This window comes from Schistocerca americana, chromosome 3, assembly GCF_021461395.2.
Source record: "Schistocerca americana isolate TAMUIC-IGC-003095 chromosome 3, iqSchAmer2.1, whole genome shotgun sequence".
Lineage (NCBI taxonomy): Eukaryota > Metazoa > Arthropoda > Insecta > Orthoptera > Acrididae > Schistocerca > Schistocerca americana.
Genome location: NC_060121.1, coordinates 249,616,051 through 249,904,408, shown reverse-complemented (window position 1 = coordinate 249,904,408; position 288,358 = coordinate 249,616,051). Strand labels below are relative to the sequence as shown.

The following is a 288,358-nucleotide window of genomic DNA, read 5'->3' as shown; positions in this document are numbered from 1 at the left end:
TGGGTATGTATGTGCTAGAGCTCCTGTACTCTGTAACAGGTAAGGCGACCTCTAGAGTTCATTAGTGTTTTTCGTGTTTCGTGTTGTTATGAAGTCTGATGCGGTATATGAAGCTCGTGAAGAGCATCAGATATTGAAAGATCACAGTGAAGGACATTCATGTGAGACAGCGTAGTCAACACCTGACAGACTTTGAAAGGTGCTGGCAGGTCGAATGGTGCTGCATCCAGATTTGTGGGGTATTCGGTTATAAGTGATCTGACGTTGAACTACATGAGAACTTGAGGGCAGCCATACGCCCGTCAAGCTTCCAGTCGAGCAAAATCTGAACCCCACAAAGGAGGATCGCGGTACTGTGCAGCAAGTACATCATAACCGCTTTGTATCTGCGACTGACACCGGAGAACGAGTAATGGACTGCCTCCATCATTCTGTGTCATGCTGCACTGTTAGTCGGATATCAGCAGCAGCTGGACTAGGTAATCAGCATTTCATGCGTAGGTTGCCGTTAATAACATAAGCGGCTGCCTTTGGTGCGGTTCTGTGTCCGAGAAGCATGGACTGCTGATGTTTAGCGGCACAGTGTGTTCAGCGATGAATCCCGCTTCTACACTACCATGGGTGCAGACTATGGCAGCGACTTGGGCACAGATCCCATTCTTCCCATGTTTTGGAGAGGCAATACGGCGTTAACCGTTATGTCGTGGTCAGGGGGCCATCGGTCATCATTTCAGTTCGTGGCTGGTAGTGAACTCCGACGGCACAACAGTACGTCATGGACATCCTTCATCTTCATGTAATGTCTTTCATGCGAAAAAATCATGATGCCATTTTCCAACAGGACAATGCTCGTTCACATACGGTACTATGTGCTTGATGTTGAGGTAATCGCTTAGCCAATAATATCCCTAAATCTGTCCCTGATAATACATGCGTGAGACAAGCTCGGACGTCAACTCTGCACTGTGTCAGTAACTAGGATGTCAGTGGCTAGGGTACCAGGAACTAGTTAATAACAGTTGTTGGCTTTACGACTCCCTTACCAACCGAATAAGTGCAAGTATCTAGGCCAGAAGGGGTGCGACATCATACTGACAAGTGAGCTGATACTGCCAAGTTCTTTGTAAGTTTGATTCGGTATTGTAATCACTAAAATAACGTCACTTACCTTCTCAAGCCATGAAGTTTCATTTCATTTTCTCTTCCTCTACTGGGTACTTCACTATTGTTGCCCAGCAGTGTAATAAGCACTTCAAATCATATATACACTGAAGATCCAAAGACAGTGGTACAGGTGCCTAATATTGCGTAGGCCCTCCCGGAGCACGCAGAAGTGCTCCAACACGACATGGCATCTACTCGACTAATCTATGAAGTAGTGCTAGAGGGACCCGATACGATGAATCCTGCAGGGCTGTCCATAAATCTGTAAGAATACGAGGGGGTGGAGATATCTTCTGAACAGCACGTGGCGAGTCATCCCAGATATGCTCAATCATGATTCTGTCTGGAGAGTTCGGTGGCCAGCGAAAGTGTTTCAACTCAGAAGAATGTTCCTGGAGTCACTCTGTAGCAATTGTGGACGTGTGGGGTGTCGCATTCTCCTGCTGGAATTGCCCAAGTGCGTCAGAATCCACAATGGACATGAATGGATGCAGCTGATCAGACGGGATGGTTACGTATGTGTAACCTGTCAGAGTCATATCTGGACGTATCATGGGTCTGCAGACGCCCCACACCATTACAGAGCCTCCATTAGCTTGAAGAGTCCCTGCTGACATGCATGGTCCATGGATTCACGAAATGTTCAAATTTTCAGATGTGTGTGAATTCCTGAGGGACCAAATCGCTGAGGTCATAGGTCCCTGGACATACACACTACTTAAACTAACTTACGCTAAGGACAACACACAGTCACCCATGCCAGAGGGAAGACTAACCTCCGGCGGGAGGGTCGCGCAATCCGTTACATGGCGACTCAAACGGCGCAGCCACTCCGCGCGATGGATTCACAAGGTTGTCTCCGTACCCGTACACGTCCACCCACACGATACAATTTGAAACGAGACTCGTCCAACCAGGCAACATGTTGCCATTCATCAACAGTTCAACTTCGACGTTGGTGGGCCCAGGCGAGGCGTAAAACTTGTTGTCGTGCAGTCATAAACGGTACACGAGTGGGCGTTCGGTTCCGAAAGCCCTTATCGATGTTTCGTTGAATTCGCACGCTGACACTTGTTGGCGGCCCAGCATTGAAATCTGCAGCAATTTGCGGAAGGGTTGCACTTCTGTCACGTTGAAGGATTTTCTTCAGTCGTCGTTGGTCTCGTTCTTGCAGGATATTTTTCCGGTCGCAGCGATGTCTGAAATTTTTTGTTTTACCGGGTTCCTGATACATACTGCACACTCGTGAAATAGTCGTACGGGAACATCCCCACTTCATCGCTACCTCGGAGATTCTGTGTCCCATCGTCGTGCGCTGAATAAAACACCACGTTCAGACTCACTCAAATCTTAATAACCTGCCACTGTAGTAGCAGTAACCGATCTAACAACTGCTCCAGACACTTGTCTTATATAGGCGTTACCGACCGCAGCGCCGTATTCTGCCTGTTTACGTATCTCTGTATTTGAATACGCACGCCTACACCAGTTTTTTTGGCGCTTCAGTGTATATTATAATTACGGAAGTCTGTGTGTAAGCATGTTCGTTACACTTTCACGCTGAAACGGTTGAACAGATTTGGAAGAAATTTGGATGTGATTAGTATCTACCCTGAATTGATACATAGACTATTGATAAAGTATTTAGCACAGGATTTTTATTGATTTTAAGAATATAACGCGAAATATCGAACAACAATTACTATCATAAATAGCTATTTATTCTTTGAGTTTTGAACCATATCATATTTGTGAAATCGCTTTTATTGTGTAATATGTCCTGGATAATACGATTCAACGTAATAAATACAATGCTTATACAATCCTCGAAGTGTTTAATCCACACATCCACACAAGCCCTTCCATATTAGCGCTGAGCGTCAGGTTTATCTTATAGCTTCTGAGACCTTTGAAGACTCACGACGGCGTTGGCATTTGAATATTTTACGACAGAGAGACGTTGTGCGTTTCCTGGAACATGTAGGACGTGGTAGGATTTTAGTGAGGTTGGATTTGATCATGATATGGGAGAGCATCCGCTAGTAACAGGCGCACACGTGACGGCAGTTGGCGTTGTTGCACGTACAAATATTGTAAAATTTGCGCTGCACGGAAGTACAAACTGGTTATTTTCTTTTTTCGTTGAGTTAATAGGTTTGTTACTTCTTATATTGGAGCGGCTGGACGTATTGGGATGAACTTTGGAATAAAGGCAGCCTATACCCTGAATTAGCACATAGGCTCTCTTTTATTCTGAAAAAAAAAATCACTGTTACCGTGGGATGGTCAACGTAGTACAGTGGATTTCTGGCTCTCCATGCACACCAAGACAATTATGAACTCTTCCGTACTAGGCATGTCTTAAACAGTTGTGAAATTTCAGACTGCAAGTCCTGGTAGAGGCAGGAATTCATCGTGAAAAATGTAATGAAAATGACTATAAAAATGCTTATTGGCTGCTGAAAAAATCTCGTAGCTGTTTTTGGAGATTTATTTCCACATTCACAACATGTTTCGGGTCCAGTTCATCTTCTGGTGACATGTCTGTAATTAAGATTTGGGATTACAAACTCTTCCTATATTATTAAAAATGCAAGTATAAACAATTGCACGGTTCAAAAACGTACAAATGTAATAAAAAATCGAAGCTGTTAAAAATGCAGAAATTGTACGTACCATATGCAATTATATAAACTCAAGAGGCTGTTGTAAACGCCGTACACCAAGAAATGCGTATGGCATATCAGTTGCAATATCCTTTCACTCGCACAGACGGAAACAAAATGTACGACCGCCAGAGCAGCATGAAATACGCACCGTGGCCGATTTCGTTTCTGTCTGTGCGAGTGAAATCTTATTGCACCTGCTGTACCATACACTTTTCTTTATGTACGGCATTTAAAACACCTCATGAGCTTATGTAATTGCATATGGTATGTAAAGTTTTGCCTGTTTTGACATCTTCGATTTTTTATTATATTTGTACGTTTTTGAACCTTGGAATTGTGTGTACCTGCTTTTGCATGAAGGGAAAAGTTTGTAATCCTAAATTTTTATTACTGACAGGTCACCAGAGGAAGGGCTGCGTCCGAAACATGTGAATGTGGAAATAAAAAAAAAAAAAACTCTCCAAAAACAGCTACGCGATTTTCTCAGCAACAAACAATCATTTTAGAGTAATTTTTATTATAATAGTAGTGAAATTATTTAATTCCTTTCACTGGCACGTGTTGTAATTGACTACTCGGTTGCGTACAGTTTTTTTCCCTTAATTAAACGTATGAGCTGTGAGCGACATGTATTCTGTCAGCTTCTCCCATCGTCTCAGAATCTGACGTTTCTTTTCTGATGTCACACGTTTGCTGGACGGCAATTGGCTTGCGCCACAGTGCCTCCAACACACAAATTTTGTGGACTCACATTCTGGAGGACGACGGTTCAATCCCGCGTCCGGCCATCCTGATTTAGGTTTTCCGTGATTTCCCTACATCTCATCAGGCAAATGCTGGGATGGTTCCTTAGAAAAGGGCAGGGCCGACTTCCTTACCCATCTATTCGATGAGACCGATGACCTCGCAGTTTGGTCTTCTCCCCCAAAAACAACCCAACCCAACCCAACTCAACATAAATTTTGTGATGGCATATACGCTTGAACAGATAGTTCCGGCATTAAAATTTCTTTATAAATAACTGTTTAATCGCGGGGCGCAGCTAGTGAAAGGTAAAATTCTGGTGGGTACATGGAATCTAGGAAGATTAAGAAATAAAAAAAAAAGTTACATCTTTCCACAATCGTTTGCTACATTAACAGTCCACGTGAAGCACTGGTGAGACTATATAATGGCCGCCTGAGTGTGTACAAGAAGCAGTGATTGGCCCAGTCTCAAGTTCTGCATCCGCCTGTTGTCGGCATAGGCTGTCAGCGGCATCGGGTATCCCATACCCCAGCAGCGGCAGAGACAGGGCCTATATCCGCTGGACGGAGGCGCTGCGGCAGTGTCCCGTATCCAGTGTCCGGTGTCCCGGCCTCCCCGACAGGAGGAAGACAAAATGTCCCTCGCTAATGGGCGGGAGCGCTGGTCTCCGCTGAGTGCCAACGCTGGTTCGGGCCTAAGTTGATTAGCCACCGCCTCTCGCCGACTCTCTTGTTTGGCGGCACTCTGAAACCGGCTTCCCACTGCGTGCGAGTTTATGTTGCGTGCTCAGTCCCGGAAAAAGTTGCAACCTGATTCACTGCAGCATCCTGTTGCTTCACTCCCGCCAACAGCCATCGTCATTTGCAGGCACAAGCGCCGTGAAATCCCGTGCGTGAGGTTGCTGGCAAACAGAAATGTACGGTACCATTTTCTGCACGATTCTCTGCTGACATGTAAGCTTGCACGGCCATAATTGTTGCAGATTAGCTCCCCGGAAGAATATACTGCGCAAGTCTTTTTCATATCACAGAAGGTGTATATAAGAAGGGTAGAAGGACGGATCCTCAAAATTACAAACCAATATCCTTAACATCGGTTTGTTGCAGGATTCTCGAACATATTCTCAGTCCGAATATAATGAATTTCCTTGAGACAGAGAAGTTGCTGTCCATGCATCAGCACGGCTTTAGAAGGCATCGCTCCTGCGAAACGCAACTCGCCCTTTTTTCACATGATATCTTACGAACGAACCATGGATGAAGGGTATCAGACGGATGCCATGTTCCTTGACTTCCGGAAAGCGTTTGACTCGGTGCCCCACTGCAGACTCCTTACTAAGGTACGAGCATATGGGATTGGTTCCCAAGTATGTGAGTGGCTCGAAGACTTCTTAAGCAATAGAACCCAGTACGTTGTCCTCGATGGCGAGTGTTCATCGGAGGTGAGGGTATCATCTGGAGTGCCCCCGGGAAGTGTGGTAGGTCCGCTGTTGTTTTCTGTCTTCATAAATGATAGGGTGGATAGCAATGTGCGGCTGTTTGCTGATGATGCTGTGGTGTACGGGAAGGTCTCGTCGTTGAGTGAGGATACAAGATGACTTGGGCAGGATTTGTGATTGGTGTAAAGAATGGCAGCTAACTCTAAATATAGATAAATGTAAATTAATGCAGATGAATAGGAAAAAGAATCCTGTAATGTTTGAATACTCCATTAGTAGTGTAGCGCTTGACACAGTCACGTCGATTAAATATTTGGGCGTAACATTGCAGAGCGATATGAAGTTGGACAAGCATGTAATGGCAGTTGTGGGGAAGGCGGATAGTCGTCTTCGGTTTATTGGTAGAAGTTTGGGAAGATGTGGTTCGTCTGTAAAGGAGACCGCTTATAAAACACTAATACGACCTATTCTTGAGTACTGCTCGAGCGTTTGGGATCCCTATCAGGTCGGATCGAGGGATGACATGGAAGTAATTCAGAGACGGACTGCTAGATTTGTTACTGGTAGGTTTGATCATCACACGAATGTTACGGAAATGCTTCAGGAACTCGGATGGGGGTCTCTAGAGGAAAGGAGGCGTTCTTTTCGTAAATAGCTACTGAGGAAATTTAGAGAACCAGCATTTGAGGCTGACTGCAGTACAATTTTACTGCCGCCAACTTATGTTTCGCGGAAAGACCACAAAGATAAGATAAGAGAGATTAGGGCTCGTACGTAGTCATTTTTCCCTCTTTCTGTTTGGGAGTGGAACAGGGAGAGAAGATGCTAGTTGTGGTACGAGGTACCCTCCGCCACGCACCGTATGGTGGATTGCGGAGTATGTATGTAGATGTAGAAGGTGCAGCTCCGCATATCCATATGAATCTGATTAGTGTGTTCAAGCCTTGATGTCGTCCTAGAATTTCAACCTCCCACACTTCATCTACACCTACATAGATACTCCGCAGGCCATCGTAAAATGCGTGGTGGACGGTATCCTGTACCACTAATTGTCATTTCCCCTCCTGTTCCACTCCCAAGCAGAGCGAGGGGAAACGACTCTGCATGAACCCTAAAGCCCTATTTTCTCGAATCTTATCTTCGTGGTTCTTACGCTCAAGGTAATTTGGCGGGAGCAGAAGTATTAGTCAGTCAGCTCTAAATGCCGGTTCTCTATATATTCTCAACACTGTTTCCCGAAAAGAAAGCCGACTTCCCTCCAGGGAGTTCCCGAAGCATCTCCGAAACACTTAAGTTTTGTTCGAACCTACCGCTAACAAATCTAGCAGCCGTCCTCTGAATTGCTTTCATGTTTTCCTCTTACGGATCCCAAACACTCTAGCAGTACTCAAGAATAGATCACATAAGCGTCCTATATGGCGTCTCCTTTACAGGTGAACCACTCTTTCCTAAAATTCTCCCAATAAGCCCACCTCATATCTCTTTCCAACGTTACCCCGAGATATTCAAAGGACTTGACTATCTCAAGCTGGACACTAGTAACACTGTATCCGAAAATTAGAGAAAGTTAAAAGATAAATTTCCATGGTAGATCATACCATAACATTTCGGTATCACTGCTACAACAAAAGAGGCTGAATATGGCGCCCATCAGTGTCCAGAAGAGTCTGAAAGTGCAGGATTGCTGGCTACCTCTCTTGATATGCTACACTTCAGACCAACACTTGTGTGAATGTTCCCCTGGTAAACCCTGTCCTTCAGGTAGCCCCACAACAAGAAATCACAGGGAGTGAAATCAGGTGATTGTGCTGGCTAAGCATTTGGAAACGATCGGCTGCTAGTTCAATGCGTCTCTCTCCTGTAGGTCGGGTATGACATGCTGGCGAAGCATATCGCAGTAACGCTGGCCAGTCACACTGCACACTTGTAGTCCTTGACCGTCAACCTGTTCAAAAAAAAATGGGTCAATGATGGACATAGCCGTTAAGCCACATCATATGGTGACACGTTCGACCTATGGACGAACTTCGTGCACATCGACTGGAGGTGAAGATGCTCACACTTGGCCATTCTCTGTGTTCATCCCACCTGTCAGACAAATACGAGCTTTGTCTGTTCATAGCATGGTCCAGGCCCTAACCTCGTCAACTTTAATCTTTGCTGGAAAGTGGAGAGGGAAGCCAACACGTCGATGTGCTTCCTGTGGTGCAGGCTGCTGTACGATATGGATCATGTACGGAAACCATTTGAGAATGGTTGAAGCACCTTCCATACAGTGGACCACGGCATGTTGAACTGTCGTGACACAGCACTCATACTGCCTGAGTCCGCAGCTCGTGGTCGTGCGGTAGCATTCTCGCTTGCCACGCCCGGGTTCCCGGGTTCGATTCCCGGCGGGGTCAGGGATTTTCTCTGCCTCGTGATGACTGGGTGTTGTGTGATGTCCTTAGGTTAGTTAGGTTTAAGTAGTTCTAAGTTCTAGGGGACTGATGACCATAGATGTTAAGTCCCATAGTGATCAGAGCCATTTGAACCATACTGGCTGACGATCGGGAGTTCTGCGCACCGTTGTCTGCAATAGCAACAGCGATTTCATGACGCACGTGTGGTGCAAGCGGTCGTCGGCCTCTTCCTGGAACGACGCCCAGTTCATCTTATTCGCACTTCTTCACCATGCTCCGTACAGCAGGTGGAGAAAGAGGACACCTCCGCAATCCTTTAAGCCGGCGATGTTCTCGAAGTGCGGCTGCAGCATTGTTGTTGTTTTGATAGCAGAGCTTCAGCAATAATGCCCTGCTCCTATTGTCCAAGCTCATGTTGACACGTCAACAAGTGTACTGTGACTGGTCAGGTGTATGATACTACGAATCATAATGACTGATTACGGCATCTGGTGGCCATAGTTGGAAATGGACGGTAGCGCTGTGAGGCCCGGAAATCATGCACTACATACCCTGGGCATTTGTGCTACTACGTTTGGTGCTCGTACAGTAATTAATTTCCATGTTACAACGTATTAAATAGGGAATGTTCAATTATAACCATCCGATAGTTAAATTTTGTAATGGGATTCGTTCCAATTGCAGGCCACAGTTTTCGAGTTATTCAAGAAAAACGCATTTGTAGGTCACTTTTATAAGTTTTTATTGAATAATTTGGAAATGGTCGTCTCGGTTGAAAAGGTATCCCTGTACAAAATTTAACTACATTGTTTATTTCTTCTGCAGGTCTAACTGTTTGCGCAAAGTGACCGAGAAAATACGAAAATCTTGCATATGACTTCTGAAGGCGTTGCGGGTTGCATAAGGCCCATCGGTAGGGGCACCTGAATCACCCTTTATATTGTGAAAAGTAATGATCCTGTTAACACTGCCTTGGGGCATGCCTGCAGTTACTTTCAATTCTGAAGACTTCTCTCCATTCATAGTGACATCCTGTGCTTTGTTTGCTCATTTAGTCTAATTGTTCCCTAATACTCTATCCTTCTCAGTTCAGTTCAGTACCTGTTCATTTGTTACTACTTCTATATTATATTAGGAGAACCCACTACAGTATATTGCATGGCAAATGTTACACAGAAACGAAAGTAACAAGGGAGGCGGCGAAAGCAAGCGTAATAGAACTTAAAGTGTCTTCAATATGAGTAAATGATTCATCAGATAGGATCAGCAGCATTGGAATATTATTGACAGAAGATAACGTTATCAACAGGAAATCATCGCTTGTGGACTATCATAAGGAATTGCAAAAATACTTGGACAAAATTTCCACCTGGTGTAATGAATGACGACAAGCGTCAGTCCATTTTCAAACTCTCAAATCTCATGTGTCGTTGATAAGTGATTTAAAGTCGTTACTATTTAGATCCTACTCCTGCGAATTAATAACATAGTGAATGCTTGTAATTAGAAATGTCAGTGATTGCCAGGATTAAGCAATCTACTTTTATACAGAATGAATGAATGAGCGTGCGGCGTCGTTGGCCGGGAGGCCCCATCCGGGGAAGTTCGGCCACCGTGCAAGTCTCATTTCCGTCGACGCCACATTGAGCGACTTGATCGCCGGTGGTGATGATGAAATGTTGAGGACAGCACAACACCCAGTCCCCGAGCGGAGAAAAATCTCCAACCCGGCCGGGAATCGAACCGCGTTCGCTATCATGGGAGGCGAGCACGTTACCATCCAGCTCAGCAGGCTAACACTTTTATATTAATTCCTTCTCTTTCGTAGCGGCTGCTTTGCCTGTAATATTCTCTGTAGTTTAGCTGGGTCCCTGACGAGCCAGTTTGTCAATGGAGGACTAGTCCAGTGACATGGTGTCTGGTGCGCTCACCCAGCCTGTTAAGGCTCACCTTTTAAAGGAGAGAGTGAGGTGACAAGGTGAAGTGATAACTCAGGGAAGGTACCGCACCATGGCCCAGGAAATGTTTAACATGGGCTTCTGGGTGTCGCGTTCGTGCAGTTTTTCACATAGTGCACCCTGCCACAATATGGGGTCCAGGCCTGCATTCAAAGACTTATTTGACTGTTCGTAGACGCATCTCGACAATTTGGCATATACGAGGTGCATTCAAGTTCTAAGGCCTCCGATTTTTTTCTAATTAACTACTCACCCGAGATCGATGAAACTGGCGTTACTTCTCGACGTAATCGCCCTGCAGACATACACATTTTTCACAACGCCGACGCCATGAGTCCATGGCAGCGGCGAAGGCTTCTTTAGGAGTCTGTTTTGACCACTGGAAAATCACTGAGGCAATAGCAGCACGGCTGCTGAATGTGCGGCTATGGAGAGTGTCTTTCATTGTTGGAAAAAGCCAAAAGTCACTAGGAGCCAGGTCAGGTGAGTAGGGAGCATAAGGAATCACTTCAAAGTTGTTATCACGAAGAAACTGTTGCGTAACGTTAGCTCGATGTGCGGGTGCGTTGTCTTGGTGAAACAGCACACGCGCAGCCCTTTCTGGACGTTTTTGTTGCAGTGCAAGAAGGAATCTGTTCTTCAAAACACTTTCGTAGGATGCACCTGTTACCGTAGTGCCCTTTGGAACGCAATGGGTAAGGATTACGCCCTCGCTGTCCCAGAACACGGACACCATCATTTTTTCAGCACTGGCGGTTACCCAAAATTTTTTTGGTGGTGGTGAATCTGTGTGCTTCTATTGAGCTGACTGGCGCTTTGTTTCTGGATTGAAAAAGATCATCCACGTCTCATCCATTGTCACAACCGACGAAAAGAAAGTCCCATTCATGCTGTCGTTGTGCGTCAACATTGCTTGGCAACATGTCACATGGGCAGCCGTGTGGTCGTCCGTCAGCATTCGTGGCACCCACCTGGATGACACATTTCGCATTTTCATGTCGTTATGCAGGATTGTGTGCACAGAACCCACAGAAATGCCAACTCTGGATGCGATCTGTTCTACAGTCATTCGGCGATCCCCCAAAACAATTCTCTCCACTTTCTCGATCATGTCGTCAGACCGGCTTGTGCGAGCCCGAGGTTGTTTCGGATTGTTGTCACACGATGTTCTGCCTTCATTAAACTGTCGCACGCACGAACGCACTTTCGACACATCCATAACTCCATCACCACGTCTCCTTCAACTGTCGATGAATTTCAAATTCAGAAAACGAATGATTGCACGCTGTTCAAGTTAGGAAAACGTCGCCATTTTAAGTATTTAAAACAGTTCTCATTCTTGCCGCTGGCGGTAAAATTCCATCTGCCGTACGGTGCTGCAATCTCTGGGACGTATTGACAATGAATGCGGCCTCATTTTAAAACAATGCGCATGTTTCTATCTCTTTCCAGTCCGGAGAAAAAAAATCAGAGGCCTTAGAACTTGAATGCACCTCGTAAAAGGGGGTTGGGGGGTGGGGAAGGAATAACCATTTTATCACCACCACATGACGGATGGCGATGCTGGCAAGCACGATGTTCGTGCAACTTGTTTTTCTTTAGGTGAGCTGGTGAGGTGTAGTGTGTGTGTTGATTGATGCCCAGCATCTTTTATATCTTTGTCCGTGTACCTACAGCCATACAGGGGATGCTCAGAGCAGCTTAACCTCCATCTTGTTCACTGATCCGCACCTAATACATCACCAGATAAATCCGACACATTACGGTTGAAGCAGCACTATTGTCCAGGCCAGAGCAGCTACTTATTGGCTCTTGATGCAGAAGCGGAGTCTATTTTCTGCAGTAATTAGGGCTCAGAGGCCGCATCCAAGCTGTATTTGGAGATGGTCAGGTGATGGAATCACAGTTGAATCATTACTGAAACACTGAACTGAGAGTAACGACAACCGACATGGAACCACGAAGACCCTGTCCACAAGCTACATAATGTGTTTGCTTCCAGCTCAGAGCTAAAACCATGCTATGAGGATGATCCCTTGTATCCTACCTCCATCTGTGTTCTTAATGCGCTCAGAGAACGGGGTATTTATTGCTGATCGTGTGATATCGTAGCACATGCCTAATTCAATTAAGTCTTCAATCTATATCTGAGCATAGAAGTGCAGCAACAGATGTGAACAGGCTGGAGGCATGTTATTATGTTATATAAGGTAACAAATTAAATGACTTGGTTGAAATTTAGAGAAAACGTATGAAATATGTTGCTCACTAAATGGTTCAGATGATTCACACAGTCCTGTTGGGTTCTCAGAGAAGCTCACACAAAGCAAGTTTCTCCAAAACTTTAACGAAATTACTTATTCTCGATGCACGACTTTTACATGACAATAAATCATTTATAATACAGGGAAGGACGACAGGTTTGAGTCTAAAACATTACAGATTGATCAGTTATAACTCGGTCTTATGATCAGCTTCCATTACACGAAAAATGAACAAGTTTTGAACCTTCGTTTCACCACGCAGAAGAGTAACATTGAAAGCTCTGTTTGTGGAGTGATCAAAAGATAACTGTGTGAATATTTAGAATGCACGTCATAAGTAATCTATACGTCGCCTAGTGGTCACCACGACAAGTAATTTAAGAGATCTCACCCGTAATCTGCACCACTATAGAGATTTCGAAACAGCTCGCATCTGCACCAGACAAAATAACAACCAGAATAGACCAGACTGCCTACCAGAAGAATGCTGGGAACAGAATGGTGAAAACTCACTCGAAAGTACATCGTCTCTGTTTCACGTCCGTGAACGTTTCACATTGATAAATGGGTAAAATAAGCCGCCAATGCACCAGTGGAATCACAAACATGTAGCTAAAAGGGGTTGTTTCCACTAATCGAAGTTGTCCTGAGTACAAACACCTAAATCGTTTTATAGATAAACTGGCGATCTGAGAAAAGTAAAAATTTTGTGGGCAAATTATGAAAGTGTAAATTAACAGGCAATTCTCCAGATGAAAGCGCGAGTTCGTAACGGCATACCTTGCAGAGATTATAAATTTCAACAAAACTGTACACGCACTAGATGGATTTGTATGACAAGCAAAAACAAAGCAGTTTGAATGCCTGGAACGATTTCAATCACATTGTTACACCTGTGCCTCTCAGGAGCATTTCAACCAAATGTGATGCAAATACTTCTTACAATCTCGAAAAATAATATTTGAAATCAGAGTGATGGCAAGTACATGTAAGAGTGGAACCGGGGATGGAATGGAGGTGACATGTAAAACGAAGCATATCTCAAGACTACTTACAGTTTTAACCAAACTTTGTACACCTATAACTAACCTTTAGAAAAATACTGTGAGATAGTCCCTACGACCCCTACAAGTGGGGGTAGGAGTGGGAAGACATGGCATAAAAATAACAGAAAACGACAACACCCATGTTTTTTGGGATCGCTATGTTGAATGACATTTCACCCCTAGGTTTAGGGGTGTGAATGAGAAATGGACGATTATGAAAAAGTGTGTGTCTCATTACTAGTGTTACTCTGATGTGACCGGCTTACTTAAAGTGCTGTATTGTTATTTGTACAATACGAGGACGAAATGCGACAAATAACCTTATCTGACTGGCAAGCACAATGATTGAATCGTATCATTCAAGATTTGACTGATACGTTTCATATATCATTGCTTTTTAGGGAGAGTTGTCTAAATTATACCACTTTTGAGATTATTATTTATTATAGCCTAAACAGTAAGATACAAAATTGTTAAACAATACCATCCTCAACTACACGATGTTATTCTTGGTATTCGGTTTAAAAAGCTGGCAATTGAGAGAAAAATAAACATTCTATACTTAATTTTCTGAACATCTACAAATGGTAAAAGTTAGAAATCTGGTTTCCTTATATGTACCAGTTGGTGAATATGTTCTATCACCCATATAAACTATGTCCTTGAGCTTAAGACATATACTAATCAAAGTTCAAAGAAATGTTGAATATTTTAGTTCTTACATCGCTATTTACAGGCACTGAAATACAACTTTTTCCCTCCTTTTACACCGCTGCACACTTTGCCTGAATCGACATTTTCCATTTCACATAGCTGATCATTTTCCCACTCGACCTTTCACGCCAAACTCTTTATAGTGTTCCACTGTTTTAGGATTTTTTTTAAAGCTTCAATTATCACTCAGCTCACAGGCTCCTTGCCTAGGTCTTGGAAGTTTTGTTTGGAGCTTCCATAATTTCCCTCGGATTAGGCGATATGTCATCGAGGAAAACTTCCACCCACGTTTGGCCTGCCACAGTTTCTTCTGTACTGACGTTTTCTTCTGAAATGTCGAACGCAAGTTTCTTGCGTTCTACATGCTTAAACCGAATACAATCTCTTCAAATGTAAGAATATCCTCTTCCGAATCGATCTCAACTTCGTTGGAAAACGCTACACTGCGGCCAAAAAGTTTTACATCTCAGTTTCAATTTAGTTTTTATTTTCAGCATGCCTCTTAATTGTTGATGTAGGCAGGTTTTGTGTGCGGGGCACGTTCATATAATCGATGACACCGATTTAAAGGTATTGTTGGAGCTAAATTCAATTAATCTGTGCTCCACTTTCCACAACGCCTTTTTGTTACCATACTATAATACAGAATAATTATTTAGTATTAATAACTCAGGACCGAGGACGCTTTAGAAAATTCACCACATCATTTAACGTTATGTTGCACTAATAACGTTAAATGTAATTTTAAAGCTCATTATACAAGCAATTTATAGTAGTACATTATAGGCAAAATCGCCATTTTCTCTTTGACAACTTCCTGCAGACGGACCACACCGACCGAAGCTTTACGACTGTCTGAAAACAAACATTATTTGATGTATATTCGTCCATAAATAAAACATTATGTTGCCACTTACCTTATGACAGTAATTCTCCTCGCCACGTAAACAATAACTTAGACGAAAACTACAAAAAAATCAAAGCTGTCTTCAGATGATCTGTTTCCCAACAGACAACGCTCATAGCTGACAATATGGCTCCAAGAAACTCGTAGCTCATGCTGACCGTATTAAATGTCGGTTAGTAGAAGAAGTAATTTTATAGGAGTGGTACAAATTAGGATCTGATAGAACAAAGGCAAATTTCTTCTATCCCAATTTATCAAAATCGTATGGACTTGCGGATATCTGTGCTGATGTCGTAGGGAATGTCAGTGATTGCGAAGATCGAGCTGCCAACAAGCATCTCGATTCATTTTTCATTCTATATATGTAACTGCATATCCTCCATGTAATGAGTTGCAGGACTCTGTAGAGTCTCGGGTGAGCCACAGGAGGCACTAATAGGGGGTTGCTCACATATCGTTGCTGAGTCCTTAGGGAGAAGGGCGCCTTCTAAGAGACGGGCTACTCTGACCAGAGGGCATTGGCTTAATCACTGGCCTACAGGTAAACTGTGCCAGACATGTGCATATTGTGCGGCGCGCGCCCGCTGGAGTGTGTGCAACCAAAGTCCTTTGAAGCAGCAGTCCCCGTGCTGCCCTTCTGAAAAGGTCGGTCTGGTGGACAATGATATTCATCTGAGCCAATGTATTATAAGTTTCATTTTAAGATTCGGTATTCTGCTCAAAGAACGTCGTAGCGGAGTGTTATTCGAGAACTAGAAACTGAAGGAAGCTGGTCTGGCCAAATGATAGTCGTTTCTCTGGTTATTGTGGGAAGCTACACAAAAGAGCCAAAGAGACTGGTCCCCGCGAACACGTAGATGTTCCGCAACACGACGTGGCGTGGGCTCGACTAATGTCTGAAGTAGGGCTGTCTGTAAATCCGTAAGAGTAGGAGGGGGTGGAGATGCCTTCTGAACATCAATTTGCAAGGCATCCAAAATACGCTCAATACTATTTATGTCTGGGGAGTTTGGTGGCCAGCGGAAGTGTTTAAACGCATAAGAATGTTTCTGGAGCCACTCTGTAGCAATTGTGGACGTGTGGGGTGTCGCATTGTCCTGCTGGAATTGCCCAAGTCCATCGGAATGCACAATGGACATGAATGGACGCAGCTAATCAAACAGGATGCTTACGTACGTGTTACCTGTCGTATCAAGAAGTATCAGGGGTTCCGTATCACTCCAAATGCACACGCCCCACACCATTACGGAACCTCCACCTGCCTGAACAGTCCCCTGCTGACATCCAGGGTCCATGGATTCTGGAAGTTGTCTCCATACCCGTACACGTCCATCCACTCGATACAATTTGAAACGAGACTCGTCCGACCAGGCAACATGTTTCCAGTCAACAGTCCAATGTCGGTGTTGACAGGCCCAGGCGAGGCGTAAGGCTTTGTGTCGTGCAGTCGTCAAGGGTACACGAGTGGGAATTCGGCTCCGAAAGCCCATATCGATGATGTTTCGTTGACTTATTCGCATGCTGACACTTGTTGATGGCCCAGCATTGGAATCTGCAACAATTATCGGAAGGGTTGCACTTCCGTCACGTTGAATGATTCTCTTCCGTCGTCGTTGGCCCCGTTCGTGCAGGATCTTCTTCCGGCCGCAGCGATGTCGGAGATTTGATGTTTTACCGGATTCCTGATATTCACGGTACTCTCGTGACGTTGTCATACGGGAAAAGCCTCACTTCATCGCTACCTCGGAGATGCTGTGTCCCATCGCTCTTGCATCGACTGTAACAACGCGTTCAGACTCACTTAAATCTTGATAACCTGCCATTGTAGCAGCAGTAACCGATCTAACAAATTCGCCAGACACGTGTTGTCTTATATAGGCGTTGCAGACCGCAGCGCCGTATTCTGCCTGTTGACATATGCCTATACCAGTTTCTTTGGCCCTTCAGTGCATGTTGCAGTTTCTGTTATAACTACTTCTCCTGTGCCTGTGGACAAGACATCCCATTCATTAACTTAAAAAATATCGGGTGGATGGAATCTGCAACTTTAGGTCTCAAAATTCCATATGTGAGAAGGCGGAAATATCAGCTAGGTGGTGTGTTGGACTGCAGTTCATAAAAAATCTTTTTTGGTTAATCATTGATGGAGCGATTCTAACTGATAGAAGAGCATTTAGGCGAACCTTTGGATTAGCATAGAGGAAGCGTCAAATATTTGGAACACTATGGGAGGAGGCGCAGAAGGAGACAGATTTAACAGGGAGAGACAGCGACAGCCGCAGCCTGGTGTCTCAAAAATCACCACGTCACACCATTACTGACGTGTAGCTGCCGCCAGCAGGCAGCATCATGGGCAGGTATTGTCACCCCGCCGGGCGCTGTGGCCGAGCGGTTCTAGGCGCTTTAATCCAGAACCGCGTGCCTGGTAAGGTCGCAGCTCCGAATCCTGCCTCGAGCTTGGATGTGTGTGATGTCCTTAGGTTAGTTAGGTTTAAGTAGTTCTAAGTCTAGGGGACTGATGACGTCAGATGTTAAGTCCCATAGTGCTTAGACCCATTTGAACCATTTTATTGTCACCCATACTCGTCAGTTCTGGTGTGAACAGCTCACATGTGGATACTCACGACAAGATTATGATAAGCTGTTTTCGATATGTCTTCTGTTAAACATAGTCAGGCAACGCCCTTCAGTATGTAGTCTTTTAGTGGAGGACTCATCCAAGACTGAGTAGGTTTAGGCATTTGCATGTGGAATCGACATCTTGTTTCCTGTTACGAAGGCAGCAGTCACTGTGCACCCTATTGTGATCATGAATTTTGGAGATCGAGTTGTTGAGGAGTTCCTTGCGGGCCTTGTCAAGACAATGTAATATTCACTGAAATCGTTTCAATGTTCAATAGTCATCTCCTCTTTCGTTTTTATTTAAAAATTACTACACACAATGTGCAGTCTTCCCTTTTTGTGTGTGATCAGGTAGAGAGAATAAAGTTGGGTTTAATACGGAAAGCAGACAGTTGACGTCTTTCAATTATTAATCGTTAATGATTTTGTGAGAATCGACATCCAAATTACTCACTAGTGCCAGGTTTTATCGTTATACAACTGTTGCACCACAGATTTCTTTCCGTATCTTAGTTCATATGGAGCAATGTGCCTCCTAGTCTATCCAGCCAGAACGCATTATTAATACAGCTGAAAAGTTGGTCAGCTTGAGTCGGGGCCACACACGGTAAATATCGAGTACACATTTAAGAAGTGTAGTCATAATGTCTTAATACCGGAAAGAGTAAATTATGTAATAAATTTTTTGTTAGTCTGCTGCTACAGGTCTGCAGTCCTGGTACACGCTGAAATACCACAGCCCCGTACCCTGGCACGTCGCCAGGGGGGCCAGAAAAAATCGTTGCAGTGGAGTATTGTTCGGTAACACATTTTCTGAACATGATGCTTAAAAACGCTGCAACAATCCGTGCTGAGTTCGTGGACGTGCACAGCAACAAATCGTCATCACACGGCACAGTGGTTAGTTGACGCAAACGCTTCCAGACTGATCAAACAGGTTCAGACGAAGAACGAAGTGGCTGATCATTGCTCTGTGAAGAATTGGTAAAGGAAGAGAAGTGGCGGGCATTATACTAGAACACCGGCGTATGACAATTGATGCCATACGTCTACATCTATATCTTACTCTACAAGCCAGAGATACTTTATTGTAAATATGTAACTTAAAATAATAAATTAATATTAATAAAATAGAACTTATAGGCATATATAAGCCACATAACGGTGTGTGGCGGAGGTTATTTCTGGTACCACTAAATGATCCCCCTTCCATGTCCCTCTCGTCAGTGGTGTAGCCTATGTCACAGAAAGTAATGTTGTCTGACTCTTCCTGGAAAGTGGTCTGTCCAAATTTCACTACTAAACCTGTTCGTTATACAGAGCGGCTGTCTTGTAGCATCTACAACTGGAGTTTGTTGAACATGTCCGTGACGCTCTCGTGCCGACTAAACGAACCCGTGACGAATCGTGCAACTCTTCGTTCGATCTTCTCTATCTATTCTATCAATACCACCGGGTAACGGTCCAAAATTGATAAAGAGTACTCAAGAATCGGTTGAACAAGCGCCTTGTACACCACTTCCATCATAGATGAGTGATATTTCCTTAGGACTCTTCCTATGAATCTCAGCCTGGCATTTGATTTGTGTGCTCATTCCACTCAAGGTCGCTCTGGATAGTTACTCCTAGATATTTTACCGTAGGTGCTGCTTCCAGCAATTTGTCTTCAATGTGTAGGTGTGTAGTAGTGGATTTCTTTTCCTATGTGCGTGTAATATGTTACGCTTATTTACGTTCAGGGTCAACTGCCAGAGCCTACACTTTCCATTAATCCTCTGCAGGCTATTCTGCAAATCGGCAGTGTGCTTTGGCATCCTACTTTCTTATAGACAACCGCACTATCTGCGAACAGTCCTAAAGAGTTTACTTCTTTAGTAGCCTAATCACGACTGACGAGTGTACCACCATGACTAAGACTAAGAAACAGCTAAAGCATTGGGAACATGTAGAATCACCACCATTATAAAAAGATCCGGATGATATTGAGTTTTTTTTGACTATCATGGACCAATGCTATGGATTATACTCCTAAGGGGCGAATAGTTACAAGAGGGAGGCTTCAATAACTAAACCTCCTGGCCTTTTCTGCCTCAGAATTGTTCACGCCATCTCTTTAAGGGACCTCCAACGTTCCTCTTGCCGGTTAGGCTATTTTGGTTGCCGCTTTAGTTTATCATTAGACACATGTTGAACATTGTCTTTCCGGTTCAGTCGGTATTTTTCATTTATGTTTGTAATAGGGTCAACATCGTGTTCTTGCCTAACATCGTAGTTGTTTTATGGTCCAACAATGAATAATCCGTTACAAAGCGGAGGAACTTCATATCTAATGATTCCATTCATCGTAATTGGTCAGATGTTAGTGTCGAACATTCAGTGCCATACAGCAATAAATTGAACGGTATTACTTTCTAGAGTTTAATTAACGTGTCTTTCCGTACGTTACGTTTTAATATACGTTGTATAGTTCCACAGAAGTGTTTAACCTGGCCAGTTCTAGCTCTACATCACCTGCCAAGGGAGACTTAAATTACACCATAATTATTTAAACGCTCTAATGTACCAAATTTCGCCTCACCTCATGTATTCTGCCATGGCATCCACTGGCTTCTTGTCCTTTGCTCATATGAAGAAACCATTGAGTCGCAGCTATTTTCAGAGTAATGGTGAGATGATTTTCCAGGTGGAACATCTCCTGTGCAGCTAAACTGCATACTTTTAAAACCAAACTCTCCGTCAAGCTATCCATCGTCAGGAAAAATGTGTGATATTGTAGGGTGAATAAGCAGAAAAATTCTAACACAGTGAAGGTCTCCATGACATTATCGATCGACAAAATATGCAAGATTGCACATCAGCTGAGCTGTGCTGACCTACCAGGTGGTTATAATTAAAGTGCAGCTACTGAAAGAGGTCCAGTGTGGGGTGTAAGTATCGTATGGCAACGAAAGTTGTTATATATTCTAATCCGTTTGTGTGGAACCGATATGAGCTGGAAAAATAAAGAAAAAAGTTCTGTCAATTTCGGCCACCTGGTGGAAATCTGGCTCTGTGTAGAGATATTTTCATATGTAACGGATGAGGAACGGGACCTGGGCAGAAAAGGTCAAACATGTGAAAACGGCATAATTTTGATGTTAGTATTAAGCGCCGTTATCACAATTTGTTCAATATGCGCACCGGAGTCGTCTAAGAGATGCTGTACAGCGCCATCTTTGCACCTGGTGGCCACAATTGGTACTAATATTTTTCTCAAGTTCTGCTGAAATATGATAATCACAGCCCACACTGGACTCCTGTGAATGTCTGTGCTTTAATCATAACTACCCTGTACAACAGACAAAGAAAGTCACTGTATATTACTATTACCATAGGAAGTATCATTTGATGAAAGGGAGAGCAGTAAACTAAGCGCCCGAAAACACTGTATGACTGAAATGAAACACGATGCTGATCCCATTCTTCGTGAAAACTTGAGCGGACGAATAAAGACGTTTCTCTCCACTGGGAAATGTTTGCCGGAATCTAACACTGCATACAGAATGAGATTTTCACTTTGCAGCCGAGTGTGCGCTGATATGAAACTTCGTGGCAGATTAAAGATTAAAACTGTGTGCCGGACCGAGACTCCAACTCGGGATCTTTGCCTTTCACGCAAGTGCTCTACCACTTTCTTTTGCATTCTGATCGTTATTGTTCGTTGTATTTGGTCGTAACGGACGTCACAGGACACCCGTTGAAGTTAGTTGTTGATCCCTTCACTCAGCCTTATTACGGAGACCAGACAGCTCTCTGACCGATCACGCTGAGCTACCGTGTCGGCGCCAGTGACCTACCCAAGCACGACGACTCACGACCCGTCCTCACAGCTTTGCTTCCGCTAGTACCTCGTCTCCTACCTTCCAAACTTCACAGAAGCTCTCCTGCGAAATTTGCAGAAATTGCACTTGCCCACGAAAGGCAAAGATACGAGTTCAAGTCTTGGTCCGGCACACAGTTTTAATCTGCCAGGAAGTAACGCAGTATAGTCTGAAAATCACGTAACGTGCTATCACGCAAATGCAGTGCAGGCGTGAGAGCCAGCAGCCACATTACAATAACTCAGAGTGGAGTGGGTTGAGTGCGCCCAGTTCAGAACCACAGACAAGCGTCTATATTACAGGGTTATTACAAATGATTGAAGCGATTTCACAACTCTACAATAACTTTATTATTTGAGATATTTTCACAATGCTTTGCACACACATACAAAAACTCAAAAAGTTTTTTTAGGCATTCACAAATGTTCGATATGTGTCCCTTTAGTGATTCGGCAGACATTAAGCCGATAATCAAGTTCCTCCCACACTCGGCGCAGCATGTCCCCATCAGTGAGTTCGAAAGCATCGTTGATGCGAGCTCGCAGTTCTGGCACGTTTCTTGGTAGAGATGGTTTAAACACTGAATCTTTCACATAACCCCACAGAAAGAAATCGCATGGGGTTAAGTCGGGAGAGCGTGGAGGCCACGACATGAATTGCTGATCATGATCTCCACCACGACCGATCCATCGGTTTTCCAATCTCCTGTTTAAGAAATGCCGAACATCATGATGGAAGTGCGGTGGAGCACCATCCTGTTGATAGATAAAGTCGGCGCTGTCGGTCTCCAGTTGTGGCATGAGCCAATTTTCCAGCATGTCCAGATACACGTGTCCTGTAACGTTTTTTTCGCAGAAGAAAAAGGGGCCGTAAACTTTAAACCGTGAGATTGCACGAAACACGTTAACTTTTGGTGAATTGCGAATTTGCTGCACGAATGTGTGAGGATTCTCTACCGCCCAGATTCGCACATTGTGTTTGTTCACTTCACCATTAAGAAAAAATGTTGCTACATCACTGAAAACAAGTTTCGCACTGAACGCATCCTCTTCCATGAGCTGTTGCAACCGCGCCGAAAATTCAAAGCGTTTGACTTTGTCATCGGGTGTCAGGGCTTGTAGCAATTGTAAACGGTAAGGCTTCTGCTGTGGTACGTTTAGCTCCTTGCTTGCTTTATTCGTCGACTTCCGCGGGCTACGCGTGAAACTTGCCCGCACGCGTTCAACCGTTTCTTCGCTCACTGCAGGCCGACCCGTTGATTTCCCCTTACAGAGGCATGCAGAAGCTTTAAACTGCGCATACCATCGCCGAATGGAGTTAGCAGTTGGTGGATCTTTGTTGATCTTCGTCCTGAAGTGTCGTTGCACTGTTATGACTGACTGATGCGAGTGCATTTCAAGCACGACATACGCTTTCTCGGCTCCTGTCGCCATTTTGTCTCACTGCGCTCTCGAGCGCTCTGGCGGCAGAAACCTGAAGTGCGGCTTCAGCCGAACAAAACTTTATGAGTTTTTCTACATATCTGTAGTGTGTCGTGACCATATGTCAATGAATGGAGCTACAGTGAATTTATGAAATCGCTTCAATCATTTGTAATAGCCCTGTACTTATCAGATCAGCAAATCGGAGGCCGGAGTGGCCGAGCGGTTCTAGGCGCTACAGTCTGGAACCTTGCGACCGCTTCGGTCGCAGGTTCGAATCCTGCCTCGGGCATGGATGTGTGTGATGTCCTTAGGTTAGTTAGGTTTAAGTAGTTCTAAGTTCTAGGGGACTGATGACCTCAGAAGTTAAGTCTCATAGTGCTCAGAAGCAGAGATCAGCAAATCCTGAAAACAGCGGGTGAGAGAAGACAGTGTAGAGAGAAGAGTGCCCAGTACAAAGTGAACCTTTGCTGCCAGCAACGCGGCCTCGCGAATCCATTCACTCCCACGCTCCCTTATTCTCTCAGTCCCTCCAAAGCTCGAATGACTTGCTAAGACGTAGGTCATACTTTTCACCTATAGATGTACTACCTCAGGAGAGAGATAAGTGGGACAGATCTTTGAACCAAGCCAGTACTTACCGACGCACAGGAATACGCTGTATGAAAGGTATCCAAAAAGAGACACCTTCTGAAACGACCCCTTTGAACAATTATACACGACTGTCCTTAAACTGATACACAATATTTTTTTTTAGCGCAACGCAATCTGACTTTCAAAAATCCGTACAAAAGAATGGCCCTGACTAACATTAAACTATACCTTTCACAAATCACTTACCTCACAAAAATCTTCGCTGCTCAAGCTACTGCAATACAGCGAGCGCCACTACTGCCAGCTAAATAAAAGATTCAAACTATGGAAGGCACTAACTACTGATAGGGATAGTTAGCAAATGAAAGATATTAATAGAGAACAAACAATGTATTTACCTTGATATCATCATATATAAATATAGCAGTTCATGACAAATTTCAAAACTCCGCCATCTCTCTCCCCACATCCACCACTGCTGGCGGCTCACCTCCAACTGCGCAACGCTACGCGCTGTTCACATCCAGCTGCCGCTGCCCAACACTACAATGGCAGACAACAATGCAAACTAGCCACAGACTGCACACAGCACAGCCAGTGATTTTCATACAGAGGTGGCGTTACCAATAAAAAAACCTAAACAGCCTACTTACACTTCTTAGCTGAATTTGGAATACCTGAAGGAGCACTTGGTCTCTTTACCACGCAATATCGCCTCATTATCATGGATATAGGCGGTGTTACTCGCTGACTAATTTTTTTTCCGGTATGGTGAGATGAACTCTATCCAATGCTAATAGTAGCCAAATTAGACGTTTAAGTGATGATATATATTAGTATAGGCTTAAAACTTGTTTATTAATTTATTTATTTATTACAAACAATCGGCCGGCCGCTGTAGCCGAGCGGTTCTAGGCACTTCAGTCCGGAACCGCTCGACTGCTACGCTCGCAGGTTCGAATCCTGCCTCGGGCATGAATATGTGTGACGTCCTTAGGTTAGTTAGGTTTAAGTAGTTCTACGTCTAGGGGACTGATGAACTCAGATGTTAAGTCCCATAGTGCTCAGAGCCATTTGAACCATTTTTGAACAAACAATCGATTGTTTTTAAGACGGTAAGCTGGAGGTATGAGCGAACATGTAAATAATCGTATGTACACTGCCAGTCACATTAATGAGACGACTACCAATGTTCGATGTTAACGTGCAATAACTACTCACAGACGGCAGGTGGCAGCACTAGCAGTGGAGGGCACACAAAGCGTGTCAGAAGTTCGCGAAAAACAGTGCAGTTGTGTAGTGAAGAAGTGGAGCCATTTATCTGACGTCAAAAAGTGGATGATCATTGGCTTTCCGGCCAAGTGTGGAAGCATTTCCGAAGTGGCTGTCTGTAAACTGTTCGTCTGCCGCCGTTGTTAAAGTATATTGTGCATAGTAAAACGCCGATATCCAAAACTGGAGCCGAGGCAACTGTAGTACTCCACGGCTCATAGATGCTTAGTATGCATGGGCGAACAGGTGTGCCACTGTTGGGCAACTGACTGCCTAGATGAACCAAGGGGCTACCAAGGGCTTCTCCCCAACCACCGTTCACCAATAATAACGCGTATGGACCTCTGCAGCAGGCGTCCAGTTCGTGAATCCGACGACGAATGCTGGAATTTGCACGTCAGTACTGCAACTGGACGACCACTGAATGGCAACAGGTGGCTCTTCCAGCCGATTCATGTTTTACGCTCCATCTGAGAGCAAAGACCCTGCTTGCGTTGTGGTCTGGGAAATGTTTCCGTGGTATTCTCTGGGTGACCCCGTCATTCTGGAGGGCACACTGTATCAACACAAGTATACATCTGTCCTTTGGGACTATCTCCACTACTATATGCATTTAGTTCTTCCTCGGCATCATTGAATCTACCAGCAGGGCAACGCAACATGTCACACAGCTCACGTGTGTATGTGCGTGGTTCGAAGCGCACCATGGTGAGTTTGCCGTACACTCCCAGCCACCAAACTCCCCAGATTTAAACTCAGTCGATAATCATTGAAAGGACATTGACCAGACTGTTCGCGTCACTGATCTGCAACCGAGAAACCTAGCGTAGCTAGCCGTGGAACTGGAGTCACTACGGCTCCACTTTCCTGTTGATACCTTCCAGAGCGTCATTGGCTTACATTATGCACATTTCGCAGCGAACAGCGCTGCATGAGGTGGATATTCAGGCTCCTGACAAGTGGACACATTGACGTGACTGGACAGTATATATTTGCCGACGGTCCTCGAGCCATTTGTCTTTAGAGTTGGTTTAGCTAGCATTTGTCACCTGTAGATTAACTCTTCTGATTTCTTATGATATAATCATTGGTCAGTTCAGTTTACAGTAAGCCGGGTGATGTGGCCGAGTGGTTCTAGGCGCTTCAGTCTGGAACCGTGCGAATGCTACGGCCGCAAGTTCGAATCCTGCCTCGGGCATGGAAGTGTGTGATGTCCTTAGGTTAGTTAGGTTTCAGTAGTTCTAAGTTCTAGGGGACTGATGACCTCAGATGTTAAGTCCCATAGTGCTCAGAGCCATTTCAGCAATTTTTTGAGTTTACAGTAACAGTTCCTACATTATAAAGCATAAAATTAATATGAGGGTCGTTTGTGAGCAACTTGTTTTCCTTTGTGACATACATGTAAGCAAATAGATTGTACTGAATTCATTTCCTAGTTACTTGCAATTTTAGTGATTATAACCTTTAGCCGAGCGGTCTAAGGCGCTACAGTCATGGACTGTGCGGCTGGTCCCGGCTGAGATTCGAGTCCTCCCTCGGGCGTGGGTATGTGTGTTTGTCCTTAGGATAATTTAGGTTAAGTAGCGTGTAAGCTTTGGGACTGATGACCTTAGCAGTTAAGTCCCACAATATTTCCCACACATTTAAACTTTTTTTTTTTGGATTATAACCTGTGAACTGCTTCTTCTAATGAAGAAAGAACATTACAGATGATTTTGTATCACAAATTAGCTCGAAAATGTTACTCGTTGAGATGACACAAATTATATCCACTGAAAGTGCACATACAGGACGAATACTGAAAATATGTGACATTACACTTGAATGTAATATGCATATTATTTACTCATTAATGGTTGGTTTTTGTATTCTTAGGGTTACCAAACTGACGTTTGTCAATATTTCTTTTAGATATCGTCTAAGTTGTGTGATTGGATTCGTGATTTCCTGTCAGGAATCTCACAGTTCGTAATAACTGACGGAATGTCATCAAGTAAAACAGAAGTTATAGATCACGTGCCCCAAGAAAGTGTTGCAGACCCTCTGGTATTCCTGATCAACGTAAACGACTTAGGAGAAAAACTGAACAACTTTCTTAGAACCTTTGCACATGATGCTGTCGTTTACCGTCTTGTAATGTCATCAGTAATGAAAGGTAGACAGATGTCGGTGGACTGGACATTTATTTGCTGAGAGTTTCAGACTAAGTGGAAATTTAATTTTACGAGAGCGAATCAGCCGAATAATGGAATTACGACAGTGACAGTACTATCTGGGAACTTACGAATATTTGGCTCTCTTGTAGAGCGGAGAGTAGTCGAGTGTGCATATTGGAGAAGAATTTTCCCGAAGAACAGTTATGAATCAGTAATCTGATGGAAGGACTTAAAGACACAGCATTTATGGAACAGTGAGAATGGATCTGAATTATGGATACGTTTTTAAGATGATAATTTCTGCTGGCGCATACTGATGATGTTAGCGATTCTTGTTCGGTCGGGGTGGCCGAGGGGTTCTAGGCGCTACAGTCTGGAACAGCGTGACCTCTACGGTCGCAGGTTCGAATCCTGCCTCGGGCATGGATGTGTGTGATGTCCTTAGGTTAGTGAAGTTTAAGTAGTTCTAAGTTCTAGGGGACTGATGACCTCAGATGTTAAGTCCCATAGTGCTGAAAGCCATTTGAACCTTGTTCGGTCTGACATCAACCGCTTGTTTCGGAATTTTGTTCTGTTTCAGCTATAGGCACGTTTCCCTGTACTTGGGTATGCTAAACGGTAACCTTTCATTATTAAATGAGTTTGATGACACTTTCGCTGTGTTGTGAAAGTTTCTGTTGCTGTTCGTCACTGCGCAGAACGCGTCTGACATTCATTGTTGCAACAATGTAAGACTGGTCATCGTTACCAAAAATGCTAAAATTGTAATACGGTTTAGCGCTCAGAATAAATTTCTAAAAATGCAGTAACTGAAAATATGACGTAACCGTTGCCTAACAGCAAAATTTAATAGCAAAATTTTTACACGTAATGAAACTTCGTCACACATATTGAATATCTGACACACGTAATGAATATTCGTCACACGCCAAATACATGAAAACATAGAAAATTTCGCACTTATCAATTACACAGGAAATAACTAAGGGAAGAAACATGAAATCATTACTACATAAAACATTAGCTGTGCTGTGTGCTGTTGGAAAAGAAAAAAATTATATTACAGCTTTTCGGAAGTGCCATTGGACACCCCGAAGCAGCAGTAGACAAGTGAAAGTTCTTTCCTCTGACTCGTTCGTTCGTTCATGAGCATAAAAATGTTTGCCTGCTCTTTACTCAAAGGCAAACGCACTGTCCTCTGTTATAAAAAAGTTGAACTTAAATTACTACTGCGAACAGCGTTTCTCAGCGCACACATTTACATAAAGACAAAATTGACATTCTCTGTGTAGGAAATTAAAGATGTTGCCCAAAAACCAATACCAAAATGAAACTATGCACTGCTGAAGAAATTGAAACACAAATTATGTAGCAGCACTATGAGACGCACACTGTTCACTGGCCCACTAAAAATTTGAATTATGAAGAAAATTCTTAGAAGTTGCGCAAAAGAGATGAGAAACAAAGAAGCAACAAAATATGAAAAATATCTCACCTAAAAAATTACGGCATAATCGGCAGCAACAGCACAGCATGAAGAAATCGCGCCAGCTAAAGTGTGCTAAAGTAAAACTAAACTACTGGCAGAAATATTGGGATGATCCTCATACTAAAAAGACCTGTTACTTGAAATGAATATTCTAATCCATACATTATAATGATAATGTTGTATTTTAAACTTTTGTGTCTCAAGAACATAAAACTCTCAGAAAACCAGAAACTTTACTTTCTTTACAAAAGGCTTAGAAGGTAATGTTTTTACGATTATGCAAATTGAAATGAATTAAACTGTAATGACCTAAACTGAGGTGGGGAAGTGTAATTGTTCTGTGAAAAGAATCAGTAAGGTTATCAGTACGTGCCAGCAAAAATTGTTACCTTATAAACATATCCACAATGCAGATCCATTCTCTATATTCCACAGAAGCCGGATCTGTGAGTCCTTCCATCAGATTAATAATTCCTAACATTCTTCAACAAAATCCTCCTCCAATATGCACTACGCTCTACAACTGAGCCAAAGATACAAAAGTTCAGAGATATTACTGTCACTGCCGTAAGTCGTCTATTCCACAGATGTTACACGGGACTGCTTCGCTCACGTAACATAAAATTTTCACTCATTCTGAAACTCTCCGCAAATAAATGTCCAATCCCCTGTATTTGTCCACAGTTCAATAATCAAAACGAATTGCAAAATGATCGGTTGTACAAAATTGGAAATTGACTCTAAATAAAGACAAGTGTGGAGTCATCCACACGAGTACCAAGAGAAATCCGCTAAATTTCGATTATACCATAAATGGAACAAGGTTGTAAACTCAACTAAATCCTTACGGATTACAATTACGCATAACTTAATCCTCTCAGACCCACTGTATATTAACTTTTACTGAGTCTTAGGTGCACCAGCATTTTTATTTTTTTAATTGGAAACCTGAGGTACACATTTGTGAATGTTCAACATTTTCATCATGCAGAAGTGCTGCCAAGTGTTGGTCATCAATACGAAAATATCAACAAGTCAGTGTATTGGTGCGCAACACCTCGTGGCCACTAGAATAAACGGACGTGGTTGATTCGTTATATTCCACTGTATAATTGAATATTGTTATTGTTATTTGGCGCGGTAATTATTGAATGATCATTTTACTATTTATTGCATTATAGAATATTTCGTAATTAGTTATTTCAGTCTATAAAATGAAGCCAACTGTACAAAGAGTGTTTTGAAAACGGGTACATATTTTTTGTATAAATCTTGCATTTAAAATCATTCAAAAACCACCTATGAATATTACCACATAACAAAATATTTTCTTTCCCCCAGAAAAAAATTCAGATCTGAAAGAGTTAATAAGTAGCAATCACATAGATAATTCTGTGGGGAAACCAAACCAAAGATTGCGATTTATTGGCAGAACACTTAGAAAATTTAACAGGTGTACTAAAGAGACTGATTACACTACGCTTGTCCGTCACCCGCTAAAGTACTGCTGCGTAGTGGGGGATCCACGTCAAGTAGGACTGACGGAAGACATCGAAAAAGCTCAAATAAGAGCAACTCGTTTTGTAATATCTCGAAATAAGGAAGAGAGTGCCACGCATATGATACACGAATTGGGGGTGGCAGTCATTAAAACAAAGGCGTTTGCCACTGCGGCGGTACCTTCTCGTGAAATTCCAGTCATCAGTTTCCTTCTCAGAGTCTGACAATAGTTTCTTGACGTCGACCTATATAGGGAGAGATGATGATGATAATAGAATAAGAGAAATTAGAGCTCGCATGGAAAGGTATAAATGTTCGTTTTTCCCGCTTGCTTTTCGAGAGTGAAACAGTAGAGAAGTAGCTCGGACGAGGCTCGACGAACCCTCTACCAGCCACTTGATTGTCAATTATAGAGTAACCATGTACGAGGGTTATTCCAAAAGTAAGGTCCGATTCGCCGTAACTATTGAAATTTGGCGCCAATGACAAAACACGCATGCGCGCCGACTCCCGGCAAGCCTTGCGCGTCAAACGCCGCCATTCGCTTTGTTACTGTTGCTGAGTGTAGTTCACAGTGTCACTTTACAATGTTTAAGACAATTGATCAGCCCGCCGATTGTGAAGTAAGGGCAGTGATACGGTTTTTGTCTGCAAGAAACAATTCAGCGGCGGAAATCCATCGGCAGATTACTGAAGTGTACGGTCCTAACATAATGAGCGACAGTAAAGTGCGCAAGTGGGTGCGAGCTTTTAATGAAGGACGGGATAATGTGCACGATGAACCACGGTGTGGCCGACCATCAGTGATTTCAGACGATTTGGTCAATGCGGTTGACAAAAAAATTCGTGAAGATCGCCGATTCACTATTACAGACGTAGACATGCATTTTCCGAATGTGAGTAGAACAACTTTGTACAGAATTGTGTCTGAACATTTGAAGTTTCACAAATTGTGTGCCCGTTGGGTTCCCAGGCTGCTTACTGAGCCCCAACGAATGAAAAGAATGGCTTTTGCTCTTGATTTTTTGGAGCGATATCATAAGGAAGGTGACAGTCTTTTAGACAATGTTGTCACAGGGGATGAGACATGGGTTTCTCACATCACTCCAGAGTCTAAACGTCAGTCAATGCAATGGCGTCACACGTCATCGCCAGTCAAGGTCACGGCAAAGCAGACAATCTCAACACGTAAGGTTATGGCGACTGTGTTCTGGGATAGACGTGGAGTATTGTTAGTCGACTTTATGGAGAGAGGAACAACGATTAATAAAACCGCCTACTGCGCTACCCTGACTAAACTTCGACGTGCAATCCAGAATAAGCGACGTGGTCTTTTGTCGTCTGGAATCTTGTTGTTGCATGACAATGCCAGACCCCACACTGCAAATGAAACGCAAGCTCTGATCAAGAAATTTGGATGGGAACAGATGGACCATCCTCCTTACAGTCCGGACCTGGCGCCAAGTGATTTCCACCTGTTCCGTTACTTAAAGGAGTTTCTCGGCGGCAAGCGCTTCGACACAGATGATGAAGTGAAAGAAGCAGTTAAGGACTGGTTATCGTCACAGGCGGCCGATTTCTATAACATGGGCATTCAAAAGCTTGTTGAACGATGTGACAAATGTTTAAATAAGTATGGAAGTTATGTAGAAAAATAGATAAAGATGTAAGGAATGTAAATAAAACAATTGTTTTGAAAAAACATTTTAGTTTTGATTTTTTTTTTATAACCGGACCTTACTTTTGGAATAACCCTCGTAGCTGCAGATGTAGATATACAATATATACTTCACGAAGGTGGGTTAGATGCGTGGCAGATGTTGTGTCTGATCGCGTAATGAAATGCTGGGAAAATGTTACAATAGAACAGGTGGAACATTAGTAATTTGGGGTAGACCCTGATGTAGCTACTATCTCTACAGTTTCCAACACTAGTTCGTTAGCGGATGGTAGTCTGGGTGATACAGTGCCAAATGGACCAGTGGTTGAAACAACTAATAGAGATGCAGCAGGCATTGCGGGCTCTTTGCCTGTGCTTGAAAAATATGTGTGAAATCTTATGGGACTTAACTGCTAAGGTCATCAGTCCCTAACCTTACACACTACTTAACCAAAACTATCCTAAGGACGAACACACACACCCATGCCCGAGGGAGGACTCGAACCTCCGCCGGGACCAGCCGCACAGTCCATGACTGCAGCGCCTCAGACCGCTCTGCTAATCCCGCGCGGCCCCTGTGCTTGAAGAAGCATTTCGTGGAAGTCGTGAAACTGTCTCCCATAACGAAGTGGCTACAGATGTGCATTTATATAAAGTTGGTTTTAAAGTCTAGTCCTTTGGAAAACGACTTCCTGTTAAGAGCGTGTATTTACCAACAGAAGTTGGCATTGATAATTTATTGCAGATTTTTCAAACTTTCTCAGTACAGGTTTTGTGTTCCTGATTGACTGATATGTACCACGTTATAACCCATAGTGGGCCCGGAACTGCGTAATAAATTGAGTATACAAGATTCCCCTACGTTGGTAAGACTTGCGAGGGTGTTGGTTTGTGCTAGACTGACTGTACACGTGATGTTGCTGTTGGAAGTGTGCCAGTCTGTCATACTTCGCATAAAGTGTACCTATATTAGCTCTCACCTGGAATCTTGTGTAGATGGTTATCCCTCTGTCGCAGTAGGTAGAGGACATTGCTGGCTTATGGCGCTGACGATGCTGCAAGTTGTGAAATCGTACCAAGAGGAATCTGGCAAGGAATGGACTATTCGCTATTAAACAACGCCACGAATCACGTTTGGAATGCCACAGATTTATTTCTGGGTGCTGATCTAGGTGTACTCAAAACTTCACTGTTCATAAATGTGGCACCATTTTTCGCAATCCAACTCATACCCGGCTCAGCCAAAACATTATGACCACCGACCTACTGTCAGTACAAACTCGCCCAGGCGATAGCAGCGTCACCTGGCGAGGAATGACTGGCAGACTGACGCACGGTGCATTTATTACCAGTGACCGTGCCGTCCGTGTGTAGAATGGGGAAGGCGCGCGATCTACCTGAGTTGGACCGACTGCAAATTGTGAAGGCCTGAAGGCTCCGCACGAGCATTTCGGAAACTGCACGGCTTGGGTTTTCGAGGAGTGCTGTGGCGAATGTCTTCAAAACATGGCGAACACATGGTGAAACCATGACCAGATGTGGGGTTTGGCTCCAACCCCTCATTTCAGATGTCGGATGTCATAGCTTGTGCAGTTTGCTAAAATAGGACAGACGGCGAATTGTGATGGAACCAACATCAGATTTTAAGTGTGTCTGAACACACAGTGCACCGAACGCCCCTAACGAGGGTCCTCTGCCGGTGACGATTCATGCATGTGCCGATGCTAAAACACGACATCAAATGGCTCTTAGCACTAAGGGACTTAACATCTATGGTCATCAGTCCCCTAGAACTTAGAACTACTTAAACCTAACTAACCTAAGGACAGCACACAACACCTAGTCATCACGAGGCAGAGAAAATCCATGACCCCGCCGGAAATCGAACCCGGTAACCCGGGCGCGGGAAGCGAGAACGCTACCGCACGACCACGAGCTGCGGACAAAACACGACATTAGCAACTGTGATTAAAATGGACATGGGGCTATGGGCACTGTACGTTGGCACAGTGGCAGAGCGTTGCATGGTCTGATGAATCCCGGTACCTTCTTCATCATGCCGATGAGTGGGCGGGAATCCGTCGCTTTCCAGGGGAACAGCTCCTTGACGCTTGTATTGCAAGGCGGAGACTGCTGGCAGCGGCCCCATTATGCTCTAGGGGAACGTTCATGTGGGAATCCGCAGGTCTCGTGGAGCTCGCTCAAGGCGCCATCACGGTCAAGGAGTATCGTACACTGGTTGCAGACCACGTACACCCCTTCATTACGACCATGTTTACCGACGGCTGTGACATTCTTCGACAAGATAATGCACCATGTTGCGAGGCCGGGAGTGTGATGGAGTGGTTCGAGGAACACAGTGGCGAGTTCCAGTTGATGTGATGGCTCCTTAACTCGCGAGATCTGAACGCTATCGAACACGTCTGGAATGTGACTGAACGTGACGTCAGACCTTATCGTCCCACTCTCCGGAATTTACGGGAACTGGGTGACTTATGTGTGCAGTTGCAGTTGTGGTGCCAACTTCCTCCAGCGATCTACCATGGCCTCATTGCCTCCATGCCACGACGCGTCACCTGTTTTATTGCTGCCATACGGACTGTTAGGTACGTGGTCATAATGTTCTGGCTAATCAATATAAATTGAACAATATATTAAGATCCTACAGCTATTAATACACACTCACGACGATTCCTCTCGACGATGTCGCGATTCAATTGCAATTTGCCAAGTCGTCTTTTAATAGTTCATTGTTCTTTGGAAGATTGTGACGACCGCGTACAGCATACGTCCATTTGCATCGGACGACCCCACTGGACTCACAGTGGCCAAGCTATCATGTTCTAGGGCTGGTAGCTAAACAAAAAATATTCTCTCGACCAAACGGGATTTGGGATTCGTTTACTTCGATATTTGGTAGGGCTTCTGCCAGCTAGTGAGACATCAAGGCTCAGTTTCACGTCACCTGACTGTCACGTCTACAGTGACACGTCACTGAAAATTACGTTAGCATCATCTGCAGGAACCTAAATTTTGCGTATCATTGCGGAACATTCGCAATCTCGTGCACAGAATATTGTACACTGTACAGGGCTATTACAAATGATTGAAGCGATTTCATAAATTCACTGTAGCTCCATTCATTGACATATGGTTACGACACACTACAGATACGTAGAGAAACTAATAAAGTTTTGTTCGGCTGAAGCCGCACTTCAGGTTTCTGCCGCCATAGCGCTCGAGAGCGCAGTGAGACGAAATGGCGACAGGAGCCGAGAAAGCGTATGTCGTGTTTGAAATGCACTCGCATCAGTCAGTCATAACAGTGCAACGACACTTCAGGACGAAGTTCAACAAAGATCCACCAACTGCTAACTCCATTCGGCGATGGTATGCGCAGTTTAAAGCTTCTGGATGCCTCTGTAAGGGGAAATCAACGGGTCGGCCTGCAGTGAGCGAAGAAACGGTTGAACGCGTGCGGGCAAGTTTCACGCGTAGCCCGCGGAAGTCGACGAATAAAGCAAACAGGGAGCTAAACGTACCACAGCCGACGGTTTGGAAAATCTTACGGAAAAGGCTAAAGCGGAAGCCTTACCGTTTAGAATTGCTACAAGCCCTGACACCCGATGACAAAGTCAAACACTTTGAATTTTCGGCGCGGTTGCAACAGCTCATGGAAGAGGATGGGTTCAGTGCGAAACTTGTTTTCAGTGATGAAGCAACAATTTTTCTTAATGGTGAAGTGAACAGACACAATGTGCGAATGTGGCCGGTAGAGAATCCTCACGCATTCGTGCAGCAAATTCGCAATTCACCAAAAGTTAACGTGTTTTGTGCAATCTCACGGTTTAAAGTTTACGGCCCCCTTTTCTACTCCGAAAAAAACGTTACAGGACACGTGTATCTGGACATGCTGAAAAATTGGCTCATGCCACAACTGGAGACCGACAGCGCCGACTTCATCTTTCAACAGGATGGTGCTCCACCGCACTTCCATCATGATGTTCGGCATTTCTTAAACAGGAGATTGGAAAACCGATGGATCGGTCGTGGTGGAGATCATGATCAGCAATTCATGTCATGGCCTCCACGCTCTCCCGACTTATCCCCATGCGATTTCTTTCTGTGGGGTTATGTGAAAGATTCAGTGTTTAAACCATGTCTACCAAGAAACATGCCAGAACTGCGAGCTCGCATCAACGATGCTTTCGAACTCATTGATGGGGACATGCTGCGCCGAGTGTGGGAGGAACTTGATTATCGGCTTGATGTCTGCCGAATCACTAAAGGGGCACATATCGAACATTTTTGAATGCCTAAAAAAACTTTTTGAGTTTTTGTATGTGTGTGCAAAGCATTGTGAAAATATCTCAAATAATAAAGTTATTGTAGAGGTGTGAAATCGCTTCAATCATTTGTAATAACCCTGTATATGTCGTATATAGGTACTACAAGCACTTTTATTTATTACTATTCTCAAAGAATATAGACTGAAACCTATTTTTCATTGTTATGCTGGGTACAAAATTTTGTCACTTGAAGGGCTAAAGGCGCCTGCGAAGGGAGGGTTGACTAAACAATACCTCGGGGCCCGTCAGGCCGATAATCACGAAACGATTTACTCAGTTTCTGGAGCGACAGGCGTCGGAGGCGTCATCATTGCAGGCGGCGCAGAGAAGCTGGCGAGAGGAGATGCACTCTCGCTTTCTCGACGCGCGTCCGCGCTGCCGAGAGGGCTGTTTACGGCACAAAGCGCTGGCCCGTTGTCCGGCGGCTCGACTCTTCCGGGCGAGCGCGCGCGGCTGGGGCGCGTTTTGAGCGTCGAGTGGACCTCGGGCAGCCCACCTGCCGAATGAGCCTCGCGGCGCCGCGCCGCCCGGCCGTTTGATCCGCGCGGTTGTGGCTGCTCCCGCAAACAGCGGCGGCTGCGGTCCTTTGTTGTGAGGGCTGGGCGGGGGAGGGGATGGGGCGGGCGCCACCTGCAGAGCCGTATCGATCAGCGGCGCGACGCCTCCCGCGACCCGCGCTGCCTTAATTAAGCGCCCAGACACAATTACCGGCCAGCGCACTCCCTCCGAACCCCCGCCACTCCTTCACTTCGCTCGCAAACTCCTCTCCCTCTCTCTCTCTCTCTCTCTTTCTTTCATTTTACTTTTGGTTTCTTTTCATTCTTTATCTCCTCTGCTCTCCCACCACCCTTGTCGTCGTCCTTTCCTTTTGACCCGCACTTGTTTCTCCAGCTATTCAAAGAAAGAGCCTTTGTGTATCTGTCCACAGCCTACTGATCTGCTAAGCCCTATCGGAGAAGGCCAGATACCGAGTGAGATTAAAGGAACAAATCTTCGGCTATTCGGACGCTCTGTCATTGTAAATATCGAACAGTCTTAATTGGTCAAGAAGTGATTGGACCTGGGTAGTCGTTAAAGAAAATTCCGTCAAAAGCTAAATCGCTTTACCTTATTGTGCCTGGTGATGGATAAAAAGTTTGCTATTACACTAATACCGCGCAACACAGTCTCTAGAAATGATAATTGCCTCAGAATATCCACAAGGTTCTTCAGGGTCGCCATATCAAGCTAAACCACTAATTTTGAATGAAATGGTCCGCATTGGCTGTAAAGTACTTGTTTTGGAAGTCACGACCGGTTCAATTGAGGAGGCATCCTCAGGTTACCTGTTCAGAAATTATAACGAAAGTTTTTAACAAACAGTTCTTATCATTGACCTGAAGAGTAAAGTGTTACTTAAAAACAGTACAATATAGCAATATTTGGAGAGCCACTCCCCATCAATCACGTCCGGTTACAAAAACATGCGTGCTAAAAACGGTAGTCCAAGGTTAAAAAGATGGGGACGGCATAGAACCTAGATAATTTCAGTGTATGAACCAGATGAACGAAAAGAACCTTACTGTGCCACGAACAGCAAGGTGGCTGAGCGGCGGCAAGCAAGATAATACTGACCGTTCTGCGATGCGGAAATGTTTACAGGTGGTGTCAGAGGCGATAGAAACAAAACCGAAAGTGTGAAGGACAGGCGGCGGTTACTCATGCGTTAAACTGCCTGACAGTACGTAACAGTATAGAACAGACTAAGTGCCATTTATAAAACTGAAAGTTGACAATTAAAACGTAAAATAATAATAAAGCCTGACTAGTAATGCAAATTCTATGTTTTACAAAATAATACCATGCTAGTGGAAAAACGCAGCACGCTGGTCCGTGGAGCTAAAGGCCTGTGTTAATAAAACAGAATTACACTCTAATACAAGAACATGGGCCAGATGCTTTGTTGACTGAACCTGTAATGACGCATTATTTAAGGCACTGAAATAATGAAAAAACAGGGAATATTTTACCTTCATATATATTGACGAAAAGCACTCTGATCATTACAATATCTCCATTAGAACAACATCTGCTGTCTATCCCATCAAACAACTGCATAAAACATGGAACAAGCACTCTCCACTACGACTTCTCGACAAGAACTTTTTACTACGACATCTCAGCAAGCACTGACTACTACGAGTTCTCGACAAGCACTGCCAGTGGAGGCGGCTGAATAATACTCTTTGGCGCAATCTCTGGCGCTGTGGCTCAGTGTAGCCACCTTTCATATGCCCTTCCTCCACGGTCCAGAATTTGATGGTATTTTTGCCAGCATTGGTGGTGAAAATACCACCAAATTCGTCCACAAAAATACAGACAAAAATAAAACATAATATTAATACGTAAATATCACATAATTAGATAAAATTTTGACTTTGCTCTGACCTTTCAATAATCTAATGTATGAAATACAGTAAGCAATACAACTTCTTTCATACATGTGACTTTACATAATAGTTCACACAATACACAAAAAATCAGTTTATACAAATGTTCACATAAAATGCTTTGAATGATTCAAAAAAAAAAAAAAAAAAAAAAAGAAAAAAAAACAAGTAGTTGATAGTTCCAGCAGTAGCACCCAGCAATGGTCAACAGGTGCAAATACCAACAAGTGACATCATTTTAGTAGAAGCAGTCCATCAGTGGCACCCAGCAATGTTGAACAGGTGCAGACACGAACAAGTGACATCATTCAGCAGAAACAGTTCCATTAGTGGCACCCAGCAATGTTGAGTAGGTGCAGACACCAATAAGTGACTTCATTTCAGTAGAAGCAGTTCCATCTGTGGCACCCAGTAATGTTGAACAGGTGCAGACAGCAAGAAGTAACATCATTTCAGTAGAACCAGTTCCAATAGTGGCACCCAGGAATGTTGAACAGGTGCAGACACCAACAAGTGACATTATTTCAGTAGAAGCAGTTCATCAGTGGCACCCAGCAATGTTGAGCAGGTGCAGACACCAACAAGTGACATTATGTCAGTAGAAGCTGTTCATCAATGGCACCTAGCAATGAAGAGCAGGTCCAGACAGCAGTCCATAATATTCACTATCACTAATCACACTGTTCATCAGAGTTTATAAGCAGAAATTAAACCTGTCCTAGTGGCACCAATCATGTAGAAAAAGTGCAAGTAACAGTCCATAATATTCACTATCACTAATCACACAGTTCATCAGCAGAAATTAAATATTTCTAAGTGTCACACAACAATGTTGAACAGGTGCAGGTGTGAACAACAGTTTGAATGCACACACAATTGCTTTTACAAAATTATTATCAATGCTCTTACACTAAACATACAAATTATAAGAAACACGCAAATAATATCAGATAATTGTCATATTAACTATTACAAATGCACAAATATCAGTAAACCTATAATATTTATGGGTGTCAGTGCAAGCCACAACAAACAAGTAAAATAATATTTAGGAGATAGGTCGGTACCAATTATTTGGGATTAGGAAAGGAAAACATACAAAACACACTCACTCATCTTTCATCCACATTAAGTACTACTGTGTAATTGAATAGTATTAACTGTGTAAATGCAATTCTGTCCAAAATTTTATGTTCAACTTGTGTATCAAGTAGTAGTGGCAGCAATGTATAACAGTTAATAACAGTTAGTCAACGTCATACTCATCATGTCAATACCAATGTTTGCCAAGCAAAATCAAAATGTATGGTTGCTGAACAACTGTCAGTGTGCCTCTCTCCAAAAAAATTATATACTGCTTAGTGATTTAACAAAGTGTGTGTGTAGACAATCTTCCTTCCAGTTGAGTGTTCTAGTCTGCCATCTTCATCCTCCTTGTTCCATATAAACCAACAACAAAAAATATGCTTCTCACTTACTTTACCTCTTATCCACCAAAACTCCAATAATCATTAACATCACATAATCTTAATACTTCAATAACACCTCTTACGTCGATACACATAAATCTTATCATCAATATCATTTACCTTACCTCTTGTCCACTAAAACTCCAATAATCATCAACTTCACATAATCTCAATACCTCAATAATACCTCTTCAGTACGTCGATACATATAAACCTTATTACCAATATCATTTCACTTCCATAACAACTCTTTCCTCTAGTCAGTCTCCTCGAACAAGTACAGATAAAATCCTAGTGCAAACTTCAGTTCATCATCCCATACAATCCGAAGACACAATGTCCACACACAACCTCTGTGTAGTCCACCTGAGCCAAATCTTCTACTCATTATGAATTATAAAATACATTTTGGTTACCTTGTCCATCATTAAACAAAAGAAATGCATACATGACCTCTAACAGGCTTTAGTTCGAATGACTCTCAGTTATTAAGTACGATTACGGAGTGTGAATGATAATAATATTTCACAGTGTGTACACCACTTCAAGAATCATGGCAGAAGCAAACATGTGGAGTATTTTTTGTGTCAAGCGTCACTTGCTATTTCAATTGCTCACGAAGAATGCAGTGTAATAACTGTCAATGGTCTAACCCTAGTATTGGTATGTCATGTCGTTAGCTTCCTTCCTATTAGCATAAATTTATACAGCTTCCATAAAACCTCCAGCTCATGTGACTTCTATGAAGTTTCTTGTACTAATGTCGTTCGTCGAATTATAGCAGTTCATTTTCTTATCTTAAAAATATAAGGCACTGAGCGTAAGCAAAACATGCAATAGCGAGTAAATATACCAGTGAAGAACAGAATATCAACAAGTGGATGCAGCACAATTCTTACAACGAGGTTCTGCCAAGCGAACAATCTATAATTAATACAATAATGTGACCTATGTTCGTACACAGTACATCAGCATTTCTATATACCAAATTAAAGAGTAGTTATGACAACAAAACAGAAATGTGTAAATATGCAATCCATAAGCAAGGCAGCAAATATGTTATCTAACATAATAAACAGGTCATTAGCATCATATCAGCATAAGCAAATAAATGTTCATATGTAATCTTAATAAGTAAACATGAAGGCGCAAGCAGATAAATCACAAAGTATAACTTACATACATATCAGCACATCTAATCAGGTGACAATTATAATTTAAATAAATAAGCACAGCAGGCACATAAAAAAAATGTGACATCAGTGAAAAAGCATAGCAGCCAAGCGATGCATAATATACATAATTAACAACCCTGTTCATTAATCAATCATTGTCAAAATCAGTTAACACAAAGTATCAATCACTTAATCTCGAGCAGCAAATTACGTCTAAAATACGTACCTAAGTGGAATTATGTCACCTGAAAAATAAACTCAATTAATAGTTACCTTTTTAGTTTACTAGTTTCTTCTTCGAAATTACATTCTTCCTGAAATTTTCTCGATAGCAAGTCGTCTTAAAGTCGGACACACACAGAATTTACCTGAAGTTCTTAAATATTTTTACAGAACCGTATCCTGAAAAATACTGAACGTTAATAACCTAATTCATCAAGTCACTATAGCTTTATACTGAATTTAATCGGAGAAATTAGACTGTGTATTTGTTTACGGCTGTCAGTGCATTCGCACTGAGCGCTCGATCAGCTGTAGGCGCGAGACGTAGGAAGTAATTGTTTCGGTCAACGACTGCCTTGTGCGGCTCGCAGACTTGACTGTTGCTTTGAGAATGTGCCGCCGCCAAAACACAGCGCGGTATCCTTGTATTCTCTGCGTGTTTACATGTAGCTGTTAGTTTCTCTAAAGTATGTCATTCCACAAAAATTTTAACGTTCGATATATGATGTATTCCCTTAGAGCGTCGAGATTTAAGAGTTTCTACTTCGACAGTGTTATCATGAATAATTTTGCGAACTCTATATGGACCGTTATAAAGCAGAAAAAATTTGCGACACAAGCCTTTTCCATTGTGAGACAAACGATGGGACTTAATTAACACCTTCTGACCAACTGACAAGATTTTTAAACGACCAGGATGTTTAGCTGATTCCTCTCTTCTAGCAGCCGCAGATGCAATATTTTGCAGAGCCATATTCACAACTTCAGAATGCCGCAGTTTCCATGTAGGTGGAAAAGGAACGATTTCAGAAATGCGATTTGGGTCGGTACTTTATTTTTTAATATCAATATAGGCGGTAAAGAAGTTGAATCATTAGGGAGTTCATTCAGAATGTTTTGAAAAATATGAAGATACTGATCCCACGTTCTGTGGTTCTGATGACAATAAAGACGACACAATTTATTGATTTCCTTCATCCATCTCTCTGAAGCGTTAGATTGAGGGTGAAAAAGTGAAATGAAAATTGATTTAATCTTACAACCCCGTAGAGTACGAAGCCAAATTTTAGAGCGAAACTGTGATCCATTATCTGATATAACCTTATCAACATGACCCACTTCTTTAAGAAAATGTTTGATGAAAGCATTACAAACTGAACGAGCTGTTGCTTTGCGTAAAGGTGTAAAAGACACATATTTTGATGTCAATTCCACTGCTACGAAAATGCACGCAAAACCATTAGTAGAACGAACCACTGGACCGAACAAATCGACTGCAGCCATCTCCTTTAATTTCGCTGGAATGATAGGAAACAACGGTGCTCTGTGAGAAATAGTTGGCGGCTTAGCCTTTTGACATAATTTGCATTTGGCAAGAACAGATCGAATACGTTTTTCCATATTACTGAAATAACAATTTTCTCATAATTTATGAAAGCATTTTCTGGGACCAAAGTGTGCATAACTGAAATGCGTATACCAAATAAGCTTATTAACCCACTCATCAGGAATACAAACTAACCAAACAGAGTTGTCAACCGATTTTCGTTTAAAAAGAACTTTCCAGATAGATCGCAAAAACGAGGTGTGGCCAAATCGTCCAATCTAACAAAGCGTCTAAGAAAATTACAGACACCAAGGAATCTACGAACATCACGTTTTGTGGTAGGAACAGCATAATTACGAATAGCGTCTAGTTTCTCTGGATCAGGAAGAATACCTTCTGTAGAAATAATGTGACCGAGAAATTTCACCTGAGAACGACCAAATTCAGATTTTTCCAAGTTCACTGTAATACCAACTTTTGCAAAAATACGTAATAATGAATCCAAAATTTTGTTATGCTCACTCCAAGAATGTTTAGCAATAAGAATATCGTCAACGTATGAAGTAATATTGTCACGAAGATAAACAGGTAAAATTTCGTTTAAACTACGAATGAATGCTGCAGAAGTTATAGTAAGTCCAAACGGTAATTTCCGAAATCACTTTTGGGTAAAATAGTCATATCCGGTTACTGTTTACCTACTGTCTAGATAGATTGATAGTTGAAGAGTTGTTTTTGACAGATGCAAAGAATAATAAAAGAGTAGGCAGCGGTGCAGAAAACTAAAAGGGAAATAGCACCACTACAGCTCGGGGCCCTATGCACGCTACGGCACATATTCACTTAGCGTAGTGAATCCCCTGAGGACATTAATAGCCGCACATAATTTCCAGTTTGTGACTTAGTGGCCAATTTGGTGGAAGTGCGTACGTAAATTGATCTATCCATGAACATGGATGTATGTCATTCTTAGAATTATGAAAGATCTTAAATTTCCGAACAGTCAAAAAGTGTTTAGAATCAAAGTTTTCGCCTCGTGGCGACAAAGACCTACCGCGTCTGCCCCAGTCCGAATGTCGATTATTGTCAAGTTCGCGCGCCTGGCGCTCTCTTGTTGCATCCCGTAAATGAAACAAATTGCTTTCTTCAAACCCCTCTGCTATCTGTGATTCTAAATTTCTTTTGCTGTCTTTTCCTACGATTTCGCCTTCAATTTGTTTAACTTGCTTTTGTAATGCCTCAAATTCCCTTTTAACTGCGTTCCTTAAATTTTCCCTGATTTTCAACATGTTTATTTATATTCTGGTACTCTTCGGTTTCTGAAAATGGCAATGGAGCTGCATCATCTGAATCTCTGTCCCCATTTAAACTAAAACTTGGCAGTTTATCTGAAATCTCCTCACTTCTTTCCGGTAAGTCACCTATCTGTTCTTTCTGTTTATTTACGTCTTCTGTAAGTGTCGCGACTCGGGTTTCGGTATTGTCACATTTAGTAGTTAACTGTTCATACTGTTGCGTTAAGTTATTTATTCTGTCATTTGGTACGGATTCCTCGATTCTCTCAAATATTTCTTCCTTATCATGTGCACGTTGTAAATTTAACTCTGAAAATTTTTGTACTATCACGCGATCTCTGTCCTCCTGTTCTCTATCCTGTTCCTTTTGTCTGATTTCTACTGCAATTAATCTATTATTGTGAGCATTCAAAATGGGTTGTACTTCTTCTCTGATTTCTTTCTTTAATTCATCTTTCATATTTTTGAAACACGTCCCTATTCGTGAATCTAACCGTGTTTCCATTGTTTCCATCTCTGTTTTAATTGTTCCTATTTGTGAGTCTAACCGTGTTGCCAAAGTTCCCATCTCTGTTTTTAATTCAGATCCTAACTGTGATCCCAGTGAGTCTAACCGTGTTTCCATTGTTCCCATCTCAGTTCTAATTGTTCCTATTTGTGAGTCTAACCGTGTTTCCATTCGTGCTCCCAAATTTAATATAGCACTCATCAACTGCTCCATATCTTCTGTCGTTAATCTCGTATTCTGTGAATTTTCTGATTGAGAGAAATTTTGAAATGGTTCCGGACTATCTTCCTGACTTATTAAATTGTTTTCAACTTCATCATTCATCATACTATTCTCCTGTGTTGGCGAGTTCGCCATGTTAACAATTTCGTCATTCTCACTATTCATCATTTTTGCCTTTTTCATCGATCGCGTAATCATTTACAAAATATACAAAACTCGTCACTGTACGAAAATTACACACAATGACTCCTTATCTCCAACAATACCATTCACGCAAAATGCTTCCCTCAAACACTATTAACGAACAATTGAAATAATTGCACTAAATTACCAAACCTGTAGACAAGACAACAAAAAATAAATTTTGCAAAATACCATTTGAAGAATGCCAATTACCAAATTTACACATGCAAAATAGACTACAATTACTAAACTGCAAATTACTACAACAATACTACTGTCTACTATTTTTACAATCAGAATAATGCCAAGGGACGATCCGAAGCAGCGGTCGCCACGTGCATGGGGGCTTAATTATATAAATATGAAATGCAAATATTTTTAGTAGCTGACTGTACCGTTACGCAGTCTCGTAAACGGTTGCCCCTGACTAGTATTTGTACGCAATCTGACTGCATAGAATAACAACAAAGAATGAAAGAAAATTTTCGTTAACACAATTAATTAATTAAGTCCCCAGCAACTATAAAACCTACGAAACTAAAACACAAGTGTAATTGTTCTGTGTGTGGGAGTGTGATTCAACGTACACATCTGGCACGGTTCTTCTTCAACAAGACAAGAAATTTTAAATATCATTTATACTGAAGTAATTAAAAAAAATATAAATACTATAATTGCGTAAGGAAACCAGAATTACACTCTAATACAAGAACACGGGCCAGATGCTTTGTTGACTGAACCTGTAATGACGCATTATTTAAGGCACTGAAATAATGAAGAAACAGGGAATATTTTACCTTCATATATATTGACGAAAAGCACTCTGATCATTACAATATCTCCATTAGAACAACATCTGCTGTCTATCCCATCAAACAACTGCATAAAACATGGAACAAGCACTCTCCACTACGACTTCTCGACAAGAACTTTTTACTACGACATCTCAGCAAGCACTGACTACTACGAGTTCTCGACAAGCACTGCCAGTGGAGGCGGCTGAATAATACTCTTTGGCGCAATCTCTGGCGCTGTGGCTCAGTGTAGCCACCTTTCAACAGCTAAAATTTACTAAAAGAAGCTTGTGTCGCTGGTCTGACTCCGCATTCAGGATAAAATCACGAAATCTGGTTAGAACACGATCAATCTCAACCTCCTCTAAAACATTACACTTTGCTTTCTAAACGTCGTACCTACCTGTTCTTTCGGATATCGGCGGTCAGGTGGTCAGTTTCGTGCAATGGCTTTCAGCTGGAATCGTTGATGTGCTGTCTAAGGTGGCTTCCGAAGTTTCTCCCCGCCTGCGTGATATATTTATTCAAAAAATGATTCAAATGGCTCTAAGCACTATGGGACGTAACATCTGAGGTCATGAGTCCCCTAGACATAGAACTAATTAAACCTAACTAACCTCAGGACATCACACACATCCATGCCGGGGCAGGATTCGAACCCGCGACCGGAGCAGCAGAGCGGTTCCGGACTGAAGCTCCTAGAACCGCTTGGCCACCGCGGCCGAATATATTGTCATTACAGTCAGAAAAAGTGATACTATATATCCCTGATGACTTAGTTATCCAGAATTACAGTCTCCCTATGTCTAAATTTTTGACCATAATTCGTTGCTATGAGAAAACCGAGTTGTGTTTTTAGAAATCAAACATTTGCCTATTCTCTTGGAAACATTATCATAGAAAGCAATCCTATGACATTTATTAGCCGCAAATGATGTACCTGTTGAGTTAAGGATAGCCAAAGCTCCAGCTACTCATGGCTCATTGAGGTGCAGAACTTTGACCCTACTTATCCCAAGGCGTAGCAGGTCATTTGCTCATAATAAATTCCATAGGATAACTTTTTGATTGTGGACTGTCGCTTTTAGCACGCCTATTTTTAAAACTGGACGTGAATGGTAAGGAGTGGCTGTAAGCAGTTATCATACCGATATGAATTGTTAAATAGAGTCTCTGTGAGTATACTTCAAGTATTCCTAATATCATACTATTTTTCAGTAACACTTTATCCTTCAGATCACTGTTAAGAATTATTTAAAAAAATATTCTGTGTAATTTTTGTACAGATCACCTGAGTATGCGCCTACAGTTGAAGCGAAACCATTGGTGACTCTCAATAAGAGTAATTAACAGCCAGTGGGGATCATTTCATTCATATTGTCGAAATATGGCTGCAGTTGCCCGCAGTTTAAAATAAAATCATTCATCCACGATTAGATCCTGTACTTGTACGAAATTTCATAAATGTTTATTGCTACTCTTAGGGCGCTGTTCCATACAGTGCCAGAGATTTTGAATAGGATTAAAGTCGGGTGATTTAATGGACTAGTGGCATTGCGATATCGTGCCAGAGTTGTCTACAAAACAAGGAAGCTATGCGTGCAGTCCTGCGAACACGCCTGTTGTCATCTTGGAAGGCGAAAGCGTTCACAGCATACTTATCTTGGTAATGCAGGACAAACTGCAAAACTTGGTCTCCGAAAAATAAAAGTCGTGGTTCATGTCCACAGTAATCTGAATGAGCTGGAGCAGGTGGTGGTGCAGAAAACAACCCAAAATATCACAGAACTACCTCCGGCCTGAATTTATTCCCTCAAACACCCTGGGTTAAACGCCTCATTGGAGCGATGGTGTACTCGATGCTGTCCATCATTTTAAAAAAGGCAAATCGCGACTTTGAGTGCCACACTATTTGACTCGAATTACTGAACTACATGCTCCCTCCAACTCACACCACAGTGACAAACTGCCTATTGGCGTCCCGGGTTCTTCGGTCGACGTTCATCCGATGCTTTTATTGACGTTTTGTCAGCACGAGTGGCTGGCATTGTCAAAGCTTCACCCTCCATTGCCGGTGGTGAACTGGAGCCGAGCTCGCGGCCGCAGACTATATGTAACTGGTGCGCCAATGTGCGAGAGCTTCTTCGCGGTCGCTTCCGGTGCGGTTCTCCTCTTGCTAAGTGCGGCTGTCGGCTGCGGTTCACCAACGGCAATGGAGGGTGAAGCTTTGACAATGCCAGCCACTCGTGCTGGCGAAACGTCAGTAAAATCATCAGATGAACGTCGGCCGAAGAACCCGGGACAGGAGCCAATAGGCAGCTTGTCAACAAGTGGCCATGAAAGCCTCAACAATTTTGTGCCACTCCACACTCTTAGTTGAATTGTACTTTTCTTTCTCTCTTTATCCCTCGTAACCTTTAGTCTTATTATTTTTTATCTTCCCTCTCCACGACGCCCCCCCCCTCTCCTCTCCCAACTTCCCTTTTGACCTGAACATTTTTCTCCAACTATTCACAGAATGAGTCTGTGTCTGTCTCCACAGCCTACCAGTCTAGTAACCCGTACTGGAGTGGGCGGACTCAGCGAGAGATACAAGAAACAATTCTTTTGCTGCTTGGCAGGCTTGTCATTATAAGTATTGAACAGTCGTAAATATCAAGGTACCCCTTTTATGGTGTGACTGGACCTGTGTTACTGCGAAACTAAATTTCTGTCGTTAATGACATTTCAATTCTCCAACTACATATATACTCTACAAGTCGCGTATGACACCTTGTACCACTACTAGTCATTTCCTTTCCTTTTCTACCCGCAAATAAAGAGAGGAAAAACGGCTGCCTATATGCATCCGTATTAGCACCAACTTCTAGTCTTCGTGGTCCTTACGCGAAACGTACGTTGGCGGCAGTAGAACCGTTCTGCAGTCCGTTTGAAATGCTATTTCTCTAAATTTTTTCAATAATGCTCCGCGAAAAGAACGTCTTTCCTCCAACGATTCCCAAGTGAGTTCACGAAGCATCCGCGTAATACTCGCGTGATGACGGAGCCAACCAGTAATAAATCAAGCTGCCCGCCTTCCACTGATTCACGCCCGCCGAATACCAAAAAATTGCTTTTTTAATCTCTTGCAGAGTCTGCGGAGGGACAAACAAAGGCTCACTCTGAATAGTTGGAGAAGAAAGTGCAGTCGAGCGGTGCTCAAAAAAATAGTCACACTAGTTTTTTCTGCGCTGTCTCCTTTCCTGATAAACCACAATTACCTAAAATTCTCCCTATACCGAACTAGACCATTCGCATTTCCTAGTACCGTCCTTTTCTATCACTTTGCAAAATTACTCCTAGACATTTAGTAGAGATGACTATGTCAAGCAGTACACTAGTAATGCTGTAATAGAACATTACTGGATTGTTCTTCCGTCTCATCTGCATTAATTTACACGTTACTACATTTAGAGCAAGATTCCATTCATCACACAATCTAGAAATTTTGTCTAAGTCATCTTGTATCCTCCTATAATTCAAAAATGGCTCTAAGCACTATGGGACGTAACATCTCAGGTCCCCTACACTTAGAACTACTTAAGCCTAACTAAGCTAAGAACGTCACACACATCTATGCCCGAAGCGGGCTTCGAACCTGGGACCGTAGCAGCAGCGCGATTCCGGACTGAAGCGCCTAGAACCGCTCGGCCACAGCGGCCGGCCCTCCTATAGTCACTCAACGTCGAAACCTTCCGGTACACCGCAGCGCCAACAGCAGAAAGCTGAAACTTGCTGCTCATCCCGTCCGTAAGATAATTTATGTACGTATAGAGAGAATAAGAGCAGTCATGTCACACTTCCTTCGGACACACCTGACGATATTCTGGTCCCTGCTGAACACTTGCCGTGGAGGACAGCGTACCGGATTCTATTACTTCGAGCCACTCTAATATCGGGGAATCTGTTCCGTATGCTCCAATCTTCGCTAATAGTCTGCGATGAAGCACCGTTTTAAACGCTTTCCAGAAACTTGGGAATGTGAAACCTGCCTTCTGCCCTTCATCTGTGGTTCGCAGGATATCATGTGAGCAAGGAACAAGCTGAGTTTCACATGATGATGCACTCTAAACCCATGCTTATTTCTCGACAGGAGTGGTCCGTCTCAAGGAATCTGTTATACTCGAACTGAAAATGTCTTAAAGAATTCTGTAGCAATCCGATGTTAAGGGTACTGTTCTGTAATTTTACGGGTCCGTTCTTTTACCCTTTTTACATACAGGAGTCACTTGCTCTTTTTTTCCAGTCGCTTGGGACTTTGCACTAAGTGGGACATTCGCGATAAAAGTAAACTAAGTAAGGAGCCAATACCGTACAGTATTCTCTATAGAACCGAACTGCATTTCCATCCCGACCTGACGACTTATTTATTTTCAACTCTTTCAGAGGTTTCTCTACGTTGGGAATACCTATACTCTGTCCTCCACGCGGGAGTCTGTGCGAAGGTTAGCGATTTTATGTAGGACCAGAAAAAAATGTTTCAAATGGCTCTGAGCTCTATGGGACTTAACTTCTGAGGTCATCAGTTCCCTAGAACTTAGAACTACTTAAACCTAACTAACCTAAGGACACCACATACATCCATGACCGAAGCAGGATTCGAACTGCTCGGCCACAACGGCCGTCTATGTAGGACCAGGATTTTCTCGGATTCTCTGCAAGGTATTTTGCTAAGGTATGATGGTGATGGTTGTTGTATGGTTTCCGCATCGATCTTTTTATAGGTGCACGAATTGCTTCAAGTTTTGCCTGCCGTCATTCGCGCATTCTTTTCTGAACGGAGATTGCAACAGTTCCCTCTTCGTCAGAAATTTCCGAATTTTGTAATTGAACCACGGTGGGTCTTTTCCGTTCTTAATCCACTTGGTCGGCACATACCACTCCAGGGCGTGATTTAGTCTCTTTAAATTTTCTCCGTAATTCCTCTACGTCCATCATAATGGAACTAAATTGTGTCCATTTATTTTCTATATGAGATCATAACTGCTCATCTGCTCTTTCTAGCAAAAATTCTCTTTTAGCCTTCTTGATGGATATATTATCTTTAGTAACCATCGTCGCTATGATTGCGCCATTATCACCAATCATCGTCTCGATACTGATTCTTCACATACGGTCAGATCTGCTTGAAGCTACACGACCTAAGATATTTCCATTGTGGTTCAAAATGGTTCAAATGGCTCTGAGCACTTTGGGACTTAACTTCTAAGGTCATCAGTCCCCTAGAACTTAGAAGTACTTAAACCCAACTAACCTAAGGACATCACACACATGCATGCCCGAGACAGGATTCGAACCAGCGACCGTAGCGGTCTCGCTGTCCCAGACTGTAGTACCTTTAACCGCTTGGCCACCTCGGCCGGCATTTCCATTGTGTGTGGGTCATGGAACGAGCTGCTCAACACAGTTTTAGGAAAACGTGTTCTAGCCCGCTTCAGAAGACTGCCTGTCGGTACCATATGCAATGATTCCATAGACGTCGCAGTCTATACTCGGTAGGTTATAGTCGCCTCCAACTAATATTTCAACTGCGAGTACACTCTCTTTTAATTATTCTTAAGCTGTCTCGACGGAATGGGTTGGCCTGTAGAAACATCCAATAATTATTACGTTGGTGCATAAGTTCCGATTGCTATGGGTTTATTTACCGATCTTCATTTCTTAGTTGTAGTTCATTGTTGCTAATTGAGTTAACATATCGTAATTTTGTCATTTCGGGATAAACTGATCTTTCAATTACGGATCACAACAATAGCATGTTGACTTCATAATTATGGTGACTTATACAATAAAACGTAAAGACATTGCTGTAGGTTGACATGAGGTGACTTTCTAAAAGCTTTAAGATCAGCTCCAAAGCTGTCCGCCCCTGGTAGCTGAGTGGTCATTGCGACGGAGATTTTCTCCGCTCAGGGTGTTGTGTTGTCTTTATCATCATCATTTCATCCCCATCGACATGCAAGTCGCTGAAGTGGCGTCCACTCGAAAGCTTTGCACAAGGCGAACGGTCTACCCGACGGGAGGCCCTAGTCACACGCTCCAAAGCTAATGGATGGATGAAGAGGGAACGGAGGATGAGATGTGAGATTCATGCTTGCGTGAAGGACTGTTTTGAAGGTGTTCCAGTGCAGCCATTTCTGACTCCAGTGCTGCATGTGTGGGATGCGTTCGCCTGTAAGCGGCGGGTGCAGAAGGAGTAATGCATGAGTAGTTCGTACTTCAATTATTGACCGATGGCTCCACACAGCTATACGGCAGTAGCTGTCACTGTGCGATCTGTGTCCGACAGGCAGTGTGTGACGCCTCCGTGGCAGCATGCTGAGACAGCAAAATAGCAGTTGGTCTGCATCTGCGCCCCCCTCGCTGACGCAGCTGTGTGCCAGCTCTGGCGCAGCTAGGTTAACAGCTGGCGAACGCCACCTGCAGCCCATGCCAACTGGCAGAAATGTACAGGTGGTCCGAGGAGAACTCAGGACCGTCAGATGCTAGCTGGTGTGTCAGGCGATAGTGGGCAATGAGCAGTCTCATTCCGGTGGATCTCACTTAAAGCTCGGAACCATGAGGGCTGGCTTGCAGAGCAGAAGCCCAGACTAAGAGACGACTCTTCCCGTTGAGGGCCAGTATGAGCCACATATAGATTCGACCGATCGCTGGCCAAAGGACTGCGCCAGTCGAATGAAGGTTGCAGAGCGATATTACCAGCTGAGCGGGAGTATGTATACTCCCTATGACCGCGTGTCTTCTTGTGGGAGGCAGGATCTCATCATGTACTCGATTGTGGAAATGCCACAGGCTGCACGATGTAGCAGTAAGTCAGTCAGCGTTGCTGGCTTATGGAGAGCTGATGACAGCTTACACTAGCTCTGTAGAGACCAACCGAACAATTATGGCAGCGGCTAATATCGATATCATTCAGCTGGTTATGATGCCTATTTGCGGTTTTGGGCGTTTCAAGGTATAGGCTGGGTCTGAGTACTATGCGACTTAACTTCTGAGGTCATCAGTCGCCTACAACTTAGAAATAATTAAACCTAACTAACCTAAGGACATCACACACATCCATGCCCGAGGCAGGATTCGAACTTGCGACCGAAGCGGTCACTTGACTCCAGACTGTAGCGCCTAGAACCGCACGGCCACTCCGGCTGGCTCAAGGTATAGGAGAATGGAGACTTTCATGTGAGGATTGTGAGGGTTCGTGTAGTGGGGAAGGAACATTCATACACTGTACATAGGGCTGAGGGTAGCGAAATGGTAAATAGTTGCTCTAGTCTGAGCAGAAAGGAATGTGGATCTCCTAATATTTATGTGAATTGAGGAATGGATGGTGCGAACTGTTGGAAAATATAGTAGTGGTCTGTGAAGTAAATAGTTCGAAAGATAATGAGATTATAGTGGATAACATTTCTAGTAATGAGAGTGTAGTGCAAGTAGTTGTTAAAAGTAGTGTATCAGTGCGGTGGCAGGGCACTTTTAAATTTAGTGGGAGGATGTTTTGTCATATGTAGATTAGTGGAATATTCATTTATTATTTTATTATTCCTTAACATACTAGGGCCTTCAGGACCTCTCTAGCATCGGAACAGGTGAAACGTCCCCTTAGAAAAATTATACGTGACTGTGCTTAAACTGACACACAGTATTTTTAGCGCAACGCAATCTGACTTTCAAAAATCCCTACAAAAGAATGGCCCTGACTAACATTAACCTATACCTTTCACAAATCACTTACCTCACAAAAATCTTCGTTACTCGAACTACTGCAATACAGCGAGCGCCACTACTGCCAGCTAAATAAAAGATTCAAACTACGGAAGGCACTAACTACTGATAGGCATAGTTAGCAAATGAAAGATTTTAATAGAGAACAAACAATGTATTTACCTTAATAGTGTTGAAAAATCATAATATACATAGCAGTTCATGACATCCAGTCTTACAAATTTCAAAACTCCGCCATTTCTCTCCCCACGTCCACCACTGCTGGCGGCTCACCTCGAACTGCGCAACGCTACGCGCTGTTCACATCCAGCTGCCGCTGCCCAACACTACAACGACAGACAACAATGCAAACTAGCCACAGACTGCACACAGCACAGCAAGTGATTTTGCTACAGAGCGCTACGTAACGTTGCCAATAAGAAAACATAAAGAGCCTACTTACACAGGAACTCCGTTGGTGTTAACTGTACTTTTCAATTTCAAACCTACCTGTTGTTCAGTTATGTACACGGTTAAAAATGTGTGAATTCTAAAGGGACCAAACTGCTGAGGTCATCGGTCCCTAGACTTACACACTACTTAAACTAACTTATGATAAGATCAACACACACACTCGTGCCCGAGGGAGGACTCGAACCTCCGGCGGTAGGGACCGCGCAGTCTGTGACATGGCGCCTCAAACCGCACGGCCACTCCGCACAACATACAGTTAAGATAATATTATGAGAATAATTTTAATTAACAGTACAAATACTAAAAGCACGTAATAATAATGAAACAATAGCACCCAAGCAGAGTAATAATATTGATTACAAATACACTTTTCGGGTTTGCCGCCAGATAACGTCGTATAAGTCACACAATTTTTCAACGAAACAGCTGTTGGAAATCCTCAGGCGGTATTAGCTGCTGACGTCACTGAAGCAAGATGCGACTGGTGGTAATCACTTTTGCGAAGTCGAAATTTATTGGGTCACGAGTAGGAATTAAGCATGTGCGAAGAGGTGATTACAGCTGGATGAAAGTGCGGCTCATAGCGCTCCTGCCGGGGGCCGAAGTGAGGCTCTCCGCAATGGTGCAGTGGACGATGACAGTGCTGCCCGACGCTAAATTAACTCTCTGCAGTGCACCGCGTCGGGTCACAATGTAGCCTGTATTAATTTAATGGCAGCAAGTGCTGGGTTCCAAGCAGTGATTAGTTGAAATCCGACATACAGTTTGATGAAACTGTGTGCCGTACATGTATGTATGGTCCCTTTAAAAACACAACCTCAGAAATGTGATGCTGAGGATAAAACTTACATCTTTTCCTGAAACATACCATGCCAGTTATCAGGTAATGATACGCTATCGCTGATCTATCAGGTTGGCCCAGGAATATACGTCGATGCTGTTCAACACAACCGTTTTGCACAGTGTGACATATCTACCCTATCTAAGATGTCCAGCACTCGCGTAATATCGTACGCACGACGCGTTTTCTAAATCCAAGATCATCTTTGACGAAACACGACAAATTCCTCAGTTTTGACGACGGACGGGAAGGCACTTAATATCGTTCCTCTGAAGGACTGTTTCTATTTTTGAAGGCAAGCCTCCAAATACGGCAAGAATGTCGTTGCAGATTTATGACCCGAAGCGGTGCACTGCAGAGAATTCATTCAGCCTTTAACACATACAGCACGGTGCCCGTACGCCACAGGGGCGCGGCCGTCCAGACGTTGGCGACGGCGCCCGTATACCGTACGGGCGAGCCTTTATTTGGCTCAGTAAGCACGCTTAGCGGGTTTCCGAAGTAGTTTCATCAACTAATGTGGAGGTAGTTCATTCTCCTTCCGCAAGAGGCCAGCATTTATCGGCTATCTCACCACAGGAGCGGTTGTGGACACTGCGAAGACGAAGTTATCTGCAGTTCATTCACTGGTGTTTACGATCGTGAAAATGGCCCGCAGCGAGTTGACGGAGGCCGAGATCTTAGATATTCTTTATGGAGATGCAGGATCTGAAATTGACGATTCTAACAAAGAGTATTCGTACTCTCCAGACGAAAGTACAAGTGATGATTCAGGTATGTATGTGTCTCAATTGTTTATAAAGTGAGGAGTTCATTACCGCATTTTGTATTGTGAGTAGCGTTCATTGCTTCACTTGAATTTAGTACCTCTTAGTACCAATCTTAGCATGATTTTTTTCTATGCAGACAGTGGTACAGACCATTAGTCACCATCTGTGGTACCTGGTCGTATGTGCCTCACTGAGCACAAAGAGCAAGATTGGTCGGAATTGGACGATCAGCCAGTACTGCTAGATTTCCAGGAAGTAGTCGGCGTAGCATCGCATTTTTCAGATGCCACTGAAGAGCTTCAATATTTTAGTTATTTCTTTGATGACGACATTATTCGGCTCATCAAAAGTGAAACGAATCGGTACGCTGGTAACGTTATTACGGCAATGAAACGCAAAGGTAGCCTGAAAATAAACTCTATTTGGTATAAGTGGTCTGCAGTAAAACTGCAAGAGATTTACTGGTTTTTCAGTATTATTTTGCATATGTGCTTCGTCAAATTGCCGAAAATCAGTGATTATTGGTCAACAGACCCGTTTTTGCAGACAGTATTTGCGAGTAAATTGTTTGAGTCGTGATCGCTGTATTGTCGATGTTACACTTGAATGAAAATGCAATGTTATTACCAGAGGCGAAGAAAAGCATGACGCACTTCACAAAGTGAGGCCTTTTTTCGATTTCTTTGTGAAAAATAGCAAAAGTAGTTTTCATCAAGTCATAATTTGACAATAGATGAGGCAATGTGTCCCTTTCGTGGTAGAATAGGCTTCCGAGTATGCATGAAAAACAAACCCAATGGGATAAAACTGTATGCTCTCTGCGATTCATCAACTGGTTATATGCTAAACTGTGATGTATATACAGGTTCTGCAGGGAATGTTGACAATAGTATCCAGGGCCTTGTAAAAAGGTTGTGTTCACAGTACTTTGGCAAAGGACATTGCATTTATATGGATAGGTACTACACCAGTCCATCTCTTTTGGACATGTTGTGGGAAAATAAAACTCTTGGAGTGGGAACTGTAATGAAAAACAGGAAAGGTTTGCCACGAATATTCGAAACACTAAAACTAAAAAAAGGTCAGATAGTCTTTCAAAGAAAACACCATCTCTTGGCAGTGAAGTGGAAGTCAAAACGAGATGTTTTTTGTCTTTCCACAAAGCATATTTCTACCAACACTAGTATTCAAGTGAGGGCCAAAGGTGGAATAGCAGAAATTGCAAAGCCAGACGTTATTATTGATTACAATAAGAATAAAGCTGGGGTTGTCAGAGCAGATCAGTTCTCCAGCTATTATCCGTTTGCCCGAAGAACTTTGAAGTGGTGGAAAAAGCTGTTTTTCCATTTGTTTATCATGTCAACTGTCAACAGTTTTATTTTATATAAAGAGAAGACTAGGAAGAATGTATCCCAAGTAGACTTTATTCACAAAGTGGCGATGAAATTGGCTGAGAAGGGCGGAAATATTTTTCAGCAACAAGCCTCTTCACCCTCACAAATTGAGAGGACATTTGCAAGGCACTTTCCAGAGAAGGTCCCACCCACTGCAAACAAGGTGAATACTACTAGGTATTGCAAAGTATGTTCAGACAGGGGGAAGAAAGAGAGGGGTAAGCGCATCAGGAAGGAAAGTAGATGGTGATGCAAGGACTGTGGCGTCCCACAGTGTTTCCTGGATTTTCACACAATGGCTAACTACATCTGAACTATTCAAATACTCAAGTTTACAGGCACCTGCAGTTAGACATTCCAGTGATATTTTTTCTAAAATTTAGATACCGTATAATGGCATTACTCAAGAGAGAGATCATGTAAAACTTTTTTGTCCACGACATTTTTGTGTTTTCTTTTTTTAATTATAACATCCACTTGTATTTTATATTGTAAAATAAACTCACATTCATGTAAAACTCTTACTAGTTCCTTTTAAATAATGCAAGAACCATGTACCTATCATTATTCTGTTCTTTGCAATCTGATTTCAAACATCCATTAAATATGCGAGTTCACAGCCAAGTGCTGAGTGTAAAGAGGGCAGTGTTGAAAGTATTAACCACAGAAGCGGCCGGTAGCACAGTCATAGCCGACTGCGCACGCATGATAGACCTGTCTTGGGTCTCAAAAGGGGGCGCTATGGGTGTCACTTTTATCCAGTTGTGAGCGCCTCACCGCGCAAGTATAATTGCTGCTCCTGGCCCTATAAACTTCGAAGGAGCCACCTGATTATCACCAGTCGCGTGTTGCAGTACTGACGCTGCAACTATCACCACCTAAAGTTGTCGAGCAATTGTTTCAAGGAAATACTGTGAGTCTTACGCAACGTTATCGGGCGGCAAACCGGAGAAGTGTGTTTCCAACAGATAGGTCAGGAAAGAATGAAAAGTCCCGTAATTGAGTTAGCTCATCTCTTTTGAAGCTGTGTATAATATTAGCAAAAATAGCAGGAATAATGACAAAGGATAAGTCTGAAAAGATACTAATGGTTAAGAGAGAGAGACTCAGTTCTGGGCTCTGAAGACGGGGTGAGGAGGAGTGGGGGGAAACTGATGAATGATTCACTGTGGAAGGGAAAGGGCTTCATTGGAGTGAGCTTCCTCCAAGAATCTGCAAGAGACATCTATTGTGGTATTTTGAATCTGGAAGGTAGTGTAGTACCCCTGAGATTTGGGAAATGTCGTTCCGAAGTTGGGTTTCTTATATTTAAAATAATTTTGAGAAAACGGCTTTGTTACGTAGTGGTACACATGTTTTTTAATAGTTCTAGTTATTACTAATATGTAGGGGAAGAGACTGTAGGGTGAGCCATTGTCTCAGCGTCCCGTAGACAGCGTGATAATTATTGGCGGAGTAATAGTTCCGTTACACAAGGGTGAGAGAGATATCAACCCATACACTCATTAGTGGAAGTTTCCCGCCATTCTTCTGATCCTATTTAAGAAAACTACGTAGAACTAAAGTATTGGCACCTATAAAGGGACTTAAATTCATAACTAGTGAGTCAGTTAGTGTTGTTCCCAGTTCATTGCAAGTGACGCATATTACACATTATATCAATCAAGATAACTTAATAGTTTCCTGCTACGAAAATTTGTGACAAGCCCTAACCATAAAAGAAGGTGAACTTTGTGGCGTCACCGCCAGACACCACACTTGCTACGTGGTAGCCTTTAAATCTGCCGCTGTCCGTTAGTATACGCGGACCCGCGTGTCGCCACTATCAGTGATTGCAGACCGAGCGCCGCCACACGGCAGGTCTAGAGAGACCGTCAGACCGACGTTCACCATTAATGGATTAAAGTTAAGTATTCCACCAGTTACGTCTGTTTTCCTAAATTCTAATTTCCTTGTCCTGTTCCAGACCTCACGCCAGCCTGCGTGAGCTAAAACGCGTGCCTTTCGGCCTCCTTCTAGTAACACGGTGTTGGCTCTCCTGCCAGCCAAAACAAACTTGAACTGTAATGTTCATGTTTCTGGGACACTGTCCTATATCTTGAGCTACCAGAGTTCGCTTCGAAAGGATATTTTCTTTCTTTTGTCTTTTATATTAATTCGTGATCTCCTCTGTGTTTCTCATTGTGAGCACGCTATTTTTGATTTGATGTCGGAATTGGGATGCTGATTGTGATGTCTGGGTTGGAAAAATCAGATATTTGACACACTTAGTTTCTTACAACATCTATATTTGCCAACTTAGTCGATTAAATGAAACACGCTAATACAGATTCCACGTTCAAATTAACATTCCAATTACTCTAAAACATAATTCCCGAACTTTTCTGAGAGAATTACCTCACAAAGAGAATAGATGTCAGTCAATAGTGCGACAAGTTTTGGCACGTACGTAGTTTACATGGGAAAAAATTTAACAATGCTGTATTTAAAGTACGGTAAATCGAATTTCGAAAAGACAAAACAAATAGAACAGATGTCTTTTGCAGTTTTTAATATTAAACATAGAAGTAACGAATAAATGAGAGGACTGATACATTTCAGACAGCATAGTTTGTATTAGGTTTGCTTTTGGCAAATGCACATCAGATGTCATGATCCAAATTCATTCGGTTACTCAGTTTTGTTTTCGTTGTTAACAAGGCTAAAAGGCTTATTTCCCACCTGTCTGTTGTGGCGTATAGAATCGATAATGTTACGATATTTTCTTACCATAATGGACAATAGACATCTATCTTTCGCCAAAATGTCATTTAAATTTGGTGAGAAACTGTTTGTAGAGTGTTACCCTCGTAGAGCCTAACAAATTGTACTTAGGCTCGAGATTCAGCACCTGGAAATGTTCCTTCATTCACAGAAAATAATCTCCGAACACCCGAAATTAGCTGTTGATTTTGTTTAAAATAGTTTTAAATACATTTTTGTTATTTACTGGCAAGCGCGTGGCATGCGTTGCAATGTCTGTTTATTGAAAGTGCTCTTGGATACCCAGTACTTTGTGGTTTTTTCCGTCTTGCTCGTACACGAATAAATCAGAAGGTTTCCCGTTATGTGAGCAGGTTTCATACAGCTGTCCATGTGAGAAACATGGATTTGCCAAACTTTGTAAACATACATGTAGCCATTATCCCTGTGCTTTGTTGACTTTCATTACAAATTCTAGTCGCACGGGAAACTGCAAATGTTTGAATTCGAATGGCATATCTCTCGGAAACTTGGAGACGCGTGAGAAAAGCACATCTTCATCCTAAAATTTTCCAATTAAAATAGTATCTTACATGATACTGTGCCTCATACTTTTGACAGAAAGCCTTATATCGTTGCAGACTCGCGAGGGATTTAGATTTCGGGGAAGAACGACAGGCACGGCAACTTACCATGGTAAAACGGGTGGCAGCATGTTTTGCAAATCAAGTGAATTGAAGAATGGTGTTGTATAATTGTCAGCTTCGTCTTGATCCATTACAGTATCGACGGACTAGTACGTTGACGCCTGTCTTGTTATTTCGTTTTGAATGCTAAACTGATAGCACTGATATTGTTTTTGTTTGCTAATATAGTACGAGCACTGAGCCACTGATATTTGTAATTTGGTGGAAAATTTGAAAAAAAAAACAGATTAAATTATTTTGTTGTTGCTGTGATTTCACGGAAGTTTATTGACAATGTGAAACATTGCGTGAATTCGTTGGTTTCCATTTTCCCATTCCTCTTTTTGCGAAACATTTGCAACATCCCCTTTGAACAATTATACATGACTGTGCTTAACCTGACACACAATATTTTTAGCGCAACGCAATCTGACTTTCAGAATTCTCTACAAAAGAATGGCCCTGACTAACATTAAACTATACCTTTCACAAATCACTTACCTCACAAAAATCTTCGCTGCTCAAGCTACTGCAATACAGCAAGCGCCACTACTGCCAGCTAAATAAAAGATTCAAACTACTGAAGGCACTAACTACTGATAGGGATAGTTAGCAAATGAAAGATATTAATAGAGAACAAACAATGTATTTACCTTAATATCATCACAAGTCATAATATATATATCAGTTCATGACAAATTGCAAACCTCCGCCATCTCTCTCCCCACATCCACCACTGCTGGCGGCTCACCTCCAACTGCGCAACGCTACGCGCTGTTCACAGCCGGCTGCCTAACACTACAATGGCAGACAACAATGCAAACTAGCCACAGACTGCACACAGCACAGCCAGTGATTTTCATATTGAGCGCTACGTAACGTTGCCAATAAGAAAACATAAACAGCCTACTTACATAGAGAAAACATAAACAGCCTACTTACATAGAGAAAACATAAACAGCCTACTTACATAGAGAAAACATAAATAGCCTACTTACACATTAAGTGGATGAATAATATAGTTGTACATGCACATTGATCTTCAAAGTCAAATTATATATTTATCGCCATATTAGTGATGAAAAGTGATGTACCGACTGAGTCATCAGGAATATTCTCAGTCCAGAAAAATGTAATCACGTTATTATAGCTTACACCTATTGTCTGAAAATTTCAAAAATGTTGCAGTATTTTAGATTATCGAATGCTTTTTCTACGTCAACAAATCCGTTTCTTAAAGTTTCTGAAGTTTTGCTTCCATGACGAAGGACAGCATGAGGACTTTTCTCTGGTGCCTTTACATCTTCCCTGAAGAGCAACTTTTTCTCGTCTAACAGACCCTAAAATTTTTCTTCCATCCTTCTCTATACTATTTTAGAGAGCAAGTTGGATACATGAACTGTTACGGTGATTGTGATATGGTTTTCATACTTATCCATCCGTAATATCATCGAGAATGTTTGGGTTATATTTTTCAGAGAGTGATATGTCTCCAGACTCACAAATTCTGTACACCAGCTTGGTCATTAGTTAGCCACTTCCTCCAATGATTTTAGAAATTCCGAAAGAGTGTTATCTGTGCCCTCTGACCTATTTTATCACAGGCCTTGCAAAGCTCTGATAATAATAACAATAATAATAATAATAATAATAATTCTGAATTTCCTGTGCCTCCTACACAGATTCCCATTTCAGCGTCGTGTGTAAGCTGCCTGGAAAATGCTTTAGGTAGCTCTATCCATTAGTAACAGCTATGGTGAGCAGTCAGCTATAGAAGGAGTGGTTTCTTTCTTCATATAAATGTGACAGTTATTCCTCTCTGTACAACAATTTCACTTTTAATAATTTACAGCTCTATTTAAAGGAGTGTACACAGAATGTGAACCAGAGAGGGAGGAGGGGAAAGTCATATCAGATCAGTATGTTAAGGGAAGGGGATAGTGAAAACGAATCACAATTTGAGTCAGTGCATAAACGAGTAGCGAAAAAGTAAGTAGTACCAGTGGTATGTACTACATCAAATTTATTTAACTGAGAACAGTGTGTGCGAGATTTGTAAGAATTATTTTGTTGTCTAGCAGGTAATCTTCAGACATGTGCGCAGTTGTGTCTATATTAAGTTCTTAGTGGTTTCTGACATTGGCCATGACCAAGAAACAACACTGCTTTTAAAGCTCTCTCTGTGATGGGAAGTGGACTCCTGACACAACAAGAATAAATCCTCCACACTCAGTCATTGGTAGTGGTTGTTCCTGGACTGCCAACTTCCGCTGGAACTGTGGAAGTCTCCATGTTAGTTTTCAGTCCAACGTGTGGCCGAGCAGCTACACCATCACCGAGGAGTGTCATTAGTTAAGCAACGGCACTGTTCTATAGGCCACCATATAGATCTGATGTTGCTAGCCCCGAACTGGTACCACCTGGAGGAGGCCTGTCCGTGGGTGTCATCGCCGAACACTCTGGCCAACTCCAAGGGTCATGGGTTCAATGCAGAGCACATGTTCGCTAGCCTTCAAAAAATGTTCAAATGTGTGTGAAATCTTATGGGACTTGTAAGGTCATCAGTCCCTAAGCTTACACACTACTTAACCTAAATTATCCTAAGGACAAACACACACACACACACACACACACACACACACACACACACACGCCGAGACCAGCCGCACAGTCCATGACTGCAGCGCCTCAGACCGCTCGGCTAATCCTGCGCTATCAGCCTTCTGGAGCTGTCTACGGTATGCACAGGGCCAACTGCAATCTCTCGGCCCGCTAAGCTGACGTCATCCCTGCATCAGCAAGGACAAATGTGCTGCCTGCAGTGTTATGCTGAGCTGGCACAACGCCACTGATGTGTCCACATTCGCCGCCCGCTTCCTCGAGGCAATCATTGATCTCTAGTATGGAAGCTGTGCTTAATGAAGAATGTTGTTATTAAATGAGCCTTCAATGTTGTTGTTAAATGAGTCTTCTTAACTCCACACTCGCCTCTGTATTACAATATTGCAATGCACACGTCACACACACCGTGTCGAGTACTCGTGCCGCTGACTGCAGCTCCGCCACGCCCTTACAAAGGGAAAAATACTACGGGAATTTGCAGAAGCCTGAGTCGTCTCATGCTCGTATTTTCAGTCGCAAGAAGAATAGTCCCGAAATACTTTCGACACTTCATGACAAGCGGCTTTGGGTACATTGGGCACTCGTCTATATATGATTCATTATACGTTCTGGCTTTCTTCAAAGTGTTACTGAGTTGATATGTTTTTCAGGGTGGCGAGGATGGATACGAATTCGGTTTGCGAAGATCAAAGTTCTTGTGGGTTTTGAGGGATGAATGTGAACGTCGTGTGACTAGGGCCTCTCGTCGGGTAGACCGTTCGCCGGGTGCAAGTCTTTCGATTTGGCGCCACTTCGGCAACTTGCACGTCGATGGGGATGAAGTGATGATGATTAGGACGACACAAAACCCAGTCTCTGAGAAGAGAAAATCTCCGACCCAGCCGGGAATTGAACACGGGCCCTTAGGATTGACATTCTGTTGCCCTGACCACTCAGCTACCCGGGACGGACTTTTGAGGGATGGAAAGTTGTAATGACTGTCAGCTACACTGACCATTAGGAAGACCCTTGTCTAGTTGTACGATTCTTTATTGGAACGACCGGATTCGAGTAGTACTTACCGATCGTCAAGTCCCCTTTCAGTGTTCTATCTTTCATACTTTGAACACGGCTGTCTTTGGGCAACTGTATATAAGCTTCAACGGAGAAATAATACAGCCAACTGGTTGAAAATAATTGCTTAATACATTGACCTAGGTTTCGACACCTCTAGGGATGTCTTCATCATAATGAAATTTTAAAAGCCCTATAAAATAATAGATAGAAAAATAAGTTTTACAGAAAAAAATTACCAAGATGAAAAATGTCATAAAATGGAAAGGTTACATGCGTAAAGTTAATGAGCTGTGGTACTGCTAACCACAGCAGCTCAAAGCACCTAGGAAGCTAGGGATCTTTGAAGATGGACAAACTTGTGGTTGGTGCATAATTTCAATTTCAACTAAAGAACAAATTTCAGAATAGCAATATAAAATTTTAATTCGGACCTTTGTCCTCTGAAGAAAATATACAACTGGCTTTCACCAACGGCAGAAGCTTCTACTTAAAAGTCTAAATTATTTACCCCCGTTGAGCTAGCCGGCCGAAGTGGCCGAGCGGTTCTAGGCGCTTCAGTCTGGAGCCGTGCGACCGCTACGGCCGCAGGTTCGAATCCTGCCTCGGGCATGGCTGTGTGTGATGTCCTTAGGTTAGTTAGGTTTAAGTACTTCTAAGTTCTAGGGGACTGATGACCTCAGATGTTAAGTCCCATAGTGCTCAGAGCCAACCCGTTGAGCTAATGAATTTAACAAATGTGTAAAAGCAAACAAATTCAGAATCTTAAAAACTTTGATTTAACTCAGTTGCTAGAAGGATCAACAAATAAAAGGTCAGCTTTTAAAAAACGACTTCATGAAGTTGCCTTATAAACATATTCATGAGAAAGATTAAGAGCACCAACTGAAATACAGCAATAATTGAATGTTTAAGCGAATCGCTTAGTTGGCCAAGGCTCCGCATGGACCCACAGTGAGGTTACCGTCATGTAGGACGCCAACACCACTGCCAGGGATGCAACGGCCGGATCCGCGCGGCAAGGCAAACTGACAACCGGCCAGACCAGAAAGAGCGCTTCCGAAATCTATAAAAAACTAAAACTCAAGTTAGAATACACAATCATCGACCAAATACACACGAAGGAATACTACGTTAGTAAAGGACACAAAGAGGGCGTGAGAGTAAGACGGGCAGGCTCAAGTGACAATGTCTAATCCTACAAAAGGCCGTAAAGCTTATCAGTGGTCACAATGAAACTGACTTAACAAAAGCTCTCCTCTTCACATCATGGAAAGTTTAAAACCAAAACTGGGCGAAGAGCACACTAATTAACGTTCTACATTAAATTAACACTGCAAGGAACCTTTAAAAGAAGCAGTAAAACTCTAATTAGACTTCGCTCCTCGAAAACAACACTTCGTAGTCTTTGATTTCTTAAGTTCCGTATAACACTCTCTTATTCAGAACCATCCTTAACCTATCTCCGGTAAACATAACATCTCACCATAAGTTTCACAAATCTTGACAGGTTAACAGCTGAATACGAATCATACGTAACTGAATGCTTCCAGTTACGCGATGAGAAGATGTTCAGCATCAGGTGACGGACCCGCCACCGTTTCTCACGCAAACGCGCCGACTAATCAGCGCCGTCCACCTGACGCGCGGCAAAACGGCGAGGACGCCGAGGCCCAGGCTCAGTAGATAGAGACAGAGGCCTGCCTGCGAAACATGTTGCCTCGTTGAACGCTGACCGGAGAGGGAGCACTTGGCCACACGCCAAGCCGGAAAACCAAAGGCGGAACAGTCAGAGATACAACATCAGACGAGTGTCGATATCATAGAGTAAATTTCTCTGGAGTGAGCATTCACATGCGCAGAACTGATTTTTTGTTGTCAACATACATCGCCGGCCTGGTCACGTGTTCTCGGGACGTCGTGTGTTTGTCCGTATAGCGCCCTGTATATTTAGAATGTCACTACATCCATAGTACAGACTGATTCTTTTCGTAAGTGTCGTAGATTATTTATACATGTTGCGCAGACATTTTAACAGTATCCATTTTATACCGGTAATAAACCAGCTACGTAACTTTTAAGGGCAAGTGATATTGCATTCTGCTTCTTTGCGATAGGTGTCACAGTTCAGATGCACTCGATTTTTGGTAGTTTTCGGTATGATACGGCACTTTATAGTATTACAAAGCCTGACGTACATTTTTGCAGTGATAGTCTTGCAAAACGACTTGACAATACGCTAGTACTTTTGCAAGTGTCCGAAAAACACCGAATTTGCCACACATTAGCTGTTATACCCCTGCTAATTCGTCCTTTTTTTTTGCTATTTCTGCTTATTTGCTTTCTCGTTTTTGCGACCTAAAGCACAATTTTTCTTACTTGTAACACTTTGAAGTATTTATTTAACGCATTTTAAGTACTTGCTCCCAGTTTATTAAATAAATAGTAGATTGAGTAATCTACACTCCTGGAAATGGAAAAAAGAACACATTGACACCGGTGTGTCAGACCCACCATACTTGCTCCGGACACTGCGAGAGGGCTGTACAAGCAATGATCACACGCACGGCACAGCGGACACACCAGGAACCGCGGTGTTGGCCGTCGAATGGCGCTAGCTGCACAGCATTTGTGCACCGCCGCCGTCAGTGTCAGCCAGTTTGCCGTGGCATACGGAGCTCCATCGCAGTCTTTAACACTGGTAGCATGCCGCGACAGCGTGGACGTGAACCGTATGTGCAGTTGACGGACTTTGAGCGAGGGCGTATAGTGGGCATGCGGGAGGCCGGGTGGACGTACCGCCGAATTGCTCAACACGTGGGGCGTGAGGTCTCCACAGTACATCGATGTTGTCGCCAGTGGTCGGCGGAAGGTGCACGTGCCCGTCGACCTGGGACCGGACCGCAGCGACGCACGGATGCACGCCAAGACCGTAGGATCCTACGCAGTGCCGTAGGGGACCGCACCGCCACTTCCCAGCAAATTGGGGACACTGTTGCTCCTGGGGTATCGGCGAGGACCATTCGCAACCGTCTCCATGAAGCTGGGCTACGGTCCCGCACACCGTTAGGCCGTCTTCCGCTCACGCCCCAACATCGTGCAGCCCGCCTCCAGTGGTGTCGCGACAGGCGTGAATGGAGGGACGAATGGAGACGTGTCGTCTTCAGCGATGAGAGTCGCTTCTGCCTTGGTGCCAATGATGGTCGTATGCGTGTTTGGCGCCGTGCAGGTGAGCGCCACAAACAGGACTGCATACGACTGAGGCACACAGGGCCAACACCCGGCATCATGGTGTGGGGAGCGATCTCCTACACTGGCCGTACACCACTGGTGATCGTCGAGGGGACACTGAATAGTGCACGGTACATCCAAACCGTCATCGAACCCATCGTTCTACCATTCCTAGACCGGCAAGGGAACTTGCTGTTCCAACAGGACAATGCATGTCCGCATGTATCCCGTGCCACCCAACGTGCTCTAGGAGGTGTAAGTCAACTACCCTGGCCAGCAAGATCTCCGGATCTGTCCCCCATTGAGCATGTTTGGGACTGGATGAAGCGTCGTCTCACGCGGTCTGCACGTCGAGCACGAACGCTGGTCCAACTGAGGCGCCAGGTGGAAATGGCATGGGAAGCCGTTCCACAGGACTACATCCAGCATCTCTACGATCGTCTCCATGGGAGAATAGCAGCCTGCATTGCTGCGAAAGGTGGATATACACTGTACTAGTGCCGACATTGTGCATGCTCTGTTGCCTGTGTCTATGTGCCTGTGGTTCTGTCAGTGTGATCATGTGATGTATCTGACCCCAGGAATGTGTCAATAAAGTTTCCCCTTCCTGGGACAATGAATTCACGGTGTTCTTATTTCAATTTCCAGGAGTGTATATACATAATCGACAAGTCACTGATAAATGCATGGAGGATAGTATTTGCTGAAACAACTAACCATTCTCTTTCCTGTTCCACCAGCAAATTTACGAGAGTAAGCGATTGTATGTAAGCTTTTGTACGAGCCGTAATATCTATTATATCGTCATAAAATCGTTGAACAGTAGGTCTACAGAATGAAGCCTTAATTATAATGCGTCTCGAAATTTTTAACGTATACAGTGTCTCTTACTAATGTGATAACTATAATTAGAGCTACATGGTATGTACCCATGAAAAGTTACTATCCCTCCTTTCACATATTTTTCTTTGCATCCGTAGCAACAACAGTAATTCACCATCGCTGTTACACTATCAGCAAACGGTGAAATACAACAAAAACTCTTGATATTATACACTTCAAACGCTGCGAAAAGCACACACGCACAGCGAAGTCCTGAAAACACGTGACAATCCTGGTTTAAAGTTGACAACATCCGCAGAACGCAATGCTCACTCCAGAGATATTTACTCTATGGTCGATATTAGCGATGCAAGTGGACCATAACTAGCACCAGTCGCCACGGTTCAGTTACATTGCGAGAAGACAATAGTCAAAAATTAAAAATTAAAAACGGTCAGCGTTTGATATGCACGCCTTGCAAGGAACATCATCAGACCGATGGGCCCAGTGGTTTACATTGCTGCTACTAAGACAAGACACAAGTTGTGCCGCCTATCGGTCGCGGACAGTGACATATGCCCATTTGAGACATTATAACAGAAGTAATCGAATTAAACGACAGTCAATTATGAAAACAAAATTTAGACTATGAGAGTTTAACATATTCTTCAAAGAACAAAGTAGTCAAGCAAACGAAGTACAGCTAAGAACCGCTTTACTGATATGCCCATTACTTAAAGTACAGAATATTTTCGAATGTTTGCACAAATAGCTGCACAATCCAAAAAACATCTGCACGAGGAAAACTTTCGTAGTACACATCTATATGAGGTTGGAAGAAAAAGATGTTTCGGAACTAAAGGCTGGAAAACATAGTAAAAAATAAAGAAATAAAAAATCAGGAGTGGTGAATCAAAGCCGCTGAAATAATTTTTTTACGTAATTGTAGCTGTTCGTTGAGGCTGAGGCCACCGTGCTTAGAAATATGCTAGGAAAACTCTAGCTCTTCGAGTAAGTCGCGCCTGTGGTCTTTCTTTTCCCTACGTAAAATGGAAACTTCTTCAGTACTTTCCGGTTTGTGACCGGAAATTAACAGATGATAAACAAAAGTGGAATTATGTACATTAGTGTCTCTTTTTCCTAATAAAAGTTCCTTATAACTGTCACTGAAAGACGTGTCTTTCTCTGTGACCTCATCGCAAGCTGATCGCGGAACTCTGACGTACAATTCCGTGGTTGCCATTGCTGTGGTTCTCTTAACAATATGCCATTCAGCACCGAAGAAGAATTTAAAATTTGTATAGAAGCACTGCTGAAATATCTGTCACTGTTAAAAGAAACTGTACATATTACATTCTCTTTCAAGCTCGATTAGACAGCCTACATAGCTCTACTTCCATATCTGCTCATTACAAGGTTCGTGGTACGGCCATTAACGCTAATAACTTAATTAAGGATCGCGGCGCTGTACGATGGAGGAGGGGTTGGAGATAATTGGACAATTTTAGTCTTCGGCGTGAGAGTCAAATGGGGTGAGCGCTAATAAATGATGTTTCATATATTACGTTCCACTTAATAAACGACGACTTTTCGGGCTAACGTGATAATGTTCGTTAAAAACGAATGAATCGTTTACATGCCGCTGAAATATTTAGTACAGTTCGTGTTAGATGCGTCGACTATAAAGGTATGACTTAGATACCCCAGCACCGTAAATTAATCCTTTTTTAAATTTATTTTCGTTACAGCCATCTATGGGCTACGTTTACACAACTTCCCCCACTTTCTAGGGTTTTCTTCCTTCCTCCTTCACCAGTACTCTTTCAACCGTTGGCTCACTCGTGCACGTTCTTCTGCCGAGAATACACTGTTCTTGGTCGTTATCTCCTCGAAGAAATCCTTCACCTCCGCAAACTTTTTCTCAAAGATCTGCCTGTTCACAATTTCTTCTGCCGTGATCCCGCATTTTTCTGGATCCTAGTGCACTTCGATCACCCATCAAACTTGTGTCTTCCGGTTCTCCTGGAAGAGAAGAACCTTATTGGCGAGCCTCTCTGATTCGATTCTTTTAATATGTCCATAGAAAGACAATCTTTTTTTCTTAATTGTGGTGGTGATATTTTCAAATCGTTGATAAAGTTCTTGATTTGATCTTAGGCGGAACGTAAATTCATTAGATATTTTTCTGGGCCCATGAATCTTTCTAAGAAATTTCCTTTCTTTCTTTTCCAAGTCTGAAAGTCTCTTCATGGCTATTTTCTCCAATGCATATAAACATTCAGGTTTGACGACTGTGCTGTAGTGTTGGAATTTAGCCTGAAATGAGAGTGATTTAGATATGCATCGGTTCTGACACAATTTGAGTACTATTTCCATTTTTCTTGCCCGTTCTTCAATTAATGCCTTTTCATTGTTGTTTGGGGTCAAAAATCTCTCCTAGGTACTTAAAATTCTGAACTCTTTTGATGACGCCATCCTTGGTCCGCATTGTCCAGACTGGATCAGTGACATTTATGTTCATATATTGTGCTTCTCAAATGATATTTGCAATCCTGCTTTGACTGCTGTTTCCATTACACCTTAAATACATAGTATTTAGTTATCATGTACCAGGAAATTACATAATTTTACGAATAAAAAGATTACTGGTATTACTGAAGAAGTATTGTCCGTGAGGTAATATTTTTCCGCTTTGTTCTAGCACTATCTCATCTTTGGGCTGAAATAAAATTCATAAAAATTGATAGATTCACCGGCAATGGAAGAGAGATTTAATATAGACGTGTAAACCATAGAACTGTGATTACGTGGTCTGAGACAAAGGAAATGAGAATGATGCTTATTATGTCAGTGTAACAATTTAAACCGTAGTAGTCCTCAACAAAACTAGTATCTATCAGTCCAGACGCATCTTCGTTCAGTTCTTCCACGACTCAAAACTTTAGTACTTGTTACATTGGAGTTCCACTGTTTCTGCCGTCTGTTTGTACTTAAAAATACGTCTGTAGTTTCTTTTATATTCTATAGCAGAGATCAAACGTTTATTAAATGTTACAATTCTTGCACCTCCATCGCATTTTTTTGTTTTTTTTTTTATTATTGTTCCAGGCCTTGCGTCTATTTTCAACTGTCTCAAAAATAACTAGCGCAGCAGACATGGAAAAAGATCACAATAGGTAGATAGTTTGAACCTAAATAAGGAAGGTGAAGAGATTCCGGTATGATAGAAAGGGGTGGTGAGATGCGTCAGATCAGTCTTCTGAATGAAGATCAGAACAATAACGAAGTGAACATGACACGTGTGACTGAAAAAGTAAAAATGGGTATCACGCTACTTCAGTTGTATCAGAGAGACAATACGTAGGAGTAGACTCCATAAAACCGAGAGGAATCTACATAAAATTGAAAAACTATATGTACTCTCACAATGCTTAGTTTCATTTCTTGTGCATTTAAAATCTACTTACATTTTATACGTGGAGTATTTACTTCTAGATATTTGTAAACAGAACACACAGCCGAAAAATATACTTGCAGTATAATTAATGGTTACGTGTCATTTATGGTTAATACTTTGCTATATGTTGGCAGATTCATAAATCGGATGGAGTATACCAAGATTTCAGTTAATCATAACACAAAAGATTTTGCTGTTTTGATACAGTGTACCCATGTATCCATGCAGGGGTAATGTCTACTGTGACAAAAAGATGTTGCATCTGTAACTGCCTGTTACATATATCAAAAATTATCTGTCAGTTTACGAGATCGGAGCCACTACTTCTCAAACAAGTAGCTCCTCAGTTTGGCTCACAAGAGCTGAGTGCACCTCGCTTGCCAACAGCGCTCGGCAGACCGGATGGTATCCGATCCAAGTGATAGCCCAGCCCAACAGTGCTTAACTTCGGTGATCTGACGGGAACCGGTGTTACCACTGCGGCAAAACTGTTGGTTCTACTTCAATATATCACAGTAAATACTGGTTTCCTCTACAAAACCATATGATAACGCCGCTTAATCATCTCGATTACTGGTATACAGAAATGCGTACGTTATATCAACACAACAAGAAACATACAATGAAGACCCAAAGAGACCTGTACACCTACCTTATATCGGATAGGGACCCTGCGAGCACGCAGAAGTGCCGCAACACGACGTAGCATGGACTTGACTAATGTCTGAAGTAGCGCTGGAGGAATTAACATCATGAACCCAGCAGGGCTGTCCATAAATCAGTAAGACTACTAGGTGGTGGAGACCTCTCCTGAACAGCACGCTGCAAGGCATCCCGAATATTCCAGATAATGTTCATGTCTGGAGAGTTTAATGTTCCTGGACCCACTCCATTGCAATGCTGGACGCATGGAGTGTTGCACTGTCCTGCTGGAATTTCCCAAGTCCGTCGGGTTACACAATGTGGATGTGGTCTCTATAGGCACAAGATGCTGAGTTCAAAATGCTGGAGTGTGATGCAGTGAAATGGTTGATGGCATCAATGATGGCTGTAACTACATTTAGTTTCAGGATTAATAAAATTCAAGTTACTACTCCATGTCATTGGCTAAAGGCGACAGAGTGGCGCATGCAGCTGGAAGTTGCTGTCGTGTCCAGCTCAAAGTTATCTACGTTGCATGTCCCAGGTGGGAAACCGCGTCTTCACCACGTGCAACGTCATGCAGATGCCACCCCAGAGGTCTGCAGGCATTTCCTGCCTAGCCTTGACGCTGGTGGCGTGGCGCACTGCTTTACCAAGGCATTCTCGAATACACCGGAGTTCCTGCACAGGTCAGCAGCCAACAGCTCTGCAAGGATGATGTTAGCTGTGCAGAAGTATGTCCTGGCTTCGCAACAAGAGATGACCAAGTCTCCAGTATCTACACACAGGTACAGACAGGGGACAGCATGAATACACTTCACAAAGACAGCATTTGGGGCCAGCCAGCAGCTAGCTAGCAGGTCACCCTCGACTGACCCAGTGGAATGCTGGTCAAAGACAGTAATGTGCTGTCAATGGCAGCTAAGTAGGCACCAGCGGAATTCCATGGTGGTGGGGTGCATTGGGATGACTGGAGTCTCATAGCTAAAGAAACCAGACGAACATTAGGCAATGCATGATGGAACAGCCTTTATGTGGATTAGCTGTAACTCACAAGACCGTCACAACAAAAAAAATGGCTCTGAGCACTATGGGACTTAACTTCTGTGGTCATCAGTCCCCTAGAACTTAGAACTACTTAAACCTAACTAACCGAAGGACATCACACACATCCATGCCCGAAGCAGGATTCGAACCTGCGACCGTAGCGGTCACGCTGTTCCAGACTGAAGCGCCTTTAACCGCACGGCCACACCAGCTGGCCCGTCACAACAACTGACGACTGATTGCTGACAACTGAAAAGAGTACAACAGTATACAGCGTCTGCTTCAGAAGTCCCAGTATTTATGTTGGTTGGCTCATGCTGGTGATGTTATCGGGCTGTGGCAATGAACGGATCTGCCCCATTTTTTAAGCTTGCCAGCTTTGGATTTCAGTTCCTCAGCTTGGCAATTTCCACCATGTCAGTGGGGTGAAAGTCCACTTTCTGATCCGAAATACATTCTACCAACGAGTGTGATAAGGCGCAGACAGTACACGATTGTATGCACACCATTTCTTTAACAGATAATGTGACCAGCCCGAAGTGAGTCGAACCCTCACAGCCTGAGTTTATTTACAGTGTTAGGATTCTTGTGACTTTTGTGAATGGTGGATCAACTGATAGTAGGTAAGACTAGAGGGCTGACACGTTTGAGCTTCTAATCTAAGCTCCCTAGGTTTGAGAAGGGATACGATATTTTGTCTGCACCCCACTTTTTCTTTTCATTTACTTCCTCTCATTTGCCAGCATTTCATCTCAAAGTAGCACTTACATGCAACGTGTTCAATTATTTATTGGACAAATTTCAACCCTGTCTTCCTCCATGGTATTTGTACTCTTACGCTCTCTCTGGTATTCTCTGATGTCTTACTACCTGTTGTTTCGTCTTGTCCCTTCTACTAGAGCGATGTTTTCAACATTTTCCTTCCTTTGCCGGTTCTGGAGGACCTTCCCATGTCATACATTATCAGTCTACACGATTTTCGAAGTCCTTTTCATAACACCACATATAAAACTCTTTGATTTTCTTCCTTTACTTTTTCCCCACAGTCCATGATTCTCTTTCACGGAATGATATGCTCTGAAATATGTTCCTCAAATTAAAGGTGATATATATTGTGAGTGAGTCTACCCTCTTCCCTTGTTGCAAATCATCGAGGAATGTGCGTCTGCGGTTGGCTTAATGTTTGATGAGGTGATACATGGACACTGTCTCGGTTTCTACTAAGGATCTTGCTTTGGGTTTGATCTTCAAGCCGCCTAACTGTTTCCGTTTGATGGTAATGAATTTCGCTTTAGTTCTACTTACCTATTGCTTGCGCTCGTAGGCAATGTGTGGTTTTTCATACAGTTCTCTAAGAACAGTGAAGTAAAAAATTCCATGGTCTTTTTACATAATTACTTTTACAACTTCTATGCGTTATTGGGTATGTTCTCAAGGGCCCTTTAGCTACTCTAGTCAACCAATCGGATTTTGACTTGCAACCACCGAGCGTACGTAGTCAGTTGGTACAGGTTATTCTGACAGCATCACGTAAGCTTTCGTCATCTAGGCGGGAGGCGTTTAACATCCATTGACATCCATATCTACTGTGGGCCGTTTGTCTAAGTTTAACGTCACACATAACGCAAAGTGATTTGAAGATGGACAGGGGATAACATCTGATGTGAGTACAGGTTGACGAGTGTTCTCTGTAAACTACATTCTATCAATTCGCCTGGCCGAAGTCAACTGCAGAAAGAATATTTCACAGGTGTACGATCTTTTAATGCCCTTCCATCCTTGAGCCGTAAGTTCTTCACAAGGTCATTTAATTCTTTACAGTAGTTAAACTTCGGTTCCTGGTCTTTCGCCTCCTATAAGCAGATTAGGCGCTTTTTTCTAAGAAGTTAAATTATTTCATTTTGAAAGAAGGCAGCTCCAACCGCCTTTCCGCTACTTCACGATGGGGCGTAAACATTCAGAAGGGTGACATTGTAAATTCTGCTTGCGATTCCTCTCCGGGATGCTTGTTCCACAATAGCTCTGACTGAGGTACCTTCATGCAGAACGATGGCCGTGCTTTCATATGAGAAAATAATGTCGGCTACAGGCTTATATATGAATTGCTGCAGTGCAGCTATTTTTAAATGGATGTGATTCTAGTAATGTTTCGGGTTAGAACTTTGTGATGTCTGCGACATTATTTAATTAGATTGTATGGCAGTCTGTCAGATCAGTTGAATTCCTCGGACAACTGCATTTGTGTGTATTGCAAGTGTCGAAGTCGTCGGTTTCACTATCTTTGGTTTTGGATGTTTCGTTCACCTTCTTTCTTGTCACTTTTGCGGTGGGTTGGACTGTTGTACGAGTATGTAAATGAAGATGGCGGGAGGATCATACTGAAGGTCTTTTGCTGCTCCTCGTCTGTTACTACGTGGGCATGTGTTTCAAGTGACGTTTCTTTTAGCAACTGCTGCCACTTCTCTCTGCTATCTCCTCATTTCTCCAACTACATTATGATTCACTTTACTCCTGTTTGTGGACACCGGCCGCCCTGCTCGGAACGAAGACGGTGACACGTTTGCATGAGGACGTTTGTTTACTGTGACTAGATTCTGTGACTCTTTTTTTCCTTAATAGTGCTGCTTGGGTTTGTTAATTGAGTTGCCTTGTCACGGACAGTACGTGTGGAACGTTTGGGCACGACTTATTGTTGACATTCCAGTAACTGATTAAGACCCTGTATCATTGAGTCACTGGAAACTTTATTATCTAACCAGCTGAGCACCTAGCATTGCCCAGATATGTATTTATTTCAGTCTTTTGTTAATCGGTCTCCTCCTTCCCGCTGTCTCACCCCATCTCCTACTCCCCATGCTTGTGACCACTTCCTCCACCACATCGCTCTGTCCACCCCCTCTATCCCAAATCTCCGTCTATCTTCTCCTTCCCCTCTCCCTGTCCATCTGCTCCTCCCCCTCTGTGACCACTTGCTCTTCACTCCTCTGTCCATCTGCTTCTACCTCTCTGTTTGTCTCCTCCTATACCTCTGTCCATCTACTCCTATCCCTCAGTTCATCTTCCCCTCCCTCCTCCTCCTCCTCCTCCTCCTCCTCTCTTTGACCATTTCCTCCTGCCACCTCTCTGTCTACCACATCCTCCCCCTCTCCCAGTTCATCTCTTCCACCCCCAATCTCTGTCGATCTGATCAATGTCTCTGTGGCAATCTACTCTTCCCTCCCCCATGCATCTGATCCCTCCTCCTCTATCCATCAGCTCCTACCCCTCTATCCATCCGCTCCTACCCCTCTCCTATCCAGTTGTCATCTTCTCCTTCCCCTTCTGTCCATCTCCCCTACCCTGCTCTAATTCCATCTCCTCCTTTTCCTGTGTTTGACCATCTCCTGCTGTCATTTCTCTGTCCATCTCCTCCTTTCCCCTCTCTCTGTCCATTTTCCTCTTCCCCTCTTTATGTCCATCTCCTCCTGCTCCCCTATGAATGTCCATATTCTCCCTCCACTTCTGTCTGTCCATCTCCTCTTCCCCACTTCTCTCTCCACGTTATAAACCCCACCGCAACGGGAGACCATAGGTTCGTACTTCACAGTATTTCTTTTCAGACTGTAACTAATATGAGTACCAAATTTGATTCACATCATTCCAGGGGATTGGGATGAGCTTTCTAACCATGGATTTGCCTGCGTACGTACATTTCGAATATATTTCAGACATATTTAAAAGATATTACACATATCTGTACACATATTTCACCCGACTCTCTAGTGAATTCCCTCTGCAGTTTCATTTTCACACACATCAATGTTTATGACGTCATATCTCCTGTACTATGTGTCGTGCAATGACATTCAGCGACATCTGTGGGTAATGTCTGCAAAATGCGTTCCAAATAGAGTCAGTAACAAAGAAGTAATAAATGCATGATTTGGTACTTTTTCACGCACCTCATCGTTTGTGACATCATATCTCCTGTACAATATGTTGTACAATGATATACTTTTGCTGGTATGTTCAGTGGTGTATGTGAATACCGTCTGCAAAAATGTGTCTCCATTACAATGAATAATAAAGACGTAATAAATTAAAACGTCAGACTCCATGCGGCAGTCTTACTGCATGTACAGCGAAAATGTAGTAAACGATAACTTTTTTCCTTTCATTATTCTGCGTAGGTCGTCAGCGGGAAGGTGTTTCGCAAAGATTTTAAATTATATTTAATTTTTGTTGCAAGTCACTAAGTACTCTCACTCTCAGATACTGGATGAATAATGTACAAATATTCACGCGTTGTGGGCTACATTGCTCTTCACTCCCACCCCTACCGTTTTGATAGGTCGGTAGTTCTTACCCACATAGTGATTTTTTTCAGACACTGAGTGATATGTGTGCCTAGTTTGATTGAAATCAGTCAAATAGTTTAGGAGAAGATGTTAAACATACATACATACATACGTATGTACATCCATTTTGATAATATGAGTAGGTACTGTGTCAGACATGGGTTCTTGACTGTCGTTTTCAGACGCCTGTCCTGTTTCCGAAATGCCCTCATCAGAACTGTTCCTTCGCACATTCGTCATACCTTACTAGCTGTTACTGAAGCAACTTCTTAGCAAGAGACTTTTCGACGTCTGGTTTGCTGACCAGCGGTGAAAAATCTGCGTGAAATAATATGTCAAATTTTTGTTTGATTCCTGATGGACTTGTCTGAACTTCGTCAGATGCTTCATTTCCAGTTGTGAGCTCTGCTAAGGTTAGTTTCTTCCGTTGCAACAAAGAGATTTTAGAAACGAAAAATCGTTTAGGAGAGTTTTGACGAACGTGGCCATTTCAGTGCATATACCTGTACAGCACGTAAAATCTTGGCCTGAGTGTGAAAAGTGCACCTTGTATTCTGCAACCGTGATATGTGACTGACTACCGAACTTTATTTGCATTTGTACAGGCTACACATCACTTAAAACTTGTTTTGGCTGGACCTACGTTCATCGTTTCTAATGTTTTAAACTTGACCATACTTCGTTAGCACTTCATTCAGAAAGGAGTTTTCTAATTTACACAAGAGGTTAAAGACACGAACAGCTTTATAATCAACATCTGCGCTGGAAACAGAAACAGTGCTTACAGTTCCGTCATGATGATGAAACGCAATTCCATGCCTCATCAAGAATCGGTTCAGTTACACAGGATGTAGCAGTTTTACGAAGAAGCTGTACTGATTCAGGTCTTATTAACCCCTGTGAACTTGATCACTTGTAATTTCTACTACACCCACTATGAAAACGTGTACTTCCCGTGAACGTGGTTGCACGACACGTATATACTTGTCGAGTGCAAACTGCACGGTACATTTTCTTGAAAACGTGACAGAGACTTAGCTAACTAACCGAAGGGGATAACAGCTGATTAACCCTTAATAACACAGCAGACAGAGCAAGATTAGGACACACACACACACACACACACACATACATACAGGAAACACAAACCTAGAGGACCCAGAACTTGTCACCAACGGTAGAAGCCGTAGTATATAACACGTCCATACGCTTACGCGTCTCAAGCGGAACAGTCCTAAAACACGTCTATGAGTCATTATTCCATCGACAGTTATCCTTTGTCAGATTTTCGTCAGCTAGGCAAGTTGCACCACTAGCAGGTGAAACTCAAATTGGGGTGGGATAGGCTGAACATCAATACAGGTTAAACAAGATAAGTTCGAAAGTGATATGCGGAAGTAAGGGCAGACTCAGAATTAATGTCTCTAAATGAGAGACGTAAAATAGAAGAACACAGAAGGAAATCGAAAGAGGATCGCAGTAGGGTGGAGGATGACACACTACTAAAAATACAAACTAAGAGTGCGAATAGCCCGCATCTCGTGGTCGTGCGGTAGCGTTCTCGCTTCCCACGCCCGGGTTCCCGGGTTCGATTCCCGGCGGGGTCAGGGATTTTCTCTGCCTCGTGATGGCTGGGTGTTGTGTGCTGTCCTTAGGTTAGTTAGGTTTAAGTAGTTCTAAGTTCTAGGGGACTTATGACCACAGCAGTTGAGTCCCATAGTGCTCAGAGCCAAGTGCGAATAAGCAGAGGGAGACCTAAAACCAGATGGAAGGATTTGGACTAACCTGTGTGAGTAGGTGTAACAGGCAAAGAAGATTATGTTAATGGTGATAAAATTTTTTAAAGCTTGATGAATGATAATTGCTGGAAGGAAATGGGTGCAGTGTAAGAGAATCATGAAAAAAAAAAGAAAAAAAAAGCTGGCCGGGTGTGAATAGGACTGAGGATTACGTGCAAAATTAATTATGCAGATAGGCAGTTCATTCATTGCGGGTATCGAGAATCTCGATCATTTTTGCCCGTTATCGGTATTGATACAACCAAGCTATCCGTCGGAGGGATTCCAAGATTTTCAAGAATGTTTCAGTTACAATAATATAAATGTGACAAAGTCATGCACAAGTCAGGCGACCATTATTATAACAACCAGTAGTTCTGTATTCGGTCTGACCGGGTTGCAATGTTAAAAGTCAAACATAAGGCAAATAATGACTTTATTGCTCATATGATGCTTTCGGAATTTATCCATCATCAGATTGCTGCACGTAGACAGGGCGTTTCAAGTTGTATGTGATACAAATTGAAACGTCATATCCACGCAATAATCGCTTCTGGATATGTGATGATGGAATAAATTGTGAAACGCGTCATATGAGCAATAAAGTCTTCCTTGCTTGATGTTTGACTTTTACCGTTGCGACCCAGTCAGACAGAATGCAGAACTACTGATCGTTTTAATTTCGGGTTTTATGCCGGATAACAGATGAAAAAAGAAAATTTTTTTCGTGTGATATAATTACAAATAACAATTTTCGGACTTTTTTCCTTCACTTGTACTGTGAAACCTCGCTTCTTGCCAAATTTCATCATTCTATGTCACCGGGAAGTACCCTATAGGTGTCGCTGAGTGACTTTGCGAGTGTCAAAATATGTGACATAACTGACCGTACCTTTTGACTGTATTGACTTAGAAGCTTACATTTGTTACGCGGCCAAGAGCCTATAAACGTTAGTATGCGACACTGATTTCAACTTGATACACCTATCCTTTCCTGAGAAAAAGGAGTCTTAACAGACGAACGAACTTTGAGTCACATAAGAAACGACAAAAAAATTCTTTTCGTGTGATATAATTACAAATTTACAGTTTTCAGATATTTTCCTTTGGTTTTACTGTGAAACCTGTCTGTTTTTCCAAGCTTCATGATTCTAGGTCAATGAGAAGCGCCCTATAGGTTTTGACAAATCAGTTTCCGACTGTTGAAATATGTGAGATAAATGGCCGTCTCTCTCGATTTCATTAACTTAAAAGCCTCAGTGTTGTACACCACCAGGGGACATAAATTCGAGCTTGCTACGTCTACTCGTTCCTGAAAAAAAAAAGAGTTTTAACAGTCGAACGGACAGATAGACACATTGACAACAGAGCGATCCTGCAGGGGTCCCAATTATATAGATTGAGGCACAGAACACTAAAAAGAATATAGCTTTAATCTATATATTTATACATATTTCTAAATCAAAGTCCCCGTCATGTTTTTCTGTCCGTATGTGAAAACTAACCCCAGGAACAGCTGTAGAGATTTTCTTCTGTAGAGATTTTCACACGGTTTTCATTAATAAACAGACTGATTTACGAAGAAGGTTTATGTACATAATCGTTACGTCAGCCAAGTCACCCAGCAGCAGGTACGATCGCCCCAAAAAGTATGGGCACAGTTACATTTTAGTGGTTGTAGGTTAAACGAACAGAACAGAACTCAGACACGTGCTACCTTACATTACGTAGGTTACAAATATGTCCAAATCATCTGTCCATAAAGTAACATACAGTGTTATGAAAATAAACATCGGTCTTCTGCATCCAAAAAAATGTTAGCACGCGAGCATGAATCCGACAGTGTGTTCGTTTTCTTCATGCATGTGCATCCCTTTAGCATCTGTAACAGCACGTAAACGCCTAGGAATGCTTTGCATTAAATTCCGGGTGATATCAGGAGTAATTTTCGACCATTCCTCCAGGGGCACTTTCTCCTAGTTGTTTCTACCGTACGGACGCCTTTTTCTGACTTCTGTGTCAAGACGAGCCCACAGGTTCTCAATGAGGTTCAAACCAGGGCTCTGAGGTGGTGTTAGAACCCTTCTGGGGGCATTGTACAGTAACCACTCCCGGGTTTTCATGGCGGTATGTTTTGGGTCGTTGTCTTTCTGGAAATGAAACATCCCAGTAAGGCCCAATGTTGTGCACTGGGGTGAAAATTACGTCGCAACACGTCGATGTATCTCATATGATCCATTGTACCGTGGATTACAGCTAGATTTCCAATGCCAGACGCCATCATACAGCCCCAGACCATTATACCGCCCCCGCCGTGTTTGACTGTGGGATGCATGTGTTTGATGTCGAGGTGCATATTCGGCTTGCGTCATACTTTCTTTCTTGCATCAAATCCGAACACATTCTACTTCGATCCATCGCTAAATAACACAGTGTTCCAAAACTCCGTCGGCTTGCTGATGTAGTCCTTGGCAAACTGCTGGCGTTTCTGCCGGTTAATTTCCGATATGTTTGGCTGTTTCCTGGGAGAACGTCCATGCATGTCAGCCTCATTCAACATATTTCGTATAGTTTGAACACTAACCGTCTTGTCGGACGTTGTCTGAACAACCTCAGCAATAGTTGCTGCACTTGTAGTGGGTTTCGTCCGAGCAAGTGCGAAGATACGGCGAAGTTCTCGTGTTGTAAGAACTTCTGGACATTCAGGATGACACTTATTCACTGTTGTTCTAGTCTCTTTATATTTATGAATGATGGCTCGTACCGTGGTGTAGCTATCAGAAACCTCTGCTCTGATTTGTCGATAGCTTTTCCCCTGTGAATGGAGCAATACCACTCTCTCACGTGACGCCACTGAATGTTCCTTCTTCTTCGGCCTCATGCTGACCACTATCGCGCAATACAACAACATGATAGCGACTGGGTCGTCAACAACACACAGTGTCTACTGTGTCAGCTGATGGCTTTCCGGTACCTGAAAACTCAGCAATATACCGAGAAGCCACGCTCTGTGCCAATACTTTTTGTGTGCAGAGGAGATACATGTTTGCCCGTAGCACTGCATTTCTTTGTTAATGGTAGGCGCTGTGGTCAGAATCGTAATGTCTGGTATGTGAGGTAGCACGTACATGTGCTTCGTACCGGAAGGTGTGGCGTTTGTAACCAGCAACGATAAATACGCACGTGTGCCAATACTTTTTGGTGCGATTTTACTTTGTGCAGTACGTGCAAGTAATTCCTAAAATCTCCTGTTACGTGACCCTATAAAAATTAAGGATGGCGGTATGGTGTGGGTAGTTAAGAAGAAAATACTTCAATAATCTGTTAGAGTTTTGCAATATGGCGAAGCTTCGAAAGTGGCCATTTTATTTTATCGTTAATGAAGCAGGATATAATTTGACCTAAGCAAACCAAACGCACTCCAGTTAAATCAGCTCCACTAAAGGAAAAAAAAAAAAAATTGCAACGGATGATGCTTTGGATCGCGAGACTTGGCGTTCGCTTCGGAAGCGATTTGCCTGAGAACCCATCTGAAAAGTGATTGCAGTTGCAATCGACTCCCCCAGCGCCGGGATTCACTCGACGCGCCGTATCGGATGGCGGGCGGTCGGGCCAGATGGATCGACTGCGGCCCGCGCGCTGGAGAGCTGCTATTTACGTTGGCCCCACTCATTTGACATAACTGCGCGTCCCGGGCCCGCCGAAAAACGCGATATCAAACTCAAAGCGATTTCCAGCGGAGGGAATACCGCCGCTAAACCTCTCACTTATAATTTCGTTGCATAATATTTGTAATATCAGTTTCCAGGAGTGAATGGGGTCCGTTTTATTGTTTTTCTGTCGGCTGTTCCTCGATAGTTTCATGTAACGTCTAATTGCAACATCTTTGAATGCGGTACATTTTGCTATGTCGGGAAATCAAATACGCTGAGCAAAATTGTGTCCAGATACTGTGGTAAACTGCTAGCAGATCCTCTGTTAGTCAGTTGGTTTCCTCTCACTGTGCCTCATGCCTTCTTTCCGTTCGTTACTTCCAACCTCGGAGAACATTATGTTGTGTGTTAATAACCTCTTTCACGCACTTTTGTGGGGTTGGATAGTATTTTTTATATTTTAGTTTGACTATAACGATTTTTTAAAAAGGGGTTTTAAAGTTTAGATAGTTACAGGATGCGGCAGCTTAGACAACGATTCTGATATTTTAATTAGAAAGCCTAATTAATTAATTCACTCAGCCACACGTCTTGTACCATAAATCACAGAACGAAGGGAAACTAAGCGCATGTGAAACGAGTCAATTATAACTTAACAGTCAGTATCGGCCACTACTGGATACTTCTCTAAAACATATTAAGAACAAAATTGTAGTAGCTAGCGCTGTCCTACTCAGACTAATAGCTATGGTAATTACTTCTGCAGACACACACACACACACACACACACACACACACACACACACATTTATATATATATATATATATATATATATATATAAAACTTGCACCGCATATATTGCGGAAATGGAAAGTGCTATTGATGTGCGGTTTCCACAGAATGGATTGGTAGTCAGGAGCTCCTACTCTTAGCTAATGAACAGGTTGTGATAAAACTTAGAAAGTGTATTTTTTGTGCAAACGCAAACTTTTTTTAAATGGAACAGTGCCTATTGACATAAACGAACAAAAAATAGGGTGAATTAGTATGTCTGTGGTATTTGTTGCAGGATTCTAGTGCGAGTCATTTACGACATATGGTATTTTGTGAAATTTCCACACCGACACTTGTTTCGCCGTTCAACGATGCTGTTATGTTCGTTTACAGTGTGTTTGTTTGTTCCTTGAGCGCACTGTGACTTGCTGGCCAGTATGTGACAATCCAAGCATTAGATCGTGAGTGGAAAATTGGACGTACCAATGCAGAAAATTCGATGTGTTCGTGGTGTATGGAGATTGTTGGAAAAATGCAGTTCATTCTTGTACGGTGTATACTGCGAGAAACCCCAACAGACGTCAACCATGTAGGCGGTTATTTATCAACTTCTTCAACCAGTTACGTGAAACTGGCAGTGTAAAACATAGACAACGTAACTGAAGAATATAAGTGACGACAGTAGAGGGGGGAACTTAATGTTCTTGCTGGTGATGCAGTTGATTCGCACCTTAACTTCAGCGCAATCGCACGAGGAACCGGCATGAGTCAGGCAAATGTTCTATGCGTTCTCCATAGACATTGGTTCCACCCCTATCATATCTCTGTCGATCACAAACTGCATGGAAACAATGATGAGAAACATGTTAACTTCTGTACATGGGCATTAAGAAAGGATACTTCAGATGTATCGTGTGTCTTTTCTAGTGGTGAAGCCACATTTACCAATCATGGCTAGGTAAATCGCCGAAACGAACAGTCTAGGTCTGTTGACAATCGCCGTTGGCTTCGTCAGACGGAACGTCAGCATCCATGGAGTGTAAACGTGTGCTGTGGGGTGAATCATCAACTCGTAGGCCCGTTTCTCATAGACGGATCACTGAACGTGGCGAAATATCTCAGCCTCCTATGGTTGGAGTCACGACTATGGGTCGAGTTTATGCCTGTTTTGCGCACCTACGCCGGGCAGTCTCCGAGAACCAGTGAGCGTTCCGTCGTGTTCTCAGAGCTCCGCTGTCTATATAGTAGCCAATGCAAGCATTAAACGTGATCATAGCGAGCTATTCAGTGAAGTTCTACTCCATTTGTTGCAAGTTCTCACAACTGATGGTGGTAGTAAGCAACAAATTTTGCACAAGCAAGGGAGAGAGGCATAACTTGTAGTACACATGCTTTCCTTAAGCACAGAGCACGTGCATGTTCTTACCGCAACCGCCACTTACAACCAGCAACAACGCAATCCGCGTCCAAGTCTCGAAGTGCGGGAACCACCATATTTCGTGGATCTGACCATAAAAGACCAACTTCCTCGGATGCTAGGAGACAACAAGTTGGCTGTCCAGCTCATAGGACAGGATGTACTACAGCTTGTCTTAACGAATTATTTCCAAATAGGGTTACCAACATTAACTGGAGTCAAAATCGGATAACTCAAAAGCGTATTATTATTATATTATTCATTATTATTATTATTATCATCATTATTCACAAGACATCACATAATACATACATTACAGCTGCTACAACATCGAGCATGCATTTATTTCACACGATACTCACTGTTAATACTACGAATCCACCCATTTCTGCGAGTCTCTAGTTTCTTTGATAGATACATTTTGAAGCCTTAACAAATTCTTTCCCGTTGTTGGATTTGTCAAATTTACCAAATCCAGCACATTTCATTCGGTAGTTAAAATTCATTTTCCCGGCAATATCAGACGACTGATGGTTTCCCTTCATAGAGAACTATCGACTGGTGAGGTCGGAGAAGTTTTCAGAACTGTAGATTAATGGTTACTTATAGTTTGCAAGATGTCCAAGTTCTGTAAAGTTTCTGAGCCATCACTTTGAATTTGAGCCTATGGCTACCTCTGCGCGCAAGGATACGAAGCTTCCCCGCCTTCTCAAAATCTGTGCAAGGATATGAAGCTTCCCCGCCTTTTCAAAATCTGTGCCTCTTCAATAGCACCAGCTCCAGAACTGGGAGGATGGGCGGTCACTGGCCGCTGGAGATTTTAACTACCACCCTAGTAGTTAGATAATTATGAGAGCCTGTTTCTGCCAGCGGATGCCTGTTGTGGTGAGGCGACCGAATCCACAGAAGTGCCGAGAGATCCTCTCAGCAGCCTATTTCGTTGCGTCGTCACATCTTGTTAGTAATAGAGGAAGTTGCCGCCATTTTCAGTATCTGTGTGCTTCCTTACGTTACTTGGTAGCAGTCAGGGGCACACTAATTGGATTCAGTACCACAGTTTATTACTAGACAGCTTTTAATAATTTCGGTCGTGATTTCCAGGCAATGCAACAGTTTGTATCGCCGTCGATAGGCGTGACAACTTTTCCATGCTGACGCGAAAAGCTAGTTTGTGGTGTCTCTGAGCTATCGTTGAAACGCAGATCTCATGTCAGTTAACTATTTCCCATGTGACTGCAAGTTTTGAAGTATCATAGCCATTTTATGTTAGCATACTCTCCCAAGAGGCTGAACGAGTTTCTGATATTTCATTTTCTGTGTTCAGTGTAATTTTTTTTTCTTGACATAAAGCATGTCATTTCTTTTATTGTTAGTTCATCGATCTTTTGTAGTATGTAACAGGCTACCTCAGACTTCTTGTGTTTTATGGCGAAATATTTTAATTATGTGCCAGATCTGTCTGTTTCCCGATTTGTAGCATTCCCCTGTTGCCCTGTATCAATAAATCCCCATTTAGCAATTGAAGAGTAGATTGGCAGGTGAGGTTAATTGCCGGGCAGACGCTGTGGCCGGGCGGATCTAGGCGCTTCAGTCTGGAACCGCGCTGCTGCTACGGTCGCAGGTTCGAATCCTGCCTTGGGCATGGATGTGTGTGATGTCCTTAGGTTAGTTAGGTTTAAGTAGTTCTAAGTCTAGGGGACTGATGACGTCAGTCCCATAGTGCTTAGAGCCATTTGAACCACTTTTGAGGTTAATTTTCTAGCTAATGGAGAATCAGCGGCAGATAGTTCATTAACTCTGTATCGCAATACGTTTCACCCAGTTTCAATAAACAATTATACTCTCTTCCCCTGCAACACCCACGAACGAAACAGAAAAACAGTGGACACAATCTCCGTTTACCATGTACTCCCTAATATGTGACGTTAGGTGCATTTCAAAGTGCAGGTGAAGTTATAGATGAAACAGGTATCCGGACGACTACAGAATAAAGAAAAAGAATTATTTAGAGTGAGAAGTGAAGTCAGTTATTGCGGCAGTATTACGGACGTGCGTGTTACTTAGAAATCATAAGTGAGTGACACTAAAAGCAATTTTGACCTCACTTCTCGCCGACAGTTAAAAGCAGTGGAACACATTTTCTGGCAGTGACCTCTACAAACCTTTCGCTTATCTACGCTGGGATGTGATACCAGCTTACCCATTGAAACTGCGTTTAAGATCAGCACCCAAGCCAGGCGCCACTGCCCATATGACAAAACTTACTGGATAACTCAAAACTTCAGTAGGTCAGAGTGTGGGTGAGATGCGTAGGCTGACAAAGTATGAGAGATGCAGCACTTCGTGGACCATGCTTGAGTGCGCAGATGGTAGAAGACTTGATGGAGAGAAGTACAAATTTTGTATCGAGCCACGATCTGTCACTATTACTTATTTCACAGACATGCTGTTAAGATGGAGAGCTTAATTGCAAAATTACCGTTCGTTTCTGAATTGGCTCTTTGCAGTTAGTCACGTCCGACAGTTTCTTTTCTTTTCGTAGCACTCATAGGGGGATCATTGACAGACATATGCACTTGCTTTCTATTGGGAACATTTACTTTTGATACCTTCCTTGATTCAGTTCCCGGTATTTCATGAAAACGGGTCGTCCTAAAACAGTTATTGGACTGTTAAATAAATAGAAATTGTTAATCTATGAACAATGGATAAAGCATGTGAGTGCTCAAGCGACCGAGGAAGTTAGTATATATTTGATTTTCAGTCAGACGCACTGTATCTTTCATTGACTGCACCAAAATTATTTACTGATTGATTATAATGCATCAATTGGTATAACTAATCAGGATTCGTATGAGGAGTGATTTTGTGGCTGAAATTATTACACTACGTAAACAAAGATTCTCAGTTAAGCATGCAGTTTATTGTGGCATGAAAGCCATGGCTCTTGTAAAACAGAACATTATTTATGATATTTCTTCGCGCTAATAGCGCGTATTCTAACGTAGCAGTCCCACAATTTAAAATATGCAAGGGAACGGGGAAGGAATATTATGTTACTGCTCGCACATGATCATCAAGCTCGTAATTCATTCTCATTCTACTCGAAATGATTTGAATTAAGTAGAAACTGAGCTTAGCTACTGGCGCTATTTGATTTTGACAGGAACACGCGATGAAATACTATAACGTGAGACATGGGGCTAAGGCCGCTAAGTAGACAAAAATATTCTTAAATTAGGCACATATAAAGCATATTACATCCTACGAAATTCTTCACATGCACGTATCTGTCCTAGCATGAATTTCAACAAGAACGATTATTTTGTAATCACTGTTCAGCCAACACCGCTTTGGAAGTCAAAACAGAACACTGGAACTCACCTTAGTCGATCGGAACATAACCAAAACTTTGCCCGAGACGCGCACAAATTCTACACTGAATTACCTCAAGAACATCCTTTTCTCATTTATTCGTGCACCGAAATTCACATGGATCGGTCCGGGCGGCTGCCCCGTCGGAGGTTCGAATCCTCCCTCGGGCATGGGTGTGTGTGTCGTCCATAGTATAAGTTAGTTTAAGTTAGATTAAGTAGTGTGTAGGTTTAGGGACCGATGACCTTACCACAAATTTCCAAATTTTTTCCACGTGGGTAGTCGAAAATCAACCAGTCTAATATTTACTCACACTCTCGGTTTCATTACGAATTAAACTTCACATTCATTTTCCAAATGAACCTAATTGAGGATGCATGTGGTCAAGTCTGCTTGCAGAACTGCTCACTTGGCAGTGTGCAGACAATGACTAGCAGACCAAAAATAATAAAAAAAAATTGGAAAATAATTTCACACTCCAGTTTACTTTAGTATCTCACACAATTCACACGCATAAGGTCTAAGAAGGAAATGTACTATAATCTGTGCTACCTTTTGTTGTACAGGGGCGACCACATGGTTGTATCTAACACAAATGGGTGAGGTCCATGCTACAAAGAAAATTCGTTTAATATTGGGTAAACTAATGTACGTTAATCATTAAGTGCAATATATTTGATGACAGAATTCAAATAATACCAAACGTGGTGAAGGCACATATCATGATAGACTTTGTATTATGGATTTTGTTGTGCGCCCTGCTCTCGACAAATCACCAAACGTCTAACCATTGAATTTATCTGCAAAATTACTATAAAAGTTGGTCACCACATAAACCTGACTAAAATTTTGTTAAAAGGGAACGGATCCCATACTCTTCACCTTTTGCAAACTGCACGACGGAGCCCATCACAGCTTCCGCCCACCCTTTTGCCAGACCAGGAACCGAATGCCGAAAAATGGCGCAGCACCCGTAAGGGTCACTCTTCTCTACCCTGAGGGGAATCCTACCAACCACCAAGGACTCCTGCTACAGGTGCGTCTTTCTCCGTTCCTCGCAAGTAAACCAAACATCTCTGCCCTACAGCTGTTTTGCAGACGATTCCACAACAGTCACTCTGTAATTTATAGCAAAAAAGTAAGGATGAGGGAAAGGACGTACATAATGAAATAATTATATAAATGGACACAGTGAAGTAATGAGGCGGAACCACTAGTTCCGTCTCATAGTGTTTTTCAAAGTTTTTAATTCTTCAGATCACAAACTATGCATGCTACCGAGCAATTTGAGACTTTTCCTTCGTACCCATAATGTAGTACAATTTCTAAGAGGTTATATGCATTACTGATATTTTAGATTAGAAATTTAGACCCGTGGTACTTGAATCCTATAGTCGACATCAAACTTCACAAGTTTAGAAGCTCACATTTTGTTTGTGTTCTAGACGGTTTTCTGTTTGGCCAGATGTACATTTCGAAACAGAGCAGAAAAGCGAAGCAGTATAATTCAACAACATTATAATAATAAACTAAGTGAAGTCTGATTAAACAAATACAGAATTTTAACACAGACCTGAGAAGCAATTTCTCTATTCCCGCAATCTAAAACTGTTTTACACCACATCTCAGCTTCAACAGTAACATCCATTTTTATAACGTTTTTTTTACCTTTGGCAAACCACAGGTTTAAATTACTTCCACCAAAGTACAGGGCTATTACAAATGATTGAAGCGATTTCATAAATTCACTGTAGCTCCATTCATTGACATATGGTCACGACACACTACAGATACGTAGAAAAACTCATAAAGTTTTGTTCGGCTGAAGCCGCACTTAAGGTTTCTGCCGCCAGAGCGCTTGAGAGCGCAGTGAGACAAAATGGCGACAGGAGCCGAGAAAGCGTATGTCGTGCTTGAAATGCACTCACATCAGTCAGTCATAACAGTGCAATGACACTTCAGGACGAAGTTCAACAAAGATCCACCAACTGCTAACTCCATTCGGCGATGGTATGCGCAGTTTAAAGCTTCTGGATGCCTCTGTAAGGGGAAATCAACGGGTCGGCCTGCAGTGAGCGAAGATATGGTTGAACGCGTGCGGGAAAGTTTCACGCGTAGCCTGCGGAAGTCGACGAATAAAGCAAGCAGGGAGCTAAACGTACTACAGCCGACGGTTTGGAAAATCTTACGGAAAAGGTTAAAGCAGAAGCCTTACCGTTTAGAATTGCTACAAGCCCTGACACCCGATGACAAAGTCAAACGCTTTGAATTTTCGGCGCGGTTGCAACAGCTCATGGAAGAGGATGCGTTCAGTGCGAAACTTGTTTTCAGTGATGAAGCAACATTTTTTCTTAACGGTGAAGTGAACAGACACAATGTGCGAATCTGGGCGGTAGCGAATCCTCACCCATTCGTGCAGCAAATTCGCAATTCACCAAATGTTAACGTGTTATGTGCAATCTCACGGTTTAAAGTTTACGGCCCCTTTTTCTTCTGCGAAAAAAACGTTACAGGACACGTGTATCTGGACATGCTGGAAAATTGGCTCATGCCACAACTGAAGACCGACAGCGCCGACTTCATCTTTCAACAGGACGGTGCTACACCGCACTTCCATCATGATGTTCGGCATTTCTTAAACAGGAGATTGGAAAACCGTTGGATCGGTCGTGGTGGAGATCACGATCAGCAATTCATGTCATGGCCTCCACGCTCTCCCCATGCGATTTCTTTCTGTGGGGTTATGTGAAAGATTCAGTGTTTAAACCTCCTCTACCAAGAAACGTGCCAGAACTGCGAGCTCGCATCAACGATGCTTTCGAACTCATTGATGGGGACATGCTGTGCCGAGTGTGGGAGGAACTTGATTATCGGCTTGATGTCTGCCGAATCACTAAAGGGGCACATATCGAACATTTGTGAATGCCTAAAAAAACTTTTTGAGTTTTTGTATGTGTGTGCAAAGCATTGTGAAAATATCTCAAATAATAAAGTTGTTGTAGAGCTGTGAAATCGCTTCAATCATTTGTAATAACTCTGTATTCTTAACAAACATACAATTGTATTGTATTGTATTGTATGTTAACCGGGGACCTAGAAACGACGGAGAGGCTCCGTCCCCGCCGCAGCCGCAGTGGTCCACAACCCCACGACGACTACCACAGTCCACTTCACCCCTCCGCCTCCCCACACCGAACCCAGGGTTATTGTGCGGTTCGGCCCCCGGTGGACCCCCCGGGGAATGTCTCACACTAGACGAGTGTAACCCCTATGTTTGCGTGGTAGAGTAATGGTGGTATACGCAAACGTGGAGAACATGTTTGTGCAGCAATCGCCGACATAGTGTAACTGAGGCGGACTAAGGGGAACCAGCCCGCATTCGCCGAGGCAGATGGAAAATCGCCTAAAAACCATCCACAGACTGGCCGGTTCACCGGACCTCGACGCAAATCCGCCGGGCGAATTCGTGCCGGGGACCGGCGCTCCTTCCTGCCCGGAAACATACAATAATTATTACTAATTCAGTACGAGCATACAAGTTTCATTCAAAGATGACAACTGTACCAGACGCCACTTGTCGGCAGTAACCTTACGCGCCACGTGCGTAACGTGGTTTCTACCAAACTACTTTTTATCCAATGACGTAGGACGTGAAGTAGTCTGATAAGTTCAGTGGGTTACTCTTCTAACTGATACAGTGATGTACGTTCTGGTACTTTCGATGTGTGATGACATGCTCTAATAACTACGTTGTATTTGTTGAATTTATTGTATCTGTTGAATAGTTATTTTACTCTGATCTACATGTGTGGGATTATCCATGTCGAACAGAAGTCGGTCATTTTTTAAAAATTAAGCAATCAGGATTAACAACAAAACGTATACAACATTTATTCGCAATTGTGGAGTCTTCTTGAGAATAGCTGCAACACTTATGAAGATATTACTTACTAGTGGCCGGCCGCTGTGCTCGAGCGATTCTAGGCGCTTCAGTCCGGAACCACGTGGCTGCTACGGTCGCAAATTCTAATCCTGCCTCGGGCATGGATGTGTGTGATGTCCATAGGTTATTTAGGTTTAAGTGGTTCTAAGTTCTAGGGGACTGATGACCTCAGATGTTAAGTCCCGTAGTGCTCAGAGCCATTTGAACCATTTGAACTTACTACTGATACATGAAAATACCTACAGGATCATTACTCGAATCCGGATTTCCCGTTTTGTCGCGAGCAGTCGGCTTAACAAACTTTCCTTTTTTATCTCATTAGTTCGTAACTGCCCGCATCTCGTGGTCGTGCGGTAGCGTTCTCGCTTCCCACGCCCGGGTTCCCGGGTTCGATTCCCGGCGGGGTCAGGGATTTTCTCTGCCTCGTGATGGCTGGGTGTTGTGTGCTGTCCTTAGGTTAGTTAGGTTTAAGTAGTTCTAAGTTCTAGGGAACTTATGACCACAGCAGTTGAGTCCCATAGTGCTCAGAGCCATTTGAACCAGTTCGTAACTGTTCGTTCCATTTGTTCAGGGTGGACGTCCCATGACACCCGTCCAAGTTCATCGTTGATCCATTTACTCAGTTTTGGACCGATTCAGACTTCAATATACCACACTGTCTACGACCCCATCGCTCGCAACCTTACTTGGATTCCCACCAGAGGGGTACAAGAAGACGATCGTAAAGAACGTTAGTATTACGATCGTCATTTTGCCGTCGAGGCTATTCATACTTATTTTTAACAATGTCTGAAGAAACACATAATGCTGACGATCTTGCAGCTGCACTAAGTTTGTGAAGTTTATTCACAATTGAGGAAACTTTTCGATATTAGCTGCATTAGGTGTGAGATTATTATCTAGTAGTGACATGAAAATTTTTGCCGGACCGGAACTCGAATCCGGATTTCCTGCTTGACACGAGCGGTTGCGTTAACCACTTTGGCTGTCTGATTGTGATCGATTAAGATCTGAGTCCTAGTTATGCACAAATTTTCATGTGTCACAAATAGGTAATATATATTCACAGTCGTATATAGTGGAGGTAATGTCAGAACCATTCCACAGTTGCGAATAAATTTAGTATGGCTGTAAGATCTTCACCACTGTCTGTTTCTTCAGACACTGTTAAAAATAAAAACAAAAAATACATTTTGTAATCAGTTATTACAAAATTTTCCGAGAGAAATTAGCTCAAATTTTGGGTTGTTCAGTTTTGTGCTGGAATGCATTTACATTTAAACTTAGTATTGTTCTTAATTTAGTGTAGGGCAGGCTCTTTAAAAGCGAATTAATGCAGCACAGTTCCCCAACAAAGGGAATAAACGTTTAATTTCTGTGTTATTAAATGGGAAATAAAGTTAGACACTCTGTCGCATCGTTTAGCTATACAGTGTGGTCCATTGATGGTGACCGGGCCAAATATCTCGCGAAATAAGCGTCAAACGAAAAAACTACAAAGAACGAAACTTGCCTAGCTTGAAGGAGGAAAGCAGATAGCACTATGGTTAGCCCGCTAGGTGGCGCTGCCATAGGTCAAACGGATATCAACTGCGTTTTTTTTTTAAACAGGAACCCCCATTTTTATTACATATTCGTGTAGTACGTAAAGAAATATTATTGTTTTAGTTGGACCACTTTTTTCGCTTTCTGTTAGATTGCGTTGTAATAGTCGCAAGCATATGGATCACAATTTTAGACGAACAGTTGGTAACAGGTAGGTTTTTTTAAATTAAAGTACAGAACTTAGGTACGTTTGAACATTTCATTTCAGTTGTTCCAGTGTGATACATGTACCTTCGTGAACTTATAATTTCTGAGAACGCATGCTGTTACAGCGTGATTCCCTGTAAATACCACATAAATGCAATAAATGCTCAAAATGATGTCCGTCAACCTCATTGCATTTGGCAATACGTGTAACGACATTCCTCTCAATAGGGAGTAGTTCGCCTTCCGTAATGTTCAAACACGCATTGACAATGCGCTGACGCATGTTGTCAGGTGTTGTCGGTGGATCACGATAGCAAATATCCTTCAACTTTCCCCACAGCGAGAAATCCGGGGACGTCAGATCCGGTGAACGTGTGAGCCATGGTATGGTGCTTCGACGACCAATCCACCTGTCATGAAATATACTATTCAATATCGCTTCAACCGCACGCGAGCTATGTGCCGGACATCCATCATGTTGGAAGTACATCGCCAGTCTGTCATGCAGTGAAACATCTTGTAGTAACATCGGTAGAACATTACGTAGGAAATCAGCATACAGTGCACCACTTAGATTGCCATCGATAAAATGGGGGCCAATTATCCTTTCTCCCATAATTCCGCACCATACATTAACCCACCAAGGTCGCTGATGTTCCACTTGTCGCAACCATCGTGGATTTTCCATTGCCCAATAGTGCATATTATGCAAGTTTACGTTACCGCTGTTGGTGAATGACGCTTCGTCGCTAAATAGAACGCGTGCAAAAAATCTGTCATCGTCCCGTAATTTCTCTTGTGCCCAGTGGCAGAACTGTACACGACATTCAAGGTCGTCACCACACAATTCCTGGTGCATAGAAATATGGTACGAGTGCAATCGATGTTGATGTAGCATTCTCAACATCGACGTTTTTGAGATTCCCGATTCTCGAACAATTTGTCTGCTACTGATGTGTGGATTAGCCGCGACAGCAGCTAAACACCTACTTGGACATCATCATTTGTTGCAGGTCGTGGTTGACGTTTAACAAGTGGTTGAACACTTCCTGTTTCCTTAAATAACGTAACTATCCGGCGAACGGTCCGGACACTTGGATAATGTCGTCCAGGATACCGAGCAGCACACATAGCTCACGCCAGTTGGGAATCATCACGATATCGACCTTTTCCGCAATTGGTAAACGGTCCATTTTAATAGGGGTAATGTATCACGAAACAAACACTGTCCGCATTGACTGAATGTTACGTGATACCACGTGCGTATACGTTTGTCACTATTACAGCGCCATCTATCACAAAGCGAAAAAAGTGCTCCAACTAAAACATTCATATTTCTTTACGCACTATACGAATATGTAATAAAAATGGGGTTCTTATTTTTTAAAACACGTAGTTGATATCTGTTTGACCTATGGCAGCGCCATCTAGCGGGCCAAGCATAGCGCCTTCCGGTTTCCCCCTTCAAGCTAGACAAGTGTCGTTCTCTGTAGTTTTTTAGTTTGATGCTTATTTAATGAGATATTTGTCTCGGTCTCGATCAATGGACCACCCTGTATAGGGGTAAGACTTCAATAGTGAAATCGTTATTAAGTATTGTGAGTGAATGCAAGTGTTAGATTTGGAAAGCGCACTGCATCTGTCAAGGAAACTGCGTCCATCACGTTAGAAAGTCATATTCGAGAGTACTGTTATGGCAGACGCGTGCTGGTATCGTAACAGACCAGTATAGCCCACACAAACGTGTAACGACGATACGCAGGGTACTTAAATGGAGATCTTTATAAGACAGGAGATTTCGATCTGTCTTAGCTATACTACCAAAATTTAACGAACAGGAACTCGAGGAACGCTATGCCAGAGTTCTGTTGCCTTTCTCGTATATGTCGCGTAGTGATCATGAGAGAGAGATTTGGGCGCGCACTGGGGCACACAGGACTTGTTCGCCCACTGAGAGGACAAAAGTTATGGGATAGCGATATGCACGTATACAGGCGTCGGTGGTATCACGCACGCAAGTATAAAAGGGCAGTGCATTGGTGAGGCTGTCATTTGAACTCAGATGATTCATGTAATAAAAGTTTCCGACGTGATGCTGGTCGCACGAGGGGAATTAACAAGCTTTGGAGGCAGAATGGTAACTGGAGCTAGACGCTTAGGATTTCGTAAGGGAATTCAATATTACGAGGTCCACAGTTTCAAGAGTGTGCAGAGAATACCGAATTTGAGGCATTATCGCTCACCACAGATAACGTTGTGGCCGACGTCCTTCACTTAGCGACCGAGAGCAGCGGCGTCTGCGTAGAGATGTCAGTGGTAACAGGCAAGTAACACTGCGTAAAATAACCATAGAAATTAATAAGGAACGTACGATGAACGTATCCGTTAAGAGCGTGCTGCGAAATTTGGCGTTAATGGGCTGTGGCAGCAAACGATCGATGCGAGTACCTTTACGAAGAGTACGACGTTGCCTACAGCGCCTGTCCTGGGGTCGCGACCATATAGATTGGACCGTAGACGACTGAAAACAGTGGCCTGGTCAGATGAGCCCCGATTTCAGTTTGGAAGAGCTGACGGTAGCGTTCGAGAACGACCCAGGCCTCAGGTAGCTACGGACCCATGTTGTCAACAAGGCACTGTGCAACATGGTGGTTGCTCCATAATTTTGTGGGCTCTGTTTACATGGAATGGAGTCAGTCGTCTGATCCAAATGAATCCATCATTGGCTGGAGGTGGTTATGTTAGAGGAAATTTTGATGGTATATTTATGGATGCCAATGCGCCATACCACGTGGGCACAGGTCTTCGCGATTGGTTCGAAAAACATAGCGGACAGTTCGCGCGAATGATTTAGCCACCGATATCGCCCGATATGAATGGAACATTTATGGGACATAATCGAGAGTTCGTGCACAACATCCTGCATCGGCAATACTTTTCGCAATTAAGGATGGCTACAGAGGCAGTGTGGCTCAATATTTCTGCTGGTGACCTCTAGTGACTTGTTGAGTCCATGCCACGTTGAGGTGCCGCACTACGCTGGGCAAAAAGAGGTCCGACACGATATTATGAGGTATTCCACAACTTTTGTCACCTCATTGTACATCGTAACATCCAGTGCTTTGTGTTGCGGGACCGGGAGTTGAGACAGACACGGACCGATTCCGATCGGAGTATTAGCGACCGGGCACTGGTACACAGGCCATCCTGAGTGTGGTTTATGGGCAGTTTCCCAGGATCTTTCAGGCAATTATTGGGTTGCTCCCTTTTTTCAACTCAGAAAATATGATACACAAACAGTCAAAGTACAATTACATACGGAACACAGTGAACAAGCTTCACAGACAGATAGCGCTCAGGTTACCTCTACCGCTGTGGCATCAGGAAGAGCATCCAACCACAAAGTTAAATAATAAAATAAAGTGCACCAAATCTTGAAAAAGTGGACCTCATTATAGGTGGGGAAGAGAAGAAGAAAGCCGGCCAGTGTGGCCGAGCGGTTCTAGGCGCTTCAGTCTGGAGCCGCGCGACCGCTACGGTCGCAGCTTCGAATCCTGCCTCGGGCATGGATGTGTGTGATGTCCTTAGGTTAGTTAGGTTCAAGTAGTTCTAAGTTCTTGGGGACTGATGACCTCAGATGTTAAGTCCCATAGTGCTCAGAGCCATTTGAACCATTTTTTTTTTTTTTTTTTTTGTTTTTTTTTTTTTTGAGAAGAAGAAAAGGAAGAGGACTGTGGCACATGAACAGTACTTCATAGCGTTGCCACAAACATTAATAGAGTACGTCGCAAAGTAGCTAATGTTGACGCGGTGTAGTCTTCGACATCCAGTGCACTGACTTTTAAAGTATGCTGACGTAAAAACAGATGTGTCGACTAGAAAACATCCGACAGATCAGTTTCGCAGAAGATGCAAAACCGTTGAATATTCTTGAATCGGCATGCATGGGACAGCATGCGTACTTAATACGTTGCAGAGCGCCACCCATAAAAACGGGATTTTCCTAGGCTCATACCTCGGGATCTGTTGATGGGAAGGTAGGAGGATCCAGTGATTTGTATAGCTCTTGGGCTAAGGACCATTTGTATACCCAACAGGAGAATTGTCTTAGCGTCACTATTCTGCAGTACAGCCTCAAAATGAATATTACACACTCCTGCTTAGGAAATCTACATATACATCGATACTCCGCAACCCACCTTATGGCGCATCGTGAAGAGTACTCCGCACCACTAATATTCGTTTACTTTTCTGTTCCACTCGCAAATGGAGCGAGGGGAATACGACCGTCTCTATGCTTCCGTATGAGGCCTAATTTCTCGTATCTTATATTTGTAGTCCGTACGCGCAATGTATGTTGGAGAGGCAACGGTATCGCTCTACAGTCAGCTTCAAATTACTGTTCTCTAAATTTTCTCAGTAGTGTTCCTTGAAAAGAACATCACATTTCCTCCATGGATTCCCATCTGAGTTCCCGAAGCATCTCCGTAACACTTGGGTGTTTTTCAAACCTACCTGTAACAAATCTATCAGCCCACCTCCGAATTGCTTCGATGCCGTCCTTTAATCCTACCTGACGCGGATTCCGAACACTCGAGCACTACTCAAGAACAGGTCGCGCTAGTGTCCTATAAGCGATCTCCTTTACAAATGGTTCAAATGGCTCTGAGCACTATGGGACTTAACATCTGAGGTCATAAGTCCTTCAGAACTTAGAACTGCTTAAACCTAACTAACCTAAGGACATCACACACATCCATGCCCGAGGCAGGATTCGAACCTGCGACCGTAGCGGTGGCGCGATTCCAGACTGTAGAGCCTAGAACCGCTCAGCCACAACGGCCGGCGAGCTCCTTTACAGATGAACCACATCTTCCTATAATTCTCCCAATAAACGTAAGTCGATCATTCGCCTTTCCTAGCATAGTCGTCAAGTGCTCGTTGCATTTCATATAGCTTTGCAGCGCTTCGCTCAGATACTTAAACCGCGTGGCTCTGTCAAGCAGGACGCTCCTAATGCTTTATCCGAACATTACGGGTTTGTGTTTCCTGATCATCCGCAGATCAGTAGGTTATTTTTGCATTTTATGTCGTTGAATGTGGAAGGAAGCATTAGTTCATGGGCGGTTCATCGGAAAACCCCACAGGAAGGGATCCTTTACCATATTTTCACCGGGGTTCCAAGATGGCTATGCTCAGCAAATGGCTGAAATATTTACTATGTATTCTTAAGATCCGATCTCTAACGGCCTTGAAATTTTTTTGATATCTTTATCCAATTTCAAAATACAGAAGTTCAGATCTTCCCTGCTTCTACACGTAAGATCCGGTGTGAGGAGAAAACGCCGTTTACAAAGTGACGTAGCACCGAGAAATATGCCAGCGTTATCGTCTTGGAACCCCCATGTTGTAGTACTGAAGCACATGCAAAATTTTTTTGCACGTAACATCCGGTCTGAGATACAAAATTAGTTTTACGTTACTTCAGTTTCACGTCAGTGAACTATCTAACCTTTACTCACCAATACAGTAATTTTCATATGAGTTATACAGCCTGCTGCAGCAGAGAAAAGGAGGGGAAAGGCGGAAAAATACGTTCATGTTTACTTAAAATACTGACTGTGAAGTTGTGTACTTGCTGCTTCATTCTACGCTTATCAGCACCTTTTAAAAATTTTCCCCAAAAATTTTGGCATGCGAACATATTCGCGCTTTTTTAGACTGAGAGAGAAGAGGACGGGGGCAATGGCAAGGCGACTGAAAAGTAATAAATACTAAACGATGGTAGATAATGGTTACAATATAGAAGGAGGCAATGGCAGTGTGAAAGAAAGAGAGGGAGACAGTGACAGTGGAGCATAGTTGACAGTGACAAAAATTAGTTAAGGAGACAGTGCCAGGGTGGGAAGAGGAACAAAGACAAAAAGTAAGTGGAAGTGGGTTGAGAGCCAGTGATAATGAGAGACAGACTATATTACAGTCACAACAAGAAAGGGAGAGATAGTGACGCTGAGAAGAGATAGCAGCAGTAGGAAGGAAGGAAGGCGTATTAGCAATAAGAGAGGACAAGAGAGGAAGAGGTAGGAGACTGTAGCAATGGGACAGAACGAGGGGGACCATGGCTGTGACGCAGGAGACAATTACGAAGAGACGCAGAGAGATAATGACAGTGAGTTTGGGGTGAGTGAGTGAGTGAGAAACGACAACTGGGAGTGCATGGGAATGAACGACTTAGAGAGATGTACTAATGGGTGTGAGTGAGTTACGGTTAGGGGAGCGTATGGTAATCTGAGATGAGACGCATGTTAAAAAAAGTGTTCATATGTTCGCATGCCAAAATTTTTAAAGGTGCTGAGGAAGGTGGAATGAGACAGCTGGTATCCCACTTTTCAGCCAGAGTCTTTTAAATAAACAGGAACATATTCGCATTGTTTTGCTTGCTCCGATACGAGCATTTCTCCGTTGGTTTTTTCGCTTGATTATATTCATGAATTACTTTATTTTGGAATCGAATTCTATAAGTCACCGTACAATTCCATACAACAGCGAGATATAGCTTAGAAAATGTGGCACGATGCATGCCATCTTAGGTAAGGGAAACAGCTTAATAAGCGGCAGCGCCTGTGGCAACATGCGACGTTTAATTTTCCCTTTGCAGGCCTTGAGAGTTACCTAACTGGTTAATCACATTGATTGCCTGCGGAACTTTCACAGAATTGAATTGCAATTTGGGGCTTGCTCGTTTGTGGCGGAATTCGGTTACTTTCGGCTGTAATCTCGTAACAGGGCAATGGGTGACAATCAGAATGTTTCCCCGAGCACGTACTGAAGCAACGCTCCTGCTAAGAGCAAGTAAACTTTGAAACTCTGTGACGAATAATTATGGTTCCCCATTAACGTTCACGAAATATACCATCCAACATGCCAAATTATTTCGTCATCCTGTCAATGATTACGAGTATCCACTCACGCGAATATACAGTCTGTAGCGTAAATATTATTCATTGGTTCTCCTTAACAATAAACTCCGTAGTTCAGGCTATTACCTGTATGACTAGCAACATTAAACAAACATTCGAAACACTGACCCACAAAGTTTACTGTCGATTCCGTAGCGCGCAGTCATATTTTATCTGGTAGTGTAAGTATTGCTCACATTAAGCAGCGTTACATCTTAATGGATCCAACATACCATATGAAAAGACCCAAAAGTCTTCCCTCGCATACGTAGGTTTTCTTTGCGCGAGGAAGAAGTTTTTATGACACCACGAGAAAGCAAGTTTATTATCCCTGAGCTGTTATTAAGCAGTACCATTAATTAGGTGTTTACGTCGCATGTTTCTAGTGCTGCCGTACAACCGGAAAGTAATCGTAGAGGAAATAATGAGTAAACAAACAAATAGATAAAATGAATATACCAATATTAAGATTTACGGAGAATTAATAAGCAACTTTTTGGGGTGTCGATGAAATTTTAATTTTATGAGAGACGGTAAAGTTCTTGGAAGAGCAGTTGAACGTAATAGATAGAATCTTGAAAAAAGTTTATAATATGAATGTCAAAAAAAGTAAAACATCGCCAATGGAATGGAATAGAATAAAATGAGGTTATGCGCATTGGATTAGATGAGGAATGGGTATGTAAAACTGGTACATACTTACACTTTTATACATTGCTGTTAATCAGCAACCGTATGCTAGTTTGAACATAGGATTATACAGTCAACACAGTTGATAGGTACATTGACATAGGTTTCGACACTTACTAGGGGTGTCTTCATCAGAATGAAATTTTGATAAATCCCATAAAATAATACATAGAAAATTAGGTATGACAAAAAACACATTACCCAGATGATAGTTTTCCTGACGTACAAAGGTTACTAGCGTAAAATTACACTGCTGAAGAGCAGTGGTCAGAATTTAGAGCAGCTATGCTCAAGTCAAAGGTGAAATAATACGTTATAGCCGTCGCCACGTGTGCCCCGCTGGGAACAACACTAGACTCATCGGCTCAGTGGCTTACATTGCTGTCACGAGGACAATACTAGTTGCGCCGCCTATCAGGCGCAGAACGCTGAGAGTAACATGTGCCCATTTGAAACATTATATCAGAAATAACTGAAAAAAATGAGAGTTAATTTCAAAACAAAATATAAACAAAGAGAGCTTAATATCTTTTTCAAAACACACGGTAGTCAAGCAGGTTAAGTGTAACGCAGCCATCTGTTAGGCTTTACAGAAGTTACTATTATGTAAAGGACAGAACGATACAGCAATATTTTTACAAACAGCTGTAGAATCCAGAAAAAAAATTGCATGGAAGTAACATTAGTAGCATATATTCTGAGATTCGAAACCAGAAGCAGGGAGAATATAATAAAAAATGTAGAGTAGTACACGGGGTATAAATTTTAAGTTGACAAACCAGAATAACTCGAAAAATTAGGCGGCCACCCCAGCCCCCTGGGGTTGGGGTGGGAGGCAACTTTAAAATTTCAAATGGGAACCCCCATCTTTCATTGCAGAATCAGATTCTAATTTTAGCACCAGCAGATGTCCCCCTCGAAAATAATCTGCTTTGGATTCTACACATTTTTTCGTGTGAAGCTTATTTTTAGAGTTATTCTGGTTTGTCAACTTAAAAAATTTACACCCTGTGTACCTTTCGTTATGTGGGCAGGAAAACAACTCACGATTGTGTACGTAGAGAGGATATAAAATGTGGACTGGCAAATGTGAGAAAAGTGTTTTTAGAAAAAAGAAATTTGTTTACACCGAATATAAACTTCAATATTAGAAACTACTAAACAATGTGACAAACACTTCTAGGATTCATTTCAAGAACTGAACCAACATTTCACTTTCACTGTGGCTACAATCATTTTGAGCGTTGTAGTATCACCACTGAAGTGACAAGAGACACAGGATACCTTCTGACATCATGCCGGACTTACTTTCGCCCGGCGTATTGGATCAACTCACAAGGCCGCCGGAAGTCTCCTGCAGAAATATTGTCTTGTCTCTACAGTCGTCTATAATTGCGAAAGTGTTGTCTGTGCACGAACTGACCTCTCGTCTATATGCCATAAATATTCGAGGGGAGTAATGTCGGGTGATCTGGGTGGCCAAATCATTCGGTCTAATTGTCCAAAATCTTCTACAAATTAATCGTGGCAGTTGTTGCCCGGTGACATGGGGCATTATTGTTCGGGAACATAAGTCCACGAATGGCTGAAAATGGTCTCCAGGTAGCCGGCCATAACCATTTCCAGTCAATGATCGGTTCATTTGGACCAGAGGACCCAGTCCGTTCCATGCAAGCACAGCCCTCACCATTATGGAGCCACAACCATCTTTCACAGAACCTTGTTGACAACTTGGGTCCATGGCTTCCTGAGATCTGAGCCATTCTGGGACGCTACTGTCGACTCTTACAAACTGATATAAGGACTAATCTGACCAGGCACGGTCTTCCAGTCGTCTTTGGTGCAACCGATACCTTTTGGTTCAAAAAATCATTTTTTTAGAATTGCGTTGTTCTATCCATAAAAGTGTTTAGAATCCACCCCTGAAACGGTTTTTCCAAATACGGTAAGGAAACGTTTGTTATTCGCGGTTGAGCAAAAAATTGCACCTGCATGAAATCGGCCTTTTTCACACACCAGGTTTTTCTTTCGGAGGACGAGTTATTGTACCGGTGCTTTGGAGGGAACACACAAAATTCAAATGAAAGTTTGAACGCGTGTGTTTGGACGTTAGCACCCAAGCATTTGCATTCTGATGCGAAGACTGTGGAAACTGCGCCTTTCCTGGCAGTGAGCAGCTTTAACGAAGGGTATTCAGCACGGGCAGCCACCGGATTCAAGCGGCCTAAAACCGCTTGCCACCGGCCGTAGGAGCGGCTCTGGAGTAGCGCAGGATGGCCCTGATCGAGCAGAACGCCCTCTATGAGGAAGAGGAAGAACTAGTTAATGGACCCGGAATAGCAAATGGAACGTAATTTGCATAATATTGCATTTATATGTAGTCAAAACTTCAAACGCGTTTTTCTCGAAATGACTTTTTTTTTATCGCGTGGTGTGGTAACTTCGAATCTACTGAACCGATGGGCATGATTCTTTGTTCCCGACGAAGCTAACTAAATTGTCTAGGAGTTGTACCACTTTTATTTCGATCCATCAACTATAAATATTTTTACTTGACCGACTAAGTCGAAAAATGGATGAAAAGACCCCTACTTTTTTCAAGTGGCCGAGATTTTGTTTGTTATGGTCCAAATAACTTAAGCGAGGTACAACTCCTAAAGAATCTTACAGACTTCGCTAACGTCAACTCAGTTTCGATTTAAAATGGTTCAAATGCCTCTGAGCACTTTGGGACTTAACAGCTGAGGTCAGCAGTCCCCTAGAACTTAGAACGACTTAAACGTAACTAACCTAAGGACATCACAAACATCCATGCCCGAAGCAGGATTCGAACCTGCGGCCGTAGCGGTTTCGATTTCAGACGAGCCGGCTGACCTGTGACATACCGTGCGTGGAGGTCTACATCGAAATTTTGTTTAGTTCCGACGGCACTTCCACCTTTGCTCTTCGACATAAAAGTTCCTCCCCTTAACGATAAATTTCGCCGTACTGTCTTAACGGATACGTTCGTCGTACATTCCACATAGATTTTTACGGTTATTTCACGCAGTGTTGCTTGGCTGTAAGTACTGACAACTCTACGCAAACACCGCCTCCCTCGATCGTTAAGTGAAGGCCGTGGCCCAGAGCTTTGCTCATGGTGAGAGGTAAGGCTTCAAATTTGGTATTCTCTGCACACTTCTGACACTGTGGCTCTTGGAATAATGAATTCCCTGACGATTTGCGGAATGGAACGTCCCATGCGTCTAGCTCCAAGTCTGTTAGTTCCTGTCGTGCGTCCATCATCACATCGGAAACCACACAAATCACGTGAGTGCAAATGACAGCTCCACCATTGCACTGCCCTGTAAATCGTACGCACGCGCCGCCTGTAAACGTGCATCTCGCTATCCCATGACTTCTGTCACACCTGAGTGTATTAAGATCGAAGATCTAATTAACTAGTGTTATTAACAAATGTCAGGGGTTTTTCAATACCACGTTGTAACTGCTGAACGGAGCGACACCTCGTACATGCTTAGGTATTTTTCTAGAAATGAAAACATCTTACGTCTTTTCTAGTGACCTTTTTGTGGTACTAATGTATCAGATGCTTCCTGTGTGAAACATCTGATCTTCCACTACTTCTTGGTACGTTGGTAGCTCTGTAAGTGACTAGAGGTACCCTTGTTGTACTGGAGAACGCAGGAATTGTGCGTTTCATTTCTGTGTGCTGGGGCTAGGCTTGGACTAGTTCTCGCGGGCGCAGTACGGTATATTTATGTGTCAGGTCTGGTGCCCTTTTATTGAAAGACCCAAGCGGAGCCCTCATGTACGACAGGTAATCTTCGGCCAGCCCTTGCTAGAACAGTAGAGTATGAGTCCTTAGTGTTGTTGCTGAGTCCGCAGTTCGTGGTCGTGCGGTAGCGTTCTCGTTTCCCACGCCCGGGTTCGATTCCCGGCGGGGTCAGGGATTTTCTCTGCCTCGTGATGACTGGGTGTTGTGTGATGTCCTTAGGTTAGTTAAATTTAAGTAGTTCTAAGTTCTAGGGGACTGATGACCATAGATGTTAAGTCCCATAGTGCTCAGAGCCATTTGAACCATTTTTTTGTTGTTGCTGATATTCAACCATTTGCTGTTTGTGGTCCTTCTTGCGCTCTACATATAGTAATGCAGTTATGGCATGATTTAATAGTGGCTCTGAGTTTCGCTGCTGATCATTTCCCCGTTCTCAGACTGGGAGAGAGTGACAGTGGAGCATAGTTGGACTAGTAACGTGGGATATACAGGGGCTGCTTTTGGGACTGTATGATAAAACAGTAAATGCCGCCACAGTGTTTTTCGGATAGTTTCAGGTGTATTAGATGTACGATCTGTGATTACGTTTAGGAGACACTGTTGTGGTGCTAAGTGCAGGTAAGTTGGAGACTGGCCAGCTATAGTTCGGTGGGTATCGAGTCTTCATTGATTGTGGAGATACACAGATCAGCAATGGTGAGCTGAAATTGTGATTCTGTAAGAGAAAAGTTGGCGTAATGGTAGTAGTAGCCATTTTATTCATCTGTTTATTATTTTTGACCGCATATTGGACATGTTGTGGTATTACAATTTAAGAATAATAAAAATAACGTAATTGCTATATTCAGGTATTTGCATGCTTAAAGGTCTCGTTCGACAAGGGCGAGATGGATGATTGGCCATTGCCTTACAGTAGAAACCGTCTACGCATTCTCCTGTAGTAACCTGCGGAAAACATGTAAAACTCAAACTAGGATGGCCAGACGATGATTGGAGCCTCCACCCCCAGAACAGAAGGCCAGACTTTAAAGTAGTGCTACCTCATTCGGTTTATCCTTAATCTACAATTATGTTTACTAGAAAGTTATTTAGTAACGTGAAAGGGGGCTAGTGCTCCACTGTTCATTCGTTGTAACTGCACACGCTGCACCACCTATACGCAGATTTTTTCATGATGTTTTACTACAGACATCAGCTGACTTCAGGATATGGTGCTGATGTCAGTTTACATTTTGTGTACCACAACTTCCCACGTATTAGACCGAAAAAAATAAATCATCATCCTTGTCTAATGAGCAACATGTTGAGTCTAGAAAGAGTGTAAGGATTTGTTATACGAGGGACGTTCAATAAGTAATGGAACACATTTTTTCACGCCGTTTCCTTTAAAAATGCGGAATTTGCTGTAGGCCATCGTGGAATATTTCCGCTTCAGCCGCTATAGTCTCATGAAGTTCCGATAGGTGTCGGCACTGTATGTCACTCTCAAAATACCGTCTGTAACGGGCGTATGTTCCACGCAGAGAGATGTCGTTGAGTTTCTTTTGGCGGGAAATGAGAGTGTCGCAGATATTCATAGGCACTTGCAGAATATCTACCGAGATCTGGCAGGGAACAAAAGGTGGGCGAGTTGCTGGGAGAGCCGTTTGTCAACATCGCAGCAAACTCTTACGCACAATTTGCAGGCCAACAGCATACAGCTGTGACTCCCTCAATATTGGAACGAGCGGACACTGTCATTCGAGGGGATCCACGTATCACAAAGAAACAACTGGCTGCGCAACTGTTCGTCTCTGTTCGTAATGGTGAAACCTTCGTCCACTAGTTGGGGTACTCAACGGTGCACGCCCGTTTCATTACTCGCCACCTAACAGAAGACCGTAAAGAGTAATGAAGGACCATCTATGCGGAAGTGCTTGCGCGGTACGAGGCTGATCGTGACAATTTCCTGTCGAAAATCGTCACAGGCGATGAAACATGCGTTCATCATTCCGAACCGGAACCGGGACGGCAATCCTCAGAGTAGGGCCGCACTACCTGTCCTATGAAGAAAACTTCAAAGCTGTACCCTCAGTCGGTGACGGTCTTCTGGGACCCTGAAGGGTTTATTTTGTTTGATGTCCTCCCTCATAGTCCAACGATAAACTCGAAAATGTGTTGTGATACCCTCTCGCTCTCCATGACAACCCAAGGACTCAGAAAAATCTATGCACCCGTGAGGAGCTCACAAAACTTGAGTGGACAGTTTTTCCTCATCCGCCCAACAGCCCTGATCGCGCATTCACCGACTTCCATCTGTCTGGCCCAATGATGGATGCCCTTCGCAGGAAGCAGTGCGTGGATGATGCGGAGATCGACCACGTCGACCAGTGGTGCCTTGCGGGCAATAAGGCCTCGCCAGTAAGGTGAGGTAAGGGTGTTGCATTGAACAGAGATTATGTCAAAAAAAAAAAAAAAAAAAAAAGGTTCTGTAATCACAAGATCGGGGACTAATAATGTACACACATGAAAAAAAGTTTTCCATCACTTCGGTTCCCAGAACTCCTGAAGATAGACATTTACTGTGGATATTGTATCACAGACACAGTCCCTTTGACAGTTCAGAGGTGCCTATAAACCCGCCCAAAGATGTAAACAACCTTGCATGAGCAGCGCATATTAGACGGAGCGCGTCCGACAGTCGATCAGTTCCAGTCAATCCACCAGGAAGGAGGTACATGGCTCGTGTTGTCTGTAGTTCAACCATGTCTAGATGGTCAATACCGCGGTTCGATCGCGCCCGCATTGTTACTTTGTGATAGGAAGAGCTCTCAACAAGGGAAGTGTCCAGGCGTCTGGAAATGAACCAAATCGATGTTGTTCGGACATGGAGGAGATACATAGGAACTGCCAATGACATGCCTCGGTCAGGCCTCCCAAGGGCTACTACTGCAGTGGATGACCGCTACCTACGGATTATGGCTCGGAGGAACCATGACACCAACGCCACCATGTTGACTAATGCATTTCGTGCAGCCACAGAACGTCGTGTTACGGCTCAAACTGTGCGCAATAGGCTGCATGATGCGCAACATCACTTCCGACGTCCATGGCGAGGTACATATTTGCAACCAAGACGCCATGCAGCGCGGTAAAGATGGGCCCAACAGCATCCCGAATGGACCGCTCAGGATTGACATCACGTTCTATTCACCGATGAATGTGGCATATGCTTTCAAGCAGACTATCGTCGGAGATTTGTTTGGAGGCAACCCGGTCAGACTGAACGCCTTAGACACTCTGTCCAACGAGTGGAGCTGTTCTGTAGTGGCGTTATGTGGGGCCGACGTACGCCGCTGGTGGTCACGGAAGACGCTGTAACAGCTGCACGATGCGTGAATGCCATCCTCTGACCGATGGTGCAAACATATCGGCATCATATTGGCGAGGCATTCGTCTTCATGGACGACAATTGGCGCCCCCATCGTGCACATCTTGTGAATGGCTTCCTTCAGGATAACGACATCGCTCGACTAGATTGGCCAACATATTCTCCAGACATGAACCATATAGAACATGCCTGGGATAGATTGAAAAGCGCTGTTTATGGACGACGTGACCCACCAGCCACTCTGAGGGATCTACACCGAATGGCCGTTGAGGAGTGGGACAATCTAGACGAACAGTGCCTTGATGAACTTGTGGATAGTATGCCACGACGAATACAGTCATGCAGCAATGCAAGAGGACGCGCTACTGGGTGTTAGAGGTACCTGTGTTTACAGCAATCTGAACCACCACCTCTGAAGGTCTCGCTGTATGATGGTACCGCATGCAGTGTGTCGTTTTCATGACCAATAAAAAGGGCGGAAATGATGTTTATGGTGATCTCTAATCGAATTTTCTGTACGGGTTCCGGAACTCTCGGAACCGAGGTGATGCAAAACTGTTTTTGTTGTGTGTATATTGGAACCCTAAATGAAACGAACCGCTTTCAGATAAAAAATGTATTGCATTACTTATTGAACGCCCGTCGTAAACTGTGTAGTTTGTGGCTAAATTTCTCAGACTGGAAAAGAAAGAAAATACAATAAAAAAGGAAGGAGAAGGCTGCGGGGAAGTGTTATGTGAAATGATAGACGTTTCATCATTAATTGTTACGTTTCTTACCAAGCAGTTTTTTACCACCCGGTTTTGGCAGATTCTTGGTGATGCAGTACATCAAGATGCAGAATTTGGGTGTCAGGGCTGAGTGGTACATCAGTATTTTGGTCTGTTAGCCCCTGGTGATGTGGGGAAGCTGTGTCTATCACGTGTGTTTCAACTGACCGTCGATCGAGTCTCGGTTGACTGCGTCGAGGAGTCGGCAGGTGATCTGGTGCCCAGTCTGGGGCCAGTCAGAGCAGAGTGGTGCACCAGCTTGTCAGCTTTGTGTCCCTTGTCGAGGTGTCGGTGTGTGGGAAAGCGACTAGTGTGGCGGGCGGCGCGTGTGTTGCAGCTGATCTTCGACCAGTTCTCGGTGGGCCGGTTCGAGGAGTCCGCGCTGGACGGCTGCCCGGACGGCAGCATGCAGCTGTCGGAGCTGGGCCGGCCGTTCACGGGCGGGTCGTGGTGCGGCGGCGCGCAGGGCCACGCCGTCTACTACAGCGAGACGTCGACGGTGACGGTGTCGCTGCGCCTGCTCGCCATGCAGCCCAGCCACCCGTTCGCCTTCCGGCTGCGCTTCAAGTTCGTGTCGCGCCAGGACGCCGTGGTGCGCTTCGGCAGCGTGGCGGCGCCGCTGGAGCGCGGCGAGGCCGTGCCCGGCACCTACTGTTCCAGGAACTTCTACGAGTGCTACCGCAAGACGTGCCGCCTCCAGTCGCCCAACTACCCGGGTGAGTGCCACACCACTTTGCTCATTAACAACTGGGATTCTGGGACACTTACCACGTGCCGATGCAAAACGTTGTTACTTCGTGGTGGGATAAAAAAGGACTACCGTACGTATCTATCAGATCTTGATCCGTGCCAATCCTCTACCATACAAATAATGTGAGATCCCCTGCTATACCCGCAGGTCAGGATGCAGCGTTACCTTCGCGTTCTCGTTAATACGGTACCAGAACGTTTAAGTTCTACCACAGTAAAGACGGAAGATCCGCGATTCGGAATGTCAGAACTGTGGAGTAAGTAGCGGCAGGACCACCACCATAAAATCACGCAGCACTAACACTCCAAACCATCAACTCTCGGAGAGAGATTTTAACCGTGTTCAACCCAATGGTAAAGTATCGAACTATTTTTCTCCGAATGATACAGTCTGGGAGAAAAGCAGTGAGAATAATTACTTTTTGAAATCTTTTATCAGACAAAGCCTGTTATAACAATAAACTGTTACGCTTAATAAAACTGCCGCCATCCCAAATCTGGCACAGTGTCTACACAAAAAGACGAAGTCAATTTTCGACACTGAATAAATAACTACTTTCACTTACTACGGTCACTTGGCAGTAAGTACTATTAATTTCTCCGCCGCGTCCACTGGGCAGTAGTAGTTCAGAGGTTGCCGTGGGCAGTGCTTGTGGAGAGGATGTCGATAGCTAAAAAAAAAAAAAAAAAAAAAAAAAAAAAAAAACACACAAAAAAAACAGAGATACTATAATTGCACACAGAAAGTCTACTACATGAACACAAGCCAAATGCTTTGTTGACTGAACCTGTGACCAAGAGGCATTGTTATTTAGGAAATTTGAAATAAATAAAAAAAAATTTTGTTACCTTCATATATATTGACGAAAAATACACTGTGATCATTGCAACATCCCCAATCGAACAGCATCTGCTGTCTCACGCAACAGAACAACTGCACACGACATGGCCTCAACTAGTACAGCTATCGACATCCTCTCCACAAGCACTGCCCACGGCAAACTCTGAACTACTACTGCCCAGCGGAGGCGGCGGAAAAATACTCTTTGGCGCAATCTCTGGCGCTGTGACTCAGTGTAGCCACCTTTGACTGTTGCTTATGGAATTTATCACTATACTTCAGTAATGATTTACAGAAGACACACATATGTTTCGACAAAGATACCAAAAAAATATTAAACTTATAGCTATCATTCAGATGACCAAAACTATTATTTAAAACGACTACATTTCATTTCTTTAGGATTGTTATGTGTTAACGTTCTACTAACCCCAATATTTGTCTGGCTTTCTTTGACATGGAGAAGCAACACGAACAATTACTGTTAAGATTGTTGCAGTTAAACAATTGTGTTACTTTACTTTCAGAAGTACTATTGAAAACTTATCCTCATGCCCACTCAAAGCGGTGGCCCTTAAACTGATACGTGCAAACTTTAGCATTTAATAATTATTTTCAGAATTTACTACCAAAATAGTACTCTTGCCAGTAATTTACTATTATTCAAGCTTCAATAAACATCAGGATACGCGGAATAAATTCGTTTAGGTAAGGACCCTACTGAGGTAAATGACATAGGAAAATCACGGTTAAACACAAAGGTACATTTAAGACTTATATTCCACTAATTGAAGATGGATAGTTGATACTGTGATACACTTCTAAATAAAGTACTTTGCGCCGGCCGCGGTGGTCTAGCGGTTCAGGCGCTCAGTCCGGAACCGCGCGACTGCTACGGTCGCAGGTTCGAATCCTGCCTCGGGCATGGATGTGTGTGATGTCCTTAGGTTAGTTAGGTTTAAGTAGTTCTAAGTTCTAGGGGACTGATGACCACCGATGTTAAGTCCCATAGTGCTCAGAACCATTTGAACCATTTTTGAACCAAAGTACTTTGCCTGTTACTGATGTCGAAGGTGGAGTGAGGCAGTGCTGCGTAGTAACATTGCGCAATTACGGCTCTTGATGTACGTAGCTCCGTCTTCCTCTTGGCGGCTACGATAAAATTACAAATTGCTGAGCTATTAATTTATTGCCGTACAGAACACGTCCGAGGCCTAAAACCCAGTCTTGCAGGTAAATTCGGGGCCTCTAGTGCTCGACCAACGTAGTGCGTGTTCACCACTTGCAGGGCAGCTACCGACTATATGCTACTAGGGCGCCATTTCTCACTCGCGCGCCACACCACCTTTTCCATTCCACTACTAAACGGAGTTCCGTTCTACCCATGATCCCTACACCTTTTCAATTTACACTTCTGCTTACAAAAACCCTAAGAATGAACCATTTACAATTGCATGACAGAATATACATACAAAATTGACAAAATTAAATAATAATTGTACTTGAAATATTACATAATTATTTTCAAAATATGTTTCAATACATTTATTCCACCTATATCAAAGAGGTTATTAAATAGATAAACTACACTTCACTAAAGCTTACTCTCTTTATAGTATTTTTTTAATTTTTCAAAATTATTATGTAATATAAAATTTTTAAAATATACAGATTAATGGCAGTATTATATTTACAATAGCATTACAAGGACAAATAGTTTAATCTGTGGAAAGGGGCCAGTTGTACTCGAACATACTACTTTATTCATTCGACAAACATTACAGGAGTAAGGAAAACATTAAAAACAGAACAAGCCAAACATTAATTTTAGAACTTAATTCCCGGCTAAAAGCGCCATTTAATGTCACACCTCAAGGGCAAAACAACTTTAATTTAAAACCGGCTGAAGTCCAATCACTTAAGACAAAAAAAAATTGAATTTTAAAAGGCAGAAGGCCTTATCCTAAAATTTCTTTAAATCAGGCTGAAAGCCCAAACAATCTCACTCCTTAGGGGTAAACAACTTTAATTTAAAATCGACTAGAAGCTATACATAAACAACAAGGACAAATAAGAAAAGGCAGCACATCAAACAGCGCTCTGAAGTTTCCAAGGGTCGGCCTGGAATTCGAACACTAAGACTCGCTTAGGTGAGACAGGCAGTCGGCCCAACAATTCTCAATCGGACGGCAACCCAACCGACAGACAGTCAACGGACCAAGCGACAGGGTAACTTCCGCTCTACCCGACCATCACACGACAGGGAGTTCAGTGGAACACGCAGAAGGTATCGGCGCCCAAAACGAATTACACATTCAGCTGTCAAACTACATGCCGTGCTGGACAGCCATAACATGACGAGAAAAATACACTGCTTGAATTTACAACTGCCAGGGCAGGTAACTGTAACGTTAACGGCAACAAGACAGAAAACTCTGATGGTGTACTTCAATTAAGAATAATCAAGTTAAGTTAAACTCCACAGGAGGGCAGCTAGAATTTAGCCAAATTGAATATGCACGTTGCTGCTCGCGTTAATGTCCCAAAAGCCTACAACGAAATTCAATCGATACAATGTGAACAGCTGGGGCTGGCTGCTAGATTAAGTAAAGACTCAGCTTTCGTGTCCGGGATCGGTGAGCCACGGACCTCGTAGCAATGGGAACAGCCCCTCGCACCCGACCACGCGTGGACGCCGCCCGCGGCCCCGGCCAAACTACGCGCCACGGAGACTTCCTTCCCTAGCTGCTCTACGCCAACCGACCAACTGCGCGCACACGGCACAGCCGGAAACTGCAAGTGCGAGGCCAAAGATAGTACAGGGGTGCGAATATCGATACACCCTGCTGCTGCCACTTGCGGAGAGAGAGGATAACAGCATACTCGCGATAACCGGAGACTACAGGATAGCAACCAAGGTTTAATGCAAATCATAACACGAGCCAATCACGGCTCATATTGCATGGGTCTCCACCCTCCAATGTTTTATCACTCACTCCAAAACTTAGAGCATCGTGCACTCTGCCTCACTTTCCGTACCCGTTACCCTTCACTACCCATATCCTGATCCAGCTAATAAAGTTTCCACACTTCCTCAAACACCTGGAAGCATTATCAAGCCATTAATCTACGTGAAAAGAAGATTCCAATTACCTGTTATTGGCCCATTCCCCTTTACGAGGGGTTAACTCTGATGGAGCCATTTTCAATCAGGCGCCTCGTTGTCTATGGAGTGATGACAGCCCTCTCTTCCTCAAGAGCAGGAACCAGGGAAGATAGTGAAGTTGGACGCTGGGTTCTAGAGCTAGATTGACGCTTTAACCCCTCGAAAATGGTTCCCATTAGGTGCAAGTCGGAATTCTGGGCAAGCCAGTCCATTTTAGGAATCTTACCGTCCACGAAACGTTGACTCAGAGATGCTCCTTTAAAACAGTGTGCATTGTCATCCTGATACAAATATCTTCTCCAAACTGTTCCTCTACTGTGTGCAGTACAAAAATGCTGTAAAATGTGATCAAATTCTTTGGTGTTTAACGTTTCCTTAAGCGCAATAGCGAAACAACATCATAAAAACGAAAAATACACCCATGCCGTAGGGCTACCAACTAAGTACTTAGTTATTGGCACTACACATGGTGACAGGTAAACTTCTCCACGCATTCGTCAAACCGAAACACTTTCGTCGGATTGACACAGGGTACAGCGCGATTCATCACTCCACTTCATCGGTTACAAGTCACCCACTATCTAGTTGCGTCATTCTTTACACCACCTCAAGCGTCGCTTAGAAATAGAAATGTGTATCTTATGAGGAGTCACTCGATCATTGTTTTCCTTTAATTTTGACTTCCTAGGTACGGTTATTTTGCTAGCGGACTGCTTGTAGCACAGATGTAAAGGTAATAGCCGGAGTACCCCTAGGAAATGTGATAGAACCATTACCGTTTACGATGTATATAAATGCTCTCGTTGAATGCGTCGGAAACTCTTTTAAGTCTGTTCGCAGATGATGGATTTATCTACATGAAAGTAGCAGTGCCAGAAGACAGTAACGATCTGCAAAAGCGTCTGTAGAGCACAGACGGATGCTGCTGTGGCTGGCAGTTGATCCTGAACGTGAATAAATCTAAATTACTGTGCATGCAGCTCGTGGTCTTGCGGTAGCGTTCTCGCTTCCCGCGCACGGATTCCTGGGCGTTGTTGTGTCTTCATTATCATCATCATTCATCCCCATTATGGTCGGAGGAAGCCAATGGCAAACCACTTCCGCTAGGACCTTGCCTAGTCGGCAGTGCGGGTCTCCCGCATCGTCCCCTACGCTCCTTGAAGTATGGGACCTGATCATCGTCACTGTGCATACACAGTAAAACAAGTCCACTGCTCTACTAGAAAACTATTGATGAAAAATTGCTGGAAACATGATGTCGTGTCCTGACATTGTTCAGCTGAAAGCTAAACGTAACTGGTCTGCCAAATAAGCCTTGCAAGGTCATTGTTATATGTCATTTAGCCCCGCCCCTCGGGCTCCCCGGAGTAGGGACTGCTAGGTCAACAGTTTTTTGGCGTTTTCGCTCTCTTTCTAATCCTTGTAAGCCTACTGACGTTGTTGTTCTCGGGGCTGGTATCAAGCTGGCTTTATCGCTAATACGTGACTGTTGGTTACAAAGTTCAACGGTGGCAACCTACCACAGTGTCTAGACGACATATTAAGTTACGTCTTAATTCCTTGAAGATTAACTAGCGCCCTGGGACCGCGTCTGGGGGCGTCTGCATTTTCGCAAGGTTCTCCCTTTACGGTTTACTTCATGTAACGATATCTCTCCTAGTTTCGTCTTCCCTCAGCATCGTCTCTGCTTCCGCGCCTTGCAGCGCCTGTCGTCCTTTCTCACAGCTTCAAGGTAACAATACAGTAGCAAGGAATAGACAATATATTACAATGAACCACCGTAAAATATCTAGGACAAACTATCCAGAGCAACCTAAAGTGGAATGAGCACTAAAAACAAATGGTAATAAAACCAGATATGAGACTGAGGTTCATAGAAATAATTTGAAGGAAACGTAATTCATCCATAAGGAAACAGCTTACAAGGCACCTGTTCGATCGATTCTTCATTATTGTTTGTCAATCAGGGACCCTGGGGCCTAGGACTGATAGGAGAGATAGAGAAGATCGAAGAACGGCGTGTTTCGGCAGGGGATCGTTTAGTCGGTGCGAGCACGTTACACAGTTGCTCAACAGAATCATGTGGCAGACGGTAGAAGAACGACGTTGTGCATCACGGAGAGGTTTGCTATTCAAATTTCGAGAGAATGCTTTCCGCGAAGAGTCGAAGAACATATTACTTCCTTCCATATACGTCTCGTGAAACCCACGCAACGATAAAATTCGAGAAATTAGAGCTGACACAGATGTTTACGGGCAATCGTTCTTCCCACCCGCCATCCGAAAATGTAACAGGGAAGGTGGCATCAATTAGTGATACCAGAAGTACGCCCCACCGCATACCGTCAGGTGGCTTGCGGAGTACTGATGCAAGCATAGATGATGTACCATCGATTCACGAATACTTTAATGCTTATTAACTGAAATATCAAATGGCTCTGAGCACTACGGGACTTGACATCTGAGGTCATCAGCCCCCTAGAACTTAGAGCTACTTAAACCTAACTAGCCTAAGGACATCACACAACACCCAGTCATCACGAGGCAGAGAAAATCTCTGACCCCGCCGGGAATCGAACCCGGGAACCCGGGCGTGGGAAGCGAGAACTGAAATATCCTCAGCGTTTTATACACCATGTGCAGTAATCGCTCCAATATTAACGCCCCTGAATAATTTAACGTGTTTCAGCACAAAAACTCGTAATGCTTGGTTGCAGTCTCCACGGCGTATTAATTTGTGTAAACCAGTTGGAAGGCGAGCGTAAAGTGAAGCTTTGCGCTGTCATTTATAGCCCCATGCCCCTGTTTACATTGTTTCACACAAGGGATTATGTTTAAAACTAGCTGTTGCTCTGCAATCAAAATAATGAATTACTGTAATCAATAACCACGTGTGCGTATAGTACCGTGACAAATGATCTTAATCTCACAATCTCTATCACTACGTGTCTCAGTAACATGTATATATAATTGTAATCTGATATTTACGCCCACGTAATCAGGTATGTAGACCAATTTTAATTTCTGAAAGCTGAACAGTTATGTTCCTTGGAATACACACCGACGTAATGTAGAGTTACCGTTAGAGATAGCGCCGAAATTACGTTGATGGTATTGAGCTGTTCGGCTCTCTCTCTTGGAGTGAACGTTCGTGTTCACTCGGTTTACTCTTCATTGGGTAACTACTTTAATATGCAGTTGCAAAAAGCGTGAGTTGTCACTCGTCTGTTTCCACCTATGTTGTTGTTCCCCAAGCAGCAAGCAATATCACATTCTCCTCTTTCTACAGTCCAGACTGTAGCGCCTAGAACCGCTCGGACACTCCGACCGGCAGTCAAGCTTTTGGAATCTGTCAGCAAACGCATCTTGTGGAATCGCGCGTGGTCACATATTTGTCGGAGATGCGAAACATCTGCGAATGATCATAAACAACAGTGCTTACCCTGTCTCTGCTTATCCAGCTGCCGATCATCGTGAAGCATCCAATGCACTTACGTGTTTGGAAAATGGAGCGCGAAACGGAGCCATTCGTTATCGTGAACTTTTGCTTCAAATTAGGGAAAACGACGACATCGACATGGAATGTTGGTGCAAGTGTGCGGTTGTGAAACAGTGAGAAAAAAGCGTTCCAGTTGTTTAAACGCTTTAGAGACGGGAAGGATGATGCCGAGGATGTGTTGCGTTAGGATCCTCACGCATAATCCCAGGTAACATGGAATGAGTGCGGATGATCGGCGGCTGTCTTTGAAAATGAGAGCGAAGAGTTGCAGATTAGCAAAGACAGTGTAAGCACTATTGTTCACAAACACTGGAAGACCCCTCTCGCCTTCTGTCTCCTTTTCTCTCTCCCTCCCTCTCCCCCTCCTTCCCTCCCTCCCTCCCCCCTCTCTCTCTCGGTGTGTGTGTGTGTGTGTGTGTGTGTGTGTGTGTGTGTGTGTGTGTGTGTGTGTGTATGTGTTTCTCTCTATACTGTAATAAACGAAGAAAATCATTCAGGAACCCTGTGAGAATGATATGTAGCATACGCTTCTAGTTGTCTAATTACTTGTAATTTACAGTGAGGGTTCAAATGGCTCTGAGCACTATGGGACTTAACATCTATGGTCATCAGTCCCCTAGAACTTAGAACTACTTAAACCTAACGAACCTAAGGACAGCACACAACACCCAGCCATCACGAGGCAGAGAAAATCCCTGACCCCGCCGGGAATCGAACCCGGGAACCCGGGCGTGGGAAGCGAGAACGCTACCGCACGACCACGAGATGCGGGCTACAGTGAGGGATGCATAATCTTAAGAGAACTGGAGATGTACATTATAAAATAAATTTTTATGGTGTACTATTTATCCTTGGTTTATTGCGGAGGCTTGGGAATATTAGTTACTTTCAAAAATGTTTTCTTGTAAAGCATAACTCTCAACATTAGATTGCTCGGTGCCTTCGCTTCCGTACGTGACACGAATGGAAATACTTGTTTTCGTATGCAGATGTCAGATATAGCTGCGTCCTTTAAAGGTCAGCTCCGTTCGAAGCTGCGCTTCAGTGGCCAGTAGACTACTAAAAACATCGAGCACAAAATAAGATTTCAATCGTATTCCTATCTTACTCAAATAATGTGTGTATCTAATACGAAGCATCAACTGCCAGAGACTCTATAGGTACACCACGTCAAGAAATGTATCTCTCACTTACATTTTTTTGTTAGAAGAAAGAAGGGAGGTGCTGTATTGGGCGCGGAGAAAAATATATCAGCTCTACCAAGATGCCTAACACGACTACTAAGTGACGGTTCTGAGTAAATGTTCACACCATTTACTACTGAATAAGATATACACGACGCTTAACCTTTAGCTGAAGAGTCGTGACATCAGGCGCTACATCTGACTAGTAATCACGTTGCATGGAATACTTTATTGACATTGTTACTAACTTGATAAGAGCCTGATATTAAGCTAGTTATAGAATTACAGAGGATGAAAAACCACAGACCGCCGTTTGTTAGTACTTACGTGTGTGAAGGTGGGTTTTGTGCGTTGTTGTACATTAAAAATAAATACAGAAACATACTGAGTGCAGAAGAAGACTTGAGAATTAACCTGAGCTCAATCGAGCTAGCCTTTGAAGCACTGACTGAAAATAAAAAGTAACATGCTTCCATCTGAAACATGTAGACGTTGCTTCGTCATAATGTAAATCTGAGATCTAATTACTTCTTTTGAAATGTAATTTACGTCAAAGTTTGATTTGCTTGTGACTTTTTTTTTTTTAATTTTTGAACTGATTTACTGTACTCCATGTTCAGATTGTTTTTCTCTTGCATGACAGGTTTTCTGTATTTGTGATGAAAAGTTTAACAATTATTTTAAGTGCCATTCCACTCCTACTCATCGAATATTTTTGTCAAAACCACCTTAATTTCACTCAAATTATTTGCTAATAGTAAGTACCAAATATAAAAGCCGTTGTAAAAAATGTTTCCATGGAACAATATTACCTTGGCATTCTCGCCGGGTTTTCATCTGGCGTGACTCTGGAACCAGATAACAACCCCTTAATGTCCTTGAAAGGGACCTGTATGGAGGTCGTGGTTTGATGGTGTGGGGTGGGATTATCATTGGTGCACGTACACCCTTGCATATCTTTCACAGAGTAACTGTAACAAGTCAGGTGTATCAGGACGTCATTTTGCACCAGTATGACCACCTTTTTAGGGGTGCATTGGGTCCCACATTCATCCTGGTGGGTGATAACGCACGGCCCCACCGAGCTGCCATCGTGGAGGAGTACCTTGAAACAGAAGATATCAAGCGAATGCAGTGGCCTGCCTGTTCTCCAGACCTAAACCCCATGGAGCACGTCTGGGATGCTTTCGGTCGACGTATCGCTGCACGTCTTCAAACCCCTAAGACACTTCAAGAGCTCCGACAGGCACTTGTGCAAGAATGGGAGGCTATGCCCCAGTAGCTGCTCGACAACCTGATTCAGAGTATGCCAACCCGTTGTGCGGCCTGTGTACGTGTGCATGGTGCTCATATCCCATATTAATGTCGGGGTACATGCGCAGGAAACAGTGGCGCTTTGTAACATTTGTGTTTCGGTACGGTTTTCTCAACTTATCACCAATACCATGGACTTACAGATCTGTGTCATGTGTGTTCTCTACGATACCTAGTGGTCGATCGACACGACTCTTAAGCCGTTTCTCTGTTGTCAGCTCTAAGGAAGATGGTGAAAATTATCCCCCGCCCCCTATACAGTAATTCACCCAGCCATCTCCCAGCGGCAGCCGTCTCTCAACTTCCCGCACCTCCCCTCCACTCTGTCCCCCACCTCATGGTCCATTATAAAGTGAACAGCTTATAATAGTACTCCAAAATTTCTAAAAATGGCAAGTGATACACAGTGACCAAAAGTCTGGGATCTCCTGTCCTAGGGGATACGGAGCCTGCGAGAAGTGAGGTGTAACCCGCGTGACGTCACAAAGCCAGTGCCACGCCCGGGCGAGGTCTGTCTTAAATCTCGCTGTAACACTGGAAACCGCGTAGGCAACGGCCGAGCCTTATTCCCACAGGCTATGGTTGTGCGTTCCATGCTTTCAGGTGATGATTTCACATTCAGGACGATAAAAAGTGGCATTAACTCACATATACTCCATCTGTGTCGAGGTTCCTTAGAGCATCAATCTCACTTAATATTTCAGTACGTCGTTGGAGTGTTCCAATTGTTTAGGACAGTTACAAGTGATGTTTCTGGAAGTTCGTTCCTAAGCAGCAGCGTCATAGAGAACTGATTAAACAGCGTCTGGAACTGTGAGTTCACTCACTATATTCGCTTTTTTGAGAAATATACTTGTGGTAAAGATGTGAATGAAGTGTTGGCAGAAGTGTCAACACCGTGTTGTTTGAGGAAGCCGAAATGCACGCTATAAGCTCACGCAGGCTGGCGTGAGGTCTGAAACAGGATACGTAATGAATGCTATAAAGAAAAGTACGTAGCTGCTGGAATACTTAACTTTAATCCACAATTGGTGAACATTGGTCTTGTTACTGTACATGCTTCATTAGATACATAGCAAAGGATAAACGGCGCCTTGCTAGGTCGTAGCAATTGACTTAGCTGAAAGCTATGCTAACTATCGTCTCGGCTAATGAGAGCGTAATTATCAGTGAACCTTTCCTAGCAACGTCGGCTGTACAACTGGGGCGAGTGCTAGTAAGTCTCTCTAGACCTGCCGTTTGGCGGCGCTCGGTCTGCAATCACTGATAGTGGCGACACGCGGGTCCGACGTATACTAGCGGACCGCGGCCGATTTAAAAACTACCACCTAGCAAGTGTGGTGTCTGGCGGTGACACCACAGTGAAGGAAATCATCTCAAAAACATATTACATGTTCGGAATATTTTCACAGTCATTTGATTTGAAATTGGGAATAACCGCCTTGGAAACAACAGTAGACGGAATTGACTTACATTTTCAAAATAAACACAGATTTCCTCTTAATGATATGACTCTTGCTTACTAAGTTTACATCCTGCAAGTATGTTTTTCTGTACCACACGGTATGAAAGCTGTATTTTAACAACAGATCAAGGTCCAACGCTGCTCACTTTACAAAAGCTACCAAATTAAGCAAGTAATTGCCTTGAGGGTAAGTTATGTTTAAAGAAATATTACTGAAGAATGTTCATAGTTTCATTCCCATTCTTAGTTATTCTGCAGCACTTCGTAACTGTTCGTGAAATGACCAACGAATGACCATTTATGCTTGCGCACTAAAATCTCATCGTGAAAAAGGTATCGTGAACTGCTGGTCACCAGAGAAAGTCGGAGGCCTCAAGTAGATCTTTATACAGCAGAAGACTACTAGGAAATTTAGGATACAACAGGAGTCACACTGAGAGACAAGAAAAGGTAAAGTTAAAAACAGTCCATCACAAAAGCTGAGGCAAATCCTTTTGGTCGAGATTATGACGACTAACAGAAAGTTAATGGGGTCAAGTGCAGACTTTTTCCCAGCGAATCTTATGATCCACGAAATATTGTATCACCACCACGAAAATACCTTCCATATGAAGATATACGAGGGACGCTCAGCAAGTACAATAAGTAATGCTTCACATTTTTGTCCTCTCGGCCAATTTCGGTTGAAAAAATGCGAAATTTGTTGTGGAACATTGTGGAATGTTCCCGCTTCAGCCCCTGTAGTTTCATCAAGTTCCGTCCGATAGGGGGCTATACGTAGCCTTTCAAATGACGTCTTTAACGAAGGTGCGTTCAAAGGAGAACTGTTATTGAGTTGCTTTTGTCGGAAAACCAGAGCATCGCAGATATTCATAGGGCAGGGCTTAACAACTGGCCGGTTTTGAGCGCAAGTACTCGCGTCTGCTCAGGCACGTGCTCGCGAGCAGGTGCAAGGTCGCGGAGTAGGGAGGGAGGGGAGGGAGGGGAAATGCGCGCGCACGTTTGAACGTGATCTCGCGTTCTTAGCAGATTTAACTAGCCATCTGAATGCTTTGAACATTTTACTACAAGGTAAAGATCTGCTGATTACTCATTTCACAGGTCGAATACGAGCTTTTAACATGAAATTGACACTTTGGGTGAGTCAGCTGGAAACGGGAAACCTAGCTCATTTTCCTAAATTATCATCCATGCAAGATGTTCACAAAGACTGTGAACGTTATTCACATAGTTTAGTTGATCAGCGCTTTCAAGATCTGACAGCACTAGACAGTGATTTTGATCATGTTCTCTCCATATTCAGCGAATATTTAAGAGATTCGTCCTGAGCTGCAGCAAGAAATTATTGACCTGCAGTGTGACAGAGAATACAGAGACAAATTTCAGAACAAGAAAAACATTTTGGAATTCTACAGACACTTCCCTCAGGATAGATTTCCTCGTTTGCACAAACTGGCGGCTACAATAATATCAATGTTCGGTTCCACGTATGTTTGTGAACAACTATCCTCTGCAATGAAATGTAACAAGACGCACCTGAGAAACGCATTGTCTGATCGAAATTTAAACTGCACGCTGCGCCTAAAATGCACAAGAACAATTACTCCGAACATAGACGCAATTGTGGCAAAAAGTACAAGATAACCGAGGATCCCACACTTCAGTGACACCTTTTATTGTGTAACAGTTCACAAATTAATGCGAATGTAGAGGCCTACACTAAGCTAATAAAATTATGTGGCATGTGTACATTCTCCTTTCTTTGTTTCATTTGTCGCAGTAATAATTCGTGAGTGATATCCCTGCAGGTGGCCGCGGATTTACATTGACTGGCGGCAGCTGTTGTGTGCCCCACATGACTCTCCCCACTCTCCGCTCTGGTCCGGTAGTGGGGGTAGCGTGCTCGCGCTGCTCCGTGGCTGCTCCGTGCTCGCGCCTTCCTGCTCACAGCTTGCTCCGCGAGCACGTATGTTGTGAAGCCCTGTCATAGGGGCTTGCAGAATGTCTACGGAGCCCCGGCAGTGAACAGAGACACGTTGGGTCGTTGGTCGACGCTTCTGTCATTATCGCAACAAGGTTGGGCAAACAATCTGACCTCCGGCACAGGTTTGCGCAAACAGTCCGACCTCCGGCGTGCTGGCCAGCCGTACGCAGCTGTAAGTCCTGCAATGCTGAAACGTGTGGACACACTCATTCGAAGTGATCGACTGATCATAAAAACCTCGCTGCACAGCTGGACGCCTGTGTTGGTAGTGCTGACACACTCGTCCACCAGTTGGGGTAATAAAAGGTGTGTGCTCGGGTTCCTCGCCGCCTAACAGGAGATGATAAAGAACAACGAAGGACTATTTGTGCGGGATTTCTCGCGCATTACCAGACTGATCGTGACAATGTTTTGTCGAACATAGTCATAGGCGGTGAAATACGCGATCATCGACCAGAACTGAAACCTCAGTCCATGGAGTGGAGCCACACTACCTCTCCTCCGAAGAAAAAGTTCAAAGCCGCACCCTCAACCGGTAAAGTTATACCGACGGTCTTCTGGGACTCTGAAGGGGCTATTGCCTTTGATGTCTACCCTCGTGGTGCAATGATCGCCTCTGAAGTGTATTGTGTTGCCCTTAGGTAACTGAAAAAACAACTTCAGTGTGTATTCGTCACCACAGAAATGCAAATGAACTTTTCGTTCTCCATGACAATGCTAGGTCTCACCTAAGTCTGCACACCCGGGAGGGGCTCATAAAACTTCATTGGACTGTTGTTCTTATGCACCCTACAGCCCGGATCTCGAACCTTCAGACTTCCATATGTTTGGCTCAATGAAGGATGCTCTCTGCGGGTATCAGTTCGTGGACGATGGTGAGGTTATTGGAACAGCAGGACCATGACTCCGGCGTCGACCAGTAAAGTGGTACCAGACGGGAACACAAGGCCTCCCAGTAAAGTGGCGTAAGGCCGTCGCATTGTACGGAGATTATGGTTAGGGTTTTTCGTCCAAATTGTTGAGACTGATGCAGTGTTTTGGAATCCTGCATATCTACAGTTCGATATCAAGACGCCCGCCACAAACAGGGCAACTGACTTTACACCGTCAATTCTCGAGTCGACTCGTTCGCAGGTACGGGTGACATGGAGAGTTGTGGACCGTTGTTCCTCTCCTCTGCACAATTTACACGACACGGTGTACAACAAACCAATTGCCAGTCTTGTCCGGTGTTTTCAGTTTAAAGCCTACTAAACATTCCACAGCGCGATGGTGCCGTGAATGCGGTAAACACCGCAGCAGACACGGACGGAAGGAGGGACGGAATTCTTTGGTGGCCGTGAGAGCTTTTTAATTTTTCAGTGAGCCGCGGCTTAACAAAAGTGCTCCGCGGCTCCCCGCCCCCATAACGTGAAAGCGGACGTTTCCGCAGCTATTGTTGGATGCGCCTCTGCCGTTCCTGCTATTTGTGCTGCAGCGTTTGCAGCCGACACACATTTAACGCGGCACAACGCGTACGCTTAACGAATGATGAACTCGGAATTCGGCTTACAGGAAAGCGTGTTTTAGGCTCAAGAACATTATTAACTTTGGGTGGGGGAAACGGTTCCTTATTTAAGGCATTCTCAGATGTTCAGACACATAAGGGAGACTTACTCGATTAGATTTGATCCTTTTAAGTGGATATGCTGGCGACGTGCGATGTGAGGAAATTTTGTCACTCATCGAGTACTGCTTAGAATACACCGTGTTACGACGTTACCTGATGGTTTTCTGCTGCATAACTGCTCTCTATCAGTACATACGAGTAAACCATTTGCGACTTTACCTGATGGTGCAGGTACGTTAGGTAATTGGGCAATGCACGGTTCTGTTTAAAAAAGGATAGTTCCATGTAGTCAGAGGGTCGAGCCTTGTAAGTCTGCTTTCATGCCCACCAGCCAGCTTGTTGCAAACAATAATCTGTAGCTGTGATCCTGCAGTCAAATAGTCTTTGCACTGGCGAAAGTTGCGAATTAATAAAGTACACAGGAAAATTAAAATATATGATAAATGAATAATTTAATAAAATGAATTCTGTTGTAAGCTTTGTATTTGATGTAGACGTAATACACTCATGCTCAAAAATTAAGGATAGTGCTGATACATGGTGAAACAACGCTCTGGTGGGCGGTTTGCGGGTTTAAATCACCTTGGGCTCTGACCATGCGGTGCATTTGACCTGCGGTCGTAGCACGGTGGTGCTGGTAGCAGATCACATACGCAGAGGTGTGTTGGTGCATGTCAGAGTTCGGTGCAGCGAATAAGTGTGCAGACATTTTTAGACGTGCTAATGGTGACTGTGTGTTGAAAATGGCTCAAAGAACACATACTGATAACGTTATGACGGGTGGAATACTAGGGCGACTGGAGGCTGGCCAAACACGGCAGGTCGTAGTACGGAGGCCCTCCGTTTGCCACAAAGTGTGATATCAAGATAATTGCAACGATTCCAGGAGACAGGAAACGTGTCCAGGAGCTACAGTACGGGACGTCCACAGTGTACAACACCAAAAGAAGACCGACATCTCATCATCAGTGCCCACAGACGGCCATGGAGTACTGGAGATAGCTATAGTCTGAATAGTCATTCTCGCCGGGTTTTCATATGGCGTGAACCAGGAACCAGATAAAAACCCCTTAATATCCTTGAAAGGGACCTGTATGGAGATCGTGGTTTGATGGCGTGGGTTGGGATTATCATTGGTGCACGTACACCCCTGCATATCTGTGACAGAGTAACTGTAACATGTCAGGTGTATCGGGACGTCATTTTGCACCAGTATGTCCACCTTTTTAGGGGTGCAGTGGGTCCCACATTCCTCCTGGTGGGTGATAACACACGGCCCCACCGAGCTGCCATCGTGGAGGAGTACCTTGAAACAGAAGATATCAAGCGAATGCAGTGGCCTGCCTGTTCTCCAGACCTAAACCCCATCGAGCACGTCTGGAATGCTTTCGGTCGACGTATCGCTGCACGTCTTCAAACCCCTAAGACACTTCAGGAGCTCCGACAGGCACTGGTGCAAGAATGGGAGGCTATGCCCCAGCAGCTGCTCGACAACCTGATCCAGAGTATGCCAACCCGTTGTGCGGCCTGTGTACGTGTGCATGGTGCTCATATCCCATATTGATGTCGGGTTACATGCGCAGGAAACAGTGGCGTTTTGTAACACTTGTGTTTCGGGACGGTTTTCTCAACTTATCACCAATACCATGGACTTACAGATCTGTGTCGTGTGCGTTCTCTATGTGCCTTTGCTATTAGCGCCAGTTTTGTGTAGTGCCACGTTGTGTGGCACCACATTCCGCAATTATCCTTAATTTATGAGCGTGAGTGTACAAAGAAGTAACATTAATAATACTGATCTGATGTAAAAAGAAATGTATTAGGTACAGTGAAACGTTACAGATGCAGGTAACGGTTTGAGAAAGAATTGCAACTTTGACTGAAACCTTAAAAACTGTATTAAAGCGAATTATGTTGAGAAATGTTTATTCATCCCTGAGGGAACGAAATGGGGGACGTAATATTTAATTAGGGCATGTAATATTTCATTATGCAAACATTTTTGAAGGTAACGTATGAAAATTTGTATGAAATGTGTTATAAATAAAGAATACACATTTCATTGTTTTTTTGAAAAACAGCCCGCAAGGGAGTGAATTATGGCCGAAGTCATTCACTAACTCATCATCACCCAGTCCAAACTGTTAAGAGGAAAAACTTCAGATTTGGAAAGGGTGTTGAGCCTATACCGTAAGCATCGTTTAAGAATGTATTGTTCGAAATTACACTCCTATTAGGGTGAAATAGAGGATGAAAAACTTTTCGAATATCTGTCGCTATTAACACAGTTTTGAAGCTAGAACTACGAAAACTGGAATTTGCTTTCTCAATGAGAAATAACAAAAAGAAATGGTTTCGGCGTTTTTGGAAATTAACCACTAACGAGGTAAAATAATGGGTAAAAGATTTTATGAAAATAAATCGTTTTTAAGAACTACTAAACGGTTTTTGAAGAGACATCTATGGAAACTGGTATTTGACTCCTGGATTATAAATAGATAATAAAAGTATTTCATTTTTTTCTGGAAATTCAGCCCCCTATAGGATTGAAATAGGGGATGAAAAGTGTTACGAAATTATTTCATTATGAAAGCCTTTTCAAAGCTGAATCTATGAGAATATGTGTTTAACTTCTCTATTAGAAATTAAAAAAAAATGTTTTTCAGTGCTTTTGGAAATTCAACACTTAAGAGGGTGAAATAGGGGATGAAAATATTTAAGAAAATATTTCGTTATGCTAAAAATTTTTTAAAACTAAATCTATGATAATTTTAGTTTCACTTCTCGTTAAATATAAAGAAATACGCGTTAGGGTATGGAAGTTTCCATGGAAATATCGTCACAAAAACGCTAAAGGCATGATCAGCATAAAACTTGGACTCGAGTTGCCAGAATCGCATTTTCGTCAGAAGTCTATTGCGAAAAAACTATGCATCAGCGGCTTTAATTAGCGTAAAAAATTTAGAAGGTGTTGCAATTTGTGAACAACAAAAAATTAGCTTAAAGAAAAAGAAACTGTGCAAAACGTACAGTGTGCGCAAGGGAAGCAGCGGGGGCTAATCTAGACTCAAATAAACGAAAACTGGTCTCACGATATCCAGTTAAAACACAGACAGAAAATAATCTTGTCAAATGCACTAATGTTACGTTGAGAGCGTTACGAGAATGGTAGCAGAATCCCTATGCTAAACAGTCATCCAAGACGTGAGAAAAATAAGTCTATTTCGTGATCACAATACATCGAATAATGACCAGCTCAAAATAGTTCACAGTTCAACATGCTGATTCAAAAATTAACGCACGCAAGATAACGAGTAGTAACTCATAAACTGCCTATGGCAATTCCGTAATGCAATCTGCAGGTCTACCTTCTTCAAGACCTCGACATAAAGTGCCTCAAAAGTTAAAAGTATCGTAGCAGCCATTCATCGTCCAAAATCTATCACCTACACGAAGATATACCACTTGTTACCAAAGGCAGGCCTGTATTGTTCATACATAAGCGCAAAATTCTGTTCTTTAAGATCTAAATAGAACGTGTACAGAATCGCTCCCCTGAACTTTTCACTCGAAAAGTGTCCATATCCACTTCACTCCAGTGATATTCCGCCACTGCTTGCTTTTTCATTCGCTGAAGGCCATCCCCACGAAAAATACATTGTTCTTAAGTTAGAGAGGCATGATTTGACTGATACTGACCACCTCCCACACTAAACTACTATATCACAACAATACTTATACACTGAAGACCCAAAGAAGCTGGTACATCTGTAGGTCCCCCGCGAGCAAGCAGAAGTGCCGCAACACGACGTGGCACGGACTCAACATATGTCTGAAATAGTGCTAGAGGGAACTGACACATCTGTCCTGCAAGGCTGTCCGTTGAGTACCGCGCGGGGAAGTGGGGAATCTCTTCTGAACAGGACGTTGCAAGGCAACCCAGATATGCTCAATAATGTTCATGTCTGGGGAGTTTGATGGCCAGAGGAAGTGTTTAAACTCAGAATAGTGTTCCTGAAGTATTTCTGTAGCTTTTCTGGACGTGTGGGGTGCTGCATTGTCCTGCTAGAATTGCCCAAGTCCTTTGGAATGCACAACAGACATGACTGGATGCAGGTGATCAAGTAGGATGCTTACGTACGTGTCACATGTCATAGTCTTATTTAGATGTATCAGGGTCCCATATCACTCCAACTGCACACACCCCACACCACTACAGAGCCTCCACCAGCTTGAACAGTCCCCTGCTGACATGCAAGGTCATGGATTCACGAGGTTGTCTCCATCCCCGTAGACGTCCATCCGCTCAATACAATTTGAAACGAGGCTCGTCCGACCAGGCAACATGTTTCCAGTCATCAACAGTCCAATGTCAGTGTTGACTGGCCCAGGTGAGGCGTAAAGCTGTGTGTCGTGCAGTCATCAAGGGTACACGAGTGGGCCTTCGCCTCCGAAAACCAATATCTATGATGTTTCGTTGAATAGCTCGCACGCTGACATTTATTGATAGCTCATCATTGAAATCTTCGGCAATATACGGAAGGGTTGCACTTCTGTCACGTTGAGCGATTCTCGTCAGTTGTCGTTGGTCTCGTTCTTGCAGAATATTTTTCCGGCCGCAGCGATGTCGAACATCTGATGTTTTACCGGATTTCTGATATTCACGGTACGCTCGTGAAACAGTCGTACGCGAAAATCCCCACTTCATCTCTACCTCCGGTATGCTGTGTCCCATCGCTCGTGCGCCGACTATAAAACCACGTTCAGACTCGCTTAAATTTTGAGAAGCTGCCATTGTAGCAGCAGTAACCGATCAAACAATTGCGCCAGACACTTGTCTTATATAGGCGTTGCCGACCGCGGTGCCGTCTATTTGAATACACATGCCTATACCAGTGTCTTTGATGTTTCAGTGTATAGTGAAATGCTATAAACATTCGGTGACACTCACTCTGTTTACAATAATTACAAACAAAGGTTCCTTCATAAATACATAAGCTAGTATAATTGCACAAGTGAGCTCATATTCACTATAAAACTTCAACTACTGTAGTTTTAAAGATATTTTAACAGATTTATTCAGATTTGCTGTATTATGTAACTATGATTTATAGTCGAATTTCGAAGTTCTATTACTTAATCATCTTCCAGATTGTCTCAGAGTCCACTATTGCTGGTGAATTCAGGATTCTGCCAAGCAAGCGCTCGCTGTCCAGCTCCCCCTTTCCGGTCGCACAGCTTGTCTTCGTACCTGTCTGACCAGTACTTAGCTGGACCAGTCGTGGCATGCCGTCAGCCTTAGGGTCGTATAGCTTCACAAACAAAACACCTCATCCAGGTGGCCGATTAGCTCACCTACATACATGAACATACACTCCTGGAAATGGAAAAAAGAACACATTGACACCGGTGTGTCAGACCCACCATACTTGCTCCGGACACTGCGAGAGGGCTGTACAAGCAATGATCACACTCACGACACAGTGGACACACCAGGAACCGCGGTGTTGGCCGTCGAATGGCGCTAGCTGCGCAGCATTTGTGCACCGCCGCCGTCAGTGTCAGCCAGTTTGCCGTGGCATACGGAGCTCCATCGCAGTCTTTAACACTGGTAGCATGCCGCGACAGCGTGGACGTGAACCGTATGTGCAGTTGACGGACTTTGAGCGAGGGCGTATAGTGGGCATGCGGGAGGCCGGGTGGACGTACCGCCGAATTGCTCAACACGTGGGGCGTGAGGTCTCCACAGTACATCGATGTTGTCGCCAGTGGTCGGCGGAAGGTGCACGTGACCGTCGACCTGGGACCGGACCGCAGCTACGCACGGATGCACGCCAAGACCGTAGGATCCTACGCAGTGCCGTAGGGGACCGCACCGCCACTTCCCAGCAAATTAGGGACACTGTTGCTCCTGGGGTATCGGCGAGGACCATTCGCAACCGTCTCCATGAAGCTGGGCTACGGTCCCGCACACCGTTAGGCCGTCTTCCGCTCACGCCCCAACATCGTGCAGCCCGCCTCCAGTGGTGTCGCGACAGGCGTGAATGGAGGGACGAATGGAGACGTGTCGTCTTCAGCGATGAGAGTCGCTTCTGCCTTGGTGCCAATGATGGTCGTATGCGTGTTTGGCGCCGTGCATGTGAGCGCCACAATCAGGACTGCATACGACCGAGGCACACAGGGCCAACACCCGGCATCATGGTGTGGGGAGCGATCTCCTACACTGGCCGTACACCACTGGTGATCGTCGAGGGGACACTGAATAGTGCACGGTACATCCAAACCGTCATCGAACCCATCGTTCTACCATTCCTAGACCGGCAAGGGAACTTGCTGTTCCAACAGGACAATGCACGTCCGCATGTATCCCGTGCCACCCAACGTGCTCTAGAAGGTGTAAGTCAACTACCCTGGCCAGCAAGATCTCCGGATCTGTCCCCCATTGAGCATGTTTGGGACTGGATGAAGCGTCGTCTCACGCGGTCTGCACGTCCAGCACGAACGCTGGTCCAGCTGAGGCGCCAGGTGGAAATGGCATGGCAAGCCGTTCCACAGGACTACATCCAGCATCTCTACGATCGTTTCCATGGGAGAATAGCAGCCTGCATTGCTGCGAAAGGTGGATATACACTGTACTAGTGCCGACATTGTGCATGCTCTGTTGCCTGTGTCTATGTGCCTGTGGTTCTGTCAGTGTGATCATGTGATGTATCTGACCCCAGGAATGTGTCAATAAAGTTTCCCCTTCCTGGGACAATGAATTCATGGTGTTCTTATTTCAATTTCCAGGAGTGTATATCACTCCGAAAACCTACATGCCTTAAAGTATACAATAGTAACTTAGCATAAACGTTCCAGTAATCATGAGTCCGCATAAGAGTGATTTGGTAGGTAATTGGGAATGTACGGTTACGCACCGCATCTGATTTCAGAATCAAATATTGTTGTAGTTACTATGAGTGCATTTGAAATATAAAATTTCACCCATGTCCCATGGTTTGTAAATGTGACATGTGTGTGATCGAGCTTGGCATATTTTGCATCAGTTGTAAGGTATATGGTCCAAGAGCGGTATGTTGAAGAGGGAATGTACTTGACTTCCAAAATGATGTATCTTCAATCTTCTCGATTTTTCTTTCCGGGATCTTTTCCAAAGTGAAGTGTACAGCACTCCCACCGATACGTCTGAAGAACGTGAACAGCGGATTGTACATCAAGATTCATTCTTCTTAAAGTATGCTTAGAAGTGTCAATTTTACTAGACATTTTTGCTTCGAATGGCCGTTCCTGTCATATCGCTGAATAGTAAACATTCCTCCTGGCACACACTGTATTACCAGTTTAGGATTCACGGAAATGAGGCAAGGACTGCTAACGCGAGAGACATTCAGAAACTGAAAGCTACTCACAAGGGAACCTCCCCATCGCACCCCCCTCAGATTTAGTTATAACTTGGCACAGTGTATAGGCCTTGATAAACCGAACACAGATCAATTGAGAAAACAGGAAGAAGTTGTGTGAAACTGTGAAAAAATAAGCAAAATATACAAACTGAGTAGTCCATGGGCGACATAGGCAACATCAAGGAGCGCGTGAGCTGAGGAACGCCGTGGTCTCGGGGTAGCGTGAGCAGCTGTAGAAAGAGAGGTTTTTAGTTCAAGTCTTCGCACAAGTGAAAATTTTACTTTCTTTATTTTTGCATAGTTATTATCTGTCCGTTCGTTCATTGACGTCTCTGTTCACTGTAACAAGTTTAGTGTCTGTGTTTTGCGACCGCATCGCAAAACCGTGCGATTAGTATACGAAAGGACGTGCCTCTCCAATCGGAACCGAAAACATTTGATCGCAAGGTCATAGGTCAACCGATTCCTCCACAGGAAAACACATCTGATATATTCTATACGACACTGGTGACGGCATGTGCGTCACATGACAGGAATATGTTGTCGACCCACCTAACTTGTACACTTGGCAAATGGGTAAAAAGATTCTTCTACCTTGCCCGATTTAGGTTTTCTTGTGGATGTGATAATCACTCCCAAAAAAGTGATGAAAACATAAGAGTTTGTCACATAAACTGAAAATAAAAAATTAGAGTTTTGATTCGATGGAAGATTTGAACCAAGGACATTTCGTTCCGCAGCTGCTAACGTTACCACGAGACCACGGCGCTCCTACAATCCCAGTGTCCTTGATATTGCCTATCTTCCCATGGACTACTCAGTTTGTATATTTTGCTTATTTTTTCACAGTTCCACACAACTTATTCCTGTTTTCTCAATTGATTTGTGTTCAGTTTTTCAAGGCCTATCCAATGTGCCAACTTATAACTAAATCTGAGGGGGGTGCGATGGGGAGGTTCCCTTGTCAGCAAGCAATGGGGTGTTCCACTTATCTAATGACTACACACACAGCGCAGTAAATGACGGGCAGCGAGCGCTCCGCTACCCGACGAATCAGAAGTCGTGTCGCCGGTCTGCCACCGCAATATTAAATTGAAACTGTATGCAGATTAATTTTGTACTTACCTGTGGAATGAAAGGAGATGCTGGAACTGCCTGACATTGTTTCCCACACATTTCTGACATCCACTCAAGAAATTATTCACCAGACGTAATTCTGATTGAGAAATTAAATTATTTGACTCGAGAGTAGTATCCATGAGTTGCTGTTACGTGTGCGGATTTGCTGTGTACACTCTATCCTTTAATGCTCCCCATAAACAGAAATAACATGGGGTTAAATCGGGCCAACGAGCGGGTCAGATATTGTTGTTAATGACTGTCAAAGAACACATCTTGAACTGACAAGGGGAGGCCGCCAATTGTGAAATTCAGATTCGATTCATACTGCGCATAATAAAAGCTCATGGCCAGAGGTGTAATGTGGCAAAGCACCAAGATGCACTTCTCAGCCGTTGTCGAGAAAATCGACAGTTAAAAGAAACCGTTGCGGTGAAATACTCTCTACGATTAACAACTTTCACAGCGTCGTGGCGCAGCGGTAAGCGCCTGGGTTCGTAATCCGCAGGTCGCCGGATTGAATCTCGCGTCATGCAATTTTTTTTATTATTAGTTTTTTGTAATTCAAATATATATATATATATATATATATATATATATATATATATATATATATAAATGAATTGCTTATGCATGTTGGTGAAGGCGGATCGCTCTCCAATTGTACCGCCTCCATTTTTCCGTTTTTTTAACAGGGTGTACCAAAGCTCTCCCGTCCGCACTGATTTTCGACGATGTTATAAGTTGCGCTAGGGACCGCATCTACCTTCTTTTGAAGTTAGCAGGCAACTACGCTGTTATGCGGCGGCTCGTTTCGGCCCATTCAACATCTGTCCTTCAAGTGTAACGAGCGAGTAACGGAGTTTATATTTCATGCCTGCCACAGCGAATTTGAGTTCGTGGGGTCTCTATTCTAATTCGAACGTTTGACTTACGCTATACGTATTCGTTTCGGAATATCGTTTCTACGTCTTCCGTTAACTATACGTGGTTAACATTATGAAGACAATTAATAACATTTGTGAAATACGGCTTTGTTTGCGGAAAACATAATGATGTTCGAAGTCGCCAGTTTTTCCACGACAAACGACATTCAACAACTTATTACATGCATAATTGTTGCAACTGATTACCGGGAATTATATATATATATATATATATATATATATATATATATATATATATATATATATATATATATAAGTTGCATGGTGCGAGATTCGATCCGGCGACCTTCGGATTACAAACCAGAGCGCTTACCGCTGCGCCACGAAGCTGTGGAAAACTACTAATCGTAGAGAGTATTTCACTGCAACAGTTTCTTTTAACTGTCGATTTTCTCGACAACGGCTGAGAAGTGCATCTTGGTGCTTTGCCACATTACACCACTGGCCATGAGCTTTTATTATGCGCAGTATGAATCGAAGCTGAATTTCACAATTGGCGGCCACCCCTTGTGAGTGCAAAAAACATAGAGGCCGAAGGAGCCAATGCCGAATCCTGTTGAAAAACCCAAAGCTTCATTCTCTTTCACCCAATTCATTAAAAGACGGTTGCTAAAGTTTCTACACACATGTTTGACTGTTACCCGTGTCATTAAAAAGCTGGCCTATTATTGTGTCGCCATTAACTAGGCACCACACTCATATTTTCTAATCGTGAAGGGGTTCCTCAAGAAGCCGAATACGTCTATTGGCGTTCTAATGTCCACAGTATCTGCAGTTAACAAACTCGTGTAAACGGAATCAAGCTTCGTCCGGAAACAGAATAAAGTAATGATCAATCTTACCGTCATACACTTGTTTCAAAACCCATTCACATAACCTAGCACTGTGCTCGGGATCACCAGGGGAACGTTCTGGTACTACTGTTACTTTCTAGAGCCTTGCCCCAAGTAACTTGGCAGCTCTTTGTATAGAGGTGCAAGCAATTTACATTTCCTGTGAAAGGCGGTTAAGAGACATGTTAGGGGAATTTTCCAGGTGGTGTACAAGGTCATCGAGGTGAGCTTTTGTGATCCTGTAAGCGTCGTTTACGCTTCTTCTTGTTATGAATGCTTCTTCATTCACGAAATGTGTTCATTAATTTGTGAACTGCATCATGACTCTGAATTCGAATACCTGGAAATTTGTGTTCAAACAATCTACAGACAGTAGGCGCAGACACTGTACGCACGTGCGAAACGTAAACAAACACACTTTGCGGAATGGAATAATTCGGTCTTGCCATTGTTGCGTTGGGAGACGTCACTTACATTCGTCACGTTTATTTGACTGTTCGAATGACACTGCCCGAAAAAGCGCGTAGTGTGGCATTAACAGGGGAGACGCAGGGCCCATTCGACCGGCCTGCGTGGCTCCAGGTATTTTATAAGTGTTGGCGTGGGAACTTTTCAAAAAAGGACATATTGCAAATGACTCACACTATAATCCTGCAACAAATACCACGGACATTCTAATTAGCCCCACGTTTAGTTTGTTAGTGTCAATAGGAATTGCTTTGTTTTAAGAAGTATATGTTTGCACGAGCCCTTGACTAGCAATTCATTCTGTGGAGACTGCACATCGACAGCACTTTCCATTTACGCAATATTATATGTGCAAGTTTTAGGTGATTCTGTATACCAAGCAATAAGGTGCACTGTTACAAACTACAACTAACGTACAAGTAGACAAGGTCACTGTGGCATGCCATGGAATCCATAACAAGTATCAAGGACTGCTGACTGAACACTGCAAGGTTTGAAAGCTAACTTACGCAATTCTGTGTCCAGGGTGCACAGCACTTGTCACAGTATTGTCCGAGCACTCCAGGCACAGTCTTCCCAGCAACTAGAAATCGCCGCCTGGGCGGTGGTTTGCCACTGCTCTCTCGGTATTAGCAGCCACCTCCACTCAGCTCCACAGGCATTCATTTTCAATCTAGGCTGTGCTGCTGCTCCCCGCAGACGTCAGGACTGACTTTTCGCAACCAAATAATACCAAATGTCTAATGCAGTGTCGTCGGCACTGCTGTCGTTTTGCCGTCAGGCAGCGGCCTTGCACGGAACTATAGTCCGATTAAATGTACTTGTCAGTTGACATTTCACACTTCAGAGCTACTTTACTCCAGTTAGAACGCTCAGTGCTGCTTCCTGGACTCGGTAGGAGCACCGGTCCCGGATCGAATCCACCCAGCGGATTACCAGCGACAGGCTGGATGTGGTTTTTATGCGGCTTTCCACATCCCACTAGATGAATACCGAGCTAGTCCCACGTTCTGCCTCAGTTACACGCCTCACAGACATCTGACACATGTTCACACTATTTCATGGTTTACATTAGACACAGACACCTGGGGTACACTGGTTCCGTTTGGGTGGTAGGGGGTGGTGATAGGAAGGGGATCTGGCCATCCCTTCAATTAACCTTGCCAAAATCCGACCGTAACACCCAGACCCAGCTGTAGCTTGAGCAGGATTTGGATGCAACAACAACTACAACAACAAAACGCTCAGTGTCACCCCCGAATCATTAACCATTGCCTAACTGCAAGAACAAACGGTCAGTTCATTTCCAGTTCTTGTGTGGCTTTCTAGTTGGCTGCAAGGCGGTCAGCAAATGTGCTATAGGAGCTCTCATAGTACATTTGCTGACCACCACGTAGCCAACAATCAATACCCAACCAAAATAGAAACAGACTTAAGAACACTAAAACCCAGCCACAGCCTACACAGCAAACTGACCATTGAGGAAAACTTCCATATACAGAAGACAATAGCAGAAAGAAAACAGACCTTCAACAAATACGCTACACTCTGCAAGGGCACACTATTTGACGCATTAAACGAACTTTACAAACATAAAAAGCACAAACAGATAAAATATACACAAACACACACACACACACACACACACACACACACACACAAAGATAAAATGGAAACAAAATTCAAATTTGTCGCCGAACTGTCTGGTGAACAAATGAACACTGACTGGACTGGGACACACAACAAACCACAATCACTCTGTGTTTTGGTGAAGTGAAAAGTGTTTTACTACGTTATTTGTGGAAAATACTTGTTATAGTTACATGTGCATCACAACACCTCAGCACGATGCGGAGAATGGAAGTGTTTGCCACACGAAAACGTAAGTAAAAACGAATACAGGCGGGAAAACATCGCAACAAACTAAATTACATTGTAGAAGATAGATTATCTCCCAGGTAAAAGACTTTCTCATCAACAGCGTTTGGTTGCAGATAACAAGCTACCTGTAGTAATTAACACACAAGGAACCCAGAAAATTCATGCACCAAATGTAAAGGTATTTACAAAAACAAACCATCTGTAGTTTGAACTAAAGATGCACATAATTTTATAATCCTTTAACAAAAATGTTCACATTGCAGAATAAATAAAAACGAAAACCCACTGATGATGGCACAGTGGTGCCGAAACATGTTTGGGTACTGAGAAAAACGGTGTTTTTCATAACTGGCAGACCTCACATCGAACAATTTTTAACTGCAAACGGGGCCAACACAAGGAGCTGCAATTCAAAATGATGAATAATTTGTCCTTTGTCAAAGCTGCTTATCTCAATGGATTTCTCCATTTGCAGCCCATAACTTCGCTGGGGTGACCCCCATCCGTGTGTGCTTCGCTTACATGCTATTGTTACCACTTGATTTGCCCGGAACACCACCAGGAGGCATCCATCGTGGTGGTGGGCAGTGGTCATAATGTTTTGACCTATTAGCGTACAGCTGCAAAAAAACTCCAGCCCATTCACTGCCTGCAATTAGGCTCAAGGAAGAGACTACCTGAGAGCCAAGATAGCACTAACTGGCACGGGGTCATAATGTTTTGGCCTATCCACTATCCGCAGTTAGGCTCAAGGAAGAGACTACCTGAGAGCCAAGATAGCACTAACTGGCACGCAGTCATAATGTTTTGGCCTATCCGCTGCCCGCAGTTAGGCTCAAGGAAGAGACTACCTGAGAGCCAAGATAGCACTAACTGGCACGCGGTCATAATGTTTTGGCCTATCCACTGCCTGCAGTTAGGCTCAAGGAAGAGATTACCTGAGAGCCAAGATAGCACTAACTGGCACGCTTCCCTTGCATTCGACGCTGCGGTCTCTGTGTTTTCCACCTGGAGCCGCCCATCTTCTTTCCACGCAGTTGCTTCTGGCTCCCATCTATCCACTGTCTGACAAGACTCTTTGTCTTGTTCGCCCTCTCATCAGCCCTGGTGGCACTGTGCTCGGCTGCTTTGACGCTTCGCGCACGCTCTTCCGTGGCAGAAAGACACCACCAATCTCAGCGCCAACTGCCGAGCGGGCCCGAACTTCAACTACGTCGCGGAAACTTGACACACTTACTCCAACGAAAATGACGACTTCGTAATGACGTTTAGCCCTGAACCGGTTATGTTTAAATAAATAAAGAGTACCAGTGATAGCGTTATTTCCTGCAATACCAATCTATTACAATCGTAGCACCATGTCTCTGAATCAGTTACAAGTCTGCAGTAATAACTGTTCAAATAACTTAAGGGAAATGCAGCGAGGTGACGACGTCCTCAACCACCGATATTTCGACGGCAGCACACCATCTCATTTTTGGGCTGTGCAAGGCAATTTAAAACTTCACACACACACACACACACACACACACACACGCACGCGCGCACGCACACACACACACACACACACACACACACACACACACACACACACACACACACAGTAAAGACTAGCGTAATCACAAACCAGAGAAGGCCGACGTCAGAAGTTATCGATAGTCAAATTATTAATCAACGGGATAGGTACCATAAATTCCCTTTGTCTTTTGACAAGGTCTGCCTCGTGATGACTGGGTGTTGTGTGCTGTCCTTAGGTTAGTTAGGTTTAAGTAGTTTTCAGTTCTAGGGGACTGATGACCGTAGATGTTAAGTCCCATAGTGCTCAGAGCCATTTGAACCATTTTTTTGACAAGGAGACAACAGGTTTCCACGCAGAACATGAACAAAAACCACCATCTCTATTTATGAGGACACTTTTTACTGTGATTTCAACAGCCATTGCAATTTTACTCTACTGCTGAGAAGTTTATCCAGCCTCTGCAAGCAACAATACATTTCCTACCGGTAGAGAATAGAGATGGTGGTTTTTCTTTAAATTATCCATGGAATCCTCTCTACTTTGTCAAAAACAGGAGGACAGGTTCTATGCTAACTCACCCGTTGATTATCATCTTCACTAACGACAACTTCTGTTGTTGATCATCTTTGTTTTGTGATGGTGCAAGTGTTTGCATAGTGTGTTTGTGTGTGTGTGTGTGTGTGTGTATTATCTTTCCGGAGTCTCTCTGAAAACCGAGCTTTTATATTTCCTTTCGCAGCGCTTACTTGCTGCTGTTTTGCCTTGAAGAGAGGAGGGTGTGCTCCTGTCGAACCATCGGTGGTTATCGACAAAGTCACCCGCCTGCATTCCCGTAAGTTATTCGAACATTGTATACGCCGGCAGAAACTCACGACTAACATTGCTGTCATAACTATTTGATAAGGACTCCAATCATAGGGGCGGCACTCTAGGATTTGTCACTTGCACGCACTGTATGCAATTTTGTTCACAGATGCCATTCAGTTTGCTAGACATCTTTCCACAGGCTCATTGCATTTGAGACTGTTGATGGTACATGCTCATTCCATTTCATATTCAAACCATGTAATGTGCGTTAGTGCAGTGACTGTATTGCACACTGTCTGTAAAGACGATGCAATGTTCCTTCGGACATGAATGCATGCTCGTTCTGGCCATTTCTTTTCTGTCCAAAGTTTTGCATAGGGCAAGGGAGGAGATCTTTTTCTTATACGTTTCAGAGAAAAATTTCACGTAGGCAGCAATAAAATAGCGTTAGATTCTCTCTGAATAGCGTAGGTGATGTGGATATACACGCTGATGTCTGTCGTGCCATTTGGATACACTAGCAGAGCTTGAAAATTTTAGTCTGTAAAAATAGACGTACAGATTCTTAAACGAAACATGCGCCTTCTGTAATAAAGACTCTATGAAAGTTGTGTTATGATCTCTCTTATCTCTACCTTTAGCCTTTTTCCTTTGTTGGTTTTCCTTTTCCTACCTGTTTGTACTTATTAGTTCTTTCGTAGTGGCTGTTTAGTCCTCACTTGCAACTGACAGTACAAATTTGCTGCTCCTGGGTCATCCCCACAAGCTTCCTTGCAGAATTAATTTTACATTAAGAATTTTCAAATCCTATACCAGCGATTTAAGAGTACCAGCTTGACATCGTTACGTAGTCAGCTTTAACCTTGAGTTCCAACTACCAGTCCGCAAAAATGTTGTCATCGTGGGCACCTCTATGGACCAGATCAGTCGACGAATTACTTTGTGACGTATTCGGTTACATGCAGTTCCCCATATAAAATAATATGATATGTAAGTTACTTAGCCCTCTACTTCTTTCTTTTACACATGCATTCATGTGCAAAGAAACACTGCATCGACCTTTACAGACCCTATAAGATATAGACACTGCACTAATCCTTTTGACGCCACAGCGAAGGTAGTCTAATACAAACTCTAAATAAGTCTCTACCTGTGCAGGAATCACACAAATGTGCGAGCGCTATGGGTAGCAGATACAGGGACATATGGAAGTTTGGGGCTGTATGTGAAGCGTGTTCGGATAGCCAAAGCGGTTAAGGTGACCGATCGAATCTACATCCAGTAGACTGCATAACTTTGGTGGTACGGTATTCGCAGATAGCGAATGCATTTCATTATGTAATATGCGCCAGCTGTACACCACGGCTTTTGCAAGTGGAGACTGCCGTATTCTACATCTACATGGATACTCTGCAAATCACATTTAAGTGCCTGGCAGAGAGTTCATCGAACCACCTTCACAATTCTCTATTATTCAAAATTCGTATAGCGCGCGGAAAGAACGAACACATATATTTCTACGTACGAGCTCTGAATTCACTTATTTTATCGTGGTGAAACTTTCTCCCTATGTAGGTCGGTGTCTACGAAATATTTTCGCATTCGGAGGAGAAAGTTGGCGATTGGAATTTCGCGAGAAGATTTCGACGCAACGAAAAACGCCTTTCTTTTAATGATTTCCGGCCCAAATCCTGTATCATTTCTGTGACACTGGCTCCCACATTTCGCGATAATACAAAATGTGCTGCCTTTCTTTGTACTTTTTCGATATATTCCGTCAATCCTATCTGGTAAGGATCCCACACCACGCAGCAGTATTCTAAAAGAAGACGGAGAAGCGTAGTGTAGGCAGTCTCCTTAGTAGGTCTGTTACATTTTCTAAGTGTCCTGCCAATAAAACGCAGTCTTTGGTTAGCCTTCCCCACATCATTTTCTATGCGTTCCTTCCAATTTAAGTTGTTCTTAATTGTACTACCTAGGTATTTAGTTGAATTTACGGCTTTTAGATTAGACTGATTTATCGTGTAACCGAACTTTAACGAGTTCCTTCTAGCTCTCATGTGGATGACCTCACACTTTTCGTTATTTAGGGTCAACTGCCAATTTTCGCACCATTCCGATATTTCTTCTAGATCGTTTTGCAGTTTGTTTTGATCTTCTGATGACTTTGTTAGTCGATAAACGACAGAGTCATCTGCAAACAATCGAAGAGAGCTGCTCAGGTTGTCTCCCAAATCGTTTATATACAGGGTGCGTCAAAAAAATGCATACACACTTTGAAGCGTCATAGAAAATTTATTTCCCGTTCTACAATGTTAAATTTCTGGAAATGGAAAGCTTAAAGTCCAATTGGAAAAATAAATGTACTTTGCAAATGTGATTAATGTTCAAACTCGTGGCTTTCAGCATCAATACATTTCTGAATACGAGTCATCACTGATTCCTTACTTCGTATCAAAGTGTCCAATGAGATTTCTGCGCACACTGCCTGAATGTCATTCCAAAGTGTGTCCAGGTTTCGTGGTTTACGTTTGTACACCTCATCTTTTACTGTGCCCCATAAGAAGAAATCCAGCGGCGTGAGGACTGGAGAGCGTGCAGGAAACTCGATTGGTCCCCTGCGTTCTATCCACTGGCCTGGCACATTGTGATCCAGGTATGTTCGTACGTCACTATGATAGTGCGGCGGGGCGCCATCTTGTTGGAAATTAAACTCATCATTAGCGTATAATGTATGAATGGCAGGGAATATGGAGTCAGCAAGCATTGTTAGGTACGTTTCTCCAGTAACAGTGCCTTGCAGACAAACCACACCACACATTTACACCAGGCACATTCACAGCCTTTTCAATTGTAATCTGAGGAATATCTTCAGCCCAGTATACACAATTGTGCCTATAGACAGTTCCATTGAGTTTGAAATGGGATTCATCCGGCCAAATTATGCTACCCATAAATCCCGGTTCACGTCTCACCATCTCCTGAACCCATTCACAAAATTCTAACCTTCGATCTGGATCGTCGTCACTTAGCTGTTGCACCAGCCTTGGACTGTACACACGAAACTTGCCTTTCTTCAGAATGCGTAGCACACTACTAGCACTTACATTACTCTCACGTGCCGCTTGCCTTGAAGATTTTTGAGGCGAACTCTGAAACAGTTCCAAGACAGCAGTTGTGGAATCATCACTTGTAGCTGTACGAGGTCGCCCTGATCGGCCTTTATGCACATCACACACTGTTCCATGAATTTCGAATTTGTCTCGTAGACGTGTAATTGTTAACCTTGAAGGTGGTTCTGTACCATACTCACTTCTTCACTGTCTTCGAACCGCAGCTACATTCCCAAACTTCCAGTACCACTTAATTATCTGCTTCCGAGCTTTAAAGCTCAAATGCACGTGCGTCATGCTGCTGTTACTTCCTTGCCAGGTGCTGCCACCTGTTGAAGAAACATAACATTACTTTCTCACAGATATTTAACCTTTGTAGAACGGTAAATAAATTGTCTATGACAGTTCAAAGTGTGTATACATTTTTTTTGACGCACCCTTTAGATAAGGAACAGCAAAGGGCCTATAAAACTACCTTGGGGAACGCCAGAAATCACTTCTGCTTTACTCGATGACTTTCCGTCAATTATTATGAACTGTTTGTTTTGGACATTACTTGCTACCTCCCCAGTGGCGTTAGCGTTCCATTACCAAGCTCCATAAAACATTAATCGCTACCCCACGCCCGGGTTCCCGGGTTCGATTCCCGGCGGGGTCAGGGATTTTCTCTGCCTCGTGATGACTGGGTGTTGTGTGATGTCCTTAGGTTAGTTAGGTTTAAGTAGTTATAAGTTCTAGGGGACTGATGACCATAGATGTTAAGTCCCATAGTGCTCAGAGCCATTTGAACCATTAATCGCTAACCTACCTTGCTTGCTTCATTAGATAGTGACGCTGGCCCGGACCCTGCCAGAGGATTTGTGACGTTTCCTTGCCGCAGGGATGTACCCGCGCAACGTGACGTGCTACCTGACGCTGCGCCAGAAGGTGGTGCCGGCGTGCAAGCACGCCATGCTGTCGGTGCGCCAGGAGCACGCCCACAAGCTGCTTCTGAAGCGGTCGGCGGCCGCCGCGGCCGAGGCGGGGCCCGCTCCGGGGGCGGAGGCGGTGGCGGCGGAGGAGGCGGCGGGCCCAGGCCAGGCGGCGGCGGCGACTGCGGGGGCGGCCGGAGGCGGAGGTCCGGGCGCGCTGCTCAACGCTTCCCGTAGCGCCCCTGGGCGGCCGTTGCGCGCGTGGTCGGACTGCACCGGGGACCGCGACCAGCTCATCTTCTACGACGGCGCCAGCACCGACGACCCCGTCCTCGCCAAGGTCAGAAGGCGCGCCCTCTGCCGCGGCGCCTCCTCGCGCAGCACAGGGTGACGCTTCCTGGCTGATAAAAAGTGCCGGACCGAGACTCGAACTCGGGACCTTTGCGGGCGAGGTAGGTGACGAAGTACTGGCGGAAGTGAAGGTGCGGGAACGGGTCGTGAGTGGTGCTTGGTAGAATACTTGCCGGTGGAAAGCAAAGGTCTCGAGCTCGAGTCTCGTCCGGCACACAATTTTAATCTGCCAGGAAGTTTCGTATCAGTGCACACTCCTTTTTCGAGCGAAAATTTCATTCCAGCTACTAGGTAATTAAAAATCCATGAAACATTCCATAAACTCAAAATATCCACGGGTGTACTGCCGGTCTACAGTCTCCAACGGGCACAATATTTCGGAGATCATACATGTCGCCATTATCAGGTGAACTGACGGACTGAGCTCCAGTGAACGTGCTGGTACGGAGATCCGTACGCTGTGGCTGCTCAGGGGGAACTGGGTTCGGTCGCTACAGATCACTTTATTTGTGAAAATATAGAGTACAGTCTCCAACAAATTTAACATATTCACAAGTACCTTTACCTTTAATCCAAATAAATACAGTTTCATTAACAGATATCTTACGTCTACTATGTGTATACAAGGAAAAGGGTGAGGGTGACATATATGATGATTTGCCGAAGTCTTTATTTGCATTTTCAGTAACATGATATGTACGGTAGGCTATAATATCTCTGTCTACGAAACTTTCCAGTCCTGATACATTGGGTACGTTGGGTACATTAGGTACAATATATAAAACAATTGAAGACGTTGAAATGACAACATCTGCTGCTGACAAGAAGAAGAATACTATAAAATCTGTCGCTGCACACGCACTACTAGATGGACCCGCTGTCTTCTGTGGATGCAGACTCAATTTTAGTATTGATCTGAATGATACATTTTCGCATGGTAATGGCTGGTTAACTGTCGCTGTTGTACGAGGTGGTACAGGTGTACCCAAGGTATCAGGACTGGAAAGTTTCGTAGACAGAGATATTATAGCCTACCGGTCGCGGCCGAACCGAGTTCCCCCTGAGCAGCCACAGCGTACGGATCTCCGTACCAGCACGTTCACTGGAGCTCAGTCCGTCAGTTCACCTGATGATGGCGACATGTATGATCGCCGAAATATTGTGCCCGTTGGAGACTGTAGACCGGCAGTACACCCGTGGATATTTTGATTATCAAATACGCCGGGAGAAACTCAATAGTCACATTCCATAAACTGGTTGAGATAAATAGCCAAGAACGTAGCACATGGTACAATATGTGAATGACTGATTCTCAAAGTTGTTTTTACAATGTTCTGTGTTACCACCGTTCGTGATATGGCACATATGTATTCGCCAGTCGAGTTCTGACAGTGCCCGAGCGAGCATATCAGGACTGACGTTAAGAACACCTGGTGCAACGCAGTGTTGCGAGTCTTCGAGGTCCTGTGGCAGACGTGAAATATAAACGCCATTATTGACGTAACACCGCAAGAAAAGATCGCAAGACGTCAAGTCCGGTGACCGTGGCGGCCACTCGAGAAAAATCTGCTCAGCGGCCGCTAAACCGTCTACCTGGCGACCTAGCAATGCCTCAGTTAGATTATCTCGTACACAACTGAGAGAATGTGAATGGGCGCCATATGGCTGAAAGATGAAATCCCTGCTGTCAATTTCAAATTAAAGCATGAGCCACAGCTGGTCGATATAGGTGATACCACCAACAGTTCTCTCAGCAAAGATGGAGGGTTCACAGACAGTGTTCTTGGACACAGGCGTAAGACGTTATCTTTCGTGGAATCGCGGACGTGTTCAAAAGTAGCATGTCCCCCATGCACGTGTCTTGTGTCGGTTGCCCTTTCCCGAAAAATGAAAAACGGCTTTGCCACTGAAGATTAATATGCTTCAAAATTCGTCATTTTTAAGATGGTTCTGCATATAAGTGCAGATCTGTAGACGACGCATTTTTTCATTATGGTATGTCGCTTTCAGGAGCTGCTGTTTGTAAGGCTTGTCTCTTAATCGCTTGCGAAGGAATTTCCACACTGTTGGCTGAAGGATGTTCAATTCAACACTAGCTCGATAGCTAGACTCTGTGAAGCTTTTCAACATTTCGTCCATCACATGATTAGCTATTTGTTCTGACACGGCTGGTCGGTCCGACCGTTGTCATCGCAGAAACAACTATACTCCTCGGGTCCGCCCGACTATCCGCGCGGTTTAACGTGCTGCTTCCCGAGCGGGAATGCGTGGCGGTCCATCTGCCTCGGCGAATGCCGGCTGGTTCGCCTTATTCCGCCTCAGTTACAATATGTCGGTGGTTGCTGCGCAAACACTTATGCGGACACCATAGTTACTCTACCACGCATAGATTTGGGGTTACACTAGTCTACCAGGGGTGGGCAGGGGGGGAAGTTGGTCCACTCGGGGCTGAACCACACAATAACCCTGGCTTCGGTGAGGGGCGGCGGTGGGGTGAGTGGACTGCTGTGGCCTGTTGTGGGGCTGTGAACCACTGAGGGCTACAGCGGGACGAAGCCTCTCCGTCGTTTCTAAGTTGGTTGTTTTGGGGAAGGAGACCAGACAGCGTGGTCATCGGTCTCATCGAATTAGGGAAGGATGGGGAAGGAAGTCGGCCGTGCCCTGTCAGAGGAACCATCCCGGCATTTGCCTGGAGTGATTTAGGGAAATCACGGAAAACCTAAATCAGGATGGCCGGACGCGGGATTGAACCGTCGTCCTCCCGAATCCGAGTCCAGTGTCTAACCACTGCGCCACCTCGCTCGGTCTCGTTTCTAAGTCCCCCGTTCAATACACAATACACAATCCTCCTCGGACTACTTGTACCATTCCATTATCCTGCTGTAAGCTGGCCATGTCTTGTGAAACTTGCCACGGAAAACTCCTAGCACACGCTCTACCGACTGGCAATGGGCAAATTCTACCATACAGATTGCTCTCCCTGCCTGGTTGGCTGCCATTCTCAGCAGCTGTGGACGGTAGCGCTTCTGGTTCTCAAACTAATTTGTCGGCGCTATGTAAAGAAAAGCCAACGGCCTTCCCGCAGTGATATCACCGGTTTCCGTCATATCACCGAAGTTAAGCGCTGCGGAGCTGGGCTAGCACTTTGATGGGTGACCTTCCGGTCTGCCGAGCGCTACTGGCAACCGGGGTGGACGCAGCCCTTGTGAGGCAAACTGAGGAGCTGCTTGATTGAGAAGTAACGGCTCTGGTCTCGTACACTGACATACGGCCGGGAGAGCGGTGTGCTGACTACATGCCCCTCCATATCCGCATCCAGTGACGCCCGTGGGCTGAGGATGACACGGCAACCGGTCGCTACTGCTGGGCCTTCATGGCCTGTTCGGACGGAGTACGTAAAGGGAAAAAACAGCGCTCAGCGCTTTCACGTACTGAATACTTTGTTACGTTGTGTTTAACCGTTTCGCTATGCCGTTTTTCAAAAAAATTATTATGGACTTTAGAACTGCGATGCACGCTTTATACAACTATAGGCCACTGAAAACTTACATGGGAAAAAGTATGTTGTAAGAGAAACAAAAACACAAAATGCTGCCTGGGAGGACCACATTGAGCGTGGTGTACGTTGTTTAAGTATACCTTTTGCCATGGAAATGGTATAATCAGCAGTCTCGACGTGTTACCAATCGATCATTAGACGTCCTGTTTAAAAGAAAGAAATGGAAGAATACTAAAATATCAAGACAGTAAATTACAAATTAAACTTACTTATTCAAACAGATTTGTACAGTTGAAAATGTTACACAGTAACTGATCAAATAAAGATGCCCGCAGAGGCGCTCACGGGGTAAACATATCTGAATTTGACTGTTGAAACTGAAGGTTGCGGTTGATTACGTAATAATGTAAAGTTGGTAACTGTTAAACCACTAAAAGAAGATTGGACCATATCTTCCAGATGGGACCCGCGAGCAGCAAAGTCGTACTGTCGGTCGCAATTTTTTGCTGTACAGCCACTTTCTATGAACTACTAAGTTCAGTACTATTAAACAAGTATAAGCAGGAAGAAAAAGAAACACCAACGAAGGAGAAATACTAAAAATCAAAACTAAACTAAACTCCGTCCGAACAGGCGTTGGAAGGCCCAACGATGCCGGCCGTCCGCAGTGTCAGCCGCAGCCCACAGGCGTCACTGGATGGGGATGTGGAGGGGCATGTGGTCAGCACACCGCTCTCCCGGCCGTATGTCAGTTTACGAGACCGGTGCCACTATTTCTCAATCAAGTAGCTGCTCAGTTTGCCTCACAAGGGCTGAGTCCAGCCCGCTTGTCAACAGCCCCCGGCAGACCGGATGGTCACCCATTCAAGTGCTAGCCCAGGCCGACAGCGCTTAACTTCGGTGATCTGATCGGAACCGGTGTTGCCACTGCGGCATGACCGTTGGCAAAGGAGTAAAACAAAAAGCAGATATAAGAGACATAACACAACAGAAAATACTTCAATAAAGGAAAGCGGTTTGGTAATTTAAGAACTAGTACGTCTATTTTTTCAGACTGTAAAATTTTCCAGCTCTGCCTTGCGTACTCCAATGACTGCCTGTAGGGACATAATGATAGATATAAAGATGTCAATCTAACCTATCTATTTTACATAAAGAAAATATAGTGCAAACTTCCTTACTATCTACTTTACAGTAATCTCTAAACAGTACATCAAAAGATCTGCCCCTTTGCCATTCGTAAAATTTTGGACAGGAAAAAATGCCGAGAACGAGCTCTTTCCGAGGTAAATGTTGGTGGATGGTTCCGTTCAATAACGGACGTCGATGTGAAACATAGTTCTAGTTAGCATAAATGTGTTATAACTGTAAACGTTTAGATTAAATCCCTATCTAAAGGGCTCAACTTTCACGCACAACATACCTCAACAAGAAATACAATACAGTTTCAATATGTTATTCGTTACAGTTTTCTGCGCACTCGTACCTGTTAGAGAAGGAGACCCACGTATCTTCTTCGTATCTAAATACAACACACCTCTGCAGTGAGCCATGAATTCTTTCAGACAGCCTGAGGTCACCTCGTAAGTCTTGACATGTCGGCACAGTTCACTACTCTAGTTCTTTTATTGTGAGGACACAAGTGCTGTGCACTTCACTTTTGAGATCAGCCACAGAATTAAGGGAGGTGATCGTTGAAGGCACGAAACAGGCTGTACTCGATCTATCCATCTTGCACCATACTGGCGCGTTAGATATCGTCTTACATCAGCACCAAAATGTTCCGGTGATGCATCATGCATGTAACAAACTGCTAAACGCTACCGAAATACAACTTCCCCATATATACAGGTGTGAGCCAATAATCCAACAACAAACTTTCAGAGGTCGTTTAATGATCTGTTGTGGGTACAGAGCAAACCGTTTAGCCGATAGTCGCACAACAGGGTTTTTGCTTTGTTTTTTGATAAAAATTTCGTATCTCTAAATTCTGGATTGCCATAGAGCTAACATTTCAAAAAGTGGCAAAAATTCAGTATCCTTGCAGTACTTAATACACTATTTGTGGAGAGGGACTGAAGACAAATTTTTCTTATGTTTACGCAGTTAGGACTGTAAAATGTAAAAACCTTCAGTAAGTGAAAAAGAAGTAGCAACAATGTAAGTTGTTCAGTGTCGTCGAACAAAGTCTTGAGAATTGAATGAGATAAAAGTTGGACAGCTTAAAATTTGCTGTAAGTGCTGTGCAATATAATAGTCATGAACGAAACTACATCGCTCCAGTTACTGTATTACAAAAATTAATCATCAGTTCGTTTGAACGCCTGTTTTGAATCCAACAATGTACGGAAAACGAGAGACTGAAAATAAGCGTTACATTATTGACAATAACCCTCAAATACGTCGTCCTATACGATAACTCACAATAAACGAAGTCGTATTAAGCATCTTTTTAAATACGGCATTTATATAGGATTTAGTTGAAACCATTAGATTTCGCTAATTTGACCAATTCGTCATTAAAAGTGATGTTGCTATAAACGGTATCGGAGCAAAAACATGATGACCACTGCCCACCCCAAGATTTAATACAGCCTGGTGGCGTTTCGGGGACTTGATGCTCTAAGAAACGTATACGAGAGGACCATAGGTGAATGGGGGATCATTCTAGCGACCATATGGGCCGAAAATCGGGAAATCAGCCGACATAAGCGACTTTGACAAACAACGGACTATTATGGCATGGCCCCTGGAAACGAGTATGTCGGAAATGGTGAATTACGTTGCTTGATTGTGGGAGGCTCCCATATTTTGTCAACGGTGAAAGAAAAAACGAGCCGGCAGCAGCCAGTGGCAACCAAGTCTTTCAGACTGGGCTATGGCATCGTCGACTCAAGTCACATTGGCAGACCGCAGTAGGGGCATCACAGGTCTCAACATGGGACTGGTTTGCTATAAACTGAGAACTGGACTTTGGAAGACAGAGTATTTGTATCAATTGGCCACGTTATCGTATGGCAAGAATGACAGAATGTGACTTAGTTTTCTGAACCTATCCGTATTAGGATAAAGCAGGTCCTGGTGCAGTTTCGATGTGAAACTAATATGCTAATTAATTAAATTGACAGTTAAACCAACCATCCTCCCTCGCCCTTCCCTTAAAAGTATTATCATCATAAGTGATTTATGACCCCCTGAGATTGATTTATAACGCCGTGGGGACAATCTGTCATTCATTTTGAGGATCTCCCACACTTTCCCGTGCTCCCCCCCCCCCCCCGCCACTCTGGTAAAAGGGACACTATTTTTGTCACCCATCCCCAGTTGAGTTCCGAGCCTATTTTTCCCCTCATTGTAAATCCCACAGCCCTCTCGTCCCCTCCCTCACTTCCCATCTCCCCTTTCACAACTGGAAATTGGCAGGAAAAAGACTCAATATGTGCTGGAAAGGAATAATCTCTTGGCACAAAAATCAAACCGACGTCAGTAATATATTGTTGAATTCAATTTACATATGCTTTAATTAATCAGTTTGTGAGAGTGTGAGAGACAGGGCTCCCCCACGTGGATAGAGATCACATTTACGTTCCCCCCCCCCCCCACCCCCCCCCCAACTCCCTTGATATAATAATTGTAAGCACCCAGGAATGGAATGAAATGCAGTATATCAGCCACTCTTTTGGGACACCCTGGAGTCACCGGGCTCCAGGTGCACACATCGGCCTGCCATGGAAATCGAAAACCGCCCATTGTCATAATTACGGATCACGATACTAAATACCACCGACTGCGGACCGAAAGTCGGTGTCCTTTGATATTCGATACCTGGGAAACCATCTCTGTTCTCTCTCAGTGGCTACTTCATGTTGTAACACCTACGCCTTAATCAAAAATGGTTCAAATGGCTCTGAGAACTATGGGACATAACATCTGAGGTCACCAGTTCCCTAGAACTTAGAACTACTTAAGCCAAACTAACCTAAGGACATCACACACATCCATGCACGAGGCAGGATTCGAACTTGCGACCGTAGCGGTCGCGCGGGTCTAGACTGAAGCGCCTAGAACAGCTCGGCCACTGCGGCCGGCAAACCTTAATTCCACAGACCAAAGTGACATGCCTACGCACATGAGGGATCTCCATTTCTTCTGGCAATCCCCAAACAAAGCAACAAGGCGCGGCATTCCTTTAATTGGGAAATTCCAGACTCGCCTTCTGTCCTTTGTCAAGTGGTTACATCCTGATTGTGTGAATTCATGCATGGACCAACATGTACAAACACACAGACGGCGGGTTTCATCTGCCCTCAGAATGCTGTTTTCCTATTGGCTAGCCGGCCGTTGTGAACGAGTGGTTCTAGGCGTTACAGTCTGGAACCCGCGACCGCTACGGTCGCAGGTTCGAATCCTGCCTCGGGCATGGATGTGTGTGATGTCCTTAGGTTAGTTAGGTTTAAGTAGTTGTAACTTCTAGGGGACTGATGACCTCAGAAGTTAAGTCCTATAGTGCTCAGAGCCATTTGAACCTATTAGCTAATGGTAGAAGCAAAGGATGAGCTGGCGCAACTAATATGTCAAGTGGTGGAAAATAGTGCATTTACACTACCCTGTAAAATGAATAAATTGGTTGAAACACTCACCACCACCTTACGATGATTCTGCTTCATAATAAAACACACTTTAAGTGTTCGAGAATCATGCAAAAACATTTTGCGAATCAAGTAATCAAATGTCTGCCACAAATAGATTATAGCCCTAAATATATCTGTGGTCTTGTATGCACTGGCATTTGGGAACACAAGCACCCTCCTCTACCGTGTTTCCATCTTACACTAAACATATTTGCCGGAAAAAGATGGAGAGACTGTCAACTTGCTTGCCACGTAGTCGACCGGTCAATGTACATGGGGGAATAATTGTCAAGTGAAAGCACTCACGATACTGAATCTTCTCATGCAACGCATATATCTGTATCTTCTGCTGCTCAACCAGAATACTGGCTAGTTCGCTATTCAGAGCCGCGACTGCCGCAGCTGGGACATGCCCCCATTGCTGCAGGCAACATCAGACTAACTGGCATCTTTCTCCGTACCTGCCAGTCATGTGGGAAGAAGCTGTGGCTGGACGTATAGTTTTAACTGCAATTCCTCCCCTGACATAGACTCCTGAGTTTAAAAGATCGATTTTACGGGATCTGAAATGAGGATGTTGTCACCCAGACACGTCCAATTTCTCATGCGAAATGTAGATCCCTCCCATTTATACAAATTATTTTCGAAGACAGAAGAAATCGGGCATACATGCATTTCCACGTCGCTAGAATATCATTACTTGTCCTTAAAATCCTGTACAATTCTGTGGCATAGGCTATATTTCCTGTAAGTATTCTCTCATAAGGTAACACAAAATCAGTTCTTACTATAGTTGGATTCTTTTATCTTGGCAGCTCGCGCATGCCCGCCCAGACGCGGGAGACTGCTGCGTTGCCAGTTGCAAACGACGCACGCGCCAAGAGAAGCAGCGCAATAGTATAGTATAGTTCGCAAACTTGCGTTTAGGCGGGAGCGCGCAGTTTATGATGTAAAGCCACCACAGCCGCATTAACCCTTTCGCTGCTGCAGAGACGTGCTCCCCGCATTCCGCGCTGTGCGCGATTTTTTCATTACTGCACTGCTCGCCTGTGCAGACGCATGGTGTTCCGACTGCTTTGACACACTTATCATTCGATTTCACAAAAACTATTTGGCCCAAAAATTTTATTTTTACACATCTTCTTGACTGATACCTTGCAGAGGTAAAAGTCCATAGCATATACTTTCTGTATGGTCGATTTTAGTTGCCACGATGTTCAGAGTGAAATGTGGGCGATATACCTAAATTTCACATAAAATTTACTGTATAACAATATCTTATTTACTTTAAGTACCAGATAGGTGTCATATGTAATATTAAGAAATATTCCGTCTTTCGCGACTGTAATAAAACTTTTGTTCATATCAGAGTCATATCGCTTTTTTCTAAAAAGTTCTGATTAACACAAAATTGGCGAAGTACACAAAACTGAATTGTAGACGTAAATAAATATAGAAACTAAAATATATTGTCAGTGAGGCGCAATGCGCAAAAAGTTTGTGTTTGTCACAACGGACAGCAAATACTTGCCAAAACATAGATCAGTTGACGTAAACATTGAATATGATGATGTTGCCGAAGCAGCGAAGCAAAGAATTGCGTCAGACAATCAAGTAGCTCGGCAACGTACGAGCCGAAATTCTGCTCTAAATAATACTTTTAATACTGTCGCAAAGAATATATTTCAATATGAATAGTAAAACAGCGACTGCGCAAGAGAAGATATACAAACAAAACAGATAACATGAGTATTGTATGTGTGCCATTTCATTGTTTTTAATTGCTGAGAAAAGAAACATTGGAGGACAAAATTAGAAAAACCGAAAACTTATTATGATTGTAATGAAGTGACAAAGAACTAGAAATTTCAAAAAATTACATTCAAACGAATAAATTCCATGAAGTAAGGCACTTTGATATTATTTTTAAATAAACAAAATATTAAGAACCGAGTAAGGTTTGAACACAGACCCTTTTACTAATCAATCAAATACCTTAAGCATTACGCTAACGCAACTCGTCATTCGAATGAGCTCCTGGAGGACTCTAAAACGTCATGCAGAATACCGACAAACACTGTTGGTATGACCATAAATTATTCACGTTTCGTCGAAGTACAATAGGAAATAAACAATTACCGCTGTTCTTTATTGCGAAAGAGCGGTTCGCGGGAATGATACAAACACCTTTCCTTGCTGTCGCCTGAATTAGGAGGCTAATTGCTTGTTTGGTTTAATTAGTTAATAGAATATGAAGCAATTGGTTTAAAGAGTTTCTATAAAAGAAAGTCTGCTATCAAGACATTGCTTTTGTTCAATTACTTTGTTTATGACTGAACGTTTCTAAAACTGAAGCCACTCGTCCGTGGTCTGCACTGCAGTCAAGCTCTGGCAACGTCGTTCTCTGTTCATTGGCTGACTGAGTTTTGTGACGTCAGATGCGCAGATTCCTGTGTTGTTGTTTCATAAACAGTCAATACATTGTTTTTTGCTGTAACATATCCAGTGTATAACTACTGCTTCGTACACTGCCACACACTTTGCTTTCTACCATAACTTTGAGAACTGTGTTACGTGCTAAACTCGCATTTAGATCCCTCGGCTCCCACAGAAAGCTGGAATCACATGATGTAATACAAGCTGCTTCTGCAACAAACAAGATGGTTGAAATAAGAGACAAAGGCGGTGTTTAACACTGATAAGAAAAGTGGAAGACATCGTGACTTATGGAAACTGGAAGAGTTTGCAGCGTTGTGGAGCGTTTCCAAACAGCTCTCGTGGCCTCCAAATCTTTGGATATTCTGTGTTTTATTTTTGTCGCATATAATGCGTAACTGCATTTGGAACAAGGGAACTGCAGAATTTAATCCCATAGAGCACGTATAGTATCCACCATCAGTTTCGAATCCCAGTGGTGGAGGAATGGAATGATTGCCATATACCCATGTGATAATGTGTGTACCCTCATTCCACTAAATTTTTGATGTATTTCCCTCAGTTTACATATGTTTCATCAATTTTCGTAAATTTAACAAGGTTTTCCGCAATTTCATCTAACTTTTGCAAACCACCACTCTCGAAGACCTTGTTACATCAACAAAAATGTCTCATCCCGTCGATCTTGTGATGCTATCAGCCAATAACATTGGACCATGTTTTCCAATTTCTGCATCTTGCTAAATCATCCTTCCATTACTGGCTGAGTGCTAGATACATGTGGGCATAGACCCTGTCACACTGCCTAGACGATATAGGTAAGGAAAGGGTGTCGCTACGCTTTCACATACCTATTTTTGGCAACTTTTCAAGGTCATCCTACTGAAAGCTTCCTCCATCCAAAATACATGCGTCAGCATCGTTGTAAATAAGAAAGTCTAAGAATTTTTGGTAGGTTAACGAATGAGCAAAGCAAGTATTTTCGTATAAAATCTTTATTATTTTCTGCATAAACACTTACACAGAAAGCAGCCCATTATTTATGATCTTTGTGCGTAGTTTAAATGACGTCTAGCTTAATTTTTAACTTATAACTGAAACGTCTTTACCTCTTATTTCCTCCATGACAGTATTATTGAAACACTCCACATATTCCTGTGTGTACACCAACAACTCTTCTCTCACACATTCTTCCTGGAATTCTGTATAGAAAAAGTTTATAACTTTTGCAAAATGTGAATCCATTAACTGTAGATAGTTCATCGGTTTTAAACTCCAAAATGGCTGTTTTGTTGGTATGCTCACAACGTCCAGTAAACCATAGTTATATATAATATAACCAATTTTTAAACAAGTCCAAATGGGAATGGAGGTTTATAAAAGAAATTTCCTGTGACCTTTGATGTAATAAACATTCTTGATTACATTGATTTTGGCTAGCACTCCAACACATGACCAGTTTCCAATTTCCCAGTCCTGTTTATTGTAAATACAGATATTTTATATTCCCCACTCATAGCTAGATTTGTTCACACATATGTAAACATTTCTTGCATATCTGCAATAGCAATTTAGTTTTTCAGTTGCAGTTCATATTCTTCATTTTGGATGTCGTCTTTCTCATATCCTCCAATTTTCGTTTCTTGACTTCGATATCCTCTATTTCCCGCTTTTTCCGCGTACATAACACATTAACTGTACTTAGAGGAGTGATTTCCTTAATATGGAATGATTTAAGTCTGTTCGACATATTGATTCTTTTCCTTAACACTTGTGGAATAACATTGTCTATTGGAACCAGACGCAATCCAGCGATATCTACATTTGGTGGTATTGTGGAGAACAAGTTCCTAGATTGTAAAAGTATTTTTATCCTGCTTTAATATACCACTTATATCGCCTTTGTTGGAGTTGCTGTTAAGAATCTCCACATGTCTCACAGGTAGACAATTAAACCTGAAAGCAGTTTCTATTAAACGACTTGCCTGCCCTGCTACAGGAGGCGCCTTTTCTACAATGTCAGGAAACGTGGTTCATATATACTGGAGCACCAGCCATTTTTCTACAGTGGTTGGAGATGTGGTTCGTGTATGACGAACCACCAGCCCATTTTTTCTGAAATGTTCGAGAGAACCCTATAAGGCATTTAATGGGCAATGAATAAGCCGGGGAGGCCCAGTACGTTGGCCAGTTCGTTCCCTCGATCTCAGTCTGTTGGTTTTTTTTTCTTATGGGGATACCTGAAGTCTTTCGTGTATACTAGCTCCGTTAACGATGCACAAACACTTTAGCAATATGTCATGAATGCAATGCATATCCATGACCAGCTTGGAGTTTTTAAGACAATTATGATTCCCAAAGACGTCGGTCAGATGGATGCCTTATAATTAATAGACACCATACTGAGCACGTCTGTACGGAAGGAGCATAAGTGCAGGTTGTATGTAATGGTAAGCAGATTCCATTAGAAGCGCTGCTCTTTCACTGTAGTAGAATAATGCTTTCTCATTTTCATACTGATTAGCTTACTGCATTCTTAGATCGTCCGTAACAGCAAAGAGCTTTCCATGTTTCACAATAGCAAAGATGAAAAAGTGGTCGTAGCTTTTACGGTTCGCTTTTAAAGGTCTATGTTTGCTCGACGTTTATTTATTTTTTACACCCGCCACATTGTGGAGCGAAACCACCAAAATTACAAGGTAATAACATTTTTTTGAATCAGAATATGATAAAAAATAAGTAAAAATAAATACAAAAATAAATAGCCGCGCGTGGTTAGCCGCTCGGTCTAGGGCGCTGCAGTCATGGACTGTGCGGCTGGTCCCGGCGGAGGTTCGAGTCCTCCCTCGGGCATGGGTGTGTGTTTGTCCTTAGGTTAATTTAGGTTAAGTAGTGTGTAAGCTTAGGGACTGATGACCTTAGCAGTTAAGTCCCTTAAGACTTCACACACATTTGAACATTTTTTGAAAAATAAATAAACATAAGAGTGAAGTAATGGAATTTGGAAGAGACAAAGGGATCAACGGAAATATTACTTTGAATGGAGAACCCCTCAATGTGGTAGACAATTTCACTTATTTAAGAAGTGAAATATCTAGTGATGGAAGAATAACCAACGAAATTAATAGGAGGTTACAGAAGGGCGGCAATTTCTACCAAACAATAAAACACCTGATTTGGAATAAGGAAGTTTCAGAAAAAGCAAAACCCCTTATGTACAAAAGTTATTACTTCCCTATTATCACCTATGGAGGAGAAACATGGACAATGACAGAAAGGGACTAGGGCAGACTGCAAGCAGGGAAAATGAAATTTCTCAGAGCATTTCGGGAAAAACAGGAATGGGCAGACTAAGGAACGTAGATATCAGAAAGGACCTTAAACAAGAAAGTAGAAATTGAAAAAAAGTGACTAAGATGGTATGGGCATGTTAAGAGGATGTGTGGGCAGAGACTCCCCAAAATTATGGAAGAACTAAAGATGGACGGAAAAAGACCTAGAGGGTGCCTAACAACACGGAGGAAAACGGGAGTTAGAATATCTGCGACCTGGCAGCAAGTGGAGGAAGAAAAGTGGTGGGAGGACCGAGCCAAATGGAGAGGACTCGTCAGCACCCAGACCCGGCAGTAGCTGGAGCGGGATCCAGATGTAGATAGAATTTTACATAATGAAAATCGCTGAAAATGCATTTTTTAAATACTGAATGTTAACTGCAAGTGATATGCTATGTGCAGTATGATTTCTTTCTTATTACATTAGGATGCAACACACTGAAAGCTATAAAAACGAACCACTTTAATTTCAACACGTTTTTCATCGTTTGCATATGTAATCTGTTGAACTGTGAAGACGTTGCATACTTCCTAGTTACGCCCATTGTGAGAGGATAAGAAGCGTGCAGAGCGCTGGTTGGTGTGTGTAGGTGTGTGGCGGAGAGTGGCTGCCGGCGGTGGTGGCTCGCGGCCCCGAGATGCTGGTGGCGTTCCACAGCTCGCCCTTCTCGGCGCCCCTGCACGCCCACGGGCTGCCCTCGCCGCTCAGAGGCTTCGAGCTGGAGGTCAGCGTCGTCTTCTCCGACTCCGACTCGCTTGACTTCTCCAGGGACCCTCGCAGGTCAGTACAGTCGTTGTCTAAGATCACAGTCGGAACACTCCGTCTCCTGATATTGGGTTGGGTTGTTTTGGGGAAGGAGACCAGACAGCGTGGTCATCGGTCTCATCGGATTAGGGAAGGATGAGGAAGGAAGTCGGCCGTGTTCAGAGGAACCATCCCAGCATTTGTCTGGAGTGATTTAGGGAAATCAGGGAAGACCTAAATCAGGATGGGATTGAACCGTCGTCCTCCCGAATGCGAGTCCAGTGTCTAACCACTGCGCCACCTCGATCGGTCTCCTAATATTTTTCACGGGTTTGCAGCCGGATCATGTCGTCGTCCAGACACAATATTTCGGCGGACCAGCTGGCCGCCATCTTCAGGTGAGTTAATGCTAGTGCACTGCCTCGCCGGAACTGAAATCCAGCCACAACGACGGAAACCTTTATACACCATGAACAGAGCACCGCGCGTGAGTGAGATCATTTTAATTGTCTACACCGAAGTATTAAATTTACTATGGAAATTGAAAGTGGTGGTAAACTTCGGTTTCTTGATGTTTTAGTGCAAAGAAAGGATGATGGGACTTTTGGACATAGTGTGTATAGGAAACCCACCCATACTGACCTCTGTCTTCATGCGACCAGCTGTCATCCGCAACACCAACGTAGTGGAGTTTTGCGGACTCTGGTCAAAAGAGCTTATGCCATTTCTGACGACGAACATCTGAAAGAAGAACTTGATCATTTGAAGATTATTTTTAAACAGAATGGATTTACGGAACAACAAATATGTCGTGCTCTTAAGTTTGGTCCGTTACGCGAGCCAGTGAGGATACTTTTGAAGCTGTTGCTTATTTCCCCTTTGCAGGAAGTATATCATTCAAAATTTCAAGAATTTGAAGAAAATATAATATAATATATAAGGGAACGAAAGGCTATTTACAATTTGTACAGAAACCAGATGGCAGTTATATGAGTCGAGGGGCATCAAAGGGAAGCAGCGGTTGGGAAGGGAGTGAGACAGGGTTGTAGCCTCTCCCCGATGTTATTCAATCTGTATATTGAGCAAGCAATAAAGGAAACAAAGGAGAAATTCGGAGTAGAAAATAAGATCCATGGATAAGAAATAAAAACCTTGAGGTTCGCCGATGACATTGTAATTCTGTCAGAGACAGCAAAGGACTTGGAAGAGCAGTTGAACTCAATGAACAGTGTCTTGAAAGGAGGATATAAGATCAATATCAACAAAAGCAAAACGAGGATAATGGAATGTAGTCGAATTAAGTCGGGTGATGCTGAGGGAATTAGATTAGAAAATGAGACACTTAAAGTAGGAAAGGAGTTTTGCTATTTGGGGAGCAAAATAACTGATGATGGTCGAAGTAGAGAGGATATAAAATGTAGACTGGCAGTGGCAAGAAAACCATTTCTGAAGAAGAGAAATTCGTTAACATCGAGTATAGAGTTACGTGTCAGGAAGTCGTTTCTGAAAGTATTTGTATGGAGTGTTGCCATGTATGGAAGTGAAACATGGACGATAAATAGTTTGGACAAGAAGAGAATAGAAGCTTGCGAAATGTGGTGCTACAGAAGAATGCTGAAGATTAGATGGTTAGGTCACATAACTAATGAGGAGGTATTGAATAGAATTTGGGAGAAGAGGAGTTTGTGGCACAACTTGACAAGAAGAAGGGACCGGTTGGTAGGATATGTTCTGAGGCATCAAGGGATCACAAATTTAGCATTGGAGGGCAGCGTGGAGGGTAAAAATCGTAGAGGGAGACCAAGAGATGAATACACTAAGCATATTCAGAAGGATGTAGGTTGCAGTAGGTACTGGGAGATGAAGAAGCTTGCACAGGATAGAGTAGCATGGAGAGCTGCATCAAACCAGTCTCAAGACTGAAGACAACAACAACAATAACAATATTAAAAGTGTTTTTACGCCAGTGGCCAAGACTAGAGCCCTTCTTGGCTCAGTTAAAGATAATTTGGGCTTGAGGAGGCCCAGGGTTTATGAAATTCCGTGCTACTGTGGAAAGAAGTATATTGGTCAAACTATTCGAACTATTGAGGACCGGTGCGTGGAACATCATCGGCACACTCGGTTGTTCAAGCCTGAGAAGTCGGCAGTGGCGGAACATTGCCTTAACGAAGGACACAGGATGATGTATGACAAGACACAATTGATCTCTCCTGGTTCTCGCTATTGGGAATGTGTTCTTAAAGAATCCGTTGAAATTAGATTATCCAGTAATATTATTAACAGGGATAAAAGTTTTCCTCTAAGTAAGATATGGAATACGATTTTGTCCGACATTAAACAACAACGGCCTTCTTTTCGATCATTGGATTCTTCCAACTAGTGCTGTTGCGATTTATCGTTTCTGCCGTCTTCTCCCACCGGCGCGCTGCGTGTCTACTTGCCGCCTATGAGGCGCTGCCCATCATCTCGCGCATGCGCGGTGCTCTGTTCTTGGTGTATAAAGGTTTCCGTCGTTGTGGCTGGAATTCCCCGATGATGTCACCCATGCCGCCTCCTTTCTCCAGCAGACCTTGTCTGAGGCCGTGGAGGCCCACGTCCCTACTGTCGCTATCCACCCCCACCGTCCTACCTTACCCCCACAGGCCGTCCTCCTCCTCCGTCAATCCCGCCGTCTCTACCGTGCCTTCCTCCGCACGTGTGACCCGGACTCACTACGACGCCACCGGCAACTCCAGCGACACATTCGTAATTTGCTCGCGGCTAAGAAACGCCGGGACTGGCGACAGACATGCACCCGTTTAAATGCTACCCTACCTATCATCTCGTCCAAGTTCTGGTCAGCCTTCCGTCGCCTTACCGGAACTAAACCCTCCCCCTACTATCCTCTTCTCCATGATGATCACCCTTTCCCTGACACCCTTAGTAAGGTCAATCACTTTGCCTCCTACCTCTCCGATGTATTTTCCATCCCCGATGATCCCCAGTTCGATTACTCCCTCTTCCCAGATATCCGCGATCGAACTGACACCTCTGTCCCTCCCCTCGCTCCTGGTTTCCAGTACTTGGACAACATTGCACACATGGAACTCAATGCCCCTATCACTACACAGGATCTCATTGCTACACTCTGCACAAAACGCAACACCGCTCCTGGTCACGATCGTGTCACCTACCGTCACCTTCGTGAAGTTCCTGTCTCTTTCCTCTCCACCCTGGCCAGGCTCTACAATGTAGTCCTGTCCACAGGTTACTACCCCGACCTGTGGAAAACCTCCCATATCCTCATGTTCCTTAAACCTGGCAAACCACCATCCGCCGTCTCCTCCTACCGTTCCATCAGCCTTTCCTCGGTCTTCAGCAAGGTCCTGGAATCTATCCTCACCTGACACATCCACCAGCATCTCCGCCAGCACCGCCTCCTTCCTGTTACCCAGTGTGGCTTTCGGCCGTCCTTCTCTTCCGACGACCTTCTCCTTCACCTCACTCATCTCCTCTCTGAACAGCTTAATTCCCGTCGCTCCGCAATCTTCCTCTCCCTGGACCTCGAATGTGCTTATGACTGCATATGGCATTCTGGTCTCCTCTTCAAGCTCCAAACCTTCGCCCTTCCCATTAACTACATCCGTCTGATCGTCTCCTTTCTCTCCCGCCATCCTTCCTATGTCACCATCCATAACACAGATTCCTACACCTTTTTCCCCTCCGCCAGTGTGCCCCAAGGCTCCATCCTCTCCCCCCTTCTGTACCTTTTGTACATGACGGACATGCCGCCGCCGTCACCCCCCCGTCCACCTTCTCCAGTTTGCCGATGACACCGCCTTCCTTGCCCTTGCCCCCACCCTGCAGCGCTCCCAACACCTTCTCCCATCCCATCTTGACCGGTTCACTGCTTGGTGCAACCAGTGGTTGCTCAAGGTCAATCCCTCCAAAACCCAGGCGATCATTGTAGGCAAAACCACCCCTTCCTTCCGCCTCCTTGATTTCTATCTCACCATCTATGGCCGTCCTATCGCCCTCACTCCCACCCTTAAGTACCTTGGCGTCACCCTCGACCATCGCCTCTCCTGGACTCCCCACCTCCGGACAATCCAAGCCAAGGCACGCTCCCGACTCAGTCTCCTGAAGCTCCTCTCCGGCCGTACGTGGGGTCTGGACCCCTCCACAATCCTCCACACCTATAAATCCCTCATCCGCCCTATCCTTTGTTATGCCCATCTGGCTTGGATCTACGCCCCCCCTTCTACCTTTTATAAATCCCTCCAAATCCTTGAACGCCATGCTCTCCGCCTCGCCTATCGCATCCGTCTCCCCTCCTCCATGTGGATCCTGTACGATCTCATCCCCTTCCCCCACCTCCTCCTTTTCCTTGAAAGGATATGGATCCCGTACACCTCCCGTAAGCTTGATCCTCCTCATCCGCTAGTCTCCCTGATCCTCTCCCACCCCCACCCACTGCCGCGCCTGTATTCCCACATCCCACCCAGTCTCCATCTCTCAACCCTCCTTACCCTCTCCCAAGGTGGCTTCCGCCAGCTCCCCCTCCCTGATGATGTCCTCCTCCCCTCCATCTACCCCTCCTATCAACTTTGACCCTGCCCCACCCCCCACTTCCGGTGTCCTTTCCTTCAGGCACCCTCCTCTTCCCTTCCCTTCTCTTTCCTTTTCCCTCGTCCCTCCACCCCTCTTCACCCGGGCTTCCCCTCCCCCTTCCTCCCTCCCCCTATCTCTCCTTACCGAGCGAGGTGACGCAGTGGTTAGCACACTGGACTCGCATTCGGGAGGACGACGGTTCAATCCCATCTCCGGCCATCCTGATTTAGGTTTTCCGTGATTTCCCTACATCGTTTCAGGCGAATGCCAGGATGGTTCCTTTGAAAGGGCGCGGCCGATTTCCTTCCCATTCCTTCCCTAACCCGAGCTTGCGCTCCGTCTCTAATGACCTCATTGTTGACGGGACGTTAAACACTACCCACCACAACCACCACCCTATCTCCCCTTCCCGTGGCATCTCTGCTCTCCCCTCTCGCTCTCCCATTCCCCTTCCTCCTCCTCCTCCTCTCTTGGCAGGTCCCCGGACTCGCACACGCACAGTGAACATACGCGCGCCGGAGGTCATCGCTATCAGTGTCTCGTGTGTGTGCCTTCGTTTGTGCTTAGTGTTTGTTCGCCGTCACGCCGCCACTGTTCACGTGTACCGTCGCCATCATCCATGATTTGTGCGCCGTGCGGCGTACTCAGCTGCTGACAGCCCGCCTTGTGTAAGGTGATAAAAATCACAATAAAGAAAAAAAAATGCTGGAATTCAGTTCCGGCGAAGCAGTGCACTGGCATTAACTCACCTGACGATGGCGGCCAGCTCGTCCGCCGAAATATTGTGTCTGGGTGACGACATGATCCGGCTGCAAACCCGTGAAGAATATCAGAAGTTATTACACCGGGAAACTACGAAATCACAACACTCCGTGTCGTTTTCGTTACCCACTGCGATAGCAGAGCGCGAAGCGGACAGCAAGTGTCACCTCTGAACACAATATCGTCTTAATGCAAATACCATATTTTATATTTGCTTGTAACATAGTTACGACAGTAGAGAGGTTATGTATCGCCATAAAAATCGATAATAACTAAAAAAATTACACCACATTTGTCATTCTTTAGTTTTGTAAGGACCGTGGGAGATTTGAAACGGTACATTACAGGACAGTTTATTTATGATTCCCTTGTAACCTACAGATATTTACTGAAGAATGTCATCTTCATTTAATAATAGGAAATTTCTAGCAAATATTAAAAGATCCAACTTTTTCAAATTCTTTTTTTTTCTGTTATTCGCTCCTGTGTACGCGAACGCGTTATGCAACTCTTGGTGCCTCTCGCGTCCACCTAGAAAAGATAATCTGAAGATGCCTAAATAAGGCGAAACGCGTCGTTGAAAAATATAAAAAAAACAAAAAAAAAACAAAATTGCAACCAAGACTGTTTTTAACAAATACCCAAGTTTTTGTAGAAAGGTCTGTTGGCTACAGTACCAGCCAAATCAATGTACGTTGGATGTAGGACGCCTGTATGGAATTCAGTTCCTCCATTATTGAACCTACCACATATTGTATCTTGGAATCCTGCATACTCGGTTCGCTAGACAAACAATTAAGCAACTCATGTTAATGAGTTTTATTAGAAAAAGACAATTACAGTACTTAACTTTGACAGATGTGACACAAGCAAATGGTGACATACAAAAAATCAGTCTTCTTCAGAATAAACAAATACAAGACTGTGCTACGTAGATAGTACTAATGAAGTGGCTAACATTGAAGCTGCTATCGAAGTGGGCTCCATCAGTCGGGCGCTGTGCTTATGTCCTTTTCACCTAGGGGCCGCTGCTGTCGCGTTGTCATCCTGGAAGGGGGTCGGTCGGCCAGTGGTTGGCTGACCTCTTCTTATAGCGCTGTCTTCTCTGTCGTTTCCGATTGTCGTGCCGGCGCTGACTTAACGCCGTAACACCAAATGATCCACCATATCTGTATCCGAAGGGAATGACTCATAGACATCACAGTAAAACATCAAAACCAATAAAACTGTTTCCCAAAAGGGTATAAGCCAGTGTCACTGCTTTTAATGCATCTGAGCCACAAACAGCCAGAATCCTCAAGGCATTCGCTTTTGAAGCAAAATAATTACATTTTCAAAACTATTCGTGTATCAGAAAATCGAGTGATTCGCTTTTGAAGCAAAAGTAATAACATTCACCAAAATATGTGAGCATCAGAAAGTCGAGCGATGTGTAAAAACTGGCAAGTCATTGAAGTCCTTAAAAAATTTTGCGTGTTAACGGGAGTGGCTATCACAATAAGAACAGTCAAGAGCAGAAATATATATTTCTCTTGCATGAAATACGAATTTGTATTCACCAGCTGTGACATAGATCTATATGACGATGCTGCGCTGATAATGTTTATATGTTTTGACGATGCCATTATGGCCTTATCACTTTAGGACATGGTGTAGAAAAGGTACGCTTTACCGTATTTTATCTGTACAATTCCCTGGTTGTATGATAGTAGATTGTGATACGTATTGCAGTATTGTGTTGAAAGACACACTGCTCACTAGGTCTATATATTTGTATATTGTAGATTTAAGGATGGTCATTAGTGACTGAAACCGGTCACCGTCAAAACAATTGATATTGTGATCAAAGACTGGAATAAAAAACATTTGACGTATTTATATTCTCTTGCTGTCAGCGTAGTAAGCTGCAGTTATACACACATCCTGAAGTATTTCTTCTTGAATAAGTTGGTTCAAAATGGTTCAAATGGCTCTGAGCACTATGGGACTCAACTGCTGTGGTCATAAGTCCCCTAGAACTTAGAACTACTTAAACCTAACTAACCTAAGGACATCACACACATCCATGCCCGAGGCAGGATTCGAACCTGCGACCGTAGCGGTCGTGCGGTTCCAGACTGTAGCGCCTTTAACCGCTCGGCCACTTCGGCCGGCTTCGTGAATAAGTTGTAACTTGTGTCATACAGTCAGTAAAATTCGGCTGGTTTTACATTTCTTTACGATAATTCGTGTCCCTTGGTATCTAATGCATGGAACAGAAAAATATAACAATTTTTCGTTAGTTAACTAGAAAAGTAATTAAAACACATAATTTTAGTGACATATGTGACGGTCTGTTTTCTCTCAGCTTTGAGCGCTAGTGTCGCTCCAGCTGTCAAACGGTAACAACTTTCACACCAGATAGTGTCGCTTCAGTATGTATTAGAGTGTGGGATAGTGCGCACAAAACAACTTTGCCCATTTCCTGAATGACATTTTCACTATGCAACGGTGTGAGCTCTCGTATGAAACTTCCTGCCATATTAAAACTGTGTGCCGGACTGAGACTCGAACTCAGGACCATTGCTTTCGGTAGGCAAGGGCTCTACCGACTGAGCTACCCAAGCACAGTTCACGACCCATCCTCACAACTTTACTTCCGTCAGGACCTCTCCTGCGAACCTTGCTTGGGTAGTTCAGCAGGTAGAGCACTTGCCCGCGCAAAGCAAAGGTCCCGAGTTTCAGTCTCGGTCTGGCTCACAGTTTTAATCTGCCAAGAAGTTTCAGCAATGCCCGTGTCTGACAGTGTTATTGGAAGGGGCAGCGGTAGTGATGGAGGTTCCATTGTGATCGACCATCGCGTCGCGGGGAGGTGAATTTCAACAGCTGAAGCCTAGGCACAAACGCAAATCTCGTGTAAGCTCCAATCCATAGCTGCCGATTCAGCAAACGGTCGTATTAACAAGTTACTTCAGTAGGACCAAAAATTCAAACACACAGATGTTCAAAGTAACATTTTGTCACTGGAGTTCTGAAAAAGATATGATTACATAAACAGAGAATCAACCAAGGAAAAACAAGCCTGACCACGTACTGCCAGAAGAACTTCTTACAAAACAAAACAAGATTAAAAATACAGTATACTGTAAGTGCCAGAACTAAGTAATCTGCTTATTATTTCAAATGTAATCATCATAACTGTTACTCCATTTATCCCACTGTGCTACGGGACGGCCATTGCCCTCACAGAAAAATGTTTGCAGTTGCCTTTGGAATCATGATTGTATCCATGCGTGCACCTCTTCGTCCAAAGCAAATTGACAGCCAGGAATGTCTTCAGAGCTCAAAAAATATGAAAATCGGATGGCAGAGATCAGGACTGTAGGGAGGATTCGTAAGGGCTTCCCAGCGAAACATCTGCAGTGCACTCAAAACAGTCTTGGCAGTGTGCGGTTGGGCATTACTCTGCAACAGAATGAATATTTCCAACGTTTTTTGAGTATACTGCAGATGTTTTGCAAGGAAACACTAACACATGCTCTGCACGGTCTCGACCTCTCCCCATGTGACTTCCATATTTTTGGAGCCGTGAAGAAAGACATTATTGACTGTCGATCTGCTTCAGATTAAGAGGTGTATGACTGGGTATATTCATGGCTTCAAAGGCAACCATAAACATTTTTCCGTGAATGCACTAACGCCTTGTCTCACAGTGGGATAAATGTAAGAACGGTAATGGTGATTTCTTTTGAAATAATAAACAGTCTACTTACGTTTACCATGTGTCCTCTTATACGTATGACACTGAAAATGTGAAATAACGTACATGTGTCAGTTCTCCGGATAATCTGTTCGTCAATTTTACCTACATGGAAAATTTCTTCTCCTTTATCCTCGTCTTTCCAGAAGTAGTGAAGCCTTGGAGAGTAGGTGAAGCTATGTTTTCTGCGTCCTATATTTCGCTACTGGAATAGCTAGCACTTCCTGCAACCCACTCAAGTACAGTTTTTAATGAGATTTTTGCTGCCTCATTTCTCCTTTGTGGCCAAATTTAATGACATTATATATAACAACACATGCGTGATTATGAAGAACTTTCCCGAGAGCAACGGTGCATGAAGAAGCTAGTGCAATGCTATGTAGTAAAGAAATAGCAACGAGAATGCTCGCAAGGGGCGGATTGGTAGCTGAAATTCAACTGAGGTGGCCAACATTTTGAAACTTGGGGATGAATGCGGCCAGCGCTCACGACGAAAATGAGTTTCTGCGCATGGGCCATGTTATTTTGCACGAGGTATACAACACTGTAATGACTCACTTACCTGTTCCACATCTGACACCGATAAAGGACGCCTGTCCGGTAGCGTAGCTGGTCCGAATGCTTATGGAGGAAGAAATTTTCATCAGTACCATTTGGCTAACAATTTTGTAATGTTATTTGATTCGCGCCAATGGTTGGGTTTAATTTCAAAAATCACAGAAGTGTCTTATGAAATAAGTGCATCGGAAACTGTTAATGATGAACTGTTCGTTGGATGTCGATGATAAGCTGCCGGCCGGTGTGGCCGTGTGGTCTAGGCGCTTCAGTCTGGAACCGCGTGACCGCTCCGGTCGTAGGTTCGAATCCTGCCTCGGGCATGGATGTGTGTGATGTGCTTAGGTTAGTTAGGTTTGAGTAGTTCTAAGTTCTAGGGGACTGATGACTACAGAAGTTAAGTCCCATAGTGCTCAGAGCCATTTGAACCATTTTGTTGTGCTACTCTCAGGAAATGGAAGAAACGTCTACAGCGTGCTCGTCGCCACAAGAATGCAAACTAACGTCTCCTTTTCCATGACTACGCAAGGCCTCACACATGTCTGGGCATTCGAGTGGAACTTAAGAACCTTCACTGGATTATTCTTCGTCATACATCCTACGGCGCGGATTCCCACATTCCAACTTCCATCTGTTTGGCCCAATGAAGGGTGCACTCCTTGAGGAACAGTACGTGGATGATGGGGAGGTTACTGATCCAGCAAGACGTTGGCAAGACGTCGACAAGTGGGGCTGTGCTATCCGGGCATACAAGCCCTCTCAGTAAAGGTAGTTTAAACGCTGTTACACTGTACGGAGATTATGGTCAAAAATAGTTTTTGTAGCCAGAAGACTGGGGAATAATGTGATGTATTGGAATAATCAATAAAACCAACCTGATTTCAGAAAACACATGTTTTGCATTAGTTATTGGCTTATGAGAAGCCGCTCGACCATGACATCCAAGGTTTCTCACCTCCCACGTAACTGTCATAATACTTGCAGTGGATCCTGATGCAGTTTGGAATTCCTGTGTGATGGTCTGGGTAGAAGTCTGCCTATTACACATTACGACCCTCTTGAACTGTCGGCGTTCTCTGTCAGTCAACAGACGAGGTCGGCCTGTACGCTTTTGTGCTGTACGTGTCCCTTCACGTTTCCACTTCACTATCACGTCAGAAAAGGTGGACCTATGGATGTTTAGGAGTGTGGAAATCTCGCATGCAGACGTATGACCCAAGTGACACTCAATCACCTGGCCACGTTCGAAGTCCGTGAGTTCCGCGTAGCGTCCCATTGTGCTCTCTCACGATGTCTAATGACTACTGAAGTCGCTGATATGGAGTACCTGGCAGTACGTGAGAGCACAAGTTACCTATTATGAAAAACGTATGTTTTTTGGGGTGTCCGGATACTTTTGATCACAAAGTGTATTTGTGCTCTATTCTTTCTTGCAATGTTTACTGTACTTGACATATCCTTTTTGTCATTTATGTGTACATGCATCAACGTTTTCTCATTCACTCACAGTGTACATCTACTTATTTCATCTACCCTGTATCCACATGCCTCGCTGTACTTAGCAGTTATTAATTTTGTTGTGAAAAAATGGCTCTGAGCACTATGGGACTTAACATCTGAGGTCATCAGTCCCCTAGAACTTAGAACTACTTAAACCTAACTAACCTAGGGACATCACACACATCCATGTCCGAGGCTGGATTCGAACCTGCGACCGTAGCAGTCACGCCGTTCCGGGCTGAAGCGCCAAGAACCGCTCGGCCACCGCGGCCGGCAATTTGGATGTGATTTAGGGCGGTAGGGAGCTCTAGGTCACACAGAAAATTAATTTTTTTACATTGTAAATACGTCTCGAAAAAACAAAACTGTACCACTACATCAGTTTCAGATATCACATCTGTCACGGAAGTCTTTCATTGACTTCACACTGTTACACTTTGAATTGAGTGTATTAGTGATAAATTGTGGATCTCTCTCGTTCCTTTTATCCTTTTTGTACGATAAACATATTTTCGGCAAGGATGGACAGCAAATGCAACGTTCGTCGATAGATGCATGACGGAACGATTATTAGTACTAAATGGGAGTATGCGTTGGACGCAGGTAAGCGGAACATTTGAATTACGAGTACAGATATTCAAATATTCATGTATGAACAGATAGCTACTGGCAAAACAATGCAAGCGAAATATATGAAACGCTTTGTTAGAGAGCATCAAAAGCCGATACCTCTGCACAGAGTGCGGCAGAATATTGGGATCATTAATTAAGACTTGTTCAGGGATTTCCATAACAACCAAAATATTACGTTGATCACTGAATCCCAGTGCACCGACTGCCAGCTATTATATTCCACCTGCGCTTGAGGATTTACCAAATCTACACAGCACGCGTTTTAACAGGCTTACATTTTTTAGTGGTTTAAGTACGCACACGGGCTATAATCATAATCGTTGTGAATATAATGTTTCCTGTCTACTGATGTTTAATGGCTCTTCAGGAAAAAGTTGATATCGACAAACGTGTTATACAAGTTTTGCAATGACTTGTGAAGAAAATATAAAAATAAAAACTATTCGCAGTACAAATCGCAGTTTATTTTCGTTCTGCTGGAGGTAACGAGATCCGGTTATAATAACTCTCATTAGACCAAGATTGTAGCCAGCCGGAGTGGCCGAGCGGTTCTAGGCGCTACAGTCTGGAACCACGCGACCGAATCCTGCCTCGGGCATGGATGTGTGTGATGTTCTTAGGTTAGTTAGGTTTAAGTAGTTCTAAGGTCTAGGGGACTGATGACCTCAGAAGTGAAGTCTGATAGTGCTCTGAGCCATTTGAACAATATTGAACCAAGATTGCAGATTGACGCTATGTAACACTTTAAGGTATACGTTCATAATTACACCATGTATTCTTCCGCGTTTGCTTGAACCTCAATGGATTTCGTTTCAAGTGGAGCGGAAGCCAAACTGCGTCCATTACAGCTAAGTACGATCGTAAGGATACGTTTTATGCTCTGTTACACGCACATAGGCCGAGCGAAATGCAGGACAACAGCTTTACGCAGCATTTTACTTGGACGTCACTGGCCAGCCAGCTGGTCCAACTAACTGGCAATGATGTGACCAGTTGCAGAGAAACAACATGGCTTCAAATGTCATTTAATTTTTAAAGCGAGTAAAATAATATTTCTGCAATACTCCAGCACCACCACATGCTTCTTAGGTGACCAGACGGCAAGCGAAAAATGCTTTCGTTCTCACCTAACATAGTATTCTAATTACAAACTAGTGTGAAGAAAATTCTCTGAAATAGCTAAGTGTTACGCAAAAGCATGACGTAGAAATTTCACCGTACTCTTGAATACTGAAGCCACTGGAGGCATTAATTACAGTCAGTCGTCCCTCTTAGCTACTTCCTTATCCGAATCCGAAACACACATTTCAGTTCTGCAACTGTCATCTGCTACGTTGATAAAGAGTCGATGAACAACAGAATCCACGAAGCCACCCAGGCGCCCCATTTTCTCCTCTTCTTTTATGATGAGCCGTTCTATATTCCGCCAGCGTTCGGTAGTAACACGTGAAAAAGCTGCGTGCGTTAGTTCCAGTACGTCTGGCTGCTGAAGTCTTCTTATATCTCGCTACTAATCCCTTAACTTGGCTTCAGATCAATTCTGCTGGGATCATGTTGTACTGGTACAGTGGCAAATGTAAAAATGCGTCATTTGTTGGTGTGTTCGATACTGTGAAAACAATTTTTTGTGTTTCTACGACACTTTATCACTCTGGTTCGTGTGAAACTGCATCGTTAGTGTAAAATAATGGACATAGTATGAATAAACAGTACTTGGTTTGTCATTTTTGTCCTAAAAAGTAAATCCATATGTTTCCTTCGTTTATACAACCCTTATTAACAAACTTTCGTAAATTATTGATGATTAAGAATTTATATTTGAAATGGAAACAGGAATTTCGCGTGCAGTATATGATTACAAACAAGACGTACACAATTTATAAAAACGGTAATAAATTTTACTATAACGAGATGTAGGTATTTCAAATTGAACGAGGAAAAAAACGAAAGAAGAAAGCCCAAGGCGAGGCTCAAACCAGCGATCCATGAAATGCACCCGCATGCCTATTACGCTACCGATTACGCTAAATGTCCAACGCGTATGCACATTCTGCTGTATCAAATACAGTACCTCGAAAAACTTCAAAGCCGATTTTTTTCTGTAAATTTAGGACAAACACTAGGAACAACCTATTTATCGGCACTTTTAAAATGTGTTCCACTCGCGTGTTTCACTACGGAGCAGGTAGCAGCCTCAGCCATTTTCATACTGCGTATTAACAACGGGACAATCAGAGTACAAGAGTACAGAGACTGTGACTGTACATGATTTTTGAAATAAACATATCCAAAAAAGGTGTGCATCACCTCAGTTCCGAGAGTTTCGGAACCTGTACAGAAAATTGGAATAGCAACTTAAACATCATTTCCGCAATTTTTGTTGCTCATAAAAACCACACATTGCATGTTGCACCACCATACAGCGAGACCTTCAGAGGTGGTGCTCCAGATTGCTGTATACACCGGTACCTCCAATACCCAATAGCACGTCCTCTTGGATTGATGCATGCCTGCATTCGTCGTGGCAGACTATCCACAACTTTATCAAGGCACTATTGATCCAGACTGACCCACTCCTCGACGGCGATTAGGCTTAGATCCCTCAGAGTGGTTGGTGGTTCATGACGGGAGAACATGCTGGCCACTCTAGTCGAGCGATGTCGTTATCCTGAAGGGAGTCATTCGCAAGATGTGCACGATGGGGGCACGAATTGTCGTTCATGAAAACGAATGCCTCACCAATATGCTGCCGATATGGTTGCATTATAGGTCGGAGGATGGCATTCACGTATCGTGCAGCCGTTACGGCGCCTTCCATGACCACCAGCGGCATACGTCGGCCCCACATAATGCCACCCCATAACAGCAGTGAACCTCCAACTTGCTCACTCGCTGGACAGTATGTCCAAGGCGTTCAGTCTGACGTGGTTGCCTCCAAACAAGTCCCCAACGATTGTCTGGTTGAAGGCATGTGCGACACTCATCGGTGAAGAGAGAACGTGATGCCAATCCTGAGCCGTCCATTTGGCATGTTGTTGGGCCCATTTCTACAGCGCTGCATGGTGTCGTGTTTGAAAACATGGACCATGCCATGGATGTCGGAAGTGAAGTTGCGCATCATGCAGCCTATTGCGCACAGTTCGAGTCATAACACGACGTCCTGTGATTGCACGAAAAGCGTTATTCAACATGATGGCGTTGCTGTCGGGGTTCCCCCGAACCGTTATTCGTAGGTAGCGGTCATCCAGTGCAGTAGTAGCCCTTGGGCGGCCTGAGCGGGGCATGTTCCTAACTCTCTGTATCACCTCAACATCACTTTGGTTCACTCCGAGACGCCTGGACACTTCCCTTGTTGAGAGCCCTTCCTGGCATAATAACAATGCGGACGTGATGGAACCGCGGTATTACCCGTCTAGGCATGGTTGACCTACCTGGTGGAATGACTGGAACTGTTGGACCCCCTTCGTCTAATAGGCGCCGCTCATGCATTGTTGTTTATATCTTTGGGCGGGTTTAGTGACATCTCCGAACAGTCAAAGGGACTGTGTCTGTGATACAATATCCACAGTCAACGTCTATCTGCAGGAGTTCTGGGAACCGGGCTGATGCAAAACTTTTTTTAATGTGTGTAGAAGCTACATATCTTAAGCGTGATTAAGAAAAACGTTGACATCTGTTAATAAATTAGAATATCTTAAAGTTTCATTTAACATAACTTAGTAATAAGATATTTAATACATAAATACTACCTACTACGAAGAGCGTAACAACGACAGCGTACTTGTGCTACGGCTTCTGACCAATGATTGCGTTTGTGTTTGTTTACATCAGGTTTATTCTGATGATGAACAGAGTATAACAATAGTGCCGAGCTAATTTTTCGTTCTGCTGGAGGTAACCGGATCCGATTATAATAACAATCATTACACCCAGATTGCAGTCTGACGCAGCGTAACACTTTTAGGTATCCGTAACCGATTGCAAACAACAGTATCGAGCCAAAATCTTTGTATGTATTCTTACTGCTTCGCACCAGCGAGTTTCTTGGTTACTTCCCGATGTTTCCAGCGACTGTATCCATCAATTTTATAGTTATACTCCTCTTTAATTATTCATTGACTGTCAGAAAGGTCGGTCACAGATTATAAATATTTTGGTCTGTGCAGGAGTTTTATTATTCGTATTATGTTCTATTCATTTCGTATATTCTGTTACATACAGTTAGGGTCCTACGTTCTTGAGATAGTCACGTAATTAAAAAAAAAACACCTAGAGAAACAAAACTCCTTATCATTTACGGATGGCAAGTGTGTTCCTCGCAGTTATTTTAAATTATGGTTCTTATAACAACCTGAAGTCTTTTCAGAACCCAAAGGACTGTGTTATTCTGCACACAGTCGTACTGTTGCAGATCTCACCATTTTTTTGTAGACCGTTTAGTTTCGCAGTTTTTCCTCCATTTACTAACGATTTTTAACTTATTGTTTAAATAATTACTCTCGAACATTTAGTGCTAACTTACGACTTTATATACTTAGGCGTCCTCTTCGTTGTTGATCTCAAATAACTGTTCAAATAATTTCTTCTTTTGTTCCGGTCTGATCTCATCATAAGACGCACTACTTTCTCCGTTCCTTCCTTTTTTTGTAGATCATTTTTTTCATAAAATGATACGGCATAAAACAACAATTCCCACCATTACAAGGGCAGGAAGATTATGGGTTAACATCGTTTCAGCAACGAGCTCATTAAAGACGGACCACAAACTAGGATACTGCAGGGAGTGGGAGACTAATTGAGGGTGTCGTTTTCCAAGGATACATCCCACAGTTTTCTAATATTTCGTGCAAATGTGACAAACGAATAATTGTTATCAGAACTCTAAAATATCATAAATCGCGCTCGAGATAAATACCTACAAAATGAGTCAGCAAAAAGTTACCTTGGTTGGTTGTATTGTTGAGAGAAAGAAGCGAAATCAGACTGTTCTGGGATCGTTGAGAAAGAGAGTGTAGGATATATTATGGAAAAAACCTCGTTGCAGTACTTGTGTTCGTACGAAAAAATAGGTAGATTGCCGTTTAACCTTCCGTTTACGAAGAAGTCATTAGAGACGGAGCAGAAGTTGGGATTGTAGAAGGATGGGAAATACAACGGTTGTACCTGATCAAAGGAACCGTCCCAGAAATCGTCTTAATCTAGGTACAGTCGTGCTCAAAAGTATCCGAACGACCTGAATTGCATTTCGCCTGATTCGAATGCAACCCACATAGCGCAGCTGTCTAGCAGGTCCTCTAATCGCCCCTCGGTACAGTCGTTTGACTATTGAAAATGGTTCCAACAAGTCACCACTAGAAAACACTGCTCTGTATCGCAATAACTCAAGATGTAAAGTAATACCAAGATACTACAAATATCAGGGAACATCTTATCACAGATAAGACGGTTCTTAAGGCTTGTAAGCTCACATTTATTGCAATGAATGACATGCATGAAATGTTACCACTCTCATTATTACGTCAGATAGGTAATTCACGTAGTAAGTTCGTCGTATTCATGATTTCCTCTTCAAAATAACATACCGTACTTATTATTTAACACAAAATGACACTAAAAATTTAAGTTATTCACGAGCAGCTAGTTGAGAATATGTATGAACTTCAAATGACACGACGAACCGCCTCGTTCTGCATATGGATTCAAAGCCAGGTCATGCAGACTAAGCAAAGACTTCGTGACTAACGGAAACTAACAGCCATTCCTGACTAGGCATACAGAGAGTGATATACCTCGATTTTAGACAGTATCAGTTAGCAAGTATCAACTTTAAATTATATAACGTAAACATTATTAACGGACGCAAATTCCTACGCAGCATCTATTGTCCTTGTTAACGAACTACGAGAGATGTTAAATATTGCTTCTTCACAAGTAACTTACTTGAAATGGCGTGAGGTAAAGCTTTGTGTTGGACAGGGATTCGAACTCAGAACCTAATTGGATGGTCGTCGAAGCACAATCAACTGTGACATATCGGATTTTTTCGGCAGTAGCTAGATGTTTTAACTGAAATGACGAGACGAAGCATTAATTTTTTCTTTTCCAGGACTCCAACCTGGCACCTATCGCTGTTATATTCTAGAGAAAACGAACGTTAGAAACGGGTTTGTTACACAAGCAGCGGCATGTGATCATGTTTGAACTAGAAATAATATGACGAAGAGTTCAGTGATGACAGGGAATCGAGCCCCACACATATCGTTGTTGACTGCAAACAAGAAGACGTCAGCTACCGAATTTTTCTCAAGCAGCAGCTCGGAATAACATCCTTGAATTTACAATGATTTCGCAAACAGTTCTGTGTCTCACTAGGACTCAAAACCGTCAGATACCGTTAGTGTTGACAACGAATGAAAATACATTAAAAATCAAAATTGTTACCCACCAGCAGACAGGTGTTCTCATGCTAGAGCTTGATAATACATAATGAAAGCCTTAGTGCCGGGCCACGATTCGAACCCTTTCACGAGCAATATGTGGAGATGTTGAGGAATCTGCAGTTTTGAACAAACAACAAATTTCAGTCGAGCTGTATTGTCACGAAGGGATCAAATTCCGCGTTAAGGTCGGTCTGAGTTGCGTTCCCAGATCAGAACCTATTTTATCGACATACAGAAGCTCAAATAAAAGATGGAATAAGTGTCCTGTGACCCTACATAGCGTCAGTTTCGTCACTAGAAATAAATAACTAGTATAAGAAAGGTTACTGTTGATAGAGTTTCTACGTGTCGCGACTCCTGATTTTATTGTGGTTCAACCTAACTTCTAGTTGGTAGAGGAGGAATATCATGTTCAACGTGAATGTCAGACCACAATGCCATTATACCTTCTTCACTTGGAGTAGCTAGTAGAGAACAGAATCTGTCTCTCCTTATCAAAAATCATCAGCAGAAGTTGGAATCGAACCCAGACCATAAGTATATGAACGTAGCATCAATCCATGAGACCACCAAATTCTCTTCTCTATCACTAATTTTTCTATCATAACAATATTGCGCCACACTGGATGAGAATTCTGACACACAGGCTCCCTGTAGTGATTTGCAGCATGTTCAGTACATTCATTTACTTGGTTGACCGAATCGCCATGAACTAGATGCCTCGGCTACCCAGTGCATACATTCGACTCTATTTTGTAATCACCGAAATTAAATCACGTAACTGACACCCACACAGAACTGCTAACAGTGTAGGATGCAGAAATATAAACAGTAAGTGGTCCTTTCGACTTGAGCTACTCTATTGAGCTATCTGTTTGTTATAAACTTCGTGCAGTGCAAAAGAAAAGCTGTAACTGTCTGTCTTTCAGAAGTCTAGATCCGGCCATATGCATTATCTCACAGCACTGTGCAATGCGCAAGTTCTGGAGGAATTGTTGTTGCGTTCTGGAAGTGCTGTAGCTACGTGTCAGCTAGTAGCGTAACGGTAAGCGTCACGCACTGTTGATAAGACGTCGCAAGTTTGCGTACGTTCACTGCTACATTTTTTAAAACGTCATACTGCTGTCTGCTGAAGTTATCGATCTAATGGAACTTTGAACATAATTCCCTTCACTTCTCAACCCAAAATAGTCGCATGCGGAAAAAGGACTAACTTCTGCGACATTTTGTTCGTTTCCGGTTTAATAGATGGCCAGGCTGCAGATGCATTTCGAAACTCTTGTATTATGTACGGGGAGAGCGCATGGTGCCAAAATACGTCATAAAAGTATTTTCTACATTAGCTGTCGTATGGCACTGGCATTTTATTCTTCATAAAACCTTGTTTGACAGCTATAACTCAGAACAAGTTTTCTACATGCATGTAATCGATAAACTGCATGCGCATTGTTAGACTGTTATAGATAACATCAGAGAATTCGCATATATCGTTGATGATTAATTTCTCTCTCATGTTAACTAATGTTTTAACAACACTTAAAGAAACCGTACGAAAATTGTGCACTGTATTATAAGAAATGAAATAAAACTTCCCACGATAACCTTACGACGAAAGTCTGTTTCAATAAAACTGAGTATCTGTACACAAGCGTGCCTCTATCGGCAGGAATTAGTAAAATACTAATCACATGGATTTCGATTGGGTCTGTGTTTCATTGGCGTGCTGTGTCATACTCAAGTGATATGCAAATGTGGCATTTCATAAATAAAGTTATGTATTCCTAGAAGCCCAAAATTTGTTTGTCAGCAGCGGAAAGAGGCGTTACCTGTTGCGCAGCATTGTAAGTTTTTCACCATTGCACTATGAGCCGAAAGCATTTTCTTGCGATCTCCCTATCGATGTGTGATGTGATTGCTTGTAGCTCTTTCACAGAAGGGATAAAAACGTTACAGTCAGCAAGACTGGAACCGCAAACCATAACAGACGCTTTCTCTCAGGTTAGCACGTTTCCACAGAGCCGGGGAAGAGGCACGCGTCTAGGCCTCCTCTTACGAGACCAGTAGTGGCTCAAACTCGTAAACCGCTATTTAAAAGACAAGATTAGATGCGATTTTCACGAGCAACGACTTTCCTGGGCTGAAAACCGTAAATTTACAAACTTTTGTTACAGCTCAAGCGTTAATAATAACTCAGATTATTCAATGGAAATGACAGAAAAATCAAGTGATCTTTGAGGTTTAATTCCGTGCACACCAGGAAGTAACTCGTCGATCACAGAGTTGCTAAATATACCTTGCCTTGTTGCCAAATCTCTGTTACATTACCAGCAGGAAGAAGACGAAGCGATGTGATCCTACAGTGGGCTGGGAAGTGATCATAGCTGACGTCTCAAAGACGCGGCTGCTACGGCCTGGAGTAGGTAATCCGTCTGATTCACATTTCTGTAACTGGGTTTAGGGACTGGAGAGTAGTTACTAAAAATACTCTGAACTGGCTGCAAACTAAGCTTCATAAATAAGTAACTCTCATAGTTGTTTCTATATATCTTTCATATGTGAACTCAAAACTAAGAAAATCATTGACGAACGTTTTCGTGCCTCGCCGATAGTCGAGCACAACAAACAAATAAAAATAAAAAAAGACTGTGTGCGTGTGTGTGTGTGAGAGAGAGCGAGAGAGAGAGAGAGAAAGAGAGCGAGAGAGAGAGAGAAATGAAAGAGAGAGTGAGGGAGAGAGATAAAAATAAAAAAGAATGGGAGAGAGAGAGAGTAAAAAATTGTTGCAAAGAAACTGAATCATGGTATGTAAAGAAATCCTTCATTAAAAAAACACGTTCTACATCATTACGAAATGTCGTATTCATGATCTATGGAACAAGTATCAATCTAATCTAATCTAATCATATCATATTGCTGACTAGTCATGAAGAGGAACGAATTACAGAAATTTTCGCCAATGTCAGCAACCAAATCTAAAATTGGAAAAAAAACGGCAGTTTTTGTAATAAACCGGGACTCCTTTATAGACTCTTTCGTCCCTGTTAACTAACCACGGAAGACGTGTGATATACCTCCATTCAGAAGGAACAAAGTGTTCATGCATTTAAAGATGAAGCGTATGATGTGAAGTTCTGTGACGGAGATACGAACCCAGCACGCATTCGGATTGTTATCTAAGTAAAATCAAATATTACGTATGGGTTTTTCTTACCAGCTGCTAGATGTTTGAATCTAAAGTAAGGATACAAATTTTTGTGCCTGAGCGGCAATCGAACCGCGCACCTACCGTCCTTCTTTATCATCCACGAACATAGCTTAAGTAACACTTGCTTACTAACCAACAGTAAGATGTGTGCGTGTTTGACCAGAAATAACGACACCTATTGCGATTGTTGGCAACACATGAACAGACATTAAAAATGCACGTTAATTTTCGCTAGCAGACTGGTATGCACGTGATAGGGCTTGAAATGAAATTATGAATATTTTTGTACTGGATCAGGATTCGGACCCACATACTTACCTTTGGAGGAGACCTAGAGAAGATTGCAGTCTTGGGAAAAGGAACGAAATGATTGAACTATACTGTTCCGAGAGATTCAGATCCTCTAAAGGTGAGATACGAATTCGAATCACAGTCCAGCACCAAATTTATCAACGTCTCTAGTTCAATCAAGTGCAAGAAGAACAAGAGCCCTGTTCCTTTAAATGGCTATCGTTTCATCAAATAAAATAAAATTTTCTAATGTAAGTAAGTTTACTGGAGACAGTATTTCTGTTTACCATGACTTCCGGCTATGTCATTTCCCAACGTAGACCGGCTCTGCCCAAGTGGTAATGAAGGAACGTGATGTTTAATGCGGATTCTGGATTATAACGTCTTTCTCTTGAGGTTACCAGAGCTAAAGTAAATCTGTTTTTGCCTCTTAAAAGTAAATGCCTGAACCCACGCATTGCTCCTGTGATAGTTCGTTCCACCAGACCATTGTGGCCACATTTCCCAGCCCCAGGAGTGTGCTGTAACGGATGATGTGGTTAGCGTACAAAACTAGTCACGGCGGAAAAAAAGCGAGTATATTATATGGCTAAGTGGAAGCAATCTTCCGACGTGGAGATTATGCCGTTCTCATGTCAGCAGGATGTAAAGACTCTTCTAGCCATCATAGCCTCGATGTAAAGCCATTTTGAAATATTCTCTAATTCAGCAAATTTCTTAGTTCGGGAATATCCACTGTGAAGTGTGAAGTTACCGGATAATTCGATTATTACCGTCATTGTTACTATCATTTTCTTCATACCATTGCTGGAACACATGTGCTTGAAGATTATTTAATGCCTTTTGGTCATTATAGAAGTAGTTGCCCAAGAAGAGGTTCTTTCCCTGTCTACGGAGTCCTTTTCATGTTAATATCAAACATCAGCAATTACTCGCATATTACATTAAAACTAAAGTAATTGATGAAGACGTTACTTGATAACGAAAGCGCGCTACCTTTCTTAATTTACTTGCGCCTAGAAATGGCTGTCGAATACTGCCAAACCAAAAGTCAAGCGATCTTACTGCCCTCCGTTATACGCCGCTGTCAGTTCTTCCACAAGATTTGTTCGACGTGACCTGTTTCAAGTTGTGTATGGCAGAGAAAGTTTTAGAAAATCAATTGTTTTCCTTTGCAATAAACAGAAACATATTCATTGTAAGCTATCCAATTTCAAAATTTTCGCATTATTAGCACAGATTTAATATTCACTTCTATAATGTAGGAAAGTATTTCACAGTTGCAAAACCCGCATCCGACTCATGGACCTTATACTTAGTCGCTGACCATAAATTCTAGCTCAGAGTGACACCAGTTTAAGTAACCTAATGTAGCGAAGACTGTTTGCCAGTGTTCTTTTTCACCGGAAAATGTGCAATTCACTCATTTCGTTCCAATAGTACACTGTAACATTAATTTCTGTGTGTATGCAATGCAGGCGGATTGTCGAATTTAGTGGTGCTCTCTCTTCCACTTCTGTATGCAATATGCCTGACCTAAACGGGCCCTTTATCTTTACAGGCCCTGGGCAGTGCAACATCATACTGATAACAGTAATGTGCTGATACTGACAGCCTCACTGTTCGTTTTAGCTGATTTTGTAATCATTTAAATGGAACAACATGATCTTTCTGTGGGAGACATTTTGTCCCCCTTTTCCTTGTGTGAAATTTGTCAGTAAGCTTTTTGCCTTCCAACCAGCGAAATGCGGCAGAGTACAGCCAGTAAACGATTCACATAACACGATTTAGTGCCGTTAAGACGATTTCTTTAATCATTGTCGTAGCTGAAGGATTTTAGTTTCTTCTTAAATCGTCTTATGCAGCAACGTTCACAGATATCTCAAATAGGAAAAGCTCTTTATCCATGTACGAAGGTTTTGAGATAAACTTTCCACAGTTTGTGTCAGGTTGATCTTTTCGTCTGGTAGCACTGCATAAGTATTTTGTATAAGAGGTATCACAAGTAGTGTTCCTGTAGCTGTGGGAATCATTGGTTGAAAACTCCGCTGCAGAGTGAAAATCTCATTCTGGAAACATCCCCCAGGCTGTGGCTAAGCCATGTCTCCGCAATATCGTTTCTTTCAGGAGTGCTAGTTCTGCAAGGTTCGCAGGAGAGCTTCTGTAAAGTTTGGAAGGTAGGAGACGAGGTACTGGCAGAAGTAAAGCTGTGAGTAGCGGGCGTGAGTCGTGCTTCGGTAGCTCAGATGGTAGAGCACTTGCCCGCGAAAGGCAAAGGTCCCGAGTTCGAGTCTGGGTCGGGCACACAGTTTTAATCTGCCAGGAAGTTTCATGATATGATTAGATTAGATTAAATTAATACTTGTTGCATAGATCATGAATACGACTTTTCGTAATGATGTAGAACGTGTTTTTTTTAATGAAGGATTTCTTTACATACCATGATTCAGTTTCTTTGCAACAATTTTTTACTCTCTCTCTCTCCCATTCTTTTTTATTTTTATCTCTCTGCCTCACTCTCTCTCTCATTTCTCGCTCTCTCTCTCTCTCTCTGTCTCTCTCTCTCTTTCTCTCTCTCTCTCTCTCTCTCTCTCTCTCTCTCGCTCTCTCTCTCTCACACACGCACACAGTCTTTTTTATTTTTATTTGCTTGTTGTGCTCGACTATCGGCGAGGCACGAAAACGTTCGTCAATGATTTTCTTAGTTTTGAGTTCACTTATGCAAGATATATAAAAACAACTATGAGAGTTACTTATTTATGAAGCTTAGTTTGCAGCCAGTTCAGAGTATTTTTAGTAACTACGCTCCAGTCCCTAAACCCAGTTACAGAAATGTGAATCAGACGGATTACGCATTCCAGGCCGTAGCAGCCGCGTCTTTGAGACGTCAGCTATGATCACTTCCCAGCCCACTGTAGGATCACATCGCTTCGTCTTCTTCCTGCTGGTAATGTAACAGAGATTTGGCAACAAGGCAAGGTATATTTGGCAACTCTGTGATCGACGAGTTACTTCCTGATGTGCACGGAATTAAACCTCAAAGATCACTTGATTTTTCCTGTCATTTCCATTGAATAATCTGAGTTATTATTAACGCTTGAGCTGTAACAAAAGTTTGTAAATTTACGGTTTTCAGCCCAGGAAAGTCGTTGCTCGTGAAAATCGCATCTAATCTTGTCTTTTAAATAGCGGTTTACGAGTTTGAGCCACTACTGGTCTCGTAAGAGGAGGCCTCGACGCGTGCCTCTTCCCCGGCTCTGTGGAAACGTGCTAACCTGAGAGAAAGCGTCTGTTATGGTTTGCGGTTCCAGTCTTGCTGACTGTAACGTTTTTATCCCTTCTGTGAAAGAGCTACAAGCAATCACATCACACATCGATAGGGAGATCGCAAGAAAATGCTTTCGGCTCATAGTGCAATGGTGAAAAACTTACAATGCTGCGCAACAGGTAACGCCTCTTTCCGCTGCTGACAAGCAAATTTTGGGCTTCTAGGAATACATAACTTTATTTATGAAATGCCACATTTGCATATCACTTGAGTATGACACAGCACGCCAATCAATCACACACCCAATCGAAATCTAAGTGATTAGTATTTTACTAATTCGTGCCGATAGAGGCACGCTTGTGTACAGATACTCAGTTTTATTGAAACAGACTTTCGTCGTAAGGTTATTGTGGGAAGTTTTATTTCATTTCTTATAATACAGTGCACAATTTTCGTACGGTTTCTTTTAGTGTTCTTAAAACATTAGTTAACATGAGGGAGAAATTAATCGTCAACGATATATGCGAATTTTCTGATGTTATCTATAACAGTCTAACAATGCGCATGCAGTTTATCGATTACATGCATGTAGAAAACTTGTTCTGAGTTAAAGCTGTCAAACAAGGTTTGATGAAGAATAAAATGCCACTGCTACACGACAGCTAACGTAGAAAATACTTTTATGACGTATTTTGGCACCATGCGCTCTCCCCATACATAATACAAGAGTTTCGAAATGCATCTGCAGCCTGCAACCGGAAAAGAACAAAATGTCGCAGAAGTTAGCCCTTTTTCCGCATGCGACTATTTTGGTTTGAGAAGTCAAGGGAATTATGTTCAAAGTTCCATTAGATCGATAACTTCAGCAGACAGCAGTATGGCGTTTTAAAAAAATGTAGCAGTGAATATACGCAAACTTGCGACGTCTTATCAACAGTGCGTGACGCTTACCGTTACGCTACTAGCTGACACATAGCTACAGCACCTCCAGAGCTCAACAACAATTCCTCCAGAACTTTCGCATTGCACAGTGCTGTGAGATAATGCATATGGCCGGATCTAGACTTCTGAAAGACAGACAGTTACAGCTTTTCTTTTGCACTGCACGAAGTTTATAACAAACAGATAGCTCAATAGAGTAGCTCAAGTCGAAAGGACCACTTACTGTTTATATTTCTGCATCCTACAGTGTTAGCAGTTCTGTGTAGGTGTCAGTTACGTGATTTAATTTCGGTGATTACAAAATAGAGTCGAATGTATGCACTGGGTAGCCGAGGCATCTAGTTCATGGCGATTCGGTCAACCAAGTAAATGAATGTACTGAACATGCTGCAAATCACTACAGGGAGCCTGTGTGTCAGGATTCTCATCCAGTGTGGCGCAATATTGTTATGATAGAAAAATTAGTGATAGAGAAGAGAATTTGGTGGTCTCATGGATTGATGCTAGTAGTGTGGTGTGCGCTGCGCCGCCTGTGCTTCCGCGTGGTAAGTTTTGCGCTTGCTGCGGTTTGGCTGGCTCTGAGCACTATGGGACTCAACTGCTGAGGTCATTAGTCCCCTAGAACTTAGAACTAGTTAAACCTAACTAACCTAAGGACATCACAAACATCCATGCCCGAGGCAGGATTCGAACCTGCGACCATAGCGGTCTTGCGGTTCCAGACTGCAGCGCCTTTAACCGCACGGCCACTTCGGCCGGCGCTGCGGTTTAAAATGGTTCAAATGGCTCTGAGCACTATGGGACTCAACTGCTGAGGTCATTAGTCCCCTAGAACTTAGAACTAGTTAAACCTAACTAACCTAAGGACATCACAAACATCCATGCCCGAGGCAGGATTCGAACCTGCGACCATAGCGGTCTTGCGGTTCCAGACTGCAGCGCCTTTAACCGCACGGCCACTTCGGCCGGCGCTGCGGTTTAAAATGGTTCAAATGGCTCTGAGCACTATGGGACTCAACTGCTGAGGTCATTAGTCCCCTAGAACTTAGAACTAGTTAAACCTAACTAACCTAAGGACATCACAAACATCCATGCCCGAGGCAGGATTCGAACCTGCGACCGTAGCGGTCTTGCGGTTCCAGACTGCAGCGCCTTTAACCGCACGGCCACTTCGGCCGGCGCTGCGGTTTAAAACCCTGTTTATAGAAGACTTCGTGAAGTAATGAGTAGCATGCAGTGATGGCTCAACCAAGTCGAAAAGATACGTTGAAACTTACCTTTGACTCTCGTTATGCCAGTCCTAAGTCGTTTGAAGTAGAGAATTGGTTAGAAGAAGATGTGAAGCTCTCCTTTAATGATATAACCGGAATCCACCTGTCGATTGTAGCTTGTGTCGTGTTTGTTAAAATGCGTAGTTCCGAGTTGTGCGAGAAAATAGTTGAGTGTTCCGGTGGTGTCATGAAATTTAAGCACTCAGATGGAAACGTTGGTGAAGTCACCGTTGCATGTGCTGGTTTTGGCATTCGCACAGTTCGAATATTCGAGTTGCCTTTTGAGATTTCAACAGACCAAATTAATGCCGTAATTTCACCCTTCGGCAAAGTGCTCAGCAACTTTTCGAGAAATGGTCAAGCGCGCATAAATTCCCAGTACTAATGGAGTGCGGCAGCTTCGAGTAGAGTTACAAAAGCACATCCCGTCGTACGTCAATGTCTGCGGATATAGAGGGATTGTAATTTATGACGATCAACCGCGAACCTGTGCCGCCTGTAACAAGCCTGGGCACGTTCGCGCAGAATGTATACAGCGGCGCGTTGCACAGCTGCCGGCCGGCGAGGCCGCCAGGCCACCGGTGATGGCAACACTGCCGGGAACTTACACCGCCGTGGCACGCGAACGGCCAACTGCTTCCTCAGCCCCTGAACCGTGTGCAAATACAAATTCTCCAGACACTGAAATTCCGATGGATGTCAGTGCCGTCATAGCTGCCGACCTACAAGAGTCCCGCCAACCTACGAAAACAGTTGAAGTTCCACCGAAACAGGCACCTGCAATTGTTAAGGCAGCAGATCCGCCGGAAGTTGAAGATCGTCACACCTTGCAGGAAAGCGAAACTAACTTGGATACTGAAGAAAGTCCGTCGAGAGGCAATTCTCCCAAAAAAGATAAGGAACGCCAGCTGGCGCGCAAAGGTGCAGAGGAGACAGCTCCTACACTCCGACAAAAAGCAAAGGAAATAGGTAGTAGCTTAAGCCAACAGATGGCTGGCAACACGAAAGCGACACCAGTTTCTGAGGAGCGTTCCCCTTCTGCGCTGGAAAAACGGGACGTCCAAGGAAAGCTAACAAAGAAAGCACCCACCCACCCTCAAGAAGCGAGTCACTCTCCTGAAGATTCACTCGTCCAACCCACGATGACAACGTCAACCAGCTGGGCAGACGAAAGCGATCATAACGATGCGGATGAAGAAATGACAGAAGTTTCAGAAACTAAAACAGACTGTACTCCAGCCCCAAAGGTGGCTGATTTCTTCAACGAAGACGTCTCCGTGAACGAACTTTCTAAAGACCAAGGACACACCACTGAAACATTTGCTACCGGTGAATATTATTAAAATGAGTTTTAAAGCTGACGCTTGCGAGACAAAACGGAAGAATGTTGTTTAAAGTTTGATCAAGTAGAACGACCAATGTCTGGCATACAAGCGTACATTATCGCTACAGTAAACCTTAATAAGATTCGTAGTTCCTTTAAATTACAGAACTTAAAAGATTTTATATATGCTTCTGACAGTGACATTATCCTTTTACAAGAAGTGACAGACATTGAGCTCGGTAACGTACCTGGCTTCAACGCCATTATAAACCCAGGGCATGGAACGGAAATGGGCACAGTTCTGCTCGCAAAGGAGGGCATACTAGTCCAAGATGTGGTAAAACTATCAAACAGTAAAGGCATAGCGACCACAATAAACAAAATACGAGTCATTAACGTATATGCCCCTTCAGGATCCAGCAACAGGCACCGCAGAGCGGAGTTCTTTAAAGAAGAAGTTGTCCCACTATTTGGAACTCGATATGAACACCTTATCCTGGGAGGAGATTTTAACTGTGTTTTGCATGCCAAAGACCAAACTCCCAATTTCAACAAGTGTACTGAACTGGAACGTATAGTTAATGACCTAAGACTAATAGACTCATGGGAGCATATGCACGGTGCCGCCCCTGGCTTCACCCACACCACAAGTCACTCGGCGAGCCGTCTAGACAGGATATATGTAACTCATAATTTGAAACACCACATTTTGCAGTCCGAAATATGGCCTACCGTTTTCTCGGATCACGCTGCGTACATATGCACAATCAATCTGACAAAACAAGGGACCTACCGAGGTAGAGGTACATGGAAGCTCAACGTGTCACATCTGGAAGACCAAGCTTGTCAGGAGGCATTTTACACGTTATGGAGAGAGTGCGAAAGCAAATTTAGCTCGTACAACGCTGGAACTGACTGGTGGCTGAAACATGCCAAACCTAAAATACGGAGGTTTTTCATAAATTACTCAAAAGACAAAAACTTTTGGTACAAATCAACTATAGACTTCTACTTTCAGTGTCTAAGGGATTTGTACAAGTCCGATGCAACAGTCGTGGACAACTACGAAAGAATTAACAAAATTAAAGCAAAAATTTTTGCTCTTCGGCGTAAACAACTGGAAGGCTACCAAATACGGTCGCGTGCCCAGAATATAGCACAGCATGAGGTCACTTCCATTTATCATAACATTCGTGAAAGAAAAAGGGCGTCTCGCAAGATATTCTCTGAAATAACAACTGATGATGGAAGGAAGCTGACGAAGCAAAGAGGGATTAAAGAGGCAATCGTACAGCATTTTGAATCCTTAATGTCTAGTCAACCAGTTGACGAACAGCTTCAAGACGAGTTAACGATCAACCTCCAGGGCAAAGTATGCCACGCGGAAGCACAAACTCTCATCTCGGAAGTGACTGAAGAAGATGTCGAAGAAGCTGTATATGGAAGTATGAAAAATAAGGCTCCAGGGGCAGGCGGAATTCCGGCAGAATTTTATCGCAAATTTAGTGACCTCGTAAAAGCTAAGTTAACTCTCATCTGCAACGAACTACTAAACCCTGAAAATGACATCCCGAAAGAATTTCGTGAGGGACTCGTAGTGTTAGTGCCAAAAACCACCAACATGAAAACTGTAAGCACTCTGAGGCCAATCACGCTTTTAAACAGCGATTACAAAATCTTTGGTCGCATCCTCGCTCGCAGGCTGAAAACCACAATGACCAGCGTCACTGGCCCTTATCAACCAAGTGTGGGCAAAGATAGAAGAATTCTCCAGACCCTTTGTGATTACAGGGACCTAATCTCAACGGCCGACGTCTGCAAAATAAAATGTGCACTCATCTCACTCGACTTTGATAAAGCATTCGACAGGGTAAATCATCGTTTTCTCCTTCGGAACATGGGCGCAATGGGCTTCCCTCCTAGATTCTTAGCAGTAGTACGAAATACATTAACAAACAACTCAGCCAGATTTGTCATTAATGGGCACATTAGCCGCCCGATTGACGTCACCAGCTCCATTAGGCAAGGGTGTCCAATGTCAATGGCACTCTTCGCAATCGCCATCGAGCCCCTGCTTGCCTTCCTTATGAAATGTCTGCAAGGGCTACAAATACATGGAGAAAAGATCGTGTGCAAGGCGTACGCTGATGATGTTGGCTTCCTAGTCGTGAATGGCACTGAAGTAGAGAGCGCACTACGAATAGTAACAAAATATGAACAGGCATCTGATGCAAAACTAAATAGAACAAAGTCGGGGATTTTCAACATCGGTCGTGGAATTGGGACGCAAACGCAGGGTCTGTTACGCGAGCTTGAAACCATGAAATGTCTCGGCATAGATTTTAAGAGAAATATCAAGCACACTATTGCTGCGAATTATCGAAAATTACTTAACAGCATACGCGCCTCTGTACAAGCAAATAGTATTCGGAAACTCGATGAACTTCAGAAAGTAATAGTGGCAAATGTATACATCACATCCAAAGTTAATTACGTAGCACAAGTTCTGCCACCACCCGCGCCTTTGTCGAAAAGTATCGCATCTGCACTAGGACATTTTGTCAGCCGCGGTCATATTTTCAAAGTCAAATATGACGTTCTGATGCTCCCTACGAAATGCGGTGGGTTAAATCTCACCGATATCAGCAAAAAAGCGCAAGCCTTATACCTTTCAACCACATACAAACAATGGAAGGAACCACGTGGCACCCTTGCTGCACATTTGTTAAATGAAATAGCTCCTGCTGGCATCAGTACACCTATAAATGTCCAACACATACCCAACGGACTATACCACTTGAAATACTTTTTAGCGCAATACAGCTACATACAGTCAAGGATCCCTGAAAAAGACATCATGAAAGTGTAAGAACTTTACAATAACTTGATGAAAGACAAACCCAGAAACGACGTAGAACAATAGTATCCTTGTTATAACTGGGAAACAATATGGCAAAATATTCACTGCCGAAACCTGCCAACGTATGTTAGATCGACCTGGTACTATGCTGTAAACAGGAAAATTACGACGAACTCTAAACTGCACTCTATTCGATTGGCCGAGTCACCGCTGTGTACATTATGTAATATACCAGATACCGAAGAGCATAGATTGTTGTGTGACAAGGTAAAAGACATATGGCTCTACATAAGACAAAAGATAGCGAGCGTCAGCAGAACTACGCCCAACGCCGTCACGCCTGCTGCATTTTTAAACCCTGACAGTATACCTTACCCTAAAATAAAACGAAACGCAATCAACTGGTTCAAAGGCCAAACGGTGCATTACATCCTAACAAAAGAATCAAGCAACAGGGAGGACTTCTGGGTATACCTTACAACTGAGCACCAAAAGTTGATGTGTACTAAAAAATACAAGGAAAACTACGCAAATTTTTTAACTAAAACAATACTGTAACCAATAGAAGTGAGTAATTTACAATATCCACCGAAGCATTTCGTATATTAGACGAATGCTTTGTGGTACAAGGTTGCACTTCACGTAGCAAGAGGAGGATATCCAACAGCAAGTAAACAGAGGAGATCATAAATATAAACGAGTTAAACCTATATGTATATATTACTTTGTTTTGAGAGAAGCATACGACACAGTGATGAAACTGGTATCTACCCTTTATTTAGTTTCTTTCTTTCACTCCTACTTTTCACAGGAAGATATATTTATGTTACTTATGTGTAAAATCCTACTTTAATTCATTACCTTTCTGAAGAAGAGAATTTTACTTATCAGCATTAATGAGTTTGCTTCTTTCCATTTTTCCACGCACGGAGAACGAAATTTACAGATGCAGTTACATTTCCATAACAATTATGTGACTGCCTTCTCAATGGAATTTACATTTAGTTTTATTCAAGCCATGTTGCAAACAAAGGCAACAGAAGGGGCATACTTCGTTTGTCGTTCAGAAGAAGCGTGTTTCCACATCATCAAGTTAATGGCTGTTCAAATGGCTCTGAGCACTATGCGACTTAACTTCTGAGGTCATCAGTCACCTAGAACTTAGAACTAATTAAACCTAACTAACCTAAGGACATCACACACATCCATGCCCGAGGCAGGATTCGAACCTGCGACCGCAGCGGTCACGCGGTTCCAGACTGAAGCCCCTTTAACCGCACGGCCACACCGGCCGGCTATCATCAAGTTACAATCATTCTTTAAAGGCGGAGAAGGCGGGCCGAGAAGGCAACACTTGGCGAGCGTAAAGGACGGGTTAAAGGGGAGGAAGGAGACCAAAAAAAAAAAAAAAAAAAAAAAAAAAAAAAAACATTCCAACTTCTGCTGATGATATTTGATAAGGAGAGAAAGATTCTGTTCTCTTCTGGCCACGCCAAGTGAAGAAGGTATAATGGCATTGTGGTCTGACATTCACGTTAAACATGATATTCCTCCTCTACCAAGTAGAAGTTAGGTTGAACCACAATAAAATCAGGAGTCGCGACACGTAGAAACTCTGTCAACAGTAATCTTTCTTATACTAGTTATTTATTTCTAGTGACGAAACTAACGCTATGTAGGGTCTCAGGACACTTATTCCATCTTTTATTTGAGCTTCTGTATGTCGATAAAATAGGTTCTGATCTGGGAATGCAACTCAGACCGAACTTAACGCGGAATTTGATCCCTTCGTGACAATACAGAGACTGCAATTTGTTGTTTGTTCAAAACTGCAGATTCCTCAACATCTCCACATATTGCTCGTGAAAGGGTTCGAATCGTGGCCCGGCACTAAGGCTTTCATTATGTATTATCAAGCTCTAGCATGAGAACACCTGTCTGCTGGTGGGTAACAATTTTGATTTTTAATGTATTTTCATTAGTTGTCAACACTAACGGTATCTGACGTTGTTGAGTCCTAGTGAGACACAGAACTGTTTGCGAAATCATTATAAATTCAAGGATGTTATTCCGAGCTGCTGCTTGAGAAAAATTCGGTAGCTGACGTCTCCTTGTTTGCAGTCAACAACGACATGTGTGGGGCTCGATTCCTTGCCATCACTGAACTCTTCGTCATATTATTTCTAGTTCAAACATGATGACATGCCGCTGCTGGCGTAACAAACCCGTTTTTAACGTTCGTTTTCTTTAGAATATAACAGCGATAGCTGCCATGTTGGAGTCCTGGGAAAGAAAAAATTAATGCTTCGTCTCGTCATTTCAGTTAAAACATCTAGCTACTGCCGAAAAAATCCGATATGTCACAGTTGATTGTGCTTCGACGACCATCCAATTAGGTTCTGAGTTCGAATCCCTGTCCAACACAAAGCTTTACCTCACGCCATTTCAAGTAAGTTACTTGTGAAGAAGCAATATTTAACATCTCTCGTAGTTCGTTAACAAGGACAATAGATGCTGGGTAGGAATTCGCGTCCGTTAACAATGTTTACGTTATGTAATTTAAAGTTGATATTTGCTAACTGATACTGTCTAAAGTCGAGGTATATCACTCTCTGTATGCCTAGTCAGGAATGGCTGTTAGTTTCCGTCAGTCACGAAGTCTTTGCTTAGTCTGCATGACCTGGCTTTGAATCCATATGCAGAACGAGGCGGTTCGTCGTGTCATTTGAAGTTCATACATATTCTCAACTAGCTGCTCGTGAATAACTTAAATTTTTAGTGTCATTTTGTGTTAAATAATAAGTACGGTATGTTATTTTGAAGAGGAAATCATGAATACGACGAACTTACTACGTGAATTACCTATCTGACGTAATAATGAGAGTGGTAACATTTCATGTGTGTCATTTATTGCAATAAATGTGAGCTTACAAGCCTGAAGAACCGTCTTATCTGTGATAAGATGTTCCCTGATATTTGTAGTGCCTTGGTATTACTTTACATCTTGAGTTATTGCGATACAGAGCAGTGTTTTCTAGTGGTGACTTGTTTGAACCATTTTCAATAGTCAAACGACTGTACCGAGGGGCGATTAGAGGACCTGCTAGACAGCTGCGCTATGTGGGTTGCATTCGAATCAGGCGAAATGCAATTCAGGTCGTTCGGATACTTTTCAGCACGACTGTACCTAGAAGGGCATGTGAACCACCGTTTTCTCGAGTTTCATTCCAGATTACTCAGTATATGCAAATTATTCAGTGTGTAACGTCGTAAGCACCATGAGGCTGTTCGTTGCTATACAGAGAGAAGTCATAGCGCTGTAGAGTTTTCTGGAGTAACGAGAGGATCTGCAAAGAATCGACACTACGTCCAAGGATTATCCGTCGATCAGTCATCGACGAATGGGACTGATAAGCTAAATCATTATGACCATTGCGCACCGCTACGTTGGAAATCGCCTGGTGGCGTCGCGGGCAGTGACGCGGTAACAAAAGAATGGAGGCGGAGGAGACACAGACGGGGGATCACCCCAGCGAAGATACGGGCTGCAAGTGGGAAAATCGACTGAGATAAGCGGCTCTGACAATGGGCAGATTATTATTACGCAGAGCCTGGGAACGAGTATCTCGAAAACGGGGAAGCTGGACGAATTTTCATGTGATACTATCGTGAGCGTCTACCGAAAGAGGTAAAAGGACAGTGAAACTATCACTACACGCGGAATGGTTTGACGTCCACGACCCTTCACAGAACGTGGTGTTCGGAGGGTTTACTGCTCTGTGAAGTGGGATAGATGGTGATGTGTGACATCTCTGCCTAAGGAACACAATCCTGGTGCACGCAGTAGTGTTTCGGAGCACAACGTTCGTCGTGTATTGTTGAACATGGAGCTACACAGCAGACCACCCTTACGTTTTCACATGTTGACCCAACGTCATAGTCAATTACGATTGCACAGGACACAGGACCGTCGATCAATGGAAACGTGCCGGCTCTTCGGGTAAATCACATTTTTGCTACACTACTCGTCCCCATAAACGGCGTCATCGAGGTGAACGGCAGCTCAAAACGTGCAGCGCGCCACGGACACAGGCTGGCTGGAGCACTATTACGCTGTGGGAGACATTCTCCTGCGTTTGCATGGGATCTGTGGTTTGTAATCGTTGACAGCTATGAACCACCTGCATCCCTTCACGTATGATGTCCTCTCCGACGGCGATGTCACCTTTCAGCAGTATAATTGTTCGTGTCTCGGAGCCAGACACGTGATAGCCGGCCGGAGTGGCCGAGCGGTTCTAGGCGCTACAGTCTGGAACCGAGCGACCGCTACGGTCGCAGATTCCAATCCTGCCTCGGGCATGGATGTGTGTGATGTCCTTAGGTTAGTTAGGTGCGACTTGCAGCAGGGAAGAACAGCGTTCTATTATTAGGTTTTTGCGTAGTGAAGGTGTGAAACCTATTGAAATTCTTCGAGTAATGAAGGTTCAGTACGGTGATGCATGTTTGTCACAGCAGCAAGTCTACGAATGGAGTAGGAAGTAGGATGGTGTGACATCAGTGGAAGATGCTCCCCGTCCAGGTCAGGCACAACGAGTTATGACTCCACAGAACATTGCAGCAGTTGAAGCCATAGTGAAGGAAAACCACCGAGTGACACAGAATGACATTGCAGCATGTTTACAGATTAGTCATGGGTCAGCACACCACATTGTACGTGATATGCTCCAGTTTCACAAAGTGTCTTCAAGATGGGTGCCACGGCAGCTGACTCCTGAAATGAGAGAACGACGTGTTGATGCTTGTGAAGAACTTCTTCGGCGCTTTGAACGAGAAGGTGATGGCTTCTTTGCAAGAATCGTTACTGGGGACGAAACCTGGATTCACTTATACCAACCGGAAACGAAGAGAGCGAGCAAGGAATGGCGCCATTTCTCATCACCAAAACCAAGGAAGTTTCCAACAGAACCATCAGCAGGGAAGGTTATGCTGACTCTCTTTTGGGACGAACGAGGCGTCATTTTGGAGCATTACATGCCTAAACGGACCACTGTCACCAGTGCATCATCCTAAAGAATCTCCTAAAAAATCATCTGCGGCCTGAAATCAAATCAAAGCGACGTGGATTGCTGTCAGGAGGTGTCCTTTTGAACATGACAATGCAAGGCCCCACACTGCCCGTACAACAGTTGCAACAATCACAGACTTGCATTATGAGTGTCTTCCTCATCCACCATACTCACCGGACCTTGCCCCAAGTTATTTCCATATGTTTGGACCACTCAAAGATTCAATGGGAGGAAAGAAGTTCCGTTCTGATGAAGAGGTACGCCACGCGGTGCGTGAGTGGTTGCGCTGACTACCAAAAGAATTTTTTTCTAAAGGAATTTATGCAGTTTGTAAGCGCTGGAGGACTTGCATTGAGCGTGGGGGAGATTATGTTGAAAAGTGATACAGCTTTGTACCAGTTCTGCACAAAAAATAATATTTTTTTAAAAAAAATTAAGGTTTTCATTTGACTCACCCTCGTACATGACCTGTGTGCAGACACTTAATATCACATATTTCCACAAAAGTACCAACAAACTGTCGGATCCCTGATACACAGAATCAGCGATGTATTTCGTTTCAAAGAAGGACAAACAAGCTATTAGGGTCATAATATTTTCGCTTGTTAGTATATTGCGTAAACTTAGGCTTAAGGATTACCAATAAGTCAATCTAAGCACATCCATTAAGTGTTTGGAAGTATGCATACGGAAAGGCAGGAAGTCTGGTACATCTACGAAGATGGCTCGACGTACCTGAATATTGCCGCTCAGTCTAGGACCCGTACTCTGTATCTACACTCTTTATTGACTACCGCTAGATAAAAAAATCATGTCAGCTAATACGTGCGTGCCGGATAATGACAAACATCAACACAACTATTAACGGTGCAGGTACATAGTCCCATCACTGAAAACTGAATGCACACCTGCACGGATATGGTGTAACTCGATAACATCTGGGTGCGGCGGAGAATATGCAAGCGGAAGAGTTGCCGCTGGCAGCGGCCCGATGTGTTCGTATTTGCGTGCTGGCAGGCGCCGGATACAAATGCTGCGGTGGCGGATTACGCGAGCGCGCCGCCACACTTAGCATGAAGAATACATAGAATAAATAAGGAAGACACAAAGCAGCGTGTTTCGTCTCCAGTTCGTTTAGCAAGCTCGGAAATGTCACAGAGATGCTCATTCAAATCGAGTGACGGACGCTACAAGAGACGTGCTAGACTTCCGAGAGCGTATGTTCCTAGAAGACTCAACCAACATATTGCTTCCTTCACGTATGACGATAGAGATAAGAGTAGCAAGATTCTGGCTCATAACTAACAAGAGTCGCTCCTCCGGCGCACCATTCCATATTGGAACACGAACTGGGATATTTTTTTCCCACATATAATGTTACATAAAGGCCCGCGTACTGAGTTAAAGTATTGCTGGCCACTTAGCCTAAGAGTATTAGTGGCAATAGGTGAAAATTTGTGCCAGGCCCGGGGCCGGGAGTCGAACGCGGATTCCAGCTCAACGCGAGAAGTATTATATAATCTCAAAATTCCCTTTACAAACTTCTAGGACTGTTTTTATTTTTAGCCCATGTCCAGAAGCCTACCATTTCCGTGCTACAACCATTTGAAAGCATGTTGATAATTTATTAGGCGTAAGCTAGTGCGTCATTTGTTTTCCACACATTAATAAACTAAGAAGCAACAACTCAACTTATTCAGTTTTCACAAACACTGTTGTTTACAGTTAAACTTGAAATGTTTTTGTCCTTTACAAAGAAGGGTTAGCATTCCGGTCCACTACGAGTAAGTTCGATGTGGCGACCACCAAGTTCGGTGCATACATTGCACCTACGAATGATGATGTGGTGCGCATGTTCTATCGCATCTGGTCGCAGTGATCACAATTCGTGAAGCCAGAACTTCTTCTGTCTCTATAAGAGTCTCGTAAACCAAACTTTTTCGAAATTTGGAAATTTGTGGTAAGTTCCTATGGGACCAAACTGCTGAGGTCATCGGTCCCTAGGCTTACACACTACTTAATCTAACTTTAACTCACTTACGCTAAGGACAACACACATACCCATGCCCGACGGAGGACTCGAACCTCCGACGGGGCGAACCGTGGGAAGGCGCCTGAGACCGCGCGGCTATCACGCGCCGATCAAACTTTTTATTCGACCCCAGAGGAAAAAGTCTGATGGTGTTAAATCCGGTGATCGTAGAGACCATACGATTGGACCACTTCGGCCTATCCATTTGTGTCTGAATTTCTGGTCCAGATGTTGGTGTATTCTGCAAACATGTACTCAGCCACGTTGCTCTAACACTCACAGACACGTGAATGAAGCTCGAATCAGATCAGTAGGAAGGATAGACGTCAAATGACATCAGACGATCGAACGTAAGCATCCCCCCGCCCCTCCCCCCCTTCCCAGTCTGACTACCCTTGCATACCTACGTAGCAAACATGTTTTCAAGTAGCTGTAGCGCGGAAACGGTACATTTTCGGGCAATTCAAATTCAAAATATCGTCTACTCAGTCCCCTCTACAAGTCCTAGAAGTTTGTAAGGGGGATTTCAGAGCACCCTGTATAATGCTGAAGAGTTATTGTCCCAGCTTCGGGGAGTCACTTACTATATGGGTACTCACTGCCGTTAATTACGCTTTTTATTTCTCCATAACCACGTTAGTTTACACTACCCTGTCTTCTTATTTGCAACATTTTTATTTCACAAAAGCGTTAATTGCGCGTGTTAGTAAAAACAAAAGAATAACAAAAGACGAAGTTTGGAGTAGTGCGTGCAACCACCAACACCCGAGACCTAGCCTAGAATTCTTCCCATCTGTTTTTCAATAGGCACTTTCAAACTTTCTTCTATCCTTTCCCCCACTCCCTCCCCTGCACTGTATTGTCCTGACAAGTTTTGTAGTTCGTCCCACAGCCGGTCCCAGTCCAAAGTGGCCGTCCGTGCCACGAGCAGCGGTCTGCCCGAATTTAGAACTACTTAAACCTAACTAACCTAAGGACATCACACACAACCATGCCCGAGGCAGGATTCGAACCTGCGACCGTAGCGGTAGCGCGGTTCCAGACTGTAGCGCCTAGAACCGCTCGGCCAACCCGGCCGGCCTACATCAGTAAAACAGCTTTTAAAAACAAGTAAGAAACTAAACAACTGGTCAAATATTAAGGGGGAGATAACATTAGCAACTGACGTCAGAAAAAGATCTTTCAAGCAATGAAGAAACTAAGCAATTTGTCAAACAGTAACAGGTATCTGAAATTAGCCAAGGTGCATATTAATAATCAAAACCTTAACACTTACAAGATGGGATAACCCGACGGACAGGATGTGAAATTGCCCAGGGGCGCCAACTTATAAAAAGTATTGTGGGGGTCTTACCTCGGGAAATTTTCTACATTTTAGATGAAAAATAGTAAATTTTAAAGTTTTTTAAACCATTTTAGAGTCGTATGACCAACATTAGAACCCCGAAAACTGGACTCTCGACACTCCGGGAAACTCGAAAAGCCTGACACATTTTTTGCCTTTGGAAAAAAAAAAAAAAAAATAAGAACGCAAGGTATTTTCGTAAAAAGCTAATTTAATTTACGTAATAAACATGCTGGTATACTATTACAGAGCAGCGAATATATAGCTCTAAAAATACTGAAGTTATATTTAAATAAATCCTAAACTATCATTAAAAGAATATGAAATATTGCTGTCGCACAGCAACAGCACTTTGATTAATAAGTGAAGCAGTTAATTTAAGCTAACTTTGAATAAGGCTCAGGGTTCATTAAATGAAAACAATATCTCAAAGTTAATGCTCTAATACAGTTAATAAAGTTAATACAGTATGCCTAATACTTTCAGCCAAATAGTATGTAAATAGCGAGTTTTAATTGGGTCTGACACCCTAAAAATATTTAAGTCTTTGAAAATAACTAATTCAGTACTATAGTAATACAGTACTAAACTGGTACAAATATTTCGAAACTTAAAATTTAACATTATGTATTTATTCGGTATTTTATAAAGATTTTTAATACTGCTGTAAATGCCATTATTAGGACTACAGTGTCTTTAGAAAGGTGCAAATGTCGACCGTCAGACTGGATTACTGAATTTGAAGTCATTGATGACTGGTCGGATATCCAGTTCATCCAAAACATCTCGGTGGGCATGAGTAACAGCCAAGTTGTTCAATCGCTTTTGTCCCATTGTTGATCGGAGATACAACTTCAGGCGTCTAAGGTCGCTAAATGACCATTCTGCTGTTGCTGCCGTGATTGGAACTACCTGGAAAAGCTTAATGCACGTCACTACCTTAGATAACATTTATCCAACTGCAGGCTCTTGTGTAATGTACTTTCTTACATCACGCATGTTTTTTAAGACCAGTTGTTTTTTATTAGCGATATCGGCTAACGTATTCAAGTGTAAGCGCAGTCTCTCAATGTCGAGGTCATTTTTGAAAAACTCAATTGATTTTTCCAAATTTGTTTCACCTCTGTTTACTAAAAGCATGCACTCTTGTTCAACTGCAATGACCTGTGTGAGTCCAGTTGAAGAAAACCGCTCAGTAATGCAAGATTGCACCGTTTCACAAACTTCAATGTAAATAACTTTGTAGTATTCCTTTGGGGTTTTGAAAGTGTGCAGTGATCTGGCTTCGTTATTTCATACTTCATTGGTGTACTTCGATTCCGAGGAAGCGAAGGATCATCAACCTGTGAAGGTTTTTCTTTTAAACAAAATCCTCAAAAGTGTTCAAAACTATAACGCCTTCCGATCAATATACAAATCAAGCCCTCATATATGTGTGTTCCGAAGAAGGCGTGGTTATCCGCGCCGAAACCTAGGTCAACATCCGATTTCTATTTGCAATCGAGGCGGATTCTTTATAATCATTTTTTCCAGATCAACAACACTTAGGTGAGGGCGTAGAATTTTCTCATTGACGTTCTCTGCTGGGTTCATTGCATGGCAATAAAAACGTAAAAAGAAAAAGAAATATAGTCTTGAATTGTAACATTGACTCAAGGTAGACTGCACATTTGTAACCTGCCTCTGTTTTGTCCTCTGCAGAAAATGTTTCAAAAATTCTGGAAGTGCTTCAGATTTTTTCAATGTTTTCTATATTCTCAAGATACTAGAAGCTCGCATAGTTCATCGAATCGGGAAAGGGGGTCGTAGACAAGCTTGGTCGTTGGCGCTCTCACAACATATGCTTCTGAAAAGTCCCATTCTTTTGTTGGATTCCCTTACGGTGTTTATTATGTCCTTGGTGTGTAGTGCACATAAAGTGCTTTTGATTGTATATCCAAAACTAACTTTTTTATTCCTTTGAACTTACCTCTCATATTCGAGGCATTATCATAGCACTGTCCTCTTAAGTTATCCATTGACAAATCAAGACGAGCAAAAACGTGTTTTAAAATACTAAACAGAGTTCGTGATTCAGTGTTGGGGGTCTCGTATAAGCTAATAAAGTATTCATTGATGATTAAGGGATCATCGACAGTATGAAACAAACTGACTCTTGTTCATGAATCGAAGAATCACTTGTTTCGTCAATCATAATAGAAAAGTGTTCAGTCTTCTTAACTGCAGCCAATACCTTCTCACCACAAACTATTCTAGTAGATCAATGACCTCGTTTTGAATATCGCGGGACGTCCACTTATACCCCGAACGCCCTAACCAATCTTTAAACTCAGGTATTTCGCCGGCCGCGGTGGTCTAGTGGTTCAGGCGCCCAGTCCGGAACCGCGGGAGTGCTACGGTCGCAGGTTCGAATCCTGCCTCGGGCATGGATGTGTGTGATGTCCTTAGGTTAGTTAGGTTTAAGTAGTTCTAAGTTCTAGGGGACTGATGACCACAGATGTTAAGTCACATAGTGCTCAGAGCCATTTGAACCATTTTTTGAGGTATTTCAGTCTTTCAGAGTTCCAACAATTAAAAGAAAAAATTGAGTTTACATCTTCGTTCCCTCTAATTGCTAGTCCTTGTCGACATAGAAATTGCTTGGTAGTAAAAATTTTCTGAAGATCTAAAAGGGGTTTCTTCATATCACTATCTAACTGTTCATTCAGTTGGGAGGCCACACTTTGGTTAGTGATAGAATTTAGTTTCAGAACACCTTCTTTATGCGTAAACGTATTTTCACGAAGACGGAATTTTTTCAAAGCCTTTTTACAGTTAGAATATCTTTTTTTGAAGAAAGTTGTAATAGATTTTTTTTAGCATCTGCCTCTTTCCAGGTTTTGCAAAAACTTTTTCGGTAGATGCTTCATATTCTAGCCATGAATATTTGATCAACCAAGACTTCTGAAATGATCTTCTCTTACCGGATTGTCCAGTTTTCGGCTGTGAACGGTTCTCGCCTGAAGACGACGAAGCAATTGACAATACAATAATTGTTGGAGGTCGACTTGCAGTATCATCAACTTGCAAGCGCGCCTCTTTGGTAAAAAATGTATCCATTGCAAACTTAATTCATTAAAGTAAACTAATAAAATAAAGTCATATAAAATAGTCCACAAGACACTGAAGTCGGAACACTAAACACGTCTGCAGCATGCACTGAATGAAACTATCCACACTGAATTACTGCGACAGCAGGGTGGGCTCTATATAGCCGTGGCGTCGTAATGTCTTCAAGCGTCAAGGCGATGAGAGGCGGAGGGTTCCAGGTGCTTCTGCTCCATGTGTTTCGATGTCGCCGCGGCCGCAGCGCTGGCCCGCCGGCGCCAGACTTTACCCGAAGGTTCGCGCACCCGGACAAATTCTAAGTGTGCACGCAGCACCGATTAATAAAAAACACGTATCCATCTAGTCAGCGAATATGTTGATAAGCAACAAAGCACTTAATAATGGGTAGCACTCTTATTACAGGAATGTGAAAACCTTACGTGCCCTGAACATTAATTGGCGAACAGTTACTTGTGCTGATTATGCTGGAGGAACAGTCATTAGACACTATTTTGAAATGGAAGAATATTGAAACTCACTGACATCATTTTCTGCAGTAAGACGCAACCCATAAGTAACGAATCTGGCAGCTCTTACTAACGTAAACTGCACTATTTCAAATAGCTAAACAACCAAATCTAAGATGTGAAACTTGTTTTACCAGGCTGCCCATAACAACGACAGTGCCCGCCCGGTTAGCCGCGCGATCTAATGCACTGCTTAGTGTACTGGTCCCCGGCACGAATCCGCCCGGCGGATTAGTGTCGAGGTCTGGCGTGCCCGCCAGCCTGTGGATGGTTTTTAAGTTGGTTTACCATCTGCCTCGGCGAATGCGGGCTGGTTTCTCTTATTTCGCCTCAGTTACACTATGTCGGCGATTGCTGAGCAAGAACTTTCTCCATGTACGCATACACCATAATTACTCTAGCATGCGAACATTGGGGTTACACTCATCTGGAGTGAGACATTCCTAGGGGGAGGGGGGGGGGGGGGAGGTCCACTGTCAGCCGACCCGGTCAATAACCCTGGGTTTGGTATGGGGTGGCGGTGGGGTGTGTGGGCTGCTGTAGCCTGTTGTGGGGTTGTGTTGTGAATCACTGAGGGCTACAGCGGGGACGAAGTCCCTCTTTCTTTTCTAGGTCCCCAGTTCCATACAATACAATACAGCTACAGTGGGAATTACATTGTTATTTTAGCAGAATTTATCATTGAAAATCTCAGGATGAGTTAATTAACAAACCCACCAAAATGTCTGACAAACACTTAACTAAAATAATTATGGTGAAACGCGACTCTGATTAAATTGAACTAGCCTCACTAAAATGTTTGGAAAATGCTTACCTTACTTGATTACGCTACAAAGAAACTCTGATTAAATTAGACTTCACTGTATTTAAAATGAGGAACAATACGCAGGTCAGCCCTCAACAAGGTCCACAGCAAGCCACTCGAAATATGAAGAATTTAAACACATAATTTTGATTAACGTAAGTCTACTAGCTCCTTAACACAGACCACGGAACTTTGACGCATTTCACAAACAGTTGCGATTAATGTCTGTAACGAAACAGAGCTCCTCCGATTAAGGTAAACTTCAGTTCCTTCGGAGCGAACCCCATAAACAGCAAACGCAGCAGACCCACGAAAAAGAAACTAGTCGCAGCACTACGACTTTAACAAAAGAAGGCGCAGAAACCACAGAAGTAATCTCACAAAAAATATTTGATGAATCGGTAGCGAAAGGTCGCTAAAGACCTCCACATGCTCGGCACAGGAAAATTTCCAGTCCCATCGCCACCACTGCTAACCCAAATACCGTTCTTGCAGGACGAGGTCCATGTTCCGCAAAAGCCGTTTACTATCGCTCCAGCCAGCCGAAATAAACGGGTCTGGGACCATGCAAGTGCTCCTTCCAATTCGGCCGGCGAATTTCAACTTCCAGCCCTAATGCCGGTCAAAGCTCCTCGGCTGGAAAACCACCAAAGCTGCTACCCCACTACCGCGAACTAGCGATGGATTGATCGATACGATCATGGCTCATAAGCTACATTAATTTTCACTCCCTTGTCCGCCCCTTTCATAGATAGGTGGTTTTTAACTTCACAGCGATTCTCTCCAGATAATAAGTAATACGTACACCACATGTGGTTGAAATCGGTCTATGGGTTTAGGAGAAGGTATGAAACATACATACACATACAGGATGTCCCAAAAGACACTCCGACAAACTTAAGAGACAGGTCCATTTTATAGAAATAAGTAGAAAATATAGTAAACATGAGCTCTAAAGCATGCCTCAAGAGGTTTAAGCACTTGTTCATCTTCGATACTGTGAAACAGATCCCTTCCACAGCAAGGCCTTTGCTTTTCGTACTTTGGGAGGAGGAAGTATTGACCAAAACAAGAAAAAATGTCTATTGAACATGGTGTCTAAAATGCATACTTTCAGAGCTATGAGCACTTGTTACCTTCGTTACCGTGACACACATCTCTTCCACTGAACAACTGCCCATGCTTGCTGGATACTTTTTCTTGTTTTGGTTCATACTATCTCCTCCCCAAATATGAAAAGCGAACAGCTTGCAGTGGAAGATATTAGTTTCATAGTTTCGAAGATGAACAAGTGGTCGTATCTCTTAAGGTATTTGCATTAGAGCTCTTGTTTACTATAATTTTTTTCTTGTTTTGTAAGGAACCCCTCCGTAAAGTCAGTCGCTGTTTTCTTGTGAGACGTTGCTTACATTCATACATACATACATATGCACAGACATACATACGTACAAGGAGTATTCAATAAATAACGCAACCCTTTTTATCTCGGCCAATTTCGGTTGAAAAATTTAGAGTTTATCGTGAAATTTTCCCGCTTCAGCTTCGTGAAATTCCGATAGGTGGTGGCGTTACACGTAGCCTTCAAAAAGAAGTCTGTAGCAGAGGTGTTTTCTTAAGAGAGAGCTGTCATTGAATTTCATTTGACGGAAAAGCAGAGGCCCTTGCAACCGGTCTACAGACACCTGACAGTGAACAAAATCACAGTGAGTCATCGAGCGAAGCGTTTGTCATTATCGCGACAAGGTTGCGCAAACTTGTCCGATCTCCCACGTGCGAGTTTGGCATACGCAGCAGTGACTCTTGCAGTGTTGCAACGTGCGGACAGTCTGATTGGAAGTGATCAACGGATCACAATCAAACACTTGGTAGTGCTGAAACACTCGTCAACCAAGTAGGAGTACTCAAAGGCTTGCGCCCGCTTGGTTCCTTGCCGCCTACGCACCTTCCGACTTCCATTTGTTTGGCCCAATGTAGGATGCACTCCACGGGAAGCGGTACATTGATGATAGGGAGGTTACATATGCAGCAACTCGTTGGCTCCGACGTCGACCAGTAGAGTGGTACCATGTGGACGTACAGCCCCCCCCCCCCCCCCAATAAGGTGGTGAAAGGCTGCCGCATGGAACGGAGACTATATTCAAAAATAGGGTTCTGTAGCCAGAAGAGTGGGGAATAATATGGTTCAGTGGAATCGTCAGTAACACCAACCTAGTTTCAGAAAAAAAAGTGTTACATTACTTAATGGACACCCTTCGTACATTCGTTTTTATTATATGTATGGATTTTGAAGTACTGTGAGAAAAAAGCTGCACAAACCTTCAATCTTATCTTGATAAGATTTAAAAACGGTGCAAAGTTTGCAAACTTTCTTCAAGAGTGCAGAAGTGTAAAGACTGAATGCTGCGCCAAAACTAGTATCCTGTGATTATCATTGTATTACAAAAGGAATCAGTCGTGCATCGAACTTACTCTTAGGTATAACACTTTGCAGAGCATGAAGTGGAATAACCACATATGATGAGTTGTAGGTAAGACAGCTTACAGACTTTTGGTCTTTGGCAGGAAACCGGAAAAAACAGTCAGTCTACATATGAGACCATTTGTAAGTCACTGGTGTTTCTTTCAACGTTGGTGAAGAGTGACAGATCAATATAAAAGTGGTCTATCAGAGGGTATTGGGCGTATTGTGGAAGGGCCTCAAGAACGGTCACAGGATTATTTGACCCATGGGAGAAACTGAAGAAACCGAGCTGGCGAATGCTTTATTTCAGACTATCCTGTGAGAGGCTAACTGGAAGAACTATTAAGTGTAGAATGTAGAAATATAGGGTGATTCAAAAAGAATACCACAACTTTAGGAATTTAAAACTTTGCAACGACAAAAGGCAGAGCTAAGCACTATCTGTCGGCGAATTAAGGGAGCTATAAAGTTTCATCTGGTTGTACATTTGTTCGCTTGAGGCGCTGTTGACTAGGCGTCAGCGTCAGTTGATGCTAAGATGGCGACCGCTCTCCAGAAAGCTTTTTGTGTTATTGAGTACGGCAGATGTGAATCGACGACAGTTGTTCAGCGTGCATTTCGAACGAAGTATGGTGTTAAACCTCCTGATAGGTGGTGTATTAAACGTTGGTATAAACAGTTTACAGAGAATGGGTGTTTGTGCAAAGGGAAAAGTTCTGGACGGCCGAGAACGAGTGATGAAAATGTAGCACGCCTCCAGCAAGCATTTGTTCGCATCCCAGGAAAATCGACTCGCAGAGCTAGCAGAGAGCTGCAAATTCCACAGTCAATTGTATGGAGAGTCCTACGAAAAAGGTCAGTTATGAAACCTTATCGTCTGAAATTGGTTCAAGCACTGTCTGCAGCTGATAAGATTAAAAGAATCGGTTTCTGTGATTTTATCCTTGCTCAAATGGAAACAGATGAATATTTCGTTTCAAAGATTGTGTTTAGTGATGAAGCAACTTTCCACGCTAACGGGAAAGTCAACCGTCACAATGTCTGTATATGGGGCACTGAGAATCCGCGGGAAACAACTCAGTATGAACGTGACTCGCCTATGGTGAACGTTTTCTGTGCCATTTCAGCCAATAAAGGTTTTGGTCCCTTTTTCTTCGAAGGTGCTACTGTAACTGGACTACAGTATCTGGAGATGTTAGAGAATTGGCTGTTCCCTCAGCTCGAACAAGAAGCACAACAATTCATATTTCAGCAGGATGGAGCGCCACCACATTGGCACTTATCTGTCCGTAACTACCTGAACGTCAACTACCCGAGGCGATGGATCGGCCGCCAGGCAGCCCGTGACAGAGCACTTCATCACTGGCCTCCAAGAAGCCCTGATCTTACCCCCTGCGATTTTTTCTTATGGGGGTATGATAAGGATATGGTGTTTCGGCCACCTCTCCCAGCCACCATTGATGATTTGAAACGAGAAATAACAGCAGCTATCCAAACTGTTACGCCTGATATGCTACAGAGAGTGTGGAACGAGTTGGAGTATCAGGTTGATATTGCTCGTGTGTCTGGAGGGGGCCATATTGAACATCTCTGAACTTGTTTTTGAGTGAAAAAAAAACCTTTTTAAATACTCTTTGTAATGATGTATAACAGAAGGTTATATTATGTTTCTTTCATTAAATACACATTTTTAAAGTTGTGGTATTCTTTTTGAATCACCCTGTGTATTTCTGCCTCCTACATAAGGCTATTGTAGCGACCGCGAAGACAAGATTAGACAAATAATAACAGGCACAAAGGGCATTTAACCAGTCATATTTCCGTTCTCCTTATGCGATTTGAACGGGAAGAAACTCTAACATGTAGTACAATGCTAAGTACCCTCTGCCTTGCCCACCCGGTTGATCGTGCGGTCTAACGCACGGCTTTCCGGGCGGGAAGGAGCGCCTAATCCCTTGCGCGAATCCGCCCGGCGGATTTGTATCGAGGTCCGGTGAACCGGCCAGTTTGTGGATGGTTTTTAGGCGGTTTTCCATTTCTCCTTACTCCGCCTAAGTTACACTATGTCGCCGATTGCTGCGCAAACAAGTTCTCCACGTACGCGTACACCACCTCTCCACGCAAACATAGGGATTACACTCGTCTGGTGTGAGACGTTCCCTGGGGGGGGTCCACCAGGGGCTGAACCGCACAATAACCCTGAGTTCGGCGTGGGGCGGCGGAGGGGTGAAGTGGCCTGCGGCTGCGGCGGGGACGGAGCCTCTCCGTCGTTTTTAGGTCCCCGGTTAACATACAATACAATACAATAACCTCTGCTTTGCACTACACAACGGTTTGCAGAGTATGTATGGAGATCGTTATGGGTTTTTGAAAGGACACGGCCGACTTCCTTCGCCAGCCTTCCTTAATCTTATGGGACCAATGACCTCACTGTTTGGTCTCCTACCCCAAATCAACCAACCAACCAACCAAGTATCTGTGAGACATATCAGACGAGAAACCTACCGCAACAGGCCACGGCGCTGCAGTCGGCGTGGTTCCACATCCCTGTCTGTACCTTCCATAACGTCATTTACTGTGTTCCTGCATATCTTGCAGCGGTCAGCGCAGAAAATGGTGATTATTCAGACTTTTGGCAGATGGTCACGTTAAGATGACTGGACAGTCTATAAACATGTCGTGCAGTCATAGAAGCTTAGGGTTACCAGTGGGAAGTTGGGATGGGCCGCTAGTTTTTCAATAAATTCTAATACCGAGTAGCGAGGTTTTTCTATTGATATGTGAATGGAGTTCCAGATTGGGTCAGGTAGCGTAGTACTCTGACCGGCAGGTGCGAGTTCGTGGTGAACGCGAGCAGCGCCGACAGCGACGAGGTGTGGACGCTGGGCCGCGGGCGCGCGGGCACCGTGCTCAGCCCGCGCCACACGCTGCCGCCCAACACGACGTGCCGCTACCTGTTCGCGGGCCAGCCGCAGGACGTGGTGTGGCTCTACTTCGTGTCCTACTCGCAGCAGCCGCTGCTCTCGGCGCAGCCGCCGCAGCTGCAGCTGCAGCCGCACGGCCTGGCGGCCGCAGCCGCCGCCAGCAACGCCACGGCCGCGCCGCCGCGCTGCTCCACCAGGCTGCGCATCTGGGACGGCGGCGGGGTCGACTGGCTCTCAGGTAGGGCGCAACCACGCTAATGGTCGTTTACAGTCCATTTCCTCACAATGACGAACGTACGTTCACGCTACTATAAATAACAGGTGACAATAAGAGCTACTCGACTGGTGAAGCCTCATTGTTGTTGTGGTCCTCAACTGGCTCTCAGGTAGGGCGCAAACACGCTCTATGTTTGTTTACAGTTCATTTCCTCACAAAGACGAACGTACGTTCACGCAACTATAAATAACTGGTGACAATAAGAGGGACTCGACTGGTGAAGCCCCATTGTTGTTGTGGTCCTGAGTCCAGAAACTGGTTTGATGCAACTACTTTATCCTGTGCAACTTCTTCATCAATGAGTAACTACTGCAACCTACATCCTTCTGAAAATGATTGGTGTACTCATCAGCCGGCCGCTGGTGGCCGAGCGGTTCTGGCGCTACAGTTTGGAACCGCGCGACCGCTACGGTCGCAGGTTCGAATCCTGCCTCGGGCATGGATGTGTGTGTTGTCCTTAGGTTGGTTAGGTTTAAGTAGTTCTAGGTGACTTATGACATCAGCAGTTGAGTACCATGGTGCTCAGAGCCATTTTAACCATTTGTATTCATCTCTCTCTACGATTTTTACCCTCCACGCTACCCTCCAGTACTAAATTGGCGATCCCTTTGATGCCTCAGAATTTGTCTACAAACCGATGCCTTCTTCTACTCAAAATGTGCCACAAATTCCTCTTCTCTCGAATTCTCTTCAGTACCTCCTCATTAGTTGCGTGATCTACCCATCTGAACTTCAGCATTCTTCCATAGCACCACATTTCAGAAGCTTCTATTCTCTTCTTGTCTAAACTATTTATCGTCCATGTTTCACTTGCATACAAGGGCCAACTCCACACAAATACTTCAGAAAAGACTTTCTGACACTTAAATTTATACTCGATGCCAACAAATTTCTCTTCTTTAGAAACGCTGTCCTTGCCATAGCCAGTTTACATTTTATATCCTCTCTACTTCGACCATCATGTTATTTTGCTCCCCAAATAGCAAAACACATTTACTACTTTAAGTGTCTCATTTCTTAATCTAATTCCCTCAGCATCACCTGATTTAATTCGATTACATTTCATTACCCTCGTTTTGCTTTTGTTGATGTTCATCTCATAGCCTCCCTTCAAGACACTGTCCATTTCGTTCAACTGCTCTTCCAGGTCCTCTGCTGTCTCTGACAGAATTACAACGTCGTCGGCAAACCTCGAAGTTTTTATTTCTTCTCCGTGGATTTTAATTCCTATTCCAAATATTTCTTTTGTTTCCTTTACTGTTTTCTCGATATGCAGATTGAATAACATCGGGGATAGGCTACAACACTCTCTCGCCCTCTTCTCAACCACTGCTTCCCTTTCATGCCTCTCGACTCGTACAACTGCCATCTGGTTTCTGTACAAATTCTAAATAGCCCTTCCCTCCTTGTATTTTACCCATGCCACCTTAAGAATTTGAAAGAGAGTATTCCAGTCAACATTGTCCAAAGTCTACAAATGTTAGAAACGTACGTTCGCGTTTCTTTAATCTATCTTCTAAGATATGTCCTAGAGTCAGTATTGCCTCGCACCTCCCTTCCTTTCCTAACCTTCCCTGAGGTCGGCTCCAACCGGTTCTTCCACTCTTCTGTAAGAAAGTAATTTCAGTATTTTGCAATCGTCACTTACGAAACTGGTAGTTTGACGGTATTAACACCTGTCAGCGCCTAATTTCTTTGGGACTGGAACTGTCACATTTTTCTTGAAGTCTGAGTGTGTCTCTCCTGTCTCATACATCTTGCTCACCAGATGATATAGTTTTGTCATGGCTCGTTCTCCCAAGACTATTAGTAATTATAATGGAATGTTGTATACTTCCGTGGCCTCGTTTCGACTTAGGTCTTTCAGCCTCATACACCTTCATTTTCAAGTGGCTATACCTCCATTTTTTGCTGCATTGAGTACACATGGTAATATTAATAAGTGAATATGAAAATTAAAGGATCTATTTTTAATATTGGTTATAGAAAGACGTAAATAAAAATTATATGATTCGGAAGGTTCTTTGTTACAGATGAGCAGAAAGAAAAAAAATCATGAATATATGAAGCCATTAAGAGTGGTAAAATGAATTAAATGCTTTCATGTTCATAACTCTGATGGTACCTTCTACGCATTAAAATCTCCAATACTTGATCATCGAAAATTATTGTGATACCAACTTCTCCCAATGTACTGATCAGGTTCAAAATGGTTCAAATGGCTCTGAGCACTATGCGACTGTTTTCTGAGGTCATCATTCGCCTAGAACTTAGAACTAATTAAACCTAACTAACCTAAGGACATCACACACATCCATGCCTGAGGCTGGATTCGAACCTGCGACCGTAGCGGTCGCCCGGTTCCAGACTGTAGCGCCTAGAACCGCATGGCCAATCTGGCCGGCATCGATATACCGTTTCGTGAAATCACACTCTAAGGGCGTTCGTGTTTAAATGTTGCAGATGGTTCATTTGCTGTTAGACAGGAATGCAGGACATCTACACTCCCACATGTGCTACGTCGTTAGTGTTGTGAGCAGTGGACGGCGAAACGTATTAGCGAAGCCGTCGAGGGAAACAAACACTGTTCATTAGCATTATTTTTCACCTACTTTTGGCTAAGAGTAAGCAGACCAAACTTAGTGTTCCTTTGCCACCGTCACCACAAAAATTGAAGTGTTCTTGAATTTTAGTTCTTTCACTTTGAATAGTTGCGACTTCCGTTATTATACGGAAGCTATATTTGTTTTAGGGTATGCCTCGAAGAACAACACTAAACGAGGCGGACTGAAAGACGAAGAACTAGAGAGACACAATTTTTCTGTAGACAAAGTAATAGGAATAGTATGTACGGTGATGTTGATAATCCTATTGCTGTTTTTAAAGATAAATTTAAATGAGCACTTAACGTAATTCCAAATAATTATGAGAGTTATAATTACGGTTTGATTAATTTAGAGTGCAGATTTTGTAATGCAAATCTTTTCGCATCTGAGGTTAAATTACACGTTACAACGGCATTGAAATCGTGTTGTTATAAGAGAAAATTGATTTGCTGCCGTAAACACAAGAGCCGGCTGGTGTGGCCGAGCGGTTGTAGGCGCTTCAGTTTGGAACCGCGCGACCGCTACAGTCGCAGGTTCGAATCATGCCTCGGGCATGGATATGTGTGATGTCCTTAGGTTACTTAGGTTTAAGTAGTTCTAAGTGCTAGGGGACTGATGACCTCAGCAGTTAGTCCCATACTGCTCAGAGCCATTTGAGCCGTAAACACAAAATTTAGGTTCCAACGCACTGCATCAAGGACTCACTTCAAATGTTCGAACAGTTTAAGAGAAATCAAAGAATTGTGGTCAGAAAACTTGTAGCTACAACGCAGCACTTTCTATGAGTCATTTCTGAGGCTAAATCTTCAGGTACAGTTTTACATGGTGCATTTCAATGTTATATCAGTTCTATCAAGATTTCTAACAACTGAGTATCGGTTCCGAGTAAAAGTTCGCAACATTTATTACGGAATAAAGTACATATGACCATCCGGTTGTGATTAAATTTCCGCTACTTGAGTCAGTGTAGAACGAAAACTATTAATCGTACGGGTACCCAACTTAATAGGAATGACATTAAGACTGTCCACTGCAAAATTTGCGTTGTTAGTAGTGTCTGGGTCATAACTTGCCGTTAGGCGCGAAACATAAGCATCTGTGTGTACTACGGTTGCAGACAGGCAACATTGGTCTGCATAAGGTGAGCAGGGCTTTACTCGTTAAGCTCCTTTATCTTCTTCGCCGGTTTCGATTCATTAAATGAATACGGAATGGTCATGTTTCCGCACCAGTCTTGAAGAAAATGATTCGGAATTTCGAATTACTTACTGGAATTTCCTGGGAGAGGTCTACGATAATTGCACCGCAAATTGTTGAAGAAGTTATTGTTGCTATGGCCGAGAATGCTGGACACATTGTGCGATCTTCAAGTGATGCACGAACTGTGTCATGACAACTGAACATTCCATGGTCCACCGTAGCTTCGGGCAGCAGCAGAGCATTTTCTAGTGCGGTTGCAAGCTGTCGTGGATGCAGATGGTCGTCACATTGTGCAACGTTTGTAACAGGAACGTAAATATGGTACGCAGTTAACAAATGTTACCCTCTCATGAGGAAATTAAAATGCGTTTCTTCCAGTGGTTCATTCGCTATTTCTCTTCATCATATCCTTACAAATGTTTCCACATAGTTACATTATCCTACGATCACTCATTTGCCACGGCGGCCCTCTCAAGTATCGAAAGTTTACTTATAACCACTCCGTATATACAGTAGTTAGTTCTATATTGAAGAGCGCTGACGTTTGGCAGAGTATTTGGCTGGTAATCACTTTCTGTCAAAGCCCTAATCAGGTTAGTTTACACTTTCAGAAAATTGTTGGTTAATTTGTAGACGAACTGTGGCAGTAAAGGTGAGTGGCAGCCTCTGTTTCGCTGGCGTTAGACGTACAAGCTGGTGGGACGTCGACCGTACAACTAGACCAGCAGACTCTCCATTTGACCTCCAGTTGATTCTCCACTTCTCTCTGCTATCGTCGGGCCGTGCGGGCCCCTTAACCAAGTCGGAAGGATATTCGGCAGCACTTTAATTCCGCTAACGTGACAGGCGCTATAGAATAGGGTGGCAAAAGCGGCGACTTCTGTACGTCCAACCAGAACTAATTGTCGTCTCACCACTTAACGTGGTGAGGGTCTAGTCGGTGAGTGAAGGTACTTTAGAGCATTGCTTACTGTGTACAGTAGAGGAATAGAATCGATCAGCTGGACTATTCACCCTCTTATAAAGTAGCATCTGTGAGGCACTGGTTTGGGGATGGCAACATTCCTGAAATGGACTGGCCTGTCCGGAGCCCTAACCGGAACCAAATGGAACACTTTCGGGGAAAGTTAAAAGTCAACTTCGCTCCAGTTTCCAGTATCCAACTTGACCACCATCTCGGGTTTCGACTCTTGAGGAAGAATGGGCTGATATTGCTCCAGAGATATTCAGACACCTCATCGGAAGTGTCCTCAGCAGAATTCAAGCCATCTCAATTGCGTAGAATATACGTGCCCTCTGTTATTGTCCATTAATATGTGTCCAGGTCCTTTTGCTGAGATAGTGTATCTCCAAAACTAGCATTTCTCTGCCTCATCGGTGGTGGTATCCGGGTTGAGCCGTGCAGACGTGTCGCTTTGAAGCGGAGTGGTGTGCAGGGAGGTCTGGAGAGTGAGCCGGGTGCTTTCTGGGGCGTGGCCTGCCCTGTGCAGGCGGCGGAGCGCTGGAACCGCCGCTGCTGGGCGACCACTGCGACGGCGACCCGCCGCGCCTCTGCGACCAGTCCTCGCTGAGCAACGCCACGCGCATTACACGGCCCTGCTCCGACCACGAGAGCTACCTCTCCACCGGCGCCACACTCTCCATCGCCCACACCAGGTCAGTACCACGCAACATCGCTGTACGACCTAGCTTAGGGTAATAGTGTCCAATCCAAAAATAGAGTAGATGGGCTATTAGCACAGTTGTGGTGTGTGGCCCTTTGCCGCAAGTACCACCCTCAAGCCCGCTCGGTTAGCCGTGCGGTCTAACGCACGGTTTTCCGGGTGGGAAGGAGCATCTGGTCCCCGGCACGAATCCGCCAGCCAGTCTGTGGATGGTTTTTAGGCGGTTTCCCATCTACCTTGGCGAATGCGGGCTGGTTCCCCGTATTCTGCCTCAGCTACACTATGTCGGCGATACACTCGTCTGGTGTGAACGTTCCCTGGGGGAGGGGGTGGGGTCCACTAGGGGCTGAACCGCACAATAACCCTGAAAGAGTGGTTCGGTGTGGGGCGGCTGAGGGGTGTGAAGTGGATTGCGGTAGTCGTAGTGGGGTTGTGGACCACTGCGGCTGCAGCAGGGACGGAGTCTCTCCGTCTTTTCTAGGCCCCCGGTTAACATACAATACAATATCGCCCACAACTTGTTCTCTTCAGCTTAGTATTTAAAAGAATGCATATTACTACATGTAGAAACAAAGGATGTAAACAACACTTTCAGAGTGGGAAATAATCACTACAGGCATTTTCTGTTGTAGTGTACTAATGTTCAGGTAGCGGGAATTTGGTAAGAGGTACTGCAGACCCTCTCGAAATATGATAAGGGTCACACTGAGGCCTTCGCAGACTTTAATGGCCGGCCGCGGTGGTCTCGCGGTTCTAGGCGCGCAGTCCGGAACCGCGCGACTGCTACGGTCGCAGGTTCGAATCCTGCCTCGGGCATGGATGTGTGTGATGTCCTTAGGTTAGTTAAGTTTAAGTAGTTCTAAGTTCTAGGGGACTGATGACCACAGCTGTTAAGTCCCATAGTGCTCAGAGCCATTTGAACCATTTTTTTGAGCAGACTTTAATTACCCTCCCAATCTTATACAAAAACAGACCTGCCGTCCCTTTTTTTTCCAGTCATCCACCACCTCCCGAAGCCTCACCGCCTGGTAACAGAGGAGCATTCCCCTCGTGACTCAGTATCACCCAGGACTGGAGCAACTGAATTATATTTTCCGCCAGGGTTTCGACTACCTCTTGTCATGCAATGAAATGGGAACTGTCCTACCCACTATCCTTCCCAACCTTCTCAAAGTGGTATTCCACCCAGCCATTGAACCTACACAACTCCTGCTTCCAACCCCTTGCCTCATGACTCACATCCCTGTAGGAGACCTAGATGCAAGACCATGCCCCATACATCATCCCAGCACCATCTACTCCAGTCCAGTCACAAACATGACCTATCTTATCAAAGGCACGGCTACCTGTGAAACCAGTCATGTGATCTACAAGCGAAGCTGCAGCCACTGTGCTGCATTCTATGAAGGCATGACAACCAACAAGCTGTCTGTGTACATGAATGACCACCGATGAACTGTGGCCAAGAAACACCTGGACCACCCCATTATTGAGCACGCCGCCCAACATGACATTTTTCATTTCTATGACTGCTTCACAGCCTGTGCAATCTGATCATCCCAACCAACACCAACTTTTCTCAATTGAACAATATGTCCTGTGTTTCCGTAACCCTCCTGGCCTCAACTTTCATAAGTCATTGTCCTTACCCATCTAGTCCCTTTCCTGTTCCCATTCCGCCACGATGCAACCCTCCATTCCACCAATGCACCCCTTTCCTGCATCCCCCCCCCTTCCCATCCACCCTTCGTCTAACCTCCCAACAGCACCTAGTTGCCCTACCTCTCTCTGCCTCATCGCTGTGCATTCCCACAAGCAGGACTTTCCGCCCCCTACCCCTACCCTGTTATCCCTCACACTAGCCTAGCCTCCTCCTCACCCCAGCACCCTGTTGCCTGTACCATCATGCGCTGCCGTTTGCTGTCTGGCTTCAGCTGCCAGAGACTGTGGTTATGTGTGTATGAGTTGTTTTTGCGTGGGAGTGGTGTGTATGTTGTCTAATTTCGAAGAAGGTGTTGTTGGTCGGAGGCTCACTTTCCGACAGTCTTTTTGTTGTGCTTATCTGCGTCTCAGCGCTACATGGTGAGTGGCACTTACCCTTTTCATAATAATGTCACATTCCATCCAGGATTTTTCCATTGTTACATATACATTTGTATCAGTGCAGTAAGGAACTCACAAGATTCTCTTTTGGTACACTGGGGTTAGATTTACATCTACTGATTTCATTCCATTAATGAACGATTTATGCCTGTTAGGAGTCGTGAATGCGATAACAAAGCTCGTCAGATAATACGTAAGCTCGTATTTTGTTCACTAAGGAATGGCGCGAAACTACGCTACTGGCCACTAAAATTCCTAAACCACGAAGATGCGCTACAGACGCGAAATTGAACCCACAGGAAGAAGATGCTGTGATATCCAAATGATTAGCGTTTCAGAGCATTCACGCAAGGTTGGCGCCGGTGGCGACACCTACAATGTGCTGACATGAGGAAAGTTTCCAAACGATTTCTCACGCACAAACAGCAGTTGACCGGCGATACCTGGTGAAACGTTGTTGTGATGCCTCGTGTAAGGAGGAGAAATGCGTACCATCACGTTTCCGACTTTGATAGAGGTCGGATTGTAGCCTATCGTGATTGCAGTTTACCGTATCGCGACATTGCTGCTCGCGTTGGTCGAGATCCAATGACTGGTAGCAGAATATGGAATCAGGGGGTTCAAGAGGGCAATACGGATGCCGTGCTGGGTCCCAAAGACCTCGTATCAGCAGCAGTCGAGATCACAGGCATATTATCCAATTGGTTGTAACGGATCGTGCAGCCACATCTCGATTCCTGAGTTAGTAAGTGGGGAAGTTTGCAAGACAACAACCATCTGCACGAAAAGTTCGACGACGTATGCAGCAGCATGGACTATCAGCTAGGAGACTGTGGCTGCAGTTACCCTTTACGCTGCATCACTGACAGGAGCGCCTGCGAAGGTGTACTGAACGACGAACTTTGGTGCACGTATGGCAAAACGTCATTTATCGGATGAATCCAGGTTCTGTTTACAGCATCATGATGGTCGCATCCGTGTTTGGCGACATCGCGGTGAACGTACATTGGAAGCGTGTATTCGTCATCGCCATACTGGCGTTATCACCCTGCGTGATGGTATGGGGTGCCATTGGTTACAGGTCTCTGTCACCTCATGTTCGCATTGACGGCACTTTGAACAGTGGGCGTTACATTTCAGACGTGTTACATCCCGTGGCTCTACCCTTTTAGATCCCTGCGAAACCGTACATTTGAGCAAGATAATGCACGACCGCATGTTGCAGGTCCTGTACGGGCCTTTCTGCATACAGAAAACGTTCCATTGCTGCCCTGGCCAGCACATTGTCCAGATCTCTCACCAATTGAAAACATCTGCTCAATGGAGGCCGAGCAACTGGCTCGTCACAGTACGCCAGTCTCTACTCTTGATGTACTGTGGTATCGCCTTGAAGTTGCATGGGCAGCTGTAACTGCACACGCCATCCAAGCTCTGTTTGACTCCATTCACAGGCGTATCAAGGCCGTTATTACGGTCAGAGGTGGTTGTTCTGGTTACTGATTCCTCAGGATCCATGCAACCAAATTGCGTGAAAATGTGATCACAGGTCAGTTCTAGTAAAATATATTTGTCCTATGAATATCCGTTTTATCATCTGCATTTCTTCTTGGAGGAGCAATTTTAATGGCCAGTAGTGTGCATCGGGTGAACAGAAAGAGCTATGTCTGGCAGGGTGTCTGCCGAAGACGAGGAGATCTTAGTTCTGCAAGAAGGTTAGAAAATTGTAGCTTAAAGGGCATTCCTTATTTCTACAAAAAGATGAGGTCAGAAATACAGTTCCATAATGAACATATATTTGCTGGATATTCCATCTTGGTTACTGGAGTGGGTTGAGCCCTGTCTCCTCCCCTTCCCAATTCCCCACCTCCCCCCCACCCCCCGCCCCCGATGAGACACCTCAGTGATATCGCCGTGCCGGCCGGAGTGGCCGTGCGGTTCTGGGCGCTACAGTCTGGAGCCGACCGACCGCTACGGTCGCAGGTTCGAATCCTGCCTCGGGCATGGATGTGTGTGATGTCCTTAGGTTAGTTAGGTTTAAGTAGTTCTAAGTTCTAGGCGACTGATGACCTCGGAAGTTAAGTCGCATAGTGCTCAGAGCCATTTGAACCATTTGATATCGCCGTGCTGCTGCGTCGCCCTTTGCAGCGTATCCGGCACGGCGCTGCACCCGGCGTCGTTCCGGCTGCGCTACGAGTTCGTGGACACGCGGCTGGGCGGCGAGCCACTGCCGGGGCGGCGCCACGAGCCGTGCGCACGCCTCTTCCGCAGGACGCGGGCCGGGCACTTCTGGTCGCCGCGCAACGTGCGCCTGTTCGGTCGCGGCGGCGCCACACAGCTCTCCTGCCTCTACCGCATCGAGGCCGCGCCCGGCGAGAAGGTCAGTACTCTATGTCCACTCGCCTACCGTCTACTGCCCTTGATCACTGTCGTTTCACAGCTTCACTGAGCCGGCCACTGTGGCCGTGCGGCTCTAGGCGCTTCAGTCCGGAACTGCGCTGCTGCTGCGGTCACAGGTTCGAATCCTGCCTCGGGCATGGATGTGTGTGATGTCCTTAGGTTAGTTAGGTTTAAGCCGTTCTAAGTCTAGCGGACTGATGACCTCAGATGTTCAGTCCCACAGTGCTCAGAGCCATTTTCGCAGCTTCACTGGCTCTCTCTCTCTCTCTCTCTCTCTCTCTCTCTCTCTCTTTCTCTCTGTGACACGTTACACTGAAGAATTTTCTTGTTTTCCTCACGTCAGTCGGCGGCGGTCGACGAATTTATGATTCTCGATTGAGAAGCTATTTCATATTCATTACAGAGGAGGGAGGAGGAGATTAGTGTTTAACGTCCCGTCGACAACGAGGTCATTAGAGACGGAGCGTAAGCTCGGGTGAGGGAAGGATGTGGAAGGAAATCGGCCGTGCCCTTTCAAAGGAACCATCCCGGTATATGCCTGGTGCGATTTAGGGAAATCACGGAAAACCTAAATCAGGATGGCCGGAGACGGGATTGAACCGTCGTCCTCCCGAATGCGAATCCAGTGTGCTAACCACTGCGCCACCTCGCTCGGTATCCATTACAGAGGTTAACCATGTAACTGACCTACTTGTGAAGCTTAAATATTGTGCTACAGTTACTATCGACATCGCTGGCGTACTCGATAGTGGTGACCTGGAATGTCACCGCTGAGAAGTATTAGAATGCGAAAATCCCTTTGTCCTAGTTTCATGGACTGCTGTAAAGATTACACAGTGGAATGGATTATTGGGTGCCACATTGTAATAAAAAACGATCACTAAGCGTTGCCGACAATGGTCGATACGTGGACGAATATTTTGGAACCTGAAAATCGACAATAAGGCCGCTACTAGAATTGCTGGATGACACTGATGAAACGAATCGAATTGTGATTTACCCTCATGATATCATGGGGGGTCTCTGGAGATTCCAGATTAACAATAGTTGCAAATAAAACTAGATATGTGCTGTTTAAGAGCAAAGTCTCCTTATGCAAGAGTGTAATCTTTAGGTTAGGTAACAGTCCAATTACACGAAGCGCTACGTGCAAGTATTTTGAAGCTTTCTCGACGACAGAATAAATTTTTCAGCGCTTGTAGACACAGTCTGTCTAAAAACTGATAAAGTAATTACACAAAATTACCAATGTCGGCACTGTCTAGGTGCAATTGGATCCTGCTAAATAGTGTCACAATTCAGTCCTGGTTGCCATAGTGATCTTTCCAGCAAATACTCACTAGCTCCCTCTCGCACGACACAAAACCTCACTAAAGCGTATACAGCCAGTGTTTGTCCTAAGAATGGTGAGGACAACATGAGCTCACAAGTTGCACAAAAACTCTGCGAGATCAGTCAAATGTTGTGTTGTGTTGGCTAATGAGAGCATAAGTATTTCTTACTTAGTTTAATATAACCTAAGTATATAAGTTATCAGTAACACTATGATGTTGTAATTTACGAATAATTCAGATGGCTCGATGTTTTTGCCGAATTTCTCAATAACTGACTATAAATTACGGTTAGTTTTAAATCTTTGAGATTACATGCATAAGTATAATACATGTAGGAAATGAAAAAATGGTGGCAGAGGAAACTAGTTTCCCGTTCAGCGCAGGCAAAACTCAAAGATATATCGTGGAAGACGCACATCAATGATCATATGGAGAAATTTACATAATAAATAACGTAATGTATTTATTTTTTGTTTTTCTTTGTTTTGATACTTACATTCCTTTCATATTATTTATAACTATAAACATTTTTACATCCTTTCAAAGGTTTTTTTTACAACACGACGCGGAACCACGCCCGTAAAATTTTTGTATTAACTTGATCTTGTAACCCTCTCCACTCTCCCTTCACCAGTTCTTTAAATCTTTGAACTACTACTTATAAAACAGCTTAACACCTGTGATTACTTTGTAGATGAGTTAATGTCTTGAATATTTGACGTTGTGTATGTGTGGTTGAAGACCTAAAACCCAAATTAGTTTGTAATAATTCTATAATTATTGATGCAACCGATTTTGAGAAATGCTTAAATCTTTCTGAAAGGCTAGTTTTTCTCCTAAACTTTGTATCATATAATGGTATAATTTTTTAGGAAACTTCAGTGATATATGTGGATCACGTTTGCAAAATGGGAAGCGAACAGAGTTAGCAGTAGAAAATAAATAAATTAAAACGCCATTTTTAATGATGAGTGTCACCGCATGAAGAAATTTAGTAACCGCTGAACTTTCTTCCTTTCGTTATTTTGTGGGGCTGTAAGAGAGGAAAAGTTAGTAAAAGGTTTGAAATGATGCTTGAAATTTGTTTGAAATCGCTAAGTGTACTCATTATCGAATCATCGATGAATATAATCTAGGTAACCTGCGCTCTATTTTAAGAAAAGCTAGCTTTCCACGCATCCAAACGTTTATGACGTCGTATCTCGTGCACTATGCCTCGTAAGATGATATAATTTTGCACATATATTCAATGGTATATGTGAATACTGCCTGTTATGAATGGAAGCAGTAATAAATATAGAAATAATTTAAAACATCATTCTAATATTGAAATTTTCATTTCATCATTTGTAGGGGAGGGGTGAGTTCACTGAGAGATAAAAGTTCTGCAAAAATTTGAAATGATGTCTTATGTTTGTTGAAAGCAGCTAACTGCTCAAATTCTCATGTAATGGACATATATAGTCGCGTTGTTAGTTCTCTCAAGATACATATACTCAGTTTCTCACAGTAACATTTGACTCTTTATGTCAAACCTGTTACGAAATATTACATCGCTTAATGAATTGATTATGACGGCACATTAAATTTTAAAATTAAATCAGTAATTATATACAGTATTGAAAATAAATTTTTTTCTGTACCTGGAAGCCGTAAGATGGGTCATGTGCATTTGGGACCAGGTTTTCGGGTGGCCCTTTCAGCCCTTTATTAATATACATGGTGATCCACTATTCGTATTATGTGTGCGCTCTAGGCGGCACAGGAAAAGTAAGCAGGCAGGAAATGAATGTGAGTTTAGTGTTATCCACATAGACAATTTTCTGCGACGAAACTTAGTTTGGAACACAATAATTGAGACAAGTCATGCCTTGAAAATTGAAAGAATATTAACCTAAGGACATCACAGACACCAATGCCCGAGGCAGGATTCGAACCTGCGACCGTAGCAACAGCGCGGCTCCGGACTGGAGCTCAGTTGCAAGTTACGGCGTTAGAGGCTGTGCGACTTTGGTGTAGAGGCCATGAATGGTCTAGGTATGTAGTTGGTAGGTTCAAGAGGCAAAGGTCGGCGTGGATGGCGTTGTCATCGTAGTGGCAGCTCCAGAGCGAGATCCTAATTGTGGGACTGCCTTTAAATTGGCGCTTGGCCCAGGGAATTCACACACAGTGAACTCGTCGGGGTTCTCAGGTGCTATCCTAAATACTGCACAGGTACCAGGATGCTGCAGGTACTACTTTTGCTCACGTGGCACAAGGAGGAGAAAAGGTCCACAGGACCAATTACCTGTGACAGCACTTGGATTGTTGGCTGGTGGTCATGCAGAGTACAGCCATCCCTTGTCTGTCATCTCAAGAGCTGTTCCCAGTGAAGTCCACACCAACATGACCCATCTCTACTATTGGTTGCTGGCTGAGAAGGCGCAAAATCTCGAGACAGCACACCTGTCCCCAACCCCCTCCCTCTTCTGAACTGGAGGGGAAGTGATAGCAAAACTCGTCGACAACCCCGGGAGCTGAGGTCCTCCATCCGAGTTGGTGCTGCTGTTGGATGTGAACCTGCGGAAGATCCCTCTAGATAACTATCCAAAGGCTGGATCTAAGATAGGGCGGTGGTATCTGTGATTGGAATTATGGAGTACTCTGTCTCTGGAACAAAAGATGATGGCTCACGAACAGACGCAGGAAGAGGGCCAATTGCGAGGCTGCAATTGGTAATTATGCTTACGTCACATTGTACCGACTTCAAACATTGCCTCGACCATGGCCCAGTACAGAAGATTGGAAACGACAGAAACCATTGCTGGTGGCCTTTGCTGTAGACAAAGACCCATGCAGGATCTTGGAGAAAGAAATGGCAGCTGCTGGACTGCTGAGAGGAGGGATGGGCGCTGGTGGGATTGACGACAGATAATTGCGACCATGTGGTTGACCATGGAGTTTTTCTGCAGGGGTTGACCATTATCAGAAGTTGAAGCATAAAGATCCAGAAAGAGTGTACGATTCTTGACCAAGGGGTGATGGTTGTGGAGCTTCAACAGCTGGAATTTAGTTATGGACAAATTGATTGGCTAGAACATTAGAAACGTGGTGGATGAACGCAGTATGTGGCAGTGGTATGCCATCTGCTTCGCAAAAGATGTAGAATTCCCCAGAATGAAACTGAGATCATTATCTGTTGTAGTAGTTTGTCGCAGTCCTTCAACTGAGAAAATATGGGACAGGGTTTGAATGGTTTGCTCTGTGAATGTGGTGATCATGCATGAGACATAGGGGAAAACATTGCCAGTATCCATGACGATTAACCAGGAGTACCCAAGGAAGCATCCCATGAAATCCAGGTGTAGATGGGACAAGGGGACAGAGGTGCCTGGCTAAGGAAAACACCGACTGGTAGGACAGGCGGGGTAGGAGGTAAGTATGAGGGTAATCACCATATCCATGTCCCATCAGTAGATATGTTTATGGGCACAGTGCATGGTGAGAACAATGCCCATTGTACAAAAGAGACAAGGTGCACTGCTGGAGGGCCATTAGGATCACGACCATGCTGTGGCCATTGTCGCCATGGAGCAGGAGCACTTTGTTGTGGCTGGAGAGCTCGTTCCAGTAATACCAGTAGACCTGGACCCCCGGATACTGCAGCTACTTATGGTCTGGCAGCCAACCATATTGCTCCATGTGGAGTAACTCGCAGAGCACTGGGTCTGTAGCAGTGTGCGGTGTGATGAGCTTGGTGTCCAACAGAAGGTTGGCCATGGCTGCCTCAAGAACAACATCCATAAGTTAGAGACTTCAGGAGCCACATCAAAGGCATAGAGGTAAATCTTCACAAACACTTTGCAACTCGCAAAGTGGTTCATTATGTCCTCTACATAGGAAACAGGATAAGCATCTATGCCAGATTTTGTATTAATGGTTGTCTTGAAGTTCCCACAAATGCAAATGCACTGTTTGGTTTTTCTACACTGCTGATGGGAGTGGCCCATTGTTTATGGGAATGTTAGTGAGAATACCCTCAATCTGCAGCCACTGAAGCTCCAACTCAAGTTTGTCTCTGAATATGAATGGAACATTTCTGACCTTAAAGAACTTAGTTGTAGCTGATGGAAAAAGAGCTACATGTGCCTCGAAATCTGTGACATGTGAAGGGGGTTGCATGAAAATTGAGCTAAATGTGGAAAAGAAGTCTTTTATATAGGGGTTGGAGCCCAGCGACTTGATTGTGGGGGCAGGGTCATGGATTTCTAAGACAAGAGCATTGAACCAGGTCTAAGAGACTGATGGCTCCAGGGATGTCGACGACCAAAATCCTGGCTGTGAGGACAGACAAACGGTACTGTATTTGGGAGTAAATTAACTGTTGTCTTTAATTATGTAATTGCTATAACTATGAAGTGGAATGTCAAAAGTTTGAAGGGGAAAGGATGGCATGTAAAAATAAGAATGCCAGTCTATGATGGTTTCGGAGTATCCTGTGTCTATCACCAGCTTTATGGGTACAACGTTGATGGCTACTGTGAATGACAGAGATTCCTCTGAGAGGAGATGCGGAGACTGGACATAGAATACCTCAAGGAGCATATGCACCCTGTCGTCCAACACCACACCTGAATGTTCCACACGTGCACAGTCGCTATTCATTTTGAGCACTGCTTTGCACAATGCAGCCCTATGTCCGGATTCCCCACAAGAGGTGCAAGGTGCTGTTGGATCACCGACAATGGTACTGGTGACTAATAAAACAGTAGCAGCAGAAAGGGAGCTTTTGTGGGCAACGTCTGGCTGCTGAATCTTTTCCTGCATTTTGTGAATGCGACATGGTTGATGGGCATGTCTTGGGCTGAGAATGGCTTGTTCATCAGGTGGCGAAAATTTGTGATAGATCCTGTTGAGTGGCTGACGAAATGACAGACTGTTCAAAGCTCTGATAATGGGGGAACTCTTTTCTAAGGAACAGTCCTTAAGTTTAAGGAGATGTGTGCATAGTCCTTCATTGACTTTGTGCACGAGAAAAATGTCCAAGATCAGGAAGGCTGCATACGATTGGTTACACTGAGGATTACTACACCAGAAATAGCAGTCGTAAGGTGAACCCTGAATGCAAGTGTATCATTCACGGTAGGACAGTCAAATTTATGACAGCTGAAAAAATTGTGGAGCGCTCGGCACTTGAACCTCAGATTAAACATATTGTACTAAACTGTACTTAAACCTGAGATAGGGCAGAGCTTGTAGCTCCAATTCCGAGTTAAGTTGTGGCAGGAGGTGGTAAACGTCTGGGCTTGCATTTTCCGAAAGGAAGGCACACTGTTGGATGTCATTTGTCATCTGTGATACTGTTGGCTAAGAAACGCTGCTCTGTATTTCTGCCATAGCTTTCCCATGGCTCGACCTTCTTTTCGAACAGGGGAAAGGGCGGGGGCGTCGTCTAGAAGCCCTAGATCATGGATTATATCCAAGGGAGTCGGTCTGAGAGCACTGGAAGCGACATGAAGATGGCCATAAGCTGCCTGAATATGATTTCATAGATATTATGCCTCTACTGGAGCAGTAACAACACCTGGGCAGAGACTCCACCAGCTCTGTTATGCTGGAAACAACGTGACGGTAAGTTTAATTGAAAAAGGAAGAACACAACTCAAAACACTGTCTACCTCGGTTGGAGCACACATGTGAGACACTGGTTCGGGAAACAAAATGTCTCGTGACCAATTGATGTGCCCGCCAAGGGTGACGTTAGAAAAATAAACAATGTAGGAAACGAATATGAGTTTAACGTACCATACATAAACAATCTTCTCTGACGGAAGTTAGTTTGGACCACAATAATTGAAACAATCCATTTTTTGACTATCGAAACAACAATTATAATATCTGAGGACTGGAGACCTGAAACTTTTATAGTAAATTCAAAGTTCCAAAATCCACTGACCATACACTAAGCATACCACAATCAAAGTCCAGAAGGATAATGCAGAAGTTTAAGTGCTGAGAGGTCGAGCAAAAGTTAAAATCTCGAACGAAGACACAGAAGTCCTGCATATAGCTAATGAAACAGGTAGACAAATAGTACAAGTTCGAAATGCTGGTCATGTCTCTTCAGTGCAATGGCCGCAAATGGTGTAGTGGCACTATTTCTGTCGATGCATTATTGTAGACTCTGTGGCGGTTTTTGCATGCCCCTATCATACCAGCTCGCCGCCACGCTGTTCATAAAGTTATGAACCTCTTCTTTCACCTCGTCGTCGGAGCTGAATCGCTTTCCGAACAAGTGATAGTCACTGGGCGCCAAGTCAGGACTATATGGTGGGTGGGTGATTATGTTCCACTGAAACTGTTGCAGGAGAGCAACGGTTTACCGAGCGATGTGTGGGTGATCGTTGTCATGGAGAATGTATACGCCCTTGCTCAACATTCCTCTTCTCCGATTCTGAACTGCCCGTTTGTGTTTTTGCAGAGTCTCACAGCACCTGTCAGCGTTAATTGTGGTCCCAGCGATTCAGTTCCGACGACGAGGTGAAAGAAGATGTTCATGACTTTCTGAACAGCATGGCGGCGAGCTGGTATGACATGGACACACAAAAACTGCCACAGCGTCTACAAAAATGCATGACAGTAATAGTGATTATGTTGAAAAATAGCTAAATTTTGAAGCAGTAAACTGATGTAAACCATTCTAGAAATAAACAAGTCTATGTGCTTATAAAAAAAATAGGAGACCTTACGTTTGGGATTACCGTCGTATGTAGGTAAAGTCCCGAACTACTGGAAGAAAGCGCAGGTGACGCCTGTATATAAGAAGGGTAGAAGGACGGATCCTCAAAATAACAGACCAATATCCTTAACATAGGTTTGTTGCAGGATTCTCGAACATATTCTCAGTTCGAATGTAATGAATTTCCTTGAGACAGAGAAGTTGCTGTTCATGCATCAGCACGGCTTTAGAAAGCATCGCTCCTGCGAAACACAACTCGCCCTTTTTTCACATGACATCTTGCGAACCATGGATGAAGGGTATCAGACGGATGCCATATTCCTTGACTTCCGGAAAGCGTTTGACTCGGTGCCCCACTGCAGACTCCTAACTAAGGTACGAGCATATGGGATTGGTTCCCAAATATGTGAGTGGTTCGAAGACTTCTTAAGTAATAGAACCCAGTACGTTGTCCTCGATGGTGAGTGTACATCGGAGGTGAGGGTATCATCTGGAGTGCCCCAGGGAAGTGTGGTAGGTACACTGTTGTTTTCTATCTACATAAATGATCTTTTGGATAGGGTGATAGCAATGTGCGGCTGTTGCTGTGGTGTACGGGAAGGTGTCGTCGTTGAGTGACTGTAGGAGGATACAATATGACTTGGACAGGATTTGTGATTGGTGTAAATAATGGCAGCTAACTCTAAATATAGATAAATGTAAATTAATGCAGATGAATAGGAAAAAGAATCCCGTAATGTTTGAATACTGCATTATCAGTGTAGCGCTTGACACAGTCAGGTCGATTAAATATTTGGGCGTAACATTGCAGAGCGATATGAAGTGGGACAAGCATGTAATGGCAGTTGTGGGGAAGGCGGATAGTCGTCTTCGGTTCATTGGTAGAATTTTGGGAAGATGTGGCTCATCCGTAAAGGAGACCGCTTATAAAACACTAATACGACTTATTCCTGACTACTGCTCGAGCGTTTGGGATCCCTATCAGGTCGGATTGAGGGAGGACATAGAAGCAATTCAGAGGCGGGCTGCTAGATTTGTTACTGGTAGGTTTGATCATCACGCGAGTGTCACGGAAATGCTTCAGGATCTCGGGCGGGATTCTCTGGAGGAAAGGAGGCGTTCTTTTCGTGAATCGCTACTGAGGAAATTTAGAGAACCAGCATTTGAGGCTGATTGCAGTACAATTTTACTACCGCCAATTTACATTTCGCGGAAAAACCACAAAAATAAGATAAGAGCGATTGGGGCTCGTACAGAGGCATATAGGCAGTCATTTTTCCCTCGTTCTGTTTGGGTGTGGAACAGGGAGAGAAGATGCTAGTTGTGGTACGAGGTACCCTCCGCCACGCATCGTATGGTGGATTGCGGAGTATGTATGTAGATGTAGATGTGGATGTGGTTCGTACCCCCACAGCGACTGGTGCCTGACAGCCTGACAGTAAGAGGTATGTGTACCATGTTTCACTGAAATCGGTCCAGTGGTTTAGGAGATGTGGAAAATGTGCACACACACTCACGCACACACTCATGCGCGCACGCACACACACACACACACACACACACACACACACACACATATATATATATACAGGGTGAGTCACCTAACATTACCGCTGGATATATTTCGTAAACCACATCAAATACTGACGAATTGATTCCACAGACCGAACGTGAGGAGAGGGGCTAGTGTAAGTGTTTAATACAAACCATAAAAAATGCACGGAAGTATATTTTTTAACAGAAACCTACGTTTTTTTAAATGGAACCCCGTTAGTTTTGTTAGCACATCTGAACATATAAACAAATACGTAATCAGTGCCGTTTGTTGCATTGTAAAATGTTAATTACATCCGGAGATATTGTAACCTAAAGTTGACGCTTGAGTACCACTCCTCCGCTGTTCGATCGTGTGTATCGGAGGGCAGGGAATTACGTACGGATCCAAAGGGAACGGTGATAGACCTTAGGTACACAAGAGACTGGAACAGCACATTACGTCCACATGCTAACACCTTTTTATTGGTCTTTTTCACTGACGCACATGTAAATTATCATGAGGGGTGAGGTACACGTACACACGTGGTTTCCGTTTTCAATCACGGAGTGGAATAGAGTGTGTCCCGACATATCAGGTCAATAGATGTTCAATGTGGTGGCCATCATTTGCTGCACACAATTGCAATCTCTGGCGTAATGAATGTCGTACACGCCGCAGTACATCTGGTGTAATGTCGCCGCAGGCTGCCGCAATACGTTGTTTCATATCCTCTGGGGTTGTAGGCACATCACGGTACACATTCTCCTTTAACGTACACCACAGAAAGAAGTCCAGAGGTGTAAGATCAGGAGAACGGGCTGGCCAATTTATGCCCGTGTTTGTTACAACACGCAACTGAACGTCGGAGGTTTCAAGCATCAACTTTAGGTTACAATATCTCCGGATGTAATTAACATTTTACAATGCAACAAACGGCACTGATTACGTATTTGTTTATATGTTCAGATGTGCTAGCAAAACTAACGTGGTTCCATTTTTAAAAAACGTAGGTTTGTGTTAAAAACATACTTCCGTGCATTTTTTATGGTTTGTATTAAACAATTACACTAGCCTCTCTCCTCACGTTCGGTCTGTGGAATCGGTTCGTCAGTATTTGATGTGGTTTACGAAATATGTCCAGCGGTAACGTTAGGTGACTCACCCCGTATATACAGGAGCGCGCGCGCGCATACGTACATGCATCGATTTCTATAATATGTACGTATATCGTTTGTGACAGAATAGCAGTGAACCAAAAAAAAAGGGACATGGCAGGGTGTCACACTGCAGGTGTTTGCCCGTGACGAGCAGGTGCGGCTGACGCTGCACAACGCTTCGTTCGGCGACGGCTGGGGCGCCGCGGAGTGCGTGACGGAGGCGGACCCGCACACGGGGCGGCCGCAGTGCGTGCGCCAGGCGGACTCCGGCGTCGGAGGGGGGGTCAACTCCGGCGCCTGGCAGCGCGTGTCGGAGCTGCGCGTGTGGGAGGCGCCGTGGCGCGAGGTGCGGCTGCCGCGGCTCTGCCTGTGCGACAACAGCACGCTGTCCAGCACCGGCTCGCGCCACCTCGTCTTCCTCTCGTCCAGCCGCGTGCTCGAGGTCGCCTTCACGGTGCGCCCGCTGCGCGTCTACGACGACTTCACCAACATCTACTTCAGCGCCTCCTTCGAGATGGTCCGCGCCTCGCCCAGGGGCGCAGACTGCAGCCGCCGGCAGCGGCTCCGCGGCTCCGGCGGAGAGGTGAGCGGCGCTCGCACCACTGACGGCAGCCGGATTTTTCTAATAATTTTTATTTTGTTGCCAACTGCCTTGCTGCAGTGGTAACACCCGTTCCCGTCAGATCACCGAAGTTAAGCACTGTCGGGCTGGGCTAGCACTTGGATGGGTAAACATCCGGTCTGTCCGGCGCTGTTGGCAAGCGGGGTGCACTCAGCCCTTGTGAGGCAACCTGAGGAGCTACTTAATTGAGAAGTAGCGGCTCCGGTCACGAAAACCGACATCGGCCGGGAGAGCGGTGTGCTAACCACACGCCCCTCCATATCCACATCCAGTGACGCCTGTGGGCTGAAGATGACACGGCAGGTAGTCGGTACCCCTGGGCCTTTATGGCCTCTTCGGACGGAGTTTATATTTTGGTACGTGAAGCTGAGAACTCGGGTATTATGCTCCCGATGCGGTCCAAAGTAGTTCTAAAAACTTCTCCAGAATGTCGACTTGGAAATTTACCAAACAATTTTAATAAGCTAAATTAAGGCACATTTTTCGACAAGCATTATGGCTCTTTGGTAGACAGTTGGCTTGCCACGTCGGGATCAGGAATTGATTCCCATTGGAATTAAAGTTTTAAGGGGGGTAGGACGTCAAACGGGACGACTTGGAGCAGGAGAGGCACCACAGGAATTCTTAATTTCCACTGTCTATACTTTTAAAAATAAATTCATAAAACTTTGTCAGATTGACCAGAAGGGATTCAGGATTTACACTTATAGTGGTGGAAGTTCAAAAATATAAGAAAATAATGTATTTTTTTTTTACATTTGTATATCACCTTTTTTCACTTACCATTGGCTGCATTTGTACCTATAGGTACACTTTTCTTCATAAGTAAGGGAGATTCTTCGATTAATTTTGCACAGCATACAAACCATACGTACAGGTGTATGAAACTCTTGAATTTTCCACATCAATTAAAAACTGTGGTAAAAATTGAGATAATTAACTATAAAATTTGAGTTTTTTCTAAACATGAAGTTTAAAATGTAACAGCACATTCATTTTTTCATAAATTAAATAATTTCTGGACTTTCATAAACCCGTATGTATGGTTTGTATGCTGTACAAAATTCATCGAAGAATCTCTCTTACTTATGAAGAAACGTGTACCTATAGCAACTAACGCAGCCAATAGAAGTGAAAAAATTATGAATTTTCGCATGTAAAAAAAATATTTTGTTATTATTTCGAACTTTTACTTCTATGATTGTGAATCCTTAATCCTTCCTGGTCATGCTGACAAAGTTTTATGAATTTATTCGTAAAAGTATAGACAGTGGAAATTAAAATGTCCTGTGGTGTCTCTCCTGTTCCAAGACGGCCCGTTTGACGTCCTACCCCCCTTAAGCAAAGGTCCGTGTTCTATGAGCATTTCCATGAAGCATTCAATACATAACGATGGATAAAAAATCGCTAGCGCTCAAGACTGTTAATCGCTGCCTTATTTTTTTTTAGCCACAGTTCGAATACATACGTCATTGAAATATAAAATTGATGAAATATACGCTCATTAACACATTTAATTGTTGTTTTCATAAAAAATGCACGTTTCGTTGTTTTTAATTACATGTGCACAAAAATCCAATGTTCATTGGCAACATAAACTCTTAACTGCCGATTGTTTTATAAAATATTGTCAATCAAGTTTTTTAATGAGGAAAAAACATTCGTAATAAAATTTTTTCCATCTCTACGCATTTTTAGCTTCGCAGAGATGCTCGTAAAATTTGCACCATTATTAAAAATTTAATGTCGCCGCCCATCGAACCCAAACCCGTAAGTGACGGCCGTCCACTCTATCACAGGGCCATGCTACCTATCGAAAAGAAACATGGTCGGAAAACTTCAAAACTGATTTTGTCGTTAATTTTTCAGAGTTTCAACTAACTGCTTTTGGATAGTGGTATTTGAGTTCTGAACTTCACGCACCATAAATACAGAAAAATACAAAAATTCGGTTGGCATGTGGTCCCCTTCTGACCCATAATTTTTTACTTCGTATCCATGTTTTGCACCTGTTAAGGACAACGTTCAGTAGCTCTGCGTTGTTGTTGAGTTCATCTAGCAACTCATGGGCAACTTCCATTTTCCGCTGTTTTTGTTCAGCAATTTACAAGCCAAAGAATGGAAATAATTTAGTAGCATGATCCAGCTGACACGCCATCATCATCATCGACTTCTCTGAACGCGATTCGGACTACGTCTATAAACACTTCTTTCACGTTTTCCATAATTTCATCAGCTGATGAAATGCTCGTACATTCAAAGCGGTCGTCGTCTTCAACGTCTTAACGTCCTTCTTAGAAACGCTTATACTGCTAATAAATCCTTGGTTTACCTGTAACAAACACACCAAAGGAAATATTTGACATTTATAAAATTCTGATGGACTTTCTTCCGTTCTTGTAGCAAATTAATACAAATTCTCCAAAGCATTTTATATATAATAAATAATCGTCGAGATTACCAAAACACATATAATCTTTTTAACAGTGGACAACAGACTAAAATATCCCATGTTGCCAGAACTGTACAGATAGTTTCTAGACACATTTACCAACACATTATCGAAAATACCGCTATAATCGGACTAATACAACAAACCAGATTACAAAATTCTCGTTAATTTCCCAACACACTTCGAAAAAGTGGCAGATGTCTCTGGGTGACAAAAAAATGTGTTCCTAGTTCCCATTCACTCTCCTTCGTCATCTACTCTTTCTTTCTTGTCGACGCAAATACTTTGTTCTACTTGCCGGAAGGCTGAGATCATCTGAGCTGCATCTGGATGACTCTTCAGAGATGAGATAGAAGGATCATAAACGGAAAATAAAGATTAAGTTTTACCGCCGTGACGTCTACGGGGCCAAAAAAATTTTTCCTTGAACGAAACACAATTTCTTGCTCTTCTCCGTTAACGTATACATCTTTCGGGGATGTTAGATCGTCACAAATAACTATCACTTTATTCAGGGATGTTATTGTCAACAAAACATGCTGATACAGTCGTCGATTCCGAACTGTTCCTCTACTGTAGGCAATACGCGTCCTCTTAAGCGCAATAACGGGACCACACCATAACTACGAAAAACATCAAAATACTTAACACCACCTCCTCCATACTTCGCTGTTGGCACTGCATATGATGGCCCATAACGTTCTCTAGGCATTCGTCAAACCCAAAGCCTTCCATCGGATTGCCACAGTGTAAAGGGTGATCCATCACTCCAAATCAGTAGCTTCAAGTCACCCACTGTCTCTTTACATCACATCAAGCATCGCTCAGTATTGACTACACAAATATGTGGCTTATAATGAGCGGTTCTACCTTTGTACCCCGGTCTTCTTAACTCACTAAGCGTAGTCATTACGCTAGCTGAACTTCTGGTAGCACTCTAGAATTCACAAGTGATCATTTTCGTGGATTTTATGCGATATTTTACAACCACCCTTCGCAGTACTTGACAGTTGCTGTCCGCCAGTACATGAGGTATACCTGATCTTAATTTGGTTGTGATTTTTCCTTCGCGTTTCTCCTTCACTTTCAAATCACCAGCGGTCAACTTGGACAGCTTTAGAATGGTTGAAATGTCCCTGATGCATTTGATACATCCAATGAGTACTCCATGTTCGAAGTCACTGAGCTCTCTTGACCAGCTCATTCTGCTGTTATTGTTTCTCTGTTAACAACACAATACTCCTCTGCATCTTTCATACTGAAGCGTCTGCCTCTCGTACCATCTATTTGTGAGTTTGGCAGTACTATTGGTGTCCAGATACTTTTGATCAAATAGTATATTTGGTCAGCATGGGGAGGTGAAGTGGTGGTGTAAACTACCATATCATTAAACTTTGCGCAATGTCCAGGTTTAAATTCCAAACCCTTCCACTTCGTCTCTCAGAGTAAGGATTTCTTACACAGTTAATGGTCATCCGTCCGTCACATGGGGACGTTTAGGTTAGCGCCATCCTTGCTTCTATTCGACGGGACTAGGCTGTACACCGCCAATGCGTTATAGCTTCTCCCATCTCCCATAATGATACGATCCGCACGTGACAGAACGCTATAGACTCAGATTCCTAATCGTCCAAAAGTTGTCTACATCTACATCTACATTTCTACTCCGCACGCCACCCAACTTTACGTGCCACTGTTATTACCTCCCATTGCTGTTCCAGTCGCGTATGGTTCGCGGGAAGAACGACTGCCGGAAAGCCTCCGTGGGCGCTCGAATCTCTCTGATTTTACACTCGTGATCTCCTCGAGAGGTATAAGTAGGGGGAAGCAATATATTCGATACCTCATCCAGAAACGCACCCTCTCGAAACCTGGACAGCAAGCTAAACCACGATGCAGAGCGCCTCTCTTGCAGAGTCTGCCACTTGAGTTTGCTAAACATCTCCGTAACTCTATCACGCTTACCAAATAACCCTGTGACGAAACGCGCCGCTCTTCTGTGGATCTTCTCTATCTCCTCTGTCAACCCGACGCGATACGGATCCCACACTGATGAGCAATACTCAAGTATAGATCTTGCAGAAATTGCTGTGGTGGGCGGTGATCAGAGGTTTCCAACTACAGCAGTGGATATTTTGCTAAGATTATGATTCTGAATAGCATTAGAACTGGTCCTGCCAGTGTGATGCGCGAAACTGGGACGACAAAGCTTTGAAAGTGCTTTACTTTTTGATGGTTATGATGGTAGTCCTTTTTTTTTTACTTTATTGTTATTTTAAAACCTGTACAACTCAGGTAGGCTGGCAGCGGCACACTACGCCGCTCTTCAGCCATAGCGTTTTACAAGAGTATAAAAAATGGTGAATGACAATGAACAAAGTGACGGGCAAAAGAGAGAGGTCACAGAGACACAAAAAACACGGAGTCGTTCACATGTGACGATAACAACACTGAAAACACGTTGGCACGGCGCACAAAACACTGATGAGTCCGACGGCACAAGTGAACGTAGGAGCGGGACGGCGGACACCAAAAACACTATACGACGTCACACACACGAGAGACAGAAGGCGACGATCTCCGGCGCGCAAATGTTCACTATGCGTGTGCGAGTACGGGGACCTGCCAAGAGAGGAGGAGGAGGAAGGGGAGCGGGAGAGCGAGAGGGGAGAGCAGAGATGCCACGGGCAGGGGAGATAGGGGGGGAGGGAGGAAGGGGGAGAGGAAGCCTGGGGGAAGAGGGGGAAGGGAGGGGATGGGGAGATGGTAAAAGAAGGGAAGAGAAGGGAGGGAGGGTGCCGAAAGGAAAGGACACGGGAAATGGGGGGCGGGGCAGGGTCAAAGTTGATAGGAGGGGTAGATGGAGGGGACGAGGACATCATCAGGGAGAGGGAGCTGGCGGAAGCCACCTTGGGAGAGGGTAAGGAGGGTGGACAGATGGAGACCGGGCGGGATGTTGGAATACAGGCGCGGCAGCGGGCGGGGTTGGGAGAGGATCGGGGAGACGAGTGGGTGACGAGGATCAAGTTTACGGGAGGTGTACAGGATCCGTATCCTTTCAAGGAAAAGGAGGATGTGGGGGAAGGGGATGAGATCGTACAGGATCCGCGTGGGGGAGGGGAGACGGATGCGATAGGCGAGGCGGAGAGCATGACATTCAAGGATTTGGAGGGATTTATAAAAGGGAGGGGGGGGGCGGAGATCCAAGCCAGATGGGCATAACAAAGGATAGGGCGGATGAGGGATTTATAGGTGTGGAGGATGGTGGAGGGGTCCAGACCCCACGTACAGCCGGAAAGGAGCTTGAGGAGACGGAGGCGGGAACGTGCCTTGGCTTGGATTGTCTGGAGATGGGGAGTCCAGGAGAGGCGACGGTCGGGGGTGACGCCAAGGTACTTAAGGGTGGGAGTGAGGGCGATAGGACGGCCATAGATGGTGATGTGGAAATCAAGGAGGCGGAAGGAAGGGGTGGTTTTGCCTACAATGATCGCCTGGGTTTTGGAGGGATTGACCTTGAGCAACCACTGGTTGCACCAAGCGGTGAACCGGTCAAGATGGGATTGGAGAAGGTGTTGGGAGCGCTGCAGGGTGAGGACAAGGGCAAGGAAGTCCGCCGTATACAAAAGGTACAGAAGGGGGGAGAGGATGGAGCCTTGGGGCACACCGGCAGAGGGGAAAAAGGTGTAGGAATCTGCGTTATGGATGGTGACATAGGAAGGACGGCGGGAGAGAAAGGAGCCGATCAGACGGACGTAGTTAATGGGAAGGGCGAAGGTTTGGAGCTTGAAGAGGAGACCGGAATGCCATACGCGGTCATAGGCACGTTCGAGGTCCAGGGAGAGGAAGATTGCGGAGCGACGGGAATTAAGCTGTTCGGAAAGGAGATGAGTGAGGTGAAGGAGAAGGTCGTCGGAAGAGAAGGACGGCCGAAAGCCACACTGGGTAACGGGAAGGAGGCGGTGCTGGCGGAGATGCTGGTGGATGCGGCGGCTGAGGATAGATTCCAGGACCTTGCTGAAGACGATGGTAGTCCTTTTTTTTTTTTTTTTTTTTTTTTTTTTTTTCTTTATTGAATTTCAATTCCCCCCAAAGGGGGTGGGCTGGCAGCAGCTTAGGACGCTGCTCTGCAGCCTACAGATTTTCTGACAAAGAGCAGGAGAATAAATAATAATAAAAAACAGGCGATAAAATAGGGGACTTAGTGAGTAACAAGGTGAAAAGAAAATGGGGAAATTAAAACAAGCAACAGAGGGATGATGAAGCGAATAAAAATACATATGGAGCAGACAGGGAAAACAATAGACAGTTAAAAAAAAACACGGCGACAGTCTGGATTCTGTTCGCAAAGTATATAAAATTCACACCCAGCGACAGCATGGTTTCTGTTCGCAACACAACACTGAATAGGCACTAGAACACAGCACGAAAAAGTCGGCAAAGGTGACACCACAGTCGAGAGCAGGTGGGGGGAAACTGGACAGGAGATGGGAAAACAAAAAGGGGGGAAAGGAGAGTAAAAGCGAAAGGGGGGGGGGGAACCAGGAAAGGAGCTGATGGAAGATGAGGACCCATAAGAGGGGTAGGGGGCAGATGCGACAGGGAGGGGGGTAGGCAGAGGAGGGGAATACAAAAGGACTGTGGGGGAGAAGGGAGGTAGGGAGAGCCGTAGTGGGGAGGAAACAGGACGGAAGGGGGGGGGGGAAGAGGGAGCCCAGGGAAAGGACAGAGGAAAGGAGGGGGAGGGAGGATCAGAGTTGATAGGAAGGATAAATGGAGGGAGAGAGGGCATCATCCGGGAGGGGGAGCTGACGGAAGCCACCTTGGGAAAGGAGATGGAGGGTGTAGAGATGGAGGGTAGGGGGGACACAACGGTGAAGACGTGGCAGGGGGCAAGGATGGGAGAGGAGAGGAGCAACCAGGGGGTGAGGGGGTTCAAGACGGCGGGAGGTGTAGAGGATGCGGATATGTTCGAGGAAGAGGAGCAGATGGGGGAAAGGAATGAGATCATAGAGGATCCGCGTGGGGGACGGGAGGCGGATACGGAAGGCGAGGCGGAGTGCATGACGCTCAAGGATCTGGAGGGACTGATAGAATTTGGGGGGGGCAGATATCCAGGCAGGACTGGCATAACAGAGGATGGGACGGATTAAGGATTTGTAGGTGTGGAGGATGGTGGAGGGGTGCAACCCCCATGTCCGGCCAGAGAGGAGTTTGAGGAGGCGGAGGCGGTTGTGGGCTTTGGATTGGATGGATCGGAGATGAGGGATCCAGGTGAGGTGACGGTCAATGGTGAGGCCAAGGTAGGTGAGGGTGGGGGTGAGACGGACAGGACGTGCGCAGACAGTAAGGGAGAAATCCAGGAGCCGGAAGGAGCGAGTGGTACGACCTACGATGATTGCCTGGGTCTTGGAAGGATTTAGTTTCAGGAGCCATTGGTTACACCATGCAGAAAAAAGGTCAAGGTGATTCTGGAGAAGGCGTTGGGACCGTTGGAGGGTAGGAGCGAGGGCGAGGAATGCGGTGTCATCAGCATATTGCAAGAGGTGCACTGGAGGGGGGGGTTGGGGCATATCGGCCGTGTACACGAGGTAGAGGAGAGGGGAGAGGACAGAGCCCTGGGGCACACCGGCAGAGGGGTAGAAGGTGCGGGAATTGGCATGATGGATGGTAACGTAGGAGGGGCGGCGGGAGAAGAAGGAGGCCACCAGACGGATGTAGTTGATAGGAAGGGCGTAGGTTTGGAGTTTAAACAGGAGACCGGGATGCCAGACACGGTCGTAGGCCTTTTCAAGGTCAAGGGAGACAAAAATGGCGGAGCGACGGGAGTTAAGCTGGAGGGAGAGGAGATGAGTGAGGCGGAGGAGTTGGTCATCAGCAGAGAAGGAAGGTCGAAAGCCACATTGGGTGTTTGGGAGGAGGTGGTTTTGGTGGAGGTGGAGATGGATGCGCTGGGAAAGGATGGATTCCAAGAGCTTGCTGAACACCGACGTGAGACAGATATGGTAGTCCATGTGAACTTCGAATTTAAGTGTTTAGAGGGTACGTTGAGTTGTGGTTACAATATTTTTTCCCTTTCAGTTTATAGACGGATCTTGGAAACTTCGCTGCTTGAATAGGAGGGACTCACAATAAATAAACCAATACTTTTTAATCAATACTATTTCTCCGCCAATTTCGGTTGAAAAAAAATGCGAATATTGTTGTGAGATATCGTGGAATATTCCTGCTTCAGCCCTTATAGTTCCATGAAATTCCGACAGGTGGCAGAGTAATCCGTAACCTTCAAACCGGCGTATGTAACGGAGATGCGTTGCAAGCAGGGAGTTGTCAATGAGTTTCTTGCAATGGAAAGCTATAACATCGCAGATATTCATAGGCGCTTGCAGAATGTCTACCACGACCTGGCAGTGAACAAAAGCGTGGTGAGTTGTTGGGAGAAGTATTATCATCGCAATAAGGTTAGGGACCGATGACCGTCGTAATCTGGTCCCTTTAATCCCAGAAACCACCCACCCAACCAACCAACCAACCAGCAATAAGGTTGTGCAAATTTATCGATCTCCCGTGTGCCGGCCACAGTACACATATGTGACACTTGCAATGTTAGAACGTGCGGACACTCTCATTCTAGATGATCGACGGACCACAAACAACGCAAGGCCTCACACAAGTCTGCGCAACAGATACAAGCTCAGAAAACTTCATTGGACTGTTATTCCTCATCCACCGTCCACTTTGGCTCAATGAACGATGCACTCTGCTGGAAGCAGTACATTGATGATGGGGAGGACACTGATGCAGCAAGATGGTGGCCTCGACGTCGAGCAGTAGAGTGGTACCATGTAGCGATAGAGGCCCTCCCATTAAGGTGATGTATGGCTGTCGCACTGAATGAAGTTTACGTTCAAAAGCAGGGTTTTGTAGCCAAAAGGATAGGAAATAATATGATTTATTGGAATCCTGAATGAAACGAAACCGCTTTCAGAAAAAAAAGGTTTTGCAATACTTACTTCTGTCAGAGACAGCAAAGGACTTGGAAGAGCAGTTGAACCGAATGGATAGTGTCTTGAAAGGAGGGTGTAACATGAACACCAACAAAAGCAAAACGAGAATAATGGAATGTGGTCGAATTAAGTCGGGTGATTAGGAAATGAGACACTTAAAGTAGTAAAGGAGATTTGCTATTTGTGGAGCACAGTAACTGATGATGGTCGAATTAGAGAGGATATAAAATGTAGACTGTCAGTGGCAAGGGAAGCGTTTCTGAAGAAGAGAAATTTGTTAACATCGAGTATAGATTTAACTGTCAGGAAGTCGTTACTGAAAGTATTTGTATGGAGTGTAGCCATGTATGGAAGTGAAACGGGGACGATAAATAGTTTGGACAAGAAGAGAATAGAAGCTTTTGAAATGTGGTGCTACAGAAGAATGCCGAAGATTACATGAGTAGATCACGTAACTAATGAGGAGGTATTGAACAGGATTGGGGAGAAGAGGAGTTTGTGGCACAATGTGACTAAACGAAGAGATAGGTTGGTAGGACATGTTCTGAGGCCTCAGGGGATCACAAATTTAGTGCTGGAGGGCAGCGTGGAGGGTAAAAATCGTAGAGGGAGACCAAAAGATGAATACACTAAACAGATTCAGAAGGGTGTAGGTTGCAGTAGGTACTGGGAGATGAAGAAGCTTGCATAGTATAGAGTAGCATGGAGAGCTGCATCAAACCAGTCTCAGGACTGAAGACCACAACTACAACATTGAAAACCTCTCGTAAATCTGTAGGGGCACTAACTATTCAATAAACTTTTATTTAAGAATCGACTAATGCAGGTAGCCGCTCGATATTCAGGATTCGTCAGTCGAAACGGATTAAAAGAAACTACACGGAATGTTTTTGTAAAATGACTGGCAATCACTTAAACTGCCAACACAATCACAGTTTCGGTTATTAGTATGCTGACAACAACTGCGAAGAACTTTTCACACGATAGACATTTAGTACACATATACTATTAAACTACGTTCCTCACTACAAAGTCTTACGAGGAAGTCATATAGTTTTAATTATCACCTCGAAAAAAATTGCCAATTAATTTGATCGTTGTGCATATATGTGCACAACTGAAACTCTCAGTCCACAGTATAATAACACGCCTCTAGAGTAACCAAAACGAACTGGCGAAGCCGTCGCAAAAATTAAAGTTGTGGTTTCGAGGCGTTAAGTAAAACTTTATCACTTCCCCTCGAATTTTCCATAATCAACGCATGTGTTACTGCGGCTGGACACACGTAGCTTGGTGTTTGGCAGGTGACGCTGGACGGGCGCTGCGAGGGCCTGCCGTGGCTGGTGGAGGCGCACGAGAACCGGTCGCTGTTCCTGCTGACGTGGGGCAGCTTCCTGCCGCTGGAGCCGTCCGCCCCCGCCGCCCCCGCTGTCCCCGCCGCCCCCGGCGCCACCGCCACGGCGAGCGCGCCCGAGAGCGCCCGCTGCCACACCCGCAACAGGCTGCTGCTCTACACGGGACGTCCCGCCAGGTCTGTAGCACAGTGTAGGCGGAACGTCTCGCATTGTTGTTCGTTATTCAGCAGTCGCAATTGATTGCCACGATCGCCAGTGGAGAAGATGGAGGTAACGGCTACATAGAAAGGATTTGTCTCCCATAAATGTGATGCTCTCTAGCGTCTGTGGATGACGGCTTTGGACACAAGATTCCGTCCGCAAATTATTTTTCTCCTGGAACCCTAAAAAATGTCTTATATTTTCCTGTTACGAGAGAAAAATAAACTACTGATGGAAGTTAAACTGCCATCCACCAATTCAAGGGAGCATCGCATTCATAGAAGACAAGGCCTTTATACGCAGCAACTAGCTTTATCTTCTCCACTGGAGATCGTGGAAATCAATTGTGATCATTGAGTAACAAAGAACATCGCGGTATGTTCCGCCTGCGGACACGGTTGCTGTTCTTGATTTGTTCCTTAAGACGCTCTCTACAAGCCCTCCCCAAATCTGTTGCCACATTTTTGCTTTGGAGCAGTAGGCTCGAAGAACTTTTATTCCAAGGCTCCTCCTCCCCGATGGCATCCTGCATAGTGTTTAAAGTATACTACACACAGGCAGTAATGTATTGCTCGTATTATTGAGTGCAGACTGAAGTATATTCTCTTCTCTATTCAAAGTTATAATCAATGACTTTCATATATAAGAAATGTATTAAGTTATTTAAGGAATAATGCAGTCAAGTAGTAATAAACTGTATTCTATTTCAACTAAACAAGTTACAAACATAAGTGTATTTCTCATGTGAAGCTAAAATTCGTGTATTCTATGTATGAAGTGCTGAATCAGCACCTAACCTGTATAATTTTTGCAAACATACATTAGCGCAAACCATTTCAGATGCGAATCTGAAATAGAAATAGGCCATTACTAACCAACGTGCATCCAAATACAGCATATCACTTCCCTCTATATATCAAAAATTATTCTTAACCACGCTCATTGTGTTACATTTTCTTTTTTTTTCATTTTTGTTTGACATTTACATTATATAAATTATATTGTCATCAACTAGATAATAACAAATTATATGGAACCATTTTAACAATTGTTAAGCATTCAATTCGCTCTAACCTCAGAGAAATCTTTATACAGGGTGTTACAAAAAGATATGGCCAAACTTTCAGAAAACATTCCTCACACACAAAGAAAGAAAATATGTTATGTGGACATGTGTCCGGAAACGCTTACTTTCCATGTTAGAGCTCATTTTATTACTTCTCTTCAAATCACATTAATCATGGAATGGAAACACACAGCAACAGAACGTACCAGCGTGACTTCAATCACTTTGTTACAGGAAATGTTCAAAATGTCCTCCGTTAGCGAGGATACATGCATCCACACTCCGTCGCATGGAATCCCTGATACGCTGATGCAGCCCTGGAGAATGGCGTATTGTATCACAGCCGTCCACAATACGAGCACGAAGAGTCTCTACATTTGGTACCGGGGTTGCGCAGACAAGAGCTTTCAAATGCTCCCATAAATGAAAGTCAAGAGGGTTGAGGTCAGGAGAGCGTGGAGGCCATGGAATTGGTCCGCCTCTACCAATTCATCGGTCATGAATCTGTTGTTGAGAAGCGTACGAACACTTCGACTGAAATGTGCAGGAGCTCCATCGTGCATGAATCACATGTTGTGTCGTACTTGTAAAGGCACATGTTGTTGAGAAGCATACGAACACTTCGGCTGAAATATGCAGGAGCTCCATCGTGCATGAATCACATGTTGTGTCGTACTTGTAAAGGCACATGTTCTAGCAGTACAGGTAGAGTATCCCGTATGAAATCATGATAACGTGCTCCATTTAGCGTAGGTGGAAGAACATGGGGCCCAATCAAGACAACACCAACAATGCCTGCCCAAACGTTCACAGAAAATCTGTGTTGATGACGTGATTGCACAATTGCGTGCGGATTCTCGTCAGCCCACACATGTTGATTGTGAATCGAGGAAGTACAGTACATACTGACGAAACTAAAATGAGCTCTAACATGGAAATTAAGCGTTTCCGGACGCATGTCCACGTAACATCTTTTCTTTATTTGTGTGTGAGGAATGTTTCCTGAAAGTTTGGCCGTCCATTTCTTTACACCCTGTATATTATGTTCTTTATATTATTTAAGAAAATCATTAACAGCTGTATACCAATAAGACTGTAACAATGAAAAGTCTTTGTTATTAGATTCAGAAACATCCGACCCACCTTACATTTCAAGGCGATGGGTTACTCTGTACTGTTAATGAAATAAATAAATACACCCTGTACGTGAAGTAAACTTCGTTTTCCTACAGTCATGGACCAGCTTTCGTTATGGTTCGTTTGTAGCAAACTGATAGAAAGGAAATGGTGACTTTGCCTATAATCTACTGTTGTAAGTTTCCGATAATGTACTAGCAAAATTTCAGAAACTTTCTCGTATAATGAGATTTAAAAACTGCGTTTCTCATTATTACTATAACATAAAGTTTACAAACGATGTGCTGAATTTTCTAATGCTTTATTTACGCTAAGAGTGTATGTCTGAAGGAATTTGCGTCATATTTCTGAATGACACAGGCACTGCAATATGATGTGTATCTGTCGACACCGGGCAAGAGACTTTCAAGTAAAATATCTCCCCTTTTAAGGGGATATACGTAATGGATGAACGAGTACAGGATGGAGACACATGGTTGACGATATATGGAAGCTTGGCCATCAGTCATGTTCGGGTAGCAAAATACACTACTCGACATTAAAATTGCTACACCAAGAAGAAATGCAGATGATAAACGAGTATTCATTGAACAGATATATTATAGTAGAACTTACATGTGATTACATTTTCACGCAATTTTGGTGCATAGATCCTGCAAAGTCAGTACCCAGAACAACCACCTCTGGCCGTAATACCGGCCTTGATACGCCTGGGCATTGAGTCAAACAGAGCTTCGTTGGCGTGTAAAGGTACAGCTGCCCATGCAGCTTCAACACGATACCACAGTTCATCAAGAGTAGTGACTGGCGTATTGTGACGAGCCAGTTGCTCGGCCAACATTGACCAGACGTTTCCAATTGGTGAGAGATCTGAGGAATGTGCTGGCCAGGGCAGCAGTCGAACATTTTCTGTATCCAGAAAGGCCCGTACAGGACCTGCAACGTGCGGTCGTGCATTATCCTCCTGAAATGTAAGGTTTCGCAGGGATCGAGTGGAGAGTCGTAACAATCTGAAATGTAACGTCCACTGTTCAAAGTGCCGTCAATGCGAACAAGCGGTGACACAGACGTGTAACCATTGGGAACCCAAACCATCACGCCGGGTGATACGCCAGTATGGCGATGACGAATACACGCTTCCAATGTGCGTTCACCGCGATGTCGCCAAACACGGATGCGACCACCATGATGCTGTAAACAGAACCTGGATTTTTCCGAAAAAGTGACGTTTTGCCGTTCGTGCACCCAGGTTCGTCGTTGAGTACACCATCGCAGGCGCTCCTGTCTGTGATGCAGCGTCAAGGGTAACCGCCGCCATGGTCTCCGAGCCGATAGTCCATGCTGCTGCAAACGTCGTCGAACTGTTCGTGCAGATGGTTGTTGTCTTGCAAAGGTCCCCATCTGTTGACTCAGGGATCGAGACGTGGCTGCACGATCTGTTACAGCCATGCGGATAAGATGCCTGTCATCTCGAATGCTAGTGATGGGAGGCCGTTGGGATCCAGCACGGCGTTCCGTATTACTCTCCTGAACCCACCGATTCCATTTTCTGCTAACAGTCATTGGAACTCCACCAACGCGAGCAGCAATGTCGCGATACGATAAACTGCAATCGCGATAGGCTACAATCCGACCTTTATCAAAGTCGGAAACGTGATGGTACGTATGTCTCCTCCTTACACGAGGCATCACAACAACGTTTCACCACGTAACGCCGGTCAGCTGCTGTTTGTGTATGAGAAATCGGTTGGAAACTTTCCTCATGTCAGCACGTTGTAGGTGTCGCCACCGGCGCTAAACTTGTGTGAATGCTCTGAAAAGCTAATCATTTGCATATCACAGCATCTTCTTCCTGTTGGTTAAATGTCGCGTTTGTTGCACGTCATCTTCGTGGTGTAGCAATTTTAATGGCCAGTAGTGTAGCAAGGCGACCGCTAACGATAAGTGGGAAATCTGGATTCGAGTCCCGGTCGGGTACAAATTTTCACTGTCGTCATTCTATTATACAGCAAACCGTTGTGAATATTAACAATTGCGAATATATTTAATATATATATTATTGAAAAATGTGGTTCAGTGTGTAGGCAAGCACTGTATTATTATTGAAGCTTAAGATTTGCATGTCATTTTCTTTTCAATGATAACATTTCTTTTGCACCTGTCCTATAAATTCTAGTTTTTAAATTTCAGTTTTACCGTAGGGTTTAGCAGCCACAACACTTTTGAAGCCTTTAGAGTCATCACCACGAAGGTAGTGAGTGTATCGCACAACACGTCCTGTTACAAATAGAGACTGTCTCCTTGCTTTCCCTGCTATCACTGATACCTTCGAGGTTTTTGTCACATTTGTGTTCATTTACAATATTGGCACACCTTGCAGTGTTTTGTCAGACATTCATAGTCGAACACCTTTGCAGTATCTACAGTGGTGGCAACTCCACTGAGTGATGTATGCCCTGTCTTCTGTCAGTAACAGTCCAATGCAGAAATAATATCAGTTAACTGACAAATATCTACAGTTTCCTTCACTGCCCGCTGCACAGATGCTTCACTGGCTTCTGTTAGGACATTATGCAAACGTTTATAGTACCTCTCAGATTTGACAGGTGGCGATAGGAGATCCATCACAGCACAGAATATCTCGGCTCCATTTCTTCCCTCCCCAGTACACCTCATGGAATAAGCAAGACTACCACCTTCACTATCTTTTGTATATCTCACAGGAGATGTCATTGTACATTTCGTTACTTTATACACTTGACATTCTGCTACAGTTTTACTGGATAGGCCTTTTCTCTTGCTTACGTCCTCACTAATGGTAAGGGATTTTTCAGTATTACAATATTTACATTTAGCAACAGATAAAAATTCTGAAATCCTGCACTTACTAATTAAAATATAACCATTATTTTCACTATTTGGAACACCAACACCTCGTTCATTTTCCGTAAGATGTTTCAACTTGCGTTTTTTAAGCACTGAAAGGCGAACTTTTAGGCCGAACCTCACTTTGCTGCGGTATAACATTTGCTTCATTTTTTTACTATTTCCATCAAAATGCTAGTGTAGATTACCGTAAAATTTACGATTACAACTGAACTTCTTCGTTCATGGCATTTTACGACGTAAAAATGTCTGAAACACGCAGTCTCAGCAAAAAGTTGACAACACGAACATACACGAAAAACACAAGTAAATTTAAGTAGTCTACTTGTAGCACAAAGAGATCGACCGCAGTAAATCGCTGTTCATAGTACCGTTGACATGTTCTTCAGGGATATTGCACAAAGGAATTGTTATGGAAACAGCGGCACCAAAATTAAATAAGGAGACACCGTAGGAAAGGTTAGTGTTTGACAATAGTGTGACAGCTAGGTATTCACGCGAGGTATCTGCTTCAGCACGGCGTTTAAACATGGAGAAGTTGAGGTACTACTCATAAAGTACATAATGTAATTAAATTAAAATATTTCCATTTTTTCGGCCCTCATGACGTACAGTTTCCATTAATAACACAGGCAGTGCCATTTCGCATTTATTCTCCAATAAGAGGCACACGACTGTCAATAAAAGTGTCCTATCTGGACGGAAATAGATGTAACGTACGAGTGCTGGTTGTGACACACGGACGTCAACATATGGAAGTGTTGGGTCTGGCCATGATTCGTGGACGGATAGCTGAAGCGGTTAAGGCAACCGCTAGCATATATCGGGAAATCCGGATGAGAGTCCTGGCACAGCACAGACTTTCATTGTTATCATTCTATTATACAGCCTTTGGTGGTTCATATTCGCAACTGTGAAGACATTTCCTGTATCTCTTGACGGCTACAAATGCTGCAGTGCCTGTACCTTCGAACGTGCAGTCATGTCTGAAGGAATATGGTATCGAACTTCTTAATAACACAGGTACTACCATTTGGTATTAGGTTATTCCGCCTTCAGGCTTTCCAGGGACGTGGCAAATTATGCATTTACAGCACTGTTTCGCCAGAGATCATTATACTAGGAGATATTCTCCTTTCGGCCTAGGTAGTTGGTTTCCCATATTCCCCTCTAACCAAAGCGAGACTGGTATGGGGTCCAGTTACACTACTGGCCATTAAAAATTGCTACACCACGAAGATGCCGTGCTACAGATACGAAATTTAACCGACAGGAAGGTGATGCTGTGATATGCAAATGATTAGATTTTCAGAGCATTCACTCGAAGTTGGCGCCGGTGGCGACAACTACAACGTGCTGACATGAGGAAAGTTGTGGTTTATCATATCGCGTTGGTCTAGATCCAATGACTGTTAGCAGAATGTGGAGTCAGTGGGTTCAGGAGGGTAATACGGAACGCCGTGCTGGATCCCAACGGCCTCGTATCACTAGCAGTCGAGACGACAGGCATCTTATCCGCATGGCTGTAACGGATCGTGCAGCCACGTCTCGATCCCTGAGTCAACAGATGGGGACGTTTGCAAGACAACAACCATCTGCACGAACAGTTCTATGACGTTTGCAGCAGCATGGAGTATGGGCTAGGATACCATGGCTGCGGTTCCCCTTGACGCTGCATTACAGACAGGAGTGCCTGTGATAGTGTACTCAACGACGAACCTGGGTGCACGAACGGCAAAACGTCATTTTTTCGGATGAATTCAGGTTCTGTTTACAGCATCATGATGGTCGCATCCGTGTTTGGCGAAATCGCGGTGAACGCTCATTGGAAGCGTGTATTCGTCATCGCCATACTGGCGTATCACCCGGCGTGATGGTATGGGGTGCTATTGATTACACGTCTCGGTCACCTCTTGTTCGCATTGACGGCACTTTGAACAGTTGACGTTACATTTCAGATGTGTTACGACCCGTGGCTCTACCCTTCATTCGATCCCTGCGAAACCCTACATTTCAGCAGGATAATGCACGACCGCATGTTGCAGGTCCTGGATACAGAAAATGTTCGACTGCTGCCCTGGCCAGCACATTCTCCATATCTCACCAATTGAAAACGCCTGGTCAACGGTGGCGGAGCAACTGGTTCGTCACAATACGCAAGTCATTACACTTGATGAACTGTGGTATCGTGTTGAAGCTGCATGGGCAGCTGTACCTGTACACGCCATCCAAGCTGTGTTTGACTCAATGCCCAGGCGTATCAAGGCCGTTTTTACGGCCAGAGGTGGTTGTTCTTGGTACTGATTTCTCAGGATCTATGCACCCAAATTGCGTGAGAATATAATCACATGTCAGTTCTAGTATAATATATTTGTCCAATGAATACCCGTTTATCATCTGCATTTCTTCTTGGTGTAGCTATTTTAATGGCCAGTAGTGTATATCATCCAAGTAAAGGTGCAGTACGTCAGCTGTCACAACAGTATGAAAGATGTGTATAGCAGACAGATTTCAACAGATATATCTTCATCCTTAAGCCTTGGTGTTGACAGTTTCCGTAACGTGGTGTTTCGTGTGGCAGGCTGCTGCGCGTGGTGTGCCCCGCGTCGCCGAACGCGCGCCAGTACGCGGTGCACGTGTTCTCCGAGGAGTGGTTCGGCGAGCCGGCGGCGCAGCAGGTGTACCTGTCGCCGCCGCGGCCGGCCTCCTTCCTGGTGGAGTTCGTGTCGCGGGAGGCGGGCGCCGCCTCGCTCAGCTGGCTCGAGATCTCCCGGCCGCGCGCCTCGCTGCGCCTGCTCGACGCCGCCCCCGCGCCGGCCAACGACTCGGCCGGACTGCCCACGCCGCCCCTCGTCGAGTGCCCGCACAAGTGCCCCGAGCTCAACGCCTGCATCAGCGCCGCCCTCTGGTGCGTACCTCTCTTGCTCGTGGTTATCCACTCTACGATCTCAAGTATCCGGAAACATATTAGTGGACATTGATATGGGGGTTGCCACCCTTCACCTTTACCACAGATTAGCTCTGCTGGGGACCTATCCAGGAAGGAATGAACGGCCGTTTTCGCCAAGCAACTGAAACCAGGGAATGTAGTGATTTATTTTTTTTTTTCTTCAGAATTACAGCCTATTATCTGAAAAATTCTTGGCTATTAATAAAGTTATACAGGGTGGTTTATTGATAGTGACCGCGCCGGCCGAGGTGGCCGAGCGGTTCTAGAAGCTACAGTCTGGAACCGCGCGACCGCCTCGGGCATGGATGTGTGTCATATCCTTAGGTTAGGTTTAAGTAGTTCTAAGTTCTAGGGGACTGATGACCTTAGAAGTCCCATAGTGCTCAGAGACATTTTTGATAGTGACCGGGCCAAATATCTGACGAAATAAATATCAAACGAAAAAACTGAAAGGAACGAAAGTCGTCTAGCTTGAAGGAGGAAACCACATGGCGCGCTGGCCGCGGTGGCCATGCGGTTCTAGGCGCTCTAGTCCGGAACCGCGCGACTGCTACGGTCGCAGGTTCGAATCCTGCCTCGGGCATGGATGTGTGTGATGTCCTTAGGTTAATTAGGTTTAAGTAGTTCTAAGTTCTAGGGGACTGATGACCTCCGATGTTAAGTCCCATCGTGCTCAGAACCATTGAACCACATGGCGCTATGGTTGGCCCGCTAGATGGCGCTGCCATAGGTCAAACGGATATCAACAGCGTTTTTTTTTTAAATAGGAACCTCCATTTTGTATTACACGTTCGTGTAGTACGTAAAAAAATATCAATGTTTCAGTTGGACCACATTTTTCGCTTTGTGGCAGATGGCGCTGTAATAGTCACAAACGTATAAGTACGTGGTATAACGTAACATTCCGCCAGTGCGGAGGTATTTTCTTCTTGATACATTACTCCTGTTAAAATGGACCGTTTACCAATTGTGGAAAAGGTCGATATTGTGTTGATGTATGGCTGTTGTGATCAAAATGCCCAACGGGCATGTGCTCGGTATCTTTGACATCATCCAAGTGTCCGTACTATTCGCCGGATAGTTACGTTATTTAACGAAACAGGAAGTGTTCAGTCACAAGTCAAACGCCAGCCATGACCTGCAACAAATGATGATGCCCAAGTAGGTGTTTTAGCAACTGTCGCGGCTATTCCGCACATCAGTAGCAGACAAATTGCGCGAGAATCGGGAATCTCAAAAACGTCGGTGTTGAGAATGCTACTACATCAACATTGATTGCACCCGTACCATATTTCTATGCACTAGGAATTGCATGCCGACGACTTTGAACGTCGTGTACAGTTCTGCCCTTTGTCATAAGAGAAATTATGGGACGATGACCGATTTTTTGCACGCGTTATATCTAGCTACGAAGCGTCATTCACCAATAGGAAGAACGTAAATCGGCATAATATGCACTATTGGGCAACGGATAATCCACGATGGCTGCAACAAGTGGAACATCAGCGACGTTGGCGGGTTAATGTATGGTGCGGCGTTATGGGAGGAAGGATAATTGGCCCCCATTTCATCGATGACAATCTAAATGGTGCAATGTATGCTGATTTCCTACGTAATGTTCTACGGATTTACTACACGATGTTTCACTGCATGATGGAATGGCGATGTACTTCCAACATGATGGATGTCCGGCACATAGCTCGAGTGCGGTTGAAGCGGTATTGAATAGCATATTTCATGACAGATGGATTGATCGTCGAAGCACAATACTATGGCCCGCAAGTTCACCGGATCTGACGCCCCAGGATTTCTTTCTGTGTGGAAAGTTGAAGAATATTTGCTATCGTGATCCACTGACAACGCCTGACAAAATGCGTCAGCGCATTGTCAATGCATGTGCGAACATTACGGAAGGCGAATTAGTCGCTGTGGACAGGAATGTCGTCTATCCGGGATGGCAGCTTGGTGACGTGTAGTTGAATGCCTCATGAAGTCTTCTATGGCCTTCCTGGGTACTGCGGCTGCAGTATTGTCCAAGATGCGCCAGGCCGACTCGTTCAAATGGTTCAAATGGCTCTGAGCACTATGGGACTTAACATCTAAGGTCATCAGTCCCTTAGAACTTAGAACTACTTAAACCTAACTAACCTAAGGACATCACACAACACCCAGTCATCACGAGGCAGAGAAAATCCCTGACCCCGCCGGGAATCGAACCTGGGAACCCGGGCGCGGAAAGCGAGAACGCTACCGCACGACCGACTCGTTCCTTACTGTTGCTTTGAGATCCAACATTATTAATTCCTGACGGCCATCCCCCGGCGCATCTTCGTAGAGTTGGGTCCCACAATGTGTTCTGGCGTTCCTACACTGCCGTGGGCGCAGCTATAGTTCATCCGTCTTTTGATTTTTTATAGATACGTAACATATGGGCGATGGCCAGTCAGGTAATGTATCAGTCCCCTCGACTAGTTAACGAGTCACATTTTTACTCTCTCCCTGGTGCTAGGGAGTATTTCGTATGTTCTCCTGCTTCTGTCTAAGGTGTCACATTCATTTTGCCACCTTTGTAATATGCGACCTTTTATCAACATTTTTGATTTGGCATCAGTTGCAAGCATCCTTCCTACTTCCATTGCATTACCTTTCTTTAACCAGTAAAAGGCCCAGCTCTTACTAATTTCCAAGTCCACCGGGCATATTCCTGGAATTACTAACAAAGTAACTCTCGGGGCAGAGAAGCAGGCGGCCGTTACTCTTAATAGCACTCCTTATAAGCTCTTCTAACTAATGAGGCTGGCTTCACCAACTGCAATCTACGAGCCGAAACGCTCGCATTATATCCTACGACTGACGCTAATACAGACTGATATTATGATGTGATTGTTTTCAAGAAAAGCCGAAACTGCCTGTTTGCAAAGGTTATTAATTTTGTTCAGCACATTTGTACCTTCTCTGCCTGCTTCCTCTTTATGATGTCCAAACTTAGGACGTTCATGTAGAAATAACCCTAGATATCTTGTTCCTGAGCGTCTCCTAATCTTTAAATCATTTTATTTTATTTTAGTGTTTCTCTCTAGGTTCCCTTTCAGCGGCAGATACGTTGTTTTGTGAGGTTATAGTGACAGTTCAACGCTTCGACACCAGTTCTCAAGTTCGTGGAGTACCGCATTCCATTTGTCTTGAGGTACAAAGTAGTTGGTTGGACGGTGCGGTCTGGAGCGAAGCCGACCAAATAAGGGTTCCCATAGGTGTTCCATCTGGATGAGGCTGGGACGTCGGACAGGCAACTCCATTCCAGCAATGTTATTGTCCTTATTTTCACCAATCATTGCTTCACAGATGCTGCTGTATCATAGGGTGCACTATCATGCTGATATAATCATCTCCTCGGAATCGATTCTCTGCTGTAATCTGCGCAAAATACTGTAAAACGTGTTCAAATCCTTCCATATTTAAGATTTTCTTAAGCAAAATAGTGGGACTGCACCTTAACCACGAAAAATACTCCCATGTCATAACACTACATCCTCTGTACTTCACTGCTGGCACTACACAGGCCGCAGCTCTTAGCTGATACATGTCTACAGAGCGACAAGTTACGTATTTATCTTTTTCTGTGTTTTCCTCGTAGTATGTTTATTAAATGTCGTGCGTATGTTTCTCTTGAAGAGGTTTAATCTTGCGTTTTTGTAAGCGTAAATTCATTCAGTCTACAGCGCAATAGTTGCTCATTTGTTTTGTTTTGAAGGGAACCGTCCGTTTGTTTGGTAAGGGAGCCAATCAGGTCGCAGCTCTCTGCTGTGATACGAGTGCGTCTACAGAGCGACAAGTTGGTGTTTATCTTTTTCTGTGTTTCCCTAGTAGTATATTTATTAAATTTCGTCACTGTTTTTCTGTTTAAGAAGTTCAATCTTATGTTTTGTAATAGTGAATTCATTGAGTCCTTAGCGCAATAATTGCTCATTGAACAGTAGCTCATTAACGCATCAGCGTCCATTGGGGACACATCAAAACGGTAGCAAGATGAGTATCTAGGATTCTGTGTGATTTTATAGTTTACTTCTTCAGTTACTCTTGTTAGGATGGTGAGGATGTGCGCATGCTGTGTGCGGATGCAGGACGAGCTGACGCAGTTTGCTAACGGCTGAATGCGCTTTTGGCTACGGTCAATCGCCTTCAGACTGCTGCCTCGGGGTGTAACGGTGACGGAGAATCTATTCAGTTACATGGGACACCGCGGGTGTTACTTGTTTTGCCCAAGGGCTCTGCTTCCGAGGCACCTCGTATGTACCCGACGGTGTATCCGCACTCACTGAGGGGTGAGTGGTGGGTAGTAACGAATTCGTGTCATTGGTGGCGGAGGGCCAATGTGGAGACTGGCCGCCTGGCCTCGCCCTTTCGCCCTGTGAGTGGACAGGTGGCCGCTGCTTCAGCAGGGTCCGAGCAGGTTCACATGGGGGAAGGATTTGCTAGTTATTGGGAGCTCCAACGTTAGTGGGGGGGGGGGGGGGGCTCATATGAGATGTGGAGATGGTCTATCGAACTTGCAGGGTCACCAACGGCACCTGCAGCATGAGCTCTGACATGTGGCTGGCGGAGCTAGGGAAGACCACTGGCCTTGCGTGCGGGTTTCAAGGGGAGCTCACAATTTTGCAGCATTTTTCCTACGGTTGATAGGTGTCTCTTGGTCTGGTGTGAAGTGGAAGGTCTCAACCAAAGGCTTCCTCGACTCGGTGACGGTCTTAGCCGCTGATTTCTAGGCCTGCGCTATCGTTTGGGGATTTGCAGGACTCCCCTTGGTAGGTCGGGCGTGCACCACACAGAGAGGCAGCTAGTCGCGTAGCAGAGTACTTGTGGAGTGCACATGAGGGTTTTTTAGGCAGATGGTAGTTTGAGATGCTCTGATGAACAATCGCCAGTCGATATGCAGCAAGGGAGGTCAGACGGCGTTCAGAGTAAACACATTTATAATAAATTTCTCGAATTTTCTGCCCTCCAGGAAAGTTTTTCCACTCAAATTACTCTTGAGACCCAGAGCTGTGTGAAACCTGATGTGGAAAGGTCTGAGATATTTGGTGCAACGTTTATCGCAAACACAAATTAGAGACCATGGAGTGTTTATTGCAGTTGAAAGGTATTGTCTCTATTGAGGTCGAAGTTCAGTATGGCAGTGAAACTATCTGGTCGCGATAACAGGTGTAAAGGAAACTAAATTAATTGCTGGATGTTTTAACCGGCCACGCGAGTCTGCTATGACAGTTCCAGAGACTTTCGAAGAAAGTCTACGGTCAGTAGCGTGCAAATACCGAGATCATGCAATACCAGTTGGAGGCGACTTTAACCTACCGGGTATGGATTCATTGCCAGAGGTACAGACAGACAGTCATGCGAAATACTTTTGAACACATTATCTGAAAACTGTGTTGAGCAGCTACCTTGGCAGACCATATCCAATGGAAATATCTTAGACCTTGTAGCTACAAACAGACCGAACCTTATCGACAAAGGCAGTATAGAAAAGGGGATTAGCGATCCTTATGTCATAGCAACTATGGTTACCAAACTTAAGAAATCAGTCATGAAGGCTAGGGGAATGTTTCTGCTAGATAGAGCAGATAAGCAGTTGTTAGCATCTCAGTTAAACAGTGAACTGACATCATTTAGTTCCTGTAAGATGGACGTAGAGGAATTATGGGCAAAGTTGAAGCAGATTGTAAATCGTGGTCTGGAGAGCTAAGTGTTTAGTGAATGGATAAAGGATGGAAATCCTTCAATGTTTTAATAACGAAAGTCGGATGATTCTGAGGAAGCAGAGGTTGTTGAACCTTTGGTTCAAAAGTGAACGTACAAATGACGACCAACGAAGTTTCGTAGAGATTCGTGCGTCTGTGAAAAGATCTATGCCGGAAGTCTACAACAAACTACCACTGTCACATCGCAGAGAACACGAGAAAACTCTGGTCGCATGTAAAATCGCTAAGCGGGTCTAAGGCTTCCATTGCCCGCTCGTTTACCAGTCTGGTGTGGCAGTTGAAGTTAGCAAAGCCAAAACCGAAGTTTTAAATTTTACGTTACCTAGTCTGCATTTATCACGAATCCCTCAGCTGGCATAAAGTTCCAGGCGACTGGAAAAGAGTGCAGATGACTCCAGTGTGTAAGAAGAGTAAAAGAACGGACCCAGAAAATTACAGACCAATATCCCTAACTTCGGTTTGCTGCAGAATCCTTGAACACAATCTCAGTGCGAATACAATAAACTTTCTCGAGACTGAAAAGCTTATGTACAAGAATCAGCATGGTTTTAGAAAACATCGCTCGTGCAAATCTCAACTTGCCTTTTTCTTACATGACACACTGCGAACTAATGATCAAGGGCAACAGGCAGATGCCATATTTCTAGATTTTCGGAAGGCGTTTGACACGGTACCCCGTTGCACTCTGTTAACGAAGGTACGAGCATATGGAATTTCACAGATATGTGAGTCGCTGGAAGACTTCTTAAATAATAGAACTCAGTATGTTGTCCTCCGCGGAGTGTGTTCATCAGAGCCAAGGGTGTAATCAGGAGTGCCCCTGAAAAATATGATAGGACTATTGTTGTTCTCTGTGTACATAAACGATTTGGCGGACAGGTTGGGCAGCAATCTGCGTTTGTTTGCTGATGATGCTGTGGTGTACGGTAAGGTGTCGAAGTTGAGGGCCTGTGGGAAGATACGAGACAACTTAGACAAAAGTTCTAGTGTGCTGAATAGCAGTTTCTTCTAAATGTGGAAAAATGTAAGTTAATGCAGATGAGTAAGAAGAGCAAACCTGTAACGTTAGGATACAGAATCACTAGTGTTCTGTATAACACAGTCAAATCGTTTAAGTATCTGGTATAATGTTGCAAAGCGGTATGAAATGGAATGAGCATGTGAGAACTGTGGTAGGGAAGACAGATGTTGGACTTCGGTTTATTGGGAGAATTCTAGGAAAGAGTGGTTCACCTCTAAAGGAGACCGCGTATAGTACGACCTATTCTTGAGTACTGATCGAGTGCTTGGGATCTGTATGAGGTCCGACTGAAGGAAGACATCGAAGCAGTTCAGAGGAGTGCTGTTATATTTGTTACCGGTAGGTTCGAACAACACGTGTTACGGAGATGCTTCGGGAGCTCAAATGGGAATGCCTGGAGGGAAGCCGACGGCATTTCCGAGAAACACTATTGAGAAAATTTAGAGAACCAGCATTTGAAGCTGACTACCGAACGATTTCACTGCCGATAACATATATTGCCCATAAGGACCACGAAGATAAGATACGAGAAATTAGGGCTCATACGGAGGCATATAGACAGTCGTTTTTTCCGCTCTCCATTTGCGAGTGCAACAGAAAAGGAAATGATTGGTGGTGGTACGAGGTACCCTCCTCCACGCACCACGCGCCATATTGTTGGCTTGTCCAGTATCTATGTAGATGTAGATGTAGAAGTAGATGTACAATGTTGACACTAACATTCTTCAGGCAGTCTCAAAAACCCAAACTCCTCCATCGGATTGCCACAGGGTATATTGCCATCCACTGTCCACTGGCGTTGCTCTTCACACCAGCAAAAGCTTCACTTAAGACTGACTACACAAATGTGTGGCTGTTGAGGAGCTGTTCGATCCGAATTCTTTTTAACTTCCGAAGCACAATCAAAGTATAGCTGGACTGCTGGTAGCACGCTGTAACTCATGAGCGACTCCCTTCGCTGATTTCATGCGATCTTTTATGACTGCCCTTCGCAGTGCTCAGCAGCCATGGCACGCTCTGCCTGATCTTCGATCAACTGCGGTTGTTCCTTCTCGTTTTCACTTCGCAGTCACATTATCAAGCGCCGAGTTGGTCAGCTTCAAAACGATGAAATGTCCCTGATTCTCACGTAATATGTTCCAGACCAGTGAGCTCTCCTGGCCGATCCATTCTGCTGTTTCTGCTTTTATACTTACAACACAACCCGCTTCCTTTCATACTGGCGGATCCACGTCTCGTGACATCTACAGGTCAATTCCGCATTACATAGGGGTGTCTGTATACTACTGATCACTTAGTGTACCTGTCTCTCAGCTGCCTTGCCCTGTTACTAGTATCGTATAATGGATAATTTGTTTTTTCTATGTCACACCTTTCCCATCTGTGATCCGCCAATAGGAATGAACTGGCATTGGGACTGCCACTTTTCAGCCTATCAGCGCCTTCTGTTTGTTACTAATGTCACTTTCTACCGGTTATTTTTACGCGATTCTCCCTTTACTTACTTACTCGCACAGCGACTGGTCAAATGACGCCGGTACTGTCGACTTACTATCAGAGAAGGGTATAAATTAGATGATCGCACCTGCTTACATACATTACCCACTGCGATGACCATACGTAATTTTCACTCCAACTTCATGTGTAAAATGTAGTGGAAGTCAACACATGTCGAAATAGTTTCGTTAACTGAGTACCAAACCTAACATCAATCAACCATAACGAATCAGACGAGGGAACACGAGCGAAGAGAGACACCACAGTTAAACGTCTTCCCTTTAATCGTCGTAAGAGCAGGACATTGTGAAAGGATCCTTTACACTCATCGACAGCTGAATTTTGTTTCCAAGAAGTTGTTTCGCTTTCATTTAATGATTGCTTCAGAATTTCGGCTTTTTCTTGGAATTCCTTCATGGTGGCAGTCTAACAAAGAATTTCATTCTGTAACTGACCGGCATTTGGCGAAGTTTGAACGGTTCCTTGGGTCGGAGTCTTCTGCTATAACTAGAAGAAAACTTTTGACGACGCATCTTTATATGTGCTAGGAAAGGCTTAAATTCTGCATCGACGCCAGTGGTACATTTTATTAGTTCTGTTGAATGGACTGTTTTTAAACTGCCTACTGATGTTTCAGTGGAGGCTAGGAGGAAGACATGTCGTGTGTTGACTGCGACACGTCCACCCAAGAGTAATAACACAGCAGCTCAGAGGGCTGCTTTATGTTCACTTAGAATCGATCCGGATATTGTTATTTTACCTGTAGACAAGGGGATTTCCACTGCTGTTTTGGACAAGCAGGATTACGTTCAAAAGGTCCAGTGTTTATTGTCTGATTCTGCGTAACGCAGGATTTCTGCTGACCACACAAAAGGTGGCTCCTGAAGTATCACCGAACACTACCACAAGTCTTAAATCTTATTGTGCAGTTCCCCTTAGGTTAAACGGCCTTCCTAAGGTCCCCAAGGAAGGGGATCCTCTTCGTCCAATCTTGAGTAACGTTGGTGTTCTGACATATCGTGTAGCTTGCTACTCTCTTCAGACCTATAGTAGGTCGGTGTGAGCATCACATTAAGAACTCTGCAGATTTCATACGTTGATTAGAGGGAAGACCTCTGAATAACTCTGATGTGGTCTCTCTCTTCACTCGTGTTACTCTACCTGATTTGTTACGGTTGATTGAAGTTAGGCGTGATCTTGAATTAACGAATCTGTGTCGACTTCCAATTACTTTTTATTCAATGACCAATAAATACTACGAGCAAATACATGGAGTTGCGATGGGAGGCCCGTTGTCACCTACTGTTGCTAATTTTTCTATGTAAGACTTTGACGAACGGGCCTTGAAGTCGGCGGCTTTGAAACATGAGTGTCATAAGCAGACGATATTTTTGTTGTTTTGTCTCATGACAATGAGAGCTTGAAGGAATTTTTAGAACCCTGAATACAATTCAGTCGAATATTTATTTAACTACGGAGGTGGAGAAGGATGTCTGTCTTACCTTCCTTGATTTACTGGTCGAGCGGAAGGTTGATGGTACGTTGGGGAACGCCGTTTATAGGAAGCCCATTCACAAGTCATTGTATCAGCAGGCTGATAGTTGTCACCATCCGGTTCAGGTCATGGCTTACCTCATACCATGGTGCACAGCCCTCATGCCATCTCGGACTCTGAGAGTTTGTCAATCGAGTTATCCCACCTCGAGGCTGCCTTTCGTCAGAACTATTATAGTGAAAGACAGAGCAGTCAGCATTGCGCTATCGACCAACTGTTCACTGGGTCATTGGTGATAGACCACAATCTAAGATCTGGGTCCTTTTAAATTCCATAAAGGATTGTAATGGTTCGCATAAGGCGGCTGTCTACCGAATTCCTTGCAACTGTGGCAATTCATTTATTGGTCAGACTACCAGGACTGTGGAGGGCCCGCATACTGAGCATAAATGGCACACACGCTTACAGCAGCTGGGGAAGTCCACCATTGCAAAACATTCTTGGCACTGGCCATTCTATTTGATATAACAATGGACTGCCAGATATTGGGTTAGTTTAGTAAGCTGTAGGAATTAGATTAGCAAGTAATCTTATAAATAGAAATGGTGGTGTTTATTTGTTTGTGTGTGTGTGTGTGTGTGTGTGTTATTTCTCTGTGGTTTTTCTAATAACTGAGATTTTAAATTGCATTGCAGAGTCCTTACTTGCAGCAGTTATGCCTTGAAAATGGCAAGGTGTGCTCCTGTCGAAATATAGGCGATTGCCTACGTTCTCTCATACCTACATTCTCGTAAGTTATGTGAACATTGTATATACAACGAAACTCAGGTCAAAAGAATTACGTTGGTCTCAGGCAGTTGCCTTCCCAGTCACAGCTTTACTAGATGGCCGTCAATCATTCTTCAACCATATCATAAGTGCAGTGCACACAAGGGAATGAAGATCAACCGTTAACTGGAATATGATAGAAACACTATGCACTCAAGTACTATAACATAAAAATAACTTTTGTACTCTGAGGCTTATGAAATATTTGCTACTTCCACAAATAATGGAAGTACATTTTCCTGGAGACATATAGGTCTCAACTTTATCTTCAAAAAGGATAGAAGCTGAAGCAATGAACTAAAATTTGTGCCATGGCCAGAATTTGAACCTGAGACTCCTGCTTACCAGGCAGATGTGCTAACCGCTACACCATCCCAGCACAGTGCCTACCAGAGCTGTCATGGCACAAATTTTAATTCATTGCTTCAGCTTCTATCCTTTTCGAAGATAAAGTTGAGACTCAGATGTCTCCACTATTTTCTAGAAAAATGTAATTCCATCAGATCAATAGATCACTTACATCTGAGGTACAGGCGGATTTCCCCATTACATACAAACCTGGGGTTCTATTCCAGTGTTGGCGAGCCTCGGCAATGCTGACGATTCAAGAAGGAGAAAGTGGGTTGAATGTATGAACTGAAGTTTGCGTTAGGGAGGGCACTGGACTAGGGTGGTCCGTGCAACTTTGGTAGGCACAGTGTTATAGTGGTGTAATGGTTAGCATATGTGCTGAGTAAGCAGCAGACTTGGGTTCAGGTCTTGGCCATGGTACAAATTGTAATTCATTGCTTCAGCTCCTATCCTAACTCCACAAAAGAGTTGCGTATCAGCACAAACACTGGAGTAAGTTGTATGTTACATTCCCTTTGATGAAATAAAAATAGTTTCATGTAGTATGCTGAAATGTTCTACCACTGTGTGTTTTCCAAGATTGGCAATGATAAGAAATCATTATGACCACTGCCAATTGCGAGATTGAATGGTACCTGGTGACATTTTGGGCAAACCAGAATAGATTGCTGGTGTTTCGAACCACACCGTTTATTGAGCGTTATTGAACATGGGGCTCTGCAACAGAAACCTGTACCTGTTTTCATGTTGACACACTGACATCGTCAATTTCAACTACATTGGGCAGAGGATGACAGGTTGGACCCTGGATGAATGGAAACTTGTTGCATGAACGTAAGAATCACGTTTCTTGTTACGCCATGTAGGTAATCGTGTCTGGCTGTACAGTCATCCAGGGGAAAATGTGCTCGAAATATGCACCGCACCACGAACTCTGATCAGATGGGCAGTTTGATGCTGTGTAGGATATTCACCGGAGCTTCCCTAGGACCTGTGGTAATAATCGAAGGCAACAAGCATCTGTGGACTGCATGAACGTACTGTGCGCCACCTGCATCGATTGATGCTTGATGTTTTCCCCTGCTGTGATGGCACTTTCCATCAATATAACTGTCCGTGTAGGTGGCGAGCATCTTCCTACACTGGTTTTAAGAGGATGATGTCCGCCTGCTTAGCTGGGCGGTAACGTGCCCACCTCCCATGCAAGCGGCCCAGGTTTGATTCCCAGCCAGGTTGGAGATTTTCTCCACTCGGGGACTGGGTGTTGTGTTGTCCTCATCATCATTACATCCTCATCACCTTCTCGCAAGTCGCCCAATGTGGCGTCGACTGAAATAAGACTTGCACCTGACGGCCGAACTTCCCCAAATGGGGCCTGCGGCCAACGATGCCATATGGTCATTTCATTTCAGGAGGATGTTAGTGAACTCACGTTGATGTCATGCCCACCAAATTCGCTTGATCCGTACCCGATCGAACACATTGGGACGCTAACTGTTACCAGCCCCGCGTCCACAAACCATTAGCCAGTAATTTATGGGAGTTGTGAAGTCTTGTCATAGGTATCTAGTGTCACATTAAGTCCACAGACCTTTACGGACTTGTTTAACCCGTACCACGCAGAATTATTGCTTTATTGCCTTCCAAAGGTGGATCCACACGTAGTTAATAAGGCAGTAATAATGTTTTAATTCTTCAATAAAACAGTAATAATGTTTCAGTTCCTCAATGTGTAGCAGCGACGTATGAAAGAGAACCGAAGACCTCGCCATAGTAGGAACACCGTCGTGTCTACAACCGGGAAACGGGTAAGAGACGTAATAACGGAGTATATTCTGGTATTCTGGCGCTGCCACCGGTTACACACCTATGCGGCAATGTACCTCACAGCGCAACAATTAAATAGCGACAAACCCTCGTGTTTGACAAATGATTTCAAATGGTTCAAATGGCTCTGAGCACTATGGGACTTAACATCTGAGGTCATCAGTCCCCTAGACTTAGAACTACTTAAACCGAACTAACCTAAGGACATCACACACATCCATGTCCGAGGCAGGATTCGAACCTGCGCCAGTAGTGGTCGCACGGTTCCAGACTGAAGCGCCTAGAACCACTCGGCCACTGCGGCCGGCTATTAACAAATGTAGGAGTATATGTTACGGTAAGGGTTGCCCAGACAGTCAAATCAGTAAACAGTGTACCTCCTCTGACGTCAATGAAGGCGTGTATTCCTTCATGCAAACGGTCATGAAGGTGCCGAATGGCATCCTGCGATAGATTCTCCCAACCATCTTGCGTCTTTTGTTACAATTCGGCAATGGTTCCTACAGGCCCTGGAGAACGAATAAGTTCCCTCTTCATTACGCCCCATACGTATCTAGTTGGGGAGAGATCTGGTGATCTTGTTGGCCAGAACAATTGTTGTACACAACAAAGTGCACGTTGCATCCCAGCAGCCCCATGTGTACATGCATTGTCATGCTGGAAAAGCACTTCACCTTCCTATCGAATAAATAGCAGCTGGACGGGGATAACAGCCTGTACAGTGTAACGGACACTGGTTCCTTTACTCTGCAGAACTGTGGAAACACCAAATGTGACCGCGAGTTGTAACGACCTTCCATATGACAAAACCTAAGATGGGTCTTGTGTGTCGTTGGCGAATGCACTCAGAAATAGTGTGCTCACCTACTTTACGCCATACACGTGTACGTCCATCACACGCATACAGACAGAATCTGTTCTTATAAATGGAGATAACAGAGCATCATTCCAGTCTCCAAAATGTTCAAATGTGCGTGAATTCCTTAGGGACCAAACTTCTTAGGCCATCGGTCCCTAGACTTACACACTACTTAAACTAACTTAAACTTATGTTAAGAATAGCACACACACCCATGCCCGAGGGAGGACTCGAACCTTCGGCCGGAGTGGCCGCGCAGTCCGTGACATGACGCCCCAAACCACGTGGCCACTCCGCGCGGCTCCAGTCTGCAGTCAATTCGTTCGTGAAACCAAAATAGCCATGCTTGGCGGTGTCGTGGTGTTTGTGATAGCCTGGCCAGAGTCACACATGATTTCAATTCTGCTGCAGGCAGGCGGTTTCCAGTGGTCCCTGGTGATACGGTAGGTGTAACATATGCCAAGATTTCCTCCATGGATGTTGTTCGGTCTGCTGGCTCTGCTCGTACAATGTGTTGATCTTGAAGTCCGTCTGTACTGTGCGGAGTCTGTACTACACGGCCGGCCGGTGTGGCCGAGCGGTTCTAGGCGCTTCAGTCTGGAACCGCGCGACAGCTACGCTCGCAGGTTCGAATCCCGCCTCGGGCATGGATGTGTGTGATGTTCTTAGGTTTAAGTAGTTGTAAGTTCTAGGGGACTGATGACCTCAGATGTTAAGTGCCATAATGCTCAGAGCCATTTGAACCATTTTTTGTACTACACGAACATCCAGGACCTGGTCTCCAGGCGTTGGAATGTGTCATAACCCTATGTTGAAAGCAAAGACAAACCAACAATACAATGTGCCCAACATGTGCGGTAATCTATAGGTACGTCCATCCAGCTTCCCACATGCCCAGTGTTGTGGGTTGGCAGGAGAGCCAACACCGGGTTACAAGAGGAAGCCGAAAGGCACGCGTTTTAGCTCACGCAGGCTGGCGTGAGGTCTGGAACAGGACAAGGAAATTAGAATTTAGAAAAAACGGACGTAGCTGGTAGAATACTTAACTTTAATCTATAAATGGTGAACGTCGGTCTTGACGGTACATTATTACAGTATCAATAGTAACTGGTACTGGCGCTCTTTCTAGGTCGTAGCAAATGAAGTAGCTGAAGGCTATGCTAACTATCGTCTCGGCAAATGAGAGCGTATTTTGGCAGTGAACCATCGCTAACAAAGTCGGTTGTACAACTGGGGCGAGTGCTAGGAAGTCTCTTTAGACCCGCCGTGTGGCGGCGCTCGGTCTGCAATAACTGATAGTGGCGACACGCGGGTCCGACGTATACTAACGGACCGCGGCCGATTTAAAGGCTACCACCTAGCAAGTGTGGTGTCTGGCGGTGACACGACACCCACAATGAGTCCACGTTGAAATGGCTGAAGCTATTCCAAGGGTATACGTTACTTGCCGTTGGGGCATCGTTACAAACACTGCTGCAAAGATTGTTCTCCTCTAAACTCAACAATTACTGCCTAAAGTGTCAAAACGGATGATCGTGACAAATGAATCGCTAACATTACAGCCTCTCAGTACACATCGTAGTGCAATTGAACATAGCTCTTGAGGGTGTTGTATTTTTTTCCTGGCAGTGTACTTAGTGAAACAAGGATGATCTTCGTTGTGTCTCAATAAACCAATGGCCTCTTTAATTCTGATACTTAATTTTTTTGTAATAATTATTGTAGTACACTTGTTTGAACTTGTGTCGCATCGTTCGTACATGGTGACTCATTACTGGGACACACAAAGTGATGTGGTGTTGTGGTCAGCACAGTGGACTCGGATCCGGGAGAACTGCAGTTCAAATCAGCGTCCAGCAGTCCCGATTTAGTTTACCTAAGAATTATTTAAGTCGCTTCAGGCAAGTGCCGCGATGGTTTCTTTGAAAGGGCATGGCCAACTTCCTTCCCCTTCTTGAACTAATCCCAGGTTCTGCTCCGCCTCTAACGACCTCGACGTCAGCCGGACGTTAAACCTTAACCTTTCCTCTTCCCATGACTCGGAAACCTTTTAAAATCAAATCTCATTGAAAGAACGATTTTTTCAGTGGTTTGTAAGTAGTGTTGGAGTCCAGTTCTGAGCGATAAAAGCTGTGAAAGTTCCGTAAAGTTAGAATTTTCTTGTGTTGTTAACAATGTCACAGAAATTGTTGTCTAACAATGTGTTATCCATATCATGAGTGGGATATCTGCTATGAGCATTTTGCGTATTCTTCCTTGTAATAAATATAAGGGGCATGAAAAAAGAAACGAGCCCGATGCCCGTAAACAGAAACCTGAACACTTATTTGAAAAGAATTGCCCCACACTGATGAGGCACTTGTCCCTCTGAGACGCAAGCTAGTGAAAGAACCTTCTGTAAAATTCCTGGAGTTGCATTGTGAACCGGTTCCGAACGTATGCTTGACATTCTCGTCCGAAGTGAATCTTACGTCTCTCAGAGCCATATCTAGCTCACCGAAATTGGTAAACTCGCAGGGAGACAGGTCTAGACCTATGAAAGTTGACTCAGGACCTCCATTTCGAAACTTTACAAGAGTTACCTGATTGCGTTTGCTGTACGTGTATATGCATTATCTTGGAGAAGAATGATCACGTGGGTTTAGCTGACCCGTTCATTTCGGTTTGATCGCCTTGCGAAAGGTGATCAAAGGTTGTGAGTATCGTAGCGCAATCACTGTTGCTCCATGTTGCAGGAAACTGATAAGAAGCGTGCCCATTTGATCAAAGAAGAAGGTGAACATAACCTTTCCCTCACTTATGTGCTCATCCTTGGATTTTTTACGATGGTGGTGCCCTTCATGCTTCCACTACAGGCTGTCGTTTATACTAGGGTTCGAACTGATGACACCGTGTCTCGTTTCCAGCTACCAGTAGTGATAGGAATTCATTACTTTCCTAGCTATAGTTAGATCCCCATTCTACATGCGACGTGTGCTAGTTTAAGACTATGAGGCGCCCACTGAGCGCAGACTTCGTGAAATTTCAATCTGTCCTTACTGTTGTAGTGCACAGTTCTGGTGCTCAATCAGACCACTGCATTAATGGCTACTACCGTAGCTGGCAGGTCTTTAGTAATGAGAGCACCCACTTGCTGAACATGGCATCGGCAATGCGGTGTGGCGTTCCAGACCGTACGTCACAGGCCAACGACATCCGCCGTTCACTGAATCGCTTCTTTGATGAATTTCCGTTCCCCACACTCCTTCTCCTGCTCTTTGATCTTATTTTGAAGCCCTCCACTTCACCCTTTTCAGTATGACTGAGTGCAGTGGCCACTGAAAAGTGCGTGTGCTCGATCTTTCATAGCATGAAGGTGCGCCGGTGTTCCTCTAGCGGTAAGTTCCGGACCTCAACGCTTTTTTAGAGACAGCACCTTGTTCCTCAGACAAGGCGCTATGATCGTTTCAGCGGTTATCATTTCAAGCCTCCGTATCGTTTCCTTTGGAAAGCACTTTATAGTTTAATCTCACGCCACTCTGCCGCAATTTGCACACCATCGACTCACTAAACAAAAACTTGTTGCTTGCACGTTCCGCCACCATTATCGTCACCACACTCACTCCTTTCTGCCTATCATCCTCAATATATTTAATGGCGTTTAACAGAAACCCGTAGCAGCTGTCCACGAAGCCGTTTTCCGCGAGGTTCAAAGCGAGCACTATTTTGAGCTGTAACTTGGTTAGTGCATCATTGCGACGAATTTGCGTAGTTTGTTAGTTGTGGATACAGGACACTGCTTCGCGTATGATTTCACAGATCCGTCATTTGCTTTGGCCTCTGCAATGCAATGGATTGAGTCAGAAGCGAGTTCCTGAAAAGCAAATACAAAAGCATTTGACAGCTTTGAAACTGGACCATCCCTGAAAGTAATATTAATCTGTATTACTGGAGTGATAGAGCTGATCAAAGAACTAACAAAAAGTGCATTTTCATAACTGTGAGCTTATTCCTTAGGCCTGCTGGGTCTACGTGCAAGGTCTACGCGCAAGCAACAACACTTTCGACTGCAAATCAAGCTTATCGAATTTATCGTTTACAACATTTTCGCTCGGCTCAAGAGACGTCTTCGGCCTGGAATTTCATTAACTGAAGTAGAATTGCCTTCAATGATGAATTCGGCTTAGAACTCAGCCAACTAGCGAAGTCGTGTCCGGAGACGCCCCAGACAGCGTTGGGATACCAACTTGTCAGTCGCAAGCCGTATGGGCCCACAACCAGGAGTGTTAGTCAGGTATGCCATTTTATTTCAACAGCAGGACACCTTTGGCTAACATCGGCGGCACTCTCACAGCACAGCGTTACCTCGACGATATTGTACGCCGTGTTTTGTTGCATTTCATGGCAGGCCATCCCATGCTTACGTTTCAACAAGATAATGCCCACGTGCACAGGTCGAGAGTTTCTACTGATTGTCCTTGTGATTGCTAAACCCTACTTTGGGCAGCAATGTTTCCGGATTTCTCTCCGACTGAGCATGTTTGGAGCATTATTGGCAGGACCCTTCAATCATATCGGGATTTTGATAATCTAACGCGCCAGTTGGACAGAATTTAGCACGACATCCCTCATGAGGGAATCAAACAACTCTGTCAATAAATGACAAGCCCAATAACGGTTTGCATAAAGCACAGAGGTGGACCAACGCGTTATTGACTTGCTCAGTTGTCTTCTCGTGAATAAATGCTCCAGTTTTTCTGCAACTGTCATCACTTGTCCGTGTGAGCATGTACATCACATCTATTAATATCTGCTCCATTCGAATAATTCCTTCGTGGCGCGTCTTTTTTTGTCTTAGTATTTGTTCTTCTTTGGAAAGTTTTATTGGGTATTCTTGTTTTAACGGAAGGCCCAACGGTACCGACGGACCGCCCTGTCATCCTCATTTGATAGGCTTCATTGGATTCGGATATGGAGAGAGGCATGTGGTCAGCGCACCACCCTACAGGTCGTTTACGTCACCGGAGCCTCTAGTTCTCAGTCAAATATTTCCTCAGTTGGCCTGACAAAGGCCGAGGACATCCCACTTACCAACAGCGTTCGGAAGACCCAGTTGATCATCCATCCAAGTGCTAGCAAACCCAATAGCACTCAACTTCAATGATCTGACAGGAGCCAGTGTTACTATTGCGGCAAGGCCTTTTTCTCACTGTGGAGCTATTGGAGCGAAACTTACATCTAATCTAAAACATGACATCTGTTGACTACCTAAGCAGTATTACGAACCACCTGCATTGGTTCATGCTTGATGTTTTCCCCAACGCTGATGGCGTTTTCCAACAGGATAACTGTCCACGTCACAAGGCCAGATTCTTCATATAGTTGTTTCAGGAGCATTACAGTGAACTCACGTTGATGTTGTGCCCGTGAAATTTGCCTGATCTGAACTGGATGGACCACATGTAGAGTGCTATCTGTCCCCACCTTCGCATCCACATAACTCTGGCTGATAGTTTACGGGAATTGTGTGGTCTCTGCGTGGACATCTGACGTAACGTATCTCAGAAAATCTACAAAAGACTTCTACAATCGATACCACGCAGGATAGTTGCTGTACTTCGTTCCAAAGTTGAACCAGCATCCTCTTAAGCAAAGTGGTGATAATGTTTTAGATCATCAGTGTGAAACAAAAACCACACTGCCTGGCAAAGAAAGTGAAGCAGCCAGAAGATTTTCAGGTAACATCGTTCATGCACACACCATCCGCGGGATTTTTAATGGTTGGAGTTGCAAGTCTCTGTGACAGGTAATACGGCCACCACAGTACTTTAGAATTGTTCGTGTTTGTGTTGTTACCAGGCCTGGTAAGGTATACAGGGAGCGTGAACAGCGTCAGTTGTTCAAAATGGTTCAAATGGCTCTGAGCACTATGGGACTTAACATCTATGGTCATCAGTCCCCTAGAACTTAGAACTACTTAAACCTAACTAACCTAAGGACATCACACAACACCCAGTCATCACGAGGCAGACGTCAGTTGTTGAGTAATCACTGTGAAGGATACGGAGATGCCGAGTGCTCATGGGAAACAGCGTTATCAGAACATTGAGAGTTTTAAGGACCTTCTTCGTGAGTCTGTATTTGGCCGGCTGACCGAATCATGCAGTATCCAGATTTGTGGACCATTCAGATGTGGCAGTGGCCCAGTGTTGGACCGCTTGGGAACGTGAAGACAAGCAAAATCGTCGTCAAGTTTCCGGTTATCAAGTCTGACGACAACAAGGAAATATTGTCGTGTTGTGCACCAAACACATCTTAACCACCTCATATCTGCCCCTGGCGGTTTAATATATCTGAGGAGATAATTTATGCTTTGCAATCGTGTGTGTACCCACTCGCCCGCCAGTACGAGCATGAGACTGCTTCTTCCTGCGTAACAACACCTTGACTGCAACCAAGCTAAAAGCTTAAGCAAAGGTTCAATACGGACTGAATTAGCAGGTGTACTCTACCAAGTAATATGGCACAATTCTAATACAACGTACAGTATAGTCACAGATAATTCTTTCACAGAGCTGCGCTGTTAACACCCTGCTTTTTACACGTGAATCTGTATCACTTTCACAACCACTGATTGCAGCCTACCGATTGTCTGTTCGCGAGTGTAATAATTGTGTCATTGATCCCGTCCACGGTGTATATATTCAAGGATGTGAATCTGTATTACGTACGATTTGGTTTACCTCTTCATATTCAACGAACCGTTGGCACTATTACGCGACATATGCTCATAATTGCAAATAGAGAGGTACTTTTGTACGCAATTTTTAACCCTTTTTGGTATCACCTTCCTTTCCACAGATCCAACACACGCACCAGCCAACGATGCACTCTGATGGTAATTTCACCACTCATTCTACTTTTGGAGCCCACCGCAACTTTTTCCTCTTTCGCGGAAAAAACTGAAACGCTACTACCAGTATCAACTATAAACATACAGCGTCGCAGTTCCTAAGTCTTTCGGAAACGAAAATCGGTCTTTCGTTCTCCTTCCCCACAACATTTTCTATGCGATGATTCTAATTTAAGTTGTCTGTAATTGTAGTGACTACGTACTTAGTTGTATTTGCAACATTTAAATTTATTAAGAATGAAAATCAGAACGACACTGGTGTAAGAGTCAACAATATGTATTATATCACAACCCGATTTTCGCCTATTACGTCGTCGTCAAGTATTAATATGCAGCACTTAAACGTTGTACGTTGTTATGAAGCCAGGATGGTCGGGGCCTGCTGCCATCTTAAATATCCCATTACATTAGCAGACTACTATGTGTGATTGCTTCGTTTTCATTATCTCTCTCGTGCGCACGCAACATACGTTCGAAATGCTAAATAATTATTGTGTTTACATGAATAACTTTGTGTAACGGAAGCAATTTTGAATGTATTTCTGTTCTTCAATGCGTATTTGCCTTAGGAATACGACACATTTGGTCTCGTTAACGTAACTTATTTTTATTGGTATGTTTCGAATAAAAAAAAGAGAAAGCTGTGTGTTAAAAGAAGCTTTCGTAATGCATTCCATTCTACTTTTACTATGTTTTCATCGACAGAAAATGAAGATGGAACTCCGAAATCACTGCTTGTGTGCTTATTATACTCCCTTGATCATAAGAATAAACCTGATGTAAACATTACGCCATGTATTCTTCCGCGTTTGCTTGAATTTCATTGAGTTTCGTTCCACGTGGAGCGGAAGGCAAACTGTGGCCAGTACAGGCAAGTACGATCATAAGGATACGTTTTATGTTGTCTTACGCGCACATAGACTGAGCGATAATGTACAGGACAACAGCTTACCGGCGCTTTGAACTTAGATAGTACCGGCCAATCAGCGGTCCAACTAGCCTGCAATAATGTGACCAGTTGCAGTTCAGATGAAAAAGGAGACGGGAAATGAAACAATATAGCTTTGAATGTCATTTAATTTTTAAAGATACTGAAACAATATTCGGCAAAACTCCAGCACTACCGCAAGCTTCTTAGGTGACCAGACGGAAAGCATAAAGTGCTCTCGTTGTCACCTAACACAGTGTTCTGATTACAAGCAAGGAATCACACTCTGAAATCTTACCCATGACGCGTCATTCAAAGTGTGGCCGATAAAAAGCAATTTACAAGGTGAAACAAACGATACAATTTTTAACCACCTTCCAGCATTGTGAAATGCTATAACTATGATGAATGGAACGGTTTCAAACCCTTAAGACCCCGGAAAATGGGTATTTTGTACAAACATGTATGTAAGTAATTTTTTAAAATAATGGTAGCCTAGCATGTGTAAGATGTAGGCCTACGTTTTCATCAGTAGCCTACTTGCTTCTTTTCGCGAAATATTTCTCGCGAGTAACTATGTCGGATTTTCAGTAATAATTAAACATAGCACAGTTGGAACGTAGGTCTACTTTGATCATCTGCTTGGTGTTACTTTTGAATTTCATTATAAGGTTTTCGGAGTATATAAGACTATACCATACTTCGTCATATACTAATAGCTAGTTAGTTACGTAGTTAGCTAGCTTCATGTTACATCCATTTCCACGATAAATCATAATGATGTGGAACTAGTCATTATATACTGACATCAAATTCTTTTGTTAAGATACGTCCATGTTGGTCGTTTATTAGTATTTTCGTTTTTAAATTAAAGGCAGATATATGTCGGGAAATCCAACCCATTACCATTTAAATATTACAGTAATAGATAATCTTCTGTGGATGAGGAGTTGTCAAAGAGAACGTTTTCAGTTTAGTTTCAAATTTTACTTTGCTCTCTGTCGGCCGTTTTATATCTTTGGGTAAGCGACCCTGTTTGTGCTGCAGGCAACCTTAATGTGGCGTAATCAATGTCATTTATTTCTTCTGGTATTTGGTATTATGTACATCATTGATCCTGTTGAAGTGTAGTGGTTTATTTACAACAAACTTCGTGAGAGAATAACTATACTGTGAAAAGGATAGATTGCTACTCACACACCATGCAACTAGTAGGCATGGCAAAAGAGTGGTTGCATTAATTTTTAGCCAAAGCCATCTTCAGAAAGAAAGCAAAGCACACAGACATATTTATAAAAACAAAACTCACACACACATGACGGATGTCTCCGGCTGTTCTAGCCAGAATCTTCTTTTTAAAGGGGGAGAAAATCTGAACAATGAATAAGTATCGACGGCAGAAATTTAAGGCATGACATGATATTCCGACAATCAGTTCGGATACGTAGCCGTGTATTGCACGGGGACTAGACCTTTGATACAGTGTGGTTCGGATGTCGGAGCGTTCGCAAATTGGAAGGCAATGAAAAACTCAGGAAAGAAGAAAACGAACGGACAATGAGTAAATTAAGGCAAACCTAAAGTCAAATAACAGAAATAAATCAGCTACAATGAAAGTCAAGAGTGCAACCATCACTCATGTGTGCGAAAGAAAATATTGCCTGAACGGCTCTGCTTACGAAAGACATGTGATTCCTTTAAACTTTGGATTACGATCGGATCGGTTAGTACACCTGTAAACAACGCAAGCTGGCCTTTCCGATGAAACAAGTGCGTCTCCACACAATCTGAGCATTCAGGACGGTCCAGACTGGGCACGATAACGTCAGAGCGTCTTCACAAGGAAGTATCAATGTGGTGAACCATGGAGATATTCATCTCTTCGAGTTCATTAGAGGGGTGATAGCAACGGAGAGAGTCAGATAAATTTGTGCCGTGTAGGGATGGTGTCATTGGACAGAGCTCGTCAAGAAAATGGTTTTCTTATTTTGAGGAGGATTGTTTTAACATAAGTGACTCTCCACGTTATAGGAAGACTTCGGAGTTCGATGAAGATCGTTAGAATGAATTAATCCACAATGATCCACGTCAGTGCTGTCGATAAATGGCAAATATGCTGAACTGTGATCCTTCAACCATTGTATCACATTTTCATGCAATGGTTGTTGTTGTTGCGGTCTTCAGTCCTGAGACGGGTTTGATGCAGCTCTCCATGCTACTCTATCCTGTGCAAGCTTCTTCATCTCCCAGTACCTACTGCAACCTACATCTTTCTGAATCTGCATAGTGTATTATTCTCTTGGTCTCCCTCTACGATTTGTACCCTCCATGCTGCCCTCCAGTACTAAATTGGTGATCCCTTGATGCCTCAGAACATGTCCTACCAACGGATCCCTTCTTCTAGTCAAGTTGTGCCACAAACTCCACTTTACCCCAAATCTATTCAATACCTCCTCATTAGTTATGTGATATACCCATCTAATCTTCAACATTCTTCTGTAGCACCACATTTCGAAAGCTTCTATTATCTTCTTGTCCAAACTATTTATCGTTCATGTTTCCTTCAGAATTTGAAAGAGACTATTCCAGTCAACATTGTCAAAAGCTTTCTCTAAGTCTACAAATGATAGAAACGTAGGTTTGCCTTTCCTTAATCTATCTTCTAAGGTAGGTCGTAGGGTCAGTATTACCTCACGTGGTCCAATATTTCTACGGAATGCAAACTGATCTTCCCCGAGGTCGGTTTCTACCAGTTTTTCCATTCGTCTGTAAAGAAATCGCGTTAGTATTTTGCAGCCGTGACTTATTAAACTCACAGTTCAGTAATTTTCACATCTGTCAACACCTGCTTTCTTTGGGATAGAATTATTATATTCTTCTTGACGTCTTAGGGTATTTCGCCTGTGTCCTACATCTTGCTCACCAGATGGTAGAGTTTTGTCAGAGTTGGCTCTCCCAAGGCTATCAGTAGTTCTAATGGAATGTTGTCTACTCCCGGGGCCTTGTTTCGACTTAGGTCTTTCAGTGCTCTGTCAAACTCTTCACGCAGTATCGTATCTCCCATTTCATCTTCATCTACATCCTTTTCCATTTCCATAATATTGTCCTCAAGTACATCGTCCTTTTATGGGCCCTCTATATACTCCTTCCACCTTTCTGCTTTCCCTTCTTTGCTTAGAACTGGGTTTCCATGTGAGCTCTTGATATTCATACAATTGGTTCTCTTTTCTCCAAAGGTCTCTTTAATTTTCCTGTAGGCAATATCTATCTTACCCCTAGTGAGACAAGCCTCTTCATCCTTACATTTGTCCTCATGCAATGGTTCAAAAATCGAGTATATGGGCACCGCATGCTGTAAGCCAAATTCACAGAAATCGGCGGGTGGCCATATGTGCATATCTGCTTGCTCGTCATGCATTGACTCGTGAACAACACCGCCCATTCGTATCCTGTATCGAAACTGGTGACAAGAAAGCTGTATTTGCACTAACATACGGAAAAGAAAAAATGACGGAGCACAAACAAAGCAGCAACTCGCCGTACAGAGACGTGTGCGCAACTACAAAACATGATGTTTTGCATCTGGTGGAACAGCGCCGGTGTCACATAGTACGAATTGAAACGATGCTATACCACGACAACTCCCGCCTACATTCTGCTAAACTGACAAAAATCGCTATACAAGAGTTGGGCGGGAAGTCATTCCCCACCCACCTTTTTCACACGATCCTGCGCCCTCAGATTTTCACTTTTTCCGTTTTTATGGAACAACCTTCTTTCCGGATGAAAATGCGCTGCGAACATGTCTCGACGAGTACTTCGCCTCATAATCATGTGATTTCTACAGTCGCGGAGTCGAAAAGTTACCGCAGCGTCGGCAAACTGTTTTAAACAATGAAGGACGAAACATTATTGATGAATTAAGTAAGTGTTTTGCGTATCTATTGTGTTTATTAAACTTACGGAAAAACGCTACGAACTTACACACCAACTTGACAAATAAATGAAAACACATCAAACTATAGCAACAATAAGAAAATGAAGCCTGTTTACTTATCCATTATGTTTCCGCTACGTCAGTAATGACGTCGTAAACAACTCTATTTATCTCCTTCATTAGTTATGTTTGCCTTTAAAATGTTGTGTAATGGAAATTGTTTCACTTTTAATAACGTTACTTATGAAACTTCCTGGCAGATTGAAACTGTGTGCCCGACCGCGACTCGAACTCGGGACCTTTGCCTTTCGCGGGCAAGTGCTCTACCAACTGAGCTACCGAAGCACGACTCACACCCGGTCTCACAGCTTCACTTCTGCCAGTACCTCGTCTCCTACCTTCCAAACTTTACAGAAGCTCTCCTGCGAACCTGGAAACATCCCCCAGGCTGTGGCTAAGCCATGTCTCCGCAATATCCTTTCTTTCAGGAGTGCTAGTTCTGCAAGGTTCGCAGGAGAGCTTCTGTAAAGTTTGGAAGGTAGGAGACGAGATACTGGCAGAAGTGAAGCTTTGAGAGCGGGCGTGAGTCGTGCTTCGGTAGCTCAGTTGGTAGAGCACTTGCCCGCGAAAGGCAAACGTCCCGAGTTCGAGTCTCGGTCCGGCACACAGTTTCAACCTGCCAGGAAGTTTCATATCAGCGCACACTCCGCTGCAGAGTGAAAATCTCATTCCTGATCGTTACTTATGACTTGACCACACTTTTATTTTTCGACAACACTTAAACGTTTCATCTTTCCATCAAGTTTGCACTTGTCTCGTGATCGAGAATGTCGATGTGATACAATGTAATGATTTTATTTGACCGACATATTCCTGCCTTTGAAAATGAAGGGAAGTCGAAACGCGTAAGGCTGTTGGTAAATAAAAGTGTGGTCAAGACATGAGTAATGTCATTAAAAGTGCATCTAAGTGGTCGCGTCGTCTCACAGCATTTACATGCAAATTGTAAGAAAGTGCTTCGCTAACTTATGTCCTTATTTATTTACATCATGAGCGCGAGCTCTGTTATTGTAAAACCTAAACAATTCTTGGCTTTCAGATGTCTAATCACGTTTATGTAATAACATTCAGTGGGAAAATATCCAAATCATCATGGAACATTTGCAAGTGGTCACGGAAATAAAGCACAATAATGAAAAACAAAGATTAAGAAGACACAAAGACTCGATATCCACTACTGTAAACCGAGCGAAAGCGGAGAAAATATGTTGTGTCGCAACTTGTCTGCTTAAGTGCGCGTCATTTACGACGGCAGCCGAGTTTAGGTTCGTTCTGCGCATCTGACGTCACGAAACAGTCAGCCAATGAACAGAGAACGACGTTGCCAGAGCTCGACTGCAGTCAAAAAAATGGCTCTGAGCACTGTGGGACTTAACATCTATGGTCATCAGTCCCCTAGAACTTAGAACTACTTAAACCTAACTAACCTAAGGACATCACACAACACCCAGCCATCACGAGGCAGAGAAAATGACTGCAGTCAAGAGCACGTACGAGTGTCTTCAGTTTTAGAAACGTTCAGTCATAAATAAAGTAATTGAACAAAAGCAATGTCTTGATAGGAGACTTTCTATAAAAGAAAGTTTGGAAAAAGCATTCTTTATACCAACTGTTTCATATTCTATTAATTAATGAAACCCAACAATGAATAAGCTTCCTAATTCAGGCGATAGCAAGGAAATTCATTCTCACTAACTGCTTTTTCGCAATAAAGAACAGCAGTAATTGTTTATTTCCTATTGTACTTCGACGAAACGTGAGTAATTCATAGTGATACCAACAGTGTTTGTCGGTATTTTGCTTGATTCTTTAAACTACTGCAAGAATTCTGTTGCATAAGGAGCTGTGATAGTGTAACAGTTAAGGTGTTTGACTGTTAAGCAAAAGAGTCCGAGTTCAAATCTTGTTGGATGCTTAATACTTTCTTTATTTAAAAACAATATCGAAGTGTCTTACTTCATAAATTTTATTCGTTTGACTGTAATTTTTTGATATTTCTAATGGCAACTAAAATCGACCATACGGAAAAATATACGCTGTGGACTTTTACCTCTGCAAACTCTTCAAAATTTCGTGCATTGATTTACTACATTTAATGCTGCACAATAACTGCGTTTAACATCTAAACAAAATTAAGTCATTTATGGGGGGAGGTATCAGTCAAGAAGATGTGTAAAAATCAAATTTTCGGGCCAAATAGTTTTTGTGAAATCGAATGATAAGTGTGTCAAAGCAGTCGGAACACCACGTGTCTGCACAGGCGAGCAGTGCAGTGATGACAAAATCGCGCACAGCGCGGAATGCGGGGAGCACGTGTCTGCAGCAGCGAAAGGGTTAATGCGGCCGTGGTGGCCTTACTTCATAAACTGCACGCTGCACCCAAAACGTAGTTTGCGAACTATACTATACTATGACGCTGCTTCTCTTGGCGCGTGCAACTGGCAACGCAGCAATCTCCCGCGTCTGGGCGGGCATGCGCGAGCCGCCAAGATAAAAGAATTGAACTATAGTTTGGACTGCTGTTTGTCGACAGGTGCGACGGCCACCCGCACTGCCCTAGCGGGTACGACGAGGCCCACTGCCGGCGGCTGCTGGCCCTGCTGCCCGGCGGTCTGTACACGCTGGTGGGCGGCGGCGCGGGGGCGGCGGCTGCGGCGCTGGCTGTGGCGCTGTGCGTGGTGGCGGCGCGGCGCCGGAGGCGGAGACGAAGGGGGCGGCGGGGCCGGCAGCCCGGGGGCGGCGCCGGCGGTGGGGGCGGGGAGAAGAAGCAGCGCGAGCCGCGGCGCGTGCCCACCGAGGAGCTGCTGCTGGACCCTGGCTCCACCACATCCTCCTGACACCCGCACCAGTCTGTGGAGTTCATCCACGTGGACCGCGAGACCACCGTCTAGCGGCCGCGCTGGACGCCGGGGCACACACACACACACACACACACACACACACACACGCCGCGCTCGCTACCTCGCAGCCGCAGCAGCCGTCGAAACGCCCCACCCACGCACCCTCTCGCCGCTCTCTGCCGTGGAGTCCCACACACACTGCCCTTTTACTCGGTTCGTAGGCGAGTGCAGTACGATTTGGAGATGTCCGAGCCTGTTGGTGTTGCCCAACTTCTGAGTGTACATTCTTGTCGCCTGGTCCAGATACCGTTTGATTTGCTTTTTGGTTACTGAAATGATTCTGATTTGTCTTCAGTGTCATGAGTCACTTGCTGCTGGTTTGTTGCTTACCTCAAAATCAGTATTTTTATCAAATGCGCCCCACAGCTTGTAAATATTTGAAAAGATAGTAGTATTCCAGAACTGCCAAGCTTCACTTTATAAATTACCCGATCGATCATCTGAACACTTTCAGGTACTATAAAACTACGAGGATGGTTTCAAAAGTTCTCGGAACAGAATAGAAAAAAGGCTTACATCACTAAAACTTTTTTAGTTTTCAGTGTATTCTGCTTGTAGATTAATGCACTTGGTCCAGCGAAGTTCCAGTGTCTTGATCCCATCTCGAAAATGTTTCCTCCGTGCCTGCAAAATAGCTGTCAACTTCGTTTGAAGTGAATCTTCGTCCACCAAGAAAAATTTTTAGTTTTGGGAAGAGATGAACCACTATTGGAACCATATCAGGTGAATAAGGCGGGTGTGGCAACAATACATACCTTACTTCGTGTAATTTTGCAAATGACGACGACACACGTTTTTGATGCAGCGCCGAGTCGCTGCACCCATCTCGCAGATAATTTTTTCATTTCCAATTCTTCAGTTAAAATGTGATATACCCTTTCAGATGACATCTGGCAAGCGTGATCAATTTTACGCACTTTCAATCGGCTATCCTCCATGTCCATTTTGTGCACTTTTGCAATGATTTCTGGAGTAGTGACGCATCTTGGCCGACCACTGCGAGGATCATCATCTAAGCTCTCCCGACCAAATTTAAATTAATTTTTCCACTTGCCAGTAGTTGAATATGAAGCAGCAGAGTGCCCCAGTGTATTCTGAAAATTGGTATTAATGTCCGTTGCTTTCATACTTTTCTTTAGAAAGTACTTAATCACTGCTCGGATCTCGATTTTTCCATCTTCACAAATCGCTACGAGGGAACAACGACAGAGCCATGTAACCGCCACAGCTCTCTTACAAGAGCACTGACATGACACCTGTTTACAGGCAAGAGCCCAACGAATATCACTTGAACAACTCGTAGCGCTAGCACTGACCTCTCGTGGTGATTCCGAAAACTATTCAAACCATCCTCCTATTTACCGCAACCTATATGGCAATGTTCTTAAGATGACATTAAATAAAGTCAAACCCTTCCTGTGTCACTGCTGTCAATAGTACAAGGCATTGATATATTTTATTACTGTTGATTATAATGCATTTTGCTCTTGACAGTAACGACACGGTATTGTTTTCACTTTATTCGGGAGCACGGTGAGAACATTGTCACACAACAGGCTGTTGTAAATGATTTTTCGATACCTGAAGGTGATCAAATTATCGAAACTGGCAAATTAGGAGCAGGTCTTGGAGGTTTTGAAATAATAATATCAACAATGAGAATACTAGTCAAGTGGCGAACTGAATATTAAAGTGCTACACTTTTTGAGCTTTTCTTTCCGTAAGTTGTTAATGATGTCATTTGCATAAAATCGTTGCCAATAGAGCTCAGTGAACTTTGAGTTGACCTTGACGACAAATTATGACGTGAAAAGTCATAGAACATATGAAATGTCCTGCAGACTGTTTGTTAGCATTTGCTTTTCTTCGTGTTCCATTCAGATAACACTTTTTCTTATAGTAACACTCCTAATATTTTTCAATCCTGTCTTCAAGTTCTGATTTTTGACTAATTGTTGCAAAAGCTTTGTTGACACTACTGCATTCAAGCCTCCTTTTACCGCAACATAAATGGGTTTAGATACACGGCATGAAAATGTAAGCAATTAGTATTCGTTTTTCCGTCTTAACCTTACTGTAAATGAAGCGTTCTTTTAACCAGACGCATTTCACTCTTTATTTATAAACCTTCGTCTGTTGTCATACTGAAAATATGGATACATAATAAGTCGCCAGAGTTTTGCATCTACAGATTAAAAAAGGGTTTTCTTTATAAAAGTGGCTTAAAAGTTATTTGTGGTGTCTTTGCCTCTTGTTTATACTTACATATTCTGCGAACCGTTCCTTTTCCTTTCGTTGTTAGCGGAGGATGAGGTAGGAAGAAATTTGGTTGCAAATTCACTCTCTCGTTTTGAATCCACTTTTTCTTACGTTGCATTGGCGCTATTTCCATTTCACCACACATTTTAAAGCTTCACAAAATAAACAGTGATGCAGTTTCATGTCTTCCGCACTCAGCACAGTGTATATGTATATTTGTTTTTGAGTAGTAGGTATGCCAACCTGTGAATCGAACTTTGTGAAAAATTTGGTGAATAATACTCTTTATTTGCAACAAGCTTAAGGTTGTAAGTAAATAGTTATAATTGAGTATAACAGCTGCTCCGGAAGATGGCCGTTCAAAAAGCGTATTACGAAAATGTTGGGTTTTTATGCTTTCGTACTGAGTCCCCATTACACTGAAATGCATATTAACAGCCAACGGCCTTGCCGCAGTGGTAATACTGGTTACCGTCAGATCACCGAAGTTAAGCCCCGTCGGGCTGGGCTAGCACTTGGATGGGTGACCATGCGGTCTGCCGAGCGCTGTTGGCAATCGGGGTGCGCTCAGCCCTTGTGAGGCAAACTGAGGAGCTACTTGATTGAGAAGTAGCGGCTCCGGTCTCGGAAACTGACATACGGCCAGGAGAGCGGTGTGCTGACCACATGCCCCTTCATATCCGCATTCAGGACGCCTATGGGCTGACGATGACACGGCGGCAGGTCGGTATATTTGGGTCTTCATGGCCTGTTCGGGAGGAGTTTAGTTTAGTTTTAGCGTATTAACAACATTGACAAACACCTTTATTTTCATTCAAGGTAGAAATTTTTGTTTTGCATATGAACCTTGCTGATGTGCAAAATTGATATTCGACTTTAAAAGTTTCATTTCATTTTACGTTAACGGCACTCCTTCTTGCTAGCGTGAGAGCAGGCGGCGACATAAATCTTCCTGAAGAAGCCATATCAGAATCGTTTCAGTGACTAATGTTATCTACTGACAAGCCATAGCAATATTAATTGTGGCCTTACTTGCCTTAATTCTAACAATATTTTTTCTCGTCGGACTGCAGCCTTAGCGACGTATTGTAATGGCAGCTCTCCTTGCTTCCAGGACACCTGTGCACAACAAATCGTACTCTCCAAAAAATTATGAAACACAACTCGTACTGCGCTACCGTGAGCGAGTATTACAAAGAGGCTCCAAGCGGACTAAAGCATCTCTTCTTCAAAGAAAAAGAACTCGTGTGCGTGGGTGGCGGGCGATGTTCCTGAAACACGTGCAATATCTCCTCCTCCCAAGCTGTTCGGGAAAGCGGCGATCAGCGTTCTCCTTCTCTACATCATTCCCCGGTGCCTTAATGAACGAATAACTCCACAGACTGGAAAAACAATGGCATTGTCAAGTGTAGATTGCAATTTACTACGAAGAAACGTCAGACGAAATGAGCAGGGACATTTGTTATTTCGCAAAAGTGATATAAAATGTTAGATACTTCAAAGTTTATCATTCCCGTTATCAAATCTGCTCACACCATTCTCCGCGACTGAGTAATTATGTAAAAGTGTTGACGTGAATCGAAATTTCTTAAGTGTATCGAACAATGACTCTACAGAGGAAACAATGACTTGTCCAAGAGATAAGAGGCCACTGCCATATTTACTATATACTATAAAATAAAAAATAAACACCAATTGCCGCACTCCAAAATTATGCGTAATATACTTCTACCATTAATTTTTGAGATGATATTATTAGGAGTGCAGATATTTTCGATGAATTTCATTTAAAGCATGTAATTCGTTGTACTGAAGGGACAATGTTTGTGCCGCTTCATACTTCCAGAAATAATATACGTTGCATATTTTTTTGTATTGTGCACCGAAAATATTAATTAATTTTTACGTTAAAACTTCTAGACACAAAGTCTAAGTTTCGGCACGATTGTATTCCCACATTTTAATGAACACGAAAAATGTAATATTCATTGTATTAAGTGTAACATCCTGAGTAGCCTCTGTTGTTTTAAAAAGTTGGAATTTCGTTTAATATTGTGTAAAAATTAGATTTCTGTATTGAAGTTAACGTATGCCACGAGTCTGGACTGAGTTTGTGCACACACATTGTCAGAGCACCTTGGGAGTGTTCCTTGTTACTAAAAATTATTGGCAATTTTGAGATAGATTTCCTAGTCATACGCCGTAGTTGGTAGTAGTAATATACTTTTTGTACCTGAATGTGAGTCATAAGAATTATCTAAAGAACGAACTGGAGAACCATCTGAATGCTGAAGGTGAGCAAGTCGTGCGTGTTCCATATACAAGAAAGGGATGGAGACTGCCAATACAACACTGCCCTTGCCAGGTGCTTTATGTGTTTTGTTAAAAATATTCCTAATAGCGTGTCTACTGGAAACTCATCGCTTACGAAGCATACGAAAAGGGATTGCTCCACGAAGAGAAGAATAAATGTATCAATGTTTGTTTTCATTGCCACATTGGTCGCACAAAACTGAACAGAATCTCGTTTTTTCCATTTCTTAGGGGTTCTATGTATCATTCTGCAGTGTGCTAGAGAGAATTTCAGTCCGAAGTCCACAGCTATGCTCGCACAGGACTGTTTATTATTGACTTGTATACTTGTGAACGATGGCAAAGAAAGAATGTGTTCTTGTTGTTACTAACGCACTGCCATACAATTTTTCTACAAGCTTGAGCCTATATACATCATAATAAATAGAGGATTTCATGTGGCTTCCTGTTTTATGGCCAATGAACAAATAGTCATACTTTCTTCCCCCAAAGTTCAACTTTTAGATTAAGGAACAGAAACGATACGCTCCCTAAATTGTTACTTTGAATATACAGACCTCAGCAGCTGAAACTAAAGCTTACTGAATTTTTGGTTGAAAGTTCTCAGCAACAGAAAGCTATAATTAAGATCAGCAATAAAAACCACGAGTATATTATCATTTTTTTTTCCTTCCTACGTCTATCACCTTACTAAATCAAATTTTTAGTATGTAGCAACATATTTAGAGTTTGCCCTCTTCTTCTGACGACCTTTCAGCATTTACAAAATCTTTTAAGTATGTTGTTATGGGTGCTCTCTTGTAGCGTATTGAATATTTGGCACTTTCTAACTGAAAATTAATGAATAATCAGCGTCTATAATTTTCGAATATTATGTTTTGGCACCTAAATCGTCAACTGCATAGTTATGCTTGACTTGTAACCTATTGCAAAATTCTGAAACAAAGATATCGATACAATCTCATAAGTGCAATTGTTCGTACTGTTGTAAAACAAAGATATCTATTGAAACAAAGAAGTTCTGTTTCAGTTTCCGTTAAGTTAGAGACAAATATTCAATCTTCTCTAGCAGCGAAGTGTCGTCCGCAGCATAAGCACCAATATAATGTGAATTTATTGAAAAGTAAGATGAAACAATTTAATTTTTAATCTAAGCTAAATGATCACCTAAATGATATGCAGAGAGTCTGGAACACGTTGAGACGTACTGAAAGTTGATTGCAAGCAGTAGAATTCTGTGCACAAGAAGCAGCTATAACCAGTACAACTTGTTAAAATTTTTAAGTCAGAGTATTGTCTGACAAATGGTTGTGTTCCACCAGTGCACACCGCTAAGTGGCAAATACTGTTGATCTGAATCCACTAATCGAAGATGGATCTCGTGCTCATAATTATTTAGCTGGTTTTTGTGTTCTTAGTATTCCTGAGGCTCAAATATTAATAGAGCTGTTGCTTGTGCCGTACGTTTTTCCTCAAAGAGCCTAAGTTCGACACTAAAATACGTATGTCATTTAATACAATGACGTAAAGCACAAACAAATAAAATCGTTTCCAATATGTGCTGCTTCCTGCGTCAGATCCTTTGTTGGTTGACATCAAGTTAAACACATTTCCAGCATAACTTTTCGAGACAGTTCTGCATCGAGCCCGGTCGTTATTACGCTCTTCTTTGTGCCGCCTGAGTTCCTAAGCCTGGTACTGCGAAATTCGCACAAATGGGACCACGAACGTTACTGATTTTTTTCCCTCGTAATTATATCAGCAATCGAATAGCAGTTCCTCGCAATGTAACATCAACATTACGCACGTAGCACGTCCTATTTTACAAGTATCCTTTGCAAAGTATTAATAGAAACAACCGGAGGGGAGCCGACAGTACTGCAAAACGCTGCTGGCGGAATTTGAAGAAAGGAAAACCTTAATGCTTTGTCTAGTAGATCTCAGTAGACAAGACAGTATGCATCTGTATTAGCTAGTGGTAGTTCACGGTAACAGTAAAGAAGACGTAGTTGTTCGACTATGCGGTACAGTGTACCACAAGAGCGGACAACGCACGACCGTAGTAAAGGAATCTCACCACGTAGTACTCTCTATTTTGCTCCACTGGCGACATTTTTAAAGCCGGACATGGAACAAGGTGCTCTTGGGAAGAAGACCGCACGTTAGAGATTCGCACAGCACACCACAAATGCACTTAACAATCATTCACTAATCGTATGTAAGTTTACTTTTCGTGGCAGTCATTATTTTTATATGCCAAACTATTGTGATAAATCTTTGGTGCAATATGCTCTCTTACCTAGATAAATAAAAAGTATTTAAATTGAAAATGTCAGTGTTTTTTATTTCAGCTAACCCTACTTCACTGCCTAGAGAAATCCCAGCGATCCCTAAGACTCCATCTCAAACAATTTACTTTATTGTGAAGGTAATGATGAAGAGATGAGCAAAACGCAACTTTCACTCCCATTATTCGTACCAAAATATTTCCAAGCATCCTATTCAGCTGTCCAAAAAACGTAAATATTTTCTAGCGTTGATTAGTATATTACACATATCTCTCAGTCACACAATAAAAATCTCACAATTGAGGGGACTACTAACGGCGCAATATATAATTCTGCCATCGTTCACATTTACGAGATATGTGTTTCACTCTCTAGAATTTACGTGCTGCCAGGGTTCCCGTTATTTCTAATGTCTATCATCCCTGCAGATCCTTGAACTTCATGCATTACATCTTGATTTCCTCGTCTGCCTAACTTCCTCGACACAAATGCTTTTCAGCTCTACAATGTACTTTCCTGTTCACCCACTTTCAGCACGTATGTACAGGTTACACATCCAAAGAAAATCTGCAGCGAGATTCCCACCTACCCAGTCAGACTCCCCTTCCCTGATCTTCCCAATCACCGTTGAGCACTTAATCTTGCCATGTCGCCACGACACAGTTAGCTATTTCACACCTTGACAAATTTCCATTAAACGCCCACGAAACCTCTCATGACAAAAAATCATGCAATTAGATAAAGCCTGTGAACATTGAGCACAAATACCTATGGAGTGGTCATTCGGATGCTCAGAACGAGAATTCTGTCCGCTACATCTCCTGCAGACCAAGTCATGTGATTTCGGATTGGTGTATTTTAGCCCGTACAGCCCTTAGCGTATTTTGAGTATTATTACTTAGCTGCTACAGATAGATCGCCTTCACAAGTACAGTGAAACTTTGTATACGCTTTTTACAGACATCTTAAAAATATCTCAGATTCCACTTCGTTTGTAATATTTCGGTAACTGGATAATAAGTGACACACAACAAAATTCTTTTGTGTTTTCCATTGCTCTTTTTCATGTTGTCGAACTTCTGTTCTAATTAATTACGTTACAATGACACTACACACGGAATCGAAGTGTCACGAAAAGACAGAGTATTGGGAATTTTGAAATTGCTACAGTAAATACCGTAAGCGATTTGTGTCACCTAGTTTTAAATTATTATTTTAAAGTTTTGTTTAGTTTTCCTCTTTTTCTTTTTACAAACAAGTAAAATATATTTAGCATTTTTTCACCATCAGATCAGAAAAATAGTCATACACTATACACAAAAAAAATATAAGTGCTCGAATTCTTGAATAATTGAAGAACTGACAGCCAACATTTTTTTCGTTTTCTGTTGCACTTACTCATATTCTCGAGTCTCTTCTAGTTAATTACTTTACAATGACACAGTATAAGAAACTGTATCATGGATAAATACTCAGATACATACAAGAGTTTGAGAACAGGGAAAAATTGAGAAAAATTAGTGAGACAGTTTTGTATCTAAATTATATCTGCATATTAAGATAGCACCAACATGTATACACTGACTGGCAGTTTACTCAAGCACACTTGCAAATTTGTCTAGCATTTGTACCGTTAACACATGGCCAAAAATCGCAGAAATTATCTCTACAATATAGGACTTTATAATACCGTGTCTCGAAATTGTATGCATTTGTTGTACACACTTACTAAAAGCAACTAGTTCTGCTTTCACATACTTCTCTTTACATCCGTAACAACGACAACATTACACCATAGCTTTTAATAAAACTTAAAAGTGCAGAACGTATGTAAAACACTGCGAGTACGGGTAGTATGCAAGTTTAGTTAATATTAAAAATTGTAGAAAAAAAGTGTCGACCTAAAATCACGTGACTAGCCTAGTTTCATGCTGATAACGTGCGCAGTACGCTATGCTCACTCCACAGATATATGTATATGCTGTATGTCTGTGAAGAATGATAAGATACCTTTTTCTGCAACAGCAAATCAATTTAATTATCCATGTAACAAACTGAAAATATTATGGGCAGCTTAAGAAGTCTGTTTAATGAAGACAAAGAAACAGAAATTCTTAGTTACATTTTTAAAATGGAAAAGGTATTTTATGGATATATAGCGAATGACCTAAGGAGACTAGCATTCCAGTTGGCTGAGTGGAACATATCGTTTTTTCTATAATAACCCATACGGAAAAGTAGCCAGGCACTGGCCACATTACCTCTCTGGATAGGGAAAATTCCTTATTATATAAGTCTTCAGAAATATGAATATGGTTCGTATATGTTACTTTCCTTTGCTCTTAAAAATATTTGATGTGATTCCTTACAACACGTAGATTCACAATACGTAAGTGACAAGTTTTTGTTAATAGCAATGGTTTGATGAAAATTCAACAGTACCACTGAAACTCAGTTTCCCCTACACGAAAGAGACACATTTGTCATATTAATTATTGTCTGCTTCAAGAGCGTTCTAGGAGTACTGCACATAGAAGGTGGTGGACGCTGGAGGAGGATGTATTATGGTATCAGTATAGTGGTGTGTGCTATTGTATTGATGTTTTAGCTATAGAGAAATAAAGTGTCTAGTAGAGGAGGCTATAAAAAAGGATAATTCTTATTTATATAGAGAACTCTAAACAGCGTCATGAGATGGACAAATGATCCGCCCTATCTTACCGTAGCAAAGGATAAATGACTAGTTTAATTTTGTTCAAGATGCGGTCTATTCTGTGTAGACAATGTCCAGTAACAATGATAATCAAATAAAATAGTAAATAATCAGAGACGCTATTTCAATTTATGTGTGAAGGTTGATTGTATCATCGTGTACTACATTCAGTCAGATATAAATGAGTCGTGTACTACGAACAAGAGTATCGACACAGTTACCAAACTGGCAGATCGTAGTATTTATCCACTTTACTATAAATATCACTCTTATTTATCCCACAACACACTACAAGAGCAATATCGGTAGGACGTTTACTTTTAGTTCACGAGCCAAGACAGCACTGATAAATAATCA

At 43.7% G+C, this 288,358-nt stretch overlaps 1 protein-coding gene and 1 pseudogene across 1 annotated transcript; one reads left to right on the top strand and one right to left on the bottom strand.

Annotated features, from left to right (window-relative positions):
* The first annotated feature begins 100,981 nt into the window (after positions 1 to 100,981).
* Positions 100,982 to 278,365, top strand: LOC124606000. Its single transcript, XM_047137963.1, has 14 exons — positions 100,982 to 100,997; positions 110,094 to 110,690; positions 144,757 to 144,901; positions 145,025 to 145,127; positions 159,627 to 159,817; positions 209,318 to 209,625; positions 214,985 to 215,150; positions 219,407 to 219,638; positions 230,559 to 230,996; positions 236,749 to 236,763; positions 241,787 to 241,890; positions 241,948 to 242,013; positions 249,709 to 250,035; positions 278,062 to 278,365. The coding sequence occupies exons 1-14, from the start codon at positions 100,982 to 100,984 to the stop codon at positions 278,363 to 278,365; spliced, it is 3,012 nt and encodes a 1,003-aa protein (XP_046993919.1).
* On the bottom strand, positions 149,466 to 149,583 carry LOC124608027 (annotated as a pseudogene).
* Positions 278,366 to 288,358: the final 9,993 nt, after the last annotated feature.

Coding starts and splice junctions, on each gene's coding strand:
- LOC124606000 (XM_047137963.1), top strand. Junction 110,691..144,756: donor CCAGTCGCCCAACTACCCGG/GTGAGTGCCACA, acceptor TCCTTGCCGCAG/GGATGTACCCGCGCAACGTG. Junction 219,639..230,558: donor AGGCCGCGCCCGGCGAGAAG/GTCAGTACTCTA, acceptor CGTGACGAGCAG/GTGCGGCTGACGCTGCACAA.